This window comes from Canis lupus, chromosome X, assembly GCF_011100685.1.
Source record: "Canis lupus familiaris isolate Mischka breed German Shepherd chromosome X, alternate assembly UU_Cfam_GSD_1.0, whole genome shotgun sequence".
In the NCBI taxonomy this organism is placed as follows: domain Eukaryota; kingdom Metazoa; phylum Chordata; class Mammalia; order Carnivora; family Canidae; genus Canis; species Canis lupus.
In genome coordinates, this window is record NC_049260.1 from 11583943 (window position 1) to 11861526 (window position 277584).

Consider the following 277584-nt stretch of genomic DNA (forward strand, 5'->3'; position numbering starts at 1 on the left):
GCTCTCTTATAAACTCATTCTCTCTCAAATAAATACATAAAATCTTTTTTAAAAACTAATAAATTTTAGACACACACCTGAGGAGTTCTTTTACTATTTGGTCACTCTGCCAGAGGCCTTGCCAAATCACCTTATCTGAAACAGTAGCCCTTATCATCACTCTTCACCCCAATCTGCTTTATTTTTCTTAGCACTTTCCTGACATAACGATATGTATGTATGTGTTGCTTTATTCCTTGCTGCCTCCAGTAATGCATAAGCTTGTCGAGAGCAAGGACCCTGTCTATCTTTTTCACAGCCTTAGTGTCTGGCATGTAATAGATTCCAGGTAAGGGGACTCCTGGGTAGCTCAGTGGTTTAGCGCCTGCCTTTGGCACAGGGAGTGATCCTGGAGTCCCAGGATCAAGTCCTGCATCAGGCTCCCTGCATGGAGCCTGCTTCTCCCTCTGCCTGCGTCTCTGCCTCTGTGTGTGTGTGTGTGTGTGTGTGTGTGTGTGTCTCATGAATAAATAAATAAAATCTTTAAAAAAAATAGATTCTGGGTAAAAAGGTACTGAATGAATTAATTGGAAAGTTATTCTAGAGGGCATGCTCCGTGGTTGAGCGCCTGCCTTTGACTCAGGTCATGATCCCAGGGTCCTGGGATCAAGTCCCTCATCGGACTCCCCACATGGAGCCTGCTTCTCCCTCTATGTCTCTGCCTCTGTCATGCCTCTCAAGAATAAATAAATAAAATCTTTTTTAAAAAAGTTATCCTAGAGCACTTCAAATATGATTGGAATTGTAAAAAATTACACCATTTGGGGAATAAAACATCCCACACCCTATGAAAAATGAAATAATCTAGATTAGTGTTAAGAACCCCCCGGATCAAGCAATATAAATATCGTATAAACCAATATCTGATGGTCTAATTCTAGCTTGATGGAATGTAGGACTCAAAAGGAATTTAAAGACTACCGCATGTCCAATCTCTATGTTCAAAAATCATAAAACATTGCAACAGCTCCAAGGGATCTGTTCTGCATCAGCATCCGTCTGGAACCAGAAGGACCGGTCTGGTGAGTGGTCTCTTGGGACTCAGTTCAGAATTAAAGTGCCCCCCCCACCCCCTGCCACACAGACACACACACACAAAACACACCTACCAGAGCTGGTAGATCCGTACAAATGATTCACGAAAATCATGGTCTGCAGTTTTGAAAGTAGATGGAACAGCAGGATCCTCAAGCTCCTTGGGGCCACGGACAGATTGAATCTCCTAGGACATCCTGGGGCTTAACACAGAGCTCAAACATTCAACAGGATGCAAGTTGACCAAACAGTACACTCAGGAGAACACTTTGAAGATAGAAAGCCTCCAATTCCTGAATGTTCTATGATACATATTTTAATCCTTGAACATCTATGATACGTATTTTAATTTATTAGTATTTTCTTTTAAAGTTTCTGCCTTTGATATTAGGCTCAGAAAAGACCGTCCCTTTCATGTACATTAATGAACATTTTATTCTACTATTTTAGAGTATTTGAAATTGTTTAACATTTTCAAAAGACCAAGATTTGTTTTTGGAATGTGATGTTAAATAGGAATTTAAAAGAATTTAATGTTTTCCCCCCCAGGTGGTTAACTAATTAGCTTATTTGATATTTCAAAGTTGTGAAAATCAGAAAAAAAAGTCTCAAACCGTACCAACAGAAATATGCTAACCATGTGTATAATTTAAAATTGTATGGTAGTCACATTAAAAAAGGAAAGAGAAGTGGTATTAATTTTAATAATGAATTCTATTTAACCTAATACATTTAAAATATTATCACTTCAATGTGTAATCAACATCAAACTTACTAATATGTCATGTGGTTTGTACTGAATCTTTGAAACATGGGTATGTTTTTTTTGATATTACAGCACATCTCAATTCAGCCTAGCCACACTTCAGCTGCTCAAGAGTCTAATGTGTCTTGTGGCTTCTGTACTGAATAGCGTAGGTTTACAGCAGTGTTTCTCAATCTCAGCACTACTGACTGACCTTTTGGATCTGATAATTCTTTGCTGTGTGGAGCTGCCCTGTGCACAGTAGGACAATGAGCTGCATCTCTGACCTCTACCCACCCCTCCTTCAGTTGCAGCAACTAAAAATGTCTCCAAGCTTTGCCAAATGTCCCCCAAGGTGGTGGTGGCAGGGGGTGAAGGGAGGGCAAAATTGTCCCCAGTTGAGAATCAAAGGGCTAGAAAAAATTGGGGGAAAAAGGTATGTTTGGAACAAACTTTAGGATCCTTTGAGAGAAAATTTTCTTTTTAGAAGCTAATATTACTATAGTCACTGAACCATGACAGTGGTACTTACAACAATTAAGTCTGCCCAATTTCCATGTTCCAAATTCACAGAAAGGGGAAGGAGATAAAGAAAGGCGAACAGTAGGAAAAGCAGAAGGGGACTGAATGGAAAAGGAGAGAAAGGGAGGGGGAAGGGAAGGCTGTGTTTTCTATTATAACTGTCATGCCTATTTGGGGCCCAGACTCACAGAAATAATATTGACCCAGTGTTGAGCCCATCTCAGTGACTGGCATTAACATGTCATTATTTGAAAAACCCCGAGGCTCTTGACTTTGAAAATAAGCTGATGGATGCTTAGGTTGCAACAAGCATCAAACAGTGCCTGTGGGTTCAGCTAGTTGGGAGCGCCCGGTGTTGTTCGAGCCTAAAACTTTTTACTTCAAAGGACAGCATTTAATATCAGAAGTGATGAGCAATAGACCCCAACTTCTGGATGAGCTAATCTCTTCCAACATCTCTCTTATCAACCAGGACCTCAGTAACTGAAAGTCTCTATTAACTGTGATATTTTTAACGTATTGAGTGTGTGTGTGTGTGTCTATAACTATGCACATGTATATACGTGTATATATGTATATTTAAATGTATGTATGTAAATACAAATGGCAAGGAAATCAAAATTATAGCAGAGGTTTATTCATGGAAGCAAAGAAAGAAAGGGAAAAGGAGGAAGGAACTAAATCAGGAACACATCTTGAAATACTTAAATGCATCATAATCTTATTCACCCAGATTTACATGTGTCTGCATGATATTCAGAATATTGACCCTTCAATAATTAAAGATCATGAATCTTCAAACATGGATTATTTTCACTCCCCTTTGCAGATTTTTAAAGTTTCTTAACAACAAAAGCTAAAGACAAAAAAGGCTCCTGGTTGCCCCTTGGTTAATGAGAGCATTAACCAGGAGTTTCCACTCATCAAGTGTTCCCGTTCATCAGGGATCTACGCTAACTGACTTAGCTCATTTAAAGATACTCAGAGTCTAGTGGTTGGGCATCTACACTAGGTACCCTGGATACAGCAGGCAACAACCTGCTTATTTCCAAGTATCTTCCTACAGCCAGGTGGGACTACCGGTATAGCAGGAATCTTTCCAGCAGCTCTGGAAGATGGAGTTCATGGATGGTTTGATGACACGCTCGACCCAAGCACTTCCGGACACATAGACGGCAGAGCTGGGAAAGAGCAGGCGGGCCTGGAGAAGAAATGAAAATGTGTGAAACTCATGACAGTGGGGGTGGGGAAGAAGGGAAGACCAGAGAACTGAAAGAGGCTGAAATGTTCTACAAGCTTAAGAGAGGCTGGATCTGTAAGTGGATTATGGAGTGATGTGGCAGACACTAAATAACACACAGGGACCCCAGTTTGCCCCTTTGGGTGGGAACACATTTAAGTTGACCCTCTAGGTAACTCTATTGGTGATACTGAAGAATGAGCCTAACTAGAGACAAGCCAGGAATGAAGCGTGAGGTCTAAAGGGGATGCACTTCATGTCCACAGTAGCCAAACTATGGAAAGAGCCCAGATGTCCATTGACAGCTGAATGGATAAAGATGTGGTGTATCTATACAATGGAACATCACTCAGCCATCAGAAAGAATGAGATCTTACCATTTGCAACGATGTGGCTGGAACTAGAGGGCATTATGCTGAGCGAAAACAGTCAGTCAGAGAAAGACAAATACCATATGAATTTACCACGTGGAATCTGAGACAAAACAGATCAACATAGCGGAAAGGGAAAGAAAAATAAAATAAGACAAAAACAGAGAGGGAAGCAAACCATAAAAGACTCTTAACTCTAGGGAACAAACTAAGGGTTGCCAGAGAGGAGGTGAGGAGGGCACTTGAAATAATGAGCATTGGGTGTTGTATGCAACTGATGAATCACCTCTGAAACTAATAATACACTGTATGTTATTTAAATTGAATTTAAATAAAAAATACAAAAAATAAAGGGAATGCACTTCATTCATGTATTGTACATGCCAATGAATGCAATAATACTGGCCGAGGAGAGAACACAAATGAAAGCACTGAGCAGGAAGGACCCTGGGACAGAGCTGCCAAGCAAGAGACAACTGCTGAGAGGTCACACAGGCCTCCTGGACCTCCTGGCTGTGGCTGGGTCCCAAGTCATACTAGGAGGGGCCCTCCATTCACACAAGGCTCTCGGCTCAATAGAGAATCTAGAGAAAGGACCCAACTCCCTCAACGCCCATTATACCCTGAACCTCAGCCTCAAGGAGGCTCATGGAGTCATCACACCCATGGCTTTGAGTGGCTGAAGGAAAGTAATGAGAGCCAAAATGTGGTTGAACAGGACAGATGAGGCTGGGCTAGAACCCTAGTTATACCAAGGCATTTGTAATGTGCCATTATTCCCTAACCTGACTATCAGTAAAGATCTCTTCAAGTAGACCTATGTGATCACTGGACTACACAAAGTTGTCCTTCTCAAGAAAATCCTACTGTAACAGGATCTTGCACCGCATGAGAAATGATGTGTTGCTTACGCAAAAAGCCAGATAATATTTGATTTAATGTTTCCAAGCAGTATCCATGTGATAGAATGAGCAACTAATTGCCCTCAGTTAAAATCCTGAGAAGCAAAAATGGAAAGCATCTCTGCCTGTCACCCAACTAAAACTCCTCTGGAAAACAGTAATGCAGACAAATTGTCCAGGTTGCCTACAGAAGTTCAGAGAGTGAACTCTGATATAGCTGGTGTTCATCCTTCTGGAGTAAGCAGCCATATTAATGATAAGAGAACAGAGAAGAACTTGTTTAGAAGAAATCTAAACCTTGGACCTGAAAACATTTTTGATGGAAGAAAAGAAGAAATGTGACAACTGCTATAAACCATAGTCTCAGCTGAGAGTTGGAAAGTGCCTGGTATTTCCAAACAGGGAGCTGGTGAGGAAGATCATGATTTTTCAAGTGAAGTTTCAAATATAAGGTCGATTATTTTTTAAAAGATTTTATTTATTTATTCATGAGAGACACAGAGAAAGAGGCAGAAACATAGGCAGAGGGAGAAGCAGGCTCCCCCGTGGGACTTGATCCCAGAACCCTGGGGTCACAACCTGAGCCAAAGGCAGACGCTCAACCACTGAGCCACCCAGGTGATCCTAAAGGGTCAATCATTAATGACCTGGACTATTGAAAATAATCTAAACCAGTGGTACTCAAAGTGTGACCTCAGACCAGCAGCAACAGCAGCATGATGTGGAACTCAGTGGGTGTGCACAGTCTAGGCCCTACCCCAGACCTCCTGAATCCAAATCTGCATTTTAATGACACCCCCAGGTGATTCATACTCATGGTAGCACTCAGGAAGCACTGACCTGGAAAGCATTCCTAAAATTAATGAACTGAGCATTCCACTTGGAAGGTATAGAAGACGTGAGGGTGGTTTCATAAAACAGAACCAGTGAGTAAAATGAAACCCTTCTCTGCCAGGGACTGTTTCAGAAGGTTCAGGATTGGGCCATCATAACATTAAGGGTGCGTGTTCTGGGGTCAGAGTGTCAGGCTGGAATCCTAGTTCTTCTTAGCAGTCATATGACCTTCTGCAAGCCAGTATCTCTTTTCCCACTTGCTGCTGGGCTAGCACCAGTTAGTATACAGTTTATCTCCTTGCCTTAAAGTTCTCAGAATTCAGGGAGATTAATCTGGATTTCAAATTCAGCTCAGCACCTGACACATGGAAACTTGAATAATTACTACTATCTTTAATAGTCTCCCAAGCATACAAGGGATCCATATAGGCTCGGATAATGTCCTCTTTCTGTATAGACTTAACATGGCTCATGTTTGAATTTGAAATGCAGGGCAGCCCGGGGGGCTCAGCGGTTTAGCGCCGCCTTCAGTCTGGGATGTGATCCTGAGACCCGGGATCGAGTCCCATGCCGGGCTCCCTGCATGGAGCCTGCTTCTCCCTCTGCCTGTGTCTCTGCTTCTCTGTGTGTGTCTCTCATGAATAAATAAATAAAAATTTTTTAAAAATGAATTTGGAAAGCAGAGCATTTGAGAGACCTGCTTCTCCCCTCAGGCATCTGTAGCACCCTTAGCCCAAGGGGGAAATGGGAGCGAGGCAACTGGGGGCATGGATCCACCCAGTCCCTGAGCTGGAAGAACAGACCAGGCAGGCGACATCACCAGTGAGTCCAGCCTCTGAAACGCACTCTGTGTCCCCCCTGCAGCCTATCACTCAAGTATCGCTAACTCCCCCCAAATATCACAAAGCACAGGTTTGGTCTACTCAGTTGTGTGCTTGCACTGAGAGAAGTGGCAGTTCAACCTTTGCATGGCGGAAGCAACGTGCTCCGATCATTTTCTCATTATAGAAAATACACAGCCACCTGCCAGCTATAAAAATGCCCTTCTGGGACAAGTCAATAAATACAGCGCATAAAATCTCATCCCAGTGATGCAAGTGAGACGGGCTGCCTCCCACACACCAGTCCCAATTAAACAGAGACAAGAAAAAAGGTAAGACAGTTTAGAGAGAAGACAGGAAGGAGAGGTAGGAGATGTGCTTAGGGAAGAGAGGGGGCCACCTGGCCCTTCCTTACCTTCCCGGAGCAGGAGTGCCTGCTCCACGCTGCTCTTCGGAGCTGCCAGATCCAGGGCACTTTTGCCCTCCGCGTTTCTATACTTCAGTGTAGCACCGTAGTCCGCTAGCAGGTGGATGACCTCCACGCTGGACTGCCTCGCCGCGGCATGCAGGGGGGTGTCCAGACTCTGGCCACGGTCCACGCTGGCCCCTTAGAAAAGCAGATGCCCCCAAGTCAGTGCTAAATGTGAATGGGGAAGTACGAGGAGCCTAAAACACAGGAGCTCTAGATAAAGGCATCGTGGATGTCATGACATATTTGACAAATCTTTGAAAATAGGTGACTGAAGCCTAGACCCTCAGCAATGGCTATGAAGGCTGCTTCAAAACAGCTGGATGAGAAAAGTGAAGAAAAGTATGTGTAGCCATTTAAAGTACTTTACTTGCTTTCCCGTATGAACTGTGTGATCAACAAAATTAAATATTTACAGCTCCTTTTACACAGAATTATTTCGTCTTTTAGCAAAGGGTAAAGTTAAGTTTATTTAGTATTTATATTATTCTGGGCTCAAAGAAAGATTTCTGACTACTACAGGGAGGAGTAAATGATGGGGGATGAAAAAGACAAAAAATCTTGTAGATAAAAATGCTTAAAGGTTCTTAGTACAGACTCTACCTTTATGTCAGTGGCTAAGATTGAGGAATCTTTAACCAAATAATAGTTTCAAGGCATTTTACCTTGCCCTGGACTCCTAGTTTCTGTAAATGCCTTTTAGAATTAAAAAGATGGCACTTATGGGGCATGTGGGTGGCTCAGTCAATTAAGCGTCCTACTCTTGATTTTGGCTCAGGTCATGATCTCAAGTTCGTGAGATCCAGCCCTGTGTCGGGCTCTGCACTCAGCTGGGAGTCTGCTTGATATTCTCTCTCCCTCTCCCCCTCCTCTCTCTCTCTCTCTCTCTCTCAAATAAATTTAAAAATCTTTTTTTAAAAAATTAAAAATTAAAATTAAAAGGTTACCAAGGATCTTAGCAAGATTGATCTAAAGGAGTCTAAGGCAATTATCTATTATTTATCTATCTGGCATCTTCCTGATAACCACACTGATTTCCCTCTGGGCAACTATCCCCTATGATTCCCAGTTCATATGCTGCCAGTGAAGCCCAACAACTTCAGTGTAGCCTGAAATATAGGCCTAAGCCAATCAGTGTATTGTATTCCTCTGGCCACCATGATTGGCTCAGAGATGGGCATGTGGACTCAAAGACAGCCAAGGGAATAAAACTGTTTTTTTCCCCACTAGGACTTATGGGAAAGAGACTCTTACTCTCTCTTGAAACCACCAAGGAGTACCATACCACTTAAATGGAGCCAGTGTCAAAGGAAGCAGATACTCATTTCTCTGGAAAAGTTCTGTTTCAAGCATTCAGACATCAAATACTGTCAGAATTTTGTTCAGCCTGACAATAACTTTGTCTTTAAAGCCATGGAAAACCAACAAAATTAATAGGTTCTTCTCATAAAAAGATTTCAGAAAGTTACCTAATTCTAGAAGTTTCTTCACACAGTCTACCCTCTGGTAGGTGCAGGCCACATACAGGGGAGTTCCAAGCTGAGGCACTTCTTGGTCAATGTTAACGTTATTTGCCAGCAGGATCTCCATGCACTCTCTATGACCTGGTGGAACAAAAGAGAACCTTACTCAACTAAGGGAAATATTGCCTATTTATAGACCTATAGAATTGCTTAGCTGGAGTGGACTTTAGAAATAACCTAGATTTTTTTTAAGCAGAAAAAAAATTTGTTCAGAAATCTTAGAAAACTCCCAAATAAAAACCAATAAAAAGGAAAGCATGCCCATACTGCCCCACTTAAATTCCTCTTGCAGCCCTTGTGGTACCTCAACTAAACTAACGGCTCCAGGGAGCACAGCTGAAATAAACTCTCTATGATGAAGCCACCCATTTACAAACAGAGGCTGCAAGATGCAGAGGGGTAAATGACTTATCCTATTATTACCCTGAAAAGCCTGCGCCCAAATGCAAGGCCCAGCCTGGATCCCTCTCCATTACGCATCTCTCAATTCTCTTCTTCACCCATGAATGGCCACACCTCCTTATGGGTTAATCTAGAAGACACCTATGAGAATAAAAAGCCTCAAATATAGAATATATTTAACTGCACTTTCAAATTCGGTGGCTAACAAGAACTATGTAAATAAGCATTGTCCTTGGAGGGGCTGCCCAATGAACAGACTTGATTAATTTGCAGCATATGAATTATTTCATCAGGAGCAAATACTTCCAAGGAACTGATGGGAGCTTATAAAGAGTTTGTTCTTTCTGAAGATTTGTTTTCTTAAAAAAAAAAATCTATCACTTACCCAACCTTTTCTTTAGAAGATAACATAAAAGCAAGCTTCATCTCAAACCTGGTTGATTTATCATAAATGCTAAATTAAGTAGAAATCTCCCTGAAAATGTACAAAGAAGGATCCAAACTGTTCACCTAAGTAAATATTATGCTGGGATTACAGCATCAATATGTTAAAGTATGGACTCAAACTGACCCTAGCCTGTTCGGATAGGTTCAAAGCTGTAAGAATCCAGAAATAATATCTAATCAGTACCTAAAATTTCCTGGTAAATACAGAGTATCTAACACACATTTTTTTTCTTTTTCTAACACACATTTTAAAATTATTCTTGTCTTTTTAATTTTTCTTTCTTTCTTCTTCTTTACAGAAGAAACTGAGCCTGGCCTGAGTTAAATTTAGCTACTCACAGGAAGTTTTACAAAATTAATATATAAATGATTAGCACTAATATAACAGCATCTAAAATAATGAATTTGCTATTTATTCTTCCATTCTGTGGATGTTGGTCCCTACCTAACAAGCTTGTAGATACAGAAAAAAAATACACAGAGACACATAAATTCATGTGTTTATGATAAACATGTATATATGTTGTAGGCACATAGATACCAAACACTACAAGATAAAACCATACAAGTATTGCAGAATTAGTTAAGTTATTCAAACCATTCCCAGGATTTATCCATTTTTAAATGTTGGATGGAAATGCAACTAACTAACTAACTTACTTCAAATCAATATTTAAAAAAAAATTTAGGGGCACCTGGGTGGCTCAGTTGTTTGGGCATCTGCCTTTGGCTCAGGTCATGATCCCAGGGTCATGGGATCCAGAGCTCCATATCGGGCTCCCTGCTCAGTGGGGAGTCTGCTTCTCCCTCCCCCTGCTCATGTTTTCTCTCTTGCTCACTCTCTCAAATAAATAAAATCTTTAAAAAATATTTTTAAGACTTTTAGATCATTTCCAAAGTAGACCATTTCCCTTCAACTTAAAGGATATACTTGGAGTTTGGGAAATGGCCAGCATCAGTTATTAATCAATAAATGTTTATTAAGTATGTATAAGACATCAAAACCATGGATACATTGAGATTTGGGTCTTTTGTTTCATTTAAAGTAATCCACAAAGGGAAAAGAAAAAGACAAAAAAACCAGACTCAAATATAGAGAACAAACTGAGGGTCACCAGAGGGTAGAGGGGTGGGTGGCAAGTTCAAACAGATGATGGAGATGAAGAGTACACTTGGGATGAGCACTGAATAATGCATAGAATTGCTGAATCACGATGTTGTACACCTGAAACTAATAAAGCACTGTGCATTAATTATACTTCAATTATTAAAAAAATGGGAAAAAATAAAATCACAGGAAAAAGAGTAATCCGATGCAAAAAAAAAAAATCACCAAGTGACATGTTTAATAACCTGGAGCAAATCTTTCATTATGCCTTTTGAAATAAAGACTTTTGTCCCCAATTAGACCAGCAAAGATAACTGTTCTACAGTGTTCCAACTTCCCCACTGTATTTCTGATCTCCATAAAAAAGAGTAACTCCACCAATAGGTAACAGAAATGTTGCTCTCTCAGTGTGACCTTTGACAAATGGCCTTGGCCTTGCAGTGGTATCTTCTTGTTCAGGTCCAGCCAATGCATAGTTTTTAAAGACCTTAATTTAGGGATCCCTGGGTGGCGCAGTGGTTTGGCGCCTGCCTTTGGCCCAGGGCGCGATCCTGGAGACCCGGGATCGAATCCCACGTCGGGCTCCCGGTGCATGGAGCCTGCTTCTCTCTCTGCCTGTGTCTCTGCCTCTCTCTCTCTCTCTCTGTGACTATCATAAATAAATAAAGAAAAAAAAAGACCTTAATTTAAAAATAAATAAATAAATACCTTAATTTTACTCTTTTCCCTCATTTCAAAAGCAACAGAATACAGGAGTCTAGTATCAACTTCAAGGTTTCTAATGCTGTGCTTTTCAAAGTTGCAACCTTTTTTCAATAACTAATGACCTTGAAGTCAGCAGCTCATCTAGAAAGAGTAAATTGCTTGTTGTGGACAGTTATGTGTAATCTTCCATTAGGGACACTATCAGCCTTGGCTTTTAGACGCTTTCATAATTTATTTTCATGGCTGATGTTTTATGGGCTTTTGGAGATGAGCTGTTCTTTTCTAGGAAAGACAGAGACATAAGCAAAGCACGACTCAGGGAAGTCACCCTTGTAGTCTTGACTGTGCCAGCTGCCACCCAAACCCCAGCAAAGAGCTTCAAGAAAGGCCTACCGAGGGACACCTGGGTGGCTCAGTGGTTGAGGGTCTGCCTTCGGCTCAGGGCATGATCCCGGGGTCTGGGATCGTGTCCTGCATTGGGATCCTTGCAGGGGAGCCTGCTTCTTCCTCTACCTATGTCTCTGCGTCTCTCTCTCTCTCTCTCTCTCTCTCTCTCTCTGTGTGTGTGTGTGTGTCTCATGAATAAGTAAATAAAATCTTAAAAAAAAAAAAAAGAAAGAAAGAAAGAAAGGCCTACCGAGAGCCTGACTCCACAGGAAATGCGACACGGGAGACAGAAAGGCATTGGCAGGTTACAAGAAGAGCTGTTTCATGCCCCACCAGTATTTCCTGAAGATTTAGGCACGCTGAGGTTGCTGCTCTGGGATTCTAAGTGACACCGAGCCTACTGGTGCAGGTCTGTTGTTCCTTGTGTGGTGAACACTGTACCACTGATTCGTGCAGACTGGAGGGAGCCCACCAGTGTTTTGTGTGCAATGTGATGGCCCATTTACCTCTCTTCACTGCCTCATGGATGGGTGAAGCCAAGTGCGCCTCAAGCTGGGCCTTGGCTCCAAACTCCAGCAGCACGTTGACACACGCCGCACTGCCACTCCGGCACGCATTAAATAGGGGCGTGGCTCCGTGAACTGTCACTCCATTGACCTAGGGATGAGCAAAGAGACCCAGAGGATTTGATATTTTTCTATCAGCATTTTCAAGTGTGTCTTCCTGCGCATCTGCCTGGAGGAATTTCCCACGCTGCTGAGTGAGCAAGGGAACTCTACGTCATTATAGCTTTATATCCTCTAAGATACCACTAGCCCATCAACTCTCACCCATAAATAATAACCCAAGTGGGGCAAAATGGGACAAAGCTTTTCAAATGTATCCATGGGTATTCCAGAGCTTCTTGGCCTCCTAACCATTGAAGAGTTATCCTGTTTGGTGGTTAAGAACATGGCTTCTGGAATCATTAGCTTGGGCTCAAATCCCAGCATCCTCTCTTCTATTTATTCAGAGATCTTGGTGGGAATACTAACTTTCTGTTTCTCAGTTTCCTTTATCTGTAAAATGAGGATCATAAAAGAATCTACCTCACAATATTATTGGGCAGATCGAGTGAATCACTACATGTTAAACCCTTAGAACATTGGTGCCCAGGAAGCATTTTTAAGTATTTGCAACAACAATTATTTTCACTTTCCATCAATATGAATCTGACTCCCCCTCCCAATCATGAACAAACGTGGCAGGAACCAAAAACGCTGGAGAAACCAGGTCCCCACATCTGTGCTTGCAAAAACAAAAAACAAAAACAAGAAAACCTCCTCAGCAATTCCCCCACAGTTCTGCCTTTCTTGCCACAAATTTCCTTACTGGTCTACTATAATCCATATGAACTGCATGTGCCAGCAGTGACTCCCAAACAGATCACGATCAAGCCAAAGGCACAAAGAAAATAGCCATCAATGTGGTGTTTCCAACCACCCTCACTGCCCTCTAGGGATCTGGGAGGCATCTTTGAATATTAGCAAGAGATTAGAATGGACATCAGGGAGCCAAGGCATTCTGGTGGGGAGACTCCGACAGGATTGAAATGGGGGACAATGAAAGCTTCATGTCAAACCATTTTGCCTCAACAACTGAGGATATATGCTTGTGATAATCAGGATCCTAAATTTTCACATTTCAGAAACAAAGAAAAAGGGGTACCTGGGTGGCTCAGTCAGTTAAGCGTCTGACTTTGGCTCAGGTCACGATCTGGGGGTTTTGAGACTAAGCCCCAGATCTGGCTCCCTGCTCTGCAGGGAGTTGCTTGTCCCCCTCCCTCTGCCCATCTCCCCACTCATTCCCTTTCTCTCTCTCCCTCTCTCAAATAAATTAAATCTTTTTAAAAAAAAAAAAGAAATAAAAGAAGGATATTTCTCTACAGTGCCAGGATAGCCCCCATAAACTGGAAAGTTAAAGAGGAGATGCTAAGGTGGCAGAGACAGACAAGGACAGGGCAAAAATGTGTAAGAATTCATAGAGTCTAGAGATTTCTAACCTATTTACATTTTTACTAAAAAATATTTGGTGATACTGGTTTGATTTGATTTGTTGTTACTGAGAATCGCCCTCATCCTCAGTCCCAAAGGCTAATTTGACTTCCTAAGTTTCTCAGTTCAGGGCAACCAATATTTATTGAGCACCTATTAGGTGCCAGTGTTTCAGAAACAAAGGCAAGTAAGACAGTTGGCCTCTTCAGAATCGGTTGAATTTTCTCAGGGAAGACAAATACAACCAGATAATTTTGATACAATAATAAAAGGCTTTAGGTCACTCCAGGAGCAAGACAAAAGAGAGTAGAGACTTGAGAAATACTTAGGAAGTAAAATTGGCAGGATGTGGTCATTAGTTAGTTGGGGAGAGGGAAGGTGGGGGATGACCCCAGGTTGGGAACATAGGAGCGCAGGAAGATGTTTCACCTGGTCTCTGATGTGGGGCATGCAAGAGGAAGAGTGGGTCCCAGAGGAAGAATATCCTAAGCACAGTTTCAGTCATGCTGAGATTGAGGCCCTCATGGGGCTGCCAATTTTGAGGAATTTTCTACTGATTGACCAGCTTTCTTTTATTCTTTCTCTCCTTCTGATTTAAATGTTAAATAAGGGGATCCCTGGGTGGCTCAGCAGTGTGGCGCCTGCCTTCAGCCTAGGGCATGATCCTGGAGTCCCAGGATCAGGTCCGTTGGGCTCCCTGCATGGGGCCTGCTTCTCCCTCTGCCTGTGTCTCTGCCTTCTCCCCCCACCCCGCCCTCGAATAAATAAATAAATAAAATCTTAATTAATAAATAAATAAATAAATAAATAAATAAATAAAAATGTTAAATAATACAACATTTATTGACTATTCCCTCATAAGACTGCCAAAACCAAGAGACCACGTCTTCCTCTTTTCTTTGTCCTCCACAAAACCTCCCAGAGTTGTACCAGCACACTCTCCTCTACAACCTGATGTTGTTTGCTGTTTTCTACCAATGGAAGGAAATGGCCCTCTGGGGCACCTGGGTGGCGCAGTGGGTTAAGTGTCCAACTCTTGGTTTTGGCTCAGGTCGTGATCTCAGGGTCCTGAGATTGAGCCCCACGTTGCACTCAGCATGGAGTCTGCTTGGGTTTCTCTCTCTCCTCCCTCTGCTCCCCTCCCCACCTTAAATCAATCAATAAGTAAATCTTAAAAAAAAAAAACAAGGAAATGGTCCTCACCCAACCTCACCCTCATCATTATACATGAGTTGACCAAGTGGTAATGTAAAGAAGTACTACCTGATAAAAACACATGACCACTGGGGCGCCTGGGTGGCTCAGTAGGTTAAGCATCTGCCTTTGGCTCAGGTCATGGTCCCAGAGTCCTCGCTCCCTCCCTGCCTCCCAGCTCTGACCACTATGGCACCAGGAATACCACTTTGCCCAAGAAAGACTTTTATATTCAGTTCTATATGTAGAAACCCAATTTCCATATAAAATGCAAAGAAAATCTTCTGTAAGCACTTAAAAACACTGCAACTCATGAAACAAAGAACACAAGGACTGAACTTAAAACCAAAACTTAGAAACAAAATGATATCTGGCAACTAAATAAATGCTATTGAGACTTTCAGAAGTTTTAATTGTACAATCTTATTGGGATATTTGTATCACACACAGGGCCTCAGCCACTCCTTATTCTTGAAATAAGGATACTGGGTGATGTATGGCAATGTTGAATCACCATATTGTACACCTGAAACTAATACAACGCTGTATGTGAACTACATTGGAAGTAAAAATAATATAAAAAAAAATAAATGGGGTGTCTGAGTGGCTCCATGGTTGAACATCTGCCTTCAGCTCAGGGCATGATCCTGGGGTCCTCGGATTGAGTCCCACATCGTGTTCCCCACAGGGAATGATTCTCCCTCTGCCTATGTCTCTGCCTCTCTCTCTCTCTCTGTCTGTGTCTCTCATGAATAAATAAATTCTAAAATTCTTTTTAAAAAAGAAAATAAATATACAAAAGAAAAGGAGAAATAAGGATAGAATTTTTTTAGAAAGATAAAGTTAATTCTGTTGAGTTTTTTTCAATGTATTATTTATTAAAAGCTCATCTGATGATTTTGCTCAATACAAATAGTTGTTGGTTTAAGATGTTGAATTAAGAGTGTTTCTGAAAAAAATTAAAAATTAAAAAACAGTGTTTCTTTTGTTCTTTTATTTTAAAAAAAATTTTTAAAGACTATTTATTCGTGAGAGACACAGAGACTCAGAGACACAGGCAGAGGGAGAAGCAGGCTTCCTGCAGGGAGCCCGGGATCATGCCCTGAGCCAAAGGCAGACGCTCAACCACTGAGCCACCTAGGAGTTCCTCTGTTGTTCTTTTAACTTGTGTTCTTTTTAATGTTTTATGACCAATTTCCCGAAATCGATTTTCAAATAACTTTTGTTCCAGTTGATGTTTTGAAACTCAGCATCACAATTTTCAAAGATTCCTGTGAATTACCTCATTGGAATGTTCGCCCACGGGCGGAGAGGCTGAAGAGGGGGGAGACCAGCAGTGTGTCAGCGTTTCAGGAATGTGCACAGACAGAGCCAGACCTGCCTACACCCTCAGTGGGTGCGCAGTCTGGAAGGTAGCATGTCCTTAGAAGCTAGCAGGTGCACCCGGGCAGACGTAGCCACAGGACGGAAGAGCGGTACTCACGTGTGCACCCTTTTCCAATAAGGCTTTAGCGCAGGCTACGTGACCTCCGAGGCACGCCTCGTGGAGTGAAGAGACCCGGTTAATTGTCACGAGGTTCACGTTGACACCCTAGAATTTGGAGAGAAGGGGTAAAAGGCTGCATTAGCAATAGCTACGACAGCGACTCCTGGACTTAAGTTCAGAGTCAAGTAGACAATGCTCCCGGGATTCGGGTGCCATAGTAGCAGCACTGCTGTTGGCCACAACTCCAACTCCGCTGCAGGGAGAGGTCTCTGCTGTATGAGGGTCTAGGGGACAGCAACTTCTCCCAACTTTCATCTCCTTACCCAGTCCCAGCACGTCCCCCTCCTCTTACTGCCATGCTCCTCCTTCCTCATCTTGGAGTCCATATGCCAGATGACAACATCAGCCTAGCTGTTGGCCAACTCTGACTTCATGCCCTGATTTTCACAACTTGGCCCTTACCATCCCTCCTGCTCCCCGCCGCCCCCATGATTACCACTTTCTGTCTGGGAAAGTCTCTGCCAGTCCTTCTGAGCAGAGTTTTGCTTCTCATTTCCTGCCTCCTCACTGGCCCGTTGAAAGCTTCCAAAACCTAGTGTGTGACCCTGAATCCCAAACCCCAACCTAAGTTCCCACCCTCAGGTCCCGCCAGACCTCCCTGGTGCTGGTGGCATCCCTGCTGTGGCCAGCAGCTGGGACTTGCCACATTTGCCAGTCCCTTCATCTTAGGGCCTTTCTATGCCTCCTGGGTCCTGTCCATTCTCGTGTCCTGAATATGATGTCATTATTCTAGAGCTGTGCTATATATTTCAAATTGGGTATTTAATACAATGAGAAAAATCTTTTCCTTTTCCTAGATGCTGTTTTCCTTTTAAGAAAATAAAAACAGGCTAGTCCAGAAGGTGGCAGCAGTGTATTAGAAAAAACTTCCATCTGGTGCAAACTCAGAATCCTTGGATTTCTGCATGTGCAATGCTGGACAGGCCTGAAAGACCATGGAAGAGTGAATCACCTCCATTGTGCATGAGAAAATGGGAGATGCAGAGAGTTCAAATTATTAATAAGCCTTGAGGCTCCCCAGCTATCGATGCCAGCCAGCATGAGTGTCAGGAGCTCCTGATTCCTGGTTGACTGCTTTACTCCACCACCCTGTATGCGAAATAAAGTAAAAAAATAAAATAGAATAATACATTTTTCACTAAGGTGTAAGGGTAAAGAAGTGGGCATGCGCTGAGAAAAAGCCAAACTCTCTGAAGAATGCTCCTCACACATTTAAACACGCTGATTTACAGAAACCAACATGCTTATGAAGTATAGTTAAAAATAAAGATGTACTAAATGCAGTGTGGGATCCTGGATCAGAGCCTGGAAGAGAAAAAGGACCCTGTGGGAAAACTGGTGTAATTCCAATACTCTGCAGTTTAGTTAACAGTATTGTACCAATGTTAATATCTGATTTTGGAATAGAGGACATGGTTATGTATCATATTAGCACTAGGGGAATTTGAGTGAAGGGTATGTGGGAAGTGTCTGTACTCTCTTCGCAACTCCTCTTTAAAACTATGCCAAAATTAAGTTTATTAAAAAATACTAATAAGGGGCGCCTGGGTGGCTCAGTTGGTTAAACGTCAAACTCCTGTTCTCAGCTCAGGTCTTGATCTTCCAGTCCTGAGTTCAAGCTCCATGTTGGGTTCCACACTGGGTGTGTAGCCTCCTTAAAAAAAGAAAATACTAATAAAAGTGTTGAGATGGGGGACTGAGAGGGAGGAGGTGGATGCAAGACTTTTCACTGAGTACCTTTTAATATCACTTTAATTTCTGAACTATGTGAATGTATTACATATTAGAAATCATCAAATTAGATCAAATTTTAAGTGCCTAAAAATACGTAAGCAAGTATAAAAATCAAATACAAAATCAATTTGATCATTGCTTGAAGCTACTGTTTTCCTTTTGCCTCCACTTTCATAAGAAGTTAATGCAACTCATAAAAAGAAGCTAAAAAAAAAAACTGTGTGCGTGCGCACACACACACACACACACACACACACACACAGAATGGTGTGCCCAGCTGTTTAAATTTAAAATGGTAAGGAAGCCAGGTTTGATGGTAGCTAGAATGTGGAAAAAAGATATAATAAATCACCTCCACTATACACATGTAGATTCTAAAACAAACAGAGTAAATGGAGCATGTAGACTTTTGTTCATTCATTTTACAAATATTTACTAAGCTGTTATTCATTGTTCAAGGTGCTAGGGATACAGTCAAAAATAAAGTAGCCTTAATAACTAAGAATAATTTAATAAATCTACCCAAAGGAGTAAGATCTACCCACATCCACCTATTGTTATGTTTGCTTTTGATATGCTGTATCATCAGGGTAGGCAGTCTCTAAAATGGCTCCCAGAGATCCCTGATTCCTGGCTTGGCTCACTGTGAAGACTCCTCCCCTTAAGTGTGGGCTGGATTCACTGACTCATATCTACTGAGCCAAATATGGCAGACATGATGGGATGTCACTTTGGAGCTGGGGTTATACTAACCCCATTGCTTCTTAGGCACTCTCATGCTTTCTCTGGGGGAAGCCAGCAGTCATGTCATGGCACAGCCCTATGGGGAGGCCCTAGTTTCCAGGAGTCCAAGCTGACCAGCAAGTACATGAGTGAGGTTGGAAGCAGATCCTTCCTCCTCAAGCTGTGTGGTGACTGCAGCCCTGGATGATAACTTGGCTGCCTGCAAGAGATTCAGAGCCACAGCCACCCAGCCAGGCTGCTCCTTGGCCCATGAAACCATGAGAATCTGTGCTTGTTTCCAGCCCCTGGGTTTTGAGGTAATTTGTTATGTGGTAATAGCTGACTGATGCAATTGCAGGGCTGCTGTTACTGGGCACACTGGGAGAGTATAGGGTGAGTGAATGCAATGAAAATTTGAAGGCATCTGCTGTCCCCCTCACAAGGAAACTGACTATGGGGTAAAGGCAGGCCCAGAAGGGGAGGGGGCTGCTGGGTGAAAAAACATGAGCCAGATTCCCAAGAAAAGAGAGGCAGGAGGAAGAAATGGTTGAGCTACAGAGGGTATCTACACCTAGACTGGTCGCACAGAGACCCAGGTGGGGCAAGCAAAATCCCTGTTAGGCCAAAGCTTCTAGAGCATGATGCCCATCGTACCATAAACACAGAGGATCAAATCTTCAGTTTACTTACTTGTGCAATTAAAGTTTTAAGGGCCAATAAGCGCCCCTGGGCCGCAGCTTCATGAAGTGGGGATCGATCAGCCCAGCAATCTGAAACACAAATCAAGCTCTGAGTCAAGGTCTGGAGTCTTCTTCCAGCTGCTCCACGAGGCTGCCCATCCACCATGAGAGGGGGTTTAGGGGAGACAAGGGAAGCTCAGTACCACATGTCAGGCTCTTTCATCAGCCACATTCAGGGCAACAAGCCACTGAGATTACAGCCTCATTTAGTGGTGTGTGTGGAGAGGGAGCAACAGACCATCTCTCTCACTCTTTTGGGGTCAATTTTTAACAAGCAATAAATTTAGTTCGAATAAATATTGCCTAGGGCCTGGATCTGATAGCTCTAAATAAGGCAAAATAAGGAGCAAAGCTGGTCAATGAGCCTCCCTGCCAGCATCCTTCCCCTGCCTCCCACTCTCACCCCTACCTTGAAAACTCAACAGCCTGTACCCTATAAGGGAGGCTGGAGGATCAGGGGAAATGGATTTGTTCTCAATTTCCTAGGTAATTGTTTCATTTTGGTCATGGGGTATATCTATTCCCATTATGCAGAATATGTATGGTTTTTCAGATGACACAATCTTCCAAAATTTCCTGTGGGGCGGTTGAGTGTGATGGCTAAGCCCGGAGCCAGTAGTGGCACACTGCCTGGGTTCAAGTCCTACATCAACCACTTTCTGCCAAGATGGGCAAGTTACTAAAATTATTTTGACCTCAATTTTGTGATCTGTAAAATGGGGGTGCAGGAATTTAGTATTTAGCAAGTGCTCTGGTCTCTAAGTAGGCCAATAGAACCCATCCATAATGTTAGATACTCAAGCAATTTATGATTAATAAGTACACATGGTAGGGCAGAGTCCTAAGGAACAGCTTCAGAACTGCCATGCGAGTATTTTTTTTTCCTGTAATTGTTTATTAGTAAACAAGACTAATGAGCTTCAATGGGCATTTGAGAAGTAACCCTCTTTAAACATGCCAAAGGGCAATCATTTGTTTTGGAAGAAAACCTGTTCCAGTTGGTAAAATTTCAAACATAATTGTGCTCTTCATTCACCAAATAGCATGTGATACAATTTGGATTTCACACAAAGGATCCATCGTATCAACCTTTTCTAGGTGATCTGGACAGTGCCAAGAATTCGGGCTTTCCTATACCTGTGACCTTGACAAAAACAGTCCCGCCAAAGATGGGATTATTTGAGTGTGAAATAGCTCAAGGCCACAAGGACAGAGTGAAGGGCTATAAACATTTCAGTAGGCCCTATTCTTTTTTTTTAAATTTTTTTTAAACTTTTATTTATTTATGATAGGCACACAGTGAGAGAGAGAGAGAGGCAGAGACACAGGCAGAGGGAGAAGCAGGCTCCATGCACCGGGAGCCCGATGTGGGATTCGATCCTGGGTCTCCAGGACCGCGCCCTGGGCCAAAGGCAGGTGCCAAACCGCTGCGCCACCCAGGGATCCCTCAGTAGGCCCTATTCTTATAGGGAAATTCAATTTTTATCTTCTCTGACCTTTTGGGTTATGAGAAGACAGAAGGCTAGAATGAACTCTACAGGGTTGGGTTGAAATTGTAGTAGTTGGTACGAAAATGTGATTTTCATTCAACATTATATGTATTTATATGTATATTCATATTTATGTTATTTCAACAAGGTTTTGGAAAGATGGCTGATTCAGGGGCTGGGCCAGGAAAAATATAAGATAGGCCTTGAACATCTTGCTGGAAAGACAATGAATGATGGAACGTGTCAAAAAGACACAGAAGCTGGCTTGCAGGGGCTTCCACTGGTCAAACATGGGAAGACTTGAGCATCGAAATAAAAAATGGTAGTAGGAGATTATATCCTATCAAAGAAAATAGGAATCTAGAAGTTGTCACTGATATAAATTAATATACAAAGAGTGAGGAGGAAGCTCTTCCTCAGAGTAGAACACCAACCTGGAACTGTAGAAGAAATCGTAGAATCGGACTCGAGTTCTCTCCTCACAAAATAATTACTAGTTATAAAGGAAACACCAGCAATTTTACGGTAGAACAAAATTGTAGACACCGCCTTACCCAGGGGATCAAAGTTAACATCAGAAGTGATGGGACAAATTGGCACAGTATGCCACATGATGGAATGAAATGGGCGACAGACGTCATGTAGTAGCGGAGGGAATGCAATGAAAACAACACACCATGGCTTGTGTCTTATTCCTGCTGAAGGTGTATTAACCCAAACCTAATCCTGAGGACAGTGAACCAAGTCACCGAGGGACATTCTACAAAGTAACTGGCCCGTAACCAGCTCAAGGAGAGACTGAGGAACTCTTCTAAACCACACAAGGCTGATGAGACACAACATCTAAAGGCAATCTGTAGGCCCACATGGGATCCTTTTGCTCTCAAGGACATTATTAGGACAGTTGGGTAAATATGAATGGGCTCTCTGGGCAAAGAGGAGTGGGAATTCCTTGTACCACTCTTGTAACTTTTCTATCACTTTGAAGTTAGTTCCAAAATTTAAAAAGTGTGTACACGCACACATATATAAATTGGAACTAATTTATATGTTTATATATGTACATATATAATCAGTGGTGTTTTCCTATTCCTGATGTGAATGTGTAATGCTTTTATAAGAAAAACGGATAAAAATTTGAACATGAAAGAATCTTGTGCTTCTATCTCCATGTCTTCCTGAGCCAGTTAAAAGCTGATGGAGTATTTTTAAATCTCTTTGGACATTTATAATTTGCATAAGCTGAGAATAATGAGATAATGAATGCATATAATCCTTAATTAGTCAGTCCTGGTTTTCTCCTAATATATCTCCATCTCATTCAACATGAACTGTGTATCAGACACGTTGCCCTCTTGCCTAATCGCTCTTGGAAACGGACATAGGCACTTGGGTTGGAAGGACAATCTTCATCCATGAATGGCAACTCAGCACCCTGACCAATATAAGAAGCAAGCCCACAGCCATGGCTTTGTTCTTTTGTTCAAAAAATAGCCAGTAAACCTGAGTCACCTGAGGGTACTGTATAGGATTCAAAAATAAAAACAAGTAAAAATAAATAAATAAATAAATAAATAAATAAATAAATAAAAACAAGAATTACAAGGTAACTTGCTATTATTAAATTAGAATACGAACGTGAAATGGCTTTATTACTTTTAAAACCTGCCTCCGGGTGGGCTGTGGTCCCCTTTCCTACGGAGAAGCAGGAACCTTAACCACATCTTTGTCCTATTTCTAGTTACTTCTGTTACTCTCCAGTCCCCTAAGACCCACTCCACACATACAACCTGGATAGGTCTCAAAACCCTCTGTTGAGTGAAGGAAGCCAGACACAAATGAGCATGTGCTGTGTGATCCCTTTCTATAGCATACAAAAGGAGGTCAAAGTCACCTGGAGGGTTAGGAGACAAAAGGACCCCAAGGGGAAGGGGGCGCTGACCATAAGAGGCAACCCGGGAGGGGGCGTCTTCCATTCCACCAAGAAAGCAGGAATGGTGAGCTAGCCCCGGCTTCTCTCTCACTACATTACAGCTTTCCACTTCTCTTTGCCCCAATGAGAGGTCCAGGGGCAGCATGGTAAATCACCTGAGCCGGCTTCCAACTTGAGAGGCAAATACCAAGCCCCCCTCCTTTTGGCAGCCCCTCTTCTAAACTTGTCTCTCTCCTGGGGCCCCCACCCTTGGCCCTCCAGAGAGGACAGAAGGGAAGAGTCTTGCTTGTGAATGAGAACACCCCCAAAATGCATGACAACCCATCTGCCCCACATGAAGGGCTCTCACTTCCAGTAATTGGCAGCAATAGTCCTGAATTCCGAAGTTTTATGACTTAGAACACACCTGGCTCTGGTGTTAAGAACTACTGGTTTTAAATCCCACCTAACCTTGAGCCCGATTTATTGGCCTGGGATGCTTAGCTCTTATCCATCACCTCCTTATCCATAGCATGAAATGCATCTGTTTCTATCACCAGAAATGTGGAAATCATTCCTGCTTCCCAACTGGAATCAAAACCACTCTCAAGGAAGTCATCTTTCCAGTCACATTGTTTTCCAGCACCTTGCGTTTTCACACAAAACCTTTTCCGGCAATGTTGCCATGGTGGGCTCTCCTGTTTTCCTCTTCTCATTCTCAACACAGTCTCTCACTCTTATCGTTCTTTGCAAATTGGAGCTAATTGTGAGAAATTAAGGATAAAAGTTATTTGGCAGCTAGAGACTTTTTCCATTCCTTTCAGGAAATATCAACTAAGCTCTCCAAATAAATGAATGCCTAAGTACGAATCAACCATTCTCTTCTAAGGCAGCCTATTTTTAGCTCTTTGGCGGACTGCCTGTGTCACAGGGCTGCAAGCACATTAGGAAGATAGTTTACTGGACAAATATGTTTACTTGTTCCTGATGAGGTGTATGGAAAATGTTCAAGTACTTTTTCATCCCCCCTTTTGACTTTTTCTCAGAATATGATTTATATCTCTAGTTCTCAGATTCTTTGAATAACAATTGCACGACAACTTCTAAAACCACAGATTTCAATAACAAAATCGGTTCTGAAGAAATACAGTTGTCTGAGTGCCAAGTATTCAAGATAAAACCTAGTATTACTATTTAAAAAATATTTTTTGCAATTTTCCCCTTCCTAATTGCAACAAGTATTTAAGATCACTGGTTTATTATTTTTAAAGAATTGCCTAACTGGTTATAATTTCTGGTGCACACGGAGCCACCTTTGTTCTCTTTATTCAAGTTCCAAAATCATATGAAGCAGTATCTTCTCCTGTAGCATTTAGCAAATAAAAGAATTCAAAAGGAATTTCAAGTTTGAACCAAAATACACACAAGAGCCGAGCAGAATTAATGGCATTTTCAGTAACAACAAAGGTAATTGGGAAAAAAAACCCTATTATAATAAAATTTCCTGGGATACCTAAAATATTATAATAAAACTGAGTTAAAATGCATACTCTCTAGAACATTTAGTTCTAGTTGGGAGATGCACCATGGTCAAGGAACAAGTTTTTGTAGGGTATTAGAAAGAAGGTGTCCTTGAGCCTATCGGGAGCAGACAAGCTGAGCTAAAGGTTAACAGGTGGTGGGGGCAGAGTCCGTGCTGAGGCCTGGTTGTCCAAATTTGGGAAAGCCAGCAGGCACCTGTGCAAGGTTGCTATGAAGAGGATGGCTAGGCCAAGGCTTGAGAAGTCAACCAGCAAAACTGAACAAGAGTAGAAAGCTAGGTAGAGGATTAGGCAAGAATGGACCAAAAACAGGAAAAACCTGTTGGAAGGGGAAGGACAGGAAAAAGGAGTCAGGGTGTTGAGTCACACAGAGGTGTGGCTATCAAATCAAGGTCTTTTGAATTTAGAACACAGACAACTGATTCTAAGCCTTAATATTTAGACTAGAACTAATCTTTTAGATTTGGCTTAACAGAAAAAATTTCTTAAAAAAGAGTACATTAGTTCCACAATCTCCTGTCTGCAATCATATAATTGCCCAAAGTTTGAAAACCAATCTTTCCCCCCATTTGATGCAAACTCCTTTGGCAACAAAACATGGTGAGGACTCGGGTTAAGCAATTGATTCTTTTTTGTTTGCAGTTTTGCTTAGTATAAAATACCAAATATAATACAGAAATAGAAATATCAAAATGTTTGATTATGGGAGTCTTGTGTAATATATACACTATACACATTGTGCAATCTTTCTGGTATCCCCCAAACCCCTGAATCCTAAACCACGTTGTCTGGCCCCAGGGTCGTGAAAACAGATGATCAACCTGTAGCTATACTTCATTTTTATCAAGTTTGATGCCCAAGCCCTGGACTAAATAGAGCTTCGATTCTGGCCAAATTAGCAAAGGTGGAAAAATCATATACCACACCCGTCAGGAGAAAGTGCCTGCAGAAATCTCTATGGGCTGAAGGTGGGATTCGGGAATCCATCTGGTGCTCGAGATATAGTGCCAAGAACCAATGACAATGTTTTAAACTTAAATACATATGTATATATAATTGACAAATTACACAAAGAAGCCTGAAAAATCAAAAATGCAGCCAACAACCACAGTTTAACTCAAGTCTGGTAAGTTATCTACAAATGTAATAGTTTAAGCCACAAAGACACATTGAATGATGTATTCCAGAATATGAAAGTCCAGAATAAAAAAAAAATCCCAGATGATTTTATAGCCCCCAAAATGATATTTAATGTGGGATATGATGCTAGGTGTAGCTTCCAAAAGAAAGCATGCCAGGACCTATGACAAGCTAAACCCTATCCTGGCTGAGTTTTTTACTACCCTCCCCTTGTTTTTGACAGCTCTGATGATAGTTTACAGGAATATAATATGCTATTGCAATCAAGAAATTTAACCTTGGACTGAGATTCTTCTAAGTCAATTAGCTAACTTACTGACTAAATGTCACATATTTTCCCAACTGTTATTGGTCTGACCAGTGAGCAGCAAGGAGAATTTCCGGTTTGAGCTGAAGACTGGCAAGAAAGAAAGAAAATTTTGTTCTTTATTTTTAATACATCTAGCTTTAAGTATATAGCATCTGACTCCTAACAGTATCAAAGAAAAAAAAACCACTATTTCTGGCTTGTTGCTGTCTATATTACTACAGAAAGCCTTACTTACCATATCTGGATATACTATTATACATACGTGTGGGCGGGTGGGTGTATACACACACAGTCATACACACACGTATGTATGTATTGTATACACAGAAAGGAAATTAAACTGAGAAATTAACGTGTACTATTCTCCCCCCCCCTTTTAATGATAATCAAAAAATACGTTTTTGACTTTATAACACCATGCTACTTGCAAATTAAATGACTATCATCCTAGGAGCTTGAACAATTAAGGACATTTGAGCTATGGAATGAATGAGCTCTACTTAAGAGATTTGTATTATGGCTCCAGACCTAAATCCAAACCATGTTCACATGGGTTTTGACTATTATACAACTTTTTTAAGAGTGTACTTAATGAAGGATGACAAAGATAGAAACAATGCACATGAGCAACAAGATAAAACATTCTTAACATGCTCTTGCCAATATCGACTTTGTTGGCCTTTACCTCACTTAAACCACGAGGAGGATTTATCTATGAGAACATCCAAACTGTGCTGAAACTCTTAGGAAGCCCCTGCCCATATTTATATATTAAATTAGAAAATAGATTTTCAGATCACACTTAACTAACTTGAAATGAGAGAGAAACTTTTTTAAAACCAGTCTAAGAAACATACCTCCCTGAAATGTGTGACAAATGTAATCCCCAAAAGAAACCTCTTTCCACATTCCGGGCCTTCTGACACTTCCTGAAACTTCAAGATTCTCGTCATTTCCCCCAGTGAATTGAAGCATTCTGAGGCTTTGTTTTTGGAGGTCTTATTTTTTTTTTTTTTTGGATGAGACTGCTGTCATCTAGTGTCTTCCAAGTTGTCTAGTGTATTAGAATCACATTGCACTGGTCTATTTTGAAAGAGAATCCCGGGTGCTATTGACATGGATACTAGATCAAGAATGATGTCACCCTGGAACCATCAACGAACACTATGATCACAGAGGGAAATTGTTAACTCTGTTTACGAATAAATACTCCTCTACCAAGTGACCATCCCAGCAGTGATAAGTGTATCTGATTCGTGTACTTAGGTAGCCTCTCACTATGATTAAGGTAAATCATTTCTTGAGAGAAATGGAGACTAAATCCTACAAACCACAAGACTTTAAAATGTCTTACCCAAATGTTGGCACTTCCTATTGTAAAAACCTTTGTTTGCAGAGCTTGGCACAATGCTGTGTATAAATGGGCTTAGTGCAGGCTTTTTCCTGACAGTGACGAGCAGGTAATCGATTCAAATTGCAAATGACAACGTAAATATATATATAGCATGCCACATTTGCTGCTTGAAATCAGATTTACTGGTCATTCTATTTTCTGAGGAAATTCAGTCTTGTTAGAATGCATTGTTAAAGTTTGTTTAAAAATATTAAAGAAAATAATCCCATATAAGTCGTGTTTAGGTTAGTAGAAATGAGGTTTCTCCAAATACTCTTAGAAAGCCACTATCCTATTTACTCCTTAAATAATAACCACAAATAGAACTACAAATTTGCAAAAAATAAAGCTGAAAATCCTTCAAATTGGTGCAGTTAACATCATTTGCTACTTTAATTTTTAAGACTACCCACACAAAACCAAAGTATAAATAAAATCTGCCCTCTAGAAATATTATTCCTATGAACTATTTAGGAGGGTTTTTTTTTTAAGTTTTAGGAGCAAAGCCGTGTATTTTTACCTGAAATTCCACCATAGATCTCTTCTGCTATCCTAGCCGCTTCTTTTCTATTTCCTTTGACGATATAGAAATGAGTTAGGAGAGCCAAACAAACTTTAATTAAGAGTTTGAAGAAAAAAAAAGTAGCAAACATCGTAATAAAAATGTTTTTAAAGCCATAGGAAACAGGACCGTCTTCCATTTTGGCTTACACTCTGTATAGGTTCTTGGTACTGCAAAATCTCACTGAGTTATAATTGGTATCATATGACATCTATTTTCAACTTTCTAGCCCTCGGTGCTCCTATTACTGAGAACTCATCCGTACATTCTAAGCTAACTGTGATTTGGCGGCTGCATGTGCTGACTTTCATAGCAACGTGCAATGAACTCAAGAAACTTCCTTTTAGATCTGCATTCCTCAGTGCTATTGAACACATAGGATTCCTGGCCTGACCCTTTTTATTCCTAAATCCCAACTTGTGCTATGTTCTGTTGGAAGGCAGTATTGGAAAGATAGAACAAACTTCTCAGATCCCACGGAGAATGAAGCAAGTTATTTGCAGTGGGAAGTACTGGCCCCAGACCATTTTGTCTTCTCTCCATCTCAAGGGCTGAGGGAGATAATGCCCCCATCTAAAATAGGACCAGTTAAACAAGACCATCCACTCTGAGGCAGTATTTAGTAAAGGGCTCATCTTGGACACTTCTCCAAGTGGCTATGTCAGAAGGAAAGCATTAGACCACTTTCTCTAATTGTCTCATCCTTGCCAAGGTCTGCCAGCAAAGCCTATCTATTGTTCATTTCCCATTTTGAGTGTCAGCAAAGGTGGTGCCTCTGAATGGGGTATGTGTGCTCTCCTTGACCAAGAGTTACAGTGAAATGGATGAAGATGTCCTATGTTCTGGGCAAATTACCCAAATATTCTATGTATCAGTACCTTCCCTGGTTGAACAATATTAATATTCTCTTGCTACCCTAATCCTTCAACATCCATCAGTGCTCCAATACAAGGGAAACTGACTTATTGTTCATTTCCCTCACCTACAAAAATTATTAAAGATTTTATTTATTCATGAGAAACAGAGAGAGAGAAACAGAGACATAGGCAGAGGGAGAAGCAGGCTCCATGCAGTAAGCCCAATGTGGGACTTGATCCCAGGACTCCAGGATCAAGACCTGCGCCAGAGGCAGATGCTTAACCACTGAGCCACCCAGGCGTCCCACCTACAAAAATTAGATGAGGAAAATCTAGGTCTCCTCTTTCATTCTGGGCTATATTCGATTTTCAAAATCTCTACAAACTATTGAAAAAAGCAAGCCAAAAAAAAAAAAAAAAGCCTGCAAGAGCAGACTAAATAAATCTTACTTAATGCTTGATGCACAAAATGTGGGAGTTTCTCGTAGCACTCAGGCAAATTAGAATGACGACCTATGTGAGAACTGGCTCCTTACAGTCTGTGGAAAGGCAGACGTGTGAGCAGAGAGCCTGGAGTCACAGTGTACACTGCGTCCATTTCAGGGTATTACAGAACCAGGCAGATCCAGTGCTGTTCCCACTCCCGAGAACAGAGATCAACGTACAGCGTTTCTTGACCACGCTTAGTACCAACCTATAGCTTACTACCTAGAGAGTGCCAACGTAGAATCCATGAACACAAGCATTTTGGTTCTTTCCAGGTCTCATTTAAGCACACTCCAAGAAGCCAGTCTTTTACTCATGTCAGCCCAATGACATAGTTATTATAGGACGTTATTCAATCTTGTTTGAGCCTCAATTTTTCATTTAAAGCATGGCAGTACTTTCTGTGATATATACCAGAAGAGTGGGCCATGAAGAGCTCGGCCTTTTAAAAGGGTCAAACAGATGTTCATACTATTTCTGAGACCATCTTTAACTACATTTGAGCATTACATTCGAGATTGGCACAAAAGGATCCCAAAATAAGGGGTTTGGGTCAGTCCACTTTTCTTCAACAAAAGAACCCTTTACTTCCAGGTTTTAAAAAGAGCAGCCTTGACAAGATGAAACCCTCTCTGGCACCACAAGCTTCTCAACCTCAGCACTATTGATATTTGGGGCCAGATAATTCTTTGTTGGGGAAAGGGTGTCCAGAAGCATTGTGGGATATGCAGCGGTATCTCCTCTTTCTGCCCACACCCCCACTCCCATCCAGGGCTAACAACCAGAAATGTCTCCAGACACTACCAGGTGTCCCCTATGGTGAAAAATGACCACCCTCCTCTTCCCCGATCCCCACCTCCCACATCCTGTTAAGAACCACTGAGCCATAGCCAAATATAAAGGATAAAGGAAGATGAACTCCTCAAAGTACTAGTGAATACAAATTAAATTTTGTATAGAACTTTAGTTTTTAGAATTTTTGCATTAAAAAAAGCCCAGCCAAGAGGAGGATCCGAGGAACATCTCGCCATATTCTTTTGGGAACGCAGAGAAGAGGCCTTTAAAAAAAACTCTCCAAAAGTAAACACAGACCTAGCATACCCTGACTTTGCCAAAAATAAGTTTTGGCATAAAATAAATCAGAACACACTAATGTAGAGGACTGCTTTCCACTGCTTCCAACAAAAGTGGTGGGAGAAGCTGGGCTTCAGTAAATTAAATCAAAATTCAAATTCCTCTTAAAACAGCTCACAAGATATGAAGTATAATTATGTAGTTCGCATACACAGTAGTTTCTAGATGTATTCATCTGTCTCACACGACAACTCCAGTGCAGGGAAAAACAGGGCTTGTTTGGATCAGAAAACAAAAGCACAATTCAACTTGCTATTCCATGAGTAAAGAGAGAACGTATTCTAGAAAGAAAAGATGACAGCGTAATTCATCATCTGAAGGACAGCTCCTGTTTTACTAGCAGACCAAGCAACACATCTAACTGCAGTGAAAGAGCAAGCAAATGAAGGAGGGGATGGGGGGAGCACCGTTCAACAAGTACAGAATATTCTGTTCACAAAACAAGACAAACTCAGAAAATTGTCAAAATGTCATTTTGGTCTTTATTTTTGGACATGTAGCATGTTTTCATAAATCAGTTTCTTATGTGCTAGTTTCTGTAATATCAAAAGAAATACAATATATTTCTCATAAATTCCTCATCACCGCAAGTTCACTTTCAAATAAATGTAAGTAGCAGGGTCGAACAATATGTTCCCACATATTGACCAGTGCAACACTGACAGTTACAAGTAAGGTATCCAGGAAGCCTGAAAAATTAAGATTTACTAGAACAAGCAAATTTACTTCCATTTGTCAAAAAACAAAGGAAATAATTTTGATTTGCAAATCACGTATTTTACATGCAAGAAGTTTAAATCCCATTTCCATCTAAAAATAAATGGCCATCTCGAAACTATGCTGAGAAACAAAAATGTAAGAACAAACAGTAGTATGCCCTTAAAACTTGCTGAATAGAATAAATAAAAACAAAGGTTACAGTTTCTTGCTTTATCATGAATATTGGCACGGCTTATTTCATATTTGTAGAAATCAGTGTCTGTGCATAAAAATACAGAGAAGATTTCATGGTTTGGGTCAGTCCAGTTTTCTTCAACAAAAGAACCCTTTACTTCCAGTTTTAAAAACCGCACTCTTGTGTTTGTGTTTTAGCACAAAACACAAATATTTGTTATGTACCGGTTAATAGGCATGTTAAGATACTTCTTAGAAAAGAAGTTTTGTGAATGTTGTCATTAAAAAAAAGAAAAACAATCCTGTACGGAATCCCAATACTGCCATAATCTACCGAGGGCACCACAAGCACCTCTTGCTTTTGATTTCACAGTCCTTTATCACAAAAGCCTATTCTAAGGAGTTCAAGGAGTTAATAAGACACACCATGTGGATAATTTGGGGTTTAAAAACCCATGGCTCTGGGCAACAACGATTACAAATAACAAAAGACATCCACAAAGAGACTGTGTTCCTAAAATTTTCAGACTCAATTTGCTATAAATAAAACATTCTGGGGTAAAGACTTTTGCACACTGACAATACTTCTCAGACAGCAGCTAGGCCACAAGTGAAGGGAAGTGACTTCTATCAAAGGTGGAGGGTAGCAGCTGATTTGGAGATGGCACACCTCGTACATTCTGCTCGGAAAACACGAAGGCATTTACAGAGGACTCAATTATACATGGAAAGATGTGGAGGGTTTCTCTGCACTATCATCAACAGTGGTATCGGTCCCTAGTATTTTAGAAGCAAAAAAGTATTTTCATAAACACAAGTTAAGATGAAGGCTCTACTTAGGAGGATGCATATGACAGAAGAAGTAAATAATCGGAGTCTGCCGACCATTTTTTTCCTGGCATTAAAAGCATGAGCATTTTTGGCATGTTATTAGATAGTTTGCCATTTTGTCAACTGTGACTATAATAAAGTGAGCCATCTGAGTGATAAACAAAGAGCATCTGAATGCGCCCCTGGTCCTTAACAGCAGGAAGTGTCTGGTTCAATATTCTACATATAGTAGCTGCTTAAAACACGCTAATAACCAATGGACCATTTTGCTCAAGAAACCTGCTGATGATACACTTGCCGAGGGTATCAGACAAATGTCTAAGAACACGACTTAAATGACTAAAACGTGTATGAACAGGACTCAAAATAGTTCATATCGTTGTTGTACTTCCCGAAAGAAAACTTGTAAACATCTGGTAAATGTCTAATTAATGGTAGAACATTTAAAATTGGCCAAAAAATGCCCAGAAAACATTTGGCCCTTCAGCACCCAAAGCTCCCAAAATAGAATGTTAAAACATCTCTGTTAGAGGGATTTCAGTAGTCTGAAAAATTTCATACCTGAGTGGCTTCAATGTTCTCTCCTACGTTTTAAGTAAGTGCAAGGAGTTTCTACACTCAGGAATTGCATAAGTGTTTATCTTTCCTCAAAATAAAACATTGAATGATATAGAGGTAGCATAACTTATTAAATTAACTTTAAAAAAAAGGAAAAAAAAAGCAGGATTATTTTCAATAGTCTTAATAGAACTATTACAAATGTGTAAAATCTTACAACCCAGGCTTCCTTCTACCTGGCTTTAGACATCTCATTATTCTCACCCCTTTTTTTACTGTAAGGATATTGATGAGTCCACGCGCCCTTTGGCCCTGTGGCATCTATTGCGACATCGATGATAGAATCTGGAGTCATCCATCTCAGGAAAAGGAGGAAGAGAAAGTTGAATACGGCCAACAAAGCAAAAATGTGGCCTGTTACAGGGCCACAGTGAGAGACGAGTCTGTCCAGTCGTTTGTCCATTGGCAACACAGCTTCTCCTGCCACGTGGTCGTACACCTGGCGGGAGAGAGGCCAAGAGTGAGCACTCTGACCCACAATAAACAACGACCTGCATGGACCAGGGATGTTTTAGAGATGCAAACGGAAGTCGCTTACATTTCGTTGTTGTTTTAGTAACGATGTGATTAATGGAATTAATGTAATTATTGCCATGTGATTCAACATTTATGGAGTGCTTATTCTGGACAAAATACTGGGCTAGACACCTCGTCACACAAAGATGAATATGCCATGGCTCCTGTCCCCTAGGGGATCACCATCAATTTTAACCAACTACAAGAATTCCAAAGTCCTGAGAAGTTGGAACCGCTTTTCGGGTCACCTCTGTCGAGGCCATGTTTAATTCAGCAGTGACTTCCTGAAGCAGGACTGGCCTTCTAAGATTCCTTGACTCGGCTGAGGAGCTCTCACCGCTAGCTGGCAGACATCAACCACCATCAGAGAGCTCTAATCTAGCGCGCTGCTGGGTAGAGAGAGGCTCTTCTTTTCCACGGCCACGTAAGGCCATGTTGCTGAGTATGGATGGTGAGAGCATACAGAAACATTTCGTGGACTCCAAATAAAAGGAAGGGGGAAAAGATAGGGGAAATTTTAGTAGATGGCATAGGTCAAATGCTGGCAAACAAAAACAAAGTTTACTGCTGAGGACCGGTAGTAGGTGGCTTGCTTTTTTCAGGCACGGCTAAGCACAAAACTCAGAAATATTTTTAAAACAAAGATCTTTAAACATATGTTTCGAACACATAAGCGAGGCCAGCATTTATCTGTTTTCATTGCATTCGAGCATTGCTTGTGGTCATTCTCACACAGCGGACCTGTAAGCCATCTCCTTTTGAACTCAAGAAGGCTGTGACGTGCAGTGCGAGCTCTACAGGCCAGTGGCCTCTGGAAAGGTACAGGCTGCTTCCAGCTAGCTCTTGTACCCTCAAAACATCTGGAATACATTTCAGTCCAAATTATGCTGAGACTGGTGAATTAGAACAGTTGAGAGAGCATGTTTCCAGCATGAACTCCAATGTAATGTCTTCATCAATGTTCTAAATAGCATAGTTAAACTATGAAGGAGGAGCTGAAAACGATCAAAATGGCCTGTGTGGAACAGGAAGAATTAAAAGAGCAACTACAAGTTCTCTACTGCCGCTCTGTGTTTGTGGTATTTTCAACATTTGTCATGTGCATCCTGCATCCTAACTTACTATGTTCTCCACCAGCCCAAAGATGCAAAAATCCTCTTCCCCACAGAACATCATGGTACTTAGCAAGGGTGATGCAAGGGTTTTGGGAAGTAGCCTGAATTCAACGTTTGCAAGTTTTAAAGTTGCCGCAATCAGACTAAGAAAAACCACCTACTTCCTAATAAACTGGCATGCTTAGAATTAGAAACAGCCTCAAGAAAATTTCTGAGAGTAGATCTTAATATCGGTTTGGCCTTTGAACAGTCGTGCCTTCTAGAAAACTCTGTAACTCCCTTATGCCTAATTTAATGAGAAGTCTTGACGGCATTGCTATTTTCAGATGTCAAATGCAACGAGTTGACTAGAAACTTAGCCTAGCATATACCAAAAGTAGTACATAGTGCATTTCTTTTCATTTGAAGAGACTTCATAAACTTAAGCAACAGAAAGGGTAAACCTATATATATATTTAAAAAAAGCAAACGTGTACACGAAACGCCAAGAATTTAGACACAATCTTCAAATACCCTTTGCTTAGCACATGACATACTTTTTCAGTTCTTTCTGCAACATTCCTCCAGGTGTAGAAAGTCTTTACTATGTTATGGATATTTTCGGGAGCTGGCAACGCTCCTGACTTCAGCTGGGAAATCGCTTTTTCCAAACCCTTGCACAAGGACTTGACAGAAGGCTCACACAGAATGATAAGATTTTCTGGAAGTACCTCAGGAATTCCACCAACCCTGGTACTTACCACCTTAAAAAGGAGAACAAGAACATACATTACACCATAATTCATATTTCAGGAAAATCAGCAAAACCAACTTTAAAAAGTCATTACAGAAAGTACCTGCTTATTTTTCAAAATACAAGTACAGAAACCCCAACAACGTAAGCCCTCAAAGCTTTTTACCTGTAAACCACAACTGGCTGCTTCCACAATTGCCATGCAGAATGCTTCGGTAAGGGAAGTATTAAGAAAAATATGTCCTTGAACTAAGACATTTCTAACATCCTTGTGCTCTAAGGCTCCCAAGAGACGCACTCTGATTTTAGAAATGAAAGAAGAAAAGAGAGGAGTGAAAATCATGCAAGAAAAGAAATATCATTTAGAAGCCAAGTGTGCTATTCATATTATACTTAGATTACGGCTGGTTCTAATGTTTGCCACTGCACAAGACTAATATCACCAAATTATGATCTAAAAGAGTCTTTAAAGCTGTTTGGTTTCAAACTCATACAGCTACCATATTTCTAACTTTTGTCACGCATATAAATTTCATCTTCTACAAAATTAGTTGGCATTTAGTGGAGATATTAATATACTTTGGTGAGTAAATATTAAAGAGTCATTTCTAAACAGAAAAAGGCCCCTTAAAATTGATGCTTCACAGCAAACACCTTTTTAAGTTACTAAGAAAGAGAAGTATTTGAATCTGTATGTACAGGACAATTTACATGATTTGGGCCATACTATTTAAATCACAACTCAGCAAGGCTTGAAAATCTACAAACGTTTCCAAAGTGGTTGTTCTGTGTGTGTGTGTGTGTGTGTGTGAGTTCATATGCATGCGCACACCTTCCAGGGTACCTCCAACCATTGCCCCTGAAAGTCAAATAATACTGGGCCAAAAAAAAAAATTGTGAAATTTTTTTAAACTAAGTTTTCCCATATTATATACATTAAAAAAAACAGACTTTGCATTACATTTTTACATCAAGTATACATAGGAGAAACAGCCCACTTAAAAACACATGTAACCAAAACTGAATTCAGGTAACATTTTCTCACCCAAGACAATATAGAATCCATCAATACCTGTCATGTAGCTGGTACCTTTCTCGTACTTCTTCCAAAATGATTCTCTTAGGTCCCTCTCCTCCAATTATGAAATTTAAATCTGGATATTTCTGACAGAGTTCAGGTATTATACCACTAAGCAAATCAGTCCCTGAAAATATAAAATAAAGTTGAATGTTGGAAATATTAATATTTAAACTTTAAAAAATTCAGCAGAACTGAGAAAACACTCCCTTTGAAAAGTATTAGCTATGCCCTCCTTAGGCAGAGAAGCTAATTCTCAAACCTTTCCTGCCAAGGTGGAATGTCCAAACTACCAGCGCTCTCCTAAGAGTTGCAGTTCTTAAAGTACATTGACATCCACTGTTACCCGATACATGGGTTGGTTATATGGGTTATGCTGTTTCGTTCTAACATAACATTCTTTGTCATTCGCTTGTGGTTATGCATCACATACTTCTAAAAAAGGTATTTGAGGTAGCTAGCATTTGAGTTAGTTTTCTACAGAGCCGAACAGCTGATCGGAGACCTAGGATTTGTCCCAGCCAACTTAGGAGCAAGCTCTTTGGTCGTGGGAAAATTTTCTGATAATAGAAAACGAAGAGACCAGATGTGCCTGAAGTCCAAGGTCTCTTTCAGCTACAAAATTTCTACCAGTCTATGTTCCATATCCCGCCATGCCATCAGAAAGGGCTAAGCAACAAAGTGTAACTGCAGCATCCGCTTTGTTGAGAACGCAGCTTGTACACAGGATCTTACAACAAACTCCACAGTATTAGCAAAATGTAAAAGAGTAGTCCGTCCAAACCTGCCATAGCCCACTTCCCTTGAATGAGAGTAAATGAAGGTGGCAGGACCTCGACTGACAGATGGTTATAATCCAGAGAACAAAAGGGTGCGTCTTGGTTCTTTTTTTTCCTTTAATGAAACACTTTCCTTCTAATACGTAAATACAACCCCAGGTAATATGAAGCAAAAAAATAAACCATGCCCTACCAGTCTGAAAGTGGCTATCCAAAGTGACAGGAATGTTGATACTTTTTGAGAATTTTGTTCATTAACAATTATAAATTGGACACATTTCAAAGTAAAAGTAAATGTAAAATAACCCAGTTAAAGTTTATTAATTCAAAAAATGCATATGTACACACACACAAAAATAAGAATTACACTTTTTTCTATCAATCTTCTCAAATACAGGCAGATCAATTATTTTTAAAAAAAGATAGTGGGAGAAGTAATTTATATGGGGTCATTTTTATTAAATTCAAAGTAGGGATTTATATAAACTCCGCCAGCATTTTCAAAATATAACTGCATTAGCAAACATAAGTTCACACGCAGCTTTTCTGAATTATGAAGGCTTCTCATTAAAATCTTAGCTACCTTTGTTTCAAGACAATTACCGAATCTGTCAACTGGATCTCTACATAAACCAGAAGGTGGCTTAATGACTTTTAACATTTAGCTACCTTTAACTCTTTCATTTTCTTTCTTTCCTTTCCTTCCTCCCTTCGAATACAAAGGTTAAGAACCCATTCTTCAAATGAAAAATGCAACACATAAAGAGTAAAAATCATAACTGCCAATAACAACTAACATTTACTGAGTGGTTACTACATCAGGCTCTGTCCTTTAAGTGCATTATGTCATTTAATCCTGACAACAACCTTATAAGAAATGGAACTGATTAAAATTAGTAATGATCTATAATATTATTCTAAGAATAAAAGGGTTTTCCCAAACAATAAAAGACATCGAAGAATCTAACACAATGGAACACAGAAAGTCTTTCAATCACCATAGTCACACAAAACAGACAAAGAAAAATCATGATTCAAATGGCTTTTAAAGCTCAGTCTAATAGTATTTTAAAGAATCTTATCAATCTATATATACCCAGAGGCTGGGCCAGAGGTGAGGGGAACAAGAGACCTTAACTCAAGAGCTGAACTCATGTTTGTCATCTCTGATACTTACTGTGTAACCTGAGCAAGTTACTTACCATCTCTGAGACTCAGTTTCTTTGTCTGTTACATGCAGATAACATCTACCCTACAGTGGTTGGGAGGGTCAAGTGAGGTACTGTACCATGCACAGGCTCTATCAACTGCAGAATATAAATGGAAGTTGTCATTACCACTATGGCAAGAAGCAGGGCATGCCTGCACACACGGGAGCACCATGAAAACCCTGACTTGAGAGCAAAACAGGCTTTTGAAAGAGGGAGGAAGGCAGCCAGAAAACCTGAGTGATAAGAACTGGGATTCATCCTCTCTCACTCAATACATGGCACTGGCTGGGCCTTTGAGAACTGGTTGAAAAGAACGCCTCCTAAGGAAATTAATTAGTTAACGATTAACAGACCATAAATACAGCTATTCACTTTTTGGCTACGGATGTGGCCATTCCTCCTGAGAAGGTTACTTTTTGCCTGTTGCCTGGCCACATGGAGAGGGTTTCGTGTTTGTTAAATAACTGACCTGGGAACAGGACAGGCTGTACCTTCACGCTGTGGCTGGTGGTTAGCTCGGCTGGTTAAAATACCATCATTAGTGAAGTAAAGGTAACAGGTTTAATCTTTCTACAAACAGTTCCATTTGCTCTGATCCTCAACCACGTGTGCATCATAGGCTTTCTCGGCTAGCTATCACACGAAGGTATACTGTGTGATTAAAAGAAAAACTAGGCATGTTTTCTAAGTTACAACAAACACATCACTGATATCCCAAGAGGGATTCAGAACAGAGAATGCTGGTCCATACATCTTGATTAAAGAATGAAAGCACATCATGAGAGCATGGCTTCACCCCACAAAACACAGTTCAGCAGTTTTCCCACAAACCTCCGCTTAAAGTGGATTGCTAGATCAACCAAGGCTCTGTTCCAAATGTAAAACCTACTGACCAAGGCCCACGTGTGGATTTTCAGGCTGCTCCCTAGCACACCCACCCGCTTCTGACCCCGTCACTGAGCTTCATGCTTACCAACAATCGGCTGCATTTGTCCACATGTTTGAAGCCAGTTACACTTGTTATTGCATTGGGTAATTTAGTTAAATAATATGTAAACTGACAAAATAAGTTTCCATGAAACTAAGTTGAACGATTTGAAAAATTCAATAAAAGAAATTTACAGAAAAAAAGCTCTAATGAGATGAGCTAACAACTGTATAACATCAGAGCCAAGTCAAAAATCCATTACTTCATACACCTTTGAGTGCTCACCCCACTTAAAAGAAACCCAAATTGACAACTCTAAGTTATGCTTTTCGAAGACGATTGAGCCAGAAAGTTAAGCAGCTCCAACCAGTGGACCAATACTCTTACAACTGCAAGCCGACACCAGACTATTGGCAACTCAGGGCACGTTAATAACATTCTGAATCAAACTCAAAACATTTAAGGAAGAGTACGTGTTATCTTTTTAATGGTTCCCTACTTGAAGTGACAATTTGACAATTTTGATTACTGGACAGGTTTTCAAAGACCATCCAAAGACCGCTTAGGTTCTGAATAACCAGACTGTTCCAGGCTTCCAGCAGACAAGGCTCTACGAATGCTACTGCGGTGTCCATTAAATGCTGCAGAGGCATCAAAAAAAAAAATCCTCTTTGGTAACGGCAGACACTTATCAAATACCAACTGGCCTAAGTACTTTATAGGAACCATCACCGAACCCTCACAAGATTCCCCTTGTTGCCCAAATCATACAAATGAAAAAACTGAGACTCAGAGATGTTAAGTAACATGTCTTCAATCACACAATGGGATGCAGCCAGGATCAGACTCCAGGCTGTCTAATCCCCGCGCCTTCACCACTTACTTGCCTACGTGTTCTTAATAGCTCATCTGCGACTAAATGAAATAAGCAAGCTGCAAAACCTCAACGTGTGGAACAAGCTCATTGATTCTGCGGATATGCATAAAAGACAGGAGAGTTATAAATCAAAATATTCATAAGGCTCATTCCTGAAGAGTAGAGTTACAGCTGATTTTAGTTTTCACCCCTGTGCTTTCTTAGTTTTCAAAATACCTGCAATGAAAGACATAACTTTTGTCATCAGAAAGGGCTATATGGTGGGCTCAGCCTTTTACTTCTTATCACACATGCAGGGCTGTTTTAACTTTTAAAAAAGACCTGACCTATTAAACAACATCAGATTACTGTTTTTAAGTAACTATTAAATCATCAAAGGGGGGGCAGCATTCACCACCGTTCCAAAAATTTCTTTTTGGATATGTAAGACAATAATAGACCTTTCTTTGCTACATTTAATGCAGTAGTCATAAGACCATAAAACAAAACGAAAAGCCAAACAATCATTACATTCAAGTATTCAACAGCTTTCTATGAGAAAAAAAAAGTCTGTGCAGTGCAATTGTAGCTATCATTTCATTACCTTTTCTGTAAACAAGTCTGCTGACAACAACAATAGTTATTATACTATCATGCCTTCTAAATGGGTCTGGAGTGAAGTCAGTAGGATCTACAGCATTAGGAATGACGGACACTATTTCAGGATTCAGTGCTGCTCTTAGCACAGTGTTTTCCTTACTAGTATAAGAGACACAAATTATGTGGTTTGTGTCACAAAGAGACACAGTTAGAAGCTTGTTTGTAAGCACCGAGCTGACATCAGCAAATCCGAAAAGGGAATGGTCCGTGAAGACTGTCTGGAGCCCCATTGTCTTGGCGTGGAAGAGGGCATCATGGGCCATGGCAGAAAAAGAACTATGTGAATGGATTATCGTGACTCTCTCCCGAACAAATATGTACCTGAGCAATGGCAGACTGTGAAAGAGGGTCGTGGCTGTAGATTGGTTGTACATGACTTTCAGAGGCAAGTAATAGACTTTGAGGCCATTAGTGAGGTAACGGATGCCTTTCCGATTTCCGTAAGCATGGGTGACAATTATGACTTTGTGCCCTCTTTCAATCAGGCACTGAGAGAGCTGGTAAATGTGGCTTTCCACGCCTCCCATGTTAGGATAGAAAAAGTCCGACACCATGCATATATTATGGGTACGGGTCCTATATGCTGAGAGACTTCCAGGGCTAACACGGGGGAGCACAGATGAGCGAGGCTGGCCATGCCCACCTCCTCCTCTATAGGCCATGCTGAGATGGTTTAGGCATTTGTCCTTAGAGCAACTCGATTAAGATGTGTGTCGTCTAGTACCTGAAAAAGAGAGTAAAACAAGATCTCAGCTCAGAGACAAAATACATTACGTTTTCCAAATCCAGATGTAAACAGTTTTATGCTAATGTAAATTTGCTAGGTTTCCCCCTAAAAATGAAAGTAAGTGACTTGCTTAGTACTTGCTTAGTACTTACTATGTGCCATACAACAAAACTAGATTCCACAATGCCCTTATATTTTAATTTTGCTTAAAAAACACTGCAACACATAATTTAAAAAAATGAGTTTGTTATGTCACAGTATATAAGAATGTGCTCTGCTAGCAAACCAGTTCATTCCAGTAATTAAATACATGACTCTTTACAGAAAGTTAGCCAGCCCTGCTCTAGAGCTTAGCCACTGACCCAATGAATCTCATACAATTCTGCTATTTACTTTGCGGTTTAAACTAAAATACACCTGGAGCTAGAACTTTTTTTAAGAATTTATTTATTTATTTGACAGAGATCACGAGAGAGCACAAGCAGGGAGAGGGAGAGGGAGAAGTAGGCTCCCCGCTGGGCAGAGAGCGGGAAGCAAGGGTCGATCCCAGGAAGGGCTCTGGGATCATGACCCAAGCCAAAGGCAGTCGCTCAACTGACTGAGCCACCCAGGCGCCCCTAGAACTGTCTTTTTCAAGTACTGCCTACAGCACATGCTGCAGACATTTATCTACATTTTCCTCTTCCTTATTCAAGGCTGGTAATAAGCTGCTCCTTTCATGTTCTTAACCTTTCTTTCAGTTATGGAGGCCTTTCTTCCAGGAATATCCCTGTCTTTAGTTCGAAGTTAAAAGACAAAGGCTCAATTCAAGATGGACCCGATGTGGGGCCATTTTCTACATCTAAAGGAGGAAATATGGATCTCAGGGGTCTCCTAGATCCTCCCTCATCAGCAGAAAATGCTCACTCGATATTCAGTACTATTACAGATTCTCACTTTTAAAGCTAAAAATAAAAAATAAAAAAAAAGCAACAGAGTGTCTTGGAAAACCAGTGAAATCTTCCTCAGATTTACAAATGAGATTTCCACACTTCCAGAAACTGAACTACACAATGGAAAGCGATCCTAAAGGTCTGAATTTCCGATTTCACTTGTAAACGCAGGAAATGTAAATTAACTGCCTGTATAAACTCTTAATTCTTGGCAACGAAGTCATCTATATTTTAAATCTATTCTCAGAAATACTCAATAAGTGTTTTTTGACCTGAATTTACTATTTAAGATTCAAGACTACCAAATATTGAGATTCCTCAGGTCTGTCCTTTTAAGTGGTTTCAGTACATTTTCTTACTGTGGTTTGTCACCTAAACCTGAATTTCCAGTTGTACTCAACTTAAAAAGGTGATTTAAAAAAAAAAAAAAAGGGAGTCAAGAACCACATGAATTTATCTGAAGTTCTGTCATTAACCTGCAAACGTTCTGAGGCGCCTGCCTACTTCCACCGGGTTATCACGCCTAACATCTTTATGGCGTAAAAGCTCAACAAATGGAACAACCACAGAATCTTAGATTTTAGAGCCGACAAGAGGCTTGGAGATCCAGGAATACCTCGCTTGCTTTACAAAAGAGAAGCCAAGCAAGTTGAGCGATTTGACTAAGGTCTCCACCCAGCCACTTTAGTGACAAATGCGAATGGCCGTAAATTTACAACCATCCAGAGCCAACGAGTCCCCGGGGAGTCAGCAGGAGAGGCTCCCGAGGAGCCTTAGGGAGACCTCGCGGGGGCTTGGGTCTGGAGGACGGTGCTTTCACACCCACCCCCGGGGCAATGCCCCAGCTTCACTCTGAGAGGTCACCGGGGAGCGCCAGGGCCAAGGGAGGGACGACCCCGCTCAATCAACGACCCCGTTGGAGACAAGCAGGGTCTCGCCAGGCCCAAAAGGAGGAAGATAGCCAGACCGTGAGCAGGGGTCTGAGGCTGGGGGTCCGGGAACCCTGCAACCTGCCCGCCTCAGTCTCCGCGGCACCGGCTCCAGCGCGGCCGCCACAGCGCACCCTCAGCCCCACTCGAGTCCGGAGGCTCTCGCCCCCGACTTCCGAGCTTCAAAGCCTCCCGGGCTTTGCCCCTTCCATCGCCGGCCACACTCCCACGGGTGCAGCCCAGTCCCATCCGGAAGCGGCCGAGAGTGCCGGCGCAGGGTCAGACGCGCACTTACCGGCAAGTCCCATGGCCGCCAGTGTCCGGACCTCCCGCGGCTGCGGCCAGAGTCCCACCCCGCTGCCCCGAAACACCAATCAGAGGCGTCCGCGCCCGAGCGCCGCGCCCCCGAGGCGGCCAATCAGAAAGGTGCGCTGGAGTCACGTGCAGGAGCACCGCTCAGTCTCCACCTTTCAGCGCTGGCTGTAACGTCAGCGCGCGTAGGCACATGTTTTCGCAATATTCGGGGAGACTTGTTTTTCTCTGCATCGAAAGTAATACTCCTCGGTTGGACTTTTTATATGAATTCTTAGGGTGGCGAACCTCTAGAAACGGGCCCTGGTCTCTTCTTACACAAGCAGCCTACCAGGAGCCTTCCGGAGGGTAAAGTCAGAAATCCCAGCGTGACTCGCAGCGAGTCTCTAGGGCTGCTGGGAGTTGTAGTCTGGTGGCCTTCGGAAGCGAAGCTGAACTTAGAAAACTCACTCCCAGGATGCACCGCACTTCTAAACCTGAATTTTGCAGAAGGTCGGGTGGTTCGCGTCTTGGTTGCCTAGTTACAGCGTCCCCTTTTCTGGAAGCCGGTACTCTCTGGCTTCGGATCGGACTTTTGGGGCGGAAGGCCACCCGGGTCGTGGTGGCGCTGTGTTTGTGATTATCTGTCACAGCAGAACCGTGCTGCTGGGGTTGCCTGAGGTAAATAATTAAAATCACACACTTAAAATAAAAGCAAAGTTTAGAAAAATTTGGATTTCAGATCACTTTTATACAAGTATGCCCCAAACATTGGCGACCTTACTAAAAAGTTACCCTTGTTTATCTCAAATTCAAACTTAACTGCGTAGCTTGTATTTTATCTGGCCACCCTACACCGAAGAAAAAAAATCTGAGGTCTGACCTGAAATATCAACTCCCACTGAAACTGGTTCAACTGGCTATGATGGTGCTTGGCTAGTGAATCCGTGGAAGTGGTGTGATGGCCATCCAACCCTTCCATTTGGTGCTTGGAGTTCCCCCAGCTCTGCCATGCGTACACTTTCGAGAACAGATGCCTTCCCGAGCACCATCACTGGCACCCCCCCTTTTTTTTAATGTTTATTTATTTGTGATAGTCACACACACACACACACACACACACACACACACACACACACACAGAGGCAGAGGGAGAAGCAGGCTCCATGCAGGGAGCCCGACGTGGGATTCGATCCCGGGTCTCCAGGATGGCGCCCTGGGCCAAAGGCAGGCGCTAAACCGCTGCGACTGGCACCCCTTTTAAGCCTGTAGAAAGCCTCTGCATCCCCTGAAGATTTCAGCTCCTTTCTGATGCCGTTTTCCAAGCCTCCCGAGGGAATTAAATCCTTCCTCCTTTGTATTTTTATAGTACTTTGGCCATATGCTGGCATAGCAGTTGTCAGGTGATATTCAAGTTGTTTGCCTGTCTGCTAGCCCCCTTCCTCCTCAACCTGATCCTCCCAGGCGGGTCTTCTTGGGATCTCACACTGACTTCTTTCTGAAAACTGGAAATTGAATTTGCTTGTTAAATGTCTGCCATTCTAGCCAGATAGTAAGCTGAGGCAGGGTTTGTTCCTGGTAATAGACATTGAACAATTTGTAGTTGTATTAATGAATGTTTTTATCTGATACTGCCACAATCCCAGTACAAATGCATATTCATACCCAATAAAATGTATTGAAAATATTTTACGGAGTGTACCATATAAAAATGACAGTTCAGGGTTGCCTGGGTGGCTCAGGAGGTTAAGGGTTGGACTCTTGGTTTCCGCTCAGGTCTTGATCTCATGGGTCTGGGATCCAGCCCAGGATCTGGCTCCACACTCAGTGGGGGAGTCTGCTTGAAGATTCTCTCCCACTGCTCCTCCCCCGCATTCTCTCCCTCCCTATTCTTTTTTTAAAATTACAGTTCAATGATATAATTCAAAGAGCATTTTGGTTGTAGTATTTGAAGTGGATTAATGAGTTACTTTAATGAGTTAAAGTTATTTAAGTCAAGTAGGAATAGATACTCTGCACTGGGTTAATAATATTGAAGCATCAGAGAATAAAGATAATGAAGGCTCAAGGATACTTACTCAAGTTTAATAATTTGCAGTTGGTTGCACAGATAGCACCAACACTACCAGATGTTACAGCATTGCTTTGGTCTCCTTTTCATTTTTGCCATAGGTTTTATTTTTTATTTTTTTGCAGTAGGTTTCAGTACAAAAGGTATGAGTAGAGACCCTGGAAAGTATAATAAGTCCAATTATTGATCCTCTGGTTTGCCAGTACCATAGTTCTAAGCACAATGCACATTTGAAATTTTAAGATCCCGATGCCAATACTCCTTCAAAGAGTTGTGATCTTTTCTCAAAACAGAATATTTTCTACCTTTATCATCAAACATTTACTGAGTGCCTACTCTGTAGAAGACTTTGTGGGGAATACAAGGAATATTAAACACGGTCCCTATGTTTTAAAAGTTTTTTTAATCCTTCCTAGCTTTTATATACCTTTTTCCAGCAGTAAAAAGCAATCCCCTTTTCTTGAAAGGTTCTTTGTGTTTTAAGTACTGTAGAATAGCCTGACCTTTATAAATTATTAATAAAGGCGCACTGTTGCCGAGTCTCTGTGGCGGGGGAGAGGGCTGAGAAAACTGCAGGCTGTTCCAATGAAGTGTATAGGTTGTGGCAGTATGAAAACATTGAAATTCATTCATCATGCTCCAGTCTCTGACCTAGGCGCTGAGCATTAAAGGCAAATAAATCATAATTCTACGCATGGCTCACAATCTCATGTGGGTATGAGACTCCATTTATAGTCCATTCATATTTAAGGCCACTTTCTAAAAGTCAAAGGAAAAGTTGTAGAATCAGGATTATGCTATAAATCTAGGGATAATTCTAATTATACTGTTCGGCCTAAGTGTGTAGAATCAAGGTATGATTTTAGAGAATTTTCTTAGAGGCTACTAAAATTAAATAAATTAAATTAAATTAATTTATTAATCAATTAAATTAATTAAATAAATTAATACTACTTACATGCAGTGTATTCTGATTACACTTAGTAAAATATGAGGGCAGTCAGTACCAGTTGTAGTATAAAATAACCTATGAACGGAGAAGGTATCAAATAAATGTGAGTATCACCTTCCCTTGAAATCCAGCTCTTTGAAAATTCAGCTCCAAGCTCCCTTGGATAATTTTGGAGTGGAAAGGCCACACATTTGTATTGAGAGCCTGCTATCTACATACAAAACCCAGGGCAGGGAAATTCTAGCATGAGCCGTATACCCAAGGAACCAAGGCGGGGTTAAGGCATATGCAAACACCTGTGAGAAAAGGTAGGAAGTGTCAGCACTGTAAGAAAAATACAAAAAAAAAAAAAATACTGGGGGTTCGGAGGGAAAGAGCATTTCTAGCTGCCAGCATTTAGCGTAGAAGTAAAAAGTGCTCAGGTTACTGTTAGGAGCAAGATCATTCCAAGAATAAGAGGGACGAGGTAGAGACACAGGTGCTGACTGTCCAGTGTACACTCCTGTGCTGTTATGCAGGGGACGAGGAGAGGAAGGGTTCAGACAGAGCAGTAGCATTTCCAGCGAAGGTTCAAGCAAACTGGTAGAGGATCTTACTGAGGAAAATGGACTTGATGTTGAACCAGACTTCCAGCCAAAATACTATTTTCAATTAACATTTTGGGACTATTCACTCCTCGTTCTGCTTCAAATAGAGAGAGATGAGAAAAATCAAAATGTTATAGCTGTGACTTAAAAAAAAGAACAAACATTTCCACGTATCAGACACAGAACCAGGATGCAAAATGGTAATCAGACCAAAGCCACCATGGATCCTGGACTCTGTATGTGGAAAAGCGGGAACACATGAACTGGGTTCAGCTCTTGTAGAATGAATGACAAAGGCTATCGGTGCCACACGTGGCTGGAGGCAGGAACCAGGCTTGTGGGAGACGTTTACATCGGCAGCTTTCCATGAGCCACTTTCCAATATTCACACTCCTGTCTTATCCCCTCCCACGCTGACTCCGGGCTGGGCAGTGTGATCTGCTTGGCCAGTGGGTCATCAGTGAAGGAGAAGCAGCAGAAGCTGAATTAGTAAGCGCTTATGCGCGGAGGAATGTCCTATCGGACACTCTCCTCTTGATCGCCAATGGCTATGATGCAAAGAAGCTCAGGCAAGATACTGAATGATGAAAAGCCATTTGGAGAGAGGCCCTGGATGAGAGCTCACCTTGGGCTTCCAGCAGCAGACGAGTTCCCATTCACTGGGCACAAAATCAATGCAATACTTCTTTGTTATTGATTGATTGATTATTATTTATTAGGTACCTACTAAATGTAAGACATTGCTTTCACACTGAGGATTATGAGTACGTTAGACAAAGTCCAGCTCTCGTTGGCCAAATCCATTAAAATCACAATTTTCACCAAACTACTATTTTTCTTGAAAGCTTTAAAATGGGGGCACCCTGGCTGGCTCAGTCAGTAGAGCATGGGACTCTTGATCTCAGAGTCACGAGTTTGAGCCCCACATTGGGGATAGAGTTTACTTAAAAAAAAAAAGCCCTAAAATGGATGATTTGTGTCATCTCCTTTATCAAGGATGTCAGTATTTTAATCTCATCCAACTCTGTCCATTATGCTGTCTAATCTGTTTCCAACTCTGAAGGGCGTCCTGCTACACTGCTTTCTTTAGTCCCAGATTTATGATCTGTGCTGCCCTATTAATACATTCTCCAGCCTTGTGGCTTAGATAATCAGGGACATCATGCATCACTGGCATTTACTGTGTTTGCTTTAAGCTCTTGAGGCTTCTCACATATTTTTATTTTGCAACAAGTTGAGAATTTTCAGTCCACATTCCAAAGCTATTAGCATGACAAATACTCCTGTACAATGACCAGCAAATTCTAAGAAGGCAGTAGTCCAGTTACCCCATGTCCACCCTGAGGACCAGCCCCATCTCAGCTCGGACACAGCCTCAGAGATCCAAATGCAGATGTCTTGGTAGTTATGGAGGGTTAGAGGTGCAAAGCCAGACAGCAAATAGTTTTGTCCTAGCCCAGAATTCTCTATAATATCTCCACCTAAATGGCAGTTAGGAAGCCAGAGCCACTAAGCAAAACATGGTTGGAGTTGTTTTTAGGGCAGATCCAGGAATCCAGGATAAGCCAAGAACTTTGCTCATAGTCATGCTTCTCTCTTTCAGGAAGATCCCTGTAAATTGTAAATTACATTGTATTTTTCAAATTGTTTTCATTTACCGTAACCCAAGTGAGGTTAGCAACTCTGAGAGCAAGGAGATGAGATTACCACCCACATTTGGCAGGCGTGGAAACTGAGGATCCACGGGGCTGCTCAGCCCATAATGAGATTAGGTGGCAGAGCCAGTCCTTGGATTTAGGCTCTCTTTTTTTACCAAAGCTGAGCAAGGTGACTCCTTTGTGCAGTGTCCCTCGGGCTGTGTGCTGCCCCAGCTCCCAAGGGGATGTGACCAACAACCACAGAGGAGGAGAGATTGGTAGGAACTGAGTGAAGGAACACAGCTAGGAGGAGCTGGATGCTAATGCATTAGGTCTGAGCCCTCTCAGAAGGCTAGGAATCAAACAGTGAAACTAGGAGGAGGAAGGCCTTTTGGCTTGAGGGTCATAAAGTAGGGGGAGGAGGAACAGTGACAGGACAGGGCCGCTGCCAGCAGATGACAGCAGTAACAATGGCAGCATGATGAGGACTGGTCCCAAGCCAGGTCTAGAACAGCTGTGTCCCCAGAGCAGGGACTGAGCACTAAAGCCAGGAAAGGAGCAGGGCGGCAGAGCCACAGGCCGCAGAGGACCTGGGGGAGCGAGAGGAGAATTCAGGAACCGCTTATGAACCGAGAGAGGAAGGGTAGGGATTGGGGCCAGGATCCAACAATTAGGAGGAACAGAATGATTTTGCTGTGTCTATCATCACCTTCCCCCTGGTAATAACCATGGTCTGAGGAACTCGGGTCGCACAAATTTGGTCGGGACAGTTTCTGATGGTAAGGAGGTCGCAGTGCGAGGAGAGATAAGCCGAACACAGCTATTTACAAAAGTCTGCGGTGTTGTAGCAGATCCTGTCTACCTATCTACCTATCTATCATCTTTCCATTTCAGCAAGATGCTGGGGAGGGCATCCGTTTTTAAGTTATTTGCTAAATTCTGTGAAATTGTGAAATTGACTTAATTTGCTAAAAAAAAAAAAAAAAACACACCGCTTAATACTCGTAATGCTGCCTCAATTCTGCTAATGCTATATCACTCCCTCTGGTTTACCAAACGTTCATTAAAGTCTGTGCCATCAAAAAGGTATTTGTGGGATTGTTTTGGAGAAAAACAACAAGGGAAAAGGCCCGTGCTCCCTTCCTGGGTGGCCATGCGACAGAGAGAGGAAGCCCTTGGCCACGAGAAGTGAGATGTGAATGACCCGAGAATGGGTGCCCGCAGTTGGAGCTGGAGGCGGCCAGAAGACACAAGTTCTCAAAGACATCAGGGGGGATTCCTGGGCTCTCCTCCATCACGAGATGCGGGTCAGGTTAAGTTACACTGAATCTCAAAGGAAAGACAGATTTTAAACTTGGGTCACATTTGCTTAACCTTACTTAGATTTTATTTATCTGTGAGAGACAGAGCATGCGAGAGCATAAGCATGAGTGGCGGGAGGGGCCAAGGGAGAGGGAAGGAGATGATCTGAGCTGAAGCCACCCAGGGGCCCCACTAACCCTCATTTAGAATCTTAAACCTTCTGCGGGGCGCCTGGGTGGCTGTCGGTGAAGCATCTGTCTTCAGCTCAGATCATGATCCCAGGAGCCTGGGATTGAGCCCTGTGCCTTGTAGGGCTTTCTGCTAAGCGGGGAGTCTGCTTCTCCCACACCCTCCCCCTCTGTGCTTGCTTGCTCTCTCTCCCTCTTAAATAAATAAATAAAATCTTAAAAAAAAATCTTAAACCTTCTGAGAGTTACTGCCTGGGCTTCCCCTAACTGACATCAAGTGTTGCTGTGCCCATGTCTCTCCCCATCCCTCCCCCTTCTCGATCCCTTTCTCTCTTTAAGACATATTTTTTCCCTTGGCATGAAATTTAGAGTGGTACCATATTAAATAACACAAAATTCCACGGCTTGAATAATGGTGTTTATTTTCTTTAAATACACTTAAATATGAAACAACAGACAGTAGTTCAGTAAACTCAAAACTACAAGCTGGACAGTAATCAGAAAATCAGTGCTGATCATACAAATCAAAATCTGCATAATAAAGAGTCAGAAGAATTCACAAGACAGCTGCATTAGCGAAGGACTTGGAGACTATAAAATTGCCTTGTTGGCTTTGAGTAATCAATTTTATGGCCCCTGTGATTCTAGGATGATCAGACCTTTAACATTCACCAAAAAAAAAAGGGAGGGGGCTGCTACAGGTTCCCTCCTCTCCATCCTGCTGTGCAGGGGCATCTTCAGTTGGCAGTCATCTGTCAGTGAACCAGGGAAGCCTCAGCTGGTGTGTAATGGAAGGGTGGTCTGAATTCATTGTGGGACTGGGTAAAACAGATTTTTTTTTCTTGTACGTGGGGAAAAAAAAACAATCAGTGACAGCAACTTGGCAAAGCAGCATGCTGTTTAAAATGTTAGGGATGGGGAACTCAGGAACCAAGTTGAGTCAAGGATTTTCTTGACCATGGAACCCATAGGCAGCCCTTTTCTCCTTCGGAAAGCGGCAGTGCTTTGCACATGCTGGTCTTCCATGCGCACATGTTCTGGTGTGAAAGGGACATCTGTCCTCACAGCTGTTGCAAAAGAAAATAAACATGAGAATTCGGAATCAAGGACTAAATTCAAAGGAATAACTCTGTTCTGATGTGATTAAGTTTTCAACATAAATCTTCCCGATATGTATTTAAAATGTCAGTATAACACCCTGAACAGTTATTCCACATGGATGCAAAAAAGCCTATGAAAGCCCAAATGGTGACCTGTAAGGGTTCTATTTATCAATATATTTCTTGCTGTATAAATCCAGTGCTATCCCCTTCCTCAAAGAACAAACAAACATGTGGACATATACTGAGAGAGATCCAACCAGAGAACGTGCTGATCTGAAACTCACCCTCCAAATAATTGCTTAAATCTCATCAATTAAAATTTTGTGGAAGATCCATACCCAACAACAGCAGGCAGGACTTTCTTTTTCTTTTCTTTTCTTTTTTTTTTTTTATTTTAAGATTTATTTATTTACTGGGGCAAGGGAGTGGAGAGGTGGAGGGAGAGGGAGAGTCTCAAGCAGACTCCCTGCTGGGCACAGAGCCTGGTGCAGGGCTTGATCCCAGGACCCTGAGATCATGACCTGAGTGAAACCAAAAGTCAGCTGCTTAACCAGCTAAGCCACCCAGGCGCCCCAGGATTTTCTTGGTTTCACAATTACTCATCACTCTATATACTCTCACTTGTCCTTGGTTGCCAAACCTCTGTTTTACTATCAATAAAAGGGACTTGGGCACTGCAAAAAAAAAAAAATGCTTTCAGAAGGAATTTCACCAAAGTGAAATGGCATTCACATTAATGGCATTCACATTTGTCAATGAGTCAAATGAAGGTGAAAGTGAAAATGCCTTTCACCTGCAGGTGTCTGCGTGAAATATCTTGTGCTTCTGGCAGCAGCTCTCCAGGCTCTCTCTGCACTCCATGCAACTGCAGTTTTCTGGGTGCTGGATGAGATCTCTGGGACACGGTGTTTTACAGACACACTCGCAACGATCGTCGTCAAACTTCATGTGCGGCCCGCAGAGAGCCAGTTCCTGGAGGTGAGAGTGGTCTAAACAGAAACAGAAAAAGTTTGGTCAGATGGCTGTAGCACGGAAAACGTGGCATCAAAATTAGTTGTATACTTTCTGTTATTCTAAAATAACTTTTCTGATCTCCTTTCCTGTAGATTTTTGCTCCTAGTTTTTTCACATGGTGGGGGAGATTCACCTCTGATTTCACAATACCAATACTGAGTTCATGTGTTCTTAAGTTTGTGAGAAAGATGTTATAAGCTGAGTATTTTTGATATGATTTTCAAAGAGATTTTTAGGTTGGTGACTGGTTACAAAATGCAAACTTTCACAGGCAAGTATTAGTAATAAAACATAGGATATCGAGGAATTTTGAGTCTGGTCCTTCCTAGTTTTTAGATGAAGAGTAAAAGAAGGGAGGAACAGAAGTATGGGCATGATCGAAGTACACCTCAGACATTCCAGACTGTGGATACAAATGCAAAGTGATGTATTTCCTCACCACAGATCACAACGCTGTTATAAAAGATACAACAGTGATGATAAACCTTGATTCCGCAGACTATCTGTTGGAAGAACACGTTCAGCTGAGAGGAGGGCCTGAGAAGATTTAGACACACTTAGTTGACAGCTATTTCTTCTAGAAAGTGTACACAACAATTGGGTAACTGCTACTCCATGTCCAATTCTGATCACCAAGTTGAAATTCAGTGCAGGAAATGGAAAAGAAGAAACTTGGGAAGAACGTGACTGTGACACTTTAGCATTCTTGAATGTTCTGGAGGCAAGTACATGGTTAGTTTCTTCCCCAAACCTGCTTCTCTCTAAATCTGCCTTGTTTAGGGAATGGTGCCATCACTCCCGACTCACCTGCCATATTGGGTCTCATCACTTTGTGCACCCAGTTCTGCCATCCTGACTTTGTTCTATCATTTCCATCAACACTGCCACCACCTCAGTCAGCACCCTAATATTTTTTTGTGTAGATGGTTGTCACAGATCTTGCCATCACAAGTTTTATCCCTTCAATCCATTTTCCACAATATTATCAAATGCAGATCTAATCACATTACTCTACTGCATTAAGTTTCTTAAAAGGTTCCCAATAACAGACTGTTTTCCCAACCAGGGTCATATGAAAGCCTCCATGATGGAGACCTTCCTAATCTCCCAGACTCATCTTTCTCCCTCCGCCCCCATCATATATACCCTGTGCTCCATCCATATCAAATTATACTACTTTTTGTTCCCCTGATATCCCAGGGTCTCTCAGCCCCATGCTTTTGGCCTTGCCCTTCTCCCTGCCAGTCATCTTTCTCCCCAGGTATCTTTCTCAACTTCTACAAGTTTAGCTAAGTGCCCTTACCCTGTGCATATTTCCATCCTGTCCTTTCTTGCACTGCTTACATATGTCTATTTCCTCTATGAATTAAAAAATACTGAAGGTTATTGGAATCAGATATCATCATTCTGACATAAAATAGGCACATGACAAATGTTGAGTTCATTCGCTGTAGTAAAAGGGTCCCGAAACAGGCTGATGTAGGAAGACCCTGAAGAATCCCGTCCATTGTTCCAAGACATTGGGTTAAACCATATATTCTTGTCAATATCTGACCACTGACAGTATATCAAAATGGCAATCTCATGTTGTCTAATCTCATAGTTTTAACTGCTCTGTGACTGATGGTATTCAAGGAACCACATGGAAAGGGTGTTGGAAGGCCAGATCTGGGGGAGATTCTCAGAATTGCATGAAGAGGAAAAAGGCGAGCTTTGTAAGCCATATGTCGATGAGGTATATGCCACTTTGGGGCAGGATGAGAATAGATTGTTCCCATTGGCTCTTCTTTCCTGTTTTGTCAAAGATTAATTGACCACATACCTGAGGACTCAGTCCTGGGTTTTCTATTCTGTTCCACTGATCTATGTGTCTATTTTTGTGCCAGTACCATACTGTTTTGATGACTATAGCTTTGTAATATAACTTGAAGTCTGGAATTGTCCATTGGTTCACAAATGGATAAAGAAGAAGCACTACAACAGAATATTATTCAGCCATAAAAAAGAATGAAATCCTGCCATCTGCAATGACATCGATGGAGCTAGAGAGTATAATGCTAAGTGAAATAAGTCAGTCAGAGAAAGACAAACACCGTATGATCTCATTCATATGTGGCATTTAAGAAACAAAACAAGCAAGCGAAGGGGGAACAAAAGGAGGGAGAGACGCAAACCAAGAAACAGACTCTCAACTCTAGAGAACAAACTGATGGTTATCAGAGGGGAAGGGGGTGGGGAGGAGGGAAACGGGTGACCGGGATTAAGGCGTGCACCGTCCTGATGAGCACCAGGTGATGTACGGAAGCGCTGAATCACTATATTGTACACCTGGAACTACTGTTACAGCGTATGTTAACTATATTGGAATTAAACTAAAAACTAAAAACAAAACAGATTGTTAAAGGATACTTAAGGAGCTCCTAAAAGACTTGCATGAATCACAAGGTGGCGGTAGAGATTCATTCAGACCATTTCAGATAGAACCAATGCCCTTCTTCTGTAGTTTAGGGAAACACAGTCCACTAGGTGTTTGCTGAGCTACAGAAAGGTAGTTAGCAGTGGCTGGCTTCAATCCTTATAAGCATTAACTAAAAGTAACAGAAATGGGGGGCACCTGGCTGGCTCAGTTGGTAGAACCTGTGACTCTTGATCACAAGGTTGTGAGTTTGAACCCTACTTTAGTGTAGAGGTTACTTTAAAAAAAAAAAGTAACAGAGACTGTGTGTAGAACTGAGTGAAACAGCAACTAGCTAAGGGTGATACCCTGAAGCGTCATATATTGATTTCCACCCTAGCAAGGTTGAGGATGGAATACCATGAGTTCTGTTCTCAGCCTTGTCTCTTTCATCATTTTTTATCAACAAGTTCATGGATTTTTTTTCCAGGTAAATTCTTGAGGAATTTAAAATATAAAATCAGGACCCTCCAATTTTTCTTTTTTGGTATTGTTTGTTTTATTGTTTATGACCTGAATCCAAAGAGATGAAATTAAACTGATCTTGGATTCGCTAACCCGAACATGCTCATTCAGGGAAGAGAAGTCATTGTAGGTGTAGAAAAGGCAGTTGGCTTAACGGCCACATGTGTGAAAAGGGTGTTCAGTGAACAGTAAGCTCAGTATGTCATGAGTTTGACGAGGCCACTGGAGAGGTGACGGTGATCTAGCTACCCCATGCCTCTCACTTCCATCACTGCTGCAACTTCTCCAGAAGTCCCCTGTCTCCTTTCCTGCCCCGGACCAACACATCTTCTATCCTGTCACTGGTTGATTGTGTTAAAATTCTAATTGGTGCTGCCATGGGGCACCTGGGTGGCTCAGTCGATTAAATGTCTGACTCTTGGTTTCAACTCATGGTTCGTGATCTCATGGGTCATGAGATCGAGTTGGACTCTGTGCTCAGTGGCAAGTCTGCTTGAAGATTCTCCCCCTGCCCCTCCAATTCATGCATGTTCTCTCTCTCTCTCTCAAATAAATAAATCTTTAAAAAATTCTAATTGGTGCTATCACTCTCCTGCTTGACCCAGTTGAGGGAGTTCCCTTTGCCCTTAGCATCACATCCAGTCTCTGGAACAAGATGCCCCAGGTCCCTTGTGAACTCCTCCAGCTTCCTCTCTCACATCTACCCAGCCCCCTCCCATTAGGTTCCCACCACGCTGAACTTTTTTCAGCACCCTGACATGCTACCTTCTCATACTTTCAGTCCTGAGCACTCATGCTGGCCCCACTCAGAGCACTGCTCTCCTTCTGCCCCACTCTTCCCACTCTCAGCACACACGTGCACCAGCTGAGTCCCTCCCCAGGATATCTCATTTATGAATGTATATTGATGACACGTCAAAATGATACTATCTTGCTATGTTAGATTAAATAAAATATACAAAAATTAAATGTACTTGTTCCTTTTGACCTTCTTCATGTGAGTACCATGAAATGTAAGTTACACATGTGACTCTCACTGTCATTCCATTGACTGGTCCTGTCCTAGAGACAGAGATTGAGCTTCAATACAGTTTACTAACAACAAGAGTGTGCCCAGGGTAACTGTGCTGCCTCGGTGGGTGGCAGGCTTCCTCATGACCAAGGTCTTTTCTAGCAGAGGATAATCTGAACACATGGTGGAAAGGATGTAGATGACATTCAAGACTTGCATGAACTCTCATGAAAACAATAAGAAGGAAGCCGAGAGACAGAAGTCTAGAAAGTAGAACATTATTTACGGTTTCTAGGACATTATTCCATAGAGTTTAGTCCTTACAAAGTCTTGCTTGGAGATCATAGTTTAAAACAAGCAAGTTCAAGGTACATGACTCCTTGTGATTTTTTTTTCCAGTGGAATCCTGTCATGTCCTCTGGGAAATAAATTCTAACAACGCATTCATTTTCAGCCAAATAGTCATCATCAAACATCACAGCATTACGAGTTCTGAGCAGTGATGACATGTGGTTCCCGACTCCCCATCGCCCAATAGCTGGCCATGTTTTGCTTTTACTTTGCCATAGTTTCAGAAAAAGTTTTCTCCTACTCCCCATTTCTTTTTCTCAAATAATTGGCCTGTTTTCACATGCCACAGTTGAAAGAAACCAATAAGTCTAAAATTACTTTATATTCCTGTGAGGCTTCTATACAAATAAATTAGTAAAATGTGGTTGACTAGTGTTTCGTTTTGAAGTAGCTTTCATGAAAGGCTACCATTGCCTTTCAGATCCAGGGTTGTGAGATGTTCTAATCACTGGGTTTTTCTTTAAGATTAAAAAGCAGAGCCGTGCATTGGTAGACTTACTATATAATGAAAGCACAGTGGGCTCTGGAATCTGACTGCTTCTATCACTCTTAGCTGTGTAATCTGGAGAAAATTACTAGATATCTTGATGTGTCCATTCTGTCATTGTAAAAAAAAAAGGATAATAATAGTACATTAAGGATTGTTGTGAGGAGTAATTGAGTTAATACATCTAAAAGGCTTACAACATTGCCTGGCCATAGTAAGCACTCAATAGATGTTAGTTACAATTGTCATTTTTATTATTACTATTTTTATTTCCTTACTGTCATCATTACCTTCCATTCCAACGAGTGGATTCTCCTCCTGTAAAACACATTTACATTTGTCGCTATCCCATAGCATGTCAACAGGACAGAGTTGCTTGGAATGGGAACAGCTAGGAAAAGAAAATAACAAACCAGATTTAAAATATTTCAAGGGCAATCGCACCTTTGGGGCATTTTTTTAAAATGCTGAATACATTTCTGAGTGGAGAATAGTGATGGTTTTTAAGGAGCTTAATTCATATTTATGAACTGTATGTTATTAGATAGTAATTCTGTAAGCACAAATATTCCATTTGGAAACTAAACTGTAATTTTGGACAGTTATCATCTTTTTAAGAAGATTGCTTTTAAAACTGTGCAAATTAGCTGTCAACAGAGCTTATTTGCCAAAAGTAAACATTGTCCTAACATAGCTCTTAAGCACTACCTTTTTAAAAATGGAGATAAGGGGTGCCTGAGTGGCGCGGTTGGTTGAGCATCTGACTTTGGATTTCAGGTCAGGTCAGGATCTCAGGGTTGTGAGATGGAGCCCCACATCGGGCTCTGTGCTGGGCATGGAGCCTACTTAAGATTCTCTCCCTCCCTCTCCCTCTGCACCCCCCTTGCCCTGCTTGCATGCACTCTCTCTAAAAAATTAATTAAATTAAAATAAAAATAATTTTTAAAAAGAACAGAGGTGTCTATAAGTAGACCTGGTGAGTTCATAACCACTGAGCTTTGTGGTCTTACCGCCATATACATCTAACACCTAAAATAATGAAATATTCTCCACACACAGCTTTAGCAAAGCAAGAACAAGCGTAAGTGAATACAAGAAAGGCTTACTGATCTTCTTCTGGGATCTGGATGGATCTTCTGATAATGGAGTATGGATGGCGGGGAGCCGTTGGCAGGCACTTACAACCTGTATGGTTGGCCACCTTAACAGGCACTAATTCAGGTACTGAAGTCAAAGGCACTGATATCTCAAAGAGCTAGAGGAGAGGAAGAACCATAACACATATATGTATTTAGATGCTAATTTCTACAGCTTGCATTTTTGCCTTTGTCCTCTATGGTAGTGACTTTAGCAAAGCTGTCCATTAAGAAAGAACTAATAAGGTTAAGGGCTGGCATGACGGAGAGGATGTTGGGCTGGGAGTCAGGAGCCTGGGGGCTTATGTAACTTTAGCAAGTATTTAAGCTTGGCCAAATCTCTTACCATTCTGGTGTCACTGGTACCCCTGTAAAAGGCACTTGGTCCTTGCTCCTATTTTAAATTTGAGTGTAAATTATAAGGACTAAATGAACTTACAGCTATGAAGTTTCTTTGAGACCATGGTGAACAGATTATCGTTCAGAACTATTTACTTATCCCTTCTCATACCATCTCCATTGAAGGAATAGTTTCCTGTCCCTTGACTTTGGACTTGGCTATGTGACTTGCTTTGGCCATCGGGATGTTAGCAGACATGACACATCTACAAACTTGAACTTGTGTGTGCTTTGGGGGCTCATTTTCTCCCGCGGATGCTGTAGCCATGAGAAGAGCATGATTTAGCAGGCATGCTGGCCCAAGGGATGGGAGATACAGGGAACAGACCTGCAGTTAACCTGTCGCTTGCAGTTAGGCCCACTCAAAACTAACTGAATCTTAAATGCAGGGGTAAGACTAAATCATTATTGTTTGAAACCACAGAGTTTTGGGGTGTGTATTATACAGCATTACATAATAATGACTGATACAAGATCATCATGCCCAACCAAATAATTATAGGTAACATGAATATCATTCCATGTTTCTATATGCCAGGTCCTGTTCTCTATTCATTCATTCACCCCTTATAACAATATTCTAGGGTGGATTTTTTTTTTAATGTCTCCTCCCCTAACCCTATAGGTGAAGAAACAGACGTACAGAGAGGTTACATAACTTGCCTAAGGCCACATAACTATTGATTGGAAGAGTGGGGATTTGAACCCAGGCCGTCTTCTCTGGAGCCAGAGGTGATACTCTTAAGAATATGCCTTATTACATTTTGGAACAAAATTTCTGTGACCAGAAGAAGCAAGGTGGGATCTTGGCAAGTACAAGTCAGAGAAATGTCAATTACTTGGTTTCTAGAGTGGTTCAGATAAATTTGAACTTGATTTTAGTGCTCTGTTCATTCAATCCCCACTCCGTGTAGTCCTTACTTACTACACAGAGTATTCATTTATTCACTGTGTTTCAAAGATGTATTTAATCAAATAGTCCATAACTTTGGAGTGAGAGGTAGTTTTTTTAAACCACTGTTAAAATGTTCAAGTGTGCGTATTTGGAAAGAAAAACTGCTGTGCACTTACACTTAAGTACATTCTTTAAAACGAATCATTTGTTGAGTACAGCAGTCAAAATAAAATATTCAACTCTCTATTAAGTGCAAACAATCCATTAAAGTTGTGTTTATTCTGACCTTTTGATATGAAATGGACCTTCGATGAGTCTAAGTAAGAGAATGTTTTTAGAGTGTTTACTTTGCATAAACTTCATCTTCTTGCGAAATTTTTCAGCTATGCTTTAGGGAATAACATGGTCATGAACCAAAGCCTCTTATGTTATGCAAGCTTTGTTTCTACTGACAGTTGATGGTTAGCCATACTTATGTCATTTTTCCCCCCAACTGTCAAATAGTAAGAGGTCAGAATTTTTACAAGTTCCAAGATTCTCTAAAAGAATTTAGAAAAAAAGAAACTTTTGTGGGATATTTTAGGGGGGAGGGGGAACAAAATTCAGGATAAGCTAACGTATTACCAAACAAATCAGCATACCATTCTTTCCATCCAGTTAAGATAATTTTCCTCTTAAAAAGGCGGGGGGGAGGATGCTTGGGTGCCAGTTGGTTAAGTGTCTGACTCTTGATTTCAGCTCAGGTCGTGATCTCAGGGTTAGGAGATAGAGCCCCGCATTGGGCTCTGCACTGGGTGTGGAGCCTGCTAAAGATTCTCTCTCTCCCTCTCCTTCTGCCCTTCCCCTTCCTCCTGCCCTCTCTAAAAAAAATTTTTTTTAAAGATTATTTCCTACCACAATATATTCGTTGCATATGTAATTTTATTGTTCCACCTCTGTTCACAATCACAAGGAGAACAGATTGTGTAGGTTAATGTGACAATTAAATGAACACATCAACATGCGTGAGGAATTTGCAACACAGAACCAAAAGGAATGCAGTTGGACTTCTAGGCTTTTAATGTTTTCCTAAGTTTATTATTACTGCTTTTCAGTGCAACATTTATTACATTTGACAACAATACGGTAGTGATAGAAAAACTTATCTACTGGGCAAAAGAGATTTTATAAGCTGGAGAGGGAAGAATTATTTCTTTCATGGGGACTAGAGAATGATTTTCAAAGATCTTTTGTGCTAGATACGCTCCATTTGCCCTTCCGGAGATGCCATCCTCTCTCCTTCCTCCCCCACTGGGTCTGTGTCTCAAGACACTGACCTCTGTGGCTGCACCTATAGGTCCCCTTGCCTCCTCCACCCCTTGCCCCCTACTCCTTGCAGCCACTCCTCCAGCTGGCCCAGCAGCCCTCTTCTCCCCTTTCTCTTGGGGTTCCTACAACTGCTCCAGCCCCCAGCCTCTTCGGTCCAGGGTGGGAACGGCTCCTGCTTTGGCTACCGCTGGGCACTTGACCACCCATCCTCCTTCCCACTTCCCTGCCCACACCACCCGGGTCAACTCTTCTCAGTGGCTCCACTTGAGCAACACAGAACCCAACGAATATGCAAGGCAGCCCCACTCTCTTCCTTCCTTTTATCGTTTGTTCTAGTAACTCCCTTGGGATTTTCTGATTCTTGACATCATGGCACCAGAGAGACAGGAGCCCATAGAAGTTCAGGGTCTGGAGTCCCACAGACCTGGATGTGGGTCCCAGCTCCGCCACAGGTTAGCTCTCTGAGCTCAGTTTCCTCATCTCTACAGGTAGGAGGAGAAGAGGATAGATACCCTGTTTGTTAGCTTGCTCCAGGGGTTAAGTGAGATGAGGCCCGCAAGGCCATTTCCGCACGGTGCATGGCAAGGAGCCTAGCTGGGGCTGTCAACACGCTTGTGGGGGGGGGGGGGCTCTGGAGGGGCCACACCTGCCGATGCCCCCGTACCTGTTTGGAGACGTAGGAGGTGCTCGTGTTCATACAGACGAGGCTCTCCTCGTTGCAGCAGCCGCCACAGCGGAACACGTTCACGCAGGGCGGCTTGAAGAACGTGTCGGTGCTCCTCCCCAGCTCGCTGGCCACCTCCACGCACGTCTCCCGGGGGCTGCACTGCGTCCGCTGCCACTCCTCGTCTATGACTGCGGACGGGACGCTCGTGGGCACTGGCTCAAGAACCGGCCCGGCCGTGCCAGCGCCGGCCAGTGGGCTGCCGGGCGCCGCCACGGTCACCTCGCCCGCTCCACGGTTCCTTCCCCGTCGCTCCTTTACCCAAAGATCGGTTCCAGAAAAAACTGAAACCAAAGTCTGAGCTCCTCCCCACTCACATGACACCTTCTTTGGTGAAGATCACTGTCTGCAGAATAAAACCACACCCGGGAGGCTCCCCGGGGGGGCCAGCGGTTTAGCGCCGCCTTGGGCCTGGGGCGTGATCCTGGAGTCCCGGGATCGAGTCCCGCATCGGGTTCCCTGCGTGGAGCCTGCTTCTCCCTCTGCCTGTGTCTCTGCCTCTCTCTCTCTCTCTCTCCCTCCCTCTCTCTCTGTCTGTCTGTCTGTCTCTCATGAGTAAATAAATAAAATCTTAAAAAATAATAATAAAAAAATAAAACCACACCAGGTGCATCTGGACGAGCTGGCCAGAAAGGAAGCAAACAGAGGCAGGTAAAGAAATGATGCGTGTTATCTAGAAGCAGTTTAAGGACACAGCTGGAAGGCATTCTTTTCTGCTTGAAGTCAGGTGTGGGTGGGTCCTGGCACCATCAAGAAATATATTTCTGGGGGCGCCTGGGTGGCTCAGTTGGTTAAGTGCCTGCCTTTCGCTCAGGTCATGATCTCAGGGTCCTAGGATGGAGCCCCATGTTGGGCTCCCTGCTCAACAGGGGATCTGCTTCTCCCTCTCCCTCTGCCCCTACCCCTCCTTGTGCCCTCTCTCTCTCTCTGTCTCAAATAAATAAATAAAATCTTTAAAAACAAAAATATTGGGGCAGCCTGGGTGGCTCAGCAGTTTAGCGCCGCCTTCAGCCCAGGGCCTGATCCTGGGTCCTGGGATCAGTCCCGTGTCAGGCTTCTGCATGGAGCCTGCTTCTCCCTCTGCCTGTGTCTCTGCCTCTCTCTCTGTGTCTCTCATGAATAAATAAATAAAATCTTTAAAAAATAACAAGAAATACATTTCTGTTGGTTGCTTAAGTAACTACCATAGGATTCAAAGCGGGCCAATGACACTAATGGAAATCTAAATGGAGCTCATCTTTGCCTCGGAGCCAGGGTTTTTTTCACTCGCCAGGGCCCAATACCAATGTTTATGAATGAAAGAAAGAAAGAAAGAAGAAAGAAAGAAAGAAAGAAAGAAAGAAAGAAAGAAAGAAAGAAAGAAAGAAAGAAAGAAAGAAAGAAAGAAAAATAAAAGGAAGTAAGCCAGTTCATTCTGATGGCACAAGCCATAATCTGGCCATTCTAACTAATTTGAGGGAAACCAGAAAAAGAGATCACCCTCTGGGAATAAAAAGATCACATACTTTCTTGTAAAACACTACTGGCTTTTGTCTCATGGTTTATTTTTAAAAATGGGATTCTGACACTTTGATACTCAGAGTTGTAGAGCCTTTCTGCAGATGTTTTGGGAAATGATTCAATTTTATGATAAAGACAACTCTAAAGACCTTCTTTTAGCCTCGCTGTGCGACTGTGGAGTTTGTCATATGTTGGAGGTGGTGGTGAAAACCTCCTGTGGTAGGAAGCTTCTAAACTGACTCCCGGTGATGCCCACCTCCCGGTGTGCGCACCCTTGTACAATCCCCTCCTCCCTGGGGGCTGGGCCTAGTGACTTGATTCTCATGAAGACAATACAAAAAAAGGGGTGGGATGTCACTTCCATGATTAGGTTTAAAAAAGACTGACTTCTATCTTGCCTGCAGTCTCTATCTCTCGCTGCCACTCTCTTTCTCTTGCCTTCTCAACTCGTAGGCGTTGATGAAGCAAGCCGCCCCGCTGGAAAGGTCCACATGGCAAGGAACTGAGCGCAGACTCTGGCCAACAGCCCGCGAGGAGCTGAGTCCTGCCAACAAGCCCCGAGTGAACTGGGAAGTGCATCCTGCCCCGATTAAACCTTGAGATGCCGCCTGCAGCCCAAAAAAGCCAGCAGTGTCTTACAAGATGATACCTTGACTGCAGCCTCTGCAGAGACCCTGAAGGAGAGACACCCGGCAAGGCCAGGTCTGTATCCCCAACCCACAGAAACTGTGAGATAAAAACTGTTGTTCCAAGCAGCTAAGTTTGAGGGTCATGTGTTCATACAGCAAGAGACAAACTCTTCTCCATTTTTACCCCACCTTCACATTTGTGCTGGTCTCTCCCCACATCATTCTGACTTCCCCCAGATGTGAATATGTTTTCACTGGAAGGGACAAAGAGAACTTCTGCTTGAAGTCTACAGGTACGATGTTATTGTTGGAGATCTGAGCCTAGTGTCTAAATTATTCCCTTGTAACACCTTTCTGTATCTTGACTCCCCCCCCACACACCATCTTGATATTCCTCAGAAGTCACTGAAAACACAAAAGACGAGATGTTTGGCTGCCTGAGAAACATTGCATATACTACACCATTTGCCTTAACTCTGTTTTTTCATCATAAAATCTTCTAACCCAAGAGACCTTTTTAAATTTCTGATTATGAATATATAAAGAGCCTACAGGCTGTAACCATAAGAGATAAATTACCCAATTAGGTATTAAAATGAGTATTACTTAATTCACTGTTATTAATCATGAATCCTGGGGAAAACAAGTAGTCAACTTATGAAAACATTCTCTGTTTAAAATTCTATTTAAATGTTGCTTTCCATTTGCTTTTTCGTATAACTAAGTTTTGAAAGTTGGAGTGATAAGATTTTAATAAAAATTGTGTGAAATTAAAAAAAATGTGTGGAATTATGACCAATGCACTGCTTAAAAGTTTCATAACTCTGCTATTTTTTCCTACTGTCCAGCAGGACTGCTCTGCCTCAGGGAATCACCCCAAAATCCATGACGAGAGTTGATAACAAATAACAATTGGTGTAACGCATCGATTTGATTATTTACTGCTTCTAACTTAGTAAATAACTTCAGATGATCCCCCCACGTAATAAGAGACATTTTGGAGTTGGCAAATTCCATATTTTTATGTTTTTTTAAAAATATTTTTATATTTTTTATGGTTTTCTTCTTAAAGAATGTCAATGTCACTGACTTTTCTTTTTTAATCACCTAATCTTGGTTGTATGGTAAATGCTTGTCTATCTCCATTCTCACAGAGTATCTCCAAGCTCACCTCAGGCTTTCAGATAGGGACCCTGGTTAAAGCCTTGGATCTCTAGGTGAGGTCTGGCTCCTTTGTTTCCAGTCTGTGCTAATTCACTACACAGAAACTAGAGCTTCAAACCTCTGGCTAAAGTGGGTTCTAGGCCAGGGTGCCAATCATCTCAACTCACCGAGACACACAGTCATACACACATGAGCACAAAGAATCCTCCTCACACTCAGGCCTGCAGTGCTGCCGAGAGATTTATCTCAACTATGCACAGCCTCCTCTGCAGCCGACAACAGTGGCCTGTGCAACATCATCATCTTTTTATAGGAAACAAAGGGAAACAAAGACAGATAATTCTAGAAAAAAGAAAATAATAATTTTGGCTTGCTGGTCAATTTGCATTATGTGATAGATATAATCCATTACTAGACAATTGTATGTTAATCAAACCTCAAATGCCAAATCAACAAGGCCACAGTGGCTTCTTGTGTTCTTTTGCTATGCCATCCAAAAAATCAAATGCCTAATCAGAGGCCACACAACTGTGTTTGGCAAGCTTCATTCATTATGGCATAGTACATACACAGACAATGGTTTTCTTATAAAGAACCTCCATACCTTACAGGGAACAATCACCGCCGTCCCTCTTATTTCAAATTAGGTCATTTCCTATCTGGAGTTTGGATTCTTTTGTCTAGAGGGTTCCTCACCTCCATCACCTAGTAATCTCAGTATGCAATATTACAATTCAGCTTCCAACCTCTACTTTTCATTTTTACTTAAAAAAAATCACAGAATTTTCAAGAAATAAAAAAGCTATGCCTAATTTATTGGTTTTTGTCCATGTAGGCATGGCAGTAGAATGCTCCTTGCTGATGGACACTGAGGTTGTTATATGTTTTTAAGTAAACCCAATGATTTCTTAATCCAATGATTAAGGATGGTCTTTCTGGGTTCGTTTTACATTCACATCTCTGTGTTCAATATATTTCTGAATTTTGAAGTGTTCTTTTGTGTCAGTTTTAGATCTCAAAATCACATTGAATATATTTCTCTGTAGAGTAAACATAGGAAACCAGGATTCTCTGCTGACACCAAAGCTCTGAAATCAAAGACACCCTTTTCTTCTCCCGGACACACACTAGCCCTGCTCAAACCTTTGGAAGAAGCTGGTGCATGTTTTGGTATCTGATGAAGAACAAGAATTGCTTACATACAGACACACACACATGCATGCAAGCACATGCATACACACTTACACGTGCATGTGCATGCACACACCTACCTTTTAGGGTTTCAATGTCATAGAAAGTTGCCGCAAACCTGGTGGCCCGATGGGATGCTGAGCGAGAGTCTGTGCTGGTCAAACTTTTGAGCTTCAGTCGGCATCTCCAGAGCTTCCAGTCCTCGAAGTGTGTGATCCGCAGCAGTTCTTCCAAACCAGAAGCTGCCCTAATCTGCTGTTCAGACCGCTCTAACGTTGACCGAGATGCCCGCTTTAAAAAAAAAAAATACTGGTTTCAAAGCCAGTTGCTGAAGTTTTAGTTTGTCTTGATAACCCTCATTGCTGACACTTCAAGATGGAAATAGAGCTGAAAAGAAGTTAGGGAGATTATTCAAATGTACATACCAGTATCTAGGAAAAATACTAGTTAGTATTTTTGGTTCATATTCTGCTCATTTATGACTGAATCAAAGCAATGATTCCCCCTGGTTCTCAGGACATTTAAAAACAATATCATACTGGGTTGAATGGTGGACTTCAAAATGACATGTGCATGTACTAATCCCCAGAACCTAGGAATGTGCCTTTATTTGGGCAGAGGATCTTTGCAGATGTAATGAAGTTAATGATCATGAGATGAGACCATCTTGGATTATCCAGGTGGACCTTAAATACAAAAACAAAATGTCCTTATGAGAGACAGAGAGGGAACATGGACACAGAGGAGGTTTTGTGAAGACGGAGGCAGAAATTCAAGCAATGCAGCCCCAAGCCAAGAATGGCTTGGGGCCCCCAGAAGCTGGATGAGGCAAGGAAGGATTCTCTCCAAGAGTCTTTGGAAGGAGCACAGCCCTGCCAACACCTTGATTTCACAATTCTGGATTCCAGAACTGTGAGAGAATATATATCTATTGTTTTAAGCCACTTACATTGTGGTAATTTGGTACAGCAGCCACAGGAAACTAATACAAATTTTAAGATCATACTGTTTTTGTGACAGGAGCCAATGACAATTGCTTTTGTCCCTGTTATCTGAGAAACTGATCCACAATGTCCTGGGGACCCTGCCTGTAGTCACACAAGAAAGGGAGTTTTTTTTTAAAAACCGTGATAACCTGAATTTTCTAAGTTCTAACATTTTTTTTAAAGATCTGTTTACTATTTCAAAGACATTGTTCTTTCTGATAAAATACACTTCTGAAGTTTATGTTGAAAATTTGCTTTCCATACAGTTGCACAAATTGTACCGGCTGACACAACATTTGTGAGACTGCCAATACAATATTTTCAACATAGTAGCTGAATTGTTTAAAATAAGGATACACAATGGTACATACATACAATGAAACACTATGTGCTCATCGAAACCAGTGATGGAGATGAATACTGGGACAGAATGAATTAAGATCCTCCCTGGACCGTGTTGGAGAAACGATACAGTGGTCTATTGTTAGGGACCCCGATTATCTCCTGCCCAGCCTGTGGTTACTAGATCTTTGTTTTCCTGGGCAGCTGGGATATGTGGGCTGAGGGGATTTTTAGAGCTGGGTGAGGGGCGGAGTCGAGGGACCGGGGCAGCTGCAGGATGGTACTGAGGAGGGTGCAGAGAGAGCTGCCTGCTGCAGGGGAAAAACAGGTGGGCAAATGGGACCTTTAGGAAGCTTGATGTTGAGTGATGTGATGTGCGCCCTCCTCCACTGCCCCTCAAACACTTTAATTAAAATCTGCATCATTCATCTGTATTTTAGGAGTAGGATTTTTTTGGTTGTTTTTAGATATGATGGTGGATATTGAGTGTTGTCCAAAAGTGGGTGCTCAGAAGACCAAGTGTGGTCCGAGTCATACATGTATGACTCAGTCATGATGTCTTTTTAATTTATGTGTGTATAACATACATGATATATGTATGCATATATAAAAAATTACCACTGTTCATCATATATGTAAAATTATAGATGTATAAAAAATATCTGGAGGGATATACATGAAAATATAAACAGTGGTTCCTACTTTAGATCAGAGGCTGTCGAACTACAGCTCCTTGGCCTAATTCAGCCTGCTGCCTGCCTGTTTTATGAATAAAGTTTTATTGGCACACACCACGCACATTCATGTACATGTTGTCTATAATGGCAGGGTTGAGAAGGTGCAACAGAGACCTTCACAGCAGTTTGAATCTTGAGGCCATCGTCCTTTTCAAATTTCAATTCTTTATCTTTTCAGGCATTATGTTCTTCATTATTCCACATATTACACTGTCTCAATTCTATTTTCAAAATATTTAACAGACATACATTGGAGCCTTATAATGATCTTACAGGTCTCTTAAATGTGCTTTCATATTTATATGTTTTGTTCTCCCTTCATCTCTCTTCAACGTGTTAAACTAATTGGTTCATCTTCCCAATCACCAAGTCTCCAATTGTGTGAGTCTAGAGTTTGCTTTGGTAAGCTTTTTTTTTTTTTTTTTAGAGTTTTTATTTATTTATTCATGAGAGACACAGAGAAAGAGGCAGAGACATAGGCAGTGGGAGAAGCAGGTTCACTGTGGGGAGCCTGATGTGGGATTCAATCCCAAGACCCTGGGATCATGACCTGAACCGAAGGCAGATGCTCAACCACTGAGCCACCCAGGTGCCCCTGCTTTGGTAAGCTTTTCATTTCTATCACCAGTTTTCTAATATTATAGATATTTCCACTTCGTTCTCCTTTCCATCTTTTTGTTTCATTTCTGTATGTTTCTCCTAATGTCTCATTTTATCTTATGAATATTATTCCTTTCTTCCTCTCTTTGATGGTCCTAAATACACTTATTTCTTCAAATTACATTTTAACTTCATATATACGACTTATATCCTGATTATTAATTTTACCAGCTGTCTTTCTTAGCAGTAATTGCCTGTCTGAACTTTGGAATTTTGTTTAGTAGTTTCACCTTCATTGGGAGGTTTGTTTTTCTATTCTTTCTTCATTTACACATTGCTTCTGTATCCAGGGAGCCGATGAAGTGTACTCATGGGGCGCATTGCCCACTGAGGTTGAAATCTTGGTGGCCTCCACCTTCCAGACCCAGAGTGCATCTGTTCTGCAGCTTTGGGCTTCATGTTTTTTGAAAGTTTATTTGTATTGAGGGATAACTGACATACAACTTGGTATAAGTTCAAGGTGTACAACGTATTGGTCTTTTCAGCTTGATGTATTTGATACCATTTCTTTTTTTAAGATTCTATTTATTTATTTGAGAGGAAGAGTGCGATCACAAGCAGGGGTAGGGGCAGAGGGAGAAGCAGACTCCCCACTGAGCAGGGAGCCAGACTTGGGTCTTGATCCCAAGACCCCGAGATCATGACCTGGGCCCAAGGCAGATGCTTAAGCAACCTAGCCACCCTAGTGCCCCTTTGGTATCATTTCTGCAAATGTTTGCCATCTGCAGATGTTCACCACCATTTGATCAATTTTATATTTTACCTAGCATGGCTATGGACTAAAAAAGATCTCAAAACATGAATTGAGAAGGTCATCTTGCTTGGAAGTTCAGATATGAATGCGTGTGTATTTAATTAAAGTGGAGAATCTTGAACAGGTTTCTAAGCTGAGGGAAAGAGCCAACAGAGAGAAAGGCACTGAATACATATGCAGGAGAGATCAAGCAGAGGGGTTGGTTTGACCTAAGTTCCAGAGATGAATGGATGAATGGATGAGAGGATCATCCTCTGAAATAGGTTCACAGAGAACAACATGGGTTTGCAGACAGCGGGACTGCTTGGAGCCTACGATTTCTCATTTCTCTGTGAAGTTTAAGTCAAGGCAATTTTGGGACCCCTGGGTGGCTCGGCGGTTGAGCGTCTGCCTTTGGCTCAGGTCGTGATCCCAGGGTCCTGGGATCAAATCCCGCATCGGGCTCCCCACAGGGAGCCTGCTTCTCCCTCTGCCTGTGTCTCTGTCTCTCTCTCTGTGTCTCCCATGAATAAATAAGTAAAATCTTTTTTAAAAAATAGATAAAGGCGATTTTCTGGGAGCGAGGGGAGGAGGAAGCTTGAAGAGCAAAGATAGGGTTTGTGGAACAGGCATCAAATTTAAGCAGCAGTCGTCTAGGAAATCTGGGGATGAAACTGCATAATTGCCCACGTCTCGAAGCAACTCAGAAATGCAATGATTCTCCATTAGGGCTCATTTGTCAATAGCCTCTCTTTTCCTGATTATCCATTGCCTCTTCTGGTTGGACAGTAATCCTACTTCATGTTCAATGTAATCTTTGAAATAAAATTTTGTTACATCATTGCTTCCACATGAAAATAATGAAACCAATCAAACTGCTGCTTAAATGTTTTAAGAATCGTACTAGACCGAAAGGACTTTTATTTATTGAGGCAAATTTCATTCAATACCACCCATAAATACAGAGTGATGTGTGTTTTCATGGTTCTTACAGGTTTCAATTCAATCTCAGAAATGTTTTTAAACTATCCAAGGGAGAACTCAGGAGAAAATATAAAATCTCTGGATTGAATGAAAGGCACTGAACGACTCATAACACTTGCCTCATCATAAAAAAAGTGCAGTGTTTACTCAAATACTCAGAGTTACTTAAGCATGCTTTAAGCCTCATAATTTAAAATAGAGTCTGAAATAGCTGAGAAATTGCAGACAGTCATTTTGCTATTACAAGCGCAAGTCCTAACCACTCAACATCAGCAGAGACCTGACGACTAATTCATCGGGGGGTACGTCTCTAAAGGGTCAGGAATGGCTGCTGGTTTCCAAAAGACTTTCTGCACTGGCTGATTTTTGTATAATTAACTTTATGTGATCAGCTTGGGTAAGGCAAAACTTAAAATCACAAAGTGTAAAATATCATCCCAAATATATATTCACACCATTGATTTCAATAGTTTTAACTACCAAACACTTGCCAAATAAATTGCTCATGATTTCTTCCTCTTTTCTAGGGGAAGTCCTCATCAAAACTAAAATAATTAGAAAGCACTGAGCAGAGAGGAAGGAAGCGAGGCAGGGTTACCCGGGGTCTGCTTTTGGTTACAGCAGCGCCTTGTCTTTATGTGAGTGATAATTAATCCAATACTATTAGCAATTTCACTCCTAAATAACAAATCATTCTCTGATGTCCTGGCTACCTCAGCCAGTTTCTAAGATGTGAGGCTTAAAGTCTTTGTAACAAGATTTTACCCTTCTTTCAATGTATACTTTTTTCTTTTTTCTTTTTTTTTTTAAATATGTTTATTCATGGGAGACACAGAGAGGGAGCAGAGACACAGGCAGAGGGAGAAGCAGGCTCCCTGTGGGGAGCCCAATGGGGGACTTGACCTGAGCCAAAGGCAGAAGCTCAACCGCTGAGCCACTCAGGTGCCCCTAAATTCCCTTTTCTGCGGTACAGTAGGAAGGGTAACCATTTCTCCTTTTGCTAATTCCCAAGTTCACGTGGCACTCTCCCCTGAGGAGGCAGGAGAAGCTCCACAGCTCAGGCTTAGGGATCTGAGCCAAGGGTATCTAAAGTGGCAGGCAAGATGTCTGGAAAGTTATGGTGCCTCGGTTTCCCAGAGGGATTTGGAAGTGTCCATGTTGTGGGGGAATCAAAGGCCTCCTGAACACCTGCTAATTTAAATTCTAAATTGCGGGATCCCTGGGTGGCGCAGCGGTTTGGCGCCTGCCTTTGGCCCAGGGCGTGATCCTGGAGACCCGGGATCGAATCCCACGTTGGGCTCCCGGTGCATGGAGCCTGCTTCTCCTTCTGCCTATGTCTCTGCCTCTCTCTCTCTCTCTCTCTCTGTGTGTGACTATCATAAATAAATAAAATAAAAGGCCACCTTTTTATAAAAAATAAAATAAAATAAAATAAATTCTAAATTGCTGGCCCCTCTCCTCCTCTAAACTATCTAGTAAAGTAACACATCCAAAGAGTAAACAGAGGCATGATTTGGGGATATCAAGAAGCCATGCTGAAAAGAACAGCGGGAGGGGCACTCTGGTTGGGAACAGAACCAGGTGAAGGGTGGGAAGAGGGGCAGATAAGGTTAGGGCGAGGCTGGCACATGAAGAGGTACCACTTCACATCCACCAGGATGGCTCTGGTCGAAAAGACTGACAGCACACCAAGTGCTGTCGGGGACTTGGAGCCATGGGAGCCCTCTTCCACTGCCGATGGGATTGTAAAAATGGTGCTGCCACTTTGGAAAAGAGTTCAGCAGTTCTTTAAAAAGTTAAACCTAAATTTACCATACAACCAACCCATTCTACTCCTAGGTATTCCACCAAGAGACAGAAAATAGATTATTGGCTGGGGCCAGGCATGGAAGTTAGGGCTAATTACAAAAGGGCACGAGGGATCTTATATAGATGATGGCTGCACAACTCAGTAAGTCTACTAAAAATCGTCGATTTACTTATAACAGGTGAATGGCTAAGTTTTCGGGTATGCAGATGGTCTATCACCCTAATTGTTTAAAACTGAACGGAGGAAGGACTGGAAGCTTGAAGGCCAGGCTGCTTGTACCAAGTCAAGAGGCAATGGAAAACCCTGGAGAACTGAATATTACTGGACGTCCATTTCATTGGCTTGCTCTTTTGTTCATTTCTTCTTGCTCTGGCTTTGGTCCACGCTGTTCCCTCTGCTTGGAGTCCTCCACTCTCTGTCCAGCTAAACCTTTCTTAGCCAGGTGTTACCTTCTGAGGGAGACCTCCCCCACAACTCTCACCCCCGCCTGGGTCTGATCCCAAGGTCACATGGATTCACAGCACCCCATTTCTTTCCTTCTCGGAGCTCACCACCACTGACACTAATGAATTAGTTGGGTCATTACTTGCTCAGTGTTTGTCTTCCTCACTGAGGAATATAATTGTCTTCCTCACTGAGTTGTAAGGGCCACGCAACAGTAATGACATGTCTTATATAATGTCTTATTCAAATAATAGCAACAGTAAGAGCTAAAGATTTATTAAAAGTATGAAACAAATTGAAATATGAAAAACACTATAGAAAATCTAACCCTGGGGGGACGCCTGGGTGGCTTAGCGGCTGAGCATCTATCTTCCCCTCGGGTCATGATTCTGGGATCCCAGGATCGAGTCCTGCATCAGGCTCCCCTGAGGGGAGCCTGCTTCTCCCTCTGCCTATATCTCTGCCTCTCTCTCTGTGTCTCTCATTAATAAATAAATAAAATCTTTAAAAAAAAAAAGAAAAGAAAATCTAACCCTGGGATTATTCATTTGTTCAAACTACATCACTTATCTTTTAAGTATCTTTCTCCAAGTGTCCTCTTTCCAAGTCCAAATCCAATGTCGCTTAGTCCGTCAAGCTTTCTATGATGTCCCTAACTTATACTATATTATTTATGAACACGTTGCATCTTCCTTACTAGACTGTGATCTCCTTGAGGGTGGAATATAATTCTGCTTCATCCTTTTTACATAATAAGCACTTAGCAGATATCTGATGAAGAAACTGATGAGTAATAAATACATACATGCACTTGACAAAGAGCAATGGGACCCAGGTTTGTATGGTCTGTTTAAAGTTTTGTATAGAGTAGCGCTTCTCAAAGCTTAACGTGCCTACGAATCGCCTGGCCATCTTCTTAGAATTCAGAACCTGATGCAGGAGGTTTGGGGTGAACCTGGGATGCTTGAATTTCTAACAAGCTCCCAGATGATGGTGCTACTGTTGGCTGGCTGACCACACTTTGAGAAGTAAGGGCAGCAGCGATTCTCAGCCTTGGCTTCCCCTTGAACCTCCCGGGGAAGAAGCTTCAAAGAAATGCTGATGCTTTGCGATGCCATCCCCAGAGGTTCACATGTTATGGCTCCCGTAGCTTTGCCATCAGGATTTATTTTTTTTAAGCTTCCCGAATGTTTGCTAGTCTTAGAGGAAGCTGGGTGGGAGATATATAGGAACTCTCTCTACTCCTATCTTTGAAACTTTTCTGTAAATTTAAGACTACTTCAAAATAAAAAGTTTATTTAAAAAATCTTCCCAGGTGATTTCAGGGCACCGGGGTGGCTCAGTCGGATAAGCAGCCAACTCTTGATTTCAGTTCACATCATGATCTTGGGGTTGAGATCAAGCCCCACGATGGGCTCCATGCCCAGCGAGGAGTCTGCTTCTCTCTCCCTTTGCCCCTGCCCCTGCGCATGCCCTCTCTCTTTCAAATAAATAAATCTTTAAAAAAAATCTTGGCAAGTAATTTTAATGAGAACCACTCATTTGGGGGATGGTGCATGCCGGTATATGTCCAAAGATCTTGGTTAGTGCCTAAGTTATGTACAAGTCCATTCAGTAGGGAATACATGGCAGATGCACGCTGAGAAATAACCTTATTCTTTAAACCCTTTTGGGTTACACCTTGGATTCAAAATACTTGTGTAAGTATCTTGCTTTACTGGATTTCCAAAGCCTTTCTTAACTCAAGTCAGCTGATTGATTGATGGTGGATCAGTTCCCAACCTGTATGACTTTTTCAAGATTGAAGACCAACAATAACGTTTTCCAGGCAGAAGAGCATGAGGAGGTCAGCTGCCTTTCCTGAGACCATGCTAAATGACAGAATAAATTGCTTCTCAAATTTCCAAGGACTCAAAACAACCCATTTCTCAAAACCAAAATAAAACCAATAGGTAGTACTTCAACCTACTGGAATTCAACAGGGAAGTGCAAAGTGCAATCCGTTCACAAGGCAGCCCACAAAGTATCTGAATGAAAATATAAATGAGGAGTATAAGCATGGATGCCTAGGGGGCAGGGACGTGGCTTGGAGTACATGGTGGGGCTCAAATCCCAGCTCTGAACTCTCAGGCCTTCTGCAAGGAGTTTCGGAGTGGGGCCGCTGACTACTGTCCTCAAAGAGCCATGACGAGCTCTTCTTGGGCCATCCAGTCCCATGCTATTAAGAATCCTCCTGTTCCTAGATCTGAAAAAAAAGACCAGCTTTGCAAAATTCCTCTCTGGACCCCTTGAGAGCAGTGAGTCTAAGCTTGGGATTCCAAACCTTTCAAAAACTGTTGGTGTCATTGTATCAACCATGTTGGCAATATCTTCAGGAAGTTGGGTAATAAGAAGGTGGAGTGAATAGAATCTATATATTGGGAAAATCCAGAAGCTTCGGTGTGAGCTATGGAGGGAACACATTTCACACGACTTTCCCTCGATTTGCTTAGGGATTTACAAGCGTTGCCTGGGGACACAGTTTTATGACTTGCCCCTGGGGGTCGGGGGCATCGCAGCAGTCAGCAATTTCCCTTTGCAGTAGGTTTGCTGAGGTGGATCGGGTTGCAACAAATAATTCTGTGTTCCCTCCACCTCTTAAGAACTTCTGTTTTGCTGCAAGAGCATGACGTTTTATGTCTTTGCCTCCCATGGCTCCCAAGTGAAAATAACACTCCCAGAAAGGAAGCTGGGCCTGACACCATAAGCCGTGGCCAACTGGAGAGGGAACCAGGTGGATTTGAACTGTTCACGACTGGTTTTTAATGGTACAACACTCTGGAAAACTCTGTGTTGGCAGTGTCTGACAATGTTTGGCATATGTTCACCGTATGACCCAGCGGTCACACTCCTGGGAATTTGCCCTTGATAAAGGAGGACTTAGGTTCACCCCAAACCCTTTACACTGTTTACAATAGCTTTCCTCATAATAGTCCCCAAACTGGAAACAACCCATATGTCATTCAGAGGGTGAGTGGTTAAGCAAACTGCCCCGTCCATCCTGTGAAATACCACTCAGCAAGAACCCAGAATGATCTGGTGTGCGCAGCAACCTGGATGCATCTGCTGGGCATTGGCCGTGGAAGAAGCCAATCTCAAAAGGTCACATGCTGTATGACTCCATTTAGGACACTCTCAAAAAAAAAAAAAAAAAAACGCAAATGATAGTGATGGAGAACAGATCAGAGGTTGCCAGAGCTTGGCGGGGAGGGTGTGACTTGGAAAGGAGACCATAAACGACTGTTTCTCTATCCTGATTCCAGTGGTGGCTACACAAATCTCTACGTGTGTTAAAATTCATGGGACTGCACGCCAAGAGGGAAAAGACATTAATGACTTTAAACATAAAGTATGCTGGCTTGGCACCAAGACACTACTCTTTTTTAGCTCTTTGCCTGAAGGTCAAAGGTCTTTGCTTTGGTTTCCTTTTCTGGTTTTGTGGATGGCGATGCTAACAGTGCCCACCTCAGAGAGCTGATGTGATTACAGGAGGTCCTATGTAGGAAAGGGTCAGGCACACAGTAGGTGTCTAGTAAAGGTAATTCCCTTTCTTTCCCTTCTCGGGGTAGGGCATCTGGTCCTGCGCTGCGGTTTAGAGGTCTGTGTTTCATGCCCCCTTGGCTTCTCTTTAGTAACCAGAGGGGTGTCGGACAAGAGCAAGACAGGAAATTTCCATCACGGTAAATAAAAACTTTAAAAGAGAAAAACTTTTCCAGGGTAAATCAAGGACAAGCTTTCTCTTCTTTTTTAACATTTCTTGGAAGTGTTTTCAGATGGCTGATTTTGAAGTAATCTGCTCTGGCTTTACATATATCTTCATTGATGGATGAAGAAACAACCCACTTCTTAAACCTTTGTGTTCTGTTATTAGGGTCTGGCCTTCCCCAGAACACATGGTACCTAATGGAATGGGGTGCCCCAATGAAGGGCAGGGAGGAGAATGCAGGCTTACAAATAATTATTGCTGGGGCTGCTCAGAGGGAGCTGGAGCCCTGGTCCTGCTTCTCTGAAATCCAGGAACCTGGCCGTCTGGGGGCCTCATGCTCCCGGTGGCTCTTTGACTAATGTAGTTTTGTACTGAAATGCATATATATGAGAAACCTGGGATGTTGAATTAAACTTGACTAAGGAAAGGAACTGCAAACTCAGGGAAACTGTGTGTGTGTGCATGCGCTCACATGCACACAGACACATGCATGCATTTCCGTGTGTGTGCATAGTTGTCTGGGTTTTTTTTTTAAGGCAATACTGGAGGACTATGATGCCTAAAACTTCCACATCTTCCAGTTTGAGGAATACTGTGGGTGATTTTCTCACCAGCCAAATGGGGAGGTTTGGGGAGATGTCTATGCTCCTCTTTACATTTTTTAAGTCTAAATATTTTTTAAAATTTGTTTATTGAATTTAATTTCGTTAACATCCCCCTTTACATGTTTTATTTCATTTTATTTTTTAAATAGGCTCCATGCTCAGCATGGAGCTTGAACTCATGACCCTGGGATCAAGATCTGAGCTGATATCAAGAGTCGGGACACTTGACCGACTGAGCCACCCAGGTAGCCTTCCCCTTTTATGCATTTTAAATCCATGCTCTGCTCCCATCAGACGTTATCTGTGCGTAGGAGATGTGCAGCAGATGAGTGTGGGGTGGGCTTGAGTGGCAAGACCCAAGAGTGCTCTGAATAACCCCAAGAGTATATATTCCTGAGGTCTGTTACAGTTTCTTTGTCACTGATCTCAAAAGATCAAGGGCCCAATATGTAAGGAAACAACTCAAAACCTTCATGGTAATTAGGTTATTGTAAAAAACAACTTCACAGCTGCCCCCAAAAAGGGAGAAATATCTTTCTAAGCCCTATTGATGTTGGGCCGTGTGACTTGCTTTGACCAGTGAGACATTACAAGGCATGATGCAGCGTACTGAAATGTACTCAGGGGTGCACACTTCTACATTTCCACCATCACAAGACTCTGCTCCTGTCCACTGATTCAAGGAGGATCAGAGACATGGGGGGCAGACCCACACTCAGCCTATGGCTTGAGCCTTGATCCTGACCCCCAGCTGGCCCACAGCAACATGAGTGAGAATAGATTATTGGTGTTTGAAGCCACTGAAATTTGGACTGGTTTGTTACACAGCATTATTGTGACAACAGTTAACTGCTACAGCCCTGTTCCAGCCTAAGTGTAACACAATCCATTGGATGAGCAGAGGATCTTCATCTCACGGCCTTTGTCATGGCAGCCTTGTTCTATTGTTGGCAGTCAGCCCGGTGTGTCCCCTTCTTCCTTTCTTCCAAAGATGCAGTGGTCCCCTGTCAACACCCATGGCTCTCCCTCTCTTCCTCACCAATATCCTCTGCACCGTCTAAAATGCCCAGTGATCCCCTGCGTTGCTGTGATGATGCAGTTACGAACCAAGCACACCATCGCAGAGGCTGCTTTTACTTTTTCATCCCACTCTGTTCTTTTTGGGGAATCTTGATTTAGGATGAATTCAAGGCATTCATTCGGTTAAAATTACACCCTTCCTAACTCTCTCCAGAATGGAACCATAAGCAGCAACAAAATATTTGCCGTGGCAATAGTCCACAAATGTCATTCTCTCTCTCCAGAAACAATTCTAGCCAAACCAAGATTTCAGAAAAGCAATGCTTTTCTCTAACATGTGAGTGTTATAATTATTTAGTAACAATGAACAACAACAACAACAACAAAAGACTCATAAAAATTTACATTATAGGACTGCCTGGGTGGCTCAGTCAGTTAAGCGTCTGCCTTCGGCTCAGGTCATGATCCCAAGGTCCTGGGATCGAGCCCCACATTGAGCTCCCTGCTCAGTGGGGAGTTTGCTTCTCCCTCTCCCTCTGCCTGCCGCTCCCCCTGCTAGTGCTTTGTCAAATAAATAAATAAAACCTTTTTTGAAAGTTACATTATTACTTAAAGTTCCAGGCATTAAAATTATCCTTCCCACAGGCCAAACTGAACTCCTCAGCTGCTGGTAAGACATGAAAATAACTAAGACATCTTTATTTTATAAAAATATCATTTCCACTCATGTGCCTGGCACATGTTAGACATTCTACAAATATTTACTGAACTGAACGTACAGCTGTCCTTTTTTCCAGGGAAAAGGAGCCTACTCTTGAACAGCAGAAATAAACTTGAGTGTCTTCCTTCAGCGACTCTACTTCAGTATCCAACCATGGTTGTTTCCCATCTCAAAGATATGTTCAGAAACATGTAGAAGCAATCGAAGTTGTGTTAGTCATTTACATTGTTCACCAAATATTTCTAGCTTTCTATCTTCTGAGCACATGGAAGGATTGCACTTCCTGGCCCCTTGTGGTTAGATGGAGCCATGGGTCAAGAGGCTGTGACCAGAAGTGACGTGTGTCACTTCCAGGCCAGAGCATTTAACTGCCAAGGAAAGACTCTTTGGGGCTTTCCTGCCCCCTGTCACAGTGATTAGGGACAATCAAGATGTGGATGCTCAGCCAGTTTCATCCTGAACCAGAGCTGATCCTGAACTAACCAGGACAGTCCTTTGGTATGAGCAATAAATAAACCCGTTTAGAGTCACCACGATCTGGGGGTTGCTTGTTATTGTAGCATATTCTGGTCTATGCGGACTGACAAAGTATCAAACCAGAGTCCTTTGCCATCATCTCCCACATCCCCACAAATCACCAGATGAAAACACCGCACTTCTCAGGGATGCCAAAGATAAAGGAACTCATCCAGGCGTCCCTGTTTGATCCAGATCCGCTGTGTGGCCCAACGCTGCCCTACCCGTCTCTCTGTGGGTGCCAGGCTAGACTATGGGCAAGGGGACTCCCTTCCAGGATTCTTCCATATCACGTCTGAACCCTCTCCTCCCCACAGGAGAACGCCACAGGGTGAATACACTGCCTCAGCAAAAATGCTTCAGAATCTAAACAGCTGAAATCAGACAAGCCATGGGGAGAGGAGGCGTCGGAGGTTCTTCAATGCAGCAGTTTATAGCCTGCGTGTCTCAAAATCCTATAGGCCTTGTCGGTGCACACACACTTTTTTTCTTTTTCTTTTTATTGGAGTTTGATTTGCCAACATAGAGCATAAAACCCAGTGCTCATCCCGTCAAGTGCCCACCTCAGTGCCCGTCACCCAGTCCCCCCGTCCCCCCGCCCACCTCCCCTACCACCACCCCTTGTTCGTTTCCCAGAGTTAGGAGTCTCTCCTGTTCTGTCTCCCTCATTGATATTTCCCACTCGTTTTCTCTCCTTTCCCCTTTATTCCTTCACTATCTTTTATATTCCCCGAATGAATGAGACCATATAATGATTGTCCTTCTCCGATTGACTTACTTCACTCAGCATAATATCCTCCAGTTCCATCCACGTCGAAGCAAATGGTGGGTATTTGTCATTTCTAATGCCTGAGGAATATTCCATTGTATCCATAGACCACAGCTTCTTCTTTTTTTTTAACAAATTTATTTTTTATTGGTGTTCAATTTGTCAACATACAGAACAACACCCAGTGCTCATCCCGTCAAGTGCCCACCTCAGTGCCCGTCACCCAGTCATCCCCACCCCCTGCCCACCTCCCCTTCCACCACCCCTAGTTTGTTTCCCAGAGTTAGGAGTCTTTCATGTTCTGTCTCCCTTTCTGATATTTCCCACATATTTTTTCTCCTTTCCCCTTTATTCCCTTTCACTATTTTTTATATTCCCCAAATGAATGAGACCATATAATGTTTGTCCTTCTCCGATTGACTCATTTCACTCAGCATAATACCCTCCAGGTCCATCCACGTTGAAGCAAATGGTGGGTATTTGTCGTTTCTAATGGCTGAGGAATATTCCATTGTATCCATAGACCACAGCTTCTTTATCCATTCATCTTTCGATGGACACCGAGGCTCCTTGCACGGTTTGGCTACTGTGGACATTGCTGCTAGAAACATTGGGGTGCAGGTGTCCTGCCATTTCACTGCATCTGTATCTTTGGGGTAAATCCCCAGCAGTGCAATTGCTGGGTCATAGGGTAGCTTTATTTTTAACTCTTTGAGGAACCTCCACACAGTTTTCCAGAGTGGCTGCACCAGTTCCCATTCCCACCAACAGTGCAAGAGGGCTCCCCTTTCTCCACATCCTCTCCAACATGTGTTGTTTCCTGTCTTGTTAATTTGCCCCATTCTCACTGGTGTGAGGTGGTATCTCATGGTGGTTTTGATTTGTATTTCCCTGATGGCAAGTGATGTGGAGCATTTTCTCATGTGCTTCTTGGCCATGTCTATGTCTTCTTTGGAGAAATGTCTGTTCGTGTCTTCTGCCCATTTCTTGACTGGATTATTTTTGGGGTGTTGAGTTTGAGAAGTTCTTTATAGATCTTGGATACTAGCCCTTTATCTGATAGGCCATCTGCAAATATCTTCTCCCATTCTGTAAGTTGTCTTTTAGTTTTGTTGACTGTTTCTTAAGTATCGATTCTCTTACAGGCTTTGTACCAGGTGACTGTGACAGTGAAGTCACAATGCAGAGTTCCCACACTCAGGGCCCCCCGTGCAAGAGCCCTTGGGCTGTGCCTCCTGCACCCAAGCGAAGGAACTCCAGCTGGGGCCAGAGCAGCGGCGTGTGGCCAATGCCAAAGAGCATAAACAACTTTTTTTTTTTAAAAAAAAAAGCTTTATTTATTTGTTTGAGAGAGAGAGCACACAGAGGGAGAGGGTGAAACTGGCTCGATCCAGGGCTTGATCTTGACCCTGGGATCATGACCTGAGTCCAAGGCAGATGCTTCATGGACTGAGCCACCCAGGTGCCCTGGGCATAAGCAACATCTTTTTTTTTTTTAATTTTTTTTTATTTATTCATGATAGGCACACAGTGAGAGAGAGAGAGGCAGAGACACAGGCAGAGGGAGAAGCAGGCTCCATGCACCGGGAGCCTGATGTGGGATTCGATCCCGGATCTCCAGGATCGCGCCCTGGGCCAAAGGCAGGCGCCAAACCGCTGCGCCACCCAGGGATCCCATAAGCAACATCTTAAAACAAAAAACAAAGGAAGGGAGAGAGAGAGAGAGAGAGAGAGAGAAAGGAGAAATGTCCCTGTTCTTAAAAAGCTTTCCTTCTAGTGGAGGATGACAGAGCAATAAACTTACACACAAATTAAAAATGTCAGGTACTAAAAAACAAAACAAAACAAAACAAAACAAAACAAAATGTCAGGTACTGAGAACATACAATGCAGAGGATAAAATCACGTAATGACACAGATCAGGGTTGGCAAACTCTGACCTGTGGGCCAAATCCAGCCTACAGCCTATTTTACTACGGCCCGTGAACTAAGAATTATTTTTTATGAATTTAAATGGTTGCAACAAATGAAAAGAAGAGGAGGATCATTTCAAGACGCATGAAAATGATACACAATTCAAATTTCAGTGTCCATAGAGTTTTACGAACACAGCCACACCCCACATGATCTGCCCAGGTTACTTCTCCAGCCTCAACAACCAGGCTCTGGCCTCCACTCTCCCTAATCCAACTACACTGGCCCCCTGGCTGCTACCCAAACACCCAAGCCACCTCCTCGCCCTCCCCATGGCCAGGGCACAGTGGCTGTCTCTGCCCCCCTCTCTTCCTTCAGGGGTCTGCAAAAGTAAAATCAAATCAGAGGTCTCCCTGACCCATCACTCTGTTGCTTGATCTTCTTCATGGTGCTCCCCCTGGCAGGTTATAGATTTGCCATTGCCTGCCTCTCCCCACCACACTTGGAATGTAAGTTCTGTGAGAGTCAGAATGCTGTCTTCTTTCCTGTTGCATTTCCAGCACTGACCCCAGTGCCCAGACATAGTGGTGCTCACCAATGAAGTGAATGAATCGTCGAACACGGTTCAATTCTAATGAGAGGCCAAGGAGATCCTTTACCAACTGGGACATCACGATCAGTCAAAGCTTTCATGATGCAGGGAGGTCTCAGCGTGTCTTTGTTTTATAATGTCCTGGTATCGTGGCAGAGGTTGTAAAAAGTGGTGGCAAGAGGGAGAAAACTGGACTTGCATAGAAGCCACCTAAGGAGAAAGATCTCATCTCCTCTCATCTCAATCATGTTCCTATGTATAGTTTCCCACCCTCAGCTAATCTCAAGTGGTAGGAAAGAGTTAAGTTTAGAAATGTGCTCAGAAACGTTACTGTCATATGTGTCTCCATTTCTCAAGGACCTCCAGCCAACTGCAGTAGTGATAAATGTGCCCAGGAGTTCCAGATCTTATTACATCAGGCTCTACATGGAAGCATTTTTATGTCCAAATACTATATTTTCATCCCATAAACGATTTTTTATAAGCTTCTCCCAAAAGGGGTTCCATAATGGAACTTGCTCAACATTTAGTATTACTGGTCTTTTTTTTCTCCCCCTAGAGCTCATAGGCGTCTACAGTAAAGGTTTATCCACAAGCCCAAATCAGGATTTTTAAATCAAAAAATAAGTCAAACAAGGAAGATATAAGATACAGGGGTTCTACTGTATCCTGAATACCACTAATATGCTATGACGATATAAAAGCTTCAACCACCGTTAAAAGTGACTAACTAGGGCAGCCCGGGTGGCTCAGTGCTTTAGCGCTGGCCTTCAGCCCAGGGCATGATCCTTGGAGACCCGGGATCGAGTCCCACATCGGGCTCCTGCATGGAGCCTGTTTCTTTCTCCCTCTGCCTATGCCTCTCATGAATAAATAAATAAAATCTTTTTTTAAAAAAGTGACTAACTAGGGTCGAACAGATCTGTGTATAGAAGCATGTAATTCAACACACTTAGCTACGGGGTCATAAATGAAGAAATTAATGGAAAATTAATGGGAAATTAATGGAAAACATTGCAAATGTCTTTTGTGCCAAGGACTGTGCCTGAGAGAGAAGTGAACAAGGACTCATTGGGCCATGTGACTAGCAAGAGAGCCAATGGGCTTTCACTTAGGAAGTGAAAAAGGGGAAGGGAATGCTTCCTGGAAATAAGGAAGGCGCACTCAGTTCTTGTTACTCAATTCACTCTTGAGACGACTTCAGGAGAAGGCCAGTGACACAAAGGCTATGAAGGCCATGGGACTTCTCATGAAAGTGAAGAGGTACCTTATATTCCGGTGGGTCTTGGTATCACATGCAGTTTAAATGATTCCAACAACCCAACAACATTCGCCCACCAGTGAAGAAAGAGGCGGCTAAAAGGTAGTGTGGGGGAGAAGGAAACAAATTTTGCCAGAAGAGTTGGGAAGACCTACCAAAACCTGGGGTTATTCCTTCACCATTCTAGTGATATGTCTGCATCAGTGACTCTGAAAGATTTATGGGGGATGGTTTCATAGGAATGCTCAAGGAGATCCTAAGATACCCAATGACAAGAATTGCTTACCAAATAAACCAGAAATAGTACCGGCCAGACAGTCAGTACGAATGACTGGATGGTGAAGTTGTAGGTACTTATTACCAAATGCCCAGAATGTCTACACTATGGTACTCAGGGATGTCACACACAGATGTGAGCCTATGCAAGCTTCCTATAGTTGAGCAATGCACATCCTGTGCAATGACATAGGACTATCCCCAATGGTAGATGGTAGAAAAAACCCCATCTAGATGGTTAATCTGATTATATTAGGGAGCCAAGAATAGGCATGGATTAACCTTATTTCTAGAAGAAAATGTGGTCTGCCTAGATTGGGAAACTTAGCAGCTAAACACCATATACAGATCTGAGTTGAGATTTTCAAACAGAATTAGCTCACAAATTCCATGCACTGCTGACCCCAAACAGCTCTCCTAAATACAAGTGGCAAGACTAATGAAATTAGGATGCCTCCTACTCAAGTGACACCAAGTGCAATCATCTGGGGTATTTATTGGTAGTTGTCTGCATGATTGTTGCAGAAAAAATATTCAGAGACTTGTATAATTATGGTAGAGGCAACGCTAGTCTAAGCTGGAGAAAAGGACAATGTTCAAAGACAGAAAGTGAGGATTGTGGAGGAAGGGGCAACCTAGAACACAGAACCCGCACTGCCATCCACTTAGGAGCAGAGGGGGCTGGGAGACAGGAGAGGGGAGAGAACACACTCATGGACCTACTACTGAGGAGGACCCTGAAAATGTCCCATAATAAATGAAAGATTTTTATCCTGGACAGCAAAAAATTAATTCCTATCCCAGTGTTCATTACACCTCAAATAGGCTTCCATACTAAATTTTAATTTAAACAAGAATAACAGGGCAGCCCGGGTGGCTCAGCAGTTTAGCGCTGCCTTTGGCCCAGGGTGTGATCCTGGAGACCTGGGATCGAGTCCCATGTCAGGCTCCCTGCATGGAGCCTGCTTCTCCCTCTGCCTGTGTCTCTGCCTTTCTCTCTCTCTCTCTCTCTCTCTCTGTCTCTCTTTCTCATGAATAAATAAATAAATAAATCTAAAAATCTAAAAAAATAAAAATAAACAAGAAGAACACGAAGCAGCGATTTCTTCTTAGATTTTCTCTGAAGGGGGTAAAGGAAAAGTCTAATAACTAATAATGGTGCACCTCCCCATCCCTCATGCTACTCAGTCATGTCTAATGCCAAAACTTCTATTTACTTTGGGCACACCCTTGTCTTCACATCAGAAACATTTAATTTAGCTGGGGGTTGGGTAGACATGAGTGCAGTATTTGTAGCTTCACTTTTTAAAGGAAACTCAGACATGTATGAAAAAAATCACTAATAGTATCACTAAGCTAATGTTGCATCTCCCATGTTTAAGGACACATCTTGTCACATGCAAATTCAAATGCTTTCTTCCACTGCCCCATGAAATAAGTTCATGCGTCATCAGTACATTTGAAACACGTAAAACCTCACTGCGCCCAGGACACCTAAAGAATTCTTGCTGTCTGAGCTCTTTAAAAGAGCTGAAGAACCTAAAGCATTTTTATTTCTTTCCAACAATTCAAAATCTCCTCTTGTACTGTCAAATACAGCAACGTACAAAGTAAAATGGAAACTTTTTAAAATCCAGGCATAACACTGGGGGTTGGGGGGGGGGAGGAGAGCTTCCATGAACCCAACACATCTAAAGGATTCCTGAGTTTTGTGGATTTCAAAAAAAAGCTGAACAGCATGAAAAGCCTTATTTGCTTCAAACAAGTCCAATTTTTCCCCCTGTCACGTAGGCTCAAAAGTGGATTCCTTTTTACCTACCGTCTGGCATTGAGATGCAGCGTGCAGGCTGGTGGCAATGAGGTGGGGCTGAAAGGCTGTGAGCTCTCCTGAGTGCACCTGGAATTTGGAAAGCTAGGCTTGCTTGCTTTCTTTTCTTTCTTTCTTTCTTTCTTTTTTTGGGGGGGTGGGGAGAAGCTAGAAAGACCTTCTAGCTGTAGAAAGACTTAGTAGACTGCTAGACAAGGTGGCTCTCCCCCAGCACAGTGTTCAACCTTTCAGGACATACCGTGTGTCTATTCAGGTGCTGTTTGTCCATCTGCACTCCACGCAGGATGAGAGTTAAGACTTTTTCACCCCAAGGACCAATTTTCTCCTGTTGGGGGCGGTATCACCTCTGCTGAAAACACATGTCCTAACAACAGCTACAAAACCTCAAGGTCACTTTTGACAGTTCACGGCCAGAAATTCCTAAATTGATAATGATTTAGCACCGCTTCAGTCAAAACAATTAAATCCAAGCCATTTTCAAAATGAGAGCTGAAGAAAACAATACAATCTACAAAATACATGAAACTGGGCGAAATATTGCTCGGTCAGTAACATCCCAGTTCATTCTTTTGCATGACTCTCCACTCATCCGGCTCTGAGGCTTGCCCATAGAACCAGGGATTCAATTACTTGAATTTTACACGTTTCAGAAAGCAAAAGACCAAACGACTTCCAAGAAAACATTTTTCTAGGTGGTAGCAATAGGTATTTTAGAAAACCAGATAGGAACCATCTGTAGGAAGTACTGCAGTTTGCGATTTACAAAATAAATTAAGTAAACTAATGTTTGCTGCTTTACAAACAACCTGGATAAATGGCCCACACAGTTATCCGTATCATAAAAACAAATCAGCACTTGATTAGAAAATCACTGTGCCATCTGCATATGTAATTGAGGAGACACTTACCCATCTCATAAGTGCCCACAAGGCTCACTCATGTTCTGTAACATCTCCAAAAAAAAAAAAAAAAATATCCAGCATTTTCAAATACACATGGCAAAAATCTTAGCCCAAGAACCAGAATACTCATTAACCAATGCAAGATATAGCCTGTTGACTACTAGGAGTGTTCTGAATTTTTATATTGTCTGGGAAATGGTGGGGCAAAGAAAGAAAATCCTCTGTATAAGCCAATAAGAAAACTCTGCATCACATTAAAAATTAAGCCACCTACCTTCACTGGTCCATGCTCATAACTGGAGCTGTGCACCAACTGTAGATAAGACATCATGAAAACATTCACCACGGCCCACTGTCTGTACATTTTGAGTATTTTAATGTCCACCGATTACCAAGCAGTTGACATCAGGCAGCTAGAGAAAACTGTTTCAAAAGGCATTCTCCAGAAGGAAAGTTCGAAACCCCAAGACTTCACATGGAAAAAACCCAAATAATCAGTTGTGATCAAAATCCAATGAAATGACTTCAATTAGTCAAGGAACGTTTTTGCTCAATCTTATGCGGGGAGAGAGATGAAAAAAAATTAAATGCACTCATGCTCCAAAAATAATCAGGAGGTGGACATGACTTCCACTTGACACGAAAAAGCACTCTAAATTCATTTCATGTCCAGCAAATTAAAAAAAAAAATCTCTCCACCCTCTGCCCCAGGTTCTAGTTGCTTTGTAAGGAGGTGGTGTGGCCACCAATGTTTGCAGCCACAGAAGGCTGGAACCCAATTCTGGATTCAGACTTTTTTTACAACCCTCATGGAAGGTTGCGGAAGCATGTGTCTTAAATCTGACAGAGACTTTGGCAGAAAATGCAGGGAAGTCTTGGCTGTAATCCTGTCGCGTCCCTACCAATAGCAGGGCAGTTTTGAAAACTGACTCAAACCATCAGGACTGCTGTTATTTTAATGCAGATAACCTGTAACGTGAAACCCCAGCACACAGGCATGAATGTTGCATGGAAATCGCAATGCTCAGGAAGGGACCTCAGATGTTCACACATCGACTGCCACGGACACACAGAAAACAATCAAATATGCTTACAAAACTCACCCATGCGCAAAAATAACAAAACATTCATATACACAGAAAAGGGAAACATACACAAAATGATTTTTTTAACAGAAGCTTAATAAACTTGGGTCTAAATGAAGAACACTGATGTTTAAAGAAGCAACAATTAGGTTTATTTGCACGCACCAGGAAATATCTCATGTGCCTTGCTACAAATGCACGTTATCACATGTTATCACTTTAGTGTGGAATGCTTTGGAAGCACCGGCTCAGTCAGCTTTGGAAACTCAATGTGCTGAATGGACGATGCCACAACTGGCAAAACTCTAAAAAGCATGAGATCTGTTCTTGTGCTCTAGTTTCCAATCTTTGATTTCCAGGTTTTGGCTCTTTCAAACCCATTTTTCGCATTTCTGAAATCAAGAATAGCCTGAGAAATCTCTTCGTTGGTGTTCATCACAAATGGACCTAGGGCAGAAAGAGACATTCAGAAAGTTCTGGGTGGTGATAATATTTTCTTCTATCACAAGAAATGATATGTATTTCTGGAGTTCTTAATCTGAAACCAATCCAGGCATATCCGAGCAGTAAAAGGTTATTTACACAGCGTCCAATCCCTGAGGACTGTAACACAAGGATTGTGTATGATTAGAAAGACCATACTTCAGATAAACAAATCAGATAACAACTGCATCCCACTCATCCATTGCAAGTTGTCATCAGCAATGACAATCTCTTCATTCAAAACATTCTTGGGTTTGGTTCTATTACAACTATTTTTATAGTTGTTAGGTTTTTTTCTTCCTTTTTTTATTTAGGGGTAATTGACATATGACATTATGTTGCATTTTCAGGTGGAGTTTCAGGTGGACAACATTACAATTCAATATTTGTTATGTATTATGAAATGATCACCACAGTAAGTTTGGTTTAACATCTGTCACGACACACAGAGAATTGTTCTTTTTTTTTCTCGTTGTAGGAACTTGTAAGATTTCCTGTAGCTGTTACTTTGATGGCATCAGCTGATGCCAAGAACTGGACTGATTTGATGCAAAAAATTGACTAATGTCATAGTTTTGGTGTCTATCCAGTATCCAAAACTGTGCACTTACATGAGGGGTTTAAGCTATTTTTGAAAATTAGTAGCAACTCATTGGCGATAAACAGGAGATTACAAAGATTTCAAGTCAAGAAACCATCACATTTTGGATTCTCTAAGGGTTGGCAAACGTTTTCCATAAAGGGCCAGATAGTATGTATTTTAGATTTTGTGGGTCAGTCTGTCTCCACTATTCAACTCTTCTGCTGAAGTGTAAAAGTAGACACAGATGATATGAAAGTGAAGAGGGATGGCTGTGTCCCAATAAAACTTTATTTACAAAAACATACAGTGGGCGGATTTGGCTCTCAGGTCACAGTGTGTTGGTGCCTTTGTCAAATTCCTGGGTTTGAATCCAAGTGTTGCTAAAAAGGAGGAATTGAGGATGGGGGCAGAGTGCTGAAAGGAGAAATTGAAGGGAGAAAGAATGAGGGGCCTGACATGTTGGAACAGGCCAGAGCCCTGTGGGTTTTGGATGTGGTCTATGGGACGAGGTTTGGGCATAACTTCGCAGGTGATCAAGAGTCACTGAAGGGTTAAATAGTAACATGATCTGATTTGCGGTTTTTAAAGACTTTGGCATCAGGGTAGAGAAAGTGTCTGGCCTGGGAGGCTAAGTTGATGGTAGAACTGTTAAGGGCAGATGAGATACCCGACACAGGAGGCTGTGGGTAGAACAAGGAGTTCAGCTCTGGATACTTTGACATGAAGGTACTGGAAGCAAGGGCTGGCTTCCTGGCAGAGGTGCTCAGCATATTGTTGGAAATGTGGATCCGGGGCTCATGAGAGAAACTGCAGCTGGAGATAGAGACTTGGGCTGTAACAGGTAGGAAAAGAATGACAGAGCCCTCATATGCAAAATCAATCCAAGAGGGCACCTCGGAGAAGTCAACTTTTAAAGACCACGTAGAAGAAAGGGAAATGGAACTCAGAAAATGAGAGCAGATCGTGGGTTAAGGACCAATTTCTTGCATGTCATAATATCACAACAGTTTGGACTTGTGGAGCACCTCTCTCATCCCTCAATTATTTTTCTGTGAAAATGGTACACTTCTCAGCTTCCATGTTGACCCTTTTCTATAGTATTCTGCTGTGCTTCTCAACTTATAATGTGCACATGAATCACCCGGGAATTTTATTAAAATGCACATTCTTATTCAGGAGGTCTAGGGTGGAATCTGAAACTCTGCATTTCTCACTATTCTTCCAATGATGCAGATACTGCTGGTCCAAGGACCACACTTTGAGAAACTAGGGAAGCATTGGAAGCCTCCCCAAAGCCGAGCTGCAGGAGCTTATCTCCTCAAATCCTTAAGAGGAAGAAGAAAACTAAAACCAGAAAGCACAAATGGAAAACAAAAACATGCTTTCTTGATTTAAAAAAATAATAAATGTAGAGGTATTACTGAAATACATTGTATTTGTCTCAAGATGTACAACATAATGATTTGATATTTGTACACATCAGTGAAATGATCACCAAAGTGAGTCTAGTTAAACATCCATCACGACACAAAGTTACAGGATTTTTTTCTTGTGATGAGAACTTTTTTTTGGGGGGGGGTGTAGGGAGCAGGGTGGAGGGAGAGAATCTGAAGCAGATTCCACACCTCATGCAGAGCCTGACACAGGGCTCAATCTTACAACCCTGAGATCATGACCTGAGCCGAAACCAAGAGTCAGATGCTTAACCTATAAAACCACCCAGGTGCCCCAGTCTTGAGATGAGACCTTTTAAGATCTATTCCCTTAGCAACTCTCAAATATGCACGATAGTATTATAAACCGCAGTTGCCATGCTGTACATTACATCCCCCAGAAAGTGTATGTTTTTTAACTGATCAACTATAAAGGTTATAAATAAGAAAATTATTTTATAGTTATCAACAATCTCATAAATACCCTTTCAAACTACGGTTCTCATCTTTTCTCTAGTAAAACCTTTACACTCCCCTCCCAAGTAATAAAAATGGTGTGTGTTCAATCTCTCGTTATGTAGAACCCTGGTATAGTGGAGAGCACAAAACATGGGGTCAGAAGACTAGGGTTCAAATCCCAGCTCCACTACTAATCATCGCTTCCCATCAGAGAAGCCACAGGGCAGAGTGAGGGTCAACCCAACACGGTGAGAAGCAGAAGGGCAGGGTGGTTGGAAATCAGACAGCCTGATAGTGTATCCAGATATGTGGCATTGGGACAAGCCAATGAACCTCTGTATCTCCACTTCCTTATCTGTAAAATGGGGATGAGAGGACCAAACTCATAAGGTTATCCTGAAGATTAAATGAATTAATATATGGAAAGCACTTTGACCCATCGTAGTAAATGATAAATACTACCCAAGTATCTGTTAAATAAATAAATAAAATATATTGATTTCATTTTCCTCATTTATTAAAAGGGACATGACTACATTGACGCTAAGGACATTTCCTATTCCAGCATTCTGTGACATTCCATGCTTAATTTGTAGACACATAATTAAGGACACTCCCTGATAAGAAAAACAAGGTCCTTAGCGAGTTCATTAAATTGGTACTGGTTTCCCAACACTCAAGAGATGGTTGTGGCTGTCTTTAAACATGCACAGATAGGGATCCCTGGGTGGCGCAGCGGTTTAGCGCCTGCCTTTGGCCCAGGGCGCGATCCTGGAGACCCAGGATCAAATCCCACGTCGGGCTCCCAGTGCATGGAGCCTGCTTCTCCCTCTGCCTGTGTCTCTGCCTCTCTCTCTTTCTCTCTCTCTCTCTCTGTTTGTGTGTGTGTGACTATCATAAATAAAAAAAAATAAACATGCACAGATAAAAATATATATATATTTCTGGAGTTTAAAAGGTTAAACACACACACACATACACACACACACATACACACACACACACACACACACACAGTAAACCAAACAAAATGCTTCACCTCACATTAACTGAGATGTCAAGGGACTTACTTATCTTGTCAGGTTAACGTGAGTTTGGGTGTACAGGCTTCTGCAGTGTTCCTGAGATCCAAGCCCCTTTGAGAGGATTCCCTGACCCGGATGCAGGGTGGCCTCGAGCAGATCCACCCCTTTGGTCTGTCACCTAATTTAGTCAGACTCCTGTTTCTCATCACTGGTGCAGAGGAGATTATTAAACTCAAAAGACTTAAATCCCATACATCCTTTTCCCACCTAAATTGTAGCCGCTATTAATAAGGATTATGACCTGTCTTCTTCCAGAAGAACAAACTAGTTCAGTGCACTTCAATCAAGATAAAAGGAAACAAGAACCACTCGCCTTTGGAATGGAAGTTGGAGTGTATGTGAAATGGAGGTCAACTACTATTGGCTAGGTGGAGTATAATTTAATGTTTTCCCTTGAAGTTATTAATAGAACAAAAAAGAATATCTTTAAAAATCATCAGTGTTCTTTAAATGTATAATCAACTGGAGTTTGTTCCTGAAATCATTATGTATACCTAGGAATTGATGCAAGGCAAGGTAATATGATGGGATTTTAAGGCATGCTGGATTTCATGATTTGATAGGTAGACACGTTTTATAGGCATTTATCTAAATAAGTTGGCAAAAAATTTCTTTTTTTTTTATTTATGATAGTCACACAGAGAGAGAGAGGCAGAGACACAGGCAGAGGGAGAAGCAGGCTCCATGCACCGGGAGCCCGACGTGGGACTCGATCCCGGGTCTCCAGGATCGCGCCCTGGGCCAAAGGCAGGCGCTAAACCACTGCGCCACCCAGGGATCCCCAAAAAAAATTCTTAATAAAAATAAATAGTAAGATGGATTCTAGGTGCTTTTAGATATTCCTCATTTAATAAAACAACATTATGAAGAAGTCAAGACAAAGTGAAGTGACGGTATTTTTTCCAGAAGTTTCTGCCTCCAATTAAAGTCCTATTTCTACTATGCCACAGTTCCCTCTATTCACATTGATTTTTTAAACAAATAAAGAGTGACTCAAATATTTTAGAAACTTCCAAAGAAATGGTCTTAAAAGGTTCCTATTTTTCACTAAAAATACAATGGACTACAAACAGTATTGAAATCACTGTTGTTTTTAGTAAAGATAAAGACACTATTTGAGCAGCAGGCCATAAAACCTTTCTGTAAGTTCAAGTTCCCTATGATACAATGTAAAACACTACTTTGGTTTCCCCACAGTTCTAAGCTCAACATCCTACACGTGATGGGTACTCAAGAACTGTTTCTTTAAAAGAGAGAATGAATACAGAAATAAATGCCATGTATGTATTTTCCTCTGACGATAGAGGAATGAAACAAAATCCTCGAATTTGTAGATTAAGAGGACAAATATCCAGCTATTCTTCCCAAATAATACTATGTACGTACACTACTTTCAAAGAAAAAGAAAATTAACCAGGAAAACTGCCATCATTTGGAGCTTACCGTGTTGGACAACCGGTTCTCTTAATGGCTCCCCAGCAATTAGCACGAAGTGGCTTCTCTCAGGATCCTAAAGTCAAGGAAGAAAACATCAAACAATAAACATGCTTATCCTTTTTAAAAGATTTTATCTATTTATTTGAGACAGTGTGTGAGCATGAGTTGGTGGGGAGGAACAGAGGGGGAGAGAGAGAGAGAGAAGCAGACTCCCTGCTGAGCAGGGAACCTGACATGGAGCTCGATCCCAGGACCTTGGGACCATGACTTGAGCCAAAGGCAAGATGCTTAACCGACTGTGCCACCTAGGTGCCCTAAATATGCTTATCTCTGAATGTCAGATTAGGAATAATTTGAAGCTGACATGCTGGCCAAATGGACAATGTTCCTAATTCTGAATATAAATTCCAGAAATATTTTCTGTGTAACACTCAATACGGAAACATTTATTCCTAAAGATGACTGGTCTTCTCAATCAGGACTCAAGAATAAACCCAGACCACCAAAAACAGTAACCTTCTCAGATAAAGAAGAAGAATGCAAAAAAAAAAAAAAAAAAAAAAAAGGAATGTAAATTAAGATTTTCTTTAACTGGAAACATCTTTGAGACAAACCATGTGATTTCCTTATTATGGGGTTTACAATCTCCCATTAACAGTTTTTAAAAGGGAAGATTATCTATACAAATCCAAAAGTAAGATTTTATTACTTTTGACATTTCTTACTATTAATGTAAAATATACTCCAGAAATGTTACACTAAGTGGGACCTCATGAAAAGTGCCAAGTGACATCTGCTCAGCTAAATTTCTCTCCAAAAGGGTCCTGTTATATTAAAGTCTCTAAAAGCTTTTCTTTAGAATTAAGATTAGATTTTTCTCCAAAACGGAAAGAAGTATTAATTACAATGTCTGGTGCTGGTGTGGATGCAGGGAAAGAACATGTTTATAGATCACTTGGGAGATTTTAGGTTGACAAAGGAATCCTTTCTGAGAACACTTTGACAATATGACTCCAAACTCCCACCATCACTGATGTCCTGTGACCCGGCAATGCCAGGGAAAGCAGCCTAAGAACCCCCACCACACTTGTGAGAAAGAGTAACCATTGTAAGCCACTGGAGTTTAGGGTGATTTATTAACCACTAATAGAGAACTGAACATTATGTAATTCTTTGGACATCTCTCTTAGGTCTATCTAATTTAGAATAAAATAATAAGTAAAGCAGTAATGATTAGGCACTTTAAAACAAAGCCTTTAAAAATTGTTTAAAACTTTACACTATTCTAATAATATAGCATATTTCTTTTTAAAAATCTTTTTCTTTTTAAAAGATTCATTATTTGAGAAAGAAAGTGCATGCGCACACACACGCAGAAGGAGGGACAGAGGGCAAGGGAGAGAGAGAAAATCTCAAGCAGGCTCCCCACTGAGTGTAGAACCCAACGTTGAGCTTGATCCCATGACCCTGAGATCACGACCTGAGCTGAAATCAAGAGCTAAATGCTCAACCCACTGAGCCACCCAGGTGCCTCTAATACAGCAAATTTCTAAATATGTGGTAAGATATTATATTATACATATTTATGCTTCTAATACAAAGCTCATTAATTAGAAATCACTATAATGTTACTAGGATCTCAGTACATGCCTTTTAGGGTTTGATGAAAAGATCCCATACAAAGGTAGCAGGGGTCCACTTACTGCTTCATGTTTAATCCCCAACTGAAGATCATGATCTTTTTTCTAGCTGTAGAAACTGTTACGTGACCCAAACCTTCAGGCCTAAAGTATGAATCCTCACTAGGTAACACGTATCTGACACGACTCTCTGTTAAATTAGGTGTTTAGATCAGCGAACTTTCTAGCTACCATTATTGGGCACCTACTACGTACTAAACCCAGGATTAGCAAACTTGTGCTTGTAAAGAGAATAAGTACCTTGGGCTTTGTGGGTCACGTAGTCTCTGCTGCAAAGGCTCAACTCTACGGTCGTGGTGTGAAAGCATCCACCGACAAACCGACAGGAATGGCTATGGCTGTGCTCCGACAAAACTTTATTTACAAAACCAGGTTTTGAATTTGGCTTATTGGACAGAACTTACTGAGCCCTGTGCTAGGCCTGGAGTAGACTCCTGACATACGTAATGTCACATATCCCCTCCAACAACCCCATGCACGCAGCATCGTTACCTCGATTTTGCAGACAAAGAAACAGAATCTTGGAGAAGCTGAGAAACGTATCCAAAATCACACAGCTAACAAGTGGCAAGGTCAAGGTTCACACTTTCACAATCTCTTCTCCGTTATAATCTACGGGGACTTCCTGCTATCCGTGGACATAAGCATGACGCACCCATTTAAATGCCAATTTTCTAAAATAATTTTTTTCATAGAAATCTTTCTAATGCTGGCTCTGGCTGTGCTCACACACAGAGATAATAACAGAAGAACACACAGCAGAATGGTGCCTCTGGAGCCAGTGAACTGACCTTTTAGCCAACTCTTTGCTTCCCCCGCTGCCTCCTGCCTCTCTGGCTCCCCTCAGCCCTTCCTGGTGGTTCATTCCAGCTTCCAAATCCTTATCATTTGCAACGTGCCCTCTGCCAGATTACAGGAAGAACTGAGGTGTCAAGTTAAATCGGATAATGTTACAAACAAATCTGCTATCAGTAGGTTCTGCTCTCTGTGTGGCTTCCATGCCTTGTTCCCGCCTTGGGTTGGCACAGAATAAAGACTGCCATTTCCGTAGGTCAAAAAGTGGCAGTTTCAAACAGTTCAACCTAATAAGAGAGGGCACAGGCCCCGAGATCTGCATTTTCTCTGGTGCTCATGAGGATTTTCTTCTATTTACTTCAGAGTTCACGGCAGTGCTATGGGTGACTAAAGCAGCAGGAGGTGAGCTGCCAGGAAAGTGGGCTAAGATGCAGTAATTCTTCAAATCCACTACATTCTACAACACCAGGGGCAGAGTGCCACAAGGCAGCCAGGCTGCCTCTCCACCAGCCACCTGCACGCTGACATAGTTTTCATCCCTACTTTTCAAAATTCATCTGGTCAGGAGTCTTATGTACAGTTGTCTCTTCAATCTTCTTTAGTAGAACAACACAGAACCATTAGATGGGCTTAGCAGGCACACAAAAGAGTGAGAGAATCACCCAAGGGAATGAAAGAGACCCAGGGAAGAAACCTGGCAATCTGGGCATAGAAGCTGCCAAGACTCCTAAAATATCACAAACTCTACCTAAGGAGCAGGGATTCAACACAAAAGGGACTACAAAATGCATCATATGCTCCTCCCAGTTGGAAAATGGGGCTGACTTGCAAAGGGCTCTATGTGAGTAAGCACGGAGATCTATATTTATACTGCCAGAGGGCTGATCTATTTTTGTTTAGACTAAAAATAAAATAAATCAAGTGTATAAAGGAAGAAAATTAAGAGACAAGGAACTCATGTTGCCTCCAGATTCAGATTTCTAGGGGTAAACAGTAGAGGCTTCAGGTGAGTCCTGAAGATGAGCAATGGGTATAGATAAAACTTGAAAATAAACCAAGAGAAATAACAGAGGTTAATGAAAGATGATAAACTTGTGGCAGAGTTTCTTTGCCTAAGGAAGAGAGACAGTTCTCCAGCTACACAGGAGATTTAGGCATTTACCTGTAAACTAGTAGAAGTGTAATTTAAGAAAATTACCCCATTTTTAATACTTACCTTGTTCTCCACCTGGACACTGTCACCTTCCCCCAGCACTGCTGTGTGATGAGGTTCTATTTTTTGTTGCGCATCATCAGGCCCTACAAAAAAGATGACCCATGAAATTGAATGTGTTTTATTGTACATTTATCACGTGGCTACAAATGCGGTTAACTACATAACACCATAATGTTCATTTCAACCTCAGAAATCAGAGACTTAGGAATCTCCTTAAATCTCTTGGTTGATTATATTTGCAAGTATTAAAGTCTGAAACTGGCTGGTTTCCCATGTGGAAAAAACCAGGGAGGTGAATTCTGCATCAAGTTTCCACTTACACCTTGGATGGCAGGCCTAACAGTTCAATTATTAAACATAGTCCTCGGTATTACATGCTAACAAGAATGCTTCCTTGTGCAAATTATACACATCTCATAAGAGTTAAGCGTACTTAGGAAAATCAGTAAACGCCATCATTAATTCAGGTCAACAAGTATTTATTGAGCACCGATGAGTGCCTAGTACTATGAGAAAATCCAAAGTGCAAAGCAGATTCCTTTTTTTACTTAAGTAGGCTCCACACTCAACATGGGGCTCAAACTCATGACCCTGAGGAGCAAGAGTCACAAGATCTATTGACTGAGCCAGCCAGGTCCTCCACAGATTCCTCTTACACAAATAACCTAAATCTCATTGGGAAAAGCTAAATATATTTTCATAAAAGGATCAGAGAGTAATTCCTTTGAAAAATAAGTGGGATAGCTACTGAACTATGACCAAGGGTCTGTGCTAAATGCTGTGTGTACTGGGGGAGGGGTGGTGTCTTCAGGATGGCTACGTTTCTATCCCTTCTATGATGAGGCTGACAGATGAAATACAAATGAAATTGTGTCTTAATGCAACAATAAAATAATGAGCAAAGCTCAATGAGAGAATAGGTCTGTAGGGGCTTATTCAGGTCTAGGGGCCCTAAGGATTTGTTGTGGAAGAGTTGACTTGAACAGAGCTCTGCAGGATTATAGAAACCTACACCAGGTAAAGCTAGGAGGAAGGGCATTCTAGACAAGACAGCAGCCTGTGCAAAGATAAGGTGCTGGGGATGTGCAGGGCGTCTCTAGAGGAAGGGTGACCCTTCCACCACTGATGCGACATTCCTCTGTGAAGAATGATGGAAATATAGACTGGCTTCAGATCAGTAAAAGATTTGAAGGCCAGGCTTATCTGTATAAAGTGGAGGGCCTTCGCGGAGAGGGTGGGGTGTGAAATGGTCAGCTCTATGTCTTGGAGACATAACTCTATAACTCATAGTCTAGTCATAGAATAGACTGGAGGGGGGGAGAATGAAGTTAGGATGACCTATTAGGGGTTTATTCTAATATTCTAAGTGAAAATGAATTACAGCCTGAACTGAGAGAATGGGATGGATTTTAGAGGTGGGGTTAAGAATCAAAAGGACTTGGTAAGAGGCCGGAGAGAGAAGTCTAACAGGATCCTCACTAGGAACAGAATAATAGAGTGACCTGAAGATGACAGCAGTGGTTCTGCATGAGGGTAGGGAATGGAGAAGCCACAGTGAGGTAGAAGAGCCATAGGAGGCAGGAAACAGGAGGTGGTATTTGGGCTGGGTCTTTCAGTTGGGTAAAAAACCAAGACATGTGAATGGACAACAGAGAGAAGATTCCAAGTAGGGAGAGAAGCCCATAGAAATGTCGAAGAGTGATACACCTTCACAACATTTTGGGATATAAATATGGGCATTGACCTGACATGTTAAAGCTAAAGCTGAATAATCAATTAGGGGTTGCTTATCCAAATGAAAATGATAACTTGAGGAATAATTATGTCAACAGAAACATAACTTGTGAGTCCAGACGCAGCTATTTTTTTTTCCTAAAGAAATCCTCCCTTTTGGGGCACTTGATGGGATGAGCACTGGGTGTTATGCTATATGTTGGCAAATTGAACTCCAATAAAATGAAATTTTAAAAAAATCCTCCCTTTTGCCCCCACTTTGTGGAGATAACCTGTGTGAAGCAACAAGGTTAATTTTGATGCCCCCGAGTGTGAAAAAGGATTCTAACCAAGCAGGAGTTCTTAACCTGGCGTCAGTGCAGCCCCAGGAGCCATGGATAGAACTCCGAGCAATCACTGGATGGCAGATAAATTACATCTTTATTTTCACTAACACCTAGCTGAAATGTGGCCTTTCCTTCGGTCACGAATGTAGCCAACGACCACTGTGGCATTAGCTGGACCAATGACTCTGTCTCCAGTAGAAATCACAGATATTTTCATGTCATATTATAGTGCTGCAGCAATCTCAAAACACAGCTTCTGGGAATCACTACCTAGAATTTAGAGAAGAGCTGCTGCTCACTGGTGTTCTTACAAATGCCATCAAAAAAGCACATCTGTAACTACACCATCAACTTCTCCTTTAACATTTTAGTGACTTCATTGAATTAAAACCACCACCACAACACCGTTCAGATGTTGGAGACTTGGCAAAGGACAAAAAGGGTCCAGGGCACAAAAAAAGATTAAGAACCTCTGTCCCAGAAGCAGTGGTGTGCTGGTCATTGTTGGAAACTGGTTTTCAAGGAGGAGCGGGAGAACGAACCCGATGTGTGGTGCGTGCTAATTTCCACGGTGCAAGTGCTCCCACTGTGGTCATTTCCAAGCTGCCAGTGTGAGGTCAGGGAAGAGGTGCACGATCGGCTCCCCAGGGGGAGCAACAGCTGGCCCAGCACACCACTAAAAGTTCTTTCTCTATGGAAGATTTAGATCAACAGATGCCATTGAAAGTAAGTGATAGAATGCCATGGATGGTCTACTCATGCATGGATTTGGCAATAAAACAGAGGCCAGGGAGTCTAAGAATAATCTCATTTGGAACTGGGCAGTATCTTGAACTGTGATATAAAGAAGCATTTTTTAAAGATTTTTATTTATCTATTCAGGAGACACAGAGAAGAAGGCAGAGGGAGAAGCAGGCTCCCCTGGGGAGCCCGATGCGGGTCTCGATCCCAGGACCCCGGGATCGTGACCTGAGCCGAAGGCAGATGCTCAACTGCTGAGCCACCCAGGCGTCCCTGAAGAGGCACTGTATTAAGTGTGATTTACTGAGATTCCCTGCAGGTAATGGACCATGTGTTTTAGTGTCAACTCACTCCTACACGACACCCATATACGTTACCCACGAGGTCTACTCCTGGCCCCTCATTTTGTCACGTAAGACGTTCCACTATACATAAACCAAAACAACGTATACAGCCCCTTCAGTGTCTTTATGGAGTGAGCTGGCAAGAGACAACTCTCAAATAATGCTGAATTGGGCAATTCCTCTGCACCTCCTGTCAGGGGAGCTTGCTCGACAGTGGTGTTCATGGGTCTGTGAGCAAACCTGAATTTGGAAATGAAGAGTTCCTGTTTTCCTAAGAAGGCCAATCCCAACTTTACGTGGAGGGCAACTGCTGCCCACTCGCTGTGCTGCTCTAGGAGAGGAATCACGATGCTGACTCTGAAGAGGCCATGCGAAATGCTCCAGTCTAAGGTAGCCTTTCCTTATAGACACTGAAGTCAGGTTTCCAGGTCATTCTAAGTGTACTTTTAGCTTCTGTATTGTTTTATGAAATATGTAAAACAGGATCCCCGAAAACAAACACTGCTTCTATCTGCGTATCCTTTCTATGCTATTTCACCCACCTGGTTATCTCCTGAACCTAAAATAAGTCTCAAAGAAAATATACTCTATTGTTTTTGACTACTTTCAATTATAAACAGAGCCCAAATCAGATAATACATAGTTTCCATGGAGCAGCTTTGCCAAGAATGTTAAATCTAATAGTGCAGTTAAGGAAGATGTAACCGAAAACAATTGAACTGCAAATATTTTTGTTTGCCTAAACAGTCCTGAAAGGGCAAAATACTTTCAAACATATTTTCAAGTTAGTGCTGCAGCTTCGGTGGGTGATTAATTGCTGGGCAACTTTCCCCCATAAGCCAGATTTCATTTTTCTTCTCTTTACAAGAACTGCCATCCCAGTGACTTGCCATTCCACACATGCTGGCACTTCCACTAGAGCTTGATATCGTCAATTTTATATGTACAGTCGGGGCCCTCTTATCGATGCAATCAGGATCATTAATTCAAAAAGACAATCAACTGCCTCCAACGTTGTAAATTAAAGCGTAAATATGCATACATTTGCCAATTTTTAGAAATACAGTCAAGGTGGGTCTGCTGATTGGATTGAAGCCCTGTCTTTGAAAAGCATAACTATAACGACTCTAATCCCTAAAATCCTTCTAGATTATTAGTTGCCCCCACCCTTTTTCCTGTCATCTTTCCCATACTAACTCAAAAGCTCTTCTTTAGCAATTCACTCTTACAAAGCATTTGACTTAGCTGTTCTAAAAATACCAACTCTTTTTTTAAGATTTTATTTATTTATTTGAAAGAGAGAGACAAGAGAGACAGAGCAAGCACACACAAGCAGGGGGAGGAGCTGACTCCCAGCTGAGCAGAGAGCACGATGCAGGACTTGATCCCAGGCCCCTGAGATCATGACATGAGCCGAAGGCAGATGCTTAACCTACTGAGCCACTCGGGTGCCCCTAAAAATACCAACTCTTTTTTTACACTTACTTCATTAATTTACATATTGATTAATTAAATCGCATAATTGCAATTATTGGTGCAACTGCCATAACAGATCCGAGAACAACCACGACTGTCTTTAAGCCCCCTTCAGTGTGGCAGGAGGGAGTAGCAATGGGCACGCAGACCGGGGCTGGTGATCGTCCTGGGTGTTCAAAGCCCCTCACGCAAGGTATTCCCCTTGGAATGAGCGCACTGCTTAGTCCAGTCCATCCTGGGTAAGCGGAGGTCAACTCGGAGGGCTTCTAGTGTTTCCGCACCTTTACTGACATCCAGGAGCGGTGTCAAACTTAAAACCACCCAGAATCAGGAGCAAAGGGCTAAGCACGGACTAAGCATGAATAATTACTTACTTAAGTAAGTCTGAAACATTTCACTATCCGCATAAGCCATTTAGGTGTCATTTCACTAACCACAGACAAATATTTTTAGATTTCTAAATATATTTTCTCAGCCCAAACCGTATACCTGATACTGGTCCCTGTAGGAGACTGACATCCAAGCTGATACACTGTCCCAAGCTGCAGGGATATAGGATGTCAACTCCTCTACCCTTTGATCTCTGTGTTAATGCGTAATGTCATTTTCATCTCAGCTGCAGGGAAGGGGCTCAGTGCCAGTAGACTTGGGATCTATTGGCTTTCTGACCATGTGGTTTTTAGTTTCTTTTGATTTTTTTTTAAGAATTTGTCTATTTATTTATTTATTTATTTATTTATTTATTTATTTATGAGAGACACACACAGAGAGAGAGGCAGAGACACAGGCAGAGGGAGAAGCAGGCTCCATGCAGGGAGCCCGATGTGGGACTCGATCCCGGGTCTCCAGGATCAGGCCCTGGGCTGAAGGCAGGTGCTAAACCGCTGAGCCACTCGGGCTGCCCCTGATTTTTTTTTTTTTAATCATATACTGCACAGATCTCAGCTGAGAGTGGGTCAAAGGACTTGAAGCCCCAGTAAAAGATTATTGTCAAAGATCTCACTCCGGTAATCTGTAATGTTGAAATTTCCACCTGTCCCCTTACTCAAAACTTAACAATGTCCGTCTTTTAAGAACTCCCTGTATCAATTAATATTTTTTGAGTCCTCCTAAATCTCCATTTTATGGAATCTCCCCAGATTACTTTCTCAACCCAAATGGCAGCCTATTCATTCCAGCTCAATGCACATTTATAACATCTATTCCAACAGAAAGGAGGTGCATGACATTTTGGGAAAAACAATTACTTGCTTATCGGTTCCTGCCATCTGTGGTTTGCTGGTGCCATCCTGGTTTTAAAAGCAAGATAAAATTGAGGCAGTAAAGTCAGAAAGCGTTTTCTGGATTCTTATATAGATTGTATATGTCAGGACATATTTAATAGCTATCTGTGCTTTGTCTTTTTTCCTCTGGTGACTTGTTTTTGCCCTTTTGTTTTTCTCATTAACATCTCCACTGGGGAGGGGGGCAGGAGGAAGGGAAGGAGATAAAATTCAAATGAGATCATTTGGCCAGTCACTCATTGGCTAAAGCGGAGTCCCAAGAGGCCAGTTACACGAGCTGGAATCTCTCAAAGGTCCAGTTCACCCCGGGCAGATGCAAGTTCTTCGCTCCAAGGCTACAGACTGTGACCCCATTTCCTGCCAGATGTTTTGCACTTGCGGCCCACGGTCATGAGAGGTGACCAGGCCAGTGAATAGAAATGACTCAGGAAACCCCCGCCTTGTCAAGAAAAACCAGGGGATGTATAGGTCATTCCTACCCCTCCAATAACAAGCTTTTCACTTGCTAAAATCTTGGACTAAAGGTCTGTTAAGAAACAGGGCTGTAACTACTGATTAAAATGGGTTTTGAGGGGCGCCTGGGTGGCTTAGTCAGTTGAGCATCTGCCTTTGGCTCAGGTCATGATCCTGGGGTCCTGGGTTCGAGCCCCACGGCGGGCTCCCTGCTCAGCGAGGAGTCTGCTTGTTCCTCTACCCCTGCTCTCTCTCTCTCTCTCTCTCTGTCAAATAAATACATTAAACCTTTAAAAAAATGTAAAGGTTTTGAATGCCAGAGCAGGGGGGCCTCAGAGGGATGGGCAAAATGAGTGAAGGGGTGGGGGAGGTCCAGGCTTCCAGTTAGAGACTGAATAAGTCACAGGGATGAAAGACGTGGCACTGTAACAGTGCTGTCTGGCGACAGATGCGAGCTCCAGGTGTGGGGTGCACAGTGTCACCTGGAGACTCATCGAATCCCTATGATGTCCACCGGACCCTAATGTAACCTTGTGCGTCAACTCGACTTCAATTAAGAAAACAGGTTCTTGAAGATTATTTGTCCTTTTGTCTCCCCTTCATCCTCCACAAGGCCACTCAAACCCAAATCAAGTATGAGCTTTTGCAGTGTCCAGAAGCCAAGAAAGGTTTGTTCGTTTTTAAATGGTTGAAAAATATCAAAAGAATAGCATTTCATGGCACATGAAAAATATATGCAACTCACGTTTCAGTGGCCATAAAGTCTTTCTGTTTTGGGGTTTTTTTTATTATTATTCATGAGAGATGCAGAGAGAGAGGCAGAGGGAGAAGCAGGCTCCCCACAAGGAGCCTGACGTGGGACTCGAGCCCAGGACCCCGGGGATCATGACCTGAGCCAAAGGCAGATGCTCAACCGCTGAGCCACCCAGGCGTCCCCATAAAGTTTTATTAGAACAGCCACCCCAGCTGTTTATGTATCACTGTGGCTGCTTTTGTGCACAAGGGCAGGAAGGAATTGTTGCAACTAAAACTGTATGGTCCACAGAGATGAAAATAGTTATCATCTGGCCCTTTATAACAAGTTTGCTGCCCCTGCCTTTTCTCATTCCACACAAACATTTCTGGTATCCTTCCCACCTTAGAATTCCAAGTGCTTTCTCTACTACTTTCCATCTGTGCAGATTATTTTGTTTCTCTTGAAATCATAAGGCAATGGTGCCACCACCATAAAAATAGTTTTCACTCTCCATTTGTATAAAGTACTTGGTGATACTCAAGATTTTCAAGAGATCAGAAAGCAAATGATGCTTCATCTCTTTCAGACGATTCATGGAGTTTAATTGTGATACCTGTGATACTACTACTAATTTTTTTCCAGTTTTCAAATGCTAAAATAAATGAATTTTGCTTCTGACCTGTAACTGAAATGCTATTCAGTGAAAGAGGAACTGAGGCCACTTTTACTGCATAAAATCAAAATACATGGGTTTGTATTAGCATTATTTTCCTAAAGAGTAAATTGAGGCAGTTGAACTCTTTTTGGAGATTATAAAGAATGGTTTAAGTGGCTCTGGGTGTCACCTTCGAGTCCCAAGCAGATGTTACCAATAAGCCAGCTGTCGGGCCGTGTTACCCAGGAGGTGGCCGTGTTCAGGCCCCAGGAAGATAGTTCTTGCCACAGAGCTAAGGCCGCAGGGGTGTGGGCAGGGTGCCTACAGCATCTGTGACAGCAGTTTTCTGTCAGGAGACACTTGCCCGACACGAGTGCCACTTCCAGGAGGACGGGGAGGGTGGGAGGAGATGCAGCAGGAACCAGCCTGACCTGCAGGCTCCACTCTGCCACCACTGGCGGCTCCTCTGCGGCGGGGCTGGCTAAAAGGCTTAGACTGGAAAAGACAAGTCAGACAGTGTGGCTGCTGTGTTGTCACTGCACAGAGATTATGGAGTATGGCACGGGAAACGGTTTGAGGAGTCCTTGGTTTGGGGCCCCAGCCGACCAAGGCATAATCCTGGCAAGTTCAATAACTTTCTTTAGACTTGACTTTCCTTATCTATAAAATGACCATTGGGGCACCTGGGTGGCTCGGTGTTGAGCGTCTGCCTTCGGCTCAGGGCATGATCCCAGGGTCCTGGGATCAAGTCCCGCATCAGGCTCCCTGTGGGGAGCCTGCTTCTCCCTCTGCCTCTCTCTGTGTGTCTCTCATGAATAAATAAAATCTTTAGAAAAATGACTGTTGGTTGTGTCTCGAATATCCCTCCTAGACTAGACAACAAGAGACACATCAATGACCCTTAAAATAAGAGAAAACCAACTTTGAGATTTCTCAGCGGCACCTGGGACTGCAAACTCACCTCCTTCTACCTCCCAGAAGAGAGAGTCTTGCTCCCCTTAGCCCACTAGAGCTCCATCCCTTCATTGGCATGGAGGTCACCAACCTCTTAACAAGGTGTCAACCCAAGGGATCATGGCTGGACCTTACATCCGCACACAGGCCACAAGAAAATGGCAGCCATCGTGCCTGGTGTCCACATCCTCCTCCCTCACCGAACATGCTGGAAGCTGAGAGGTGCTCAGTCCTGGGCATACCAGGATGTACTAGGATGTAGAGAGGGCTGGTGCTGGCCGAAAGGTGGCTACTATTTGATTACATGAAAGGTTTCATCTTGCTTTCCCTCCCCTCACTAGTTTCAACTACAGCACAACTGAACTCAAAGCAACAGAGTCATCACTTACCAATATACACATTTCCAGATATGGTATAAATGAAGCTTGTCCATCCTGAAAAAGGACCAGCAACATTAAAAGGTTAGTGTCCATAATGCCCAAAGGAACAAAGCTATAATAATGATATGTTTAACAAAGATCTATGAGATATAAATATATCTAACAGGGGATCCCTGGGTGGCGCAGCGGTTTGGCGCCTGCCTTTGGCCCAGGGCGCGATCCTGGAGACCTGGGATCGAATCCCACATCGGGCTTCCGGTGCATGGAGCCTGCTTCTCCCTCTGCCTATGTCTCTGCCTCTCTCTCTTTCTCCCTCTGTGACTATCATAAATAATAAAAAAAAATTAAAAAAAAAATAAATATATCTAACAGATATGACAGATAAATTGAAATGAAATCCTTTATTTTCTCTTAGATATATATTTTAAAAATTTAACTTATGTGAGCTGTTTATTTTTTTAAGATTTTATTTATTTATTCATTAGAGACACACACAGAGAGAGAGAGAGAGAGAGGGAGAGGCAGAGACACAGGCAAAGGGAGAAGCAGGCTCCCTGTAGGGAGCCCGATGTGGGACTCGGCCCCGGGGACTCCAGGATCACACCCTGGGTCGAAGGCAGGTGCTAAACCGCTGAGCCACCCGGGCGTCCCCTATGAGCTGTTTAATACACACACTCCCACTCCCACATGTGCACATGCATGGACACACATATACACGTACCCCTAAACTTAAGTGATTTGGCCCAGTATGTTTTAGAGCCACCCACGTAGGAGGTATACCAGTCACCTGGCTATACAGCTATATGCCAACAGCTGTCTTAACAAACTGTTCCCTCCCATTTTAACATCGTGCTGATAACTGCAACACCCCAATCTGGCTTATCTTCAGTTCATTGTGCCTCCAGGTAGTTTTAAGTGTGAAGAAAATGCTAGAAACACGCTTTTTCTTTACTTAGTTGTATTTTAGTCTCTAGTGAACTCACTCCTCTTCATCTATCCTAAAACAGAGCATCAGTACCAGGGATTTGGGGATGCATAATCTTTGGGGTACAAGTGGGGTTTGGATGGTCTGTGCTCTTCCTAGAGCTGTGTACACAGTTTTTCAAGTGTGTATACTTTTCTGTGAAGAGGGTACATAGCATTCACCAGACTCCTACTGTGACATGGGGGGCCAAGAGCTCAGAACCACAGACAACCTGCCACTTGCCCTCCCAATGCCAGGCAGCACTGGATTTCCATGGGTGTTTGTACCCACGGCCCAGAAGGGATGCTGCGGTGCCACTGGAAGACCTGAGTGCAGAAATGGCAAACTCAAAACAGAATCAGGACATCACCTGTGTGCCTTCAGTGGAAAAGGAGAGGATGCGGGATGGAATGCATAGTGGAGCTCAAGGTGGAAGGGCAGGGCCCAGACTGGAGTCCCTGTTGAGAGTTGACGTGGTGACACAGTGAACAAAACAAAGGCAGGCGTGGAAGGATCACGGAGGACCAAATACACTCTAGGGATGCAGGTGCGAAGACAGGTGGGGTGAAACACCCAAGAGAGAAGGTATGACTGATATCACTCGACATCAACCGAGTCTGGTTGAGAAAATCCAAAGGATGGCGAAGCAAACCAAGACCCTTGGGCAGATACCAGAAGAGGTTCACCCTCCCACCTTCCAAGCTTTCCTCTCTGGGATTTTTACCAGACTCAGTTTAAGGCCTCTGGAAGTAATTCCACTGGCTGACAGCTCACTCACACTTGTTCTCCCTTCTCTGTCTACCATCAGTGAACATCACGCACTCCCGTGCCTGCGCTGTGGGCGGAGACACCCGCATGAAGAAGGCCCAGCTGGGGTGGACCAGTTGTGCAATCTGGGGGAGGAGGGTCGGGATGCTGCAAGCACAGGCCAACAACCCACAGCCCAGTTCCAGTGTCTTATCCGGGGGGTCCGGCTCTATGAAAGCGCTGCTCTCTCTCCTTTTGGATGGACGCTCAGCCGCCCCAGTCCTATGTAGCCCGATGTGCAACGAAACTCTGCGACAAAACCCCTTACCTCGCTGCTCCTTGAAAACATTCACCATGGGACATTGTTCACATTGATTTTTCAAAGTGCTAATGTCTTCGCCGTGTTGTTCGGATTATTAAAAAATGCACACACATCAATTTAAAACATATTCTAAGACTTGGAAGGGTGTAATCTCTAAACTGAAAATCTTTCCGTGATCTCCCTTCTCGGCCTGACATAAATATTGCTAGCAATTTGATATTTATGCTTTCAGTTTCTTTTTTGTTTTCGGCGCTATGTATCATTTGCTTAAAAGCTAGAACAAACTCAATGTTCTATTCCGAATACCTTTCCATGTCAAAACAGAGAAGTAACTCATCCTCGGGAAAGATTGCAAAGCATTCCATTGTAAGGACACGTCATAATTTACGTAACCAATCCCTTCTTCGTGCTTGAAAGGTACTAAAAAATTAATGGCTTCTGAGTTTGGAAAAAACCTCAGAGCTCTCAATTGCTCAACTGGGTTTTTAACTGGGATTACTCGGATTGTTCTAATCGCATTTCTCCTCCACCCTCTTTGCTTCATTTCTACTCGCCCTCCAAAAAGAAAACTAGTCCACACACAATTTCCCTGGCTTGTTTTCTGTTTCATCTTTATACATGATCCAGAAGGGTCAAACATTTGCTCAAAGGAATGGCCAAGTCCTTCTGCAAACCTGGACGTATTTTCAGCACTTTGGAGACGAGATGCTGGTTTGCTGTATTCCTGCAGTTGTTCTCACTAAAATAAATTCCTTTCTTGTTTCACCACTACTTCTTTCTCTGCCTTTGGATTTTGTCAGGGGTGAGCGGCCAAACCTGGTGCTCTTACACCCTTGTGCCCCAGCTAAAAACCTCGTTTAATTTACAGTGAAACAAGAGCTGGATTGTGTGAAGGCTTCCTATATGTTTAAGAACCACCACTTTTTATTGCAATTATTCCTCGTCTGTGAAGAGCAGGATTACATCAGCAAAGAGCTCTCTGGTCTCCTCATCCTTTTCTCCTGCCTCCCCACTCTGCCCAATTTTAAGTCCTGCACCAGGAATTGATACCATCCCCACATTTTTACTGTTGTCAGAGGTCACAGGCCCTACAGTTTCCTTTCTTCCACAAACACGGTCTCCAAGCTACTGGCTCTGTGCAGCTGGGAAGCTCTTCCCCTCCCTTGGGCCACGACAGAGCAAGTAAGTTGGGCTGGAGGTCTCACTTCACCTCTGGCCCTGGAAGACAGTTTAATCAGCAACACATGGAAGCCGGACCTCCTTTAGTCAAACATAAAAAATGTAAAGCTATGAACTATGCAAATCCTTTTCTGTGGCTTCTGCTCTCATATCCAGGGAGGTTGCCAATTCTTGCCAATGTCCCTAGTGGGAGCTTTTCTTGGCGACATTCCTTGCTTTAACCCAGCTTATTCTCCTGCTGCCTTAGCCGGAGAGTTCATTATTTCAATGAACTTTCCAGCTATTCCCTATACATGTGATGTGGGAACAAAAGCACAAGAAAAAAAATGTCCTTACTGCCTACAGCCCACTGACAAGTCCCTGAAACAGGCAGAGTGACCTTCCTCTAGGGACTCAGCTGCCCATATGTTAAGACCTTGCTAAGGGGTAAGAGGCAATCTTAGCCCGACCACCACTGGGATCCTGGAAGTCTATTTTAACATAAACATTCCTTTGGAAACTTCCCTTTTCTCTACTCTCCAAGATATATGTTGGCAATCATGCCCCACGCATATGGCCCACTGATGCATATCTGAAGGGTCTCAGGACTGAGTTTTTACTAGACAGTATTAAATGACCTTTCCCTAATAATAGCCAGCCCACTCATGGTTCTGGAAACCTTGCTTCCAAAATTCCTGAGATACTCACACTGTCCCTGAGCCCCTCCCAACTTGAGAGTATATAATGAGCCGCTCCTCATGACCCCAGCATAGCTCTTTCTGCCCGCGGGTCCTGTCCCCGTGCTTTAGTAAAACCACCTTTTTGCACTGAAGGGACCTCAAGAATTCTTTCTTGGCCCTCGGCTCCGAACCCCACCACTTCAAACCACATCACTCACGACACTTCCCCTACCTTCCATGCCCCTAAGTTCATCTTGGGCAGGCGGCTCCCTCACCATGGATTTCACGCCTGCAGACCTGGGATGGGAGGCAGACCCACCTCAGGCTCAGGTCACGATCCTACAGTCCTAGGGTCCTGTTGGCTCCCTGCTCAATGGGGAGTCAGCTTCTCCCTCTCCCTCTGCCTGCCACTTCCCCTGCTTATGCTTGCTCTCGCTCTCTCTCTCTGTAAAATAAATAGATAGGGGGAGGGAGGGAGGGAGGAAGAGAGAGAGCGAGAAAGAATCCCCTGGAAGCTTTCTGGTCTTTATAGACTAAGCCTACAGTGAAGTTTTCCTACCACTGAGATATATTAATGTGACCATTTTTAACTAAAATAATACATGTTACGGGATGCCTGGGTGGCTCAGCGGTTGGGTGCCTGCCTTCAACTCAGGACGTGATCCCAGGATCTGGGATTGAGTCCCGCATCGGGCTCCCTGCAGGGAGCCTGTTTTTCCCTCTGCCTATGTCTCTGCCTCTGTCTCTGTCTCTGTCTCTCTGTCTCTCTCTCTCTCTCTCTCTCTCTCTCGGTCTGTGTCTCTCATGAATAAATAAATAAATCTTTTTAAAAAATACATGTTACTATTATTTCTTAGCTTTATTTGGACACACTCTTCTCATCTTCAAATATACAGTGCTCACAATTGGTTTTTAATTGCTCAGAAAAATTCAGAAAACATTTCAAATATGTAGTTATAATCATAAAATTATACTGAGGGCTGCAAAATAGAAATCACTTTAGGCCTATGAACTTAGATTAATGGCAAGACAAGTGGGAACCCAAATATATAGAACTTTAAGGATTAAATAAAGGTTCAGAAAGCAATAGAAACCTGAAAGAAGCAGAGAATGCCCTAAGATGATCAAAGGGCATATTTTGGCACCTGTTTTAAGAGGGAAAATATTTTTAAAAAAACTTTTATTGGGGGGGGCAGAGGGAAAGGGAGAAAGAATCTTAGGCTCCACACCCAGCATGGAGCTTGATCTCAGGACCCGGAGATCATAACCTGAGCCGAAACCGAGAGTCTGGTGCTTAACCTACTAAGCCATCCAGGCACCCCCAAGAGAAAAAAGATTTTTAAGGAGGACCTGAAACTATGAAAAAAGAAAAAAAAACCTGTCAAAGTTGAAATGTGTTTAAATTCTTCGAATGATTTATTACTTTACATTAACTATGAATTTAATTTGTTCTCTTCTAAAAACGATATATTGGAAAAACAATACAATTTTCAAACTGGGGAGATGCATTTGAAAATTTTCAAAACTTGGTTTTTTCCTTAACCTATCTGCAGAGTCTTGGATTGATTTACCAATATGCCTGAGGTACTACTGATGGAGGTGCTGGTGAGCGAAGGCCCCCTCATTCATCTGGACCTTAGTAGTTAAGAGTCACAGCGCAAGTGCAACCGTGTAAGTTAGACTCTCATCCCAACACTCCCTCGCTCGTTGACCTTGAGTAAGTTGAGGTCAAGTAAGTAACTTCTTTGTCCCTCAGCTTCCTCATCTGAAAAATAGAATAATCAGTCCTTACCTCACTGTAGGGGTTAATATAAGGGAAGTACTTAGAGCAATTTCTGGCAAACGATAAGCACTTAATATTGTTAGCTATAATTATTGTTATTACTACAGGATGATTCAGTGAAGTCCGAGCCCCCCAAAATGTTCATGATATTCCCTATGATGGATTTGTGCTATTTTATTTTCTCTTTTCGAAAACCACATTTGTAAACAATGCAATTGCACCTCACTACATAGGAAACTCGACTGCAGGGGTAGATATATCAATATAGAAGGCAAAACAACAAAGCATCTATAATAGAACATTTTCATGATCTTGAGCTGAGAGGGTTTATTAATAAAGAAGCCACAGAAAGCACTCACTAGCCTTTAAGGTACAGATCGATACATTTAGGAATTTTTATTTATTAATGGATAGAAAAATATAATAGTACACAGAAGAGTGAAACAGAAGGCCAAGGGGAGGAGATATTTGCACCACAAACAACTGACAATGACAAGCACCCACAATATAGAAAGAGCTCCTACAAATCAGTATGAAAAAGATTGACAACCCAGCCAAAGGAAAATATGAAGCTTCTCCCTGGTTAATTTTATGTTCAGGCTCTGGTTCATGGTCATCACTGCTCTCAAGACTTACTAACATCCATCACTGTGGTGAGTATATCCTAAGGACGAGGGGCTCGGTGATTGACTTAATGTTCTACTGGTAAGTAGAGAGCTTGGCAAAAAATAGCCATGAATTAAATCATGTTTTCTGCGTAGTGAACAAAATCAGCCTTTGTTCTATGAAAACCCCTGAAAATCTAAGATTCCACATGAATCACTCATGTTTGGGGCATTCTCCCTTCAAAAGTAGCTAATGACTGTGAAGAGACATTTAGGCAGGGACTCTGAGGAGAATTCACCATGGCTTCCCTTCCATTTTTCAAAAAAAAAAAAAAAAACACTACATTTTTGAGTCACTGATCATATGGAAAACGTACTGCACTTTGACTCAAGATCATAAGCTTGGCAAGCTGACTCGAAGACACCCAGTGCCTCCTGGCATTCATGCCCTGTGCAACCTTCTCTTCTCTGAGCGCAGGCTGCACCTATTGGCCTGGCTCTAACCAGCAGAATCAGCGAAACTAATGGGCTGTCACTTCTGATACTGGGTTACATAAAGACTCTGGCTTCCATTTGCTCACTCTTTCTTTTCCTCTCTCACTTGTAAGCTTTTGATAAAGCCAGAGGCCGTGTTGTGAGCTGTCCTATGGAGAGGCCCATGTGACAAGGAAGTAAAGGTGGACTGCAGCCAACACGTCTCAGAAACTGAGTGCTGTCACCAACCACACGGGTGTGGGCTTGGAAGCGTATCCTTCGCAGTCAAGCTCTGGGATTGCTGGGACTCCGCTGACACCTGAATCACAGCCTTGTAAGAGTCCCTGAGTCAGAGACCACAGTTAAACCATGAGATAACAAATGTTATCTTATAAGCCACTACACTTGGGAGTAATTTGTTATACAGGAACATAGATAAGTAATACAATAAGATTTATTTAAACATAACCCAATGGGATTTACTGAGTAGTTACTGTATACACAGCATTAAAATCTAATTTTTAAAAAAGATTTATTTGAGAGTGAGAGCAGGGGGGAGGGGAGGGGAAGAGGGAGAGGGGAGAGAGAATCCCAAGCAGACTCCACGCTGAGCACGGAGCCCTGAGATCACGACCTGAGCTGAATCCAAGAGCCAGACGCTTAACTGACTATACCACCCAGGAGCCCCTAAGATCTACTTTTTAGAAAAGTGTTTTGAAGCATTCATTCCTATTTCCTCCCCAGTTTTACTGGGATGTAATTGACAGGGCTCCTTCCTGGTTTTTTTTCCTCCCACAGAAGCAAAAATACATTGACAATATTTAAGAGAATGAATTCTCTTAAAGTTTCCTATTGCTGCTGTAACAAATCACCACAAACTTGGTGGCTTAAAGCAACACAAACCGTTATCTCATAGTTGTGGAGGTCTAAAGTCCAAAAATGGGTCTTGAGGGTCTACAATTAAGGTATCAGCAGGGCAGTCTTCCTTCTAGAGGCTCTAGGGGAGAATGCATTTCCTTGCCTTTTCTAACGTCTAGAGATTGCCTCCATTCCTTGGCATGAGGCCCCCTCCCATTTTCAAAACTAGCAACTACATCACCTGGACCTGCGCTTCTATTGGTCTTTCACTCTGCTCTCGCCGCCTCCTCCATTTACACAGATCCTTTGATTATACTGGGGCCACCTGGACTATCCAGGCCACTCTCCCCATCTCAAGATCCTTAACCTAATCACATCTGCAACATCCCCTTTACCATGGAAAGTAACATATTCCCGGGTCCCAAGGATTAAGGCTGTGGACATCTTTGTGGCACCACTATTCTGCTTACCACAGAAGGGTAGGCTATAGGTCCTCTAAAGACATCTTTTGGATTGATGTACATACAGCAAAGAAAATTAAATGTTGGGGAAGCAAAAGAACACAAAATTAAGTGTTTCCATACCATAACCACCCTCCACTTTTAACATTCCAGATCATGATTTATTTATTTTTTAAAGATTTTATTTATTCATGAGAAACAGAGAGAGAGACAGAGACACAGGCAGAGGGAGAAGCAGGCTCCATGCAGGGAGCCTGACATGGGACTCGATCCCGGGTCTTCAGGATCACGCCCTGGGCTGAAGGTGGCGCTAAACTGATGAGCCACCCAGGCTGTCCCCAGATCATGCTTTAAATACCTAGTGGCAGAGTCACTGTGAAGGAAGACTGGGAGCGAGAGAGTGGCTGTTCAGAGCCAAACTTCAATGGAGTCCGAAGATAAAGGGGACATGAGGACCAGAAGGCCCAGGTTTCTGGGGACAGATCGATCCTACCCTAGAAATACAGATTTAGGTCTTCTCAGTGAATGATAACAGTATTATCTGCATGTCAGTTTTCAGCAAGGAAGATCAAACTGCTTGTAAGAGATGGTCAAAGTCTCGGCAACAACAACAACAACAACAAAAAAAAAAACAAAAAAAAAAAACAAAAACAAAAAAACAACCCAAACCAAAAACAACTACTTATTCCCATTTTAGCCAAGAGCTAACATGAAATACGTGTGGCCGATGTTAAAGGAATCTGGTACTGTCAGAGACTTGACAAATTGGATTCTTTGTAAGTGATGCACTGTCCAGGCTTGGTTCCTGATATCAGCTCCCTTCCAAATCATCACTGCATGAAACATCTGTTTTCTGCAGGATTAGCCCAACTCCACAGAAATATGTCTTAACCAAAGGAAAGACAGAGATGGTAAAAACAATTCTCATACAATTTATGGGAAAGAATTCATATAAAACCTAGTCTGATTCATGAGAAATGTTTCTGATCACCTTAACTCGATTTCCTTGGGAAATACATATTTCCCTGGTAGCAGGGATGTGATAGTAGCGCTGTATGCCTCTATTTCTATCCCACTGCTTTGGTAATGATACAACGATGTCAACATTAGATCATCAAAATCACAAAGCTTATGCCAAAAGCCAAACATAACCCAGACATCCATGTCAAATCCCCTTACCATGAGTAACAAAACACTCAAGATATTATAAACAAAACATGTCCAGGACCCAGCCAATGACAAACACATTTTAAGAAATATTGATGCAGCAAAGCACCCAAATAAAATGAATTTAAACAGTCTTCGGGTTTTATAATGGAATTTGACCTGGAAAGGTGGTTAAAAAAAAAAAAAAGGATAAAAGGTGACCTTGACTTGAATGACTTGATAATAAAATTTATGCAGCATAATTTCACCAGCCAATATGGCTGATTATAGGCAGCCAGAACTATCAAGCTTGTAAACAATAAGTGCTTTATGATACCTGAACTACATTGTTTGTCTGGTACTGGACAGACACACCTCGAACTTTGGATTTGTCACTGAATGTAATGAAAACAGAGACAAGCATGTGTGTGTGTGTGAGAGAGAGAGAGAGAGAGAGAGGGAGGGAGAGAGGGAGAGAGAGAGTGGGAGAAAGAGAGACAGACAGGCAGACAGAGACACTGAGAAAAAGAGGATACACTATAATTAGAAGTGGTGTCCTGGAAAAGACAGGTTCTTCGGTTTCATAGCTGGGTTTATAACAGACCTGCTCCAAGTGGGTTTATATTGATTCAGTGATAAACATGCATTTCTAAGCTACTGGCTTTTGCATCCCTCCAGAAATGTTTTTGAAAACAAATCTCAGATATACAATTTATAATGACAAAAAAAAAAACAGAAGGAGAGCCTTTTAAAGTGACATATATACATTCTCTCATGAGGCAATATAGAGTAGTGACTAAGGGTAGGACAAAACTTAACATGAACCATCCACTTAGTGGGGTCATGGAGAAACTGGTGCTCTCAGATGCTCCTGATGGAAAGGACGATTGTGTTTCTGAATTGCAGCCTGGCGATGTGTTTTAAAATTAAACATGCATATACCTTGTGACCATCCCTGGAAACCTACCGCATCAAAATAAGTGCCTGTATGGAAGGACATGTGCATACGGATGTTTATCACAGACCAGCGTGCAGTGGCCAGGCACCAGGTACAGAGGGAGTGCCTGTATGGGTCAACCCATAGCACAGTAGACCGCCGTTACCACCATTATCACCACAGCCAAGAGAAAGAGACTCATAAGAACAAACTAGTGGTTGCTAAAGAGGAGGAGGATGGGGAGATAGGTGAAGGGGACTAAGATATACAATCTTCCAGTTATAAAATAAACAAGTCATAGGGATGAAAAGCACAGCATCGGGAATAGAGTCAACAATAACACTGGAAAAACTCTGTGGTGACAGGCGGTGAGGACGCTTACTGTGGTGAGCGTACCGTAACGTACATAACTGTAGGAACACTATGTTGTACGCCTGAAACTAAGATAATATTATATGTCAACTCTATTTCAATTACAAATTTTAAAAATTAAGTCAAAGAATAAAGAGCCATACGAGCAGATTGGGAAAGAGTTCCATGAGGAATTGTTGGTCAAAAAAGATGCATGAATGTATTTATCGTATGATTCCATTTTGGTAAAATGGTGAAAAAATAGCCCTGTGTATGTATACATTTGCATGCACATATATGTCAGTGTAGAATAGTGGGTGTAGGGGAAAACACAGCAAGACCTAATGTGAGTATATATCTAGGATAGATCCTAGAGCTGGGATATATAGGGAAGATACCGGAAGGAACTGGAGGGAAGAAAACTCAAAAATATAAGTAAAAAGCACTGCACTTAAGGTTAAAGCATATGCACTTTCTTGGGCGTCTGGCTGGCTCAGTCAGAAAAGCATGGGACTCTTGATCTTGGGGTTGTGAGTTCGAGACCCACGTTGGGTATAGAGGTTACTTAAAAATAAAATCTGGGCAGCCCGGGAGGCTCAGGGCAGCCCAGGTGGCTCAGCGGTTTAGCGCCGCCTTCGGCCCAGGGCCTGATCCTGGAGACCCGGGATCAAATCCCACGTCGGGCTCCCTGCATGGAGCCTGCTTCTCCCTCTGCCTGTGTCTCTGCCTCTCTCTCCTTCTGTGTCTCTCATGAATAAATAAAATCTTTTAAAAAATAAAAATAAAATCTATATTTTAAAAAAGCATGTATGCTTTCACACTTGCTGTTATAAAAGTTGTGTATAAGAGTAGGCATATGTTTAAGTGGATAAATCTAAAAAGTTTTTCTGTACCTAAAAATAACCAGTACCACAAAACCAAAGAAGAAAATAATGGATCCAAGGTGAATGCCTAATGACCTCAGATGCAACCAGTTTTAAAAATAAAATTGGGTTGGGACGCCCAGGTGGCTCAGCAGTTAAGCACCTGCCTTTGGCCCAGGGTGTGATCCTGGAATCCCAGGATCGAGTCCCACGTCAGGCTCCCTGCATGGAGCCTGCTTCTCCCTCTGCCTGTGTGTGTGTGTCTCTCTCTCTCACACACACACAAATAAATAAAATCTTAAAAATAAAATAAAATAGGCCTTGGGGCACCTGCGTGGCTCAGTCAGTCGAGCATCCAACTCTTGGTTTTAACTCGGGTTTGTGAGATCAAGCCCTGAAAGGGGCTCTACCCTTGGCGGGGAGTCTGCTTGGGATTTTCCCTCTCCCTCTCGCCCTCCTCCTGCTTGTGCTCTCTCTCCAAATAAATAAAACCTTTAAATAAACAAAAGAAATTGGCATTAAACACCTGGGAGTATTGTAATTATTCTTTGAATTTAAAAGTCAACTCTAGGGTAAGTCAGTCATCCGTTAACAACACCTTTATCGAGAGATATCTACAGCTCAATGAGCACCTGTTCACAAGCGATGAGGTTGAAATCTGCCTCCAGGAACACTTTGAATCCCCACTGGCTAGGAAATCAGGAGACGGGGATAAAAGTCCTGCCTTGCCCAGCAAGTCTTGATGACGCCTTGACCAAGTAACTAATCTGTAGAGTCTCAGTGTTTACACCTGTAAAAGGGGGCGGGGGGTGCAGACAGTCTGGCCCTAACATTCTATGAATTCCACATGATCTTTGCTTGAAAAGCTCCAGCAATATTTGCCAAATGTACTTACACCCAAACAAAGTCTATCATAGCATTTCGTGCTGGGGTTCAGAAATGAGCACATTTCAGAGAAAGTGGTCCCTTGTTTTCGTTTTTGATTCTGATGATGAAACCCCAGAAGCCATCATACCTTTAGGAATAGGCTGGGAATGCTTGGCTCCTTGGTCCAATTTGAAGTCCAAATATAAGGTTGGTGTGCGCGTGTAAATCTTAGACTGAAAAGGAAAAGGAAACCATTAGCCTCTTTTCCAAAAATAAAGTTCTTCTTCACTTCAGCTGGGCCCTTCTCTGATGAGCGTCGGGCCCGGATGATTATATTACCGGTTCCTCCTTCACAAGTGCTGTTAAAGCAAGGGACTGGGCTACCATACATCCCCCTCTTAAGACCTTGGTCTAAAAGTTAACCCTCCTAGCTTTACAACATGGTTGACAAACTAATTTCAGGATGACAGCTGTCTCCCTATAACCACATCTCAAATACAGTCTGAGGTGAATAGTTTGTCGGCCAAGAGTTGCTCCAGCTTGCTCACTTCTAGGCTTCTACTTGATATAGTAGGTTATCTCATATCCCCATGTATGCTTCTTCCCCAGGTCTCAATAAGGCCATGTCCATTTAAAAAAAAATTAGGTGGCCAGTAAATATTTTTATTTGTTCTAACTTGGCCCTTTTGGGAATAAAAAAAAAAAAGGTTGTTTACCACCACTAGCTTGAAGAAAAAGCCACAACTCCGAATGTGAGAAAAGCAAACTTCTGTGGGACTCTGCACTGTAAACAGTGGCTCTGATTCCATCAACAGCTAAGCAGAGTTTGTAATACACTATGATACCATTTTGAATCACTGGCACAGTCCAAGATCCAAGGGATTATCACTGTTGCTATGAACTTTATGTCTCATTTATCACAAAGCCCCAGCGGTTCTGTTTGACTTTTTAAAAACTGCAAATACACACAAAAATGAAAAAGCACACAACACCAAATTTGGCAAGGATGTGGAATAACTTTCATACACTACTGGTGGGACTAGCCCTTGGTATAAACACTGCAAAAAACTGCTTGGCAGTATGCAGGACAGATGAATATATGCATTACCTATGACCCCAGCGTTCCATACATACGTGGATCCCCAAAAGAAGTGTTCACCTAAAGACAAGAACTTGAATCTTGATATCACTTGATAGTGATACTGTCAGTAACAGCAGAAAAAATGGAACTATTCCAGCTATCTTTAATGATAGAAGGGATAAGTGAGTTGTAATCTACTTACACAATGAAATACTATGCGGCAAGGAGAATGAATGAACCCAACTATATACAACACCTCAGAGGAATCTCACAATCATACTACTAAGCAAATGAAGGCAGACACAGAATATCATAGACCGTATTATTCCATTTCTCTGAAGTTCAAAATAAGGTAAAACTAATCTATGATGTCAGAAGTCAGAAAAGTGGTTACCTTGGGAAGCTTAGGAGCTGGAATGGGTTAAAAAGGAGATATCTGAGGCCAAACAATGTCTGTCTCTAGACCTGGATTCTGGTTTTATGGGTGTGTTCACTGGATGAAAATTTTCTGATCTGTACACTTGATTTATGTACTTGTCTGTGTCTATATTTTAGCAAAAAGCTTACATTCATTAAAAACATTCATGTGTCAATAGACCAAAAGAGAGGCTCCAGAGCCCACAGTTATTTACTATCCTTGATAAAGGCATCATTTTGCAGAGAATAATTTTATAAATACTACAAGGATATGGACATTTCACCCAGGGCCAACCCACAGTGCCTGTCACATAGTAGGTAGTCAATAAATATTTATTGACTGATTTTCATAATGGAAAAATCCCATGCACAGTAATACATTTATTTACAGTATACATAGGGTATTACTCATCGGTATCTTTACTTACCCTTAGCAAAATGCCTCTCTTCAGGATAGGTGTTTTGGTATGGTTAGAGTGTGTGTCTGTACATTAAATTTTGGAATAAGGAACTGTAAATAATGTAAATAATATGAATATCTCATTTTTGAAGCTTTGGGTTTTAAAAGGTCTGGTAGGTGGTTTTATGTGGCTTAGAAGGCCACGCTGCATCAATGTAGCTTCAAAGACTGCAAAAGCAAATTCCCCTGTGCATACATAAATGAAACCAGAAAGACTTACAGCATTGAACGCAACCCAAGGCCAAACATTCACAATCAATCTGAAGATGTTGAACCATACATAAAACAAGGGCAGCACCCATGGGACACGGGATCTAATTCTCTACGATCCTTAGGTGTGTATGGCACCATCTGGAAAGGATTTGGTTTTGCCTGATGAAGTCTCCTAAAATTACCTCTAAAAAGATCAAGGGTAGGGGCGCCTGGCTGGCTCAGTCGGGGGAACATGTGACTCTTGATCTCGGGGTCGTGAGTTCGAGCCCCACGTTGAAGGTAGCAGTTACTTAAAAATAAATAAATAAGATAAAAAGATCAAGGGTAAACTTCACATAGTGATGATTCGTCTGCCTGGACAGTATTTGGTTCTCTTCTAGAAAAAGAATCCCTGTTGTCTTTCCTAACTTCTGTCTCAGTAGCAGATGCAGTATCCCTGCCTACTGCAAAGAGCTTTAATCACAGAGGCCCCTGGATTAATTTTTACTAGAATTCTCCAACAACGTAGTCATTAAAAATACTCTTGAACTGGAAATGGGAAGGCACCGATGCTAGCATTGCTTTTCCCGTTGACTAACAAAGCACGTATCTTCTACTGGGCTTAATTCACTCATCTGAAAAATCTCATGATAGGACCCACTGATTTTTAAATTCATGCATGGTTCTAAAATTCTGAGTCAGAAAATTAATGTTTTCCTCCACATCCTAATTTTGAAAGTTCCCTTCTGATTCTCAGACTAGAGCTGTTAAGAAGGGAGCATGTGTCTGGAGCAAAGAAGAGCGCCTAGAGCTGTGGGGAGCTACAGGTTAGCTTGCTCTAGCCTTGCCCTCCTGGCAAGCTCTTTCTCTGTTCTTAAAGATTTTATTTACTTACGAGAGAGAGAGAGAGAGAGAGAGAGAGAGAGTCAGAGACATAGGCAGGCTCCACGCAGGGAGCCCAACGTGGGACTCGATCCAGGGTCTCCAGGATCACGCCCTGGGCCGAAGGCAGCGCTAAACCGCTGAGCCACCCAGGCTGCCCTCTTTCTCTTTTCTTCCTGCCTCGAGCTTCTCAACCTCATCCAAAAATTAGTAACCTATCTCACAAGACCGCCACTACGCAGACCCACATGTGCGCACATAAACACACACAAAATTCTGCATTTACAAAAATCTAACCAGAAACCAGTGAGACACATTAGAAAGCCACAAATATATCCTATCATCTTACAGTGTGAAAAGGGCTAAAGGGAAATTTTTAATTCCTTCTGAAAGTGTTTTTCACACCAATAGCCTAAAAGAGAATCCCAATTCTAATACCCTTTCTTGTACTGAAAATGGGAGCGCTGAAAGTTTTAATATAACACATGTCTTGAATAATCAACTACCCCAAACCTACATGTATATTGTTCCATTTCATTCAAGCCGTGATGAGATAAAATCAATTTGGAAGCTGTTCCTATGAGCGAGTGTGTGTGTGTGTGTGTGTGTGTGTGTGTGTGTAGGTGAATATATATGTGTCACATACACAGTTTTTTAAAAGATTTTAATTTTGATCTTCCACAGTAACTCTGTTGAAATGGAAAATGTAAATTATGTTCATTTAACTCAAAGATAATGCCAGCCTTGAATGCACTGTGAGCAAACCTAGATTTAATTTTTCTATTACACACACTGCTGATTTGCACCCATAAAGAAAGATCACCATTAGGACATTCTTTTCTGTGCTCCGCTTTGTTTATTTTTGTGCATAGTATCAAACTATTAATGTGGTCCTCGAAACAGAATGAGAATTCAATGACACAAATCATTCCTTTTTGGTTAAAACTCAGCTATCAATGTATATGTGTTTCCACAGGATTAAAATAAATCAGCCCATGGCAACCTAAAATAAAATATTATTATACTAATCCATTTCAGCACGAACTGAACGAATGCACTTAAAGTCCATCAGTGAAATTGTTTTCTTTTTTCCTTTTCCCTGTTTTGGTCCTGATCAATACTGCCTGCACAGGTACTAAAATCCGAGGCCATTCCTCTTTCGTCTTTCTTCTCATTTCCTACTTCTGTTCAAAGTATTTGCGAAACTTATCTTTAAAGGTTTTAGTCTGCATTTGAAAAATCCAATCGCTTAAAATCTTAGGCTTCAAATAGGCAGGCAAAGCTTCCAGGAGGTAACGTGAAACTCTTCAGGAGAGGTTATGGGTAATTTCTGGCTAACCTACAACAACAGGGGTTCTACAGAATCCAGACGAGCCTTGTCCCTCTTTCTCTATAAATGTCAGAATTAAGCCTCTAATGAACCTAACACACCACTCCAGTAATGCCTGCGATACAAGCAAGACCAAACAAGGGCTACAAAACCACTTCCTTCCGAACCCCAGCTACCTTCATCTTAGAGCCTTCAAAGGCTTCCTGCTTACCCTGCTCTTGGTGTGCTACCCTTGTCAGGCTGGCTTCCTGACTCTGCTTTTATTCGTAAATGTGATCCTAATTAAGGAGATGAAATCACTTCCACATGGAAGCCATGTGGCCTAAAAAGCCTTCCCGCGAAAAAGAAGAGAGCACATTGTGCTGGTTGCTGTGCGTGAGCATGGCGCACGCAGGAGGTCTCTAATTTCGCCTCTGCTCCCTTCACACAGAACTGCCATCCACTAATCGCTGAATGCTGCTAATTTTGCCACCATGCTGGCTTTCCCTGAAAGCAAGTGGCAGCAATTTGTCACATGTCAGGGCTGTAATAAATGCATTCCCATTTCTCTGTGGGAAGGATTTCCAAAATCTTTTACGACTTGTTTTTTCAGGAAATGCACTCAAGTGCTCAATCTTACTATATGTTGCTTAAGCAAATTCCTCTAAGTAACCGTGAGTGCAAACTCTCAATACTCTAGAAGAGAAATAAACAATTTCCACCTGTTCTGGAACCCTCACCCTCATGTTGGATCATCCCCCTACTGTTGGATATTATGTCTTAGGGTTTGTTTGGGTCTTCTTTTTTTTTTTTTCATCATTGCTAACTTCTGATAAATATCTTTGTACGTAAATCTTTTTTAAATTTAAATTTTAGTTATTGAACATACAGTGCCATATTGGTTTCTGGAGTGGAATTCAGTGATTCATCACTTACATACAACACCCAGTGCGCATCACAAGTGCCCTCCTTGATCCCCATCACCCACACACCTCTTTCCATCCCATTCGTTCTCTGTTGTTAAGTATCTCTTATGGTTTATTTCCCTCTCTTTTCTTTTCCACCTTCCCATATGCTCATCAGTTTTCTTTCTTAAATTCCACATATGAGTGAGACATATGGTATTTGTCTTTCTCTGACTTATTTGGCTTAGCATAATACATTCTAGATTCATCCACGTCACTGCAAATGGCAAGATTTCGTTCTTTTTGATGACTGAGTGATATTCCAGTGTGTGTGTGTGTGTGTGTGTGTGTGTGTGAGTGCACGTGCACTACATCTTCCCTATCAGTTGATGGGACATTTGGGCTCTCTCCATAGCTTGGCTATTGTTGATAACACTGCTATGAACATTGGGGTGCATGTACCCCTTTGTATTTTTTTATCCTTTGGGTGAATACCCAGCAGTGCAACCATCAGATCATAGGGTAGTTCTATTTTTAACTTTTTGAGGAACCTCCACACTGTTCTCCAGAGTGGCTGCACCAGTTTGCATTCCCACAAACAGTGCAAGAGGGTTCCCCCTTTTCCACATCCTCACCAACACCTGTTGTTTCTTGTGTTGTTAAATTCAGCCATTCTGACCAGCGTGAGCTGGTAGGTATCTCATTGTGGTTTTGATTTGTATTTTCCTGATGATGAGTGATGCTGAGCATCTTTTTATGTGTCTGTTAGCCATCCGGATGTCTTCTTTGGACAAATGTCTGATCATGTCTTCTGCCCATTTTTAATTGGATTACTTGTTTTTCGGGTGTTGAGTTGTGTAAGTTCTTTATATTTTGGATACTAACCCTTTACTGAATATGTCATTTGCAAATATCTTCTATTCTACAGGCTGCTTTTTAGTTCTGTTGATTGTTTCCTTTGCTGGGCAGAAGCTTTTTATCTTGATCAGGTCCCAATGGTTCATTTTTGCTTTTGTTTCCCTTGCCTCTGGCGATGGGTCTAGTAAGAAGTTATGGCTAAGGTCAAAGAGGTTGGTGCCTGTGTCCTCCTCTAGGATTTTGATGGTTTCTTGTCTCACATTTAGGACTTTCATCCATTTTGAATTTATTTTGTGTAGGGTGTAAGAAAGTGGTTCAGTTTCATTCTTCTGCATGTGGCTGTCCAGTTTTTCCAACACCATTTGTTGAAGAGACTTTTTTCCATTGGATGTTCTTTCCTGCTTTCTCGGACATTGGTTGACCATATAGTTGTGAGTCCACTTCTGGGTTTTCTATTCTGTTCCACTGATCTTTGTGTCTGTGTTTGTGCCAGTACCATACTGTTTTGATGACTACAGCTTTGTAATATATCTTGAAATCCGGAATCATGATGCCTCCAGTTTTTTTCTTTTTCAGTATTGCTGTGGCTATTTGGTGTCTTTTGTGGTTTCCTACCAATTTTAGGATTGTTTGTTCTAGTTCTGTGAAAAGTGCTGGTGGTATTGATACATTAAATGTGTAGATTGCTTTGGGTACTACAGACATTTTAACAGGTTTATTCTTTCAATCCATGAGCATGGAATGCTTTTCCATTTCTTTGTGTCCTCTTCAACTTCTTTCATAAGTGTTCTATAGTTTTCAGAGTACAGATCTTTCACCTCTTTAGTTAGGTTTATTCCTAGGTATCTTATTATTTTTGGTACAATTGTAAACGGAATCGATTCCCTGATATCTTTTCCTGCTGCTTGTTATTGGTGTATAGACCTGCCACAGATTTCTGCACATTGATTTTATATCCTGTGACTTTGCTGAATTCATGTATTAGTTCTAGCAAATTTTTGGTGGAGTCTTTCAGGTTTTCTACATAGAGTATCATGTCATCCGGAAATAGTGAAGTCTGACTTCCTCCTTGCCAATTTGGATGCCTTTTATTTCTTTTGCTGTCTGACTGCTGAAGCTCAGACTTCCAGTACTATGTTAAATAGTAATGGTAGGAGTGGACATCCTTGTCTTGTTCCTGACCACAGGGTAAAAGCTCTCAGGTTTTCCCCACTGAGGGTGGTATTATCTGTGGTCTTTCGTATACATCCTTTATGATATTGAGGTAAGTTCCCTCTATCCCCTTGTTAAGGATTTTATCAAAAAAGGATGCTGTATTTTGTCAAATTCTCTTTCTGCATCTATTGAGAGGATCCTATTGTTCTCATCCTTTCTTTTATTAATGTGGTATATCACGTTGATTGATTTGTGAATATTGAACCATGCCTGCAGGCCAGGAATAAACCTCTCACTTGATCATGGTGAATACTTCTTTTAATGTACTGTTGAATTCTATTTGCTAGTATTTTTTAAAGATTTTATTTATGATTCATGAGAGACACAGAGAGAGGCAGAGACATAGGCAGAGAGAGAAGCAGGCTCCCCAGGGGGAGCCCAATGCGGGACTCGATCCCCGGACGCTGGGATCATGACCTAAGCCAAAGGCAGACGCTCAACCCCTGAGCCACCCAGGTGCCCTGATTTGCTACTATTTTACTGAAAGTTTTTGCGTCCATGTTCATCAGGGATATTGGTCAGTAATTCTCCTTTTCATTGGGGTCTTTGGTTTGGGAATCAAGGTAATGCTGGCTTTATAAAATGAGTATGGAAGTTTTCCTTCCATTCCATTTTTTGGGGAACATTTTGAGAAGAATAGGTATTAACTCTTCTTTTAATGTCTGATAGAGTTCCCTTGAGAATCCATCTGGCCCAGAATTCTGTTTGTTGGGAGATTTTTTAAAAAATATTCTTTCTTTTTTAAAGATTTTATTTATTCATGAGAGACAGAGAGAGAGAGAGAGAGAGAGAGAGAGAGAGGCAGAGACACAGGCAGAGGTAGAAGCAGGCTCCACACAGAGAGCCCTATGTAGGACTCGATCCTGGGACCCTGGGATCCTGCCCTGGGCCAAAGGCAGCGCTAAACCGCTGAGCCACCCAGGGATCCCCATGTTGGGAGATTTTTGATTACTGATTCAATTTCTTTGCTGGTTATGGGTCTGTTCAAATTTTCTATTTCTTCCTATTTCAGTTTTGGTAGTTTGTAGGTTTCTAGGAATTTGTCCATTTCTTCCAGGTTGTCCAGTTTGTTGGCACATAATTTTTCATAGTATTCTCTTATAATTCTTTGTATTTCTGTGGTGTTGGTTGTGATCTCTCTCATTCGTGATTTTATCCTTTTAGGTCCTTTCTCTTTTCTTTTTGGTTAAGTGCGGCTAAGAGTTTATCAATTTTATTAATTCTTTCCAAGAACTAGCTCTTAGTTTTGTTAATACATTGTGGGGTATTTATTTTTTTGATTCTGTATTGTTTATTTCTGCTCTAATCTTTATTTTCCCTTCTTCTACTGGCTCTTGACCTTTATTTTGTTCCTTTTCTAGCTCCTTAGGTATAAGGTTAGGTTGTGTGTGTCTTTGAAACTTTTCCTGCTTCTTGAGGTAGGTCTGAATTGCAGTATACTTCCCTCTTTGGATTGCCTCTGTTGCATCCCAAAGGCTTTGGATTGTTGTGTTTTCATTTTCATTTGCTTTCATGTATTTCTTTATTCCTTTTTTAATTTCCTGGTTGACCCATTCATTCTTTAGTAGGATATTCTTTAACCTCCATGTATTTGAGGTCTTTCCAATTTTTTTCTTGAGGTTGACTTCAAGTTTCTTTTTTTTTTTCATGGATCAGAAAGCTTAATTTTATGACTTCAAGTTTCATAGCATTGTGGTCTGAACACATGCATGCTATGATCTCGATCTTTTTGTACTTATTGAGGGCTGATTTGTGACCCAATATGTGATCTGTTCTGGAGAATGTTCCATGTGCACCTGAAAAGAATATGTACCCTGCTGCTATAGGATGAAATGTTCTGAATATATCTGTGAAGTCCATCTGGTCAAGCATGTCATTCAAAGCCACTGTTTCCTTATTGGTTTTCTGCTTAGATGATTTGTCCATTGTTGTGAGCGGGGTGTTAAAATCTCTACTATTATTGTATTATTATCAGTGAGTTTCTTTTTGGTTATTAGTCATTGATTTATATATTTGGGTACTCCCAAGTTGAGACGTAAATATTTACAACTGTTAGATCTTCTTGATGGATAGACCCCTTAATTATGATATAAAGCCCTTCTTACATCTCGTTACAGTCTTTGTTTTAAAATATAGTTTGCTTGGGGGCACCTCTGTGGCTCAGTTGGTTAAACATCCAACTCTTGATTTAAGCTCAGGTCATGATCTCAGGGTTGTGCGATCAAGCCCCATGTCAGGTTCTGTGGTCAGCGGAGAATCTGCTTGAGATACTCTCTCTCCTTCTGCCCCTCCCCCTGCTCTAAAATAAATAAATAAAATCTTTTTAAAAATAAAATCCAGTTTGTCTGATATAAGTATGGCTACCCTGGCTTTCTTTTGATGCTCATTAGCATGATAGGTGATTCTCCATCCTCTCACCTTCAATCTGCAGCTATCTTTAGGTCTAAAATGAGTCTCCTGTAGGCAGTATATAGATGGATCTTGTTTCTTTGTCCGTTCTGATACCCTGTGTCTTTTGATTGGAGCATTTAGTTTATTTACATTCAGAGTGATTATTGAAAGATATGAATTTAGTGCCATCCTGTTACCTGTAGAGTTGGTGTTTCTGGTGATGTACTCTGGTCCTTTCTAGTCTTTGTTGCTTTTAGTCTTTTTTTCTCCACTCAAAGAGACTCCTTAAAATCTCTTGCAGGACTGGTCACAAACTCCTTTAGATTTTGTCTGAGAAACAATTTCTCCTTCTATTCTGAATGACAGCCTTGCTGGATAAAGAATTCTTGGCTGCATATTTTTCCTATTCAGCATGTTGAATATTTCATGCCACTCTCTTCTGGCCTGCCATGCTTCTGTCAATAGATCTGCTCCTAACCTGATCTGTCTTCCCTTGTAGGTTAAGGACGTTTTTTCCCTTGCTGCTTTCAGGATTCTTTCCTTGTCTGGGTATTTTGTGAATTTGACTATAATAAGCCTTGGAGATGGTCGGCTTTTATAGAATTTAATGAGAGTTCTCTGTGCTCTTTGAATTTTGGTGTCTGTGTCCTTCCTCAGATTAGGGAAGTTTTCAGCTACACTTTGTTCAAATAAACCTTCTGCCCCTTTTTCTCTCTGTTCATCTTCTTCTGGGACTCCTATAATATGAAAGTTATTATGCTTTAATAAGTCATTGCATTCCCTAAGTCTACCTTCGTGATCCATTACCTTTCTTTCCCACTTCTTTTCATCTTCATCATTTTCCACAATTTATCTTCTTTTTTTTTTTATTGGTGTTCAATTTACTAACATACAGAATAACACCCAGTGCCCGTCACCCATTCACTCCCACCCCCCGCCCTCCTCCCCTTCTACCACCCCTAGTTCGTTTCCCAGAGTTAGCAGTCTTTACGTTCTGTCTCCCTTTCTGATATTTCCCACACATTTCTTCTCCCTTCCCTTATTTTCCCTTTCACTATTATTTATATTCCCCAAATGAATGAGAACATATAATGTTTGTCCTTCTCCGACTGACTTACTTCACTCAGCATAATACCCTCCAGTTCCATCCACGTTGAAGCAAATGGTGGGTATTTGTCATTTCTAATAGCTGAGTAATATTCCATTGTATACATAAACCACATCTTCTTTATCCATTCATCTTTCGTTGGACACCGAGGCTCCTTCCACAGTTTGGCTATCGTGGCCATTGCTGCTAGAAACATCGGGGTGCAGGTGTCCCGGCGTTTCATTGCATTTGTATCTTTGGGGTAAATCCCCAACAGTGCAATTGCTGGGTCATAGGGCAGGTATATTTTTAACTGTTTGAGGAACCTCCACACAGTTTTCCAGAGTGGCTGCACCAGTTCACATTCCCACCAACAGTGTAAGAGGGTTCCCTTTTCTCCGCATCCTCTCCAACATTTGTTGTTTCCTGCCTTGTTAATTTTCCCCATTCTCACTGGTGTGAGGTGGTATCTCATTGTAGTTTTGATTTGTATTTCCCTGATGGCAAGTGATGCAGAGCATTTTCTCATATGCATGTTGGCCATGTCTATGTCTTCCTCTGTGAGATTTCTGTTCATGTCTTTTGCCCATTTCATGATTGGATTGTTTGTTTCTTTGGTGTTGAGTTTAATAAGTTCTTTATAGATCTTGGAAACTAGCCCTTTATCTGATATGTCATTTGCAAATATCTTCTTTATCACTGATTGATTCGCTCCTCTGTTTTGTCCACCCTCATTTTTATGGCCTCCATTTGGGATTGCATCTCAGTTATAGCATTTTTAATTTTGGACTGACTAGATTGTAGTTCTTTTATCTCTGCAGTAAGGGATTCTCTAGTGTCTTCTACTATGCTTTTTTTCAAGCCCAGCTAGTACCCTTATAATCATTGTTTAAAGTTATAGTTCAGACATCTTATTTTTTACTGATTAAATCCCTGGTCATGAGTTCTACTTCCTATTCTTTCTTTTGGGATGAATTTCTCTGTCTTGTCATTTTGTCCAGAAAAGAAAAGAAGAAAGAAGAAAAACAAAACCACAAAAACAAAAAACAAAGGGAAAAAAAAACTAGATCCTGAGTGTTTCGGTCTGCTTGTTAAAAAAGAATCCAGATTCCCCCCTCCCCCAAAAAAGCCCTGTAAATAAATAAATAAAAATTTTAAAATATAAATGTGTTATATATATATAAGAATTCTTAAAATCAATAATAAAAAAATTTTAAGGAATTGGAAAAAAGAAAATAAATGAAAAAAAACAACAAAAAAGTAAAGAATAAAAGTAAAAAGGAAGCTAGATCCTATTTTCCCTAGAGTTGAAGCTTTGTAGTACTCTATGATCAAGAGACTTGGTTCCAGCAAGTTGTTTATGTGGGCCTTCTGGGGGGGGGGGGGCTGCTGGGCTGATTCTCAGACTTACTTAATTCAGTGGACATGTGCCTCCAAGGGTGGGGTTTGGTGTAAGCAGCTCCAACCTGCACCAAGGAGCACCCTCTTGCTCCCTGAAGGCTTTCAGTGCTGATGGGAGGGATGAAAATGGCAGGTTATGGCAGCACCCCGCTATCTAGCCCCAGAGTTGAAAGTTCGGGCCCCCCACTTCTCAGTGACCCCACACAGAAGAGAAATCAATCACCCTACTTGCGTCCCTGGTTTCCATCTGAAACATGCGTTCACCCTGCCTATGTCTGAGTTTTTTGTTGTTGTTTTTAATCTCAGGTGCATGACTGAGTTTCAAAAGTGCAAATTTGGGGATTCCTGCAGCACGGACGGGCACTGTTCCTCTGGTGGAGGGTCCCACTGTGCTTTTGCCATTTGCTGGCTGGTCCCAGGAAAGTGGTCACATGACCACACAATGGTTCACAATTTAGGCAAAACAGAGCAGAAAGCTGGCACCAAGACCCACTGCTCTCAGCCAGCTACTCCACTACTGGGCCTGGGAACCCTTTAGGAGGATGGCACCGCTCATTCTTCTTGTGACCCAGGGGAACCTCAGACCATGCTGTGACTCCTGGGATTCTGCTTTGCTTCGCCACCTGAGCAACTCTAAGCCAGACACATTCCCAACAGTAGCGGACTTTGATTTTGTGCTTATACTACTTTGCAGTAGCCTCCATAAGCAGGCTCCCTCCCCACTGCCATATCCACAGCTGTAATTCCCCCATGTCAACTCTGCACCTCCTGCCTCCCAAAAGGTGGTGGCTTTTCTACTTGTAGAACTTGCAGTTTTTGTTCTCTCAGACCTCCGGTTGACTTCTTGGGTGTTGAGAATGATTTGAGAACTATTTAGCTGTGTTGGAGGAATGAGATGAGCTTCAGGTGCTCCTACTCCTCCGCCATCTTCGCTCCTTCTGCACATAACTCTTTGACCATATTTCTATCTTTTTCCTTCACAGTGAAATTTTGAGCCTAGAAGTCGAGACATTATAAGGGCTCTTTATACATCTGTAGGTTTACAGCTAATGTCATGTGGCCAAAAGCAGACTGGTCAACACAATCATGTGGCTGCACAGCAATTCTGCTGAACTAGTCTACTGTCAGTCAGTGGTTTTTCTATTCTTGGTCATTTTTCTACACTACAGGGCAGTTTTTCAACTAGTTACATGCTCTAGATATTGTTTTTCTCTCCCACTGAACCCCCAATTGTTAGAAACTTAACTCATTCCAAGAAATCACCTACTGTTGTATATTTAGATTCTTTTCCCCAATACACCCTTGTCACAAACATAAAAGGGAAAAATTAATTTCTGGGGGAAAAAAGGAAAGGAAAAGAAATAAATAACTGAAAATCCTTGAAAAAAATAGACAAAAAGAAAAAATAAGGAAAAAAGCTTAACCTACAAAAAGGTTTAAAGGCACAACCTCTATTGTACAAACACCAATACAAACAACCAGGGTCTAGCAGTCCTTATTTCTGAACAAAATATCATTTTGATGAATTCTTATACTAACTGAATTGCTTTCACCCAAATTGTTTTGGTTTGTTTTTTGTCAAATCATTTGGTAACTGCCTGTAAAGAGTGTCCATTTCATCAAAACGTTGACTATCTAATATATTTTTAAATTTTAGCTAATTTCGGAAGCAGAAATTGTTATATCCTTGCTCTTTTGATTTTGCTCTAAGTTTGGGTGATATTACATTAATTTAACAAATACTATTAAATATTACTAATATAAGAATAACAACAGTGAGGCACCTGCGTGGCTCAGTTAAGTGTCTTCCTCTAGCTCAGGTCATGATTCGAGGGTCCTGGGGTCGAACCCTGCATGGGCTCCCTCCTTAGCAGGAAGTCTGCTTATCTCTTTCCCTCTGCCCGCCCCTCCCCCTGCTTCTGTATAGTCTCTATGTCGCATAAATAAAGTCTATTAAAAAAAAAAAACAAGAATAACAATAGCTAAATATGTAAGGGCCTAGTGTGTACTAGACACTATTCTTGCTGCTGCTTATGTATTCACTAATTCACTTGTATATCTCATATTATAAAATATCTGCTCATTACCTCTTAAGTTTTCACTCATTTATTAATTAGTTCCCTCATTCAAGAAACACTGATTAAGAACATGTAGTGTGTCAGTCACCGGATATGTATTTTGGTGAATAACAGGGTGTTTCCTTTCTAGTGAGGAACACAATGTAACAAATTAAATATAAAATTACACATGCTATAAAAGAAATAAATAGGGTGTAGAGAGAGAAAATGAGGTGAGTAATGGAAGGCCTTAAGGCAATAAGAGAAGAGGAATATGCAGACACAGAGATGGCTGCAGAGAATGGCATGAAATGAGTTCAGAGTCAGAAAAGACCCAGTCAAGTGCAGGCCACTATAAGGTATCTGGGATTTCTTTAAAAGTACAACAGGAACACACTGATCCAATTTTTATCTTAAACAGATGTCTTGAGCCACTATTTGGAGAACTGGGAAAGGCGTAAGAACAGAAAAGAAAATCCCCTTGAAGAGGCTACTGCAGTAGGTCTGACCAGGACAGGGAAGGGGAGAGGAGTGAGGTAGATATGTCTAAAATACATTTTAGAAGTAGAGAGGTTTTGTTGGAACAAATAATCTTAAGATTTGTATGGAATCAGAAAAGACCCCGAAAATCCAGAGGAATACTGAAAAAGAAAACAGAGCTGGGGGCATCACAATGCCATATTTCAAGCTGTACTACAAAGCTGTGATCATCAAGACAGTGTGATACTGGCACAAAAACAGACACACAGATCAATGGAACAGAATAGAGAACCCAGAAATAGGCCCTCGACTCTATGGTCAACTAATATTCGACAAAGCAGGAAAGACTATCCACTGGAAAAAGGACAGTCTCTTCAGTAAATGGTGCTGGGAAAATTGGACAGCCACGTGCAGAAGAATGAAACTAGACCACTCTCTTACACCAGACACAAAGATAAACTCAAAGTGGATGAAAAATCTAAATGTGAGACCAGAATCCATCAAAATCCTAGAGGAGAACACAGGCAACACCCTTTTTGAACTTGGCCACAGCAACTTCTTGCAAGATACATCTATGAAGGCAAGGGAAACAAAAGCAAAAATGAACTGTTCGACTTAATCAAGATAAAAAGCTTCTGCCCAGCCAAAGGAACAGTCAACAAAATTAAAGGACAACCTACAGAATGGGAGAAGATATTTGCAAATGACCTATCAGATAAAGGGCTGGTATCTAAGTAGTCAAGATCCAAGTAGCCAAGTAGCCAAGATCTATAAAGAACTTAACAAACTCAATATCCAAGAAACAAACAATCCAATCATGAAATCGGCAGAAGTCATGAACAGAAATTTCTCCAAAGACACAGACATGGCCAACAAGCACATAAGAAGATGCTCCGCATCACTTGCCATCAGGAAAATACAAATCAAAACCATAATGAGATACCACCTCACACCAGTGAGAACACCAAAAATTAAGAAGACAGGAAACAACACATGTTGGAGAGGATGTGGAGAAGGGGGAACCCTCTTGCACTGTTGGTGGGAATGGGAACTGGTGCAGCCGCTCTGGAAAACTGTGTGGAGGTTCCTCAAAGAGTTAAAAATAGAGCTACCCTACAATCCAGCAATTGCACTGCTGGGAATTTACCCCAAAGATACTAATGTAGTGAAATGTTGGGACACCTGCACCCCTATGTTCATAGCAGCAATGTCCACAGTAGCCAAACAGTGCAAGGAGCCACGATGTCCTTCACAGATGAATGGATAAAGAAGATGTGGTCTATATATACAGTGGAATATGACTCAGCCATCAGAAGAGACGAATACCCTCCATTTGCTTTGACATGGATGAACTGGAGAAGTAAGTCAATCAGAGAAGGACAATCATCAAATGGTTTCACTCATACGGGGAATATAAGAAATTGTGAAAGGGTTTATAAGGGAAAGGGGGGGAACTGAGTGGGAAAAATTAGAGGGAAACGAACCGTGAGAGACTCCTAACTCTGGGAAACAAACAAAGGGTTGTGGAAGGGGGGGTGGGTAGGCGGATGGGGTAACTGGGTGACGGGCACTGTGGAGGACACTTGATGGGATGAGCACTCAGTGTTACACTATATGTTGGCAAATTGAATTTAAATTTTAAAAATGTAAAACAAAAACATAGAGAGGTTTTGCTAATGGACTAGATTGGGGAGGAGAAGGAATAAAGATGACCACCATGTTTTCCTTTGAGGAGTTAGTGCCATTCATTTATTAACATGGAAAAGACTGAAAGGGAAATGAGTTTTCATTGGTTTGTCGTCAAGACATGTGGGAGTAGGGGACCAAGAATTCAACTTCTATTTTAAATGTGACAGGCCTGGGAACATGAGAAAGGAGATGTCAAGGAGGTGGCTCAATAAATGAGCACACAGAGCTCAGAGGTGGGGTTTGTGCGGTGAATATCAGTGTGGGAGTTATAAGACTAAAAATGGCATCCACATCCATGGGATGGACAAGATCACCCAGGGAGATGATGTTTGATGAGAGAGGACTGAAATCCAGGGAACTCGAGCATGTAGGGGTCTGGTAGAGGAAAAGAGACCTCCCTACCTGAGAAAGGAAACTGAAGGAGCAAGGAGCACCCAGAGACAAAAGGACCCATCATCTCAGAGACCAAAGAAAGGAGAGAGGGTGTGGAGAAGGAGGAGGCAGTCAACCCACATAAAGGACGAGTCAATGTGAAAAGAAAAGACAACCTCTGAGTTTGGCTACATGGAAGTCACTGGTGACTCAAGGCACTGATGGGTGCCAGGCTGAGAGCACCGAGGATGTGGGTGAGGGGACACAACATGTGCACACAAATCTTCTGGGACTATAAATAAGAGGAAGTCGAGAATGGGGCGGGGGGGGGGAGGGAGTTTGGTGCTTCTCTTATCAATTTATATGAAAGGTATTTTTTTAATAAATTAAGGCTACAAGCCTTTAATAATACTTGCTATAGAAATCTCCCAGTTTATTTTTGGCTTTTAATTTCATTTACAGCAGTTTTTTTTTTCATTTACAGCAGTTCTAACATGGGTCCAATCTCAGTCTTTTCCTTCCGATGCTTTTAAACTTAGAAAGTCTTTCTCTATCCAAAGATCACATAAATGCCTTCCTACATTTTCCTAGTTCTGAATTTTTAACATTAAATTCGTTTTTAAAAATATTATTTATTTATTTATTCATGAAAGACACAGAGAGAAGCAGAGACACAGGCAGAGGGAGAAGCAGGCTCCCCGCGGGGAGCCCGAAGTAGGACTTGATCACAGGACCCCAGATCATGACCCGAGCCAAAGGCAGAAACTCAACCACTGAGCCACCCAGGCATCCCTTAACATTAAATTCTTTAATCTATGTTGAATTTATTTCACTATGAGGTATGAGATCATGAGCTAAATTGGTGTCTTTTTTTTTTTGTATATTTTTTTAGGAGTTCGATTTGCCGACATATAGCCTAACACCCAGTGCTCATCCTGTCAAGCGCCCCCCTCAGTGCCTGTCACCCAGTCACCCCATCCCCCCGCCTACCTCCCCTTCCACTACCCCTTGTTCATTTCCCAGAGTTAGGAGTCTCTCATGTTCTGTGTCTCCTTATGAATGCTTAATTCTCCTAGTTGACTTATCTTTTCCTGATGATTAATTTCTTGGGTCTATTTCAGGTAGGTTCTCTCTCTGCCAATCACAAGGAAGAGCCATAATGAAGAAAACTTCACTAACTAGCTCAGGAGCCCCAATCAATAGAGGAAGATCTACTCCATAAGGCGTCCTTGTCAGGTCTAGTACACTTCCCACCAGGCTTCCCAATACCCTCGTCCTACTGTCACGGTCTACTGGGCTTTGCATGGAGGAGAAAAGCCATCAGCACAGAACCCTTTTCTCTATGACGAACACCTTCATACATACTCAAGAAACTCACTTCCAGACCCCTTGGCCTCTGAGTGGAGAACCATACCTTACTCTTTCTCCTGGAGATCTTAAGGCTTCAAGGAAGTGAAAAGTACATTTACCATATTATTTAAAGCAAAATTCCAGGGATACCTGGGTGGCTCAGCAGTTGAGTGTCAGCCTTCTGCTCAGGGCATAATCCCGGGGCCCTGGGATCGAGTCCCATATCGGGCTCCCCACAGGGAGTCTGCTTCTCCCTCTGCCTATGTCTCTACCTGTCTCTGTGTCTCTCCTGAATAAATAAATAAAATATTTTTTTAAAGTAAACTTCCAATCTCATTGCTCAGAATAGGCTGATGCTCTTCAATGAAAGTCTTCTGTCTCCAATCCAAAGCACTCGGATTTCTGAGTTCTTGATTATTTTAAAGAATTCTGATAAGGAGTGGGAAAGATTAGTTTCCATCCTCAGTGCCAAAGGTATTGTGGGAGGATTAAAACCTTGTAATTATATTTTGACATATACATGAAGTGCTACATAAAGAATTAAGGAACACTTCGGCAAAATGCCAGCTACTCTATATGGGGTGAGAGAGAGAGCCAGGCAACATTTTTAACTTCTATCAACCATAAAGGATTTCAGGAAATCTCAAGCATCAAGCTGCCCAGCTGACCAAGAGTTTTGGACATAGTCAAATTATCCTCCAGTCTAGGGTCTACAGCATCTTATCTCTGGTGGCCCTGTTGTCAACAGTAACAGTAACACCTTCTGTTTGGGAAAGGGGTAGTGAGGAGAGAAGAGCTAAAGAGGAATGGGATAAAGATGCCAAGAGGACTTGCAGTCCTGACACTTAAGCAAAGGCATGTTAACTTTGAAACTGGACTTGGACTTCTTCACTCTTTGAGTCAGCATTATTGCCTCAAGTTGGGTTAGAGATGTTTTAATTTTTTGGAAAATTAAAACCAGAGGAAGAACAAATATCCATCCCTTATATGAATGACCCATCCATAATCTTTCCAAGGCAACAGTACAATAAAACCACAGCAACCCCCAAATATGCCAAGAGGGAGCCTTCTTATCCCTTGTCTCCTATCCATGAGTAACACGTTCCAAGGTTGAATCAGCAAATCTATTAACTGATGCTAGAATATTCCTCACAGGGCTTTATAATATTTTTAATCTCTATTAGTTACATTTGGTATTTACTAAGATGTTTTTAAGGGTTCTTGCAAGAAAGTGCATCAAGATGGGAAGCTATTTGGCAAAGATAAGATTTCACAGAGCACTGGGACGGATACCTCTGTGCAGATACGATTAAGGGGGAATTTATTATGGCACAGGGCATCTCCTATGTGATCGTTTACAGGACATTCTGGCCCAGTCAGGGGTATTTGCTTGCACAGACATATGCCCGAAGGCACCCTTTCCATATAGAAAGACAGAAAGGTTCATTCTGAAGCTTCCTTCCATGAAAAAGAGACAAGCATTCCCAAACTGCAAAGAGACACACTCAGCGAGTTTCCGCACCAGGGCTGGATGGTATGGCAAGGCAGAGGCACTGTGCAAATAAAGTGGAGCAAAATTCAGGAAACCTGAGTCTGGGCCTAGGTTCCTTCCACAATGAGCTGTGTGACCTTGAAAGGTTTTCATGTAGGTGGGCTGCAGCGTTCTCATTGACAAAGCGGTGGAAGAGTTGGACAGCGGATCTCTCCTGTCTCTTGCTGCCTGACATTCTGGTTCCAACAGAAGAAAAAGAAGAGTAGGTCTTGGCTGGATCTGAAGAGCATCTCACAGTATCATGAACTCTAACCTCCTGCTGCCCTAAGAACTGCATTCATAGCCTAATATACCGTTATAGCAATGAAAGAGGTGAATGAATGGCAAGTTTCCTGTCCAACTACTACAGAAATAGGCTGGAGATGGCCCCTGTGTTGTTTAGCCCAAAGCCTGCTGAAATCAGCTCAAATTCTCATGCACCCAACTTCTTTAAATATATTCCAAATAAACACATTTTTAGCCAGTTGGAGCCTACCTACTACACACACACACCCTACCAAGTGGCACCGACCACCTGCTAGCAAAAATGAATATACACCGAAGCTAGGAAAGTTCCCAAACTGCTGCTGCCCTTTCGGAGCACTCTGTCCAGAGGCCCTCTACCTGGTTGCTGAGCGACATCATCCAGCCAGGCAAGCCCCCTCTCTGATTTCCCCTATTCTCCCAGGAAGTCTCTTGCCCTATTTCCCTTCTGGGTGTGGCCTTGTGCCACCGTCTCCGAAGATCTCCAACCGGAAGGGACTTCCCTTCTCATGCAACCTTGTCCATGCACCACCCAAATAAAGTTTGTGTGTTATGGCCTCTCATGAACCTGTGTCTTCCTTGATCAACTTCCAAATCCCCACACTTACCACACCAAGCCATCTAAATAAATAAGTATACAAAAACGGGCTCCGCAAGTATTGACTATGGCCACCTCTTTATCCACAAACAAAAGGGGAGGTTCCCCTACTATTCAGCAATAGCTCTGAGAAACTAAAGAATTGACCAAATCAACCAAAGGGCTGGAAGCCCATGGAAGGGGTCGGTACTTATCCCCCATCAGGGCAAGTAAGAAGTGGTCAGCTCCTTAGCACGATAACTGGTGGGTCAAGATTCTCTTCTGAGCCCTTCAACCATCCATCTCTCCTCTTGGGCCTTCCCTGTCTTTAAAGTTGGGCAGCCCAGGTGGCTCAGCGGTTTAGTGCTGCCTTCAGCCCAGGGTGTGATCCTGGAGTCCCGGGATCGAGTCCCACGTCAGGCTCCCTGCAGGGAGCCTGTTTCTCCCTCTGCTTGTGTCTGTGCCTCTGTGTGTGTGTGTGTGTGTCTCTCGTGAGTAAATAAATAAAATCTTTTAAAAAATAAATAAAAATAAAGTTTCCACAGATTAAAAACCTGTTCTTGGCAGGAAATCTGATTTATGCTGGGTTGTGCCAAACTGGTAAAGACCTAGGAGCTTGTGGTGTGCAGCACAAAGTCTGGAGCCAGACATCTAGCCGGAATGCCAGCTCTGTCACTCAGGAGATGCACAGCTAATCTCGCTAAGCCTCGGTTCCCTCTCATTATGTTGTTGTAAGCATTTGTGAGAACCCAAGTTAAGTCACACGACGTGGCCTCCTCAGAGTCTCTCAGCCTCACTAGCTCCTGAGCCCCCGGCCCCCTCCTCACTGACTGGCTGCCCACACAGTGGTGGGAACCACAGAAGTTCCTGGGCTTGACCTGACAGGCCCACTGAGGCTCTGGATCCACACCCAGACTGGAAAGAAGATCCAAGCCACTGGATGCAGTACGTGCCTCCTCCTCAGAGGCTGCCTGAAGTGGCGAGGTGACACAGTCCAGGAGGAAGGGCATTAGCCCTAACAGGGCAAGCTTTGGCCAAAGGGGCATGGAAGATATGGAACTCTTCTTTTTCTCCATCGCAAAGTCCCGAGGTCCCATTTTCTGAACAGGCATCCTGCACCACCAAGTATCTGTCTCACTTCCCTTCTCCTTCACACTTGCTGCCCTGGGATTGTACGTAAGACCTGCCTTAGGTTCCGTTTTCCAGAGAACCCAAGTTAAATCGGTAGGAAGAAATTAATTAACTAATTAAAATAAAGGGAGGCCTGGGTGGCTCAGCGGTTGAGCATCTGCCTTTGGCTCAGGGCGTGATCCTGGTCCTGGGATCGAGCCTGCATTGGGCTCCCTGCGAGGAGCCTGCCTCTCCCTCTATGTCTCTGCCTCTCTCTCTGTGTGTCTCTCATGAATAAATAAATAAATCTTTTTAAAAAATTAATTAAAATAGGGGATCCCTGGGTGGCTCAGTGGTTTAGCACCTGCCTTCAGCCCAGGGCATGATCCTGGAGACCCAGGGTCGAGTCCCACGTCGGACTCCCTGCGTGGAGCCTGCTTCTCCCTCTGCCTGTGTCTCTGCCTCTCTCTCTCTCTCTCTCTCTCTCTCTGTGTGTGTGTGTGTGTATGTGTCTCATGAATACATAAATAAAATCTTTTTAAAAAATTAATTAAAATAAAATATTAACCCCAAAAAATCAAGAGGAAAAAAACTGATGCATGTAAAGCACTCAGAACTTCACTGTCCAATACAATTGCCACTAACCAGGAGACTATTGAGCACATAAAACATGCGTGGTGAGAATGAAGACGTGCTGTAAGTGTAAAATTCACATTAGATTTCAAAGACTTCATACAGGGGCGCCTGGGTGGCTCAGTGGTTGAGCCTTTGGCTCAGGTCGTGACCCCGGGGTCCTGGGATCGAGTCCCACACCGGGCCCCCCGCAGGGAGCCTCCTTCTCCCTCTGCCTGTGTCTCTGCCTCTCTCTGTGTGTTTGTCATGAATAAATAAATAAAATTTAAAAAAAACAAAGGCTTTGTACAAAAATGTAAAATATCTTATTATAAACTTACATTGAGGGATCCCTGGGTGGCGCAGCGGTTTGGCGCCTGCCTTTGGCCCAGGGCGCGATCCTGGAGACCTGGGATCGAATCCCACGTCAGGCTCCCGGTGCATGGAGCCTGCTTCTCCCTCTGCCTGTGTCTCTGCCTCTCTGTCTCTCTCTCTCTGTGACTATCATAAATAAATAAATAAAATATTTAAAAAAAAAAAAGATAAACTTACATTGACTACATGTTGAAATAACAATATTTTGGATAACTGGGTTCAAATATACAATTAAAATTAATTTCACCTATTTCTTTTTACTTTCTTTAAAATGTGCCTGATTATTTTAGATTACATGTTGCTTCCATTACATTTTTATTGGACAGCTCTGACTTAGAATTTAGTACCCTATGAGTCCACGAAAGATGTTAGTCATTTTTATTCCCTTCCCAAGAAGTTCTAGAGATTTGCTGTCAATAGAGCCTAATGATAAAAGAGTGTGGGAACAGAAAGGGAGACAGGGAAAAGGGAGAGAACAAATACTTATTAAGTACCCATAATGTCATTAGGCACATTATCTATCATACAAATAACTTGGGGCCTATTCATTACTATCCCCATTTTGCAGATAAGGAAGGGCTCAAAAGAAGTTTCCCAGGGTCACAGAGACATTAAACAAGAGAGCTGAAAATTGGACCCAGCTCTGCTTGACTCCACAGTCCATTCTCTTTTCAATCTATCATACTGTCAAAGGATTGGCTCTAATGGTATGGTATGGTTTCAATAATTAAGGTTTTTTGACATATGTTAGGGCTTCCTAGAATTCCCTTAATCACCTAGGAGGTCAACTACACTAACCAAGTTAAAAGCTGCTGAACACAAATAAATCAATCAGTATCTCCCCCACCCCTTCCCTCTTGCTTTGAATGCAAGAAATGGAATTCAATTGGTCCATGGGACATGGTCATCATACATCCATGACAGCCCCCTTTGTTTTTTATTTTTCCTCATTCAATCCTATTCTCCCACTGGCTGTTAGTTGAGCATACATAATGAACATCCTTTCAATAATCCGCTTCATATGTTTAATTAGATATACAGGCATCCTGGAAAAGTGTTATTGTGTGCAAAACTGTTTTCTTGTTCTGATTTATGCCACATTATTTCCTGAAACCTAATAATGTAGATATAAGTAAATATCTATTGTTTCTGGCAGCTACACCATGTTCCATCATATATAACCATCACATCCTATTTATGAGTGGGGACACGGATATCGCCTGAGTCCTTTTCACCACCCACGATGCTGAGATGATCAATGTCATAGGTCTACTTGTTGAAGTTCTGCTGGAGTAAATATCCAGGAGTGGAATTGCTAGGATACTCCATAGTCACCGTTAGCTTCACTAAGTAACCAAGAAACGTCAGCTCATTCTCCACGATGAATACAGTTAGTCACCTGCCATGCACGAAGCTATTTCTTCCCATCCTTGCCACACTTGACAATACTCAATTTTCTAACTTTGACCAATCTGAAGGGTGTCAAGTGGTAGCATATTATTTGAATTTACACTCCTCTGCATATTGGTTAAAAGGACATCTCTTCATATTCTTATCAGCCTTCAATAGTTGGGTGGAAGATTTTCTTTTTTTAAAAAAAAAGATTTTATTTATTTATACAAGAAACAGATAGAGAGAGAGGCAGAGACACAGGCAGAGGGAGAAGCAGGCTCCATGCAGGGAGCCCGACGTGGGACTCGATCCCGGGTCTCCAGGATCACGCCCTGGGCTGAAGGCGGCGCTAAACCGCTGAGCCCTCCGGGCTGCCCAGATTTTCTTAAGACCCAGTACCTGGAGTTGCCACCGACACAAGCATCTGACTTTTCAAGAAGGCAAGAATGTTTCAGCTCAGAGGGCAGAGGCAGTATGGACACATGGCTTTGTTCTCCCAGCCTTATTAATGCTCTGGACTGACCACATCCATCAACTTTCTGCAGATATAACTGCTCTAGCACTTAGAGATTTGGTTGTACAATGAAATCTCATGGAACTAGGGCTGGTATTGCAATAAACGGGTCTCTTACTACCTTCTGGGACTACCTCTAAAGTGAGACAAAGGAGAACTGGTGTAGAAAGAATTCAAGTTTGGCAGTCCTGATGGAGCCACATCCAGTCCAGGTGACAAGCCAGGCTGCGGTGCTTATAAAGGACAAGAAAATCTGTACTCCACCCCACCTGCCCCAGCCAAGCAAAGCAGAATTAAAGTTGGGTAAGGATGCTTTGGAATTTTATTTAGCATGTAATTAGATATTATAATTTCTTTTGACTTGGTTTATAAAGGCAAGAGGTCTTAGATCAGGTGTTTAGATTTATTAGAAATTTGATGAGGTGAGAGATAAGTGTTCAAGATTGGAACATTTTAATATTTAGGTAATTTTTATGCTACCCCTTGGGTTTCTCACACACCTGTCAACACGGTTGGGAATAATTCCACAGGGAACTAGGATAAGGAGCCTATAAGGTGTAGCCTAGAATACAGTGTGCTTTGGTATTAATTTAATGAAAATACTCACTATACTCATTTCAGACCCTTCTGGGGGTAGAATTTATCCCAGAGAGCTGAAGTTAGTTAGGCAGGAGGTGCAGGGTGGGGGGGAAGTCACTGATAAATATCAAATCCAGTAAGTTAACAAAACAACATGCTGAGGAATACTGAGGGGAGCCTCCAGACCCGTCCCTAATGTCCCAGCTGCTCTCTGCCTTCCTTACTTACCCCTGGGGGTGGAGGAGAGAGGGAAGGGTTGGGATCCAGTTGGTAGGGCAATTCAAGGATCTGAGAACGCTCGGCTAAGCTGTGTTTGTTTTCTTTCTTTTCTTTCTTTCTCTCTCTCTCTCGTAATTTTTTTATTGGGGTCCGATTTGCCAATATATAGTAGAACACCCAGTGCTCATCCCATTCGGTGCCCCCCTCAGCGCCCGTCACCCAGTCACCGCATCCCCCCACCCACCTCCCCTTCCACTACCCCTTGTTCGTTTCCCAGAGTTTCCCTCTCTCCTTCTGCCATGAGGTAAGAGGTCAGCCTCTGAAAGGGATGCCTGTGACTGTAAGCTCCACCTGGACATGTTTAATGAAACGCAGGAAGTATTAAAAGCTCAACAGATGTCAAGAGACAAGTCATGTGCCCCCATCCAGACTTTACTGGTAATCAAGATGATACTTGGGTCCCCAACTGGCTAACTCCGCAGGGTCTAAGTTCAACTCACCCTGAGTTTGGGAGGGGAAGAGGTGATAATGACCTCTTGGTCCTCTTCTCTACCTCAGCACCCTACATCTGACTTCCACCCAATTCAGTCCTCTTCTGCTTTGGTCTGGCTGACAGACCCTGGCAGTTAAAACCTATGAAAGCATGTGATCACAGCCACCAGAAACCCTCGCTCAAAACGTCGTTGGCGCTGATCAGTTACAGATGGCCTTGAATCAGCATCTGATGCTGGGAGGGCCAAGCCTCGGCAGGGCCTCGGAGACACTCGAAATCCCCAAGGCCCACAAAGATAGACGTGGTCCGGACTCCTGACAAGCCGAGCTGCTGCAGCCAGGCATGGGTGCTGGGGGAGTGGGGGGGACCTGGCCAGGAAGACTCAACCCACAGAACCTCTTGGTGGTGGTGACGGGGTGGTGCGAGGAGAGTGGGGTCATGAGAAAACACTTGGGAAGAGAGAAGATGGAGAAAGGCACAAAAATCAATGCTGGAGCAACCAGGATGGAGTAGAAAAGGTGGAAGGTTCTTTATCTTCCTCCTTTTCCCAACCCAGCTCTCTCTCTCTCTCTCTCTCTCTCTCTCTCTTGCTCTCGCTCTCGCTCTCTCTTGCTCTCACTCTCTCTCTCTCTAGTGGATCCCTCCTTGTCATCAAGGAGCAGTGGGGGAGAGGGAGGCAGCATTTGTTCTCAGAGCCTATGGATGAGAGGAAAACTGGCCACCAGCAGTTGTTTGAAGGTGGTGGGAAAGAAGAGCCTTGTGTTCCAGACTTCAAAAATGATTTCCTGTAAAAGGACACATCTAACCTCCTCCAGTTTCTATGTATAATTGGACCAAGAAAGAAAAATTTGGGCCACTGTGATTACCTTCCATGATATCGAAAATGACCATCTGTACGGAAGCAAAGAGAACAAGGGGGCTTTAAGATTTCACAAAACAGAGGCAAATTATCATTATTTTATTCTTCGATGGACCTGGACAAACTGGATCTTCATGAATTCATGTTATATTCCAAATGTGACAGCTCTATTCTCAACACAGATGACTCCCACAGATAAGGATACGAGACACTGTATCTTTGGGATTTTGCACTGTTGTAGTTTTGATCAGAGAGAGATAAAGAGAGAGAGGGCAGAGAAGACCAAAGAGCAGTTATTCGAGGTGAAACATGATTGCTATATTCAAGATACTTCTAAAGACAAAAGAAAATGAAATTGAAAAGTTAAAAAAAAAGAGAGATACAGGGAAAGAAACTACCAGAAAAGTTTCACCTGGTAAAGATGATGATTTTTCCCATTTTTGTGCTTCAAACACTGAACATAATGCTTTGAAGGGCTTCCTAAGGTATTGAGGTATTCCACTGGATATTTCCACACCTTTAAGCAGAAACAGTTTATAAACGCCTCTGTGGCTTCATGCTGTCTCCTCTGGACTGTCTAGACCCTTTCCATCCTTCTTTGGCACTTCAGCTAGCTCCTTTAGACTTGGGCCTGCTTTTCCCGAACTTTCAGATTGGGCCGAGCCTCCAGTCTACACCGCCTTCCCCTAAAGCCACCATGTTCCCCAGCCTGGTGACTCAGCACAGTATATGAGTGTTAGCAGTCGATGTGTCCGTCCCTTCAGCTGTACCCTTCCAGCTCCTTGATTTCTTTTTTAAAAATATTTTATTTATTTATTCATGAGACACAGAGAGAGGCAGTGACACGGGCAGAGGAAAAAGCAGGCTCTCTGTGGGGAGCCCAACATGGGACTTGATCCCAGGACCTTGGGATCACGACCTGAGCCAAAGGCAGATGCTCAACCACTGAGCCACCCGGGTGCCCCAGCTCTTTGATTTCTTTCATCTTTTTCCTTCATGCCTTCACAGGGTCTTGCACACAGTTGGCCCTCAATACATACTTGGTGAGCTCAACCAAAGCCACACGACTATAATGGCATAGATACCTTTCTGGGAAATCCTTCCAATTCCCCACCGCCAGGAATGGGAAGATCTGACCAATTCCTAATCTCATTTTACTAAGACAAGGGAATACTAAAGAGCCCAAGGACACGCAGTGGATGATGAGAAGGGCTCCCTATGGTTTTAAGACCACAACATACTCCTCCTTTAACAGAGTAAACCCTATCAGTGATTTAGGGCCCATGTGAGTTGAAATTTAACAATTCTTGTCCATCTTGGAGTACTTATACTGACCCATAGGAGCAGAGTTCTTAAAGCTTCATGTAGGGGCACCTGGGTGGCTCAGTGGTTGAGCATCTGCCTTCGGCTCAGGGCGTGATCCCGGGATCGAGTCCCGCACTGGGCTCCCCACAGGGAGCCTGCCCCTCCCTCTGCCTGTGTCTCTGCCTCTGTGTGTCTCTCATGAATAAATAAATAAATAATCTTTTTTTAAAAGGTTTTGTGTAATCAGAATTATATCTGACACCAAATTTCCTCACCACCTTTCATTCTGAGTTGGGCCAAACTGTTCATAAGCTATGTGACCCTGAGCACCTGTGGTTTGGTCAAAAGAAAATACTGTGTTGGTAGCTATCAGTAGCATAGCTTTATACATGCCAGTGCCAGTCTTTAAAATACTGGCATTTACCTCATTTACATCCACAACAGCTCACCTTCCAACGCAACATGCAAGGGCCTCTGAAGCTCTCTGAAGCGATCCTGGACTTTCTGCTCTGCTAGAAAACAATACATAATGTGTCCCTGGGCAAAGACTTACTATATATCCTAGAAGTCCAGGCCTTGACAACCATACGAGCGACGATAATGATGTAAAGTGTCCACTCACCTTTCTTGAAGGTAACACCTTGTTTTTTTTTTTTTATGGCTTTTGTCACACTCTTACTCTAACTGTCCTTGCTAATCTGTAATCCTGATTACCAAGGGCACAGGATATAACCTCGGATTTAAAAGCACACCTATCCATTCTTCCCTGATGGCCGCAAAAGGGCTTGTCATCGCCACTGGAATGTGCTTCCTAGGTCAGCGGGGACATCATGGAGGAATGATAACATCTGGCACCCTTTGTGCACACCAAGAATGGTATTTCTGGGGTGAATGGACCGCCCCGGGCAAGGGCAACCTTTTGTACAGCTGATTTGAGCAAATCCTGACCACTGTTTATTGGAACATTCCTAACTGCAAATGAAGTGCCAACTATGGCTGCCTACCACAGGACAAGTCTTTGAAGTTGCTGGATGCATTTCTTTGGTGTCCTCCTCTTTACTAAACAAGACCAACAGACCTAATTGTGCCTATTCCCAACACTGAATCAGAACCAAGTTTTGCACTTGTCTGTGGAATGATGCCGATCGTCTGCTCGGGCTACATGGCCTATGTTGGGAAGTTCCTACAGGACGGGCGGCTTTATGAAATTTGAGAGAAGACCGCACACGACACTCTACCCTACTTTATCCTCAAATAGTGCTATTGCCAACCCTGGGAGGGGGGATACAGGGATACGTACATACAGCCAAGGTCAACTGTAGGCAAAATCCAGGAGTAGACAGACGTGGTCTTCACTTTCCCTCTGACCCAGTATTTTGCACCATCTCCTTTTGCCCTGTCACACCCCCACGAGGGTCTGGTTGTCCATGCAGCCTGCCATCACGATCCCCAAATTAGTTATCCCACTCCTACTACCCACACCTTCCACACCAACCGTTCTAAGACATGACCCCTGCCCCGTCTCTTTTGTTTCCCTCGCTTTAGGCACACAAGCAAAATCGATTGTCCCTCCTCAGGACTCCCATGGAAGTTTCTCATACCGCTGGCCTCCCCTTCCACGTATCATAGTATGCCTCCGATGTGTGCCAATTCCCCTTCCTCCACTAGCTTGTGACCTTATTTGAGGACAGTGCTGGGTTCTTATTCACATATCTCCAGGGCACTGCCCGATGCGCACACAGCTGGTGCCTAATGACTGAACAAACAGCTCACAGAGCAATGGGACACATGGATTAAATAACGGTCAGTCCCCACATCCCATGGGCTGTGATGCTAGACAGCTGTGTAGATCTAGGGCAGCTGAGAAGGCTTCACTGAGGAGAAGGCCACAGGCTGGACCTCAGTGAACAGAAGAGGTGGAGATGGTGAAATCCTCAAGTTCATGTTTCTACCGGTCTGTACTTCACTATGTCCTTTCCTGGCAAATGCTGCTGCCCTCGCCCTGTGTCAAGTGGAGACCAGAGGGGCGCTCAGGGGGTGAAGCATCTGCCTTGGCTCAGGTCATGATCTCAGGGTCCTGGGATCGAGCCCCACGGGGAGCCTGCTGCTCCCTCTCCCTCTGCCCCTCCACCCCTACTTGTGTTCTCATGCTCTGCTCACTCTCTCTGTCTCAAATAAATAAATAATCTTTTTTTTTAAAAAAAAAAAGTCCTTAAAATAAATATTTTCTCTGTGTGGTTGTGTTGCCGCTATCTTTACACAAATTTGAAGGTGATTTGTTTCTGCTTGTTTTTGAGTTTAAGATTTGGGTTTTTTTTTCTTTACTGGTTTAACTTGATATTGTAAATATGCAAACATTGACATCTTTGAAAACTGAAAAGAAAAAGGCCTATGGAGAGAAGTATTAGTTGCTCCTTACTCCCTACCCTCACCCAAAGGGAACCAGTTTTAAATATCCAGTTTTTAAGGCTATCACAGAGTGGTCTGACTTATAGATAAAATAAATGAACAGAGAAGCCTTTGGAAGGGACGATTCCTTTCGGGGCAGGCGTCATTCTCCCTCTGCTCACTCTCTGGGGCAGCTGAAGCCCGTTCTCGCAAGTCCCTTTTGTCAGGAACACACCATGCCACTGCCAACCTCTGCCCCTGGGAGAATATTCCTCATTCCTTTTTGAGCCAGACCCATGACCCTGTTGGCATACTTCAACTGCAAAAAAAAAAAAAAAGAACGAAAGAAAGAAAGAGAAACTGTGCCTGTGCTGTTTTCATGATTTAATAGTTTTTTAAATGCTGCTTTGAGAAGCTGTTCTGAGCTTGGGAAGGAAAGAGAGGCCTCCCATGGAGGGGCCAGCTCTCCCCACATCACCAAGTGAATGGAAGCAAGCTCAGAAAGGCAGAGGAGCATGGGTATGCTGAGAAGTGGGGGTCAGCTGTTAAGTCTGCAAGATGCACTTAAAATGTGCCAGATACAATCAAAGGGTTCAAATTATCCCAGAAATAGAGAAATAGGTACAATGCAAAAATGTTCTAAGTGTAGTGTCCAGTATTATGATTGTCAAAACCCCACTCCCGTTTGGACGTGCTATCAAAGTACTTCCCTGAAAGCCACACAAACTATATATATACTTTTTTAATATATAAAATATGTTTTATATATTTTAGCATATATTATATTATTTTATATTTTTATATTAAGTTACCTGTTTTATATATTTAATATATAAATAACAAAATAAATAAATATATTTTTTAATCTGATTAAGGTAGAAGGAATACTGACAAAATTGTATACAAAATTGTATACAGTGTTTGAAATGACATTCTGCCCTTAAAGTTTCCTGGATGCAAACAAGGGCTGGAAAATGTGGTGGGCAGCTCTTTCCAGCCCTGGTATGGGAAGAAGTATGTGTGCGCACCAACGGCCTGCTACACAGCCGGAAAACTCCCATGAGCTCTCTGCCTCGGAGGTAACACTCAGACTTGGTTATAAATCATGTGCCAACCCACAATCAACACAGTCTGATTAGAAGGCAGGTTGCTTTTTGGTGGAGAGACTTGCCCGAGGGACACAGGGTGCCTGCCCGAGTGAAGCCAGAGCCAGGAAGGGGGACAGATCCAGCAGGGATGCACCGAGAGCTGGTAAATCTGCCCCCCACCCCGCCATAGAGATCAAGCCACACCTTGAAAACCCACAGAAAAGAAGCTAAAGCAGAGAAGACCCCCAGGCCTCCACACGTCTGCCCATCCTTGTTGTTACTGCTTGAATTTAAGAAACCTGCAGGGAACAATTTGGGTCTTGCAAAACAGCCTAGTATTCACATTTAAAGATGAAAAATCATTCTTTCTTAATTTCCCTACTTCCTAATCCTTAAGTAGTTTAAAAATGTAATTTAACCAATTTTACTGTTCTCTCAACTTTTTAGTTAGCTCATATTACGCTTACTACAGTCATTCTTCTTTTTTTAGGATTTTATTTATTTATTCACGAGAGACAGAGAGAGAGGCAGAGACACAGGCAGAGGGACTCAATCCCAGGACCCCGGGATCACGACCTGAGCCAAAAGCAGATGCTCAACCACTGAGCCACCAGGTGCTCCTACTGCAGTTATTCTTAACCCCTAGATTGTCTACCTTCTTACTACTTCACCCATTTCTCATATTCCAGTATTCATCGACATTTTAGTGATTTCACTTATGCACCTAGAAAACATTTATTAATTGTCTTGTAGGTATCAGGCACTGTTTCAGGCATTGGGGCGCCGTGATAAGGTCTGAGTGAATTACATGAGACGCTTGGCCAATGCTTTTTGGAAAGTGAATCTTGAAAATTGTGATGATCGCCCAACACATGGATATACAATCTGCCCATCAGAAGGAAGATCCTGGGGGCCTGGGTGGCTCAGTTGGTTAAGTGTCTGCCCCTGGCTCAGGTCATGATCCCAGAGTTCTGGAATCCAGCCCCTAGGGCTCCCTGCTCAGCGAGGAAACTGCTTCTCCCTCTCTCTCTGCCCGGTGCTCCCCCTGCTTGTGCTCTGTCAAATAAATCCATAAAATCTTAAAGAAAAAAAAAAAGAAGGAAGATCCTTTTTGATATGTCTATAGGCCACATGAACACTGTGCAAAGCTTCTGCAAAGTAAAAGCAGCAACCACTTAGAGCTTATTCTGCACCACATATTGTTCCCAGTTCTTTACACATCCTCTCAGTCCATTTTACAGATGGGAACACTTGGGCCCAGCAAGCTTAAGTGATCTTTCTTAAGTTACTCAGTGGTGGAGCTGGCCTTGAACCCAGGCAGCTTGGCTCCAGATTGCCTTTCTCTGACCCCCATGGGACTGAGGCCTCCTTAAGGTCTGTTTCTGACACAATGGAATTTCAGATAGCAGGAGGCCAGGAGAGGCATTCGTTGGAAGACTTATATTCCTGAGAGAACTGGCAAGAGACATCGCTGATTGGCTGCCAGATAAGGATGGAATGGGCTTTGGAGAATTTCATACTGTCATGAAATAAACATGTGATTTTGACCTTCCAGAAGTGACAGAAACTATGCAAAATATCCCATTTTTATCCTTTCCTCCTTTCAGCCTTCGCTTGAGATCGTGATGTTCTGACAGATTTTTGCTCAAAATTGGCTGTGGTTTCCCAAGGGCTGAGACGCATACAATCTGGGAATAGGGGCACATCTATCTTTCAGACCAAAAAAAAAGGACAGTTGTGCTGCTTGCAAAAGCTCTTAACACCTTGCACAGAACCCCCTCACCTTTTTTATGGGCGTCGAAACTAAAGTCCAGAAAGGGTAAGTAAGATCTGCCAAAAGCCACGGAGCTGAACATCTTCTCTACGCACGTAATCAAGTTGTTCCTTGTGAGGAGTCAAGCTCCTGTGACTTGGATCCCACAGTCGCCACACATGTGACAAACAGTGGTCCCTGGACCACAGCATTCGCATCATCTGGGAGCTGGTTAAAGATACAGACTCGCAAGGCACCTGGGTGACTCAGTTGGTTAAGCCACCGGTTAAGCATCTACCTATGGCTCAGGTCAAGATCTCGGGATCCTGGGATGGAGCCCTGCATCAGGCTCCTCGCTCAGGGGGGAGTCTGCTTCTCCCTCTCCCTCTGCTGCTCCCCTTGCTCTAGCTCTCAAATAAATAAAATCTTTAAATTCCATCTTGCAGGCCACCTGGGTGGCTCAGTTAAGCATCGGACTCTTGACCTCAGCTCAGGTCTTGATCTCAGGGTCATGAGTCCAAGCCCCGCCCAGCATGGAGCCTACTTAAAAAAAAAAAATTGCAGACTCAGGCCTCACCCAAGCTGCTCAAGCAGTCTGCTTTTTAACAAGTCTCCTTCCTCCCCCGCAGAATCCGTATGAATAAAGTTGGAGAAGTGCTGGGATGGTCACTAACTCAGTTTTCTAGATATTTTAGTCACAGGAGGGGAGCTGCGGCTGACTGCATATTGGCTAGAAGCACATCAATCTCTTGAAAGGTATCTTCCTAGCCTCTCCTTGTACTTGAACTTAAAATTATCTTCCCGATGCAAAACAATCTTCAGTTTGATTTAAGGTAGATCTAGGCTTTGAAGTCTCAGTCATTCCTTGGTGAGCAGATATTAAGGCTTCAGATGTAAAAACCATGTTTCTTATGAGACCTAGAAAGAAATGGCCAAGAGTTCCCCATGACTCTTGGCCATTTACAGTGGCCTGCTGGGGTCTTTTCTTCAGAGCAGGTTAAATGCCTTTCCCGAATCCCAGCAAGTCCCTCTGCCACAGACAGCAAACATAAATGTCAGCCCAGCTCCTGCCTAAGTTAAGGTGAAGTAATCAAAACAATAATAGGAACAGCTATGCTTATATGGTGCTTACAGTGTGGCTGGTGCTGTTTTGATAGCTTAAATGTATCAAAAACTCACTTAGTCCTCACAGCAACCCTACGTTATAGATGAATACAGTGAAGCACGGAGAGGTTGGTGGCTTTCCCGAGGCCACACAGCTAATTCAAGGTGGGGATTCTAATCCAGGCGGGCTGTCTCCGGAGGCCCTGCTGGTAACCATAGCATCACACTGCCTCTCAAAATTCAAAATAATGCTGCCCAGGGTTCCAAGAGCCCCTTATTAAAATGCTCTCTTACTAAAGCCTGATCATGTACCTAGGAGAATATAGTTCACTTCAGAGATTTTACTCACCAAAAAGAAACAAAGAGAGGCCCTCAGCCACTAAGACGTTGTTTTACAAAGTTAAAACATTAACTCTGGTCTCTCCTTCTTGGTTGTGATCGCGAGACCATGCGGTCTGCTGCTTGGAAGTACTTTACAACGTCCCTTTGCCTGTAACTGGAACCGGTTCCAACATTAAAATTGCATGGTGTTTTCTATAAATGAGAAGCAGTTGTGAATTCCAAGGATTCGTGACAATGCTGGCTCTGCTTACCTATTAAATCCGCGGTCTAATTTCTCTTTTTAGCTGCAGACAGCTCTTTTTCTAAGTGAAATCTTAAGGGCCCTTCCAATATACATGACTGGGCAAAGCCCCATGCTCTGGAGTGAAGAGGGGAAAATCTCCTGACCTCCACCACCCACCCCAGGAGCCCCTGAAGGCCCAGCCCTAGAGTCCTGGAAACACAGGATGAAAAACCCCAGGAGCTGAAGGGAACTCTTGACATATGTTTGTAAAGGGCACTGCCCGACATTCAGCCAAACAGAGACGGGCTCCAGAAATACGGTGAAGGGCCACGTTTCCAACTGCGAAGTAAGCCACAGGCCTGAGAGGGGTAGCGACCAAAGTCACTTACCCATGCTTAAAGGAGAGCACACTTTGATCTTTATTCTTCAGTGACTTCTGTGTGCTCTGGAGACACAAAGCAAAGGGGACGCATACGTCTAGGCCTGGCACAGGTAAAGAACTGCGGGTAGAGGGCCGGGGATGAAAACGCTGGGAAGTCCCAGCCAATAATCCTGCCCAACCTGTTAACGGCGACGTGCATCCCACTGAGTGGCTGGCTGGCAGCCACTGCCAAGCCATTGTCGCCCTGGGTGAGAGAAACGGCATTCAGATGTACAGAAATTAGTACTTAATACAGTCTCAGGTGCTGGCCGCCCACAGGGAGAATGGCAGAGTGGGTCCCACTATGCCCATGCTCTCCACTCCAGGTGGCATTGGTGCAACTGGATGCCAGGGCCCCTCCAGATCCCCTAGGAACCCTTTTAACCATTTCTGCACCCCCAGCCCAAACTCAATGGCCATTAGGTAATGACTTCGAATAAGAGAACAGGAAAGGCCAGCTCCCCTGCCCGGGGTGGGTCTGGATGACCGGAAGGCACACTGAACCTTTCAGAGTCCCTGTCCTCTTTGGGACTTCGCCTGACACCACACCCTCGCTGGACTCCCTTCCCTTCCCCATCCCGGTTCCCCTAGAAGTTCTCTAGGGGCACTTCCTTGACAATCATTTGCACATGAACTCCCAGCTCAGGGTCTGCCTCTGGGAGACGCCACCAAAGAGACCCCATGACCTGGCTCACTACCCACTAGCACAAATCACGTGGCGTCCCCAGTGGCAGTTCTGGTGTGCAGTTAATTAGCACAGTACTCACCACACCCTTTTCCTGCCACAAATGTGTCCATGATCTTTAAGCCTAAACTGGTCTTCTTTGATTAAAAACGATGGACCCTAATCCTAAATATTATAAAGTCTCTGTTGAGAAGAATGTTCAGGGCATGGCACGTGTGGATTAAAGAAGTGTTCAAGTTAAAAAAAAAAAACTTTCTATGACGTAGCAGTGTACTTTCCTTACTAAGCTGGGCATAAATGATTTAAATAAATCTTCAGGCAGTGGGGTTGGTTTCGGTGTCTGTCTCTCAAAGGTCACAAACTTGCACAACCAAGGAGCTACAGAACTATATGATAAGTGAAAGGCTCACAAGCCTGCCAAGATAGGCCTTGAAAATTGCTTTCTGGGGCACCTGGGTGGCTCAGTGGTTGAGCGTCTGTCTGCCTTTGGCTCTGGTCATGACCCCGGGGTCCTGGGATCGGGTCCCACGTCAGGCTCCCTGCGTGGAGCCTGCTTCTCCCTCTGCCTGTGTCTCTGCCCCTCCCTCTGTGTGTCTCTCGTGAATAAATAAATAAAATCTTTTTTAAAAAAAGGAAAGAAAGAAAACTGCTTTCTGGCATTTTTTATATGAGCTTGCTTACTTGTAGTTCCCTAACTCTATGGATTTGCATGTGGCAAAAAAAAACGTCTGGGTTCCCTTGGATTCCACTTCTGACAACTTTGTTTGTTTGTTTGTTTGTTTTTTCACTTCTGACAACTTTGAAGCATGTCCATCCCGTGGGACGGGAACTATGATCAACCCAGTGAGACCTGGTGACCCCCATGGGGCCAGCCTCACTGACCGCACACGTGGACTTTCACAAACACGTAACGACACGGCTCACCTTTATTCCCAGGGCTTCTCCAGAAATGACGGCAACTGTCACACCATCCTTACTGGGTTTGGGGATTTCTTTACTTTTCAGTTCCTGGTACTGAGGCTCCACCATCTTCTCTGAGCTGCGCAAATTAACCCACAGCTGTAGGCCGTGGGCTGGCTCCTCTGAGCAAGGCATCTCGGCGTGCAGAATGCCCCGGCCCGCAGTCATCCACTGCAAACAGCAGACCAACAAGAAGGGAATAGGTAACCCAGGCTCTGCCAAGTCTGCAGGTGGGGCAGGTATGTCACGAGGGCTAAGCCGGGCACCTTACAGGTGCTGCTTTCAGGGTCCCAGGGCGTCAGGGGGAACGACAGGGCCTCAATGACAACCGCTGAAGCCATTTCCAGGATTCCAAATGCCTCGCAAGCTTCCTCATTTGAACTCCAAGCATCGGACCTGGAACTCAACCCCGAGTGTCGGACTGAGCTCCGAGGTGGGGAGCTGCGGGTGGCCAGCGGCCCGGGCACCTCTCTCGGGAGATGCGCCCCGCGGGTAAGGAACACGACTGGGCTGGGGGAGAAGCCAACCAGCAACGCGGTGACAAAGGAGACCTCGGCCGGTCCAACGCGGACCTCTGGCCTCGCACGAACCTTAGGATTGCCCCAAACTCGGATGAGGTGACCAAGCTTCTCTGTCCCCACCCCGGCAAACCATGAACTGTGCCCCCCCATGGGGAGCGGCCCGGGAGAGGCCGTCGGTGCTGCGGAGGGCGGTGCCTGGACGGCCACCGTGCTCGGGGCACCTGGAGGACACCTGCGCGGACCTGCAGGTGCCGCCGCTCCAGGCCCGGGCACGGAGCCCTCACCACCCGGCGGGGCAGTAACCGCCTGGGCGCCGTGTCTTGTTTTAGGGACGCGAGCCTCAGGCCTGGGGGCGAAGGGACGGACCGTGGCAGCCAGGCCGTGAGCCGGGGCCGGCCCCAGAGACCCTGCGACGAGGGACTGAAGCGCAAGTGTTCGCTTGGGAGGTGCAGCGGGAAGCCCCCGCGAAGGAGGAGAGAGCGAGCTCGGCAGGGGAGGGAGCCCAAAAGGGGCGCGAAGAGCAGGTGACACCTGCGGGCGCCCGGGGCTCGGTCCCCAAGGGGCGCGGAGAGGGGCTTGGCGCTCTCCCCGCCACCCCCAGCCCTCCGGGACAGGCGCCCCTCGGGTGTCCCTTCCCCAGCACAGCCGGCGGCCGAGCGCCTGGGACGGACAGCCACGGGGACTGCTGCCACCGGGACGCGGACGGGGGCGGAGGGCGAAGGCGCAGGCCACCAACCGCGTCTTCCGGGCGGCCCTCGTGGGGACAGAAACCCCTCCCCAGTCAAAGCGCCCTTGGTAGGGATCCCTGGGTGGCGCAGCGGTTTGGCGCCTGCCTTTGGCCCAGGGCGCGATCCTGGAGACCCGGGATCGAATCCCACGTCGGGCTCCCGGTGCTTGGAGCCTGCTTCTCCCTCTGCCTGTGTCTCTGCCTCTCTCTCTCTCTCTCTCCGTGTAACTATCATGAATAAATAAATTTAAAAAGAAAAAAAATTAAAAAAAAAAGCGCCCTTGGCACAGGCCCGTCGCCGGCACCGCGGCGGGGTGGGGGCACCACGGGCTTCGAGAGGCCGCACCAAACAGCCTGCCTCCTCCAGGCAGCTCTCCTGAGGCTGCACCCTTCGGGCGGAGACCCAGGCAAGGAGTCAGAAGCGAGCAAGGGCAAGAGGAAGGGAGTCCACGGACAGGGAACCGCAGGGGAAAAGCCTCTGAGCATATCAGCTCCCAGATGGGAAAGAAGGCCAGCACGTAAAAAAAAAAAAAAAAAAAAAAAAAAAAAAAAAAGGAAGGCCAGCACGTATTTCCGAGTTTTCTTTCTGTCACTAAGTCTAAATAGATTTCCGTCTTCCATTTGCTCAGACTGATTAAACCTTCTAATTAGAGGGGTCCGCGAACGACAGCCCAGGGGCCTAGACCCAGCCTGCCACCTGATCCGGTACGTGAAGTTTCGCTGGCACACGCACGTGCCCGTTCAGTGCCATCCTGTCTGCCTGCTTGCATGCTGTGGAGGCAGGGTGGGTGGTTGCCACGTAGGGGACCACCTGCCCCACAAAGCCTCAAATATGTGCTCTCTGCTTATTACCGAAAACATGCGCTGAGGCCTGCTCTCTCACAACGTGAAGATCTCAGCGCCCCTCCACGCTGCGCTTCCTCCAACTGACAGCAGCTACTGGTGCATCTCAATGACTTGGCCTCCTGTTCCTTTCCCTGTTTCATTCACAGTTCGTCTCTCCATATTTTCAACCTACTTTTCATACCTTGTTTATCCTTTTTTAGATATGACCAAGTTTGGCAGGAACTTTTCTTAATATGTACAGCCCATCCATTGGATTTGGAGGGGGAGAACAGATTTCTCCTTTCAACCCCACCATTTGCTAGCTCTGAGGCCATGGATATCTTTTTTTTTTTTTTTTGACATCTTTAAATCCCCATTCTCTCATTTTAAAAATGAGGTAGAAAGAATACTTACCTTATAGAGATTATGCACATGAAAATGCTTTCAATTTCATGTTCATTGAAACACCACAATTCAAATCTGTGCAGTTAAAACTCCACACAGTATGTAAATAACCCCAGAAAATTCTTGACGTAGGGTTCAGGCTCACAAACCCAGCAAAGAATACCGAAGAGTTTCCTAGGGATTCTAATATGTCTCAAATAAGCCTAGGATGATGGCAAGATTTGCATCATGATCTTAAATGGCAACATCTACCCCTGCAAAGAAGTTGGAAGACAGAGAGTAAATTGTCACAGGGCACTGGGGTGGCCCAGTCGGTTAAGTGTCTGACTCTTAGTTTCAGCTCAAGTCATGATCTCAGGGTTGTGGGACTGAGCCCTGCAATGGGCTCCTCCCTCAGCTCAGAGTCTATTTGAGATTCTCTCTCTGCCCCTCCCCCTGCCCTCTCTCTCTCTCTCTCTCTCTCATAAATAAATAAATATATAAAATCTTTTAAAAAAGTAAATTGCCACAAATGTAGCAGAAAGGTCTAGAAAGATGAGGACTGGCACATTGGATTTGGCAATGGGGACATCTGACTGACCACGGCCTGTACAGGTTCAGTAGAGGTTTGCGTGGATGTTGAGAGAGGCCAACCCTGATTTCTGAGAGTGAAGGATGAAATGGGCGATGAGGAAGTTATGACAATCATCCTTTTTTTTTTTTTTTTTTTTTTGACAATCATCCTTGATTGTGCTTTTGAGAAACTGAAGAGAAAGACTAGTTGGGAACCTAAAAGTGACTGAGGGGGTCAAGGAAAGCTTGAGAGGTGAATACCAAAGACCTATGCAGGCTTGTATGGTGAGTGGAAGGAGCCACAGAAAAGAAGAGGTCAAAAATTTAAGAGAGAGAAAGTGGGAATATACTGGAATTGGGCGAGAGCAAGCATGCACCCCCAGAGACTATTACACCGTCAGCAATTCCTTGTCGTTGGCCATACCTGCAGGTCTCCTGGGTTCATCTGACCAACATGTCCACAGAAGTCTTCATGGGCCATGCTGCCGCCTTCCAGGAGGTAGGATACCTTTGACAAAACAAGCAGAAGAAAAAGTAGGTGTTCGGCAGCTGTGAGGAGTGGTTGACTTGAAACTGTGTTGAGGCCAGTGTCGGGAGCAGCTGAGACAGGAGCGTGGGCGGAGGGAATGAATCTGAGGGCAAGGGCCATGCTAGCCCATGCAAGGTCTCAGAGAATTTTAAATAGGACCCCCTTCCTCCGCGTAGATGCGGCCCTGAGTGTGCCAGAGCTCACAGCCAGATGACAGAAGCCCCCACTTGTCCCCTCGGCCTGCAGATGGGTCCCAGAGCTCAGGGTGCAATAGAGGCAGCTCCCGTTGAAACAGCAGGGCCGTGTTACCAAGGCCATGTTCACCTGGGTGTGTGGGACGACAGATCCCAGGTCTCCACGCCTTTCCCTAAAAGCTGATTTGAGAAATGCAAAGGCAGTGTATTCCCAACACCAGACATACAAACTCACTTAGGTGCTCAATAGACACACGTAAAATGTCAAACGGATTCATATAAATTAAAGTCAACTTTTCCGGGGCATGTCCATACTAAATCTAAGAATGGCAAGAAATTGCGTTGTCAGGCAGAGTAGCTCCTAGCCACGTGTAGCTATTTAAGTTTAAACTAATTTTTTTGGTATATTTTTTATTGGAGTTCGATTTGTCAACATAGAGCATAACACCCAGTGCTCATCCCGTCCAGTGTCTCCCTCAGTGCCTGTCACCCAGTCACCCCAACCCCCGGCCCACCTCCCCTTCCACAACCCCTTGTTCGTTTCCCAGAGTTAGGAGTCTCTCCTGTTCTGTCTCCCTCACTGATATTTCCCACTCATTTTTCTCTCCTTTCCCCTTTATTCCCTTTCACTATTTTTGACTGTCCCCAAACGAATGAGACCATATAATGATTGTCCTTCTCCGATTGACTTACTTCACTCAGCATAATACCCTCCAGTTCCATCCACATTAAAGCAAATAAAGTGAAACAAAACTAAAAATCCAGCTCCTCAGTTGCACTGGCCACATTTCAAATGCCAAACTCCTGGCTCTCCCCTTCCTCTTCTGCAATCAGCCTGCCCAGAGAAAGCGAGTGCCTCTGGGAGAGGCCAGCCCCCACGGCAGTGACCTTCACGGGTCCGGCACAGCCAGTGAGATCTGAATAAAGTCTAAGTTTTGCTCGCAATTCAGTATTTGGAAGCTCAGCCACGTGCAGATGGAAGCCACATTCTCTACCATCAGCTTTATCAGAAATAAGGTAGTCTTTTGTGTCTGCCATCTTTCTTATTCTTTTATGGTCTCCAATGGCTCAGAATTCATGCTGGGAAGTTAGGCCATCATTTATTATGCCTCCTCAGACCCCAAACAAAGGGGAATTAAAGACCTGCTACCATCAAGTTGTTGAAATCTTATATTGTAGCCTTATAATAAACCCCCTTTGCCGTGAGCCAACTTTATAGGATGCCAGTTCCTGAAACCAAAGACTTACACAGAGCACTTATGACAGTAGAAATCAGGACTGCCTGATAGGAGGACTCTCCGTGTGGCATCCTGCCAAGCAACGACATGGAGGTACACCATGTACAGAGTGGCCTCGGCAGCAACCTCTACCCCAGGTGACAGGCAGACAGCTACGGAAATTGGAGGTTCTAGGTTGTGACAGCTAATTTCAGGTGTCAACTTCACTGGGCTAAGGGATGCCCAGATACATGTAAAGCATTACTTCTGGTTGCATCCGTGAAGGTGTTTCCAGAAGAGATTGGCATTTGAGTCAGTAGACTGAGTAAGGAAGACTGCCCTCACCAGTGTGGGTGGGCATCATCCAATATACTGGGGGCCCCAACAGGACAAGAGGCAGAAGGGTGAATTCCTCCCCTTTCTCCTTTAGCTGGAACATCTAAGGTCTCCTGTCCTCAGACATCAGAACTCCTAGTTCTTGACCTTCAGATGCTGGCATTGACACCAGCAACAACCCCTGTCCCGTGTCCCGTCCCCCCGTCCCCTGTCCCCAATTCTCAGACCTTCGGCCTCAGACTAAATTATGCTACCAGCTTTCCCAGTTCTCCAGCTTACAGAGGGGAGATCGTGAGACTTCTCCACCTCCATAACTGTGTGAGCCAACTCCTATAATAAACCTCCTCTTGTACATCCATGACAGCGATTCCAAATCAGTGGAGCCAGGATGCATTTTCTGATAAACAGTATTGGAACTGACTGACCATATGAGAAGAGAGAGTAAGCCTCCACTATATATGGAAATGTATTCCAAGTGGATAAAGATTTAAATGTTAAAAATAAACTTCTGAGATTTAAATCTAAGAAGACAAAATGTCAGCACAAATCTGTCTTTGCAATTTATTATAGCAGCAAGAAGACAGAACAATCGGATGACGGGCCTACTAGGGCACACTTACCTAATTATGGTACAGCCATACAAGAGAATATTATACAACTGTTAAAAAAGTGATGTAGGGCAGCCCGGGTGGCTCAGCGGTTTAGTGCTGCCTTCAGCCCAGGGCATGATCCTGGAGACCCGGGTTCGAGTCCTGCGTCGGGCTCCCTGCATGGAGCCTGCTTCTCCCTCTGCCGCGTTCTCTCTCTTTCTCTCTCGCTCATTAATAAATAAATAAGTTTTTTAAATAAATAAATAAGTGATGTAGAGGCTCTATTCACTGACCCAGAAAACCAAAATACTATTTTTTTAAAGATTTTATTTATTCACAAGAGACACAGAGAGAGAGAGAGAAGCAGAGAGACAGGCAGAGGAAGAAGCAGGCTCCATGCAAGGAGCCCGACGTGGGACTCGACCCCAGGTCCCCAGGATCAGGCCCTGGGCTGAAGGCTGCGCTAAACCGCTGAGCCACCTGGGCTGCCCCCCAAAATACTATTTAATCAAAAAAAGCAAGTTACCGACAGCAATTTTATTTAAAGAGGTTCACATACAATGATGAGTTTAAATGGGTTCATTTAAATAAAATTGTATCCCGTCATGTTAGGGTTTGCGTGGAGATGCCTGGACAGACACACCAAAATGTGGACAGTGGTCATCTCCAGGTAGTAGAATTGCAAGTACATTGTATTATATCCTCATCCCACTTTTCTGATAGTTTAGGTCTTCCTGCAATGAGTAGTTTACTTTTTTTACAACGGAAACAACTCTTTTATTTTGTGAAAATATAAAGATGCTACCGTTCACCGATGAATGAAAAGAAGTGACCTGCTTTCTTCTGCAGAGATGCTGGTGAATATTTCTTCCCTCTTTAGGTGAACTGGGGCTGGCCAGGAAGGCGGTGAGACAGAAGGGAAAATACAAAGAATTGGAAGAATAACACCATACAATGTGAGAGGACCATGCAGCGAGCTGCGATGTTGCTAGGCAGAAAAGACCTGGAATTATTATTATAGAGGCCAAACTAGGAATGAAGTACTAAGGACCTCATACGAAGCTTACAAATTAAAGAGGACAAATGAAAAGCTTCCAAATCTCAAACAACCAAACTAGAAGGAACAGTGTCTAGAATTGCTTTTCCTTTTCCTGTTTATGCAGGCATTTTTGATTAAAATAACTGCATAATAAAGGCAATTTTCATTCTGTTTGGGTGAAGCTTTGAGTTCTCAAAGGAGTCTCTTTCAAATCATATTCCTTCCATCTCCGAAGTTTTTTCAATTACCCCAGCCTAGGGACTTTCGAGTTGTTAATCATCTAAAAAGATGTCAGGCAACTTTAAAAAGTAAATTGTGGTGAGCATGACTCATTCAAAGATGAAAATTTACGCAGACACCAAAAGAGGTTTGTGCGTGTGTGCGAGCGTGCTTGTTGCAAGTTTTATTTTAGAGAGCAATGCCAACACTGTTTCTAAAAGGCAGAAGGCGGTTATCCCCACTTTTCCCCTACTTTTTCAGCGTGGATGTCCTCTTTTCTCTGGTCATACAAAAGTCAACATTATGCCTCCCATCCTAAATACTATAAAATCTGAATTGGAGAAGTCTGGTCAATGAAGCTTTACTGAGGCCATAACGCCTGCCCTTGACCACTTAAAGCAAAAGCCATACTTTTAGCCGTTGGGAGGGAAGAAAAAAAAATCAGAAACCAATGACCCCTTAGTTTTGCTTATCTTTTCTTTTCTTTCTTTATTTTTCTTAAGTGCTGTAAATCCTACACTGAGACCTTCAAGTATAAATGATGCCTGCAGAGGATTTTTTTGAAACTCAAGCCGTACTCTGAGAGCTGACACAAACCAGATGATCTTTTAGGACATTACATAATCGCAAACACCTGGAGAGTTGCTGTGGGTGGCTGATGGAACTGGGAGTGTTATGTTTAAACTCAAGAGTTGCGTGTGTCTAATTAAGAAGTCTGTAATCTGAAACAGGTGTTTTTTTTTTAAAGGACTTGCCATGCTTTCTGATCCTGCTCCGTCCTTTCCTCCGTCCTAGTCCTAAACTTTCCATGGATCTTCAAACACTTCTGCTTCCTTGTCAGTTCTTACTTCTTGATGCCTTTGCCTATTTGGAAGGAGAGAGACACGACGCCGAAACAGGAACCAGAGAAAAGTGCCACTTGCAACGTGAAATTTAAGAAACGTGCACCTCAAGGAGCTATCACTTAATTCTGAAGAATTATAACACGAGATAGAGTCAAGTTTGTTGTTTCTTTCTGGCTGGTATTTAGAAGGACGAGTGTGATGATCTCATTCAATGTTTCTAGATGCAAGACTTTTTCTTTAAAGCACAAAGTTTGCACTATAGATAAAACTACGTTTACTTTTCATTTCTCTGTGCCTGAAATGGTAGCTCTTTTTTTCTATTGGTAGCTGAGTAGGAAAAAGAGAAAAACAAAACAAAAACAGGGGTGGAGGCCATGGCTGTGGAGAGAGGCCAGCAAGGAGCATATTGCATAATAGAAGCAGCTAGCAGGTCTTCAAGGCTAGAAATGTAATGTTCGGATCCATACAATTAAGGACCCACGTTATTTTACAAAAAATGTTTTACTTACTTGGGCAATTGCGGAGAAATCTGCAATATCACCCCACTAAAATAAGCTCATCCAATCCCGACCCCACATAAACACCTTCACAAGTGCCAATGGGTGGGTTTAACAAAAAAAGGAAGAGATAAAAAAAAAAAAGGAAAAGATAAACAACGTGGAAAAGAAAAAAGATAACCAAATGGTTTAGGTATTCAGCCAACTATTTTAAAGCTCCACTGGGAGCTTTAAGGGTCCTGCCTTGCCATTTCCTGCCACAACCGTGCCCAGGGTGGCCAACCCTGAGGGATTCCCCACCCCACACCGCCCCCTGCTGGCGGGGCCCGGCCTTGGGGAACCACTCAGGCTTTGGCGCCCGGGTTGGAATCTCAGGTTTGCCATTTACCACATGTGAAACGCAGAGCCAAGTGCTTTGACTTCTTGGAGGCTCAGTTTCTTCATGTACAACATGGACCCAGGGGAGGGGCTCACCAAGTGAAGTGAGGAAACGTGCGCAAAGTTCCCGGCACATGACAAGTGGTCAGTAAGTTCCAGAACTGGCACAGCTGCCACACTTCCGCTGGCAGAGATCCCGTGGTGGGTCTTCCCTCACGCCTCCTGGAAAGTGTGTCTCCCGATATGCTCATGGCTCACTTCTCAGGCCTCTGTTCATTCAGGCCTCCATTCAAACGTCACCGCCTAAGAGAGGACGCCCCCACCCAGCCCGTCACATCGGTCGGCCTAGTCTTTATCTTCCTACGCTGACATGTTTCTTCCTCTTAGCTTCTTCCCAAAGGAACACTAGACCATATAATTATTTGGTTATTCATCATCTGTCTTCCCTAAGAAAGCGTAACCTCCCCCGAAGGTTCCAGAACAGCGCTGGCAGTGGAGATCCGTGACACATCAGCATGGACAAGGCCCCCGACTCTGAGAATCTACGATCTACAGGTCACGGATGAAAACGCTGTGGCTTAGTGTGCTTAAGTCACGCCATTAAGAACAGCAGAGCGAGGACTTCAATCAACATGTTGTCTCTGAAGATAAAATCACGTCACCCTCTCATGCTGCCTCACCACCTCGGCAGCAACACATGCGTTGTGAGATCTGATGGGAATTGCAAAAACAGGCGGGACTGAGGCACCTGGGTGGCTCAGTCGGTTAAGCGTCTGACTCTTGATTTAGGCTCAGGTCATGATCGCAGGGTCATGAGATCGAGCCCCAAGTCAGGCTCCGCGCTGGGCGTGGAGCCTGCTTGAGATTCTCTCTCTCCCTCTCCCTCTGCCCCTCCCCCTGCTCATTCTCGAGGAGAGATGAAAGAGAGAGAGAAAGATAAGACAGAGCAAACCAGCCAGGACTGCCCACTGCGAGGGCTTTAGACGAACTGGCCACCTCTGGCAAAGAAAGGGTCCTCGCGCTGTAGTGCACAAAGCTGAAAACAGGCCTCATGCCTCGTGGGGGAGGTGGAGAAGAGGCGGGTGGAGGGACAGGGGGCCACAGGTTCCTGAGAGGAGGCGCTCCCAGGATCCTTCCTTGGTGTGGACACGAAGAGTTCCACCCAACAATGTCTAACTACAGAGAAAAGAACTTACTTAGTTTAGGCAATTTTCCTTTTACATTTTTCTGTTGCTCCCATTCACAAAAGTCTCCCAAATCTACTAATTCTCCTCTCCCTCGGAGTAAAATATCTGACATGCACATCAAGGCTCGATACCGATCATATTCCTGCATCTAACTACTCATGTGAGCTGAATGGCAGACTCCCTCGGAAACTTCCAGCTGCTTCTAGAACCCCAGGGCCAGGCCAGGAACGCCCTTTCTCTTCCAACCCCACTCAGGATTCAACGTTTTGTGGAAGCTCTTCAGACAACTTACCGCTGGCTCCTCCCGTAATCGCAGGCTGACAGCACCTAAATCTCTTAAAACTGTGGTCAAGGCTAAAAAAACAACAAAAAAAAACAAACAAACAAACAAAAAAAAACTGTGGTCAAGGTGTCCGTGCCCCTTGTGTTCCAGTTCCCGGGTTCTACTGAAGGGGCAGCAGGGGGATGGCTTGCCGACTTCGAGGATTACCCGAGTTTCCCACCTGCAAAAGTGTCAGGTCTGCACCCAGGGTGAGAATGTGCATCGTCAGGAGTATTGTTGCTTAAGAGTGCCCTCTGCTGATGCTAACGACGTGTGCTCGCTGTTTTTCTACTATCAGACCTCAGCAGAACAGCGAGAGGTCTTGCAAATCAAGCCCCTGAAAACTAAGCCTATCCTCTAGGCCGTGCATGGGGTCTCTTGCTTCAGGACCGTATGTGGGTGGCCAGGTGCCATCTGGGCATCAAGGGACCGGCTCAGAAACAGGAAATTAGAAATCACCCAAAAGGAAGACAGTGATCATCCGTTCCCTACCTTCAGGGAGCCACCACTCTAGCAGGGGAAACGCTACTAAAATATGCAGAAAAGAGAAATTAATACCAAAAAGAAATACAGGGGCGCCTGGCTGGCTCAGTCAGTGGAGCGCGCGACTCTTGATCTCGGGGCTGCAAGTTCAAGCTCCATGCTGGGTGTAGGGGTAACTTAAAAATAAAATCTTAAGAAAAATAAGTAAAATTAGTCCCTGTGGAAACAGAAAAAAGATCAATTCTGATGAGCAAGAATCTGAAGGAATGGGGGGGTTATTCATGGAGGAGCAGTCCCCCAGCTGGTCCTTAAAAGACTGCCCTGCTGGGAAAAAGCTGGGGTGACTGGGGCAAAAAAAGTGCAGAGGAGGAGGAAAGGAATTTGTAAGTTGGAATAAAAGCCTAGAAGCAATTAAAGCATGGTTTTATTAATTACCATGTCATTGCCAGATCGTGAATGGTTTTGTGGCTGCAAGAAGTTAAATGGCTACCCCTAAACATCCAGGCGGTTAACCAACCTAGTCCATTTCCTCAGTGAAGTTCAGAGAAGAGCCAGACAGGAGGACATTTGGATCCCTGAACCACAACAGCATCAGGACGCACAGTTAGTAACAGGGAGACTGGGACGTGTTTGCAGCTGGGGATCCGTGTCACGGATGCAATCTCATTTCTAATGGTATTAACTTAAGAATGTTTTGGGGCAATACCAGATGTACAGAAAGGGAACTCCGTTCCAGGAGTGTGAGGGTGGAAGAGTGGACAAGTGTGGGCCCGGGATCAGATGGGCCTGCCCAATCCTGCCCTATATGGGCTGCGTGACCTTGACAAGTCACCACTTCCGAGCCTGTTTCCTCATCTATAAAATAGGGGAGGAGGGCTTTCAATTCCTACTTTTCAGGATTGCTGTGAAGCCTGGAGGTAACGTATAGAAGGCATACGGAGCGTTTCATAAAACTGGTAGCTCAGACTGCCTGGCAAATTTCCTTTGGGTTTAGTCCCATGTGGTCAAGGCATTTCATTTTCACAGGGTCGATTGATGGAAAACTCTGAAACAACTTTGCTAAGACTGTTGAAGATTTACAAGAATTTTTTTAAAGATTTATTTGTTTATTTTCTGGGGGAGGGGCAGAGGGAGAAAAAGAGGGAGTCTTTTTTTTTTTTAAGGACTTTATTTATTTATTAGACACAGAGAAAGGCAGAGAGACACAGGCAGAGGGAGAAGCAGGCTTCCCGCAGGAGCCCAATGCGGAACTCGATCCCGGGACCCCAGATCATGCCCAGAGCTGAAGGCCGACTCAACCACTGAGCCACCCAGGCGTCCCAGGGAGAGAGAGTCACAAGCAGACTCCGCACTGAGCGCAGAGCCCGATGTGGGGCTCGATCTCACGACACTGAGACGGAGACTGGAGCCAAAACCAACTGACTGGGCCACCCAAGCACCTGTGCAAGGAGTTTTTTTTATCACATACTGATCTATGTTCATTCACTCTGGACTTAATTTCAGTCTCACTTCAAAAGCGTTATTTGGTGACATAAAAGGATGTTTAATGACTGGTTTACTGTCTTTATTACATCCCGTCTTCCAACGTGTCTGTGTAAGAACTCTAGGAATGTAGCCTCTCAGACACGAGTGGTTTCTGTTTGTAATTGTAACAGGGGGGGAGGTGGGGCAGAGGGGGAAACCTGCTGGGGATGTATCTGAATTACTTTTGAAGACTAATTCAGTTAATTGCTGCTTTCCCTCCTGTGACCGATGCTTCTAGACATAGGCCAGGGTTTCATTCTCTGCTGTGGGAACTGGCCCCTGTGCTGCAGGACGTTCAGCAGCATTCCTGGCCTCTATTCACTAGATGGCAGCAGCACCCTCCAGTTGGTATAACCAGCAATGTCCCCAGAAATGGCCACATTGACCCCACTTAGTCAAAGTCACCCCCACTTGAGAACCACTGACGTAGACAGTCTAAAATCCCAACTTTGGGACTAAAGATCATACTATTTAGAATGACAGTATTAACGTGGGAGTTTCAGGATATAAAACATTGGTCATTCATTCATAACTGAAGGTCACACCCTGCTGTGAAGGCCTTTCCCAAATAACGGCCCAACCTACAGCTTGAGATCCCACCCCACTCTACACATCCAATTTTTTTTTAATTTATCCCACAGAGTTTTTATTTATCTTTTTAAGTGAGCTCTATGCCCAACATGGGGCTGGAACTCATGACCCTGAGATCGAGTCACATGGTCTACTGAGCCAGCCAGGTGCCCGCTCTACACATCTAATTCTTAGTCTGACTACTTCCTCACTATTTCTAGAATATCGCCATACCACGCCCTCTACCTTTTCCTCCACTGTCCAGAGAGTTCTAACTTATTCCTTAAGATTGTACCAAATGGCCAATTTTCTGCTGAAACTCTCCCAGACCTTTCTGTGAGAAATGCTAGCTTCTCCCTCAGAACGTGAAACTTCATCAACAGGACCTCTCTTGTCCCTCCTTAATTATTTTCTAATGGTCTTGCAAACTGGAAGTCCTCTGCCCCCACTTGGGAACTCACATTCACACGCGCATGCAGGCTTGCACACAGGTAGCTGTTGACTGGAACAGAACACAAACCCGGTTGATTTTATGTGCAGAGGCCAGACCCAAGTCAGAGAGGCCTCGGCAAGAGTTCCTAGAGAGCCAGTGAGCACCAGGAGCTTCACCAGCCACGAGAGCACTGCTGATCTTATATGGTACGTGAAGAGGGAATTTTGAAAATACTGATTATTTGAATAACCAATACACATTGCTCAAAAGTGAAAGGCACAACAAGAAAAAAGAGGAATAGAGTGAAAATGAACTTTCTCCTCCTCACCGCTCGGTAACCTTCCCTGGAAGGCATAGGACCGGCTTCCTGGGTGTCCTGCAGAGATGATGTAGGCATACCCAAGAATCAAGGTCTAAGTGGGATACCTGTCCCATCAACATGTCCATCAACACATGACCAATAAACAAAACGGGACATATCCATACGATGGGTAATTATTCAGCCATAAAAATGACTTAAGTGCTGACACACATCACCACATGCAAGGGCCTTGAAAACATTCGCCAAGTGAAAGAAAACAGACACAAACGACCAGATATCATCTGATTCCTTTTATATGAAATGTGCAGAGGGACACCTGGGTGGCTCAGCAGTTGAGCATCTGCCTTCGACTCGGGTCATGATCTCAGGGTCCTGGGATCGAGCCCCACATCGGGCTCCCTGCTCAGTGGGGAGTCTGTTTCTCCCTCTGCCTCTGCCTCTGCCTGCCGCTCCCCCTGCTTGTGCTCTCTCTTTCTCTCTCAAATAAATAAAATCTTTTAAAAACTAAAATAAGCCTGATGAAAATGTGCTGGAATTGGTGGTGATAGCTCACAATACCGTGAAAATACTAAAAACCACTAAATATTTTCAAAAAGCTTTGTGACTCTGTATCTGTCGTTAAGCGTTGATTTTCTAAGCACCATCTTTTGGAATTGTAATGTGAATTTTGGAGTTCTCTTTTCTTTGAATCAATGTAGAAGTAATCACTCATTAAAACAGCCCATCTGGGGATCCCCAGGTGGCCCAGCGGTTTAGCACTTGCCTTCAGCCCAGGGCACAACTTGGAGACCTGAGTTCGAGTCCCACATCAGGCTCCCTGCATGGAGCCTGCTTCTTCTTCCTCTGCCTGTGTCTCTGTGCCTCTCTCTCTCTCTCTGTATCTCTCATGAATGAGTAAATAAAATCTTTAAAAAATAAATAATAATAAATAAAACAGCCTATCCTTCCCACAGCACTATTGATAATAAGCCATTTTTAAAAACAATAAAGGTAAGGATGCTTAGGTGGTTCAGTGGGCTAAGCATCTGACTCTTGATTTCGACTCAGGACATGATCTCAGGGTCGTGAGAACAAAGTACTAAATGAATAAATAAATAAATCTTTTTTAAAAAAGAATAAAAGTAGTCTTTGCTTTTTTTTAAATATTTTTAAAGATTTATTCGAGAGAGAGAGAAAGAGTGGGCCCAAAAGGGGGGAGGGAAGGAGAGAAGCAGACTCCCCGCTGAGCAGAGAGCAGGACTCGGAGCTCTGATCGAAGGACCCTGGGATCATGACCTGAGCTGAAGGCAGACGCTTAATCAACTGAGTCACCCAGGTGCCCTAGTCTTTGCTTTTTATACAAATCCTACACTAATGCCATAATGGTTCTGTCACTTTCCAACTATCATGGAGATTATTCTATATTTGAACATGTCAAGCTGTGGCATTCTCCTTAATGGCTGTAGAGCACGTCACTGCAGGGACACGTGTGTTTAAACCACTAGTTCTCAGGCAGCCCGGGTGGCTCAGCAGTTTAGTGCCGCCTTCAGCCCAGGGCCTGATCCTGGAGACCTGGGACCGAGTCCCATGTTGGGCTCCCTGCATGGAGCCTGCTTCTCCCTCCGTCTGGGTCTCTCTGCCCCTCTCTCTCTGTATGTCTTTCATGAATAAATAAATAAAAATCTTTAAAAAAAAAAAAAAAGCAACCCACAGAATGGGAGAAAATATTTAAAAATGAAAAAATAAACCATTAGTTCTCGCCTGGGGGCCATTTGGTAGCCTCCCCAACGCACACAGTAGGCAATATCTGGAGATATTTTTTGTTGTCACCACTGGAAGTGGTAGGGGGAGGGGGGGGCTACTGGCATCTAGTGGAGAGAGGCCGGGGAAGCTGCTCAGCATCCTGCAATGCACAGGATGGCCCGCCCTCACAGTAGAGTTATCCTCTCAAAATGTAACAGTCCCCAGGTTGAGAAGCCTTGATTTAAACAGCCCATGATTAGGGACGCCTGCATGGCTCAGCGGCTGGGTGCACACCTTCGGCTCAGGTTGTGATCCCAGGATCCGGGATCGAGTCCCACATCAGGCTCCCCACAAGGAGCCTGCTTCTCCCTCTTCCTGTGTCTCTGCCTCTCTCTCTCAGTCTGTGTCTCTCGTGAATAAATAAATAAATCTTTAAAAAAAATAAACAGTCCATGATTAAGGAAAATTTAAATTTTTTACAATATTTGCTTTTACAAATAATGTTGAATATGCCATCTTCCAGATATGCAACTTCCTCATATGCAATTTCCAGATATATAATGATTCCCCTATTATTTTGAATGCTTACTTTATTCCCCTTGTACGAACTTTTTTTTTTGTACGAACTTTTTAAAACTGGAATAAAGATGCGTATAATAAGCCTTTGTTCTTACTTTATTTTTTTTGTTTTGTTTTTTCTGTTTTGTCCAGAAAATTATTAGATTTCTAAAAGTAGGGGCAGCCCGGGTGGCTCAGCAGTTTAGCGTCGCCTTCAGCCCAGGGTGTGATGTGCTCCCTGCGTGGAGCCTGCTTCTCCCTCTGCCTGTGTCTCTGCCTCTCTCTCCATGTGTCTTTCATGAACAAATACATAAAATCTTTTTAAAAAAGAAAAAACAGATTTCTAAAACTAGGATTACTGGGATAAAGGAGAAAAACCTTTTTCCCCTGAGGTATCTGGGGCTCCCACTGCTACTATGAAGGGGGTATCTCCCTCCTTCTATCTGATTATTGCTTTCATGTTTCATGCCGGAAAGTGAGTGACCTGTGCACGGGGATTTTATATCGAGCCACTTACAAGGAGCTTTTGGCTGATGCTCTCAGCACAGTGGTGAAGGTGGCTCTCGCTTCCTTCCTATACTCTGTTGAGCCTCAACTCCAGATCATATCAAACAAACATAGGAGCTAAAACCTCCATGCATGGCTTCTGGACAAGTCCTGCGCCCTCCGCCCTCCTCCAGTCACATCACCTCCCAAAGCGGGATGCGGCCACTGTGCGGTTTGCTTCATCACCGTATTACCTCCAAATAAGTACTTTTTCCTCCTCCTCTCTGACAGCTGTAACTCTCAGTAATGGCTTCAAAGCTTCTAGAGCCAGGTTAAATCGCAGTGGCGCTGGCAAACAGTCTTGTCTGCTCTTCCCTGCAATTAACAGGATTATGTGTAATACCTCCGTGGTAGATAGGACATGGGAAGTTCACTGAATGGTCTTCAGGATACTGAGAAAGGACCCTTCTTTGCCATTTTTTGTAGAATCGTTGTTTTTCCTTTGCCAAATGGGTTCTGATTTTTTTTTTAATTTTATTTATGATAGTCGCACACACAGAGAGAGAGAGAGAGAGGCAGAGACACAGGCAGAGGGAGAAGCAGGCTCCATGCACCGGGAGCCTGACATGGGATTCGATCCCGGGTCTCCAGGATCGCGCCCTGGGCCAAAGGCAGGCGCCAAACCGCTGTGCCACCCAGGGATCCCCTGGGTTCTGATTTTTTATCAAGCTTTCTAACCCCCACCCCCCCCAACCCCGTCCCAGCTTTGATTAGACAATGGCATGGTTTGGTTTTGAGACTACACAGAAAGCTAGAGAAAGCAGGCTGTGTGGGAGACGGGAGGCTTGAGTCAGTCGTAAGTTTGAGGGGTGAATCACCCGGACCCTTCCCTTCCTGTCCAGGATATCGTCCAGGCATTGCATGCAAATGCTGCTGGCTGCCATCCAGTAAACAGGAGTGTGGCTTTTCTGATGGGCACACCCTTGCAAACAGGACGGGTCTGTTCTCCTGAACAAAAGCAAAGAACCTGCTGAGGCTTGCAGTGAAAAACTTGAAAAAAGCACTTCTAAGCCCTGCTAAGGACCCAGGAGACAAGGTCATCCCGAGGTGTCCCTGCCGCATGACGGTTTGCTCCTAACTGTCCTTAAATGTCACTAAGTGGGAGTGACCCCCCATGCTGCCTTCCCCAAAACTTGGGGGTTCCCAGGAGCGTGGGACTTCCAGCGCTACAACTAGGGCAGTCCCGAGGCTGTCATTTAAAGGATGACTTTGAAAGGCACAAAAACAGGTGAGAAGTTCATCAACAACGTGCTGAACTTGAACTGCTTCTTTTTGGAGCTAAACTACACAAGGCGTGGGCTCTCCAGATCATTCGGTCCGGCCGTTCAGAGCTGCCCTAAGCAAATCAAGGTATCAGGCCTGACCAGAAATAGGTAACTGCAAAATTATCCCGGCCTTTACCACTCCGCTCTTTTTATTTCTTTAAAGATTTTATTTATTTATTCATGAGACAGACGCAGAGACACAAGCAGAGGGAGAAGCAGGCTCCCTGCGGGGGGCGGGAGGGCAATGCGGGACCCCATCCCAGGACCCCAGGATCATGACCTGAGCCAAAGGCAGGTGCTCAACCACTGAGCCAACCAGGTGTCCCCACCACTCAGCTCTTTTGAAAACAGTGTTCCCCAGAGTCCTAACTCCAGGCAGGAAATGCTGAATGCATCGTCCCTTTTGTCTTGTGACCTCCAGCTGTGCCTCCTTTTCCGGAACGTTCCTTCTTCCTCATTTTTCAGGCAAGTTTTTAACAGAAAATATATAGTTATCTAAACCATTAGGTTTAAAAAAAAGATTACCGACTAACAGTAAAATCAGGTCCTCGCTCTTATCTCATCGAATTATAGTATTTCTGGTTCAGAAGATCATCTCGATGGGCATTTCTCCAATCTTACCTGCACATATCAATCACTCGAGGATGCTGATGAAATGCAGATTATTTGTCTACAGATCAGAGGTGCAGCCTGAGGTTCCAGGTGATACCACTGCTGTTTCATGTTTTAACTTGAGGTAATAAGAACTTTGTAGAATAACATTCTCCACATTTCTTTGATTACGTATCACTCTTAGTTTAAAAAAGTGCGAGCATACACTCATAATGTATATATCTATTTATATTTTACATTCATGAGTTAGTAGTACAGCATAATTGCATTTTTATTTAAAAAAATTAATGTCCGGGGATCCCTAGGTGGCTTAGCGGTTTGGCGCCTGCCTTCGACCCAGGGTGTGATCCTGGAGTCCTGGGATCGAGTCCCACATCGGGCTCCCTGCATGGAGCCTGCTTCTCCCTCAGCCTGTGTCTCTGCCTCTCTCTCTGTGTCTATCATGAATAAATAAATAAAATTTAAAAAAAATTAATGTCCATCGGGGGCACCAGGGTGGCTCAGTGGTTGAGCGTCTGCCTTTGGCTCAGGTCGTGATCCTAGGGTCCTGGGATGGAGTCTCACATCAGGCTACCCGTAGGGAGTCTGCTTCTCCCTCTGCCTGTGTCTCTACGTTTCTGTGTCTCTCATGAATAAATAAATAAAGCCTTTAAAAAAATTAATGTCCATCAGCACAGCACTGACTTCTGTAGCACACACCCTATTTTGAGGACCACTAATCCTGAAAACACACCCATTATGTTAACATTCCGTGAATGCTCATATTTCTCCAGGCATAAGAAACTCACTTTGATTCGGGAAGCCTATTCTATATTTTATATACATAGTCTATGTTTATTAGAAAGTTCTTCCTTCTATTGGTTTGTCTGTATGCTTTGTATCCAAAGGTTTACCTTTGGGCGCAGGCAAAACCAGCCTAATCCCTCTTAACACTACTGCAACTGCTATCACTGAGAAGGGCTTGATTTCCTTAACACAGAAGCTTCTAGAACACCGTAAGAATACCAGCAACCCAAAAGAAAAAAAAAATAGGCCAAGCATATAAATATGGAAGGTAAACAAATATTTAAAAAGAAAAGATACTCAACCTTGTTCAGATAAGAGAAATGTAAATTAAAACTACGATGAGGTATTCTTTTTCACTTGTCAAAATGGCAAAGGTAAAGAAAAACTGGACAAATATATGATGTTGGTGATGCTAAGGGAAGACAGGCACCCTCCTCATACATTGCCGTGGTAATGTCAATTGGTACAACCTTCACGGGTAGTGCTTAAAAGATTAGTTTTTCAAATATGGGGAAAATACTAACAATATAATGTTAAATGAAAAAAAGGCAGAAAACGTACAGCATGATACCAGGAAAAAAGTACCGAAAGAAAATTCATCAAAGCAATAATGATACCTGTTCCTGGACAGCAAGACAACATAGCAGGTGATTCTGTTTTTTTTTTAAGATTGTATTTATTTATTTGAGAAAGTGATCTTGAGTGTGGGGGGGAGGGAGAGGGAGAGGGAGAGGGAGGGAGACGGAAACCCCCGCTGAGCAGGGAGCCTGATGCGGGCTCCATCCTAGGGCTCCGGGATCATGACCTGAGCTGAAGGGCAGACACTTAACCACCTGAGCGCCCCCTGGCTCTGTTTTTTTTTTTTTTTTTTTTTTTTTTAGATTTTATTCACTCATTCTTTAGAGAGAGAGAGAGAGAGAGAGGCAGAGACACAGGCAGAGGGAGAAGCAGGCTCCATGCGCCAGGAGCCCGACGTGGGATTCGATCCCTGGTCTCCAAGATCGCGCCCTGGGCCAAAGGCAGGTGCCAAACCGCTGCACCACCCAGGGATCCCCCAAATACCAATGTTCTAGAGCTGAACTCCTTCCCTGTTTGAAGTTGAGCACCTTACAATTTACACATTGCAAGTTGCAAAGGAAATTAAGTTTCCTTTTCACAATGGGAAAGAAAGCAATGTGTGCCATCACTGGTTTTATTTAATACATTCATCGTCTTTAGCAAAAGTTCTGTTGTTATTATCCAATTACACTCAGCCAGTAGGTACTGAGTGTCACCAGCTGCAGAACACGGAGAGGCATGGGATTATCTCAGCTGAAGCAATTTACAGTGCTCTTGACCATGGGAGGGGAGGTTAAGGCAACTCCTAACTCTAATACATGACAGAACAGGATCGAGGCCACCGTAAAGATCTAATGTGCAGGAGACTAGTAAATAGAATGCTGTGGGGACCAAGCGAAGGAGAAAGTGTCCCCTCTTGAGATTGTCTCGTGAAACTTGATGGAGACAGTGACATCTGAAAAGACCTTGAGGGATTATTACAACTGGAGCTGTGAAAGTGGTGAGAACAGCCTGATACCAGAAGCAGAGGAGCACAGCGGGGAGACGTGCTCAGGGACCCAAGTCAGAATGCAGCACGGGTGGGTGGAGGGTAAGTAAAAGGAATGGCTTCCATGACTGCTGTAAGGCAAGACACAACCCCCCCAAAGTGCTAACAGAGAAGAGAATTGGAAGCCCAATGGCTAAGTGAGGGAGGGAGACCGGTCCAACTACCTTGAGCCTTTATATTATTTCCAGAAGCTTCTTGGTTTACTCAACCTTGACACTGCAGTGGTTAACTCTTTACTGGTCCGTCTTTCACCTCCCTAACCAGATTGCAAACTAGAGGCGAGCAGGGGCCAAGTCTCCTTCTTCCTTAGCCTCCCTCCCGCCTGCCACCCACGCTCCCCAACACACGAACACACACACCCAATCTACAAAAGATCGCCTGACACCAATATCTGCATGTCGCCAGTCTTTAGTAAATATTTACACATTCAACAATTGGCTTGACAAACACACTGAGCCCCAGTCTGTTTCCTAATACAGGTTCCTCCCACGGAGCAGATGGTTGCAGTTTCTTCTTAACTGTCCCTACGCTTTCCCAGAATATAGGTACATGTGGAGAATAAGAATCTTTCAAAGTGCCACAATACTGTATTATACATTTTTATCTCCCTATCTCAAATGGAAAATAAGTGTTCAGCACAATCTCTACAAATCTTAGTTAAATTTGTAAATGTATCGGTCTGACCTTAAAATCCTGATTTTTAGGCTATATTCCATTTCAGCCCTCAATTCTATAATTCCTTAGAATTGATTTTAAATACTAATAGTGTTCTTAGATTGTCTTTGGAGTTTAAAATATTACATGAGATTGGGCAGCCCAGGTGGTTCAGCGGTTTAGCGCCGCCTTCAGATCATCAGGTTGTGATCCTGGAGACCTGGGATCGAGTCCCGAGTCGGGCTCCCTGCATAGAGCCTGCTTCTCCCCCTGCCTGTGTCTCTGTCTCTCTCTCTCTGTGTCTCTCATGAATAAATAAATTAAAAAAAATACTACATGAGATTAATCATTTCTGAATATTTTTGAAGAAAAATACATTTTCTACATAAAATTATTTAAATCACATCTTAAATTGTTTCTTCTCTCACAAATTATTTTAATTATGTAGAAATTTTAAGAAGTCCATTTCTTTTTAATTTATGTATATTTTTAAAATTATGTATATTTTTTGAGAGGAAGTGGGAGAGGGGTAGAGGGAGAGGGAGAGAATCCCAAGCAGACTCCAAGCCCAGTGCATGAGCCCCACATGGGGCTCAATCTCACAACTCCGAGATCATGACCTGAGGTGAAATCAAGAGTCTGATGCCCAACCGACTGAGCCATCCAGGTGCGCCAGAAGCCGATTCTTGCTCTTTATTAACTGCTCAAATAAAAATGTTTCCAGTGGCACCAGTTCAAAGAATATTAAAAACAACAAATATTTATTTTTTAAAGATTTATTTATTTATTCATGAGAGACAGAGAGAGAGAGAGAGAGAGAGAGGCAGAGATATAGGCAGAGAGAGAAGCAGGCTCCATGCAGGGAACCCTATGTGGGACTCGATCCCAGGACCCTGGTATCACGCCCTGGGCTGAAGGCAGAGGCTCAACCGCTGAGCCACCCAGGCATCCTCAAAACAGCAAATATTTAAATTTGAATATGCTTTGTGTGACATATGTGGCTTGCCATAGTAGCTGGTCTACAGCTAAGAACTTATAAATTAATTTAACTATTATTCATTGTTTCTAACTTTGAATTTTCTATTAGAAGTTATTACTAAGGGCACCTAGCTGGCTGAGTCAGAAGAGTATGCGACTCTTGATCTCAAGGTCATGAGTTTGGGATCCCTGGGTGGCTCAGCAGTTTAGCGCCACCTTCAGCCCAGGGCGTGATCCTGGAGTCCCGGGATCGAGTCCCATATCGGGCTCCCTGCATGGAGCCTGCTTCTCCCTCTGCCTGTGTCTCTGCCTCTCTCTCTCTCTCTCTGTCTCTCATGAATAAATAAAATCTTTTTTTTTTAAAAAAGGTCATGAGTTCAAGCCCCACTTGGGTGTAGAGATTACTTAAATAAATATTTTTTAAAAAGAAGTGACCATTAGGTTTTGAGGCACCTGGGTGGCACAGTTGGTTGAGTGTCCAACTCTTGGTTTCAGCTCAGGCTGTGATCTCAGGGTCATGAGGTCAAGCCCTGAGAGGGCTCTGTGCTCAGCTCAGAGTCTGCTTAAGACTTTTTCTCCCTCTCCTTCCCCCCTCCCCCATGTGCGCTCTCTCAAATAAATAAATACGTCTTTAAAAAAAGAAATGATTACTAGATTTAATAACAGAGGCAAATTTAAAGATACTCACTTTTGTAGTCAAATTATTTTACTTACCGTCTCAAAACCTCGATGTGGGTGATCAGGAAATCCGCCTGGTCTACCGCCTTTAAATTCATCAAACAGCAAAAATGGATCCAGATTTTTTAACTGAAATAAAAATTAAATCCAGCAGATTAGACATGCCTTTTAAACCACATAGTAGGGGCTATATTCATGGACAGATCTAGCAAAACTCACTGAGAACGACATAGCTAATGAGGAACTTTTGCAATGAAAATTACTTTTGGGAAAGAACTCCTTGCACACACACACACACACACACACACACAAGAACTAAATTAAAGAGCTGATTTTGTAAGAAGTACAAAGAGAGGAAAAACATTTCATGATCATCTAAGACTAAACGGTTAAGCACAAACAAGATATTGTCTCTCCTAAACAGAATAAAAATATCAGGGACTTCAGGCCCCCCTGGAGAAGGTTGACGTTTATAGAATATTGAGGTTTCCTATACATAAACAGTTAACTCCATCTATTTGCGGGTTTTATTTATTTTTTTAAGATTTATTTCTTTATCCATGAGAGAGAGAGAGAGAGGCAGAGACACAGGCAGAGGGAGAAGCAGGCTCCCTGTGGAGAGCCTGATGTGGGACTTGATCCCAGGACCCTGGGATCATGCCCTGGGCCGAAGACAGACACTCAACCACTGGGCCACCCAGGCATCCCTATTTGGGGCTTTTAAAATGTCTCTTAATAGGATTCATAATTTTCTCCATACATATATTTTTTTTAATTTATAGGGGGTCCCTGGGTGGCACAGCAGTTTAGCGCCTGCCTTTGGCCCAGGGCGCGATCCTGGAGACCCGGGATCGAATCCCACGTCGGGCTCCCTGCATGGAGCCTGCTTCTCCCTCTGCCTGTGTCTCTGCCTCTCTCTCTCTCTCTCTGTGTGACTATCATAAATAAATAAAAATTTAAAAAAATTTATAGGTAATGTTTTTAATGACATCATAAATAGGATTTTTTTATTTTGTTTTTGAACAGTATGCTACTAGGGAATAAAAATGTGAATAGAAAGGTGATTTTTGAACATCACTAAGCTCTTATTAATTTTAATAATCTATCCATAGCTTCTTTTGGGTTTTTTTTCGGGGACATTCAGATCACCAGTGTATTTATCAATGAGCTTTTGCTCAGTAGTTCACAAATCACTTGTTGCCTGCATTAGATTAAAGCTGTGCCAGGCTGCTGTTTTTCTGGGTTCTGCTAGGCTTGGCTGGTCTCCACATGGATTCTCATTCTCAAGCACAAGCTGAAATAGTGGCCACCTTCTAGGACATGCTGTTCTTATAACCAAGGACAAGAGCAAATGGAAGCCAAGCCAACAGCACACAATCACATTAACACGTCCCATTAGTCACAGCATGTGACATGGCCAAGCCCAAGGCAGGAGGACCACACTCAAACCCTGCCTATGGGACTCACTGGTAATGCACCTAAAAGTGGGTGTGAGTGTACAATCCCTTGGTGGGGGGCAGTGACTATCTGGGAATAATATTCCAACCAACACCCATCAACAAATAAATAACTGAGGTTTTTCCCCCTTCATTTGCAATCCTTACATGTTCTATTTCTTTTTCTGGTCTTTTTGCAAGCTAGTGTGTCTACAACAAGGCTGAGTAGAAATGATGGTAAATAGATGTCCTTGTTTTCTTCCTGATTTTACAGATTGCTTTTTCAAGATTCACCAGCACACGGGTTGTTTAACGCAAGGGTTTTGCAGATTCCCTTCGTAAGATGAAAGTCTTCCCCTTCCATTTTTAGTTTATGGATTTTTTGGATAGACACAGGTGTTGACTTTTATTGAATGCTTTTTCTGCACTCCTGAGATACTTTTCTCTCCTTTCATCTCTCAGTGGTGGTAAAGTACATAACTAGATTTTCTAACATTAAGCCAAATTTGCTAGGTCCCGACAATCCAAACTTTGTTCGTGATGTATTATCTTTTTTATACACTGCCGTATCTGGGTGGTTAATCTTTTGCTAATGACTCTTGCAAAAATGTGCATAAAAGCGATGTCATTATCCTTTCACTTGCTGTCCTTGTCTGGTCTTGACTGTAAGGCAACATTGTTTAATGAAGTGATGTCAAGACTCCCTGGAGCTTCAGCTCCTGGACAGTTTGTGCAGTACCGGAGTTTTCCGTATCTTAAATATTGGGTGAAATCTGTAAAATCTTCTGGACCTCTTGTCTTTATAATAGACTGTTAAAATACTGACTCCACTGCATTATGGCCATGAAACTTTTCAGACTTTCTTCTTTCTTTCTCATTGTTTTTGGACTCTCAGAATTTCTCCAGCTTCCTGGCAGCTGAGCTAATTACGTTTTTAAGTTGTGTGTTTCAGCGTAGCTACTCGGTCATATTGCTTGAAATGAGGGTACTAGGCCCTCTCTTTGTCCCTGTGTCCGGTTTTGACTCTCTTATTTTCACTTTCCATAGGAAAAAACACACACACGTACACACACACACACACACACACCAGATACTGTGCACACACAGAAATTCGACAAGCCACTGCAAGTTTTTCACCTAGCCAAGTCTCCACTTTAAAATGTGGACTGTCACCCATAAAAAGCTTGGGCCACTTTGCAGCCCATCTCAGTCCAGTGTGTCCTCAGGAAATGCAGTGAAACGTTAAAAAGTAACCAAAAAGCAAAACATTTATTGACTTCTCACCCAATCACCCAAGAAGGCGTCTCAACTTCTACATTTCAAACTGCCCTCACTGCTGTCCAGCATGTCCCCTGTGTTTCCATCTTCCCTCACTCGACTCCTCACACCCTCAGGAGGGTGCTCCTCTTCTCCTCCCCTCACACCTTCTGAATGGACGGTCTCTTCCACCGTGAACTCTCTGCCCCTTCCAGTGAAAAGCAATCTTGGATCTTTTCAATCTTACCCTATCGCTCATAACTCCACTTCAGCTCAATGAAAGCCCATGAATGGAACTGGGGTTGGGAGGAGAGGGTGAAAATTCTCCTATCTTATTATTTATTTTTCCTCTCTCAGGATACTCTGTTGCTCAAAGGACTGGAAGCAATGAATGTAAAGCAGCTGGGCCAATGCCTGGAGTGCGGCAGGTCTGACACAGATGAGTGGGATCTGCTACCAAACGCCTACAAATCTCTGAGCCACAAAGTCCCCACCTGCAAAAGAAAGGGTGCAGATGGCTTTTCAAGATGGCTTTTTAGTTCTACGCTATTAGGGTGCTACGGTATGAAAATGTGGGTAAGGATGAGATGAGTATGTATTGCTTCTCGGTATCAGTTTGGTGTCCAAAAGATAGATACAGGGGATTAAGAGGCACAAATTACGAGTTATAAAATAAAGAAGTCATGGGGATATAGAGCACAGCCTAGGGAATATAGTCAATAACGCTGTAACCGCCGTATGCTGACAGGTGGTGACTACACTTGCGGTGGCGAGCATTTTGTAATGTATATAAATATCAAATCACTGTGTGGCACACCTAAACTAATATGCTATCAAATATACTTCAGTAGAAAAGTACAAATACTATAACACACACAAGTAAAAAAATGAAGAGAGATTCACATGACCAAATATGTGCTGCTGTTAAATAAATCGTGAAAAGCAGAGGTTCCTATTTTCCAGGCCCACCCTCATCACCATCCATCGCTCACAGAACAAGAGTTAGTCATCGCTTGGAAAGTACTGTTTGTTCTATACTGATTGCACATTCGAGCCATCTGGTCACCAATGCACGACACAGGGACACACACAGGAAGAAAGGCAGCACAAGGAAAAGCCTGCCGAAGCCAGGGACTGGCTGAAGAGAGCCAGAAGGATCAAGTGTTTATGGCCAAAAGATGGGGTCCACGTGTGAGACACTCTTCCTCCAACAAGCAAGATGTACCTCGTACTAAAGTGTGATCTGCGCGGTTGGGTGGCAGGCCTTATTAAAGTTCCTCACATTCTAGGGGCACGTGGGTGGCTCAGTTAAGCATCTGCCTGTAGCTCAGGTCCCTGCGTTGGGGTCCCTGTTCAGTAGGGAGCCTGCTTCTCCCTCTCCCTCTTCCTGCTCATGCCCCCTCAGTCCCAGTCAAATAAATAAATAAATAAATAAATAAATAAATAAATAAATAAATCAAATCTTAAAATAAAGTTCCTAACATTCTGTAAGCATTCAGCAAGTATCCAAGGGCATGTCAAAGAAACGTGTGATCTGTATGCAGGATCTGATTGACAGGAGTGCTCGGATTCTCTACATTTTGACTTGGTCACCACCTCATTCACAACTGATGATCTTTTCGAAGTTTTGGAGCCAAATTTCCTTTCCTTCACACCGTTCCAAATCCTTTAGCAGCCAAATTCAGGTGACAGCTTCCAGGCTATTTCTGTTGATGTCTGAAGAAGGCCAGTCAAAACCTGTGGCCACCACCCCAAGTGTGTGGCACTCCCTCTATAAGGCTCCAGCTGTCTGGTGTTCTATTTAAATCAGGAAGAGGGACACCTGGGTGGCTCAGTGGTTGAGCATCTACCTTTGGTTCAGGGCATGATCCCGGAGTCCTGGGATCGAGTCCCACGTCAGGCTCCCTGCATGGAGCCTGCTTCTCCCTCTGCCTATGTCTCTGTCTCTCTCATGAATAAATAAATAAAATCTTTTAAAACGCTTTTTTAAAAATAAAAATAAATAAATCAGGAAGAACTGCACGTAGCTACCAGGAAGGTCAATTCTATGTGGAGAGGGCCAACATCATGCTTTGTTATGATGCCCCACTGAATCTAGAATAATTCTGTGTGTATAGGAGCTACTACAGACATCCCAAGTGGGACTTGAGTCAGGCCCCTAGTCACCCTTGTAGCTGGGTCTGGTCCTTTGACTGACTCTGGCTAATGAGAGGTAGGTAGAAGTCGCTGGGTGGGCCTTTCAGGGAAATCCTTTACATCTAAAAAAGGAGTGGACAGCTGGGACCTCTCCTTTTGGTCTTTCCCTTCTTGCTCCTCTCTGCGCCCAAGGGCAAGTGGTTGCTATTGCCCCAACAGCTGTCTTGGGCCATAAGGTGATGTACTGAGAACGTTCTAAAAATGATGAACTAGGGCAGCCTGGGTGGCTCAGCGATTTAGCACCACCTTCAGCCCAGGGCATGATCCTAGAGACCCGGGATCGAGTCCCATGTCGGGCTCCCTGCATGGAGCCTGCTTCTCCCTCTGCCTGTGTCTCTGCCTCTCTCTTTCTGTGTATGTCTCTTATGAATAAATAAATAAAATCTTTTTAAAAAATTTAAAAATAAAAATGATGAACTAAGATAGAATAAGCATAGGTCTCCGAAAAGTGGGGAGCCTTGAGGCCCACCCTAGACTGTCTACTTTTGGGTAGTCACACAGCTGAACCTGACCTTGATAGAAGAGTAATAATGCCTGTGGCGGCAGCCTGGAACCAGCTGAGATCCCACCCGCCCAACACCCAACCAAATCCCAGCCTGTATCAAGGCCACATGGCAGCAGCAGAAGGGAGAAGGCCATTGAAGGCCGACTCCAGTAGCTTAGACTACCTCCCGGTAGCACCTAGACAGGGACCCGATGGGAACGATGGAAAGGTAGAAGGAAACTGCCCCCATGTAGTCCAGACCTGGATCCAGACTCCCTTTGAATGGATTTGCCCTATGACTCTACGCCCCTCTACCATGACTCAACTTCCAGGGACCCTGCTAATGGAGGGCACCACCTAGAGGCTGCGTCAATCAGGACCGAGGTTAGTCAAGGTTATTTGATGATAGTAGGGGACTCTTAATAAATTTTTAAGTGTGTAATGGTATTTAAAGCTTTATAAATATAGGTCTTTTTTATCTTTTAAAGTTCCTATCTTTTAGAGACACAAACTGAAATATTTAAAAGTAAAATAAAACAATTTGCTTTTAAAATACCCTGAGTACAGGAACACATGGGGGGATATAGAGGAAACCAGGATGTCTGGGAGTTGATCACTGTGGATGTTGGGTACGTGGAGGTTCATCATACTCTTCTCTCTACTTTTCTGTGTTCAAAATTCTTCCTGACAAAACAAATACGTATAAGAGGGGGTCCCAGGAAAATCACTTTCCACCAAGGGGTGTCCAGCGGGAAGGGCAGTGGAGCACAGAGGCAAGTACAAAGGAGTAGTGGGCTTCCCTCCTGTTGGGAGCACAGACGAACAAGCCGCTCAAACCATGCTATGCAGTCACTCGAATTCCAGTTTGGCTGCCTCGGCCCACACAGAATTATAATGAACGGTGCGAGCCAGCCCCCCTCCATCTCTTCTTTATGTTCATCACCCAAAGGCTCAGTGAAAGCTTTGTAAATTCCTCTACTACCTCATTCACAGCAATAGGGAACATGTCACTTAGGGCCACTAATACCAAACACTGTTGTCAATTCTACACTAACACAGCTCTGGGTTCCAAAGTGTCTGAGGTGTTTCTTCAGAGACAAAGCCTTGCTGCAAGAAGTTGGAAAGGTAACTGCCCTGAAACCGGATGGGTGCTTTCCTTCTCTGCTGATTGGAAGGTTAGGGGGTCGAACTTTCTGACAAGCCGGTAGGGTGCACGGTACTAAAAAATATGGTGACAATGTAAATGGTCAAAAGTAGGTCCATGAGTAAGACAATAACTGGAACACGTCATTGTTATTTAAATGATGTTCATGAAGGGGGTGCCTGGGTGACTCGGTTAAGCGTCCAACTCCTGATTTGGGCTCAGGTCGTGATCTCAGGGTCATGAGATCGAGGCCCACGCTGGGCTCTGCACTAGGCACGGAGTCTGCTTAAGATTCTCTCTCTCCAATCACCACCAATACCAAGGAAATACAAACAATATTAAAAACTTATTATGAGCAGCTATAGGCCAATAAATTAGGCAATCTAGAAGAAACGGATGCATTTCTGGAAAACCACAAACTACCAAAACTGGAACAGGAAGAAATGGAAAACCTGAACAGACCGATAACCAGAGAGGAATTGGAAGCAGTCATCAAAAACCTCCCAAGACACAAAAGTCCAGGGTCAGATGGCTTCCCAGGGAAATTCTATCAAACGTTTATAGAAGAAACAATACCTATTCTACTAAAGCTGTTTGGAAAGATAGAAAGAGATGGAATACTTCCAAACTCGTGCTATAAGGCCAGCATCACCTTAATTCTAAAACCAGACAAAGACCCCACCAAAAAGGAGAATTATAGACCAATATCCCTGATGAACATAGATGCAAAAATTCTCAACAAGATACTAGCCAATAGGATCCAACAATACATTAAGAAGATTATTCACCATGACCAAGTGGTATTTATCCCCAAGATGCAAGGCTGGTTCAATACTCATAAAGCCATCAATGTAATAGATCGTATCAACAAGAGAAAAAACAAGAACCATATGATCCTCTCAATAGATGCAGAGAAAGCATTTGACAAAATACAGAATCCATTCCTGATCAAAACTCTTCAGAGTGTAGGGATAGAGGGAACATTCCTCAGCATCTTAAAAGCCATCTACAAAACGCTCACAGCAAATATCATTCTCAATGGGGAAGCACTGGGAGCCTTTCCCCTAAGATCAGGAACAAGACAGGGATGTCCACTCTCACCACTGGTATTCAACATAGTACTAGAAGTCCTAGCCTCAGCAATCAGGCAACAAAAAGAAATAAAAGGCACTCAAATTGGCAAAGAAGAAGTCAAACTCTCCCTCTTCACAGATGACATGATACTCTACATAGAAAACCCAAAAGACTCCACCCCAAGATTGCTAGTAATCATACAGCAAATTGGCAGTATGGCAGGATACAAAACTAATGCCCAGAAATCAGTGGCATTTCTATACACTAACAATGAGACTGAAGAAAGAGAAATTAAGGAGTCAATCCCATTTACAATTGCACCCAAAAGCCTAAGATACTTAGGAATAAACCTAACCAAAGAGGTAAAGGATCTATACCCTAAAAACTACAGAACACTTCTGAAAGAAATTGAGGAAGACACAAAGAGATGGAAAAATATTCCATGTTCATGGATTGGAAGAATTAATATTGTGAAAATGTCAATGCTACCCAGGGCAATTTACACATTTAATGCAATCCCTATCAAAATACCATGGACTTTCTTCAGAGATTTGGAACAAATCATTTTAAGATTTGTGTGGAATCAGAAAAGACCCCAAGTAGCCAGGGGAATATTAAAAAAAGAAAACCATAGCTGGGGGCATCAAAATGCCAGATGTCAGGTTGTACTACAAAGCTGTGGTCATCAAGACAGCATGGGACTGGCACAAAAACAGACACACAGATCAATGGAACAGAATAGAGAACCCAGGAATGGGCCCTCAATTCTATGGTCAACTAATATTCGACAAAGCAGGAAAGACTATCCACTGGGAAAAGGACAGTCTCTTCAACAAATGGTGCTGGGAAAATTGGACAGCCACGTGCAGAAGAATGAAACTAGACCATTCTCTTACACCAGACACAAAGAGAAACTCAAAATGGATGAAAGATCTAAATGTGAGACAAGATTCCATCAAAATCCTAGAGGAGAACACAGGCAACACCCTTTCTGAACTTGGCCACAGGAACTTCTTGTAAGATACATCCATGAAGGCAAGGGAAACAAAGGCAAAAATGAATTATTGGACTTAATCAAGATAAAAAGCTTCTGCACAGCAAAAGAAACAGTCAACAAAACTAAAAGACAACCTACAGAATGGGAGAACCTATTTGCAAATAACATATCAGATAAAGGGCTAGTTTCCAAGATCTATAAAGAACTTATTAAACTCAACAGCAAAGAAACAAACAATCCAATCATGAAATGGGCAAAAGACATGAACAGAAATCTCACAGAGGAAGACATAGACATGGCCAACAAGCACATGAGAACTTGCTCCGCATCACTGACCATCAGGGAAATACAAATCAAAAACACCATGAGATCCCACCTCACACCAGTGAGAATGGGGAAAATTAACAAGACAGGAAACAACAAATGTTGGAGAGGATGTGGAGAAAGGGGAACCCGCCTGCACTGTTGGCGGGAATGTAAACTGATGCAGCCACTCTGAAAACTGTGTGGAGGTTCCTCAAAGAGTTAAAAATAGACCTGCCCTATGACCCAGCAATTGCACTGCTGGGGATTTACCCCAAAGATACAGATGCAGTGAAACACCAGAACACCTGCACCCCAATGTTTATAGCAGCAATGTCCACAATAGCCAAACCGTGCAAGGAACCTCGGTACCCATCGAAAGATGAATGGATAAATGGATAAATTTTTAAAAAGATTTTTAAAAAATTTAAAAAAAGATTCTCTCTCCCTCTACCCCTTCCCCCCTCCTTGCATGTGGGCTCTCTCTCAAAAAAAATTTTTTTAACTGTGCATGAATTAATAATACCATGGGAAGTGCTTATGTTACCATGTTAAATGAAAAAAAAAATGACACAATGTTGTCTATTTTGTATGATCCCCATGATGTAAAATATACAACTATATGGAGACAAAAGGAAACACCCTCTGCCTTAATCGTGATTAAACCCGGATGATGGCATTAGGAATGATTCCAATGCGCATATTTTTCCTGAGGGTAGTGGCATACATGGGAGACCCTCAGAATTAGCAGAATATGGGGGTCTTTAAAGCATAGGTTTTCAGCCAGGGACTCTTACTTGGGTACCATGGATTGAAGCCAGGGCGGCTATAAACTTGGCTGGGAAAAACATTACATCTTTATTTTCACTGACCTCTAACGGAAAAATTTTTTCTTCCGGAATTTTTTTTTTTTTGTGGTAAAATGTACATAACAAAATTTACCACTTTAACTATTTTCAAGTATGTGGTTCAGTTTACACTGGTGGGCACGAGTCACCACCATGACCAGTCATCTCCAGACTGAAATTTAATACTTTAATCATGAATGCAAAGAACCACAGTAAATGACCAGGACCTGTGACTCTGTCACCACTAGAAATCAAAGCTGTTTTCATCTCACATGACAGCTGTTGCAGGCATACTGAACTACTTTTTAAAGACTTATGTAGTTATTTGGGGGGACGGGCAGAGGCAGAGGGAGAGAGAGGATCTCAAGCAGGCTCCACGCCTAGCACAGAGTCCAACGCGGGACCCGATCTCGGGACCCTGAGATCACAACCTGAGCTGAAACCAAGAGCCAGACGCTTAACAGACTGTGCCACCCAGACACCCTGGTATACTGAACTGTATTGTTCATGCTCCTCGCAGCTTTGAAATCAGGTAGTTATGTGACCTGCCACCAAATCTTGTTATTTAATGCAAAATTACTAGATTACAAATTCCTTTTGTAATATTGTGCTAGCCGTATTTCAATGTTTTCTTTTGTAATCCTATGTATTTTATTTCATGCCATTTAAAAAATATTATCCTGGAGCGCCTGGGTGGCTCAGTGGGGGAAGCATCTGCCTTCGGCTCAGGTCATGATCTCAGGGTCCTGGGATGGAGCCCCACACATCAGGCTCCCTGCTCAGTGGGGAGTCTGCACCTCCCTCTCCCTCTGCTGCTCCCCTTCCTGTTTGTGCGCGCTCTCTGTCAAATAAATAAACACAACATTTTTTAAAAAGATAAAAAACAGGGATCCCTGGGTGGCGCAGCGGTTTGGCGCCTGCCTTTGGCCCAGGGCCCGATCCGGGAGACCCTGGATCGATTCCCACGTCGGGCTCCCTGCATGGAGCCTGCTTCTCCCTCTGTCTGTGTCTCTGCCTCTCTCTCTCTCTCTCTCTCTGTGTGACTATCATAAATAAATAAAAATTTTTAAAAAAGATAAAAACATTATTCTGAGAGGAAACGTGTATGTTTCATCAGACCACCAATGGGGTTCACACACACACAAAAAAATTAAGAAACCCTGAGCAGATGTGTCCTGACAGATGGAGTAATTAAAGTATTAGTTACCTTCGACACACAATAACAATGATGGGTTTACTAATGGGTGTCCAAATTCTTTATAATTGTTCTGTTGATGTGGCCTAGTAGAATATGATTCCACATCCATCTGCATCTCCCCAACATCCACTGCGGATTTAGCCCTTTAGAATAATCCTGTTTGCATGTATCCCTTTGGAAAACAATGTCCGACACACCCCAAAAGATATTCACAGGTGAAAAGAAAGCTAATGGCAGAAAGAGTACGAGAATAAACGAGCCGATTTTAAGAAGAGAAACAAACTGACCTCATTTAAAAAAAAAAAAAGAATAAAGAATCCATTTCCCTAATATACTCCTTCCTTTATTCAAAAATATTTGGGGGGCGGGGCTCGAGGGAAGATGCTCAACACCACTCATTATCAGGGAAATGCAAATCCAAACCACAGTAAGAGATCACCTCACACCTGCCAGAATGGCTAGGATCAAAAAGACAAAAAATAACAAGTATAGGGAAGGGTGTAGAGAAAAGGGAACCCTTGTACACTGTTGGTAGGAATGTAAATTGGTGCAGCCGCTATGGAAAACAGTAGGAGGTTCCTCGAAAAATTAAAAATAGGACTACCACGTGATCCAGCGATCGATCCCACTTCTGGGTGTTGACACAAAGAAAATGAACACTAACGTGGAAAGAGATGTGCGCCCCCCTGTTCACTGCAGCATTATTCACAACAGCCAAGACACAGAAACAACCTAAGTGCCCACTGAATGGATAAAGAAAATATGATAGGTGTGTGTGCGTAGACACATGTGTGCAGGCACGTACACACACAATGAGATGTTATTCAGCCATAAAAAAGTGAAATCTTATCACGTGCAGCAACATGGGTAGACCTTGAGGGCATTCTGCTAAGCGAAGTAAGTCAGAGAGAGAAAGACAAATACCATATGGTCTCACTTACATGTGGAATCAAAAAATAAATAAATGAACCCAGCTCACAGACACAGGGAACACAGCTCAGTGGTTGCTGCCAGAGGTGAGGGGTGGGGGGGGGGGGTGAAATAGGTCAAGGTGGTCAGTCCAAAGGTACAAACTTCCAGTGATGAGATAAATAAATTATAAGACAAGGAAGTCCTCGGGATGTCATGTACAGCATGGTGACCATAACTAAGGTCATTGTATTGCATATTTGAAAGTTGCTAAAACAGTAAATCTCAAGAGTTCTCATCACGAGAAAAAATATTATAACTGGGGGTCCCCGGGTGGCTCAGCGGTTTTGTGACTGCCTTCGGCCCAGGGCCTGATCCTGGAGACCAGGGATCGAGTCCCACGTCGGGCTCCTTGCAGGGAGCCTGCTTCTCCCTCTGCCTGTGTCTCTGCTTCTCTCTCTCTGTGTCTCTCATGAAAAAATAAATAAATAAAATATTTTTAAAAAGGAAAAATGTTATAACTATGTATGGTGACCAATGTTAGCTAGACTTATCATGGTGACTGTTCTGCAATATATACAAATAGCAAATCAGTATGCTGTCCACCTGGAACTAACACAATGTCGCATGTCAGTTATGCTTCAATAAAAAAAAAATCTTTTTGGAATCTGGTCTGGTGATGGACGCCGCATTCCCTGGGCTAACCCCACCCTTGGCTACCTTTCTGTGCGAATAAGATTCTCTTTTCTGCAAGTCCCACGTCGTCTGTCATTTTCAAATAAAACTGCTCTGTCGTGCTGAAAGAAGTCTACCCACCTAACCTAAAACCACCTCCTATGAGAGAAGCCCTCACGTGCCCCCGTCACCACAGGACGTCCACAGAGTTGGGGGTCAGTGGTTTTTCCATGAACCCAAATCCCTGGCAAGGCTGATTGGCCAAGGGAGGGAGGTGCGGTGGAGACGTGACCCAAACCGAGCCAACCAGATGCCCTCCCCCGGGAATCTGGACGTGGGACCTAAAGTTACTGCCCGGGGCGTGCGTTGAACTGCAGGTGAGCAAACTCAGGGCTGTGAGGTGGGCGTGTTTGGCGACGTGCATGCTGAGGCTGGTAGAGGGACCCAGCACGGGACAAGGGAATGCAGAGGGGGGCAGAGGCACTTCAGCTGCATCTTGTGTGCAGGCAGGACCCCATACCCATGTTAGAGAAACCCCCTCCGGCCTGGGGCCAGTCCAGTGGGGACCCTAACTGCTAAGTTGAGAGTGGGCCCCGATGGGACCCCCATGAGGCAGCTCCTGATGGTCCCGGGCCCCCTCTCCCCAAGTTAACCCTCGGTGGCCCGCCAGTACCTTCTGCAGGAGAGCACGAAGCAGCCCCCCAACCTGCATACCTCGGGTCTGCCGATGCTCCTGCGGACCCTGGCTCCAACCCCCTCGGCCTGCTCCCGGCTCAGCACGGACAGGGTAACCTTCTTGGAGGGTGCCATGTCCACGTCTGGAAAGTGCTCCGCTGCCAAGCTGCAGACGGTAGAGGGCCAGTGGAGGACAACAAGAAGGAAAAATCAGGAGGGCACATCCAAGGGCTTCCAAATAAAGGATATTAAACTCAGGCCTGCCCAAAATATTAACAGCTGCCATCTATTGACTGCTTAGTCTGTGCGAGACCCGGGTTAGGAAATCGAGAACAATAACGTTGGTGAGCACGCATGAGCACTAATGTATTAGTGCCACTAATTGTCTGCAATCTCACGCAATCCCACAGCCATCTTTTACATGGTTTGGCAACAGCGTCTCTCCTGGGCACTTACTATCCTCTAAGGAGCATTTTATCTGCTTTCTTTCTTTCTTTTTTTTTTTTTTAAGTAGGCTCCACGCCCAAGGTGGGGCTCGAGCTCCTGACCTCAAGGTCAAGAGTCGCATGTTCCACTGACTGGGCCAGGCAGGCGCCCGTTTATCTGCTTTATCTCATTGAAATTTCTCAAGCTCCCCAACCTTGCATTGCCCCCACGAGGGAGGTGCTACCACGAGGCTGAGAGTGATTTACGGGGTGTTGACTAAGGGAACACAAAGAAAATCCGTGAGGTCTGTGAATCTCCCTAGAACACGTGGAATGGGGAGCCTGGGTGGCTCAGGGGTTGAGCGTGTGCCTTCAGCTCAGGGTGTGATCCTGGGGTCCTGCGGTCCCGCATTGGGCCCCCCGCAGGGAGTCTGCTTCTCCCTCTGCCTGTGTCTCTGCCTCTGTGTGTGTCTCTCATTAGTAAATAAATAAATAAATCTTTTTAAAAAACCATGTCAAAGATCTTGGCACTGAAAGTAATTTCGAGGGTCACCAAATTCAAAGATCCGTGTGCCCCTAAAGTTCAGGGCCAACTTTCGCAGCAAGAATGCCCTGAGCTTTGTCAGGAAGTCTTCAAGAGCAGGAAAGTCACCGAGGACATGCCCTTGACAACGCATCCTGTATTTGAGGCCCAGTCTATACTCCGCCTTTATTCCAAAAGACTTTTCTCTTTTGGGGGGCCCTGAGTTCTACCGAATGGAGTATCACAGAGCCAACATAATCAATCTGTTTCCCACTTCGAATGCTTGCAGACAGTGCCACGAAATCGCTAAGACTCTTCTTCAAGCGAAAGGCAATCCATTCCTTTCGAGTCCTACTCACACCAAGAGGGATGCTTTAGCGAGAAGCGCAGACTCCAGAGCCTGAGAGCCTGGGGTGCACCCCGGCTTCACAGGTGCCAGCTGTGCGGCCTCAGGCCCCTCGCTAAGCCTCTCTGATCTTCCGTTTTTCCCATGTGTCAAACAGGGGTATTAAGACTGCCTGCCTCCAAGGGGTGTCGTCAGCGCTCCGAGCGTCAGCTGCTGCTCCTCCGAGCGCTGTACTCGGCAACGCCCGGCCGCCACCCCCCGCCACTGAATACGTGCCCCCCAACCCCCGCGCCAGGCGATCAAGAAAGACTTCTAGGGTGCCGGTCAGTGGGGCTCAGGAAAGCGTTTACTCCTCAGAGCGGGACAGAACCGTCACCACCTGCCTCCAAGCGACTAGGAAGGGCTTCACCCCTACCTGCGCTCCTTCTGGGTCCTTCCACGCTCCCGCCCGCGAATTCCACGCGCGCCAACACCCGGCGAGGTGCTCACCCGAGCGCAGGGCTTTCGGACCGGAAAGCCGCCTCCCCCTTGGCCAAATGTCAGAGCCCTATTTAAGCATCTCCCGTCCCCTCCTCGGAGCCTCCCCGGGAGTCGGCGGCGGGCTGGGAAGGCGGGTCGCGCGCGGTGCTCCCGGGGGCCCGGCGGCGGGGGCGGGGGCGGCGCGGGGCGCGGGGCGGGGAGGGCGCCGGGCCCGCCGCCTCACCGTGACTCAGCGTTTCGCCGCCCGCGGCCGCAGCGGGCAGGAGGCGGGAGTCCGCGGGGCGGGGGGGGGGGGGGTCTGGGGGTGCCGCTCCCTTATTTCCTGGCCGCCCGGCGCCCGCTGCCCCGCCCCTGCCTGCTCCGGGCCCCTCCCGCCCCCGGGGAGAGGCGCGACCCCCGGCGTCGGGGTCAGGGTCGGGGGTGCTCGCTGGGCCCGGCAGGTGCGCGATCCGGGCGCTGTGGGTTCCCGCGGTGCCTCCGTCACTTGTTCGCTGCGCGACCTGAGGCCGGTGGCTCAGCCTCTCTGTGCCTCCCGTTCTTCCGCCGTCAACGGGGATGGGGATGCTAGACCAGCCTGCTAGGGTTGTGGGGAGAACGGGCCGAGCTCGGCGTGCCCTCTGCACCCCTCCAGCGTGTTGCAAAAAGAAGGCTGCTGTTCGGTACTTAAAGCAAAGGAGTAGGGAGAGGGAGGTGGGGGGGGGGGGCGGTAGGAGGGCCAAGACTCTTTTGCACCTGCCTAAAAAAGAGACACAGTCAGGACACCGGGGTGGCTCAGTAGTTGAGCACCTGCCTTTGGCTCAGGGTGTGATCCCGGAGTCCTAGGATCGAGTCCCGCATCAGAGTCCTCGCAGGGAGCCTGCTTCTTCCCGGGCCTACGTTTCTGCCTCTCTCTTTACGTCTCCCATGAATGGAGAAATAAAATCTTTAATAAAAAAAGAGAGAGACACACAGACAGACATACACACACAGCCTAGTGGGGACAGAGTTGGTGAGCAGCTCGGTGGTCGTGGAGCGCGGCGGGCAGGCGTGTGATCGCCCTCCCAGGACACTGGGGAGTGGCAGGAGCCTGTGAGCGGCTGAGATTCCTCACCAGGGTTACAGGCACAGCTGCCGGTGTCTCACAGAAAGCTCACTGTGTGACCCACAAAGGAAAGAAAGTGGCACTTCTAAAACAGGGACCAGAAAACTTTGTAAAAGGCCAAAAGGTAAAGGCTTTCCACTTGGCAGGCCACCTCCGAGCTCGGGGAGGACTGCTGCATCTCGCCTCCGGAGCAAGGACCCGGGGATGGCATGCAAATAAACGGGTGTGGCTGTTTCAATAAAACCTTAATTAGGGTTACTGTTGGGGAGGAAGGATTTCCTCTGCCCCTCCTTTAGCTGAATGAAGAACCACATTGACTGGAGACAGATGACCGAGTGGAAATGAAATTTCGTAAGGGCGGGGAATCCACACAGCCTGAAATTCCAAAGGCGCAGAAGCACCAGGAGGCTTATCTGGCCTCCTGAGCTCAGGTGAGGGGCAGGGGTGCGGGGAAACAAAGGGAAGCGAGAGCAGTTGCAAGGTGAGAGGACGAGCTTAGAAGACAAAGGTGGCCTTGGGATGCACTTAACTTTCTTAAGTAAAGAGGAATGTCTGTTGTAGCTCTCTTTTCAGTCCAGGCTCTCCTTCTTTCCAATGTAAATAGAGGCAGTTGACGGGGAGGTAAAGAACTTTTCCTGAACCTCCTGGGTTTTGATCTCTTTTAACTCAAAATAATCTTCAGGCCAAACTGGCCTGCGGAGTGGGGGGCGTCTAGGTGGCTCAATACTCTAAGCGTCTGCCTTGGGTTCAGGTCATGATTTCAGGGTCCTGGGGTCGAGCCTGCTTCTCTCTCTCCCAAATAAATAAATAAAATCTCTTTTAAAAAAGTGGCCCATCTTGAGGTGACCTGCCCTTGCCTCTACAATACTGAAATTTGAATTTCATATAATTTTCACTTGTCATGAAATATTATTCTCTTGCTTTTTTTTTCAATCACTTAAAAATGTAAAAACTGTTCTCAGCTCAAGGACTATAAAAACTAGATAGTGGGCCAGACTTGCCTGCAGGCCTAGTTTGCAGACCCCTGCTCTAAAAGCACAGGGTAGTAAGGGAACGGGGGACTTTGCCCCGGATTCTTTATGTGTGAGCGGGATTCAAATCCTTCCTCTCTACCTGATTCAAGGCTAATTGAGATAATGCACATGAATATTAAGTCCCATGACATAATGAAGTATTGTCACTTAGCATCTGAAGCCGCCTCCCAATTATATATATATATATATATAAAAAGAAGAAGAAGCACTAATCTCCTTTTCTGTGACAATAAATTTGCCTTTCCTGGAAAAAAAAAAAAAAGAAATATGGGCTCTCCGTCTGGCTCTTTGCAGTCTTTAGTAAATGCTGCTGCATTTGCTACCAAAAATGTCAAAATTTAGCCAATTGCCTGGGCCTGAAACTCAAGCTATCCCATCACTCTTCCACCTTACAATCCTGTGGATTCCACTCCCAATATCTCTTAAATATGATTGCCACGTGTCATCGCATCTGAGAGCCACTCCACTCTTCCAGCCTTCAGGCTTGCCTCTGGCCAATCCACTGTCCAATTCCCAGGAAAATGGAATAACTGCCTAAAACCTTCAGGGCCCTCAAGAGAGTCCTTCGATGTCTTTAATCCGGCCTCACTTTCAACATGCTGACACTTGCTCAAGGACACACACACACACACACACACACACAGAAGCACTGCACTCCCTCTTTCCACCTAGCTGACTTCTTTTAGGCTCCCAAATGTGCATTGCCCAGCTTGTTGGCTTGCTGTGCCTCTGTCTGCAACTTTCTCTCTCCTTGATCTGGCTTATCCGCATTCATCTCTCAGCTCGCTTTCCATGTCACTCCCGCTGGGAAACCTTCCTTCCTCTCAAGTCTGGGTGAGATGTTTGACATGGCAATTATTATGAGACAGGAAAACAGAAGGGGCCTGTGGAGGGGGGGGGGAACTCTGCCTTTTTGCTCCTTTTCCTGCTTCTGGTCTGGCTAGGACCCGCACCCAGGCCTTACACGTGCCTTAATGTACATCCTCCTTGTAAAGGTCAAGGAGTTAACAATTTCTCTGGAGTCTTCCAGCACAATCGATAACATCTGAGGGGTGACCTGGCAGGTTGTCAGGAATGGTTTCCAAGACCACTGACTCCAGAACCTTGATGAGGACACCAGATCCCTCGTCCTTGTTTGACCAGTTCCTGGAAGCCTGAGAGGACTTGTACACCAGACCATCATCTTCAATAAAACCCCAGACCCCCAAGCAAAGACGACACTCACTCTCCTTCCTTCCGAGTTTCTGAGCCACTGGGTATGTACGTGCACTCTCTCTACGTCTCCAATAAACTCTGTTCTCACTTCCTCTGGGCTCAGTGTTTGATTTCTATCCTGCACGCGGCCTGGGACCACCCCCACCCCCGCCGGGGCCCTGGACCCAGGCCAGCCTGCAACAATCACAACCACACGTTGTCGATCAGACCCATTGTTTGCCATCTTTTGGAAGATTCTGCTTTCCTCTGATCATGATACTTCCAACAGTATGTCCCGTTAGACATGTCTTCTGCAATGCGACTTTGATACTCCCTCCATCCCAAGTGGCTTTTCCTTCTCTTCCTCCTGAGTCTAGGCAGGGCTGGTGGTTGCTCTGACCAATACCATACAGTGCAAGTGACACTGTGCCAGTTCTGGACGTGGCTCTGAGATGGCCTGATGGCTTCTGCTTGCTGCCTCCTGGGAGCAGCTGCCATGTGAGAGGAGCAATGGCTCTGAAACCACCTTTCTGGGAGACGCCCATGCCAGGCGAATAAGACATGAACACCCAACTGCATCTTTCCCAACTTCCAGGCCCACAGAACTATGAGCAAAGAAAAAGCGGTTGCTTTAGGCCACTCTGCTTCTGGGTCATTTGTCTCGTGATACTAGACAAATGGAAAATATACTTTCATGCAAGAGGAGAGGAGGTGGGTTTTTAGAGCTCTCTGGACTAAATAAAAAAAACACTCTTATGAAGATTTACTCTTTTAGAACGTGGCTGTGTCCATTTAGATGTTGTTACCAAGGTGACCAGCCACCCGGCAAGCTAAAGGATTATTAAACTTGAGAGAGCAAAAGTGGCATGCTCCAGGCCATCGCAGTGACCCTGGGGGTTCAGGTGTCCTGAAAGGCTCCTCTGTTACAAGGAGCATTTACAAGGAGAGCTTTGCACTAAAAGGAAGCAGGAGAGAAGGGCCTCACTGTCCGCTGTTACCCACTTCCATAGTAGAGTTGCAACACTCTTGGGGACGCTTTCAGTTTATCACCTTTTCAGAGTTTCCTCTGGGACTCAGAACACCCTCCACCTCCGAAACCGAAACAGGAGCCCAAGCTTCTCTTTCCTCTTGTCTTTGAGAGGCCGGTCATGGGTGCAAACTAAGTCCGAGGCTTGCGTTGGTAGGGCAAGGCACGGAACTCTCTTTGCAGACCCCGTGCAGGAAAAGAACAGGGCTGAAAAGCTAGGAGACCTAAACTGAGGACAAACCAAGGTCAGAGAGGGACAAGTGTTTTCAAATGGAATACGGGGCATGGAACGTTCCGCTAGAGGGGCCCACTTTGGAGATGAGAAGTGTGACCCTGTATGTGGAACTTGGCACACTTTTCACCCTAGTCATTGGCCATCCAGATGGAGGTGTCCAACAGGCAGCTGGACATATTAGTGTGTACTTAGATCACCAATGGCCCTCAGGCTCCTGGGAAGCATAAAAAAAGCTCTGTGCCAACATGACAGCAAAGAAAGCCTTCCCTAAATGATTCTAAGTAAAACCACTATAATATTTAAAGGCACCCACATTGTCGACATACTTTATTTGAACTTTTTCCTCAATTTATTTTTCTCTTCTGTTTGACTTATTGATTTTTCTTCTCCAAGGTACATTTTATGTAAATACACAGATATCTTCTATATTTCATCATTTCCATGTTCTCCTCGTAGCACGCAGCTCAAAAATTCTTTCTCACAGATTGGTCAGGTATTGGTAATCTGCCTCCCAGAGCATTGTAGCGGCCATTCATTAAATGACAAATGCCTTTGGAATATTCCAAGTTAGGGATTCAGACTCACCAAACCTAGGAAATCCATCGGCTCCAAATCAGACACTGAGTGTTTTGTAAGCATTAGTTTACAAAGGTCATTAATGTGCTGGTGGTTGAGGACATCCACATACATCCAACAGAGATGAGGATAAGTGACTCCCACTTCCACCCTCGTGAGAGCAATCTGCACAGACCAGGTCTGTTCTAGCACCCAGGCTTCTGACCCAGAAGCTACATGTGATCAACCATTGATTGCATGAAACTCAGGACTGTGTTCCTATCTTTCCCATGGGTTTTTGGCAGCATTCCAGAAAAAAAACAGCTTATGACCCTCTCTTTTGAGCCACAGAAATTTCCTAGAATTCAACACAAGCAAAATGGTCTTGGCCCTGAAAGGCTGATTCATCTCTGAACCAAGGAAGTAGAGAAAGGTGAGTGATGCCCCTGATACTTACCTCAGTTACCCTGCTAACCTTACTCAGTTTCTGGCTTTTATGTGGTCGTGTCTTCTGGGTAAATGGAGACTGCTTTCAAGACCACAGAATTGGAGTTAAAATAAAAGGCTAATTTGACTTAACCCCTCTAGGTAATTAACGTTAGGATGCTGAAGTGTTCCTGGATGAGGTGTACTGGTGTCTGCAATTTCCTTTGAATGCACCAGAAATAACAACAATGATCAGAGTAGTAGTAGCAGTAGAAGCAGTAAGACCAATAAAGGAGGATTGATGGATGGATAGAGAGATGGATAAACACATACAACAAAGCAAGTAGAGCAAAATCTAATTGCCCAATCTAGATGGCAGGTGTATGGGTGCTCGCCGTACAATTCTTTTACCTTTCCTGTATTTTGAAATTCCTCATGATAAATTTCTGGGAAAGATAATTTGAATCAAAGTGGGAATCATGGCTGGAAAGTTTCCATAAAGCCACCTCCTTTGCCTATTTTCTTCACTTCCAACTCTGGCACCATGTACACAGTATGATTCAGTGAGCGTCTGTGGAGTTGGGCTGTCGAATTTAATTCCAATCTACTAGGTCATTTCCACAGCTGGCAAGACTCTCCTAGAGCATGAGTTGGCAGTTTTTTTCTGTGAAGGCCAGATAGTAAATATTTGAGACTTTGCAGGCATACGGTCTCTGTTGCAACTACTCCGCTAGGCCGCTGCGCACAATATATAAGGAATGGATGTGGCTGTGCTCCGATACATTTTACTTACAAAAGCAGGTGGTGGTCATAGTTTGCCAACTCCATCTTGGGCCCCAAATCCCTCCACTAAAAAAAAAAAAAAAAAAAAAAAAGAGGGTAAAATTGATAGCGTGCCAACAGGCTCTGTAAAGATTTCATATGTATCAGGATAGGTCCTAACAAAAAGGAACAGCAAAACTTCTCATGTCTACCTCTATCCCCCACTTACCCATCTCCTCTCATAAGAACCAAGTCTAATTGCTCCACCACTGAGCCTGAGGTTTAATAGGCAAGCATTTCTAGGAGAGGTGATACCTTAATGTTCCATCCCAATAAGTGTTGACTGTTCACATCAGATCCCAACCTCCAAGGAGATCCTCTTACCATCAGGGGAATACATGCGAGAGGTGATGGAGTGGCATCCCCGGTGAAGAGATTCCCATGGAAAAAGCTCTGGGTGCAGAGAGATGCCCCCAGGACTTACTCTTTAAAAAGCGGAGACAGACATTAAAAGTAATAAAAAAGAGGATCCCTGGGTGGGTCAGCAGTTTAGCGCCTACCTTCAGCCCAGGACGTGATCCTAGAGACCCAGGATTGAGTCCCACGTTGGGGTCCCTGCATGGAGCCTGCTTCTCCCTCTGCCTGTGTCTCTGCCTCTCTCTCTCTCTCTCTCTCTGTGTGTGTGCGTGTGTGTGTGTATCTCTCATGAATAAATCAATAAAAATATTTTTTTAAAAAGTAGTAAGTAAGTAAATCATGTATCAGGTTTTAAGGTGTTAAGTGCTGTGGAAAAAGACAAAGTAGGGCAGAGTAAGGGAGACTGGCAGTGCTGGGTGGAGAGAGGTTGTAGTAGTAAACAAGGTGGTCCAGGTAGGGCTCATTAGGAGGATGCCATTTGAAGCAAAGCCCAGAGATGAGCAAAGGAACCAGGCAGACAGATGTCTGTGACAGTTTGCCGGGCAGAGGAAACTACCAGTGCAAAGGCCCTGGGGCAGACAGTGCTTAGAATAGTGTAGGAGTAGCGAGGAGGCCAGCTTTAGGAGAATCATGATGAGATGATGTTAGAGACCGCACTCCGGGACCAGAAAAGGGGGGACCAATGGAGAGTTCAGACTGGGCGAGTGGCAGGATTCGAGTCGCTTGTGAAAGAATCGCTCTGGCTAGCCAGTGGAGAACAGACCTCCAGGAGCAAGAGCCGAAGCAGGGATAGCAGCCAGGAGGCAGGGGCGACATTGCAGGTGAGGGATGGTGGCGACTTAGACCAGCAAGTAGCAGTAGAGGTGGTGCGCGCGCTCTCTCTCTCTCTCTCTCTCTCTCTCACACACACACACACACACACACACACACACACACACACACACAATGGATCCTTTCAGGTTCTTTCTTAGCTAAAGATGAGCGCTACTCCTCCCAAGTGGACAAGCTTGTTTACCTCAGGAAGTCGAATTATCTCCTGCATCCCTGCAGAAGCTCATCGCCTGTTAACGACTTGCGTGAACAAGCTTTAGGGAACATTCCTAAGGGTCTCACCGGGTACAGGTGACCATGTAGGCTATAACTGGAACAAATTAAATCATGTGATCGAAGCAGCAGGTTGCCAACAACGGGTTAGAATCACACTGAAGGCACGGAAAATGCCTTCCAGAGCCAAGGGAAGGTTGGGGCGAAGCGGCCGAGGAAGGGAATGAATGGAGTAAGTCAATAAATCTATGACACTTGACTCGGAGGAAGCCACCCCTCCCTGCTGCCCTGGAGTCTCTCAAGGCCCCAGAAGGGATGGGGATCCTAAGAGACTGTGCCCAGGTGTTTCCAGGGCGCTACCACTACCTCCTTCCCCACCCCGAAATTGACAGTCCCTTCTAGAATTGGTCTCCTGCCAGGGGACCATGTTTAAACAGTGGAGTTAAATACACATCGCAGAGCGTAGCATCAACCCATGTGGCCAAGTAGCGGCGCCACGGTCCTCGGCTTCACCCCGAGTTTCTGGCATGACTGCCTACTGCCTTCCCAGAGCCCGAAGAGCTACTGGGGCTCCAGCCGCGACTCATTTGCTCTCAGGGTGTAAGCTCCCCTCTTGCGAATTCTTCCGAAGGGCTCTTTGCCCCTTCCCGAACCACGCGGGTTTCAAGCAGAAACGTCAACAGCGCCTCGGCCAAGCTGTTTTCCACGCGCTCTACTCAGCTAGACCTTCCCTTGGGGTTCTCTGCCTGCAGCCGACAGAAGGCCCTGGAAGGTGCGGGCTGCCCCTGCCCGGCCTACTACGGTCTGCAGCCCCTCACGGAGCCCTTGGCACATGGTAGGTTCTGGGCAGGACGCGTCCGCTCAACAGACCACCCCTTGGAGAGTCGGTAGCTTCGCTCCCCGCGGCCAGCCCAAGATTTCATCACCCCATAGATGTTTCCAAATAGGCTCACGTAGCCGACCACGTGTGAGTTGATACGGCGTGTCCCTGCATAGCAGAGGGATGATGGGGGGGGCGGTTGGCGGTGGAGAGCAGAGCCTCGAAGAACTCAGTAGACGTATTACAGATGGCCCGTCAGTGGGGACCGGAGAGGAGGGTGGCACGAGGAGGGCCAAGAGAGGTCATACTGTCCTGACGATGTCCAGGGACTCACGCTCCTTCACCGCAATCTGGGTGCCTGGCACGTTAGCCAGAGCGATCCCTTTTCCACTTGGGGAGTCCCTGAATAATTGTCCCATGTGTTCCTTTTCGGGCACACTGCCGTCCTTCTCTGCCACCCCCCCGGCCCCCCTCCGGCCAGCGGTGAGCTGCAGTGTTCATTGCTTATTCTCTGCGCTCTTTGGCGTTACCTCATGGTTTCCTGGCTCGTGGGAGAAGTCAGCGTCAGAAGCGGGCTTTTGCCGAGCTCGTTTCTTGTCCTTCCCAGCGCAGAGCTCTCTAAACAAAGGCAGGGTTATCGCACGAACCCGAGGGCTGCCCGGGAAAAGCAGGCGCTGTGGTTATCAAAATTGGAACCTTTATGAAACACGCTTTTGTCTCCGTTTGTGTTGCATTCAATCAGATCAACAAGTGTTGGCTAAGTGCTGAGCGTGGTTTCCTGTGGGATTGTGTAAGGCCCTTGCAGGACAATAAACGTTTTGGGGGCACTGAGTAATGTAGCCATTTCGGACCCAGCCGCCGGGAAAATGTGAGACGGTCCGCTGCCGCTGGAAGGAAGGAGGGCAGCCGCGCCTGTGTGCGTGCAAGAGCAGACTGACCCCTCGGCGGTGGACCCCCGGCGGCCGATCGAGAGCCACAATGGTGCGTTGCAGCGGCAGGTGGCCACACGAGGTCATAGCCGACAGGCTGACAGGTTCAGAGTGATGCATATGACGTTGCTGGGGCTCCTCCGGGGACTTTGGATGAGACCGTGTAATTGGGAGGCCCGCTGCGGTTTTACTGTCACCCCCCCACCCCCACCCCAGCTCAAAATCTCGTTCAGGGGAGCTGTCAGGTGGTGTGTACACGGCCGTGGGCTCCAGCCAGCCCCGGGTGCTTCCTCTGCTGGCTTTCTCCGTACTACTCTGCAGGCATTGCCCCTCCGTGACTTTGCATGTTGGCTTCCTAACTGCTTCCGAAAAGCCAGAGAAGTGTCATTCTGACCCTCTTTTATTTACCTGGGTTTTTATGCTGTTCGTTTCACTACGAGTGCTCGTTCTCAGGTTCCTGAAGTCTTCCAGAGTCTGGGGTTTCGGGGTGGGGGTGGATTTTAGGTGGTGATGGGAAGATGGGGCAGGTGAGCCTTTCGGTTACGGTCACGGCCAGATACCTTAGAAAATTCTTGCAGCCCACGGTAATTTCACTGGGTTTAAGAAGTAGTACAAGGGTATCGTGGTCTAGGGCAGGGCTTTCCAAGCTTTCATGAGCACGTGAGGCGCCTGGGGACCTCGCCAAAATGCAGATTCCGATGCACCAGGTCTGGGGGGGAACTGAGGGTCTGCGTGTCTCTCGAGCTCCCGGGCCACGCTGATACTCCAGTCCACGGACCACTCCTGCAGTAGCAGCCACGTATCACTGATTTGGAAAAAACCTAGTGGCACAAAAACACAGGCGGGAAGGGGCTGCTTCAACCTGATTCTAAGGAAAGCAGTCCCAGGATTGAAAGCTTGTACCAGACGCACAGGGCAGGTGCTTGCTGACAAGAGAGTGCGTGGGGCATCTTCCTGCCTCCCGTGATCGCCCATCCCCAGGACCCGGGTAAGAGGGGTGAAGACTGAAATATTATCCTCGAGGGTCATTTCATCATCTTGAGTTTTTAACTTTTCCTATGGTCCTTTTTTTTTTTTTTTTTTTGACTTTACCTATGGAGTGATGAGGGGAAGGGGTATAGAATTTGGGAACATCTGCGAGCGTGCTGGGCATCCTACTGCCATCTTCTCTTGACTCCTCAGAACCCCTCCAGGTGGTTACTATTTTCCTCCCTTTACAGATGGGGAAGCTGGGCTTTAGCAGGGCTGAGTGACATGCCGGGGTGCACAGAGATGGAACAGGGATTTGAACCCACCATCTTGGTGCTTTTGCCCACACCAGCCTGTATCACCCAAAGCAGTGCTGTGTGTTACTAATTCAGCATAAGGAATTAGGACATGGATTTATCACTTGTTGCTTTTTTCCTAACCACCCCATAAGGTGACTGAATTAGGACATACCCCACAGGATGGTGTGTGGGGGGGTGGCCTACCCCTCCCCCCCGCTGGAGTAAATGAATGCATATTTTTAAGGTGCTTTAAATAGTGCCCGGCACAAGGCAAGTCTTCCTTAAATGTCAGCTAGGATCATTATTGCTACCATCACTCATATCCTTCAAGACCTAGTTTTAACACCCTTCCTTCCATAATGTCTTTCTTGATTATCTTAAGAAAAAAGAAACAACTCTCCTTCCCTGGGCCTTTCGGGGCAAAGAGAACATGGACTCTGCTCTAACATTCGAGTTGTTTCTTTCCCCCCTCTTCTTTTTCAATCGTGGTTCAGCGCCCAGGGCGCACCCAGAACGTTTACATAAGCTTTCTCATTCAAGCCCCAGAAAGTGAGAGAGCTGTATAACCCATCTTATCTTACAGATCCGGAAAATTGAAGCTTAGCGCAGGGAAGGGGCTCGGTCGGGGTGACCCAGCTCCCAAATGACAGTCGTGTAAAGTCCGCCACGCCTTCTGAGTCCACCCTCCACCCCCAGCCTCCGCCCCTCCAGCCACCCTGCACGTTAATTAGGTATGAGACCCATCTCTCGGGTCTGCTCCTTGTCACCCGGGCAGTGGAGAGCTGATCCTCTCGGTTCTGGAACCACTCACTCGAGGTCCGGCCCGCCGCGGGCTCAGAATCGAGTGTGCTGGGCCTGCAGGGTTGAACTCCTTGCTCTCCTGGTCACGCTTCCTTACGGATGCTCACCAATCCTGGTGATTCCAAGTCGTGTTAATTTAGCATTCACCTTTTACTTATGTGATAGGTTACCTGATGGTTGCTGGCATCCTTAGAGAAAATGCTATATTGGTTTCTTTTTTTAAAACCTAAAATTTGTTTAAAGATTATTTATTTATGTATTTGAGAAAAAGGGGGGGAGCACGCACGAGCAGGGGGCGGGGCAGAGGGGGAGGGAGAAGCAGGTTCCCAGATGAGCAAGGAGCCCAACCACCGAGCCGGGGACTCGATCTCAGGACCCCGGGATCATGACCTGAGCCGAAAGCAGATGCTTACTCGAGTGAGCCCCCCAGGCGCCTCTACTATATCGATTTCTGCCAGTTTTTTTTGTTTTGTTTTGTTTCTTTGTTTTTGCCTCCCCTCACTTTAATCTCCTTCTAGTTTCATGTGCTTATGGAAATGGGCAGCCCGCCTATTTGGTAAGCAAATTGATGTGCCTGTTTCATGTAGACGGTAATGTGAGAGCCCAGCCAAATTCTGCCAACTTCTCTATGGAAATAGATTTCTGGCTAATACCACCAGCTTTAGGATCTCATTTCATTTCAAAAGTTTTGTGTGGGTTTTTTTTTTTTTTTGGTTCTGTTTTGTTTTTATCTTCCCACTGAGTATTCCTTAGGCATGGGTAGGCAGAGCCGAATTTGCTAGCTGTTGGACAGGCATTTGACTCAACAGTGGAGCCTGTTGACTTATTGTCCTAATACAGGGAGGAAATATTATGTTTCTAAAAATTAAGCATCACCGATTACCTCTTCCTGTACCAGGGGAGACCTTAAGAATGCCTTCAGTTTAGAATCTAGGCTGATGTAGCAGAAGAGAGAAGTACAAGGAAGGGAGAGAAGCAAACAGAGGTAGAAAGGCTGGAGCCAGGTACTGTCTTAGAAGAAACTGATCTGGACGAGACAAAACGTGAGTCATCAAAACGGTGTTCTTCAAGTTTGTTAGGAAGCTCCGGGGTCCAGCTGAGGGAGTAGAAGTTTGAAGGTCTCCAAAGACATGTGTGTGTTACATGAGAACAGGGGCGCCTGGGTGGCTCAGTGGGTTCAGCATCTGCCTTTGGCTCAGGTCATGACCCCAGGGGCCTGGGATCAAGCCTCACATTGGGCTCCTTGTTCAGCAGGGGACCTGCTTCTCCCTCTGCCTCTGTCTGCTGCTCCCCCTGCTCGAGCTCTCTTTCAAATAAATATTTTTTAAAAAGGCGGGACTTTGGAATGAACAACTTTATTGAAATTTGACAGATTATATCGCATCGGATGCAACAACATGCATAAAGCCCTGGAGACTTACAAGAAAATGTGCTCAAGGACTTGCTACTTTTCCTGTCTGGCCAATGTTCTTCCCTTTAATATACAGAAGCAACTTTGTGAATTTCATTTGTCAACAGTTTCTGTGACTCACCAGATTAATTTTTAGATAAAATCCCCCCAAATCTTTAATGCAATGAATATAAATGTTCTATAAACAGAAGTGTGTGTATGATCATGCGGTACTGGGACAGTTTGCTTACTATCTGGGACGTTAGGATTTGCATTTTTTAAAACGGTGCTTTTAACGTTATGAGTTTATTCAGTACCTGACAAAGTTTTGAAGAGTAAACTTTCTTTTTCTTCTTTTCTTTTTGAAAAGTAAACTTTCTATTCAACTAACCAGATCTATTTAACTAGCATTCCGCTTTGAGGAGTCCTGTTCTAGCAGTGGATATAAAAGACGTTTGATAAAAGTTTTCACAGTTTTCTTTATACCCTTTGTTAGTAAAATTTTTAAATGCAGGGATGTAAAAGACAAAAGTATCTTAAAACTTACCACAAGTGCCCAATGTGGTATGGCTCCCCCAAAGGGGAATGTACCTCAAAAAAACTAGACCCTCCACAGTTTCAGTAAGTCTTCAAGGAAATTCTCTTCCGGCCATAGACTTTGGATGTAGAAAATCATCTTCTCTGAACAGGCGCATTTGTAGAGTTTCTAACGAAGACGTGTTACCTGACTTCCCAGATCCTGCTGGGTTTACCTAAGCCCCCCAGCCTCTGCCCATCTTTGAGTCTGGAGGCCAAGAAACCAGTGACCACGACAAATAGCACCCACTGTGCTCAAAAGAAATCCATTCTACTTTCCCAAAGGATTTATCCTTTTTTTCCTAGATAAAACAATGTTCAAAACAAAAAGTAATGGATAAGATTTGTAATGGATAAGATCTCCATTACTTCTGCCTCTAAATCAAATGATGCCCTTGGAGAACATTTGAGTCACTTCATCTGTATAAATAATGAACATAAGCTGATTTTCTTGATTCCTGTTTCTAGAATGTTATGGTCTACATCAGGAGGGAAGCTGGCTGGACTTGACCATGGTTTATCCAATGTGTCTCCCTTCCCTCCCTCTTCCCTGCCATTGTAGGCCTGTCACGCTCAAGGCCAGTGAGAAGTGACTTTTAGTGATTGGACAGGTTCACGTACCCCCCCACCCGCATCCACACAGAGCAACGCCTATGTGGATGCTTCCGGATGGAGAGTGATAAATAGGATGCAAATATCTTCTTTGTAATGCGTGATCCTGGCATAGCCAGAGGGAATATGAGTACCTCAGAGCAGCAACTTTTGGCTTAGAGCTTGAGAGTTGAAGTTAAGGACCCATAAGCAAACTCCAGCTGATCCTGATTGAATGCAAGGTGAGTAAAGTTAATGACATTCAGATTATCAGTAAACAAAGAGAGGTAGAAATTATTGAACATCTGACTGCTAGTACTCATGTGATTTCACAAAGTGAAGAAAACATAGGAAAGTTTCTCTCTTGTGACCTACCAATTAACATTCCTTTTTTTTTTAACATTACTTTTCCTTTCCAGACTTAATATCGAACTGAGGGTTGAAGCGACAGTCTTAGTAGAACCAGAAAATTGATGGACTTATTTTCTAGAGATACCTTAAGCTTTAATGTTTTCCATGGCTCTGGAAGGAAAAGCAAGAGCGTTCTTGTTTTGTAAGGCGCCAATTTTTTTTTCAATTCTTTAAAATGGATGTCGATAGCATTTTTAAATGTTCTGTGCTCAGAAATATTGAAAAGTATACTCGTGTCCTTTATGTTAAAGATCTGATCACGATCAGGAACTGTGGGTATCACTTACAATGATAGCAGAGTCTCACAGTGGTCTGGAGGATTTGGTCAGACAGCCAGACACATTAGTGGAGAGAAATTTGTTGATCAGTCCCTTCAGATATAGTGAGCTGTCTGGAGTTCAAATATTTCAAAGTTTGATCATATATAATCTGATTCAACAAATGCCTATAGAATGTTTAAGGAATAAGGAGAATTTCAATAAGGTGGTCTGGAGGGTAGTGCAAAGATGGTGAATTTATGATCCAAAGTGGGAGGCGAGTAAAAATACATAAGATGCTGTAAACAAATCAACACTATTTATAAAAGTCAGAGCTGGGCCACCTGTGTGGCTCAGTGGTTGAGCGTCTGCCTTTGGTTCAGGATGTGATCCCCCGGGTCCTAGGATTGAGTCCCACATAGGGCTCCCCGCGGTAGGTGGCGGGGGGGGGGGGGGAGCCTGCTTCTCCCTCTGCCTGTGTCTCTGCCTCTGTGTGTGTGTGTGTCTCTCATGAATAAATAAATAAAATCTTTAAAAAAAAAATCAGAGCCAAGGCTGTAGGAATGAAATACAGATGTAAGTGTTGTTAAGAATCTGCTTAGTTAAAATTTCCTCTCTAACTCTAAATCTGATTTTTAAGAATTATATTATTTAGATTATCCCTGAATGAGAAATAGTTGACTAAAAATTCTGAAGGCTAAAAGAGAATGTAGCTAGGTGCCGCAAACACTCATTCTCATTATTTTATTTGATTTAGGACGACAATATGGACACAAAATCCATTCTAGAAGAACTTCTTCTCAAAAGGTCACAGCAAAAAAAGAAAATGTCGCCAAGCAATTACAAAGAGAGGCTTTTTGTTTTAACCAAAACAAATCTCTCCTACTATGAATATGACAAAATGGTGAGACCCTACTTGTTCCATTGTTTTTGTACTATTTATTTTTCTTGAGTCTCCACAAAGTGCTGAATTACAGTGAAACAATGTCAGGTTTCTTAGCTCACACAGTAAAGATCAACCTGCCTTCACTTATTACATTGTCTTTTCTTAACGAAGGTAGGATTAATTCAAGATAAAAGGTTTTACAATATTGGCTAACTTTACTAAGGCAATTTGTAACTTTAGAACACTGGTTCTCGACTGAGGGTAATCTGGCCCCCGAGAGGGCATTTTTGGTTATCATAATTTGGAGGGGGGGGTGTAGTGTGCTACTGGCATCTAGTGGGTAGAGGCCAGGGATGCTGCTAAGCCTCCTATAATGTACAGAACGGCCCCCATCACAAAGAGTTATCTGCCCCCAAATAGTGCTGAAGATAAGAAACACTGCCTTAACACCATGCTGGAAATCAAACTATTTCTATACAACTGAGAAATCTAGCAGAGTAGAAATCCTAAAATACTGTCCTAAAATTGAAACAAAATTAAAATGCTTTCTGGGGGGCTCAGTTGGTTAAGCCTCTGACTTGGGTCCAGATCTCAGGGTTGTGAGATCAAGCATGGCATCCAGCTCTGTGTTGGGCATGGAGCCTGCTTGGGATTCTCTCTCTCCCTCTCTCTGTCCTTCCCGACCCCTAAAAAAAATTTAAAAGATGCTTTCTGGAGTTAAATCCTGATTTTCCATAGACTAAGCACATGGCAGGTGATGGAAATATGTTTCAAGGTTATTAAAATAAAATTAATTGCTGCTTCTCGACTTGCTTTTGGAGGAGCATATTAGTTTGTGCCCACACTCGAAAATATATTCTGTTGCCACTGGGTTTTGACTCTGAAGGAATAATTGGAAGAATTCTCACATACCCATCCCATCTCTCCATCTCCCTTACTTTACGCTTTTCTTTGTGTACCATTGTGCATCGCATTACGCATCTTATATTTTGGTTTTTAATTCAGAAAAGAGGCAGCAAAAAAGGATCAATTGAGATTAAGAAAATCAGATGTGTGGAGAAAGTAAATCTCGAGGAGCAGACCCCTGTGGAGAGACAGTACCCATTTCAGGTAAGTGGAGGGACAACATTCTATTGGATGGATGGCTTTTGTTTTAATATTTTCTATTACAAACTCAACATATTGGCAATAACTAAAGATGTTGCAAAATGATGAAGACAATGATAAGGCTTGGAACATTCCCAGATGGGAGTTGGGCATTTTCCTGAAATTCTATCTACCAATCTGCTTTCTCTAGGGGGAGAGAAAGAAAGAGGAGCAAGTAAGCCACAGTGGCCTGACTTGCCTTGGGGCCTGACAATCTCTTTCATCAAACATTGTGGAGCATTTCCAGGGGGCTGCAAGATAGAGGCACACCATATAAGGAATCAAATGCGTCCTCGTCCCCAAGGCATTTGCAGATCATTATAATGCAGTGAGGGTGAGTGTTAAGATGAAGGTCTGCAGAGGAGCCATGGTGCCCCCGGAAGCGGAAGTTCACTCCTCACTCGAAGAAGTCAGGACGATTATCTATGGGAGGTGACACTCGGGTTAGGAAGGACAAGTGTGGCCCAGCATAAACAGGAAGGGCAGTGAAACAGCAGAAGTCAGGGCGCTATAGGTGAAGTAGTGTGGCATGTTGGGAGAGCTCCAAGTCTCCTTAGGAATAAAGGGGCCCCGTGAGCAAGCAGACACAAGCCTGGAAAGGTAGGTGGGGCCACGTCATGAAAGGCTTTGCACAGCATACCGAGGAGTTTGCATTTTACCCTGAAGTATTTTAAGCAGGGGCATGGTGCAGAGTGTGCCTACAGTACCCTTTGGAAATGGCTTGATCTTGGGCACCTGGGCGGCTCAGAGGTTGAGCGTCTGCCTTTGGCTCGGGGCATGGTCCCGGGTCCCTGGGATTGAGTCCCCCATTGGGCTCCCTGCATGGAGCCTGCTTCTCCCTCTGTCTGTGTTGCTGCCTCTGTGTGTGTGTGTGTGTCCCTCATGAATAAGTAAATAATCTTTAAAAAAAGGAAATGGCTTGGGATCCCTGGGTGGCGCAGCGGTTTGGCGCCTGCCTTTGGCCCAGGGCGCGATCCTGGAGATCCGGGATCGAATCCCATGTCAGGCTCCCGGTGCCTGGAGCCTGCTTCTCCCTCTGCCTGTGTCTCTGCCTCTCTCTCTCTCACTGTGTGCCTATCATGAATAAATAAAAATTAAAAAAAAAAAAAAAAAAAAAAAAAAGGAAATGGCTTGATCTAAGTCATGCCCTAGTTTTATCAAATCATTGATACTTATTTTTCTGATCTAAAGGCAGACGGACTGTCCCTCTGAGGGTCAGACAACCCAGTGTTAGTGGCTCGAGGGAACTGTGGTCAAAAATGAAATAAAGTCATCTGGTTGATGAATAATCCATACAATGTTTAAAAGTGAACATTGCCCAGTTGGAAGAAACCAGGGAGGGTTTCTTGAAAGTTGCTTCAAATTTGTATCATGGAAGCATGGAACACTCAGAAGAGCACAGGCTTTGGAAGCACACAGTGTCCTTAACCCCACAGCTTGGACTTGTGTTACCATAGGCAACACACTCAACCCTCTGAGTTTGTGCCTTCATTTGCAAAGCGGGCATAATCATACATATTTCACAGAGTTGAAATAGGACTAAGATCTTAAAGTATCTTGGAAAGAGCCCAAAAACTAGTAGATATTTAGTAAAGGGTCTGTATCGTTTACCCACAAAAACTGAGTAAGCTAGAGAAGGATCTGGGGAAGACGTTATAATGTTCTGACATTTAAACAAGCATCTTAAAGAAGAGAGAATGATTTCTGCTGGGGACTTCTTAGGGAGGGACATGACCCCAGGGAATGAAGTAACAGGGAGACATATTTTTACTCAGTATAAGCACCAACTATATAATGATCAGAATATACGGAAATTGCCAAGGATGGCATAATAATAGTAAAGGGCATTTCATCCCTAAAGATATTTTTTTTATTTTTTTTATTGGAGTTCAATTTGTCAACATATAGCATAACACCCAGTGCTCATCCCATCAAGTGCCCCCCTCAGTGCCCGTCACCCAGTCACCCCCACCCCCCACCCACCTCCCCTTCCACCACCCCTAGTTCGTTTCCCAGAGTTAGGAGTCTCTCATGTTCTGTCTCCCTTTCTGATATTTCCCACTCATTTTTTTCTCCTTTCCCCTTTATTCCCTTTCACTATTTTTTATATTCCCCAAATGAATGAGACCATATAATGTTTGTCCTTCTCCGATTGACTTATCATCCCTGAAGATATTTTTAAGGATAGACTATCAGGTAAACATTTTCCAATGGGCTATAAGTAGAGTCATGTGCTGGGTTGGTGGATGGACCAGAACACTCCTAAAACACCTGTAATATCTAACATTTTAGTCTTTATAATTCTCCATGGTCCAGGACACCCACGCTGGGACCTCAATGTTCACTGTTGGCAGATTTTCCCAAGTGTAGGAGTGTCTGCGATGAAACAAATTGAGAGGTGGAGGATAAAAATAACTAGATCTTTTTCATCTAATTCCAGACTGAATGCATATTTTATAAGCTAACTCAAGTTTTCTTCAGGGTACCAGAAAATTCGCAGTTACACTGGAGTGAACCATGGATGCAATTATATCTAAATGCACCCAACCTTTTCCTTTCCAGATTGTCTATAAAGATGGGCTTCTCTATGTCTATGCATCAAACGAAGAGAGCCGAAGCCAGTGGTTGAAAGCATTACAGAAAGGTAATTTTTAAAAGTACTAAAAGGGAGTCCTCAATTGAGTTCTGTTGAGGCTTGGCGGAGGAAGGATGTGGCAGTAAAAGGACCCACTGCCAAGAGAGAATCTGCTGATTTTCCTACCAACCTCAGAGAATGTGCCACGCTCATGCTCATTTTGCATTCTCATTGTCACGTGGAGCGAGCCTGTGGGTAGGATCCCCTTTCCTGCCCTGCACAGAGCTGGCTATTGTGCCTTCCAGCAGCGTGGAGGAAGCCAGACCACCTGCTCTCCATCCACTGTGCTTGTCTTTACCAGGGCAAAGTCTCTGTTCTCCTGGGGCTGGGTCAAGGCCTGTGGCTACCATACTTTGGCTATTCACAGAAAGTTCTAGCTAAGTACTAAGTACTTATCATCTGCCAACTACTGTGTCAAGTACTTAGTAAAACATTTCCTCAAGTAATCTTCTTGACAACTCAATAGAAAGGGGAAATATTATTCTCCCTTTTTCAGATAAGTGAAATTAAAGAGACATGGCCAGTGTCACGTACCTAATAGTGGAGAACTCATAATTCTACTACCCCAGCCGGGCTTTTTAACCAGGACGGTATAAATGCTAGGCAAAACCGGGGATTTAATGGAGCTTTTCCTCAGGGATTCCTCGGCTGCTCTGGTGACAAGCTGTGATAGGAGAGAGAACTTTGCTAGTAATTTGGCAACATGATGTTTCTCCCTGTGATATTCTTATTTGAAAGGAAGATAACTGTGTGAGGATAGTACAGAACTCGAATGGATGACTCTTCTGGTGGAATTTCAGATATTAAGCCCCCAGACAGGGTGAGGTTTTATTTTATTTCATGCTAAGTTTGAGATTAGGGTTCTTTCTCAGTATACTTCAAATTATACCCCTTTAGACAACCACATACTCCACTTTGATGCAAATACATCCTTTTTGTCACACATAGGGCTTCATTTTTCCTTTGCATGAAAGGGTTTAGCAACCTCTTCTGTAGGATAGTCAAGTGGTCCAGTGAGGGGAGAAGCCTCCCTCTTCCTGCTCCCAGCTTGCAGGAGTGAGAAGGGCATCCCTTGTAGAGACAGACAAATCTGCCTCCAAGTCCTGCTTTGCTGTGTCACCTAATAAAACCACCTCCCACCTCTGGATCTCAGTTTCCAGACCTATAAAATGAGAGGTCCCATTGCTTTCTCCCTAGAGTGATCATGAGCCACAAATGAATGACTCACATACATATTAAGGTATCCTACACACAAATGTGAGTCAGTGCGGTTACAGTGGGGCCTGTAGGATGAGCTCTCAGGTGCTGCTTCCCATTCAGGCTCCTCTGGGGGGATTTCCTGGGAGTAGTTGCTGTGTAGACACCTCCAGTGTGCAGATATGAATCATGGCCTAGAGTCCTCTGTGGGTCCTTCTGGAAGGATAGATGGCAGGCAGGTTTGGGTGGGCCCTGGAGAGCTCAGGTAAAGGCACATAGAGCAAAAAAGGAGAGCAGAGGGAGAGAGAGGCACAGGTGAATCTCTTAGCCCCTCGTAAAACTTCAACCCAGTGAAGTCAGGGGGGACCCAGGCTGCCACTAGCTTTCTTCTCTGCCACGTTTCCAGGCTCTTGGGAAGGCTCTGAGCTTTTCTAGAAGCATCCCTTGCAAACTTCAGCACATGTTCTCCTGGCCAGAACTGTGTCTCATGGCCATCTCTACATGCAAGGGAGGCTGCACGACAGTATCTGGTTTTTCCAGCCTCTCTGCTGGGAAAGAGCAAGAGAGAAGGTGGGTGAGATTGGCTGCCAGCTTGAAGGAAACAGCTGTCAGGCTGGCCAACCTGACCAACAAAGGAGTTTCCTCGCTTAAATCCTCTCCCCTATGAAGCCTTTTTCGTCTGCGATTTAGCTCGGGCATGATAAACTGAGCTGGCGTGGGAAGCACAGCGTTTTCCAGATGGTGGCCTATACCCAGGAGGTGTGGGCTGACGTCGTGAGGACTCGGGCGTGTGGGCCACCAGTTCTGAATCCAGCCGACCAGATGTGGCTAAAGCGTGTCCTCCTTTCCAAAACTGAGAACTGCAGCGGGTGCCCCAGGGAAGCTGGCACCTGTGCGTCGGATTATAGGACAGAAAGCTGGGGCCCGAGTCTCAGACGTGCTTCTTACCAGAGGCTTGTGAGCGCGAGCAGGTTACAGCACCTCTCTGCAGCTCACCTAGCTCTCTAAGTGCCCTGAAGACAATCCCAGGTCCCCGCAGGGCTGTCGAGTAGGTGAAACCGGAGGATATATGTGAGGGGACTACGTCAGCTCCTACACACACATCAATATATACGAGTTCCTCTTATTGTCATTATTAAATGGTGCGAGTGTCGCAATGTGGACTTTTGGACTTGGCTGGAAAAGAATTGGTTACCCAGGAAACGAAATTCATGTAGTAGGAAATAACAGGAATCCCGGCACGTGGGGAGCAGGAGCGCGAGTAATGCGCCCAAGGAATCGCAACGACCATTTGGGACCAGGGTCAGAAACCTTTTTTTTTTTTTTTTAAGAATTTATTTATTTATTAAAGACAGAGAGAGAGAGAGAGAGAGAGAGGCAGAGACACAGGCAGAGGGAGAAGCAGGCTCCATGCAAGGAGCCCGACGTGGGACTTGATCCCGGGTCTCCAGGATAACACCCTGGGCTGAAAGCGGCGCTAAACCGCTGTGCCACCGGAGCTGCCCAAAACCCTGGTTTTCTAATCATAACTCCTTTTGCTTTTTTGTGACTTCTGTAATAATTTCCCTTTAGTTCCCATTAATATTTAGCTAAGTACTTTCATGCAGGTGCTTTCAGCTAAGCTGAGCTGAGCTAAACCAAGGGAATGGTAACACTCTAAGCCCACTGTTAATTGAACTTGTGCTCTGAGCCAAACGCTGTGCTGGATGCTTTACATACATTATGATTGGATCTGATCCAATGACCCAGCAGAGCAGTAATTATCTCCAAACACTTCCTTGAATCAGAGTTGGAAAGGAGGGGCAGAAGTCTCCTAGGATTAAAATAAAGAATCCTTAAGATGAGCATAAAATCCAGAAGAATTGAAGTCACACAGAGAATCAGTCCTCCCCACCTAGAGACTCTTCTTGAACTATTCTCTGCTGAGACCTTGTAGGCTTCTCTGCTGCATTTTGAGAGAAGCTAATTTGGTGTAGAAACAATATTCTACTCTAATATTAGAATTTCATTTCTTTGGGGGCGCCTGGGTGGCGCAGTTGATTGAGTGTTTGACTCTTGGATTTGGCTCAGGTTGTGATTTCGGGGTCATGGGGTCGGGATCCATGTTGGGCTCCATGCTTGGCTCAGGAGTCTGCTTGGGACTCTCTCTCCTTTGCCCTCTGCCCCGCCTGTGCCTTCCCCCAAAGTGAATGAATAAATCTTTTAAAAAATAATAGCATATTTGAAAAAAAATTCATTCTTTAAACATTGCCCTATTACCATTATTTTTTTCCATTATTTTTTTTAATATGCACATATATTCCTAGAAAAGTAGCCCCACAAACCATAGTGTAAATAAGTCAAAGTCACGAAAGACAAAGCAGAGATGAGGTTCAGTTCCAGATCAAGGGAAACTAGAAAACTAAAGGCCACATGTGATTCTGGATTGCATCCCCAATCAGAAATAGTGAATGATTATCAAGGGTAATACTGGAACAGTTGGAAAAATTTTGAATATAAAATATTCAGCGACAGTGTTGTTTCAGTGTCAAATTTCCTGAATTGGATAATTGTATTATGGTTATGTAAGGGACTGTCCCTGCTAACAGAAGTCACATGCTGATGTGTTTATGAGTGACAGTGTTTAGGTCATGATATCTGCAACTTGTTCTGAAACGGTTAACAAAACATAATAATAATTTTAAAAAAATTTTAATAATAAATTTATTTTTTATTGATGTTCAATTTGCCAACGTACAGAATAACACCCAGTGCTCATCCCGTCAAGTGCCCCCCTCAGTGCCCGCCACCCAATCACCCCCACCCCCCGCCGTCCTCCCCTTCCACCACCCCTAGTTCATTTCCCAGAGTTTTTAATAATAATAATATGTATATATAGAGAGAAAGAGATAAAGCAAATATGGCAAATAGTTAAAAGTTGGTGAGTCTGGGTGAAGGGTATATGGACATTCATTGTACTATTCTTGAAACTCATCTGTGTGTTTGAAATGTTTCAAAATGAAGAGTGGAGGGAAGTACATGTTCATTCATATTCATTCGAAACTTCTCTTCTTGCTAAGATCTAGTCCTATCCTTCAGCCTCCTTCTATGACAAGAGAACAACATGTGCCCTGACCCGCTTACTTCCTTTACAGATGTATTTCTAGAACCCTAGATCACCAAGTTAATCTGTATATATGTTTTCTAGTTTCTTTTGTAACATTGATAGAAGTTACTTTGTTGTTCTCACTATATACCTGGGTAGACTTTTTTTTTTTTTTTTTGGCTTATTTACTTCTGAGTGAAAGACTTATATCCTTTGGGAAACATTTGCTCTTAGCCTGGTGGCTGGCAAAATAAGGTTTTCATTGTTCTGTGATAACAGCACTTACTGAATGTGTTTCTTCTCTTGGGCCAACATTTGCTCATGCTGTGTTTTCTTCCTGCCTGGTCCCCAGAGATAAGGGGTAACCCCCACCTGCTGATCAAGTACCACAGTGGGTTCTTCGTGGATGGAAAGTTCCTGTGCTGCCAGCAGAGTTGCAAAGCGGCCCCAGGATGTACTCTCTGGGAAGCATGTAAGGTGACCCCTCCCCCTTTGTTGGGCAGGACCCTGGGTGGATGGTGCCCCATTAGGCAAACCTGCCAAACAGAACAGCTCACCCGCTGGGGAAAGGAAGATGTGTCAGATTGGTTGACATCATGAAAATCCAGCCTCAAAAATGCTCTCGGGCAAATGAAGTCTGATTCTAATAACAATATTAACATTTGCCATTCTTCTGTTTTATGAGAAATGTTTTTTTTAATTGGAATCATGAATCAAGCAAAGGGCTGTTTATTTCCTCTCATAATTTTTCCTGGCTTAAGATAGACTCCAAATGGGTAGAATGGGTGAACATATCACCATGGTTCATAACGTAAAATAAGAAACGAAAAAAATCAACATTCTTTTAAAAAAATATGTTAAAGGATAAAATTCAAATAACCCTTTTAATCACCGTATATACCAAGATGATGGACGACCAAGTTTTTAAAAAGACATATTTAAAGGGTTTACCTTTTGTACCCGTTTATTGATTTCTTTTTTTTTAATATTTATTTTTTTTAATTTTTTTTAAATTTTTATTTATCTATGATAGTCACAGAGAGAGAAAGAGAGAGAGGCAGAGACATAGGCAGAGGGAGAAGCAGGCTCCATGCACTGGGAGCCCGACGTGGGATTCGATCCCGGGTCTCCAGGATCGCGCCCTGGGCCAAAGGCAGGCGCCAAACCGCTGCGCCACCCAGGGATCCCCGTTTATTGATTTCTTAGTAACACCACAGAAGGTAGCGAAGGGTCTGCTTTAAGTGCAATCAGATTCTATCCGGAGTTATATTCCTAAGAATACCCGCCTGAAACTTCATCTTGGGACAGAGAAGAAGGCCCACTGAGTGGCTCTGCAAGGCTAATGGAAGGAAGGAATTAGGTTGTTTTCTGCTTGTGCCTTATAGGATCCCACCCATCTCTAGGATATTTACATGAGGTGGTCTTTTTTTCCAAGATTTTTAAAAAGATTTTATTTATTTATTAGAGAGAGAGAGAGAGAAAGAGAAAGTGCATGAGCAGGGGGAGGAAGAGAGGGAGAGGGACAAGCAGACTCCATACTGAACGTGGAGCCTGAGACAGGGCTTGATCCCATGACCCCGAGATCATGATCTGAGCCGAAATCGAGTCAAATGCTTGACTGACTGAGCCACCCAGGCACCCCATAAGTCAGTCTTATATATTTTAGAAGTTTATCATTGTTTAACAACATTAGGTTTTGAATAAATTAAAAAAGGAGAATTGATTCTGATAGCAGTTTTACCAGCCTTAACAAAATATGCTTGGATTACAACTTTAACAAATTGAATAAGATCAGTGGTGTGATATCACTCTAGGAACTGAAAAACACACAGGGACCTGAGCCGTTATTCAGATTCACCCCATTTTAGTATTGACACCTGACAGTCACATTGGTGGTATCACTAGTAATCTGACAACAAAAATCAATGAACAAATGTCCATTGTGTTTGTTTTCTTTCTTAATTAGGCTACACAATGAACACTTATTAATCTTAAGTATATTATGTTGCCCTTCATACTCACGAATTAGAGTGATTTAATGAACTATACAGAAATTACTGTGTATGGATCCTCCCTCCACTGTAAGGGGCTGAGGAATAATGTTTCCTTACGGCATTAATTCTTTCCCCCGATTACTCTGTCCATGATCTGGCATCATGAGCCAGCAGGCCAGAGTCTAGCTCCGACCCCCAACTCCTGCGAGGAAGCAGGAAAAAAGGCCAGAGAGAGCACTACCTTGGGATCATCTTCCTAGGCTCTGTCTGGATGGCATCTGCCATATGCTCTGGGTGCAACAGGCTCTTCGCCAACCTCTGAGGAAAGCTATAGGTTTTGGAGGTGCTGTGGCCCCTGAGCAGCAATGATACTGTTTAATTAGCCAAGTATAACTTACTCCTCTGCTGAGTTTCAGGGCAGCCCGTGGGTACAGTTACTAGGAAGGAAATAGTTGAGAGTCTGCTTCTTTCTGTCTCTAAGATGCCCTGGGCCATTCCTTTTCCAGGATACATGACCTACAAGTAAGTTTACCATACACCCCAGTCTCATTCTGTAGCTGGTGACTTGACATAATTTTTAAAATCTTACTTATCCCTGTAAGAAATGTTCCAGTTTGGTTAGTAAACCATACGGTCACTCTACTTATAAGGCACCTAACGGCTTCACACTCATATCCTGGGCATCTATGTATATGTAGAAGTGGAAAGAGAAACCAACAATTATCATAAGAAATGGGAAAAAACTATGGGATAGGTTTGCTCATTTATAAATCAGCTACTTATAAGCATCTTGTATGAGTCAATCAAAGAGGAATCAGACATGGATTCTGAACCCTAGCGACATAGGTACTACCCAACGAGGGCAGATATCTATATTTCAAATATAAGGTGGAAATGCGGTAAAATTAATAGTTTAGGGTTTTTTAAAAGATTTTATTTATTTATTCATGAGAGACAGAGAGAGAGAGAGAGAAAGAGAGAGAGAGGCAGAGACACAGGCAGAGGGAGAAGCAGGCTCCATGCTGGGAGCCCGACGTGGGACTCGATCCCGGGTCTCCAAGATCAGGCCCTGGGCGGAAGGCAGAGCTAAACCGCTGAGCCACCCGGGCTGCCCTAGTTTAGGGATTTAGAGGAACTTGAATTTTTTATCCATTTGGGAGGATATTGATAATCAAAGGCAGAGGACTAGAGTCTGAGTTGGGTGTTACAGAAGACAGCAACAAAATCACTCCAGATGCTGTGTCTAAATTCACTTCATCTGAAGCGTTGATCACATAAGCTAGTTCATTCGTCTGCTTCCTAACATTGGGTGTTTGCTTTGTTTTGTTTAAAGTCCCTTCTGATATTACTTGGTTTTGCTTTTCAGACGCTGATCTGCACATTACAACTCACGAAGAGAAACACAGAGTTCCCATCTTCCCAGACAGAGTGGTAAGTCAATATTAAAATATTCTTTGCAGGGGATCCCTGGGTGGCTCAGTGGTTTCGCACCTGCCTTTGGCCCAGTGCGTGATCCTGGAGTCCCGGGATCGAGTCCCGCGTCGGGCTCCCAGTATGGAGCCTGCTTCTCCCTCTGCCTGTTTCTCCTTCTGCCTGTGTCTCTTCCTCTCTCTCTCTCTATGTCTATCATAAATAAATAAATAAAAATAAATCTTAAAAAAAATAAAAATAAAATAAAATATTCTTTGCATAGTCAGGATATATTAAATAAACCAAGAGTTGCCAGGTTCAAGACTAGAAAATATGGGCTCCATTCAGACTGTTGAGCAGAGAGAGGGAAGATGTGAGCTACCACCGGTGGCAATGGCAGTATCAAATGTAAGTTCAAATATCACATAATTTGATCATTTTATATTGTTGTACTTAATAACTGGGCCTTTTCTAAACTGTAAGCACATAGTCACCGAAAAATGGGTGCACATGGGAGACTTCCAAGACCACCTCGTGTGAGTATCCCGGTGAAGGATGGGACTCCACAGGGCACAAGCAGAAAATAACCTAATTCTTTCCATCCACTATCCCTTCAAGGCCACTTGGTAGACTCTCCCTGAGATTGCTCTCAGATGCTCTCCAGTTGCTCTCAGATGAACCAAAATGTCCTGATTACTAGTAGTCATGAGAAGAACCTCTAAATTATCCCATCCAATATTATAATCATACGACTCCAAACATCCTTCCAAGTTACAACTCCACATAGCTCAGGTGTACATTGGCTGGCAGCCTGCTTTGCGGGGAGGGCCATAGAGAAGCTGAGATTCCTGACTTTTTTTGTGGTTGGGGCCCAGGAAGAGGGGGGTCTAATGAAAAACAGTCATTTGTGGCTGATCCCATCATGATTCTGGCAGGGGTGGCTTCTGGGTGAGACAATTTTCCAATGCTGATTCTTTGGCTTATGGGAAGTTTTTGTGGGTTTGCCACTAGAGTGCAGATCCAAATGTAGTTTTATAACAGAGGGGTTGTCTTGACCCTCAGCTCTTGGGTTTCTAGTCCTCACATTTCTGCTGGGTCAATTCACCCATCTTGGACAGAGTTCCTTTTGAGATGGCTCCCAGAACCTTCTCCCAAGGGTGGAGTTGGCCGACAGGAAAACAAACAAAACCTTGAATTCTCTGGTTAATAAAACTCTATGCGGCTCACTCTCACAGTACAGGCTGCTGCTCTGCTTTTGTTCTGCTCTCCTGGGTTTGCAGCCAGAGCCTCCTGCATTTAAGGCTTCCCAGGCAGGTATCAGCTTCCTCAAATCCCAGGGCACACATAAAGTGGCCTCCCAGTGATTCTCCAGAAGCTCTCCTAAAAGTTAAGGAGTGTCTCTACCCGTCCACTAGCTCTATGGTTGTCTTGGGTATTTATTTTCAGCTGCATACATTCACGTATACCTCTCTTTCTAAGTAAAAACCATATAATCTGTGTGAACCAACATGAAGGACAAAAAGAAATCCTTTATTAGAGTAGGTTAAATTGGGTCTCCCAAATTTCATGTTCTCACCAGAACCTCAAAATGTGACCTTAAAAAAATGTGACCTTATTTGGAAACAGGTTTTTGCAGATGTAATTAATTAAGGACGAAGATGAGATCATACTGGATTAGGATGTGTCCTTACAAGGCGAGGAGAGGACACAGGGAGATACACAGAGAAGAAGGCTGCTTAAGGACCTAGGCAGACCAAAAACCAAATAATCCAGTTAAGAAATGTGCAGAAGACATGAACAGACACTTTTCCAAAGAAGACATCCAGATGGCTAACAGACACATGGAAGATGCTCAACATCACTCATCATCAGGGAAATACAAATCAAAACCACAATGAGATACCCTCTCACACCTGTCAGAATGGCTAAAATTAACAACAGGAAACAACAGGTGTAGGCAAGGATGTGGAGAAAGGGGAACCCTCTCGCGCTGTTGATGGGAAGGCAAACTGATGCAACCACTCTGGAGAACAGAATGGAGGGTCCTCAAAAAGTTAAAAATAGAGCTACCCTATGATCCAGCAGTTGCACTACTAGTTATTTACCCAGAGGATACAAAAATACAGATCCGAAGGGGTGCATGCACCCCGATGTTTATAGCAGCGTTATCAACAGTAGGCAAACTATGGAGAGAGCCCAAATGTCCCTTGACTGATGAATGGATAAAGAAGATGTGGTATAATGTATACAATGGAACATTACTCAGCCAACAAAAGGAATGAAATCTTGCCATTTGTAGTGATGTGGACGGAGCTAGAGTGTATTATGCTAAGTGAAATAGGTCAGTGAAAGAAAGATAAATACCATATGATCTCACTCATGTGGAGTTTAAGAAAGAAAACAGATGAAAATATGGGAAGGGGGGAAAGAAAAAAGGAGAGACAGAAACAAGCCATAAGAGACTCTTAACGATAGAGAACAAGCTGAGAGTTGATGGAGGGAGGGGGTGGGGGATGGGCTAAATGGGGGATGGGGAAGAAGGAGGGCACTTGTGATGAGCGCTGAGGATTGTATGTAAGTGATGAATCACTGAATTCCACTCCAGAAACCAATATTGCATTGTATGTTCAATAACTAAAATTTAAAATAAATAAATAAAGACGTAGGCAGAGATTTGAGTTATGCTGCCACAAGCCAAAGAATGCTAGAACCACCAGGAGTTGGAAGAGGCAAACAAATATTCTCCCACAGAGCTTTTAAAGGGAGCACAGCCACAGTGAAGTCTTGATTTTGGACTTGGGGACTCCAGAACTATGAGAGAACAAATTGGATTTGTTGCAATCCACCAAATGTTATGGCAGCCCAAGGAAACTAATACAATTTTTAATATTTGAAGGTTTTATTTGGTTATCAGCAACATTGCTATTTCCCTTTGGGTACGTGCTCCAATACCGACGCTTGAAAATGATGGCTTTATGAAACGCCTAAGGGCAATGTTCAGAATAAGCAAATTTACAGGGACAAAAGGTTGATTAGTGGTTGCCCAGGGCCAGGACGGGAATGGGTGACGGTTGACGGTCACAGGAGCCTTACGGGAGTGATGGCAATGTGCTCAGACTGGACTGTGGTGATGGTTGCCCAACTTGATAAATTTACCAGACTTCTCTGAGTTCTACATTGACAAAGGGTCAATTTTGTGGTACGCAAATTATAGTCCAAAAAATTTTGTTTTAAGTAAATCTGCGCGCAGAGGATAATATAGGAGCCAGAAACCATTGCATCTAATCTCTGGCAAGGAATTCTTTGGGAAATGTGCTGAAAATTATCAGTCAGGCAAATCAGTGGCTGAGGGTTCCTAAGGCTGTTTTGATTGTAAGCTGCCCTAAGGGATCAGGGATCAGAGTATCATGAAAACATGTTTTCCTTTGTTTTGCTTTTTTTACCAGAACATTCAGTAGAGGACTTACTTTGCGGAGCTGAGGAAATTTAAAAATCCACTTTCTAGCCGTTCCGTTCAGATTTCCGTTTAGGGAACTTTCCACAGCATTTATTTCTGGACAGAACCACCGCATAGCTCACAAATAGCAGTGTCCTGCATAACGAAAATTTCCAGGACGCCAATCCCTGCAAAAAAGTAAAACTACAAGCATGAAAAGTTAAATTCAGAGCTTATATATTTTTACAGGAATTTTTAATAGAAGGATAACACGCACTTAGGAAAATATACGAGCCCTAAGTGTTCAGCTTGATGACTTTTCGCAAACTGAACATGTCTGTATAACTCTCACTCAAATCAAGAAACAGAACATCAAAAAAAAAAAGAAGAAAGAAAGAAAGAAAGAAAGAGAACATCACAGAACCCCAAGGGTACCATCCTGTTCCTTTTTGGTCACTACATTCCGCTGAGGGCAATCACTAGCCTGACTTATACCATCGAAGATTACTTGCTCGATTTTGGCCTTTAGAAAAATGGAATCATAAGGTATATAGTCATTTATCATCTGACTTCCTATGAGATTGACCCACACTTCAGTGTGTGGTTGTCGTTTCCTCCCATCGCCGTGTAGAAGGATTCCACTGGGTGACTATACCACTGTATCCGTTCTGTTGCTGCTGTGACAAATTGCCACAAATTTAGTGACTCAAAGCAACACAGATCCATTCTCTTGAAGTTCTCAAGGTCAGAAGTCTAATATAAAGTGGGTCCACACAGCTGTATTCCTTCTGGAGGCTTTGGGGGGGGGGTGGATCTATCTCCTTGCCTTCTCCAGCTTCTAGAAGCAACTTATATTCTTTGGTTTCTGGCCGCCTCCTCTATCTTCAGAGCCAAAAGCGTAGCACCTTACGTTTAGTATAAAATATGTTTCTTATTTTATCCTTTAAGTGGGCGTTTAGGTCGTTTGCAGTTTGTATCCAATTGAAATAATCCTGCTATGAACATCCTTTTACATGTCTTTTGATTTCACTGTTGAGTGTGCATGTAGACTTTCTGGACCATAGGCTACATGCACGCCCAACTTTAGTAGATTCTGGGAACAGCTCTTCAGTGTGGTTATAGACTCCCTACTCCCACCAGTGAAGTGTGAGAGCTCTAGTTGCTCCAGATCTTTGCCAATACTTAGTATTGATTTCCCTTGATGCCTGTGTCTTTCTTTTCTTTTTTCTTTAGTTCTCTTTCCTTTCCTTTCCTTCCTTCCTTCCTTCCTTCGAGCTGATGCACTTGGCCTGTCAGCTTCCAGTAGGTGAATCTGTGCCTCACTGTGATATATTAAAATAAAATCTCTTGTCCTCCAAAGCTGAAGATTCCTCGAGCAGTTCCTATTTTCAAAATGAATGAACCATCTTCGAGCACCACTGTGGCCCCGTATGACAGCGACTCAAAGAAAAACTACGGCTCCCAGCTAAATGCCAACATGCAGCATTTTCCAAGAGAAGACTGCCCTGACTGGTGGCAAGTAGGAAAACCGAAAAGGTAAACTTCGACTTTGAGTCGGGCTGCCCCGCACGTGGGGAGGCATCCCCCACCCCCTGACCTTGGACCTCAGCCTCCGGGCTGTCCACGCAGCCGCAGCTGACACAGGGCTGTCCCCTCAGAAAAGCCTCAGTGTCTGAGCCAGGAGCCCGGGCAAGCAGCGGCGCCCCTGGGACTCAACAGCACGGACTTGCCATTTAGATGATGTGCTCTATGATCTTGTGCATCTAATTCCCACCTCTTTCTCTCCCCCTTGCCCCCTAATAACCCTACATGCCAGAGCTCAGAAGCTTTAATATATCTCCTTCACCTGAGACCATTTGGGGGGGGGGGCTTACTTTTGTACCGAGCGTACAGGTGACAAGTAACCCTCCCAGCGAGGCCTCGGCTGCCCTCTCAGGATGGGCTCCTTCACCTCTCCCGACAAGATCAGTCTTCTCACGTTTTTTTTTTTTTTTTTAAGCCAAAAGATGCTGCCGAAAGCCAGAATCAAAACTACCTTGAAGGCAGGACCTAAACTGTGTATCTCTCCAGGGTCTGGGGCCAGCTTGGCCCCATGCCTGATGCTCACCAGAGATTGAGCTGAATCGCAAGATGACAACAGAGGAAGGGGCAAGTGACTATCCTTCCTTATTCGCTGCCCCAGACTTCCTCCCTATCCCCTTGTTCACTGTCTGACATCTCCTCACTCAGGGCACTGGGCCTGGGGGGGCTGTCTTTTCCCCCCGGTGGATGCAGAGCATCTCTCTGACTCCCTCAGGCATCCCCTATCTTTGTTTTGTTCTTTCCATCCTCATCGTTTTTACCTAAAGCAAATGCCTCACTGTTCCGAGGATACAGCCACAGGGCCACACACTTGAAAGAGTGTTAAGTGTATTCTTGTTGTTACTTCCGGCATAACAAATTGTGGCACTTTTCATTTCAAAGTGGAGCTAGAATCCAAGTATTAATCTATACTTGGTGCCTGGGGGGACATGTCACAATTATTTGCCTGCCAATCCAGTGTTCTTGTGGAAGGAGACCCTTAATAGATGCAGGTCCTAGGAGGATGGGTGTCATGCCAGCTTTGTGTTAGGTCCCCTCCCTACCGGAAGCCCCAGGGAGTCATTGACAAAAATGCACGGCGATTGCTAGATCCTGTCTTTATTGAAAATGCTGACTTTTTTTCATCATGGGTTTTTTGCATTAATTTTTACAGAAAAAAATCTCATTACAACATTATTTACCTGGACCACTGAGTATTTCTGACGCCCCTCCTTAGATTTTGCACCCAAGATTCAGTCCCAACTTTGGATTTTCCCCTAGAACTCGAGAAAGCTAGTTATCTGAACAAAAGAATTGATGAATCACTTCTTAGCATGAGTAGCATTACGTCAGTGAGTGATGATAATTGCTAAAAGGTCTTTGTGGATTGAATTTTTAAAACACAGCCCTGATTCTCAGCTCACGTAAGTAGATAATACTTCTTATCAATTATCCTCACTTGAGGTGCTTTGTAATTCTTTTTCTGAGTATGAAAATGATGCATGCTTCCATTAAAGCATTCAAATATTGGAGAATATTCAGGGTACGTTCTTCTAGAATGTTTTCTATGCACATGCTACCATGTATAGAGAATGAAAAAGTCAGATTCTCACCACGTAGTCTTCTGCGCCACTCGCTCCCTTTACTTCACATCTTGGATACTTTTTTTCCCATTTAAACACATGAGGAGGATACACTTAAGTTTTAATGTGAGCAAATATTGAGTGGTGGTAAAACATAACATACGTCTTGCCATCAGTCATTTTTAAATGTAGAGTTCAGAGGTGTTAGGTGCCTTCACACTGTTGGGCAAGCTCCTCAGTTATTTTTTCAAGATTTTATTTATTTATTCATGAGAGACAGAGAGAGGCAGAGACACAGGCAGAGGGAGAAGCAGGCTGCTTGCGGGGAGCCTGATGTGGGACTCGATCCCGGGACTCCAGGATCACGTCCTGGGCTGAAGGCAGGCGCTAAACCGCTGAGCCACCCAGGGATCCCATGGTTATTTTGAGTGTCTACGCAGTGTCCCATTATGTGGCTAAACCTAAGAGATGCACTATTGAAGGACAGTCTCTGCCTTCTTTAAAGACAACACAAAGGCTAAGTAGACTGCTTAGCATTTTAAAATACGAGTTTTCTTATGAAAAGATGAAGCAAAAAAAGCCATGCTAGGAGCGAGTGAGGCTCCTTGGAAGGCACTGCGGTGTTGAGGGCTTTCTCCGGGCATTCCTTGAAATGGAGCCAGAGAAGCATTTCCTTGTTAGGGAAGCTTGTCACTATGAAGGGTGGTTTTAAAAAAGATCCTGAGATACGAAGGCAAGCAGGAAATAGGCCCTCCATTCCAAACAAAACAGCCTTTGGACTTGGAGAGGTAGGCCCTTCCTCACGCTCTGCTTGGCACCCAAAACGGAAGAGGGAAAATGACGGGTGGCAGAGGGGTGATGAAGATCCTGTGGATCCATCGGCGTCCACATGGAGTTAAAAGTTCAGTATTTTCCAGACTTTTATTTTTTTTTTCCCGGACTTTTAATTGCAACAGCCACGAGGAAAAGAACATGTTAAAATATATAAGTGACCGGATGCTTGCATATCGACCAGAGAATCAGGGCAAATCCGGTGGAGATGATCTACTAATCCCACGTTGCTATTCACAGGTCTCTTGTTTAGGAACACGGACAAGCTACCACTTGTCATCGGGGTCCCTGCCAGGACGAACATGCAGAAATAACTCATTAGCTTGAATTCCCAAACCAAGTGAAATGTGCCGGTCAAAATGTTCAATGAAGCTAAAAGATATCTAACACAACTATTTTTGTCCTGGAACATTTACAAATAATCAGAAGCTTACAAAATGTGTCTTTTGTCGTAGCAGTGACGATTTCACGGGCAGTAACCAGAGGGAAAGGACTGGTGTCAATCACAGCACCTCAAAGATGTCATGGTAAGTCAATGCACACTCCTTTATGGCTAGGGTTTGCTTCCATTTGCAGGAAAACTAACCAAATTTGCAATCATTTTGCAACTGGACTTCACGTTTAAGGTGAAGGCAAGCCAAAACAATTCATGTAGTTGGCCTCTCTGATCCCTTCGGTTGATCTGAATCGATGAGTCGTGGGTTACAGTTTTCTTCACGGTGATAGTTCCCGTCCATCATTCACGACATGCACTGGTGTTAGCATGAACAGGAGCATACCTGGCTCGGCCTCTCTAGCAGGAGGAAAACCCGCCGAGAGTCCAGTACCTCTTCTCTAAGAATTGCTCTATACCCAAGCCGAATTTTTTTTTGAACCTCATACTACAGCTGCTCCCGAGAGCACTCATCTATTTCATGATCCTGCTCTTCCAAAAGAGTCAAACAAATCCGTGTTCCTGGGGGCCTCCTGTAGCAAAGAGCCATTTTCTCATTAAACCAGGCACGAACTCAACTTGTGAGTCATTCTCTCTTCACTTTGCAGATATCCTCCCAAGTGCAAAGAGGGAACCCTGACAGTCTAAATTTTATTTACTGGGGTGAAAGCAGGGTGGGATTTTTGACATTGCACCGCTAGGTGATTGCATTATTTCTTGGTGGTTGTTTGCATTCGTATCGTTTCCTCTCTTCTTAAGGGGATTTCCTGAGTCCAGTTCATCTGAAGAAGAGGAAAACCTGGAAGACTATGAGTGAGTTTGAAAGTCCTCTGTGTTCCTCTAAAACTAACATAGATGCTTCTATTCCATTCTTCCCTGGAGGCATTAGAGCAGATGTCTCAGACTTGCCCGGGAGGCTGTATTTACATGGGTAAAGTCATGTGAGCTTCTGGGCCATTTGTCTGGATGACAGGTTGTTACTAACGGAAATGTTTTTCTTCAATCTGGATTATCTAAGTTGGCTGTACATATTCACTGGATTTATCATATACCTGGTGTCCCCTTCACTTCACTTTGTCTTCACGGATGCAGCATATGACATTTCTGCCAATTATTTCTTCCCAGGAGGTTTCTAACCAGGGTGATGTTTGAAGGCTCTTCTTAGCACCGAGTCCCATTTTTGAAGTTATTCATGATGCAGTCAACAAGGTAGCACAACTGAGACTTGAATGTGACAGTATTTATATTGAGAGAGTCCTATTTCTAGGGTGACCTCATCATTTAGCATCCAGATTAGGACATTTGACACAGAGAGAGTGAGCGAGAGAGAGAGCGCTATTAAATATTGCACCTGGACACCAGGCATAAACTAGACTCTTCTGGGTGAATAGAAATGTATGATCACCCTAACTGTTCTGGGACAGGTTAGCCTGAGGGGCCCTTAAGTTCTTTTCCAAAATCTAAGACTGTCTCCTTCTAAATATAGGGACTAATAAGTCTCCTGAACTTTATTTAAAATTGGCACTCCTTAGAGATGGGAGTGATGCATCTCCCGGACACCTGCTCCCCGGTGGTGGCCAACTCTCTTGAACACCAGGATTACACATATTTTCAGTTCTGTGTTTGTATGAGCGCTGTCACTGATATATCGCCTCTAGGTACAGTGAGAGGTTTTATAAGTACATGTCACTGTTTTGCCTCTTGGACTTACCTCTAACCCAGCTCAGCCCTAGGCATTGGTGCCACGTTATGGAAGATGTGATGTATGCCCCACCCCTCCATTAGCATGGCCTTTTCACCGCCTCCTAGCACTTGATCCCTACCTTCTGCCCCAACATCCACCTGCAGGAAAGCCTCTGATGGAATAATTCAAACTAAGACATAAAAGACTGAGAAACACCAGCATAAAAATGATCCAAAGATAATAGCGCTTTGACGGATGACAAAGACTTAAACCCATGGGAGTGAACTTCGAATTGTACATGTTAGCCTTTAGCATTTTGATGAGTTGGAAGTCTTTCTTTGGTTTGGAAAGCCCAGATCTGACCACATGGAAAGTCTCTATCTCCAGCATTTCTAAATTCAAATTGTGCATGAGAGGTGTGCTTTGGGGAAATGATCAAGAGAGACCTACTCTCTTCAAAGTCAAAGAAATGCCTAAGGACAATCAGAAGCTGAGGTCTGTGTGACCTGGGGCTCAGCCTCTCACACTGTGCTTGGTGGCCCTGGCTTCTTCCTTTATCGGGGGCACTGAAGCATTTCTTTGGTGGCCAGAACTCCACGGGCAATTCTACTCTTGCTCTCTTGAAGGCTGAGGCACAGGAAGCTTCGAGGGAAAGTCATATCTTAGGACCAGGCTTAAGGCTCAGCTGCTCGGGCACTGATGAGCTGAAATCTTTTTTAAAACAGAGCCAGACTTCAGCAAAATTATGACACGAGCAAAGTGTGTGTGTGTGTGGGGGGCGCTTATTCACAATCTCACCTTGCTTCTCCAGGCCTCTCTCCTGATCCCCGATCATCTCTTTCTCCTATCTCCCATAGGCAGGTATCCTGAATCACATTCCCCAAGGAATCTTTGGATTAGCTATGATTAGCTTAAAATATTAACTAAGAAGAAAATTATCAGTTCATACCTCAAGGATTAATTATATCGTATCTGTACGGGTAGAACTAGAAGAGACTGTTAAACTTATCAAATTCAACTCTCATCTTCATTTTGTAAATGGGTAATTCCAAGGTCAAAAGAGGCTAAGTCCTTCTCCGACTGACTTACTTCACTCAGCATAATACCCTCCATGTTCTCATTCATTTGGGGAATATAAATGATAGTGAAGGGGAAGAGAAGGGAAGGGGGAAGAAATGTGTGGGAAATATCAGAAAGGGAGACAGAACGTAAAGACTGCTAACTCTGGGAAACGAACTAGGGGTGGTAGAAGGGGAGGAGGGCGGGGGGTGGGAGTGAATGGGTGACGGGCACTGGGTGTTATTCTGTATGTTAGTAAATTGAACACCAATAAAAAAATAAAAAAAAAAATAAAAAAAATAAAAAAAAGAAACTGGGAAGGAAAAAAAAAAAAAAAAAAAGAGGCTAAGTGGCTTGTCCAAAGCTGTACAACTACTTATTAGGAAGTTATGTCTAGATTCCAGACCTCCAGGCTGACTGGTGGCTCTTTCTACCTCACTGACCTGCCCAGCAGCTGACACCACACCCCACCCCGCCACGTCCCACCTAACACATCCTCACCCTTGGGTTCTTCTTTCCTCCTCGGATATTATTCTCTAGCCAGAGGGTCCTTGTAAGCCCCCAAACCCATGCTCCATCCCCCTCACACCCTGTTCATTTCCCTAGTGTGACATTCTGGCCAAAACCAAAAGACTACACACATTGTTGATCTCACATGAGAAACAACTCTGTGGCCTGCTGAGCTCTACATACAAAGTAAGATGTTATGCTCTCGGCTAACGTAGTGACGTAGTGAAAAAGGCAATACTTAAAGATTACACCTGGGGTCACCTGGGGGGCTCAGTTGGTTAAGTGTCTGCCTTCAGCTCAGGTCGTGATCTCAGGGTCCTGGGATCCAGCCCTGTGTTGGGCTCCCTGCTCAGTAGGGAGTCTGCTTCTCCCTTTGCCTTTGTGCTTGCTCTCTCTCTCTCTCTCTCTCCTCCTCCCTCTCTCAAGTAAATGAATAAAATCTTTTTTTAATTTATTTATTCATGAGAGACACACAGAAGGCAGGGAGCCCAATGTGGGACTCGATCCCAGGTCTCCAGGATCAGGCCCTGGGCTGAAGGCGGCGCTAAACTGCTGAGCCACCAAGGCTGCCCAAATCTTTAAAAAAAAGAAAATATTACACCTGGCTGCCCCATGCCATCTCTTTCTCAGGTGGCTTAATATTACTGGCTTAATATAACCACAGAGGCTTATCTACTGCAAATCAAAAACATTTGTTAGAAAAACATTTGCTTTGAAACTAGATGCTATAACGTGTCCTTCTATCAGATTATTAAAAGAAAAATATAGGGTTGAAAGACAGGAACTAAAAAAAAAAGAAAGAAAGAAAGACAGGAACTCTCATCTATGGCAGCCCCAACTTTCCCACTGGAACATTCTTCATTGGTCTAATCTCCGGCTCTCCCTCCAAACAGTGGCACATAGAACTTAGGCACCTGCCGGAAGGAGGCCAAAGGTTCTTAAGTGCCAGCCTGTGTGAAAACACAGAGACGCAGGCCCTACCCCAGAATCATGCTCAGGTGGTGGAGACTCAGGAATCCGTATTTTTGAAGAGCCCCCTGGGGGGATTCTCCGGGGCGGTGAGGTGTGGAAATCCCCGATGGAGGCCGATGCCTCCGGATTAGAAAGCTGGGTGAGGAGTCACGCCGCTCAACACCCTCGACTGGCAAACATGCAATTCTTTCTCGTTGCAGCTGGTTTGCAGGTAACATCTCCAGGTCACAGTCTGAGCAGTTACTGAGACAAAAGGTAAGTCACCTGGTCTGCAACGCAGCCTCTGAGAACCTGTCGCCGGGCGCAGAGGGCACGGGGCTTACTTCTGGCGGAGACCCCCCGGGTGTCCTCAGGGCGTCAGGCGTCCAGCCCCTGGCTTACAGGCCCTGCGCACGTAGCCACTTCCTCTGGCTTTCCTTATCTCCTGCTGGGTCGTCAGCCACTTCCACGTCTAGCGGTTTGAAACAAGATTTATGGTTTCTCACCAGTGTGCCAAGCGGGTGCCTCCGTTCCGCCCGTGGGGCTGGCGTGGGCCTCCTCACGCCTGGTGAGCCCAGGCAGCGGGACACGGCGCAAGGCCCGCAGGTCGCTCCACGCACTTAACATTTCTGCTTTTGTCCTGCCTGCTAACGTCCTATGAGCCAGAGCAAGCCCCGAGGCCCAGCCCGGACTCAGTGGGGGGGATGGCACAGGGCAAGAACAGAGGCATGATTTCTGGGGGAGCCGGGCGGGGGGGCATCCTTGTAACAGTCCAGCTCCACCGGACCTGCTCACTAGCACCTAAAGCGGAGTCCAGCAGCTGTAACAGGGCCTAGATTTTGTTACTAAATTGGCACAGAATTACCAGAAGCAAACTCTTTCCAACCTGCAAAACTGGTGCTTTGATATATAGTTCGACCTAATAAAGCACGCCAGTGGTTTCTTTGAGGGGTACTCGTGAGAATGCGATGACGCCACCCCCTAACTCTGAATCTTGTCACATTGTCACATGCCTATGGGTTACTGTCTGCCCCTCCCGATTCTGGATCTGCTTGGAATTAGCCCAAGTCATTAAGAAAGACAAGCTGGGCATGGAACTCTAACAAATGATTTGTTCTGCGCCTTTGGTTTTCTAATGCCTTCTCGGGTATTATATTCCACGGCGGTGGGTGGTTTTAAATGTTATTTCTGCAAGATTAAAACATCAGGCTTGCACAAACACCAAGCAGAGCAAACCATCGGGGAGGGTTAGAAGCTAAGTGGGGGGGGAGAGTCGAGGCACACGGGGTAGGTCTCTAAAGGAAGAGAGCGAGCAGAGGAGGAAAGCTGCCCCGTGGGTCCCCTTCTGTGCCAGCTGTTGGGTGACCTGGGCCGTCAATGGCGTTCCAAGTGGGTCTGAAAGATCCACTTCCCTACCACCTACCAGGAAAAATAGTTTTCAAGAATAACGAAAAGGTTTTCTGTTCCTTCCCCTCTTTTCTTTCCTTTCCAGGGAAAAGAAGGTGCGTTTATGGTCCGAAATTCCCGCCAGGTGGGAATGTATACAGTGTCTTTATTTAGCAAGGCTATGAAGTGAGTATCACACGGATTTCCTTCTCATCTCTTGTGCATGTTCTCTGGATATGCTGGCCATCGAGTCCCATTTGGGGATAAGACACCATCTTTAACCTCTGGCATCGTGGATCAAAATATTTCTATAGAATGCAACTGTTTGTAGTTGCCTTGTCCACTTGGCCTCTACTCTGAGAGCTTGTTCCCTGGGTGGGGGGTCCTCTTCTGCACATCCCGGGCAGCAGGGGGGGTGCACCGCCCGCCTCAGTACACACCTGTTAAAGGAATCTCGGGCTGTTCCCCTGGACTCGGTCCTATGTCTAGAAAGAGAGAAAAAGAGCAACGGAGCCTGTCCACTCTTGGCCTCAGCCACCTGCTGAGCTGAGAAACCCACCCCAGGCTCTGGTTTTTTAGCCAGTGTCTCCAGTAGGGGACAGAGCTAGCAGAGAGTCGAGTCAGTGTATCTGTGTTCCGCAGAAAGCTTCTTTCCGGGGTGCTGTCTTCTCTTTGTGGTTAAGAGCTCTGGCTTGAAGCTGCACCTCGGGGTCCCACTCCCGACTCTACCATTTCAAGGCTCTATGTCCCCGAACTCTGTGCCTCGGCATCCCCCTCTGAAAAGGAAAAATAACAATGACGACTATGTTCTATGGATGAAGTGAGTTAATTCACGTGTTGGATCACAAGGGTGCCCGGCACAGAGTGAGCACTTCATGCGTGAATAGCAGTTACTATTATAGTTGTTGCTGTTTTAAAGATTTTATTTATTTATTCACGAGAGACACGGAGAGAGGCAGAGACACAGGCAGAAGCAGGCCCTGCAGTTTCAGCCAAACCTGATACGAGAAGTCTTCCAAGTCAAGATCCTTGACCCCAGATTTATTTTTGAAGGTGACCGGGTAGAAAAAAAGCAGCAAATAGCTAAGGAATCAAATGAAAATAATCCAAATTAATGAACACGGAAGCTTTCTTTTTATGAAACATCATCCATGGGCTTGAATGAATTGCATGCTGAGACCAAGAGCAAAGTAGCCACTTGCAACAAGAAAGCACCCCTTTTCCTTTTTATAGTTGCAATTTTAACCAGGCTGGCATTACAGCAACAATTCATCAACAGTTTCTTATGCGCCAAGCATAGTGCAAATTGCTATATATAAAATTGCATCTGATCTTCGTAACACCCAAATGAGGGTTGCCAACAAGCAGTGGAAGGGGACGCAAAGCCCAGCTTTTTTGTTTTTAAGATTTTATTTATTTATTCATGAGAGACACACAGAGAGAGAGAGAGGCAGAGGAGAAGCAGACTCCCTGCAGGGAGCCCGATGTGGGACTTTTTCCCGGACTCTGGGGTCACGCCCGAGCCGAAGGCAGATGCTCAACCACTGAGCCGCCCAGGAGTCCCAAAGCCCAGCTCTTGATTAGAGTACGGCTCTGATATCTAAGACAGGCGGGTGTATTATTCCTCATTAGCCCAAATCAATGTGCTTCAATTCACCACTATTTTCCAAAAGTAGAACAACAGGAAAAACATGTTTTATGTGGAAAAGGTGCAAGTTCATAAGAGGAATTAAAGGGTATCCCCACCCATTTCATCTTGCATGCACTACTCGCAAAAGAGCCTCCCACCCATGCTCTGGATGAGAACACCCACAGCCTAATCACCGTTGTCTCCCACATTTAATTTTTTTTTTGTCTCCCACATTTTAATCTTCATTATTATCCTAAAAGAGAATTGGTGTTCAGAATAATGATCTTTAAGAACTGCAGGGCTCTCGATCATCAAAGGAAGATTCCAGAGAGGAACAGTGCAGAAAGTTGGGATTTTATTGTACATGAATTCTGTATGTGTACAAAAGATGCGTTGAGTTCAGAGAGGAGCTCTCTTCCGTAATTACCCATTGTCATGGATAGCTCTAGAAAAACATCACATGTCCAGAAACCCTCTGACTTCCCTCTCCAAAATTTGCGAATGCATCTGAATTATCATTTAACCATTGTTTGATCAAACTTCAATTGATAATCAAAAATATTCTAGGGGCCCCTGGGTGGCTCAGTCGGTTAAGGATCTACCTTTGGCTCAGGTCATGATCTCAGGGTCCTGGGATCGAGCCCCGCATCAGGCTTCCCGCTCAGCAGTGAGCCTGCTTCTCCCTCTGCCTCTGCCCCTCCTCTTCGATTGTGCTCTCTCTCCCTCTCTCAAAATAAATAAAATCTAAAAAAAAAAAAAAAATTCTAACATTCTTTCTTCCTTACCAGTGATAAAAAAGGAACTGTCAAGCATTACCATGTGCATACAAATGCCGAGAACAAATTGTACCTGGCGGAAAACTACTGTTTTGATTCTATTCCCAAGCTTATTCACTACCATCAACACAATTCAGCAGGTAATTTTTTTCGGTTTTTCTTTTTATGGGTCCTTGTTGATAAGTATCAATTTTCTCAGGTATCACTGATCCTCCTAATAGTCTTAATATTATTGGGAACCATGAAAATAGGAATAAAAATGCTCTCAAGTCACACACCTGCTGTGATTTTTAGCCTACGTTTCCCTGGAATATGACACTCTGCACTCTAAAATGCCAGAAAAATGAAATTGAGTAAGTTAGCAACTTAGGAATGGAGATTCTCGTTATAAAAATATTTGCAGTCTTTTTCAGCCTAGGGAAATAAGTTGATTACAAAATTCAAACATTATAGAAACGTTTATCATTGGAGAGAGGACCCCGTAGACAAGTTGGGGTCTATTCCAACAGAATCTTTTGGTCTGCTGATACTAACACTATTTATTATAGATATGAATGACTTATATATGTGTATGTATGCACACTATGTTTTGGGGGGATTTTTGGTTTATTTTTTTTTTTTACACATTATGTTTTTACAGAGATCAGATCCTTCCCCCCACACACTGCTTTTTCAGCTTGCTTTCTCTGCTCAACATGTCTTAGTGGTCTTTCCATGCACATACATATCGCTCATGGTCTGTTTAACAGCTGCATAGAATTCTACAGTAGAATTACTCCGAAATGTATTCACCCAACCCTGGATCGATTAGCGGTTGCATCGCATACAGTATTTTCACATCATGATCGATATTTCAATGTACAGGCCTGTACACGTAGCTCTGTGCATCCGTATGAGTGTTTCTGTAGCCAGATTCCCTACAAGTGGAATTTCTTTTTTGTTGTTGTTGTTGAGAATTTATTTTTTTTTAGATTTTATTTATTTATTCATGAGAGACACACAGAGAGAGAGGCAGAGACACAGGCCGAGGGAGAAGCAGGCCCCACACAGGGAGCCCGATGTGGGACCCGATCCCGGGACCCCAAGATCACGCCCCAGGCCAAAGGCAGGTGCCAAACCACTGAGCAACCCAGGGATCCCTGACTTGAGCGTTTAATGCAACTTAGTAATAGTTTTGATTTTTAAAAATTGAGTGGTTTGCTTTTTATTTTGTGCCCTTCTGTACTGTTTGGATTTTTTTTAACCAAATTATTGAGCTGTATGTATATGTATATAAATATAGGACTATAAAAAGCAGAACCAAAATGGGGAAACTATTTATTTATTTATTTATTTATTTATTTTTAAAGATTTTATTTTATTTATTTATTCATTCATGAGAGATACACAGAAAGAGAGAGAGGCAGAGACACAGGCAGAGGGAGAAGCAGGCCCCACGCAGGGAGCCCGATGCAGGACTCGATTCTGGGACCCCAGGATCACACTCCAAACCGCCAAGCCACCCAGGGATCCCCGGGAAATCTTTTTAAATGAAAGATTCCATCGAGCAACTTATTTGATGGGATTTTTAAAATTTTTAAAATTTTAAAAATAAAAATATTTTATTTTTTAAATAAAAAAGATGTTTTACTCTTCTCATTTTTGCTTTACATTGAGCTAATTAGTCAAGTCAAGCAAATCAATACAGCTACAGGATGAACATGGTCAGAATGGACCCGCTCTCTCCATCACGACATCCTGAACTCTGTACTTTTCCAGCTACTCTGGCGAGAGCGCAAACAGAGGGGTGATGTAATGTGATGTGATACGATGTGATGATATGGTGCTGATTTCATTGTAGGCATGATCACGCGACTCCGCCACCCTGTGTCGACCAAGGCCAACAAGGTTCCCACCTCCGTGTCCTTGGGAAGTGGTATGGACAAACACCTGGGCTCTTAAACTCCATTTCCCACCATTTCTGGTTTAAAATTTATATATAATATATATATATTATATATAAATTATAGTTTTATTATTATATATAAATTTATATATATATATACGCATATATATATTTGCCATTGTCTGTCTTTTCTTCTTCTGGGATTCTGTGCCTACTTAGGGGAGGCAGTGTTCAACTTTGTGTATTTAGGATAATGACATCTACCCAGATCACAGTTTAGTTTGCTTTATTAAAAAAACGCTAATGATTATTTTACCAAGCTAAGAGCATCGAGCACACTTTCACACCAGGTATTTCCAAGATGCCTCTGGTTGGCAAAGTGCCCTAAGCCTTTTGTCTAGAACTCCGGCTGCTTCAAGAAGAGTATTGTCCTGTTGGCATTATCGTGTGGTCAGAGAGGTCATATAAGACTGCCTCACGAAGGGTTTTTTGAGGCGATCAACTTACAATCAAAAGTCTTGCTGTTCTTCATATTGCCAATATGAAACTCACTGGAGAAGTCCCTTGGGAAGCTGTTAGCCCCAAAGCCTTCCATTCTCATCCTGAAGAGTGTCTATATTGCCTCATTAGGAATATGGGAACTGAAGAGAGAAGAGATTACCCTCCTGAAGGAGCTGGGGAGTGGTCAGTTTGGAGTAGTCCATCTGGGCAAGTGGAAGGGCCAGTATGATGTTGCCATTAAGATGATCAAGGAGGGCTCCATGTCCGAAGATGAATTCTTCCAGGAGGCTCAGACCATGATGTAAGTTTCTCCTGAGGAATGGCAGTTTGGCCCTTACCGTGGGGGTGGGGCATTCACGCTAACAGGCCTGTCCCCAACATTTGCAAGGCCTAGAGCAAGAGTCCACATATGGCAGGTATTATTTAGCAGCTGTAAAGCAAGCTGACACACTGGTGAATAAAATCAGTTCTATGCTCCTGCTTTAACGGGTAGACCTCTGTACCAACCTCAGAGGCCATATTCCAGTTTAGAATTCCCAAGACTCTTTAGAGAAACCAGCCTCTGGCACATGTCAGCCCTCAACCACCCACTCTACCCCTCGCCTTTCTCTTCCCACCCCAGCTCTGCCCTGCACTGTACTCAGTACTCAAGTGCAGACATGGCATTCAGTACCTCCAAGCTCCTTCTGTGTCTCCAACAGACAGCTGTCTATCAGCTAAGGGTCTTGGTTAGGGGTAGGCACGCCAATAGCATGGTTCACTCTTAGGGGGACTGGCCCAGGATGAGTCCACACAGTCCTGGAAGAGGCCTCAGGACTCCGTGGACAGGGGATTCCAGAGTCCTGGTACCCCAAGGGTGATCAAGAAAAAGGGATGCATGGGTGCTGAGTAGGTATGCCTTGGCCCTTCGGGGAGGTGCGTGGTGGGATGAGGAACAGAGTGGGGCCGTGGAAAGCACTTGCCCAAGGGCAGGAGCCTCTAGGGGCCAGAACTAAGGCAAGACTGAAAACTAATGCCCTATGGACAATATCCTTCTCCTTCCTGGAACCAGTCTCACAGAACCCCTTTCTCACCCTACTTCTTTCCTCACCTGATAAATGAAGATGCGCTTCCTAACGGGCCTTAGCTCCAAACAGATGTGTTCTTTTTCTCTTTGAGCTGGCTTGCTCGCATGCTCTCTCTCTATCTCTATCTCTATCTCTCCCCCTCCCGCCCCCCGCTCTTACACGGAGCACCCAGGTGTGCCTGAGACTCTTCTGCTCTAGCACGGAAAGGCCTGTGATCCAGGAACCCCTCAGTCCCAGGCAAACTGGGACAGCTGGTCATCCTGCCTTTAGGGAACTGATCAACATGATACGAAGAACAATGCCACAGCAGGATTTTGATCAAAGATAGTTGAGATCACGAAGCCTAGCCTGCTGCAGAGTAAGGGCCCTTTAAACAAATTTTAAACACTTATGTGGCATTTACAGGCATCTCTCTGAGCACTTTATAAATATTAATGCATTCAGCCCTCCTAAGAAGCCTGCGACGGAGGTACCATTGTTATCTTTGTTTTATAGGAAGCTGAAGCACAGAAATGTTAAATAATGGGTCCAAGGTCACCACACTAGTAAAAGTGGCAGAGCAGAGATGCAAACCCAGGCAGATATTCCAGTGTCCACTTCCTTAGTCATTCTCTCATGAAGACCAAAGGTACCAGGACAGTCAGAACTATCACTTTGACCACAACTGCAGAACTGTCTGGAAGCAGAGGTACCATGTGAAGATAAGCCTTTGGCAAGGGCTGGCTTCACGGGCCACCTGCACCACCTTGAGGGCCGCCACATTTAGAAGGGCTCTGCACTTGGTTTACTGCTGTGATGTCCCCATCTTGAGATTCTCTATTTTTTTAAAGATGTATTTATTTGAGAGAGAGTGAGAGAGAGAGAGAGAGAGAGCATTCGAGTGGGGGGAGGGACAGAGAGAAAGGGAGAGAGAATCCTAAGCAGACTCCCTGCTGAGCGTGGAGCCCGACACAGGGCTCGATCTCATGACCCTGAGCTGAAATCAAGTCAGACACTCACTGACTGAGCCACCCTGACCCCACACCATTTTGAAATTCTGAATAATCCTTAAATAAAGATTTTCATTTCATACCTGGTCCCTGCAAATTATGTAGCCTGTCCTGGCTTTGGCAATTATACTGTCTTAAAACTGGGGAGGAGGCCCCTGATGTCCTCCTTTTGTAGGACAGAAAAATCTAGGGGAAACTCCTTTAGGTTTATAGTGTAACCCGTGTCATGGTGTACCTTTAAAACATAGTTTTTGCTACTAGATGGCTGGTAATCACACAGAATCATGAAAAGTCATTAACAAATCACCTAGTCATAAAGAAGGAGGTCAAACTGTACCTTAAGAGGACAATGCTACCGCTCAGCCGATGGCCAATTTGAGGCCTATCATGCGGGCAGTATCAGTTGCCATGGTGTCCCCACCATGGGGCCCCTGGTCAGTGACTGAATTTGTTCACAGAACAGCTTTTATTGGGTGAGGGACCTTTGTCCCACCACTAGCACCCCCCCGTAGGGAGCAATGCTGAGTTCCAGGCCGTTCTCTAAAAGAGCTGAAAGGAGGCATGACAGAGCTCATAGATAGCCTTGAGCAACCTGATAAGGCATGTCCCTAAACCAAGAAGGAAGAAAAGAACTACTCAAATAGTTATAACTGGGGCACCTGGGTGGCTCAGTGGATGAGCATCTACCTGTGGCTCAGGTCGTGATCCCGGGGTCCTGGGATCCAGTGCTGCATCAGGCTCCCTGCATGGAGCCTGCTTCTCCCTCTGCCTGTGTCTGGGCCTCTCTCTCTGTGTCTCTCATGAAAAAAATAAATAAAATCTTTAAAAAATAAAAACAAAAAATAATAATAAACAGTTCTAACTATAGAGAATATTGAATAAATGCTCATAAAAAATTCTAAAATCGACATGTTGGCTTTAGGTTTACTTTAAACACCTGAACATTAAAGAATTAGCCTGTACATTGATCAACTATATGGACAACTAGATGAGCAGCGTAACAGCTGAGCATCTATCTGTCATCACCTACCAGAAGGGCTATGTCATATCATTACTGTTTTCTAAATTAGTTATTGAAAGATAACGTGAGGTGCCTGGGTAGCTCAGTCAGTTAAGCGTTGGACCCATGATTTCAGCTCAGGTCAGGATCTCGGGGTCATGGTATCAAGCCCCACATAGGCCTCTGAGTGGAGAGTTTGCTTGAGATTCTCTCTCATTCTCCCTGGGCCCCTTCCCCCACTTGTGTGTGCTCTTTCTCAAATAAATCTTAAAAGAAAAAGAAAGATAATGTAACAATAATGTAAAACGAATTAAAAAAAAAGAAAGAGAACTCATGGCTAATCTCACTTCCCTAACATGGCAACTATTTTCATTTTTCCTGCACCCTTCACATTCTGATACAACTGTTTTGTTTTTTTGTTTTTTTGTTTTTTTTTTTTTTGAGAATAAAAGTGCTTGGACTTCAAAACTTAGAAAGTTAAATACTTTAGAGTGGAAGTGATTGCCCTCAGTGTGTGAGGCTGAGGCACATCAGGCATGGAGGCTCTCTAGATGCCGGGAGACTCAATGAGATTTTTGAGGCAACAGACCCCTGTTCCGCTGGTTCTCTGTGGGAAAGGTGCACAGAGCACCCACAACTGCTAACTTGCTACTGGGGGTGTTGATGTCGTCTAAGAGGCAGATTTTTTTTTCTTTTCTTTTTGCTTTCAAAGGCTAATGCTCCCAGAATAAAATGCACAACGTTTTTCTCTCTTTGTTCAAGTAGAAGGGGGGGGGGGCGATTAAAACAAGCAAAAATGTGAGAGTGATTGTTTTTCAGAACATCTGGAAACCGGAGTGTGCAAATTCAGTAGTGAACTCTGCCAATCTGTCATTTCCAGGAAACTCAGCCATCCGAAGCTGGTGAAATTCTATGGGGTGTGCTCCAAGAGATACCCCATATACATAGTGACCGAGTATATCACCAATGGCTGCTTGCTGAATTACCTGAAGAGTCACGGGAAGGGACTGGAGGCGTCGCAGCTCTTGGAGATGTGCTACGACGTGTGTGAAGGCATGGCCTTCTTGGAGAGCCACCAGTTCATACACAGGGACCTGGTAAGCAGAGCCGCTCGGGGCAAGCAAGCAGCGCAGCGTCCCCACCTGCAGTGACGGGGTCCTTGGGAAGGACATCAGGGGCGAGCGCTTGGCTCTTCCCGTGCCCACCTGTGACGTGCTCAAGCACATGACCTTGTGGGATGAAAACCGCAATTGCAAAATAAGAGATTGGGAGGAGCGGCCGTCAGGACGCAGGTGGCCGTGTCCTGGTAGGAAGGAGAACCGGTGAAAGGGAAAGACTTTGGTCAGTGTCGGCGTCTCACCAGCATTAGGTGCCAGGTGGCCTTTGCCCCAGGAGGGCTCAGTGCTGGAGCGGCCTGGGAAACCCAAAAGGGAAAGGAGGCGACATCTGCGCGTGTCTTTGGCCCCCCGGGGGTTGGGGGGGCGTGGGCAGGGCCTGGCTCGGTGGGAGCTGCTGTTTATCTTTAGGGGTCCCCTTGAGCTCCCGAAGGCACGCTGCCATCCCGCCAGGCCAGGGCGGCGAAGGAACCTTCTGGAAATAACGCTTCCCTTCTTGCCCACGAGCTGAGGCTCTGTGTTGAACGCGTAACGTCCTTCGGGCTGTTTGGCCGGGTGGGTGCATGCGTGAAGATACGCAGGGGAGCACGTCTTCACCCCGAAAGCTGCAGAACTGCCAAGGAGAAGGTGCCTCAACATCTGGGGGGTGCGATTGGCAATGTCAGGCTCCGTGAGGACTCCGCCAGCGGGAAGGAAGACGCTGGATTCTGGCGTCCGGAGATTCCGGGCCACTCTGACCACGTGGCGATTCTGTTTTTCTTCCAAAGGCGGCTCGGAACTGCTTGGTAGACAGCGACCTCTCGGTGAAAGTGTCGGACTTCGGAATGACCAGGTAAGCCACCGGGCGGCGACGCGGTGACACGTGGTTGCCCACCAGTGTGAACTGAACCCCAGGACTTCTTTGGAAATAAGGCCCACATGAGGCAAACTAAGATTGTACAACTAGCAGATGATTCATGAATCACATATATAATATACAAGCATATATAAATACAAGTATATGAAATATATAGGACTATATATAAATATATAATTATATATAAAACTTATATGCGCATTTTTTGAGATATATATGATTATATATTTAGTTATATAATACAACTTATATTAAATTATAAAATGACTTTTATGATATATAATTATAATAATATGATTTTTAATTATATGATTTTTATAATAATCTTTAATGATATATAATAATATAATTTTATTAGATTATAATAAAATTATATATAAATTTATATTTTTATATAGAATTTTTATATAGAATTTTATATATAATTATAAAGTATAAAATAAATACTAATAAATATAAATATTATAAAGTATAAAATAAACACTCGTAAATAGTAATAAATATTCAGGTGTAATGTGTCATAGCCAGATTATTGGCATAAACACATTTTTTATGTATGTATTTTAACTCAAGCAGGGTTCCTTCAGCCCTTTCTGTATACTTGTTAATATTCATTCAAATAGGCATAGCGCTAACACTAGGAAAGTTTTCACTGTCATGTCATTAACTATTCTGTATAACCAAGTAAGGCATGAAAGTAGACTTTGAGATTCTGTTAGTTGGCATTCTAGCACCACTTTATGATTTAGAGAAATTATTTTATGATAGTAGTTTAAAGACATCTTCCATTATCTTTATTATGCATCTTCAGAGGCACTTTTCCTGGTTTTACGGAGGAAACAAAGATGCACACGTTGGCCTTTCCATTCAGCATTTACTGAGCAGCTACATAATGCCAAGGCCTTGTGGGAGATCCTGGTATGGACGGCATAATCCCTGCCCTCAGAATCATCAGCTTAGTCCAGAGGGCAAGTAGATGTCAACATTGAGACAAAATGCAGCTAGAAAGTTGTGTCAATTCAACATAAACTCACACAATTCTGAGCAGGAATAGTATAGCTTCAAAGAAGTCTGAAGAGTGGACTAAGCCTACCTCTATATTTAGTGTACCCAGCCCTAAAACACCGTAAGAGGATCTGGGTGGGTTTTTTTAAAGTTTATTTTTTTAGTAAGCTCTATACCCAGTATGAGCCTCAAACTCACTACCCTGAGATCACGAGTCACATGCGCCTCCAGCTGAGCCAGCCAGGCGCTCCAGGAGGATCTGTTTTTGAAGTCTTCTCCAAAATTCAATACTGAGAAGTGCCTCTCTTCTGGGACACCTCAACATGGTCGAGATGTCCCATTAGCTGTGTGCTACTTGCCATCCCTCCAGCCGCCATACACTGAGCCTCCTTCACCGATTCTCCAAATGTGTAGCTCTCCAAGTGTGAGAGAAAGCGCTGTGTACAGCTTCTAGGGCAAGGAGAAGCTCCTAGAACAGGGAAACTGATCCCCACCTGCTCTCATAGTGGGAATACTGGCTGGTATGCTGGCATCCAGGGAATATACTTGTCAAGTTCTTTGAGGCTGAGAAAAAGGGAGACATGAGGTCTTGCTCTGAATAAGGAATCCTGGAGGCCATGGAACAGGCCCTGTTGCTCATGAAGTCCTGTGCTGCCACCATTCAGAAGCCTGTGACTTCACTTGAGCCTGATGATTCAAAGGAAAGTTTAAGCCATGAGCAGAACCCAGTGCCAGGGGAGTTTCTGGGTGTCTTGTGGTGTCTAGAGCTGCTGAGGGGGTCTGGGAAGGGAAGTATGGAAGGTGCTTTATGTAATCCCGTGAAAGTGTACTTTATTATTGCTATTAGTATTCCTATTCTATTCATAATATAGTCATAAATTAAATATTAATATAGTATTCACATAATATTAATATTGTTAATATTTCAAATAATGATTTTCAAAACCAGATTTTTCTGACATTTTAAATTACAGTATATACCTCTAAAACATTTTCAGTGTGTATAGTTTTCCCATGAAGTACATCCAAAATTTCAGTTTCCATATCTTTCATTTTCCTTTTTTAAAAAAGAAATGATTCATTTTATTATTGTTCATTTTATTCATTTAAAAAAGAAATTATTCACTTTTATTATTCATTTTAGAGGGAGAGAGAGCCAGAGCGAGTGGGGGAAGGGCAGATGGAGAGGGAGAGAGAATCCCAAGTGAACTCCCGCGGAGCACAGAGCCAGCTGTGGGGCCATCACCCTGAGATCATGACCTGAGCCGAAACCAGGAGTTGGGCGCTTGACCAACTGAGCTACCAGGCGCCCCTCATTTTCCTTTTTTCTTAAGAGTCCTTATTTATTTGCTTTTTTCTAGGCAAATATATGAGGTTCCCCTCTATTAGTTATAGAACTAAGAGATAGATGCTTCTTGTGAGAAATATAGCAAGAGCATAGAAGGTAAAGAGTAGAATCTGCCCCACCTTCCCCTTATTTTCAGCAGTAGGAGTAACTACTGCTAACACATTTGACAGATGTCCTTTCATACCTCATTCCGAAGTATACCCAATCATATACACAAATATGTGCATTTATTGTTTGTTCCCACAAAGACAGACAAAGGGGATTAAGAGTACACTCGCTTTGAAGAGCCCCGAGTCATATATGGAGGTGTCAGATCACTATATTGTACCCCTGAACCTAATGCCACACTGTATATTAACTATACCGGAATTAAAATTTTTAAAAATGGAATTACATTATATGTATCTACTTTTGCACGTACCCATTTGCCATGGGCATTCTTTAATTTTGGGAAATATCGAGCTCCCTTGTTCCTTAAATGGCCACGTACTGTTCTGCTGCATTACTGTGCTTTAGCATATTTAATTGCTCCTCAACAGGTGGACATTGAGGTTGCTTCTATTTTTATCATTATTATACAGTGCAGATCCTTGAATATATATTTTTAAGGTCTCGATGTCTCCAGAGGATACTGTCCTTCATTATTGCTTGTAACAGCAGATCAGAAGCAACTTACAAGGTGAAACCCTACAATGTTAGTCCATAGGAGCGAATACTATTCAGTCATTAAACACGATGCTGCGCAAGCAAATGTAACCCCGTAGGGAAAATGCTCTTGTGAGGCCCTTAAAGGAAAAAGCAAACCTTAGTACGAAAGAAACCCAATTTCGTTCATATTAAACGTAGGACAAAAGATTGGAAAGTACGAGCAAGCGCGCATTACAAATTATCTTCAGGGTGAGATCCTGAGTCATTCTATTTTTACATTTTTTCGTGTTTTTCTATGTTCATCAAATGTTTTGCATTCAGATATCGGTACCTGCCAAGGGGGATGTGATTTTTCCAAAGCCTACAGGCCAGAAGCGGCCTTTGGGTAAAGCTACACGTTGCAAGGAGGCAGGAGACCTAGAGAAGCGAGGCTCCCCCCCCCCAGACGGCGGGGCTCTGCGGCCCCCAGCACCCAGCCCGCAGAGGCCTCTCACTCTGCACGGCCCGGGGCCTGAAGCTCTGTGTGCACCTTTGTCCCCGCAGGTATGTTCTCGATGACCAGTACGTCAGCTCAGTAGGAACAAAGTTCCCGGTCAAGTGGTCAGCCCCAGAGGTGTTCCACTACTTCAAATACAGCAGCAAGTCGGACGTTTGGGCATTCGGTAAGAACGTGGCCACACGGGCCCCAGCCCCGTTTCGTAAGCTCGCTTCCCCAACAGGAAACCGCAAGAGCAGCAAACATCCATTCTTAGCAGAAGCCCCGAGCGCTGACGAAATGCCCGAGTGGCCTGAGCTAGAGATGGAAGAGGGTGCTGACCTCTGACCTGTGCTGGGCCGCGTCGGGCTGTCACTGTCACCGTAGGAAACCTGCATCCTGCTAGTGCCTTTGTATCGAACCGTAGGAGATACAAGCTCTTCCACTGGAGATTTCTTTTTCTTTTTTTTTTAAGATTTTATTTATTTATTCATGAGAGACACAGAGAGAGAGAGAGAGGCAGAGACACAGGCAGAGGGAGAAGCAGGCTCCATGCAGGGAGCCCGATGCGGGACTCGACCCCAGGACCCCAGGATCATGACCTGAGCCAAAGGCAGACGCTCAACTGCTGAGCTTCCCACGCGTCCCCCTCTAACAGTTTTTAGAGAGGAGCCCTTAAAAACTAGAACCGAGTTTGCGTGAAACCCAAAATGTTGAAGGGCTTGAGATGTAGTCTTGGACGTCCTGCATGAAAGCAGCTGTGACCACCATCCCCTTTGGCATCGACCAACCCTTTGGGCATGCCTGGTGCAAGCCCCAAACACGGCTCGGTGCTGTGTGCAGCTCATACTCATTTCAGCTAGCATCCTCGTTAAAATTCATCACTAGATCAGGGGTCAGCAAACCTTGGCCCGGGACCAAACCCAGTGGCCTGTTGCTGTAAATAAAGTTGTCCTGGAGCAAGCCTTGCCCACTCGTTCCTGTATTGTGTCTGATTTCCTACTGTAACCGCAGAGTGGGGTAGTTGCCAGAGATGCTGTACCACCTACAGAGTTTAAAAATACCTGCTATGTGACCCTTCACAGAAAAGGTTTGCTGACCCCTATTTTATTAAAGAGCCATACTGAAATTGAGTAAAGGTAATTAGAGGACAGAAATGATTCTTAAGTTGCGATTAGGTGGATTTTCTGATCTTTCTATGCTACGAGAAACGTCAGGCCTGCTTACGATCACTGTCAGAGGGATGCAGGGTAAATTATCCAAATTATCATAAAGTTATGGATATATGAACTGCAACTGAGACCTATTGCATGTCTATCTTGGTCCATAAGCATAATTTGACTTTTTATATGACATCCAAAAGACTGCATGAGTAAAAGAAAATTTAGTTAGCCATTTATTTTTTTACACGACACACATTTTTAAAATACTACTTTTGTCAAAGTAGTATCGTTCACTTAAAAAAATAATTCAATGTACGCAGAAGAAAGAAAAGCCACGAAGATAGCATTGTGGTGAATACTTGACATCCTTTATGGGCTGATTAACTTGTCAAAATTAGTTTCACTCTCCATGTGTTGATACGCCTTATGAAAGATGCTTTTAAAACTCAGTATCCTTACTCAAGAGTTACAGTTTGTTTTTGACCAAAAAGTGGCATCACCGGGCTTGATTACTCCCCCTAGGAACTAGAAGTTGGCTCCGGATATTTTCTGGCTATTTGCAAACACTAAATCCATTCAGAAGTAATTTGTTTCCAATGAGGACATTCAAAATGAACCAGGGCCTCTGAAAACAATTTTTTTTTTTTTGAAAACAATTCTCAAAGGAGAGGAGGCTCAAAGGAGAGGAGGCCCCACGGATATTTGAAACAATATTACTTTTGGGATAAGTGGATTTGAATATTTGAATTTGTGGATTTGAATAAGTGGATTTGAATATTTGAAACAATATTACTTTTGGGATAAGTGGACCTTCAAAGACAGAACTGTGAAGGGAGCAGTATACTCTTGGATGGTTGTTTTAGAAGGTTGTTTAAAAAAAAAATACAGGGCAGCCGGGATGGCTCAGCAGTTAGCATCACCTTCAGCCCAGGGCCTGATCCTGGAGTCGTGAGATCGAGTCCCACGTCGGGCTCCCTGTGTGGAGCCTGCTTCTCCTTCTGCCTCTGTGTGTGTGTGTGTGTGTGTGTGTGTGTGTGTGTGTGTGTGTCTCATGAATAAATAATAAAATCTTAAAAAAAAACAGCCACAGCAACTTGTAATATTGCCTTATTGTAAATATTTTACATAAAATCTGTGGCCCTGAAAGTCAAAGAAATTTTGAAGTTAGTCCTTCAGGTACGGTTCTAGAATAATTTTCTTCCTTCTTACATATTTCTGGCTGCCCAAAGTCTCGAAGCTGGCCGACTGTTGAAATCCTGCGGCTAGGCCGGGACGACAGCACACTGGCCACCACGCAGGGAGCACGCGTAGCGGCAGGTGCTTTCTCCTGGCCGTGCTCGCGGCAACCCTGGGACGTGCCCCCCCCCCCCCCGCCGGGGAGGAGACGGGAGCGTGCTCGGAGGGTGGCTGAGGCGCTGCCAGGCCTGTAAGCGGCAGAGGCGAGCTCGAGGCCGCAGCCGCCGCGGCCAGGACCCCGTATCTAGACCCGGAGTCCGCGGCGGCCTCCGAGGGGCTTCGGGACACCGTGACCATCCAGAGAGCGAGCACAGACGTGCCGGGCACTCACGTTCCCGAGAGAGAGCCAGTGGTGGTGATCAGAGTCTCAAAAGGACACCTGACCCACAACATACCAGGGACCATCGAGGCAAAAGGAGGAATTTTGTCAGTGATCTTTCCTGTAAATCCGCTCGGGCGGCCGATTTGACGGGGCGGTGAGACGTGGCACAGCCGCCGAGGCAGAGAGAAAGGAGGGGCTGGGCTGGGGTTGTCTGTCCGGGGGTGCGGGGGGACGAGGCCCCAGCCGCCTCTCGGAAGCACCCCGGAATCTTGGCCCCCAGTAGCCCCCCTGCAGCTGCCTTCCCGATGGCCCGCTGGCCGGCAAGAGGAGGACCGTGGAGAAGGGACGGTGGGCTCCGGAGGCGAGGGCACAGGGCCACCTTCCACGCCCGGGCCTCTGGCTGGGACTGGTTCCCCGGGCTCCCTCGCCCCGGCCGGAGCCTCCCCGAGCCTGCACCTGCTGACACGGCCTTTCCTTTGTCCGCCGGCCGCCCTCCGTGTGCCGTAGGGATCCTGATGTGGGAAGTGTTCAGCCTGGGGAAGCAGCCCTACGACCTGTACGACAACTCGCAGGTGGTTGTGAAGGTCTCCCAGGGCCACCGGCTCTACCGGCCCCAACTGGCGTCGGACACCGTCTACCAGATCATGTACGGCTGCTGGCACGAGGCAAGTGCACCCCGGGGGGCCGGCGGCGGGTGCGCCCAGGGCGGTTGCCCAGGACCCGTGGGCCGGGCCGCTTTGACCGAAGCGCCTGCCCCGGGCGGGCCCAACGGGCCTCAAGCGTTCGGGAGTGAAACCCAGCAGCGCGGCCGCGCAGGTGCAGGTGCAGGTGCAGGTGCAGGGGCTACCAGCGTAACGAGCCACTTACGTCCAGCACCGTTTGAAGAACTTCATAAATATATATATTTTAAAGATTTTATTTATTTATTCATGAGAGAGAGAGAGGCAGAGACACAGGCAGAGGGAGGAGCAGGCTCCACGCAGGGAACCTGACGTGGGACTCGATCCCGGGACTCCAGGATCACGCCCTGGGCCCAAGGCAGGTGCTAAACCACTGAGTCACCCAGGGATCCCTAGAACTTCATAAATATTAACCCATTTGTTCATCAGGCAACATACTAGGAAGTACGTGCTATCGCGGCCAAAACTAAGAGGAGAGGGGCAGCCCGGGAGGCTCAGTGGTTTAGCGGCGCCTTCGGCCCAGGGCCTGATCCTGGAGACCCGGGATCGAGTCCCACATCAGGCTCCCTGCATGGAGCCTGCTTCTCTCTCTGCCTCTCTCTCTGTGTCTCTCATGAATAAATAAATAAAATCTTAAAAAAAAAAAAAAAGCTAAGAGAAGAGGAAACAGACCCAGCGAGGTTAAGTGACTTGCCCAGGGTCACACAGCTGGGCTAGCGTCAGAGTCCCTGTTCTTAACCACAACACCGTGGGGCCTCTCCTGAGATAGAAAACGTGTCGCGGAGAACCTATGAGCACGCGTGGACAATGCATAATGGACACTAGTCCCTCCTCTCTTCCCATCCTCCCCGATGGTGACGAAACCATTCCGTGCACTTGGGGAATAAGAGGGTGTGTGGCAGTAGGCATGGAGCTCACGTGGCAGGGGACTGACTCACAAACCATCTACGATGTCCGTAGAACTAAGGGGGGTGGATGGTAAGGAAATACAAAGCTCCGTCTCTGTCCTCAGGGAAGTCAGTCTTTACACACACTTACGCGTGCACGCACGTGGGCACACCTGCACACACACACACACGCCCCACTGTGAGATTGGAAACACCCAGCAGTTTCTAATTATACGTGCAGCATAGAAACGTAGGCAAGTGCAGAAAGAGGTCAGAGGAGAGCACTGTTATCTGAGCCAGGTCAGGGAACCTCAGCAGAGTGTCCACAGTCAGGTGAGTGGAGACGTGGTCAAGGGTGTCCAGGGGAGACCGGCACAACCAAGGTGAGGAGGCCAGAAGGAGCAGGGTGTGCTCGGCTGTAGCTACCGTTGGAAGGGCTGGGAATTAGTCGGAGGAAGAGGTCTGGTCCGGATGCTGCAGACTGAACCACAGGGAGAGGAGTGTGAGTTTTGCTTTTTTACAGGCAATGGGGAGCCATGGAAGACTTTAGAGAGTACTTGATAATAGGGGACTTTTAAGAACATTAATTGAAAAGCCCAAAGCTCGTAGCCATTATATGCTACTGCCTCGTCGACAGAGGGCCTGATGCCGCATTCCTGTATTCATTCCTCCACCAGTAGAAGGCAGATGGGTGTCATGCTAAGCACGTGCACTGTGGAGCCAGAATGCCGAGTACCAATACTAGCTGTGTGACCTTGTATAAGCCTCCTACCATCTCTGTGCTTTACCAAAAAGTAGCCCTCCGCTCATAGGATTTAAAAAAAAATATTTATTTATTAATGAGAGGCACAGAGAGAGAGGCAGAGACACAGGCAGAGGGAGAAGCAGGCACCATGCAGGGAGCCCCATGCGGGATTTGATCCCAGGACCCTGGTCACACCCTGAGCTGAAGGCAGCCGCTCAGCTGAGCCACCCAGGCGCCCCCCACCCCATCATAGGATTATCGTGTGGGTTGCATGAGTTAATATTGTCAAGGCCTCAGAGCAGTGCCTGGACCACAGTAAGTGCTCCTCGTGTCTGTGGTTGTAGGTTCACAGGGCCCCTGTGCACCAGGCGCTCGGCGGGGTGCTAGGAAGAACTTGCCGCACACACGTAGAGCTCCTGTCTTGTGTTGGAGCCTCGAGTCCCCCACTGGCCGAGTTGCTGGCTGTATCACACAATAATACTTGATCCTTTCGCCTGACACCATCCCCTGGGATGGGGGCGCTTCATGATTTCCCACCCTATGGCGCCTCGCTTGCTAAATGAGGCCCCCCCACCCCTCACACCCCCATGTAGCGCCTATGGTGCTGAGGGCCGCGGGCAGCGCTGGGCGGTCCGGTGGGGCCAGAGCAGAGTTAGAGACCTGCCGCTGCCCCCAAGCAGGCTGACTTCGTGCTGTCACGCGTCCGATGGAGAAGAGGAGCAGACAGGGATTGGAGTCGAAGGCCGGAACCTGCCTGGCCTTTCCCACTCCAGCTCCTGGGACTAAGGCCAGGAGCAGATGGATGGGGCGGCCCCCAAACAGGAGCAAACTGCCTTCTTCCCACAGTCGGTCTGTTGAGATGGCTTTGCACAGAGACAATCCCGGGTCAAAGGTCCTGCACGTATCATTTTGTACATTTTGGTCTCCCACTTTTAAAATATCCTCTTTCACAATTTTTAGAAGCACATTCACAATTTCCGTTAGATTCCAATTTATCTTTCCCACAGTTCTCTGCACAAAAGTGAGTGTGTACATACATGTGTGCTTCCCTTTCTTTCTTATAAGAGGAGCATACAGGTTCCCTCTACGGGGTCGGTGCCCCTCCGCCAGCGTGGGTATTTTCCCACCAGCTCGCTGACACAGACCATTGTCAAGCTTCTGGATTTCTGCCAATCTGAGAGAGGAGAGATGGCCTTTTAGTGCAGCTTGTATATGTACATCTTTCCTCACAAGTGAGGTATATTTTTAAGGGCACTTGGGATATCTTTCTGAGAATTGGACGGCGTTTCTTTTTCCTTTGTTCTATCAGGCTTTTGATTTCCCTCACCTCGATTTTAAAGACCCCTTTATAAATTAAAGAGATGAGCACTTTATCTGTGAGAGTTGTCAATATTTTCTCCCAGTTTGTCATTTATCTTTTGGTTTCATTTATGGTTGTTTTTGCCTTGCAAAGGATTTAAAAAAATAGAGTTGACTATATTAACATTGGCTTTTATTGCTTCTGGAAACCGAGTTAAAGTTGGATAGGCTTCCCCAGCCCCTGATTAAAGTAGCATTCACTCAGATTTTCCTCTAGTATTTTTATGGCTTCACTCTTTCACATTTAGGTCTCCGATCTAGTGTGTTTGTTGCAGTATATGGTGTGAAGCATGGATCCAAGGATGTCATTTTCTAAATGACTACGTGCTTGCTGCAGCACCATTTATTAAAAGACCATGTCATCACGAGGGATGAGATACCATCTAACAGTGCCGAAATAGCTAACAGAGGAAATTTCCATACGCATTTGGGGTTATTTGGGGCCTTTCTCTTCTGTTCTCTGATCTCTATTCATGTTCTAGCACTGCAATGTTCTAATTATAGAGGATTTCCAATACGTGTTAATCCAAGGTAGGCTAGTACTCCCTCATTACTCACCTTTTTTATACTTTTCCTAGCTATTTTTACAGACATTTTTAAAAATTGAGTTTAATTGTTTAATCTTTTAAGTTTTAGTCCCAATGTAGTTCACCTACAGTGTTACATTCATTCCAGGTGCTATTTCTGCATACTTTAAAAAATCTATGAACTAGAGAGTCAACTTGTTCAGCTTGAAACTAACTTGTTCATCTTTTGGAGGAGATTGTGTTTAGTTTATATTTTAACTAGGGAAATTTGACATCTTTGTGATATTGATTTGTCCTCTTCAGGAACAAGTAACGTTTTTCTATGTGTGTAAGTCTACATTTGTCCTTTTCATCAGTGTTGACAGTTGTCCTCATTTTGGGGGCTGTGTTTCTGTTTTTATTTTATTTTGGTGTCGTTGCTACTCCAAATGGGGTTTCCTCTTCCATCGCGTCTTCTGACTGGTTCTTGTACATGTACCTGAAGAATATTGATTTTGTATGTTAATTTTGCAGACTGCTCTCCGGGTGAATTCCTTATCATTTGGGTTGGTTCTATCATTCATTCTCCTGGTTTTTCCAGGCATACAACCATATCTTATGCAAATAAAGAGACTTACTGTTTCTTTTCCACCTCTTAGGGCTCTAGTTGTTTTGTCTTTAGTGGAAATGTCCATAATGTGTCCATGCTTAAAAAGTCACTAGCTTTAGGACTGAGGTACACATATCTTCAATATTTTATTTTTAATCATAATTTCCATAAACTAAGCCTTTGAGTTTTTCTTTTATTTAGCTTCCAGAAAAGCGTCCCACATTTCAGCAACTCCTATCTTCCATTGAACCACTTCGGGAAAAAGACAAGCCTTGAAGAAGAAATGAGGAGATCTGATGAGAAGGACCGTCAATGCTGGCCAACATTTTCATTCCTTTTAAGGAAAGTAGCAAGGCGCAAACCATGTAATTTAGCTAATCGCATTCTGTGTACTGTTTGCCTCTTGTATTATCTCAAAATGAACAAGGTAAGAAACAAAAGATTTCCTTGACATTTAAGTCAAATTAGTAGTTTTGTGTATGCTGCTCTTTATATTATTATACTTCCCAGCCTACAGCAGAAGCACATTTTCTGATTGTGGTAGACAGAGTGTGTACCATGTGTAAAGATTGAACAGAATTGAAAAATTCTTTGTTGGATATTTGTTCTTTTCCTTATATCATCACTATCACGATAATTAAATATGTTGTTAACAAGTACCAAAATGTGGACATTTGCCTTCATGTTTTATTGCTGTCAAACTTTAGCATGTATGCAAATCAAAAGGAGGGTTCATTAAAACAGATTCCTGGGGCGCCTGGGTGGCTCAGTTGGCTAAGCATCTGCCTTTGGCTCAGGTCATGATCCTGGGGTCCTGAGATCGAGAGCCCCACATCTGGGGCTCTCCCTGCTCAGCAGGGAGCCTGCTTCTCCATCTCCCTCTGCCCTTCTTCCCCTACTTGTATTCTCACGCTTTGCTCTGTCTCTTCCTCTCTCTCTCTCTCTCTCTCAAATAAACAAATAAATCCTTTAAAAAACCCACACAGATTCCTCAGGAACTACTCCAGAGATTCTGGTAGAGCAGGTCTGAGTGCAGCCTGAGAACATGTATTTTTAACAAGCTTCCAAATGTTTCTGTGCTGTCTGTCCGGTGTGCCCTAGGGACCTCCTTATATGGGGGGGCATCAGTAGGTGGTGCATAATTTAATGCAAATGACTTGACTCTCATCTGACTTCCAGATTAGAACAATGACTCTTTGTGTCATGTATATATGCCATGCAAATACAAAACTAAAATTAAGTAATATTCAAGAATATAGCAAATACATTTCCACAAAGAACAGATTGTAAAAGATGCTAAGGTAAACTTGATGCCTTTTTTTTTTTTGCCTAATCCTTATCAATTTGGATACCGTGTAACCACAGTCTTCATTCTAGAATTGATTGTTGCCTTCTAATCATTTTCAACCCTTGAGTTTGGGTTCCAGGGTTTCTGGCTAGTTTGGTGACTGGCATTTCTATTTCAATCTTGTATCTTGACACAAAGGTACAAAAGTACTATTTCAGTGTCTTGTGGTGATTACTAAAAGGTACTTTTGCTTTAAACCATTCCTGGGACTCCCCTCCTTCACAGCTTGCTGCTGAGCCCATAGGTTTTCATCTCTTTTGAAGCACCTTGCTGTCTTTTCTGCAATGTCAAGGAGGGAAAGAGAAAGGCTCTGTGGAGGCACAATCACACTGAAAAGACACCCTAAGTGCTGCTCCTCATCTCTGGATGGAAGTTAACTATCTCCCTTAAGAGATCCTCATATTGTCTCATTCCACTGACTCCATCACCTCCCAACTGTTTCTGATTATCTCTCTTGGTTGTTTCTTCACATGTAAATACGGATTCCTGTGTTTCCAGAATTGACTTTTGATAGTAGTTTCCTGTTGGGTTTTTTTTTTTTTTTTACAGAGGTGCACAAATATCAATTTATAATGAAATGGAACTTTGTTTTTTTTAATGATTTTATTTTTATTTGACAGAGAGAGAGAGAGAGGGAGCACAAGCAGGGAGAGCAGCAGAGGGAGAGGGAGAAGCAGGCTCCCTGCTGAGCAGGGAGCCCAATGTGGGGACTTGATCCCAGGACCCGGAGGTCATGACCTGAGCCAAAGGCAGATGCTTAACTGACTGAGCTGCCCAGGCACCCGGTAGTACAGTCTAGATAAAAGATGTTGAAGTGCCTGGGTGGCTCAGTCAGTTGAGCATCTTTTTTTTAAAGATTCATTTATTTATTTGAGGGGGGTGTGTGTGAGTGAGAGGGTAGAGGGGCAGAGGGAGACAGAATCTCAAGCAGACTCCCTGCTGAAATCATGACCTGAGCCTAAGACATACGCTTAACCAACTGAGCTACCCAGGCACCCTGGTTAAGAACAACCACTAGGGCATGTATACATTCAGCGAGCATTTCTTTAGTGAGTACTGTGTGACGGCTTCTTTCCTACCCAAGGGAAAAGAAGGAACGAGTAACTCAATCCCTCCTCCTCAACGGGCCCTTGTGAAATCTGTTTTCCTTTCTTCTCTTTATTTTTATGTATTTGTTTTTATTTTTAAATATTTTATTTATTAATGAGAGACACAGAGAGGCAGAGACATGGGCAGAGGGAGAAGCAGGCCCCTCACAGGGAGCCCCATGTGGGACTCAATCCCTGGACCCAGGATCATGCCCTAAGCCGAAGGCAGACACCCACCTGCTGAGCCACCCAGGCATTCCTATGTATTGTTTTTTTTTTTTTAAGATTTTGTTTATTTATTCGTGAGAAACGCAGAGAGAGAGAGAGAAAGAGGCAGAGACACAGGCAGAGGGAGAAGCAGGCTCCATGCAGGCAGCCTGACATGGGACTTGATCCTGGGTCTCCAGGATCACACCCTGGGCCAAAGGCAGGCACTAAACCACTGAGCTACCCGGGCTGCCCTGTATTTGGTTTTTAAAAAACAATCCTCTTTATAACAAAATATATGCTTATTGCAAAAATTCAAACAGTACAGAATCCTCTACTGTGAAAAGAGCCAAAGCCTTGCTTATAAGCCTAGCTTCCAAAACCAAGTCAAGCAAGATTTTTAAGATATTAGTAGAGGTTTATAAGAAAGTCAGCCCAGTGATGCTAAGAGGAGCCGAGTAAAGGAATACTCATACCACATAAAACATGCATAATTTTGAAAATGCTATTTAATCGTGTTTCATGATGATATATAACATTTGCTGCTACTGTTTTAAGCCAGGGGACTGCCTACGTGCTCTTGGAAATGAAGAAAAGGTCATCCTCCCTTGACTTGGCTAACTGATCCACCATGACCATTATCTCCATAGAATGTATTTTATATTTTTAAAGATTTTATGTATTTATTCATGAGAGAAACAGAGAGAGAGGCAGAAACATAGGCAGAGGGAGAAGCAGGCTCCATGCAGGGAGCCCGATGTGGGACTCGATCCTGGGACTCCAGGTTCATGCTCTGAGACGTTCAACCACTGAGCTACCCAGGCGTCCCTATTTTATTTTTTTTAATTTATTTATTTTAGAGAGAGGGTGAGAGAGTGAGCAGCAGGGAGAAGAGAAGCAGAGAGAGATGGAGAGAGAATCTCAAGCAGACTCCCCACTGAGCATGGAGCCCAATGCTGGGCTCCATCCCACGACCCTGAGATCGTGACCTGAGCCAAAATCAAGAGTCAGACGCTTAACTCACTGAGCCACCCAGGTGCCCCTCTCCATAGTCTGTATTAAGTATGAAGTTACTCTAACATTATGCTGGTCACCACAGAGAGTGAGTTGATGAGTAGAGTTTGGATATTTTCATCTACTTTGAATCAGTCTTCGGTGTGTAGTGGATGCCGTGCTCAGAACTGGGCTGGATTCTGAGATGTACAAAAGGAGTGTTAGGCTTGGTCCCTAACCTGATGGCATAAACAATCTTAACACACCTCTTTTTAGATTGTCTTACAGCTGCTTTGTACAATAAAGCAATTTAAGAAATTGGGACACATTCCAAGACGTTTGAGAGGTCAAGGGTCTCAGGCAGGCAGATGGAAGGGAGAAGCAGATAGAAGCCCCAGCACATAAGTACACGTGAGACCGCAGGAGTGTGAATCTAGTAAGTATTTATTGAGTGTCTGCTTGGTGCTCAGCACTACACAGACATCGAGGGTGAATACAAAAGCTAAGAGGTTGGGTACCCACTTCAGAGGATGACCTTCAGTTGAGATTTCTAGTCACTCCAGAGAGAAAAATAGAAGTGAGTTTCTATTGAAACAATAGAAGTGAGGTGTGCTCTGGCGCAGAGGTGGGGGGCAGGGGAGGGGTAGGGAGGTGGAGGGGTTGGGGGGTGGTTCCTGGAGGCCCCTGAGGCTAGTTTTACGTTGTCAGGAAGATGATGATCAAGCAGCTTGGAAGTGAAAAGGCAACATCTGTGAACAGCTCTCTGGATTCTTCTCTCTCCGTTACACCTGTCATCCTGAAGAAAGCATGATCCAGTCCAATCACTGGATCTGTGGGCAGACCGCTATAGTACTTAGATGAACTTAATGTGAAAAGAGTGTGCCATCCTTTACACTTAAAGTGAACAGCATGTGCCACTCTCGCTCCTGCAACCCTGCCAGCAACTCATGGACACTGTCCTTGAAAGAGATCCATCCGGATTCCATACAAGGCCCCACTTGCTCCCACCATATAGCCCCTCTTTTCTATTTTGACTCTGGCCATGCAACAAACATTTCCACTTCCATTACGGCCCCCCCACCCACCCCGCCCGAGTAGCTGGCAAGGCCAAAGACACGTTTTCTCTATTACTCTCAAATAGGAGCAGAGGTGGAATCTCAAGGCAGAAATAAATACTGAAAGCCAGTGAAGATGCCCTCTCCCCAGGCATGTCTTCTTGGGAGAACTATTCCTGAACAGAGCCATAGTTTTGATATTTAATGACATCTTTATAATCTCATATACGTAAATGTTAATTTTATGGTACAGACGATAATAAAAATCACCTCAAGAGGGAATAAAACAGATTTTCCTAAAATGAAGTCTGAGCATCATCCACATTTTGGAATCCTGGATTATTTTCTCCTTTACTCAAGTCCACGGAGGCATAAGGATTTTCTTCACCTCTTGCTTGATCATTCCTGTTAAATAGAGTAAAGTAGCCTTAGTATAAGTACCACTGGATGGACACTGCCTCCCTCGGACCCCACTGGCCCAGGCGTCTCGGACACCTTAGCATCTAATCCCTCCTCAATGAATCAGCCCCCTCCCAATGGACTGTGGTCCCCTAGAGAACATGCCCCATGAGTGGTTGGCACGATGCCTGGCAGGGCAGGGGAGACCACAGAAACCTCTGTGCTCCGGGGTCATAGAGAGGGTGCCTCTGTACCTCAGTTTGCCTATTTGGCAAATGATGCCCCTTCACCAAGTCACCGAGCTAGTGCTAGCAGAGTGCTCATGGTACCTGGCACGCAGGCCTCAACGAATATCAACCACAATTATTATTTTTAGGAGTGAAGTGGTCATTTAGCCAGTTGCCTCATTCTTTTTTTAAGATTTTATTTATTTATTCATGAGAGAGAGAGAGAGAGAGGCAGAGACACAGGCAGAGGGAGAAGCAGGCTCCATGCAGGGAGCCCGACATGGGACTCGATCCCGGGTCTTCAGGATCATGCCCTGGGCTGAAGGCGGCGCTAAACCGCTGAGCCATCCAGGCTTCCCCCCTTCCATATTTTTAAAATTCTAATAATATGAATGTCTTCTATTCAATGCCTATTTTTTTTAAACTGAAGCCACCTTAGGGAACTAAAAATCTCTATGGTGAAGAATCGGTCAGACTAGACCAGTGCATGTCAAAATTCCATCAGGAACACGTTTAAGCAACCTGGATGCACACAGAGTTTTGTCAGGTACTACAGAATATTCACCTTAATTACAGAAGCCCAGCGAAAGCCAGTGATTTCTCAATGTCAGAAAAGACAACTAGTGGCAGAGCATGAGTATAAATCAGGTCTCTGACAATTTAAATCCTCCATGAACTTGGATCTTCAACTTAAGGACGAATGAGAAGTACTGGGGCCCACGAGCTAAGGGGATGACAGGGAGCTGGGCCACCTGAGGGGGAAAGAAGGGGATGGAAGGGCAGCTGTATGGAGCAAATCTTAGAGCTCATTCTTGAAGGATTTCACAGTGCCAACCATTGCTGTACCACTTCATTTCTAGACCAAGGAAGACTATGAGTGAGGACAGCCCCCTGAGCCGGCCTGCTCACGGCTCAGGCCTGCTCACACCTGCTGAGTTTTCAGGGCTTCTTGGCAGTAGGGAGGGGACGCTGTGGCCAGGATGGAGTTTACCAGGGCACACTCGAAACCCCAGGCTGGGCGTCGACTGTGGGCCGGCACTTGATAAGAAGGCAAAGTGCTGATGAAACCTGGGAAATCTCAGACACTGCATATTTAGGTGCAAAATTGTCCAAATAAGTAGTTGGCTCATACAGCCTACCACTTACTGCAAATTTGCCAGTTAGTTTTCCCTAAACCTTTCTGTTTTGAAATAGGTAAGTCGAGGAAAGGTCACTTACTTCCTTCGATTCCTGATCCCAGAGAAGATGAGCAGGACAATACCAACCACCACCACTCCCATCACGACCCCAAAAACAATCAGCCAGATGGTGACAGGTGGCTCATAAGGGGGTCCCAGTGTTGGCTGAATCCCCAGAAACTCCAGGCTGTTGTCATCCAGGCGGAAAACATCATTGATACGGCTCCGGTACATCCTATTTCCAAAAAGCAAAACACTTAAGCTAAACAAAACAGTGTGTAATGATTTACTTCTTACATCATTGGCCCCTGAAAGGACTTGATAAGGCTTATCCTAAGAATATATACCTTAAATAGCGGTGAACTCAAAGCAGATAACCAGGTCCAATGAAAGACAGGAGATTTGACAATTAGGCACCTTTCATGTCCTGCAGCCTAGATTAGGTCTGGCAACAGCTTCCTTGGAAAATTGGGTTGCGAGTGTGGAAATGTGCAACTGGCTGGCACTTGTTCATTTGTGACTGCTGTGCTGTAAAGGTTAAGTCAACCTATTTGGCAAGAATTTCCCTTCTGTCAGAGTATGTCTACAATGACTTTATATCAGATAATGGAAAAGGACAATTGGGTACATCTCTTCTGCAAATCAATCGTTGGGTCCTATACCCAGGTCTTGACCTGGGACACCTGGGTGGCTCAGCAGTTTAGCGCCTGCCTTCTGCCCAGGGCATGATCCTGGAGTCCCGGGATCAAGTCCTGCATTGGTCTCCCTGCGTGGAGCCTGCTTCTCTGTCTCTGCTTCTCTCTGTGTGTGTGTGTGTATGTGTGTCTCATGAATAAATAAATAAAATCTCTTTTTAAAAAGGCATTGACCTTTGGAGGCAAGGGAGGAACACAGGAGAGGGGCCTTCGCCAATTTCTCCAGCACCGGGAGGGGATATAGCTAAATTTTATCGAGCAAAAGAGGATGAAGATTATTTTTAAAACAAAATAGGGAAAGTGAGAATATTCTGGATTGAAAGCCAAAGTGTCTGGCAGCCCGTCCTTCTACCCTTGGGTGTAGTGCAGGTCAGGAGATCAGAAGGAGAGAGGGACATCAGTCGAAGCAGAATTAGCCATGTAACCTCAGCCTGAAAGTGTGTCAAGTCCTTCTGGAAGCAGTAAGTTTGAGAGCCCCTGCAGCTCACAAGGAGGGCTAGGCTCTTTTATGATGATCTCAGCTGGCACTTTTCCCCAAGACAAAAACAAGTCATTTGGAGGCAGGCAGTGAAGGCTCTGTGCGTGGGTGGGTTGTATACTGCAACTAAGCCAGATTTTCCAGACACACTTTCCCGGGCGGGTCTTAGATTTGCTTCCAAAGATGAACAGCAGCTCAAGAGGGCCACCTAGTGAACTCCCCCATAGCAGCGGGTATCTTCAGCTTTTTGTTTTGTTTTGTTTTGTTTTGTTTTTTGGTGACAAGGGAAAACATCTACATCTATCCATTCTTCACTCCTGCTGTTTGGGGAAACAGATGAGGCACATTGGGCCAGTCGTTCCTTCCAGATGCCCACTGCCCATAGCAAGTCCCTCTCCTAGTGTGAAGGCCAACCAATGCCTAAGGAATCCTATTCTTGCCTACCTCATTTCAGACTCTGGTTGCTAAAATGATTCCTTCATCCAAGTCCCTATAGCAAATGGTGGCAAAATGTGTCCGTGACCCTTCTGCATCTACCATTCTCCGTGCGTGCAGGCCGGACTCTCTGCAGCCGGTACCTGCTGCCTCTGCCCGAGAGTATTCTCAGGCCACAAGGGCCTGCCCGGCCTGCAAGCCAGAAATGCTGAAGAAGTCACATCACCTGTCGGGCAGTTCTCAACCAGTGACTGGTGGGAGGTGATGGATAAATACACCAGCACTGACGGGACAATTCAGGTGCACATTCTGCTCAGTCTCCCAGAATTCCCCAGCAGTGGTCCCTTGCTCGGTAACACGTCATTTATCACCTTCCTTCCATCCTCTGTCCCCTATGCTTTCTCAGAGCTTCTTGAGATCACCTCCCAAATGAACTACTTATGTTCAGATACTGTTGAAGGGCCTGCATCCAGAGTAGTCCAAATCAAGAGAGTTCCCTTACTAGGAGATCCTTCTGGAATTAAACCCCACGTTTTTAAGCTGTAAATGGCTGAGAATAGTGCCGGGCACAAAGCACACTAAACCACCAGTGACTGTTGTGGTGGCTTTTGTTACCTACCCCCACCCTTACAGTTTGTTTGAAAATAAAATCACCTGATGGCCTCTTCAACTTCAGTTCTGGGAATGATGTCAGACACATTTCCAGGTGAAGTGACAAAGAAGTTGAAGGAGATTCTTGGTTTCAAATCGCTCACCCACACGTTATCCTCCCTGCAGAGAAACAAAGGAAACACCTTCGCTCGTGGCCAAGGACACAACAGAGACTGGGTGCTTCCCTTGCCAGTGGAAAGGGAGCTGGGGTGGGGGATGCGTCACAGGACGAAGTCAAGAGACATGAGTGAGTGCAAACAACGGAAGGAGGGGATTGTCCCCAAATCCTTAGCTCTTCCCAAAGCACTTGAACTCAGTGACCTAAGTTGTGATAACACACTATTGGCACGATTTGTTCTGCCCCCTGTGTGAACCCCGGTTTCTTCTTAATGACAGAATGGTGTCGAACTGAAAGCAGCCAGAAAAGCAGTGAGGAACCACCGGTTGGGGGGCGTGGCCAGGACTGTGATAAACCCCACTGTGGGCAGTGATGGCTCAGTACCATGAACAGATGTGGTGTGTTCGGATCCTCCACCCTGCTCCACGCTGCAGACCCCGGCGTGTTACACCCACAGCTGGGGGGGGAAGGAGTGGGCTTTCCGGGACAGTGGGACAAGACTGCGCTCTCCCAGTTGCCACAGGGATCCTAACAGAAGCTAAAGCAGACCCTGTGGCTCCCAGCCCCTCTCACTCAGAAGAAAGCCAACGTCCTTGGAACGGCTGGCTTGCGAGGCCCACGCAAACATTCTCGTCCCCTTCCCACCCCCATGGCCCACTACCGCCCTGGCCACAGCTCCTACTTGTCTTCTAGGAGCTCACTGCTCCAGCCTCATTGGCCTCCTTGCTGTTCCTTCAACAGGGGGAGGATATCCGTGCCTCAGGACCTTTCCACCTGCTACCTTCCCCTTCATCCGTCTGCCTTGCTGGCGCCCTCTCTGCTTCAGTTGTCTGCTCAAGGGTTCATGAGGCCTTTTCTGACCGTTGCAGTTAAGGCTGACCTCTAGACACCAAAAGTAATTTGGTCCTTTCCTCCCTCCAGCTTGTCACCATCTCATTCTACTATATTTCACTTAACATATTTTGCTGATTGTAACACACATGAAGCACATATTAGAATGCAAGTTCGATGAAGGCAGAGATGTCTGCCTTTTCCTGTCAGTCTCGAGGGTGGAGGAAGCATCTGGTGGAGGGTGGGAGTGGGGGCAGAAAGAGGGGAGAGGAAGGGAAAGAAGAAGGGAGGAGTGGGGGAGAGAGAACAAGGCTCTTGCAATCTACAAGTCAAGTAAGTCACGGTCCTCCCTAAAGAAAATGGCCTGAGTTCCAGGATAGCATAGATGTTTCAAAGTCATTAGGAGGTTGTTCTTCATTTCACTTGAATAAAAGTTTAAACATAATATCTTCTCAGACCCAAGAGAAAGAGAAGTCCTGGTTGGAGTAACTCGAGAGCACAGAGAATCAACTCACACAAAAGGAATCGTCTGGTTTTTGACTTCTGAAAAATACTGTCTCATGGCATATGCAATAGATGACCGGAACAAGTACATTTCATTGTTATTCCATTCATACTGCAAATACAAAAGAGAAGGACTGCTCAGTAGGGGTCATAGGATACACTCAAAACCTCCTATTCCAGGAGTATTTTTAAATGCTCTAATACTCACTCCAGAGAATCTTACTCTTCATTAGTCAGTGACCTCCTCCTTGGGTGAGCACCAGCCGCACCTGGAGGGCTTGTTAAACCACTGAATACCGGTTAAACCATTGAATAGTGGGCCCTACCCTCCTGAGTTTCTAATTCAGAAGGTCTGGGAGGAGACCCGAGAATTTGTATGTCTAACAAGCTCCCAGGCGGCGATAACCTTGCTGGTCACGCACCTGTGCTTTGAGGCCCCCTTCACCGATCCCTTGACTTCAGTTTGGTAGGAGCTGAAATAAACATCCTGGGGGCAGGTTTGTAGATGGGAGTTATGCGAGTCATGGGTTTGGTTCAAATGTCCATGTATTGTACACCTGAGACTAATATGACACTGTTCGTTAGTTATACTTGAAATTTAAAAATTGGCTTAAGACAAAAAAAAGTCCATGTGTTGTAGACAAAGATGCAGAGCTTTTACTATGTTTATAGTGAGTTCTCAGATATGTACAAGTGTAAAAGAAAAAGAAACTTGAGGTTCGAAGGGAAAAATAAGTGTTTGGAAACAAGGTAATTTGTTCTGGTCTTTGAGTGCTAAACCAACAGCTGGTGTATTTGCATACCCGATGAATATTTGCAAAAAGAGGGGGAAAAAAAGCATTCACTCTCCTCCAGTAGCTGGCAGTAGAGATCAGTGAATGGCTCAAATGTTGCCCCTCTCTCTCTCTCTCATTTAGAAAAAAACAATTGACAAGGTTTCACAAAAGAATTATTAACTTCAGCTCAATACCACTCAGGTATGGAAGAAAAGCTGCTTTCATAATAATAATAATGTTATTAATATTGCTACTATGAATATTCTGGTTACTGTAAGTAAAGGTTGAGTTCACAAAACAATGCCAAAGATCCAGGTGGACTTGGCCATGCAACAGCTCGAACTGCCCGTACTCTGGCCTGATGTCTAGTTGTGCTAAAGCATGGGGCCGGTTTCACCCGAGCAGCCTGCTGCTCAGCCAACAGGCCTCATAGCATCAAGAGCTAATAAAAAGATGATGGAGAAATAATCCCACAAACATTCAACGATGGTTAAGAACTAGAAATCGGAACGCTTAAAGTTTGGGAAGTGATGCACCTTCATTTTTATTCTTTCTTTCTTACATGTTCATTTTTTTACTCCTACTGTGTTATCTATGTTTAGCTGTCTTACTTAGCTAGGAAAATGACACTCTAACTACTGTGGAGCCTTAGGGAATATTTAACTTGCCAGGAAAAGGAAAAGGGTAGAAATGTAATCTTGGGCTCTACCCAATGCAAACCACAATTTTCTATAGCGCCCTGGACTGCTCCACCTGACCGTCCTTCTCATCCTGCATGGCCTCCTGTGCTGCCCATCTGTCTGGGGATGCCCTGTTTTCTCCTTTTTCCCAAAGCCACTGCTTCTTCGGCCTGGCTAGCCCGAGACAGGTGTCTATCAGAGCAATAGCTGCTATAAGAAATTCACACTCAGATGTGAGGAATTTGGTTTTCCATGAAACATTTGGGCAGCCCCCAATGCAGATATACATCAGTAGTTCTCAACTTTGGCTGTAATTAGAATCACCTGCAGAACTTTTAGAACTCTTGATGCTACACTGCCAAACAATTAAGTCAGAATCTCTGGGAGTGGGACTCGAGCTTTAATATTTTTAAAGCATCCCATGTGACCCCAGGGTGCGGCCAGGTTTGAGAAACTGTGCTGTAAATCAGAGCTTCCCAGTCTTGTGACTTGTTGAAAATGCAGATTTGGATTAAGCAGGTCCAGGGTTGGGGGATAAGATTTGATATTTTTAACAAGTTCCCAGGATATGAATGATTGACTAAAACAAAGCAAAGCAAAACTACTCGACTTCTGAAAACAATCTCTCAAAATATAACCTTGTCCTCTTCCTCAAATACAAGTAATGGTGGTAAGAGTGAATTAAGAGGGTGGACACTTGGGGCACCTGGGTGACTCAATCAGTTAAGCCTCTGCCTTTGGATCAGGTCATGAAGCTGGGGTTCTGGAATCAAGCCCCCTGCTCAATAGGGAGCCTGCTTCTCCCACTGCCGCTCCCCCTGCTTGTTCTCTCTCTTTCTCAAATAAACAAAAAAAATTTTTTTTTAAAGAGGGTGAACACTTGATATTTAAGATTGGATGTTTCTCATTGATCTTCATAACACCTTGAAAGTAACAAGGAAAAAATAGACATACCAATCCAATAAGGAATGTTACTAAAAAAAAAAAAAAAAAGAAAAAAAAAAAGAAAGAAAAGAAAAAAGAAAAACCCCAAGAGCCAAAGGCCAGAATCTGAGCTTGAGATTTTAAAAGAAACATGTGGCCTGTTTTCTTTTAGACCACACTGGAATAGGCTTATTGGTCCTGTTTAAGGGAGTGCATTAAGAAGTAAAGGACGGGGGTGCCTGGGTGGCTCAGATCATGATCTCAGGGTCATGAGATAGAGCCCCAGAGTCAGATTCCACACACACACACCCCCCCGGGAGTCTGCTTCTCTCCTTTTCCTTCTCCCTCTGCCCCTCCATGTGCACTCTCTCAAATAAATAAATAAATAAATAAATCTTTTTTAAAAAAAATAAGTAATGAACACACTGTCCAGAATACTCACTGCTTTTTCTCCAAGAGCTGATTTTAGGCTTATCCTCACTTTAATGCTTTGGTCAGCGTCTGATTAAAGAGAAATCACAGACTGTTACAGATGACAGATCAACCATGTGCATTTAATTCCTTGCCTTCCCAAGATCCCACCAAAGTTACAGTAAAGGAATTTTATTAACAGGTATAAATACATTTTTTGAAAATGAGAAGTAATGGAGGAGGGGTAAGTGCTTTCTCAAGTGTCAGGAAGCCATGGCCTAGTGTGTATATTGGGGGAGCACAGACCCCAAAAGTCCCAGAGAATCCCAGAAAGGCTTGGGATTCGAGTACAGCTGGGGGTGAGAAGAAGATACCATACTGAAAACAAGGAGAATGAAAGTCAACATATGGTTAAAGCCACTGTGGGACATAGTTGATCCTCCTACCCCACATGCTCTTGCTTAGAAAGTCATTGGAGGCTCTGGTGCAGCAAAACAAGAGGTGATCCAAGAAAGAAGACATGGAATCCAGGAAGCAATGAGTTCAACCCAGGAAAGCAGCAAAAGGATGGATGACTCAGGATGAAAACTGTGTGGTCCAGATTGAGACAGAAGAATGGAAGACTCTAAGAGGGAAATCTTTAGGAAAAAAATAAGACTGAAAAAAATAGATATGTTGAAATACCTGGAAAAGATAAATGCAATGTTGATAGCAAATTAGACACTAAAAAAACAAGGCAGTAGAAACTCCAGGACAAAGAGCTACATAAGAAAGGATTTAAAATAGTACATTACTTGGCTCTTCAGGCATTATGATATAAATACTGATAATTTCTTATAAAAATTATTAAGGGGATTCCTGGGTGGCTCAGCGGTTTAGCACCTGCCTTCGGTCCAGGGCTTGATCCTGGAGACCTGGGATCAAATCCCACATCAGGCTTCCTGAATGGAGCCTGCTTCTCCCTCTGCCTGTGTCTCTGCCTCTCTCTCTCTCTCTCTCTATTTCTCTCATGGATGAATGAATGAATGAATGAATGATCTTTAAAAAATAAAAAATAAAATAAAAAAATAAAAAATATTAAAACTTTATTGGTAGATGAGAAAGGGAGGTGGAGGAGTAAGAGATGCATGCGTAAAACTGACCAATAATGCAACAATATAAACAAAAATGTTCAGAAATGAGTGTAACTGCCAGAAAGAAGAGGTAATAGCATTAAAATTGATTTTAAAAAATTTGTCTTTGAAGAGCAGGATTTGAGTGCAGTGGGTTGGGGAGTGTTATACTCTTTTATTTTAAATATGGGGCTAATAAAGCAGACTTGAAAGAGAGATTGCAGCCCGGGTGGCTCAGCGGTTTAGCGCCGCCTTCAGCCCAGGGCATGATCCTGGAGACCTGGGATCAAGTCCCACATCAGGCTCCCTGCATGGAGCCTGCTTCTCCCTCTGCCTGCATCTCTGCCTCTCTCTCTCTCTATGTGTCTCTCATGAATAATAAATACATTTTTGAAAAAAGAGAGAGAAAATGTGTGTGTGTGTGTGTGTGTGTGTAGTTTTCGTCATGCCCAATATATACTTAGGTGCTCAACAAATGTGCTTCCTCCCCAATAAAATGGAAGCTGCCACCATAGCACAGTCAGAAGCAGGGTCTACATAGAGGAAAAACATACTCGGCTGTGTCATGGCCCCATGAAATGGACTGGAGGAGGCTAGGGGAAGCAGAAAGGGAGTCATTTTAAATGTGTCAACTCAATGTACTCACATGGACTCCAGTCAGTGTTCCATCCCACAAAAGAATTCCTATTTTGCTCTTTCAGCCAGGTAAACAAGGGTTCAAAGTAGTTAAGCAGTGGTCTTACATCCATATTCTTTGCTCCTACAACAATTTCCAAAGCGTAGGTCCAGGGTTTTGATTTTCCAAGTTTCAGCATTTCACTACATGAAAAAAGGGAAGGGTGGGTTCAGGGCTTTTTGAGGAATTCCAGATGTACACATATTTACACTGTGATTTATGGTTTCTCCTCTTTGGCTTGGCTAAGTTTGCTCCAGGCAGATAAGAAAATAAGGCAGGTTAATGGATATATTCATCCTTCAATCTCTTTCCTTCCAATGACTACAAAGGGAGTTCTGCAGTTAGTTATGATATGGAGAGGAGATAGACTGTCCAGCCATCACATGGTCTAGGTTCCTGTGTGACCATTAAATAAATATTTAATTTGTGGATGAGGACATTTTGAGTTCAAATTTTTTCTTTTTAGAACAAGGAAATCAAATTCAAACCTAGGCATGGAAGTGAGTAATACTGGATAGCAGGAGAGGTTAAACATTTTGAAGTATTTCTTTAAAAGAGAGAGAGAGAGAGAGAAATTCACCTATGTATCTGAAAGAGAGAGAGGACTATTAGGGGGAGGGGCAGAGGAAGAGATTCTTCAAGCAGACTCCTTGCTGAGAGAGGAGCCCGATGCAGGGCTCAACCCCACCACCATGAGATCACAACCCGAGCCGAAACCAAGAGTTGGACGCTCAACCAATTGAGCCCCCAGGTACCCCTTGAAGTATTTCTTACAGCAGCTTCTGCCCAGCTTCACTGGAATTGGAGATATCACACTTGTGTAGGGGACCTTCATGTTTAGCTATTTGACAAAGGGCTTCTTGAAACTGGAATTGATAAATGGTCCTTGTGTAGTATCTGTAAAATAGACAAACAAGAGAGCAGTCCTGTGTTTAGTTACTTTGCTAGACTCATAGATTGAGGCATATATTTAAATTCTGAGGCTAAAAAATAAAAAAATAAAAAATAAATTCTGAGGCTCTAGTAACCAAAGAGATATTAGTCCAACCTCTTTCTCCAGAAAGACCAAAATATGAATCCTACAGACTCATCATAACCCACTTGTATTTATGTATCAGTTGATTACTAAGGCACTATCACTATGTTACATGTTAGTTCACATTTGTATTGTGTTTTATATACTTATGGCCCTTTCATATAAACAATGCCAATTGATTCTTATGGCAGGCCAATATTATTTCTATCTTCCAAATAAAAAAAAACTTGAGGTTCAGCAAATTCAAGATCTGAGACTAATAGGTAAAGAACAGAATTTTTTGGACTTCAAATTAAAAATACTCCATTACAGTTACTCTGAACACTGCCAGTAACAAGAAGACAAACAAAGATGATTTTATTTCCCCCAAGGATACTATGAATTCCTTCATGGTGGAGAAGAGATTTCACGTAAGTTTTATTGGACCCAATAAATCATGCTGAGTTAAACTGAATTAAAATTAATGATCTGTTTTGAGGTTCTAGGGGGAAAGAGAGTAGAAATAGGGAGAGAAATTATAGTTATTACTTCATGGATCCCTATTTCTTTGCCATTAGCACAGCTGTTCACAAAGCCTGGAAGTTAAACAGTGAGAAGAAAACCGTCACTTACCTGATGAATGAGTAATCATTAGCAACATGGAACAGAGATGCAGGGTCGCAGTATGTTTCATCATGGGGCACAGGTTCCACCACCCCGACTATATTTCGCCTTTGGGGAAAAAAGCAGATACATGAGCCAGGAGGCACTTGTCACAGGAAGGTACAGTTGGATGCAGCTAGTGTGGTTTTGTCTGCCAATGGCATTTAGACTGGAATTGCTTATCAGGTGAAATACAAACAGTGTAAAAAAAATTACAGAATATAGCCCTGATGTGGCGATCTCTCTCTTTTTAAATTCATCCAGAATCTACCGCTGCAAAACGGCTGCATCTTCAATACACTAATTTAATAAAGAGCATTGTGTGGCCAAAAATGTACAGTGAAAGTCTTCATAATCCCTCTTTGGCACCACATTTCATGTGCTCCTGGCAGACAGAATTTTGTAAAATTGACATCTTACCAATTCTTCAAGGCTAGCTCGAGGGCCCGCTCCTCTGTGAGGCCTGCCTCCAATCCCACCCACCCGCTGGCACAGTGAGCCCCTCCAGCCCCCGCAGCCTTCTCTAGCTGTGCTCCTTTGGCATTTCTCTCTGTGTTTTACAAGTCTTCACACACAGCTTCTTCTGAGCCCTGAGGACTGGAGCTCCTGGAGGGTGGGGCTGTCCCTGTCACCTTTATAGTTCCAGTGTCAAGCATGGTGCCTAGTGCTAAGGAAAGGCTGCATGTATATTTGTTGAATTAATGGAGTGATTAATGCACAATGAATGATTTTAAGGGCCTGGTACCATTTACCTTTCAAAATAAACTTTTAAAAGGGATCAATAATTAATTCAATCAGAAAAAAAAGGTTAAAAAAAAAGTAGGGAAACCATGTATTTGGCATTATTTAATCTTAAGACATTTGTCCTTTTGGATTGTGGAATCACTTCAGATACAAATTCAGTAATACTTAAATGCTAGAAATAGTCATTATCACTGCTGCCTCCTTCCTCCCAGGTAGGATTTATGTCAACAGAGAATCTTGGCAGAACAGTGGCACTGACTTAGACTAACGGATACAGGACTGAATGTTATATGGGTAGATCTTCACCACAGAAAGGAAAAATAAGAAAAACAAAGCAAAAATAATTGACAGGAGTCTGACTAATAGAGGATGGAAAGATTATTCTTCCTCTTCCCCTTCCTTCCTCCCTTCTTCCTTCTTGCCTTTCCTTTCCTTCTTTCTTTCCTTCCTTCCTTCCTTCCTTCCTTCCTTCCTTCCTTCCTTCCTTCCTTCCTTCCTTCCTTCCTTCCTTCCCTTCATATCTGTCTTCTCTTGCAATTCTTTCTTCCCAAACCCATTGATTCATACCTGTACATCCCAGGCACCGTGCAAGGTACTTGGGCTACTGCAATGAAGAATATAGTGCTGAAACTATTGAAAGGGATCATCATCTGTTTCCCAAAAGTGCCAGGCTCTCACTAGCCTGGAATTCTCTCTGTTCCCCTCTACATACACCTGGCCAACTCCCACCTCTTTCTCAGAGCTCAACTCAGATGCCTCTCCTCATGTGACCCATCAGATTGGGCTTTGGATCTTGCCTTGGATGTTCATGGATCCCCATACATTCCCAACACAACAGAACACATCGCCATGGTTTCATTTCCCACATCCCTCCATAGACTAAAAATTCTTTGAAGTCAAAGAAAACATCTGAAATGATCAGTATTGGATCCCCAGTGCTTTGCCTAAAAAATCACAGTTTATTGGGTGACTGAGCACTTAAGATGAACCATGAGAAGTTGTGTCACCTGGTCCTCCTTAGGGGAAGGTGGAACCAAGGAAATGTTATCTGAGGAGAAAGTACCCAAATGGAGACTTAAAAAATAAAAAGGAGGCAGCATGTGTGCCTGTGTGTCTCGCATGTGTGCATGTGCATGTATGTGTACAGGCCAATCAAATGCTTTTAGATAGTGGCAAAATCACAAGAAAAAACATTTTACTGATTGCATATTCATTGACTTACTTCATCTCCCACCAAGTTTTCATCCACTGGTCTTTGGGAATTTCACCCTTAAAGACCATCCACCTCCACTTTTCTAACATGTAAGTAAATGGTAGAGTTCCAACAATTGTAAGTGCTTGTTTGAGTAGGAAGTTTATTTCTGTTTCTGAAAGTAAAATGGAAAAGGGTAAATATTAACATGAGGATGACAGTGGATGTTTTGTGTTAACTTTCCAATCTCAAGATATTATTCCTCAAGATATACTTACAACAAGGATGATTATGTGAGAAATGCTGACAGTAGACATAATAATACTTATATATTCATTTTCTCAGCCAAGGGACTTGGAGGAGGGTTAAGACTAGGATAGAACAAGGTAAAATGAACCTGCAAGTAACACCTAATCCTCAATTTTTCATTGGTGTCAACTGCCTTCCTTAAATATCTCTTATCAGAGCCAATTAGGGCTATTTCATCTACTGTCATACTGTTTATTCTTGTAAGCTCCATGAAGGTAGTGACAGTTAACGTTTCATTCAAGACTATATACCTAGCCTGGTGTCTCCTATATAATACCCTCTCTCAGTCTTTGTTAAATAAACAAATATTAGACAGATGTGGCCAAAAGCCAGTAAACCAGGGAGGAAAAACACAAAAAATAGCCTCCCTAGAAGAAACTATCCACTGGATAATCAGAAGTATAGTACACTTTAAATATACTGACATCTTCTTCACCTCAGTTTAAAATGCTTTAACAAATTATGTGATCTCATTTATTCTTTATTTGGTGGTGTAAAAAAGCAGTCAAGCTTATCCCTAGTGTACAAATGAAGCTCAATGAACTGTAAACAGGGGGATACTAAATACTTGGCACACCAAGTGCCTAGTGTTGAGAAAAATGCCTTGCACATATTATATGCTCAGTAAATATCTTTGAAAGAAGAAAGTAGGCAAGGAAAAGAGAAGGAGGGAGGAAGAGAAGGAATGAAGGAATTTATTTAACATCATTCACAGATCAGGGGTAGAGCCAAGGAAGGAAGCAAGAGTTTTTCAAACCAATGGTATAACCACGTCTAGTACTATCCTAGTGATTCAATCATCTTTGCCTGGTGTCAGGGAAAATTTTAAAAATGATAAAAACAAATAAATGTCTGTTAATTGACTTAAAAATTACATTTTAAAATCAGGCAACGTGTGTGGTTGCTGTGAACTCCCTATCCTTTGCTGCTCCCTTCATGGGAGGATGTTGTTACTCGTCTATTACCCACTGGGTCTGTGCTTACAGCAACTTTCAGATGTGATGATGGCTTTACACTGACCTACTCCCAGGCCTTCATGAGATTACCAAAGTCTGGAGCCAGAAATCAAGGCACAGTGAATTGCCCTCACAATGATGGAGCTTATGACCTTGACCTCATTGACCAAACGTTCCAGCCAGTGGAGCTGATGTTTTGAACCAAATAACTAAAATGAGGGGAGAGAAATGTACAGAAGAGAACATATTTGGCTCTAAGTATCCTTTTACAAGGAAGAATCAAAAGCCACGGCATGTTCAGTGAAGAATCTGGATCTTGCGAACATTCATCATGTGCCATCAAGTCCCAGCCATCCAACGAGAAACAGGCTGCCTTGGGCAAAGATGTTGAAGGATAGCATGGAGCTGAGGGGATGTTACAGGGGCAATTTTATGCTTCAGCTGGGTGAAGAAAACATTTCAGTCCCATCCAGTCTTGATATTCCACCACCTGTTCTGTAAGAACTCAAATTTCAAATCACACTTTGCTTTGCATAATATTATGGGGAAAGCTTTAGGGCTCTGGTTCTTGTTCTGCTATGTTGCCTTTGACCTCAGGCTCGTTACTTTTCCCCTCTTGTCTTCAGTTTGCTACCTCTGCAAAACGGTTTTTAGAATGTTCCTGCTCTCACATTTTGGGTGGTTTTTACCTAGACCCAGAAGGATCTAGTCAGAATTCTAACACTAATTAGCTGGGTGACCTTGGATAAGCCATTTCAGTTCTGTGGGCCTGTTTTAGCATCTTTTTCCCTCCCTGTTAGATGTTTCTTAGAGTTCCAAGACCATTCATTCAGTCACCTCTCTTATGCCTTTTTCAAAGATACAAAACCACAAGTTGGCTTGTTGTGATACATTCTTATTTTTTTAGGGAGGGGGGAGGGGCAGAGGGAGAGAGAAAGGGAGAAACCCAAGCAGGCAAGCAGGCTGTACGCCCAGCCTGACAGGGGCCTCAATTTCACAATCCCAAGATCATGACCTGAGCTGAAATCAAGGGTCAGACGCTTAATCAACTGAACCACCCAGGTGCCCCTTGTGATATATTCTTTAAAAAAATGTTTTTACCAGTAGCAATTCCAGCTACCCATAAATATCATATACTTTATGTGGCAAAATTAAATATATCCCATATGTGATAATAAATACCTTTGCCCACAACCAACTAAAGAATCCCCAAAACAAGCCATGAAAAAATGTCCATACCACTGTCTTCGAAAAAACTAGGAGGCAGAAGACCAATGTTTTTCAAATGGTTGGGTGTAGCTGCAGAAAGTGACATGATTTCCCCAACAGCTTCATGGAACCCTTCATTAGCTCCATTTCTTAGCAGGAAGGGTTGTGCGGCATATGCCATGTCATACTGGATGTGTCCCATCTCATGATGGGCTGTCAGGAAGTCATCCATCGTTACCTTTGTGCACATCTTGATCCTGAACAAAAAAAAAATGGGCAAGATTAAAATTAATCTCAATGAAATTAATTTAATCTGCATAGTAAGAGCAGTAGAGGATTTTGGTAGCTTGGATCATCTTTGCAAGATTTGTTCACCAATGAATCTTGAGGACTTACTTCTGAAACTGTACAAGGTGCTCAATATAAAGTGATGGGCAGGGCTGAATCCTATTGCTCACAAACTAATAGAAAGATAAGCAGAGCAGCCTGGGTGGCTCAATGGTTTAGCACCGCCTTCAGCCCAGGGCGTGATCCTGGAGACTTGGGATCGAGTCCCACATTGGGCTCCCTGCATGAAGCCTGCTTCTCCCTCTGCCTGTGTCTCTGCCTCTGTGTGTGTGTGTGTGTGTGTGTGTGTGTCTCATGAATAAATAAATAAATCTTTCATAAAAAAATAAAGGAAAGAGGGCCAAAAACAAAGGCCTAGGTGGTCCCATACAGAGTAGAGAAAGATGATTCAGAGAGAGAAAGAGGTCAAAGAAGTCCAGAAGAGCAGGACAAGGCGGAAGCCAATGAAAAACGGCATTTTAAAGAAAACTTGTAAACCTCGTCTAAGGCTTCAGTGACCCAATGCAATAAGGACTGCATTTGGCAGTTAGGTAGTGGTCCTGTTCGACTTGGCCAGAGCAGTCGCACTCAGGTGAATGCAGGGGTCATATTTCAGTATGGTTCCCAATTAATTTTCTTACCACTCTGACCATGTCACCCCCTGATAAATCTCCTTTAAGTCTCCCCCAGTGCTGGGGAAGAAACTTAACCTCTTTAATACAGTCCAGTACGACCTGCTTTTCTACCCTGGTTTATCTCTCTTCTTTTTTGAAACAATCACAAGAAGAGCTACGATATATTTCATGTCTGCAGTACCTAGTAGCCTAGGCTAGGAAATGTACATATACTCACTCATGTTTAAGCCTCACTATAGCACCAGAGTCAGTGAACTGTTTTTGATAAATAAGTCTTCGTTGGAACACAGGCACCATTTGTCTATGTATAATCCACGGCTGCTTTGATGCTGCAAGGGCAGAACCGGGTAGTTGCAACAGAGACCCGCAAAGACTATCTGACCCTTCACAGGAAAGGGCTATCTGCCCCACTCTAGTGGATGTCGCTGGGGTCCTGCCGCTGGGGTCCTGTGCAGACCAGCTCCACCAGGCAGAGCCACCCGGCCCCCAGTTAGCCTGAGTCATCGCTGTTAAAAACCAACAGCTGCTTCCTTGTGCACTGCCTTTGGCAAAAGGAGAGGTGCCTCAATCAGGAGAGAATGTCTTCCCACACTCTGGGGCAGTCCACAGCCAGTGGCTGACTGACGTGGGGTTACAAAAGTCCAGTCCTCTTCGTTCAAGGTGTGACCAACTGTGATACACATCAGGCCCCGGAGAGCCCAGTGGGATCAAGCTGAAGGCCAAGTTTCCAACAGAGACCACACCTTACTTAACTCTTTCCCCTGCCAACCCTGCTTCCCTCACTCCCCTTTGCCTGACTTCGTCCCTCAATGAAACATTTGTACGAGAATCTTCTTCTCAAGCTGGGAAACCCAACCTAAGACAGTCACAAACCTGCTA

The 277584-nt window shown here is 43.8% G+C and overlaps 6 protein-coding genes across 13 annotated transcripts in view; 1 reads left to right on the forward strand and 5 right to left on the reverse strand.

Annotated features, from left to right (window-relative positions):
• Window positions 1-2956: 2956 nt before the first annotated feature.
• On the reverse strand, window positions 2957-28090 carry ASB11 (ankyrin repeat and SOCS box containing 11). 2 transcript variants are annotated; one of them, XM_038586868.1, is made up of 7 exons: window positions 27827-28090; window positions 19471-19550; window positions 16261-16368; window positions 12057-12207; window positions 8448-8582; window positions 6925-7116; window positions 2957-3542 (listed from the first exon to the last, which is right to left on the reverse strand). In XM_038586868.1, the coding sequence occupies exons 1-7, from the start codon at window positions 28005-28007 to the stop codon at window positions 3418-3420; spliced, it is 972 nt and encodes a 323-aa protein (XP_038442796.1). In that variant the 5' UTR covers window positions 28008-28090; the 3' UTR covers window positions 2957-3417. The 2 variants fall into 2 exon arrangements, with proteins under 2 accessions (XP_038442796.1, XP_038442797.1); XM_038586869.1 differs by lacking the exon at window positions 27827-28090 and adding an exon at window positions 26771-26995.
• Window positions 28091-30804: 2714 nt separating this feature from the next.
• PIGA (phosphatidylinositol glycan anchor biosynthesis class A) lies at window positions 30805-43802 on the reverse strand. Of its 2 annotated transcripts, none has more exons than XM_038586866.1 (6): window positions 43448-43797; window positions 40509-41288; window positions 36125-36257; window positions 35219-35351; window positions 34856-35062; window positions 30805-33127 (listed from the first exon to the last, which is right to left on the reverse strand). In XM_038586866.1, exons 2-6 carry the CDS (start codon window positions 41224-41226, stop codon window positions 32861-32863), a joined length of 1458 nt encoding a protein of 485 aa, XP_038442794.1. In that variant the 5' UTR covers window positions 41227-41288; window positions 43448-43797; the 3' UTR covers window positions 30805-32860. The 2 variants fall into 2 exon arrangements, with proteins under 2 accessions (XP_038442794.1, XP_038442795.1); XM_038586867.1 differs by having other exon boundaries at window positions 33099-33683; window positions 43448-43802.
• Window positions 43803-50576: 6774 nt separating this feature from the next.
• VEGFD (vascular endothelial growth factor D) lies at window positions 50577-87923 on the reverse strand. Of its 2 annotated transcripts, none has more exons than XM_038586870.1 (7): window positions 87133-87923; window positions 66094-66304; window positions 61470-61660; window positions 58174-58322; window positions 57358-57458; window positions 52077-52272; window positions 50577-51247 (listed from the first exon to the last, which is right to left on the reverse strand). In XM_038586870.1, exons 1-7 carry the CDS (start codon window positions 87220-87222, stop codon window positions 51121-51123), a joined length of 1065 nt encoding a protein of 354 aa, XP_038442798.1. In that variant the 5' UTR covers window positions 87223-87923; the 3' UTR covers window positions 50577-51120. The 2 variants fall into 2 exon arrangements, with proteins under 2 accessions (XP_038442798.1, XP_038442799.1); XM_038586871.1 differs by lacking the exon at window positions 87133-87923 and adding an exon at window positions 86865-86988.
• A 149-nt stretch (window positions 87924-88072) lies between these two features.
• On the reverse strand, window positions 88073-193638 carry PIR (pirin). Of its 2 annotated transcripts, none has more exons than XM_038586874.1 (10): window positions 193472-193638; window positions 191728-191854; window positions 178529-178621; window positions 158827-158910; window positions 155337-155543; window positions 118581-118665; window positions 106226-106270; window positions 97135-97217; window positions 93430-93496; window positions 88073-88390 (listed from the first exon to the last, which is right to left on the reverse strand). In XM_038586874.1, the coding sequence occupies exons 2-10, from the start codon at window positions 191821-191823 to the stop codon at window positions 88278-88280; spliced, it is 873 nt and encodes a 290-aa protein (XP_038442802.1). In that variant the 5' UTR covers window positions 191824-191854; window positions 193472-193638; the 3' UTR covers window positions 88073-88277. The 2 variants fall into 2 exon arrangements, with proteins under 2 accessions (XP_038442802.1, XP_038442800.1); XM_038586872.1 differs by having other exon boundaries at window positions 193398-193638.
• A 9174-nt stretch (window positions 193639-202812) lies between these two features.
• Window positions 202813-255534, forward strand: BMX (BMX non-receptor tyrosine kinase). Of its 4 annotated transcripts, XM_038586877.1 has the most exons (20): window positions 202822-203038; window positions 208032-208165; window positions 209038-209184; window positions 210172-210276; window positions 212875-212956; window positions 217582-217701; window positions 220590-220654; window positions 225430-225605; window positions 228499-228570; window positions 229236-229289; window positions 232902-232956; window positions 234173-234252; window positions 236485-236612; window positions 238313-238387; window positions 238988-239159; window positions 242795-243011; window positions 243797-243861; window positions 247430-247548; window positions 250590-250747; window positions 255071-255534. In XM_038586877.1, exons 3-20 carry the CDS (start codon window positions 209047-209049, stop codon window positions 255143-255145), a joined length of 1956 nt encoding a protein of 651 aa, XP_038442805.1. In that variant the 5' UTR covers window positions 202822-203038; window positions 208032-208165; window positions 209038-209046; the 3' UTR covers window positions 255146-255534. The 4 variants fall into 4 exon arrangements, with proteins under 4 accessions (XP_038442806.1, XP_038442805.1, XP_038442804.1 ...); XM_038586876.1 differs by lacking the exon at window positions 208032-208165 and having other exon boundaries at window positions 202823-203038; window positions 228502-228570; XM_038586875.1 differs by lacking the exon at window positions 208032-208165 and having other exon boundaries at window positions 202825-203038.
• A 4322-nt stretch (window positions 255535-259856) lies between these two features.
• The window catches only part of ACE2 (angiotensin I converting enzyme 2), a 38815-nt gene continuing 21087 nt past the window's right edge, over window positions 259857-277584 (reverse strand). Inside the window, 10 exon segments of the mRNA NM_001165260.1 lie at window positions 259857-259965; window positions 261405-261599; window positions 263627-263743; window positions 265088-265188; window positions 267899-267957; window positions 269626-269798; window positions 270430-270552; window positions 271304-271402; window positions 273300-273444; window positions 275774-276000. Of these exon segments, the coding sequence (NP_001158732.1) occupies window positions 259857-259965; window positions 261405-261599; window positions 263627-263743; window positions 265088-265188; window positions 267899-267957; window positions 269626-269798; window positions 270430-270552; window positions 271304-271402; window positions 273300-273444; window positions 275774-276000 (1348 nt within the window).

Excerpts from the sequence above, each read along its gene's own strand:
- ASB11 (XM_038586868.1), bottom strand. The coding sequence starts at position 28,007 with ATGGAAGACGGTCCTGTTTCCTATGGCTTTAAAAACATTTTTATTACG. Across the intron at positions 19,551-27,826 it reads GATCTATGGTGGAATTTCAG|ATTGCTGGGCTGATCGATCC; the intron begins GTAAAAATACAC and ends TTTGTGTTTCAG. Across the intron at positions 7,117-8,447 it reads GAAGAAACTTCTAGAATTAG|GGGCCAGCGTGGACCGTGGC; the intron begins GTAACTTTCTGA and ends TGCTTTTCTAAG.
- PIGA (XM_038586866.1), bottom strand. The coding sequence starts at position 41,226 with ATGGCCTATAGAGGAGGAGGTGGGCATGGCCAGCCTCGCTCATCTGTG. Across the intron at positions 35,352-36,124 it reads AGGTACCAGCTACATGACAG|AGTGCGTCTCTTGGGAGCCT; the intron begins GTATTGATGGAT and ends TTCTAAAATCAG. Across the intron at positions 33,128-34,855 it reads TTGCAGAAAGAACTGAAAAA|GTGTACGACCACGTGGCAGG; the intron begins GTATGTCATGTG and ends CTCTCCCGCCAG.
- VEGFD (XM_038586870.1), bottom strand. The coding sequence starts at position 87,222 with ATGTACAGACAGTGGGCCGTGGTGAATGTTTTCATGATGTCTTATCTA. Across the intron at positions 66,305-87,132 it reads ATGAGCATGGACCAGTGAAG|CGGGCATCTCGGTCAACGTT; the intron begins GTAGGTGGCTTA and ends TTTTTTTTAAAG. Across the intron at positions 61,661-66,093 it reads TGACATTGAAACCCTAAAAG|TCATAGACGAGGAGTGGCAG; the intron begins GTAGGTGTGTGC and ends TCCCGTCCGCAG.
- PIR (XM_038586874.1), bottom strand. The coding sequence starts at position 191,823 with ATGGCACCCTCCAAGAAGGTTACCCTGTCCGTGCTGAGCCGGGAGCAG. Across the intron at positions 155,544-158,826 it reads TGAACCCAGGAGACCTGCAG|TGGATGACTGCGGGCCGGGG; the intron begins GTATGGCCAACG and ends TGCTGTTTGCAG. Across the intron at positions 118,666-155,336 it reads GAGAAGCCCTGGGAATAAAG|TCTAAGATTTACACGCGCAC; the intron begins GTGAGCCGTGTC and ends TTTCCTTTTCAG.
- BMX (XM_038586875.1), top strand. Across the intron at positions 212,957-217,581 it reads GTTGAAAGCATTACAGAAAG|AGATAAGGGGTAACCCCCAC; the intron begins GTAATTTTTAAA and ends CCTGGTCCCCAG. Across the intron at positions 228,571-229,235 it reads AGCACCTCAAAGATGTCATG|GGGATTTCCTGAGTCCAGTT; the intron begins GTAAGTCAATGC and ends TCTCTTCTTAAG.